This window comes from Mustela erminea, chromosome 6 (genome assembly GCF_009829155.1).
Source record: "Mustela erminea isolate mMusErm1 chromosome 6, mMusErm1.Pri, whole genome shotgun sequence".
Lineage (NCBI taxonomy): Eukaryota > Metazoa > Chordata > Mammalia > Carnivora > Mustelidae > Mustela > Mustela erminea.
This window is the reverse complement of record NC_045619.1, coordinates 139,909,894-140,188,054: the sequence shown is the minus strand read 5'-3', so window position 1 is coordinate 140,188,054 and position 278,161 is coordinate 139,909,894. Positions and strand designations below refer to the sequence as shown.

The window sequence follows — 278,161 nt, the reverse complement described above, 5'->3', positions numbered from 1 at the left end:
ACTTTAACCACTGAAGATGTCAAAGAAGGAGTGGGACAACATCCACATGACGCCTGAGCTGGGGACAGCCACCAGGAGATCTTGAGAGTATGGAGATGCTACGATAGTCCCCAGGCATGAAAGAAGGAGGACCTGAATCAAGTGACACAAGTTGGAATGGCAAGGAGGAATGACGCCCAGACAACTTGCAAAGGAAAAATGCAGTCTTTTACCTGGCATACAGGGGCAAGAAGTAAAGAGTGGAAGTTGTGGGCTTTGGTAGAGGTAGAACTCACTGATTTGAGTCTCATCTTTTCCCTTCCTTGAAAGTTCCCTGGGGAAGATGCTAGTGAACACAGAACAAAGGGGCCAGCAAGGGCAGATGGGAGGAGGCAACAGGGGCTAAATCCAGGTGCCTGAGCCTGAGGTTAGGTGAGGAGCAGAAAGGCGGTGCCATTGATGGACAAGAGTTAGTTGTTCACTGTTGGTTGCTCTCTTGCTCCCACTCTGCTGGGTGGTCCTTCAAGGAGGAACTCTGTTTTTGACATTTATCACCCAGACTATCCTAAACCTTGGTTCCCCCATCTCTTCCATCACCGCACTGATGAGTAGCTAGCTTGCAGCAGAAATGATTTCTAGGGGATGAGGGAGAAGGGGGTGAAAGAGGAGCAGGTGAAGAGAAAAGACGTGAGAAATGTATCACCTTCTTTCACTTTCCCCTCACTTACCATGGTGGCTTGTCGTTTTGATGGCCCTTTCAACAATGCCCCTAGTCCCAAGTGGCACATATTCTCCTTTGAAAGAAAGGTAAAAGAGATGGATCTTGAATGACTGGAAGCAGAAACAAAAAATGAGGAGAAAGGCGGGATAAGGAAGAAAGAGATAAGAAAGCAGTGATCACAGGGAGGGATGGTGGGTCCTATAGGTGATGAGGTAACACAGCTGATTCCTATTTGTCGACGATGGTGGCACCCGTTCTCAAAGGCATAGTCAATAGGGTGAGCCTGAGTTTGCACATTAGAGATGCCAAGGGTGAGAAAAATTGCTTTATAGAAAAAAAAATATATAGAGATGACAGAGGCTGGCAGAGAAGGGGTTCAGAGAGTGAAAAATTAAAGGGAACTTTGGGGAAATGATAGAGAACTTAAAGAGAGTTTTAAGATCATTGGCAAATAATAGTTTGAGATTTGCTTTGCAATGTTAGCCCCTTTCCCCAATATTGCCACAAAAAGCTTGAGTAAAGAAAATCTCATTTCTTGCTCATGCCTTTTGGAGCTGACTTCACTTTGAGGGTGTGTTAACATGCTGAGCCCAGCTTTCTCTGTGAGATGGGGGCAAGAGAGAAGGCCAGTGAGCTCAGGATCCCACAGTTTCTCCCTCTCCTTTCCTGCTGCCATCCTGTTCACCATTTCTTTGTGGGCTCCTCTCTCCACCAGGCGAGTCTCAGGAAGGGATAAGGCAGAACTTGGATAAAATAATTTTGCCTCTGTCAAATCACCCCTCAACAAATGTTGAGCGCGTACCTATGGTTAAAGCGTGGTGCTAGGGTCTGGGGCAGGCTGAGAAATTCAGACCTGATCTGAGGATGCTCACAACCCACTCAGAGAAGGAAACGAGCTCTTGACAAGAGAAATGACTGCTGGGTTCTGCAGGGATCCTTTGAGCATGAAGGCCTGCCCTGCCTTTCCGAGCGGCACCACATGAAAGCAGCCTTGCTCTGTCATCTCACACTCCTAGCAGAGCACCTCGCCGAGCTGTGGCAGCAGAGGCAGAATCCAGAGAGAGGAGGACTCTTGGCAGCCCAATGACGGGAGGTGCTGCAGAAAGCCTACTGTTTACGTAGCTCACGTTTCTTGTTCAGTTCAGTAAGAGGCTGTTTTCCCAAGCCTATGGTGTCCCAAGTCTTTCTCACCTTTATCTCCTAGCTATAGGTCTGAAATCTCCATTACAGGTGGTAGCATTTCCTTTTTCTTACACAGGACACATGCTCTTGGGTGCACCCTTCATTATAAGTCAAGGAATACAGATCGGGGACCCAGAAACAAGGCACTCAGTCCAGGATCTGAAAGATGCAAAGACAAAGAAATCGCAGGTTCCAGCTCTCAAAGAGCCCATAATGTAATTATGGGGATTGGGAGCCTCTAGAAAAGCCCCCAGGCACCTGCAAACACGTCTGTTAAATTGGCAATCCCCCAAGTAGCAAAGCAACCAATACCAGAGAAGCTGGGGGGGTGGCGGTCTTCAGTACCTGTTTGTTACGTGGGGGTGGATGCCTAGTCGAGTCTGCTGTGAGTGACATGTTTCATCGTTGAGAGGAGTGTCATACTATTTCAGATTTTGCCCCAGTTGGTTCTATGCAAACAGCCTTATTTCTCTCAAACTGGTGTTGAGAGAACACTGCTGCTAATTCTATGAAATCTACAGGTGCATCCTGTTATTGTAATACAGAGTTGAATTTCTACAGTTTGTAATTTCCACCAGATTTTACTAGGCGGGGCACAGGGGTGCCATGGAAAATCTAAATCCACTGTGAGTCGGATAACTCCCCTCTTCTCATGTCTAGTTTCCCAGGAGCCATTTGGCTATTGTGAATTGCCCTGCCTATAAGATACTGGGAGAGAATGGTTAGTTTGAACGCATCAGAAACTGAGCCCTCCCTCTCTCATAGTTGACAGCTGATCTTGCTACCATTTGCTGCTTATGATGACCAGTCCTGTTGGATCTCACAAAGATGGCCCAAAATTTCGATTCCTTTTGCCCTTTTCTATTTGAGAACAGGATGTGTTTGCTAGATGGATGTCGTCTCTTCCGTTGAAGCTCTAGTTCAGGGGTGCATAAGCACACATCTTTTCCTTCACGCCAACACTGATCATTTACTAATGGCTACCCGAGCAGGTCCTGGGGCTCCATCAGAGCTCAGGGGGCTGTAGGGATTTACTTGGAGGGGATGTGTCGGCTCCTCCCTCGTTCTTCTCCATTGTGTCCAGGTTGATTTTCTTGAAGCAGTCATTTTTCCCTTCTGTTACCCAAAACCTAGAGTCTTAGGAATCCATAATGTCTTTGAAATTAAGCCCAAGTTCATCAACATGGCATTCAAGATTCTCCCTCATTTGCCCTAGCCTAGCTCTTCCATAGGAATTCTCCACTGTTTTCCTTCCTGCTGGCTTTGCTCCAGACAAACAATAAAGTAAAAGTCATCAATGGCTCACTAAGCCCACAATATCCTCCTTCCTTGGTTCAAATTGGATTCTTTAATACCCAGCTCAAATGCTACCTTCTGATGGAAATCTCACCTTATCCCTCTGTCCTGGAAGTACTGTCTCTCCTCGCCATCTCAATGAGAATCATAATCACTAGCCTCGATTAAGCATCCAGTACATGGTGAGCCTCAGGCTAAGCATTTATGTGTATTATCTCATGTGTATTATCTCATTGCCTTCTCACAGCGACTGGTTAAGGTCAGCGCACTATCACAATTTCCATTTTACAAATGAAGATGTTGAGTCTCATTGTGGTTATGGAACACTCACACTTGCACGATTAATTAGGGTTGGTGTCGTGTCTAGGTAGTTAGGTCTATCTACGTCTTAAACAGTGCCACTATTCCATCACTCTCAGGGCATTTTCAAATTTATAACACGTTACAGGTCTCTGGGGACACATCTGATCATTCCAACCAGACTGTATGTGCTTCTAAGGCAGGAAGTGCTGCTAAGTCACCTTTTTATTCCCAGTGCCTCATGCACTACCTTGCACCTAATAGGTACTCTATAAGTATCTGTGGAATGAATGACGACATGGAGAGCCCTTTTAGAGCTCTGGTCTTAGAGGACAAGATCTATAGAATATTAGCCTTAACTGGTTTTCATTACTTTCATTTCATTTACTCTACGGAACTGGATTTGAGGAAAAATCATTCAATTGTGGTATATCTGAGTCCCCAGTTATGCTGTAGGTTTCAAAGGGTTTGATTGCACTCACATCTTCAGTTTAGGTGGGAGCTGGATGCAATTAGCCAGCTGATGTACGTTCCTTTTTTTTAGGAGCAGAGTGTGTTCTCTTTGACTCTAGACCTGCTTCTCCTTAATAGCCAATGGGTCTCCAGAAACTGAGCTGGACAAGGGAGGGTAAGAATGGAGGAGCACAATATTTTCCTTACTTAAGTTCTGAGAAACTTTTCCCTTATCGTGAAAACTCACAACTTCCCTACAATTTTTTCTAGCTCCGGAGTTCTAGTTCCCGGAGTTTGAGAAAAGGGAAAGAAATGAAACACAAGTAAATAAAAACATTAAGCAAAACCCAAAACAGGAACATTCTAGGTCATGGGGTAAGAGGCTTATTTCATAATAGACAAATTTTTTATTTTATATCAACCTGGAGGATTAAAATAGAACAAGGGAAGAACACAAAGTGACATCAGCAATTTGTTAAATTCATGAAATCCAAAACTCTCCTCTATTTGTCATCTCCTGGGGGTATTAACAACACCTCAAACTAATGAAATTCATTTTTTCTGAAAAGCTCAAAACTTTTTGTTTGAGTTACCTCCTTTCTTTTCCTCCCAAACCGTTGTGAAACATTCCGTTGCTTTGTTGATACATGAAGCGATTGAGATCTGCTGAGACTAGGTTGGTTTCATCTAGGCTGTAGACAAGGACTAAATCCTAATTTCCTCACTTCTCTTTTTCTGGAAAAAAAAAAACCCACATCTCTCCTGTTATTTCCCCAGATTGGTGATTTATCTTTTTTATACAAAGAAGGGAATTCTTCATCTTCTGCTGAGCTCATTTTTGGTGCTCTGTTTCCACTACTATTTATCAGGTACCTAATATGTGCCTGCCACATTGCACTGGCATTAGAGCAGGGACAAAACAGACAAAATTTGCCTGTGATGCTTAAGTTCTGGTGGGGCAGGTAGACAATAAACGAACAAACAAATGAATAGGTAATGTAATGATTCATGGTGATAGTCGTTACAAAGGACACTAACCTAGGTAAGTAAAGCACGCCACGAGGGGGGCAGAGGGGCCAAGAAAAGCCCATTTGAGGAGGTGACACTTGGACAGAGTCCTGGGTAAAGTGAAGGAACAGCCAGGAAGCTATTTGGAAGAATAGGACCCCATGGCAGAATGAGCTCAATGTCCTAGGATCGACCATCTGGCTGGTGTGAGTGAACAAGCCAGAGGACAGAGGAAAGAGATGCAGGTTGGGAAAGTAGGGAGGGGCTGGATCATTTAAGGATTTATAGACCAGGTCAGGAGTTTGGGATAATTTTCTGAATTGATGGACGCTCTGAGAAAGCCGAGAGCAGAAGAGTAAAGTGATCAGGTTATCACAGTTGTCCAAGTGAGACAGACAGTGGCTTGGCCTGACATGGTAGCAGTGGAGGCTAGTCAGTTAATTTTTTATGGACTTTATGTCTTAGTTTTAGATTGACAGAAAGCTTGAGCGGCAGATAGGAAGAGTTCCCAGTTACCGCTTGCCCCCCTGTCCCCACATAGCCTCTTCTGCCATGAGCCTTCTCCGCTAGTGTGGTGCGTTTGTTACAACGGATGAACTTACATGAACAAGTCATCGTCACCCAGAGTCCATAGTTGATCCTAAGGTTCACTGTTAGGGTTATAAATTCTGAGGATTTGGACAAATGTACAATGATATGTATATACCATTGGAATATCATACAGAGCAGTGTCGCTGCCCTAAAAATCCCTGTGTTCTGCTATTTGTTCCTTCCTTCCCCCGGTCCCTGGCAATTAGTGACTTATTTATTTTTTTATTTGTATTATGTTAATCACCATGCAGTACTTCATTAGTTTTTTTTTTTTAAGCATAACACTATTCATTATTTTTTCACCACACCCAGTGCTCCACGCAATCCGTGCCCTCTCTAATACCCACCACCTGGTACCCCAACCTCCCACCCCGCTGCTGCTTCAAAACCCTCAGATTGTTTTTCAGAGTCCATAGTCTCTCATGGTTCACCTCCCCTTCCAATTTACTCCAACTCCCTTCTCCTCTCCATCTCCCCTTGTCCTCCATGCTATTTGTTATGCTCCACAAATAAGTGAAACCATATGATAATTGACTCTCTCTGCTTGACTTATTTCACTCAGCAGAATCTCTTCCAGTCCCGTCCATGTTGCTACAAAAGTTGGGTATTCATCCTTTCTGATGGAGGCGTCATACTCCATAGTGTATATGGACCACATCTTCCTTATCCATTTGTCTGTTGAAGGGCATCTTGGTTCTTTCCACAGTTTGGTGACTGTGGCCATTGCTGCTATAAACATTGGGGTACAGATGGCCCTTCTTTTCACTACATCTGTGTCTTTGGGGTAAATACCCAGTAGTGCAATGGCAGGGTCATAGGGAAGCTCTATTTTTAATTTCTTGAGGAATCTCCACACTGTTCTCCAAAGAGGCTGCACCAACTTGTATTCCCACCAACAGTGTAAGAGGGTTCCCCTTTCTCCACATGCTGTCCAACACATGTTGTTTCCTGTCTTGCTAATTTTGGCCATTCTAACTGGTGTAAGGTGACATCTCAATGTGGTTTTTTTTTTTTTTTTAAAGATTTTATTTATTTATTTGACAGAGAGAGATCACAGGTAGGCAGAGAAGCAGGCAGAGAGAGAGAGAGAGGAGGAAGCAGGCTCCCTGCTGAGCAGAGAGCCCGATATGGGACTCGATCCCAGGACCCTGAGATCATGACCTGAGCCGAAGGCAGCGGCTTAACCCACTGAGCCACCCAGGCGCCCTCAATGTGGTTTTAATTTGAATTTCCCTGATGGCTAGTGATGATGAGCATTTTTTCATGTGTCTGTTAGCCATTTGTATGTCTTCATTGGAGAAGTGTCTGTTCATATCTTCTGCCCATTTTTTGTTTTTGATGTAGTATTCCATGATTCATTATTTACACGTAATTAGTGACTTTTTAAAAATTACTTTGTTTGTTTTCTAAGAGGGGCTTATTATGCTATAGTAGCACGCTGAAGAAATGCTGGCAAGAGAGAGACAGAGAGGAATTACAGGCACAAAGTTTTTGAATAAGAGAAAGACCAAAGGATTTGATGTGTGGACAAAAGACCCAGCCTGAGATGCCTGCATAGACAGTGCTTCTTCTATAACAGGTGGAAGACAGTGAATAATGGGTCAGAGGTAGGTCTGCTGATACATGTGGTGGTCAGAGGTGAGATGAGCCTTCTGATTGCTTAATTTTCTCAGTGAAATGAAAGAAATAAGGTTGTCACCTGAGAAAAGGGGAAACCGAGGGGTGTTAGAGGAGGTGGATCATTCAAGGTTTTATTGAGCAACTACTGTGGGGGTCAGTCACCATTTTGGGACCCAGGGAAACATTAGTGAGCAAAATCACATTGTGCTTTTGTGGAATTTACATTCTAGTAGATTTGAGAAGGTGTGAGAGGTGAGAATGGGTATTAGTTTCGCTGTCACAAGGTTTAACCCAAAGCTTCAATGGCTCACAGCAAAAAAAGTTTAATTCCCCCCCAATGCTGCCTTTCAGCTGAGGGTCTTCTACCTTTCTGCTATGGCCATGGCTCTGCTCCAGACAGTGAGTAGACTAAAACTCTCCTCAGTCTTGGTCTTCTTCATTCACAGATCTCAGTCAGAAAATCAGTCCCCCTGGAGGGGAGAGGGGTCAGGAGAATGGGGTGACTGGGTGATGGACAGTAAGGAGGGCACATGACGTAATGAGCCCTGGGTATTGCCTAAGATGGATGAATTACTGAACTCTACATGTTAATCAATGGAATAAATAAATAATAAATAAAACAAACCTATGGGTATTAACTGAAAAAAAAAGAGAATATGTTCTAAAATAGGGATGCCTGGGTGGCTCAGTGGGTTAAAGCCTCTGCCTTCGGCTCAGGTCATGATCCCAGGGTCCTGGGATTAAACCCCGCATCAGGCTCTCGGCTCAGCAGGGAGCCTGCTTCCCCCCCTCTCTCTGCCTACCTCTCTGCCTGCTTGTGATCTCTATCTGTCAAATAAATAAATAAAATCTTTTAAAAAAAGAATATATCCTAAAATATTTTTTTAAAAAAACAAAATAAAATCAGCCCCTGTTGGGCGTGTGCCAGCCTTGTGATGCAAGGAATCAAGCGAGAGAGCTTACAGAAACATGGAATAATTCTTAGAGCTTTCTCAGTGCAGTGGGCATCCCATTCCATTGGCCAGAGCAAGTCACACGGTCCAGCATGACACGAGTGGGATGGGGACAGTAAACTCCTCCCACAGGAGACAACACAACTGGTGAGAAAGAGGGTACATAGAAATATAGAATCCTCTGCCAAGAAGGGGAGTGCTTTCTTCTAGTTTCATCCTGTCTAGCCACAACTTTAATCATTTGGATCACTTACAAATCTATACATTCAGCCCCAGTGTTCCCCTTTAGCTACAGAGTGGTACACTGGGCTGCCTTGAGAGATTTGTCCAGGTCCCATAAATCTCCTAGATGCAACATTTCCCAAACTGAACTCTCTCTTTCCACTTGGTCATTCTCCTGGTGTCTCCAGCTCCTTCAAAGATGTCAGATCCTCAGTGTGCCTCCCCTTGACTCTCACCCTGACCTTCAGAATTACCTTTCGGGCAACCACCTGAAACAGGAATATCATTATATGATCATCTCTATTACATGTGATCATCTCTATTACATGGAAATAAATCCCCAGATCCTTAGCATAGCATCATCCAAAGGCATCTGTAATGGAGCCTCTTTTCTCAGCACACTCTTCTTACCAAGTAGCTACACCAACTACCTAGTCCCCAAAGATCTTTAAGTGTGTCAGAGCACTTCATATCTTCACGGTTTTTTCTTGGGTTCTGGGAAAACTCTGTCTGAAAAGTCCCTCCACTCCTTGTCTTTCAAGGTCAGCTCACCTTTCTCCTTTTTGAGGTTTTTATGACTTTCACTCCCAGTAGAGTAGACCATTCTCTTGTGTACCCATTGTAAACTTGTCATCTACAAAACATTTTGCAATTGCTTGTGTCTATGTATGTCTCCCTGTTTGGGGAATCTTGGGGGCACCCTGCCTTTCTCTGGCCTCATGTTTTCACTTGGAGGGTCTTCTGCTGAAACATGCAGTCAGCCTCTCTTCCCACTCCTGACTTACTCTTATGGAGGAGGACCGACCTTCCTGATTGACATCCACTGGCCTCTGTTTCTCAATTGGGTGGAGCTAATCTCCTGAAAGTTCAAAAGAACTAAAGATTTACTCTTGTTCTATTACCATTCCCTGAGCCAGCAATCTTGGAAAGTGGGTCTACTTTGCAACAATCTTGAGAAGCCAAGAATCTTTTTTTTTCCACTCCCAGCTTTATTGAGATATAATTGACATACATACTGTGTAAGTTAAAGGCATACAGTGTGTTAATTTGATACGCTTATGTATTGCAAAATGGTTCCCACCACAGGGTTAGAATACCTTCATCAGGTCACGTAATTACCTCCTTTTTTTTTTTTTGTGGTGAGAACACTTAAGATCTACTCACGTAGCAACTTTCAGGTTTGTAAAACAGAATTATTAACTATAATCACCATAGTGTTCATTGGATCCCCAAAACTTATTCATCTTAGGACTAGAAATTTGTGCTCTTTGACCCAAAACTCCCCACATCCCCTACCCCCAAGCCCCTGGTTACCACTGCTCTGCTCTCTTCTAGGAGTTCAGTTTTCTGAGGTTCTACATATAAATGAGATCATTCAGTATTTGTCTTTCTCTTTCTGACTTACTTTCCTTAGCATAATGCCCTCAAGGTCCATCCATATTGTTATAAATGTCAGGCTATGAAGCTGGCCATCTTGGGAAGTCTGATCTGTAGACCCACACTTCTCCTTGGATGGACTCTTGGGAGTCCAAGGACTGCCAGATCATGTCTAGATTTGGATGATAAATCCAGAGCCATTTTCTCCAATCCTTATGTGGTAATAATGCTGATATTCTGATATCCATAAGTCCCTGTGCTTCTTTTTTTTCTCCTTCCTTCCTTCCTTCTTTTAATTGTGGACCCAGGAGAGAGAGAAAGAAGGCTATTATCAATACATTACCCAAAACTCCAACATCCCTTCTAGGCATAAGTTTCCTTTCTGTCTCATTCATCTTTGAATTCTAAATGCCTCATACAGGTCCAGGCACATAACAGAAGCTTGGTAATATTTATTAAATACATTTTTACGGGAGTATGATTTTAGTGTATGTAACGCTAAAATTCTTAAGTCTTAAATGTGCAGCCTGATGAATTTCAGCCCACAAACACACCCTTGTAACCACCATCCCAATCAAGTTAGAGAACATTTCCTTTCCTCCAGAAAGTGTCTTTCTGTTTCTTCCCAATCAATATCTCCTTTCTTTTGGAGATAAGCGCTTCTCTTAGTTCTTTAACGATACACTGGTTCTGCTTGTTCTTTCCCTTCGTGTAACTGCTAAGGGGTGTGTGTGTGTGTGTGTGTGTGTGTGTGTATGTATGTATGTATATATATGTGGCAGGGAGGGAGACTGGCTTCTTTTCACCCAGCGTAATGTTTTTAAGATTCATTCATGTCACCTATATGTCACTAGGTTTTTCTCTCTTTGTATTACTGTGTAGCAGTCCCTCGTATAAGTACATTAAAATGTTATTCATTCTTCTACTGATGAACAATTGGGTTATTTCCAGCTTTTGGTTATTATGAGTAAATCTCCTATGAACATTGTTGTACATTTTTTTTTATTTTTGTGAACACATAAGCTCGGTTCTCCCAGGTATATGCAGGAGTGACAGGCTGATGCATGTTGACTATATGAAACTGCCAAACCTTTGAATAAAGCCCCTAAGAACAGCTTTTTGAGGACACACACACACAGTTATCTTGGGTATATGCATGCAAGTGGAATCATTAAGTCAAGGGGCAGGTGTATGCTACCTTTGTATGAAACTTCCACTTTTCCAGAGCAACTGCTTTATACTCGTTCTTGCAACAGACATGTAGATTCTAATTGTTGTTGCTCACGGGCTCACCAACACGCATTACTGCCTGTCTTTTCCCATTTTATTTATTTATTTATGTTCAAGGTTTTATGTATTTCTTTTAGAGAGGGAGAGAGCACATGAGTCAGGGTACGGGGAGGGACAGAGGGAGAGGACCTTCGAGCAGATTCCCTGCTGAGTGCAGAGCCGGACTCAGGTTGATCTCACCAGCCTGAGGTCACAACCTGAGCTGAAACCAAGAGTCGGCCCTTCAACTGACTGAGTGGTCAGGCACCCCTGTCTTTTTAAATTTTAGATATTCTGCTGGTTTAATTTGCATATGGTAATTGTTGAGACTAACACACATTCGAATTACTTCATTCTTTCATATACCATTTTAGTCCTTCACCTATCACTGTGGCTTCCACTTGCATTTTCCTAATGAGACAAGAGTGTTGAGGATATTTTCATGTATTTATTGGCTATTTGGATATCCTCTTTTGTCTGGTGTCTAATTGAAGGCTCTTGCCCATTTTTAAAAGTTGGGTGTTTTGTCTTTTTTAAGAAAATGATTACTGGGGATTCTTTGCATATTCTGCATCCTTTATATAATTCTTCATCAGATATATATATATTGCAAATATTTTTCCCAGTCTGTGGCTTTCATTTTCTTAATGGTTGCTGAATAAATTGAAACATGTTTTTAATCAATAAGAAACAGTTAAGAAAACAGTAAAAAAAAAAAATACCATATTGGAAAGAGAAATAAATCTCCTTTTAAAGAGAAGAATTACTTGTTAATTTATCTGTTGTTTTTTTTTTTTTTAAGTAATGTTTCTATATCTGATTTTCTTAGAGTAGACATCACTGGCAGATCAAGTTCATGGTGAGTGTGAACTTCACTAGCTCCATTATCCGAATGGGTGGCTATTGGCATAGTCCAGTGGTCTGCAGTCTTGGCTGGTTCTTAGAATTTTCTGCGGGAATCTTAATGTTATTTTTAACATCAAGGGCCTGCACCTGGACTTTCAGACTCAATCAGTGTGGGATGTGGGCTAATAGGTTTTATGGAATTTCCAGGTCATTTTCAACTGTAGGCTGTATTGAGAAGTATGGTTTACATGGTTACTAAGATTTGAGATTACAAGTTTGTGAGTTGGTGGGGGCCGGGGGTCGTCGGGGCTGGGAGGAGCGGCGGTGCGCACCTGGTGGTTCAATCAGTTAAGTGGCTGACTCCTGGTTTCTGCTCAGGTCATGAGCTCCGGGTCCTGGGATCAAGCCCTGTGTGGGGCTCCATGTCCAGTGGGGGGACTGGTTGTGAATTCTCTTTCCTTCTTCCTCTCCCACTGCCCCTCCCCTGCTCATGCATGCTCTCTCTTTCTCCCTCTCTCTCTAAAATAAATAAATCTAAAATAAGAGAGTTTAGGAGTAGAGCAGGCATATGGTTTCATGTTTCAGAGTAACAGGAGGAGCTAATAAATAAACTTTGTCAAAGGTAGAGTGTCTGAAGGAATAATTAGTTGCATTTAACAGAAAGCCACTTGAAGTAAGCAGAAAGAGGAGAGAGAGAGAACAGACAGTGGGTATTTATGGAAGAATATGGGGTATATCACAGAATCCAAGGAAAGCTGAACTGGGTCTCAAGAATTCATTGGTGGCTTTGTAGGAAAGTATGGACTGTCAGTCTAATGGGCCAGCATTAGAGGACTACCCATGAGCACTCAGTCTTCTTCTTCTTCTTCTTTTTTTTTTAAATCTCTGTAGACAGAGATACAGAAAGAACACAAGCAGGAGGAGAGGCAGAGGGAGAGGAAGAAGCAGACTCCCCATTGAGTTGGGAACCTGACATGGGGCTTGATCCCAGGACCTGGAGATCATGACCTGTGCTGAAGGCAGATGCTTCACCATCTGAGCCACATAGGCGCCCTGAGCCCTCAGTCTTCTTATCCATCAATTCACATCCTCAAGAGAACATCTGACTGGCCATACACAACCAATGAATTGAATTTCCTTAAGGCAGAGGTCCATTCCTGGTCCAAAAAACTGTGCCCAAATGGCCATGGCCACATAATATGGTTATGGCTGTAGGAACCCATTCGTGTGCGTGTGTGTGTGTGTGTGTGTGTGTGTGTGTGTGTGTGTTGAGGGGCACAGTTCTTAAAGACCGTGAATCTGGGCTGAGTAAGCATGCAAAAGAGAATAAGGATAACCAGAATAAGGATAACCCAGAAATATAAAAGGAAGAATATGGGTGAAAAGAATGAAATAGGGCGCCTGGGTGGCTCAGTGGGTTAGGCCGCTGCCTTCGGCTCAGGTCATGATCTCGGGGTCCTGGGATCGAGTCCCGCATCGGGCTCTCTGCTCGGCAGGGAGCCTGCTTCCTCCTCTCTCTCTCTGCCTGCCTCTCCGCCTACTTGTGATCTCTGTCTGTCAAATAAATAAATAAAATCTTTAAAAAAAAAAGAATGAAATAATTAGGATATGTGGTGTCATCAACAACTCTTGAGTCTCTGTTTGGTGAATTTTTATCACAATTTTACAATCTCAATTTGGCTTCTTTCTGTCTTAAAGCATACTTCTCTAAGACTATATTTCTTGCAGTCAATTATTTTGAGCAAAGAAAACTTAAAACTAACTGAATAAGCATGAAAAAACATAGAGGAGAATTCAAACTTCTGCAAAATAATATATTTATACATACATCAAAAACCCACTGTGATGATTTGTTTCCTGTTTTGTATTACTTGTTCCCCTGTTGGTCTATGCACACTTCTTCCTTGCTCCAGCCCAACAGTATGAAATGTAAAAGAGGCATTCAGACATGTAGCCTGCTTCTAGGCTCCGACACGGTTGCACTGGGAAGTTCGAAGAAGAGAACGGACACAGGGTGCATCATGTGCATGGAGAGAAAAGCAAAGTCTGGAGCCCCTTTCTCAAGTTGCAGGGAATGGGCTTAACTTGAGAGCAGTGGTCACTGGTCAGCAAATGCTTATTGATGTAAATACATTTTGGAACAAATGTTTATCAGAATAATTAACTCCTTGGGCTGGTGGAGTGGGATTAGAGGACCAAGAATGAGTCTGATAACAGCCATTTTGCTCTGCAGTTCTCCGTGTGTGGCTATAGGACAAGAATGGTGATGTGGTTGCCTTCTGATTGATAATGATGGTAATGACTAGACAGGTGTTGCTTCACACGTTTGGTATCTGCCCCATCTCTGGACTCTACCTACACATTTCTAGGTAGATATGTATTCTACTTACTTAACCCAGTCACTATCAAATATTTTTTGAAAACATGAAAACTTTTCTTTCTTTTTAAAACAAATTTGTTAAAAGTGACCAAAGCAGAGGCACTCTGGTTGAAGTGGGGATGGGGGACCCCAAAGCTCCCGCTAATTCTTTCCCTAGCACTCCTTCCCCACCCTGGTGGGTCAAGGGCCCAAGATGCTGTCACAGGACACTGGGCGCTGCAGGACCATTTGGAAATCTAGCATGGCTGGTTCGCTCGGTGGAGAATGCAGAAGCAGCTGCAGAAGATCAACTGATAGGTACTTAGATTAGAAAAAAACATTGAAAGAGCATGCGTGATTCAAAGGAGCAGGCTTCTGGGGAGATGAGAAGTACTACTGTAGCATGTCAAGAGGATCGAGATCTGCATGAACATTGATCACTCTGAAAACCGAAGCAGCCCAGAAATACTCAAAAGAAGACTTAAAACCATATTCCCTAACATAAGTTGCAGAACACAGAGGTTAGACACATTCTGATAAGGGAATATCTTTTAGAGTTTTCACGACTCAAAAATATGTTCGGGGCACCTGGGTGGCGCAGTGGGTTAAGCCTCTACCTTCAGCTCAGGTCACGGTCCCAGGGTCCTGGGATCGAGCCCAGCATCGGGCACTGTGCTCAGCAGGGAGTCTGCTTCCCCGTCGCTCTCTGCCTGCCTCTCTGCCTGCTTGTGATCTCTCTCTCTCTATCAAATAAATAAATAAAATCTTTAAAAAAATGTTCAAGGAGATAAATGACACAAGTATTGTCTTTTATGTCGGCAATTTGCAAACTTTAGAAAGCATCAGAATCACGTGGAGGGCTTGTTACGACACAGACTGATGGACCCCATCTCTAGAACTTCTAGCGCCCTAGGTGTGGACTAGAGGAACCTGAAGACCTTGGACTGGAGAATTTGCACTGGCCTTGGAACTACACTTAGAGAATCTTAGCTCTCAGTATTCTAATAGAGAAGGAAAAAAGTGGGTAATGGTAAAAGTAGCAGGAATTTAGGGTGGGGAGGATAGCCATATTTCTATTTATTTTCGTAGAATTTGTGATAACCATAAGAGGAAACCCATTTACCTTTAGGAAGGAACGTTGCAGAAGTTCATAAAAAGACAGGCAGGTTTAGGCAGCACAAGCCTTGGAGAGGAAAGATGGACAGAGACAGTTGGAAAGCTGGAACATCGAGTTTCCGATGGTTATCACTGCGAATAATGATGCCGGTTCGAGAGGAAATTAAATAACTTACATGGGATTCTCAAAAGCTAGGATTTCAAAAGTGCATGATAGAAAGGTAAAACCATGGTGATTGTAAGATGAGCCACAGGTCTGTTTACTAGTGTAATAGAGCTAAAATCCAAATTGAGCTGAAGTTTGAAAGAAAAGAGAAAATACAGCCCAAACAGCTTTGCAATGAACAGTTAATAGTACAGAAAATGCAGTGAGCCAAATTATTCTTGTTTTCGTTGTTGTGTTTTTGCCTTAGCTTTTTGTATTTTCGAGAGGAAGCGATTATTAGATAGCACCTGACATCTCTTAATGCAATAACATTTCCTGGCTTCCAGCAAGAGCTAATAAAGAAAATTTCAAAACAGTATCGCAGATCTTTAAGCGGTCATGGCCGTTTTGCTAGCAATATAATGATGTCGTGAGTAGATTAAAACTATTGTGTCTTATTTCCAAGATTCATACACTTTATTTCATTTTCCCATCTTACTGCCGAGTCAGTGCTTTCCAAAACAGCACTTAACCACAGTGATAAGAGTGGGCATACCTGGCCAGTTCCTAGATTTTGATGAGAGATTTTTATTATCTCATCATTCCTTGTAATAGTTTATTATTTTTAATAAGTTTTCTTTACATATTTAGCTATTTTTTCCCATTTGGTCTATTTTTTTTTTAAAGATTTATTTATTTATTGGACAGACAGAAATCACAAGGAGGCAGAGAGGCAGGTAGAGAGGAGGAAGCAGGCTCCCCGCTGAGCAGAGAGCCCGATGTGGGGCTCGATCCCAGGACCCTGGGATCATGACCTGAGCTGAAGGCAGAGGCTTTAACCCACTGAGCCACCCAGGCGCCCCTCCCATTTGGTCTATTTTTGTCCATTGTCAATGAATGTGATTTTTTAAACCTTGCTACCATGAAGTTATCTAATATACAGACTTAGATGGTGAGTGAGCCGACCAAAGGTTTTTCATTTGAACACCTCCAGATGCTTAACTGAGAGAAGAGGAGATATGATACCGTCGAAACATATGTCTCAAGGCTTTTTAAGGGCTGTTACGTGGAAGAGGAATTAGTCTTACTCTAAAAAGCCCCCAAATGGAATGGGCGCTTCAACAGAGCAGAAGCTTCAACAATATGGATTTTAGTTGCACATAAGAATTTTTCTAGAAGTGGGGCACCTGGGTGGCTCAGTGGGTTGAGCCGCTGCCTTCGGCTCAGGTCATGATCTCGCGTCCCGGGATCGAGTCCCGCATCGGGCTCTCTGCTCGGCAGGGAGCCTGCTTCCTCCTCTCTCTCTCTCTGCCTGCCTCTCTGCCTACTTGTGATCTCTCTCTGTCAAATAAATAAATAAAATCTTTAAAAAAAAAAAAAAGAATTTTTCTAGAAGTCCCTACTGTCCAGGATGGACAGTTTCTGGAGACTGACTTTCTGGCTATCAGAAGTATTGGGTAGAAATTGCTATCTCCCCACATCACTGTCTTCCCCAAGAGAGGGGCGTAATTCCCCGATTGGCGAAAAGTCAAGAAGAGTCTAGTAGGCATTTATGTTCTATATTTCTGTGTGCAACAGGTAACATGTCCAGGGTTGCCTTCAATGGTACAAGGCAGGCCTCTCCCTCAGAGGGCTGGGCAAGTGTCCGTTTTACACACCCGGTCCTCCCCATGTATATCACAAGGCCTACGCCTGGGTCTAGCCCGCACTGCCACCTAGCTTTGCCTCCGTAAAGCTAATATTTTGATCCCTGTGTTCCTTCTTATATGTTCTGATCATTAATTCCAGTGTAGAGGGGGTGGGGACAGGTGGTTCTCCCCATCAACATGCAATTCTCAGACACCTGATGGGCGTCCTACAACTCAATTCTGATACTGCCTATCCAGAGAGAGTGTCGGATCCCGCAGGCTAAGTGTTCAGTCCTACAAGAATGCCCCCTCCCTTAGACACCAGCTGCAGGCCCAGGCTTCTCCCTGTTCTTCTGACCAACCGGCTACGGACTAGAGGTTCTAGCAACCACCTCCAATTCAGGATGCTAATTGCAAGTCTAGGCTGTTACCTATACTTAATGGCTATCCATCACAGGTTCCAAAGACCCCTTTCTTGGGTTTGTTTAATTTGCCAGAGTGGCTCACAGAACCCAGAGAAATATTTTACTGTGGATCACTGATTTGTTTTAAAAGGATATACATTTAGAAACAGGCAGATGGAAGAGATGCACAGAGCCAGCTACGGGGAATGCTCTCGGAGCGTGCCACTGTCCCTGAATCTCCACCTGTTCACAGCCTGGGAGCTCTCTTGACCTGGTCCTTCCGGGTTTTAATGAAAGTTTCATTACATAAGCATAGTTATAAAATCATTGGTCCTTGGTGATTGAATTCAACCTGCAGCCCCTCTCCAGTCTTCAGAGGTCATGGGGAAGGGGAGGGGCGGGACTGAAAGTTACAACCCTCCAATGGATGGTCAATAGGGGTTTTCCAAAAATCACCTCATTACCATAACAAAATATACAGATCACTCTCATCACTTAGGAGAGTCCAAGGGTTTTAGGAGCTCTATGCCAGGAACAGGGATGAAGGCCAAATATCTGTTTCTTATCCTAAGTCCCAAAGTCACACTCCTTTTATTTCCCAACAGGTTCAGAACTCAGAGGGAAGAAAGAGTCGATTAATTAGCACCGTGAAGTCCCAACGTTGTGAGTACAATAGAAAAGAGTTAAGCCTTGAATATGGTGATGGAACCTACAGTTAATTTCAGCCCTACAGTTGCATGACTCAGTAACGACTGTTCAATCTCATCTCCTTCTCTCAAGCAAGAAAGCCCAGAGGTGTGCAGGAGTCACTGTACGGCCTTTCCCAGGAGGATGACCCAAATCAGCTTAAAAAAAACACATTTCAGATTTGCTTTTTTTTCCCTCTAAGATGATATTCAGGTCCAGCAAACAAGATGCCTCTTCTTAGAGCAGGAAAGACCAACCATCGCAGAAGAGAGAAACCTGTGGATGGACTGAATTAAATTCTGTTTTTCAAGTTTTCTTTGTAATAGAATCTATGTTTTTGCTACAGGAAGAAGTCTTAGATATAAAAGAAATGAAAGGGTGGGAGGAAGGATACCCATGAAAAAAAAACACAACACAAAAATTCACTAGTACTTCTTGCTCTGTTTCTCTGAAGGTCACAATTACAGATATTTTGATAAAGACATCCTCTTTAATGCTTGTGGTCTTTTCACATTATGGGGAAGAGACAGTTGGCACTGTTGAGTCAGAGCTGTCACCTTACCTTGAAATGTAGCAGAAGGTAGGATGTTGGGGAAACAGAAGAAAAGGGTTTTCATTTTCCCCAAGGCCAACGTCACTGTTTTTTTTTTTTTCTTTTTCTTTTTTTATCACTTTTCTAACCACACCCGTGTGTGTCCTCCATGCATTGCATCGTGATTTTCATGCTTGCTGTTAGGAAGCAATCTTCTGGCTTAAAAAATGTGTGTGTTAAAATGTGAGAGTATACTGTGGGGAAATCATTATTGGAGTTATTAGACTAGAAAAAGAACTTGATATACATCTGGCATTCAAGTAGGATCATAAATAAACTACTGAAAATAGTAATCTGTCATTGGGTTTGTAGTTAAATATATAAGATATGATAAGAGATAATTTCTTGAAATCTTTATTGCAAAAGACATGTTTATATAAGATACTAAATAGTATGTGTATGGCTGGTACACAAATCCCTAGAGCTTGGAAATAAATTACCTTTGGAAATGAAAATTAACAAGGGACTTCAAGCCCGCATAGAGGTCAAACCGACCATGGTTGCCATAAATCTTTGGGAGAATCTGGCAATACATGTCTAGTGAGGATAATGTGTGTAGAAGTGAGCAGAGCTCCCTTGAATGTAATTTTAAAAAATTAGGTCTGATACATTTTTGGTTGCCTGTTGAAAGAATGTGCTAGCAGGAGGAAGATTGTCACCAGGATTTCCTAAAGGGAGCCCACAGAACAAGACTTGGTTATCCGAGGAGAGGGTCCTTCATCTGCCCAACCTGCGTGCTTCCTTTGTGGGCGAGGATGGTTACAGATGATACCGTAGGAACCATCTCCAGGTAACTTGGCCACTGGTTGGCCTTGCCTTTCTCCTCCTAGGTTCCAAATGTCTCTCTTTTAGATGCTTCTTTCATTATCTGTCCCTTAAAAGGGACTGAGAAGTAGGTCCTCAGAAGTCGAAGAGGTCATAAGGGCATCTAGGTCACGATCTGAAACGGCGGCGTCCCGACGCACTGGTAGGTCTTTACCCTTGTTAAGGAAAGTCCCAAAGAAGGAGTACAAAGATCCCAGCACTCACCAGTTCCCTAAATTAGACTAAAGCTATCCTTAGAACTTCCCTTTGACGGACCTGTATGTGGCTATTCTTCTGACAGAAAAGTAAGTGAAAGTTCAGCTGGTTCCCATTTCTGGAAGTCTGTCTGGGGTGTGTCTCGGCGGATTGCGTGTGTGTCATGATAGACGCACCTGCAACCGTGAGCTGCACCTGGGCTTCCTCCATGCCATGTCCCCTCTGTGTACCTCATACCCACTTGCAAGTCCCCTCCCTGTATTCAGCCCAGAGCTGAAACATATACACAGTGCAAGTAAGTTACTACTCATGATGATGAAATCCCACATAGTTGGAATGTGTGCACGTTGTCCTAAAAGAGCGATAGCAGTAGGGACCATTTTAATAGTGCCAGAAGCAATTCAAAGACTCACAGCCTGCCCACCGGAGCACTGAAAAGTAGAGTACTCAGCTCTCTTCTCTCACTTCCTAAATATTTCCACCCCCTCTGTCTTTGAAGTTTTAAACACTAGATCAAAAGGCTTCCAACTCCATATTGTCTATAAGAAGCCCACTTTAAATGCAAGGACACGTACAGACGAGCAGCACATGGGTGGAGAAGAGTGCACCGTGCCAACATTAACTGAAGGAAAGCAGGAGTAGCTGTCTTAACTTCAGACGGAGTGGACTCCAAAGCCAGGAAAGTTATCAGGACAAAGAAGGAATGATGAAGAGGTCCGTTCTCCAAGAAGATGTAACAATTCTTACTGTGCATGCCCCAGTAGTAGCATCAAAACGATGTGAGCCACAGGGGGCTAAAGCCTCTGCTTTCGGCTCAGGTCATGATCCCAGGGTCCTGGGATCGAGCCCCACATCGGGCTCTCTGCTTGGCGGGGAGCCTTCTTCCTCCTCTCTCTCTCTGCAAACATGTGATCTCTGCCTGTCAAATAAATAATAAATTTTAAAAAATAGAACTATGTGAGCCAAAAACTAATAGAACTGTGAGGTTTATAGATGAAAATGCTCTCACAGTTACAGACTTCAACACCCCTCTCTCAGAAGTGGACAGATTCGGCAGGCAGAAAACCAGCAAGGACCTGGCTGAACTTAACGACACCTTCGGTCAGTTGGGTGTACTGGATGTGTAGACCACTTCATTCAACAAGAGCAGAATACACATTTTTCTCAAGCTCACATGAAGTATTTACCAAGATAGATCCTGTTATAGGCCATAAAACACATCTTTACAAATTAAAAAAAAAATAGAAATCATACAACGCTGATCTTACACCATAATGGAATCAAGCTAGCCATCAGTAACAGAAAAATAACTGGAAATCCCCCCAAAATAGGTGGAGATTAAGCCACACACTTCTAAATAGCACAGAGTTGAAAGGAGAAATTTCAAAAATATTCTGAACCAAGTAAAAATGGAAACACAACTTATCAAAATTTGTGGGATGCAAAGCACACAGTGATTTGAGAGAAGTTTACAATACTGAGTGAATATATTAGAAAAGAAGAAAGGTCTAAAACCAGCCGTGTAGGTTTCAGCCTTAGGGATGTCAATAAAGGAGAGCAACTTAAGGCTAACATAAGCAGAAGGGGAAAAAATGGTAAGAATTAGAGCAGATGCCAATGAAGTTTGAAACAGGAAATCAGTGAACACAAATGCTGATTCTTTGAAAAGATCAGTAAAATCAATAAGCTTCTAGCCAGGCTAAGGAAAAAAAAGAGAGCAGACAAAAAATTCAATATCAGAAATGAAAGGAGACATCACTACCAACATGAACAGTATGAGGATAATAAAGGAATACTAAGAACAGCTCAAATTTTATGCCCACTTCCTTGAAAGACATAACCTGCCAAGACTCACACTTACAAAAGTATGTATACTTTACATACAAACCAGCAATCACACTTGTTGGTATTGACACAAAAGTGTTCATGTGCACACAAAAACCCGCACAAAAAATATTTTGTAGCAGCTTGATTTATAATCACCAAAACTTAGAAGCAACCAAAATGTCCACCAGTAGGTGGTCCATCCAGATAATGGAATATTATTCAGTACTAAAAAGAAATGAGCTAATAAGCCATGAAAAGACGTGGAAGAACCTTTAAAGGCATATTACTAAATGAAAGGGGCCAATCTGAGAAGGCTCATACTGTATGATTCCAGCTATATGACATTCTGGAAAAGGCAAAACTATGGAGACAGTAGAAACATCAGTGGTTTCCCGGGGTTGGGGTAGGGAACAGGATGAAATGGGCAGAGCACAGAAGACCCCTAGGACAGTGAAACTATTCTGTATGGTACTATAGTGGTAGCTATGTGTCCTTATTCATTTGTCCGAATCTATAGAATGCTCCAGAATATTTTTAGGGTTTATCTCCCGCTCTCTGTGGCTCTCGTGTCTTACAAGGTCTTCCTGCAGGCCTGCCATTTCTTGCTTATCTGGCCTGATCAGCAAAATATGTTAGCTAAGTGACCATCACCATCACCATCACTATCATCGTCATAGGCATGGGAGGTTCTGCAGAATGTCTCAGCCACTCATCTCTTCATGAATTATAACAGGTAGCAGGAGAGTTAACACGGCCCTGGGGCAAAACGTTAAATGTGGATCGTTGTCTCTCATAACTAGTCCTGTTTGAATTGGAAACAACTCATTGGCCACTTGCTATGCCCCTGAGGCCACCTTAATCTGCTCTGGCAAAAATACCGTATTTATTATAGCAGCTGCAACTGGGGCTTCTATGTGGTTGACTTAATGGAAGTCTCCTATCATTTCTCAGGATCTGCATGATGTTTTCCAAGGTCAGACTAGTGAATTTAAAAGAAGTACGATGTGCACACCTACCCTGCATCATTTACATCAGGGCTCCACAAATTTTGGCCCGTGGACCAGATCTGACCTACCACTCGTTTCATATAGCCAGCGAGCTAAAGAGGGTTTTTACATTTTTAAATGGCTGGGAGAAAATCAAAAGAATATTTTATGACACATGGAAATTATACGAAACTCACATTTCAGTGTCTATAAGTAAAGTTCTATTTGAACTCGGAAATGTTATTTCATTGACATATTTTCCATAGCTGCTTTTTTGCTGTTATAGCAAAAACAAGTGTTGTGCTAGATAGAGACCAAATGGCCTGCAAAACCTTAAATATTTACCAACTCCTGCTTTAGATCCTTAAGCCGGACATTTATCTTTGCTGTCCTTCCCGTTCCCTGGGCCATGGTGGTGTTTTCTACCTTGATCCAGGAGGAGAGAGCTTCACAAACGTTTTTCCCCCTTTCCCACAATAATAGCCCTCATGTATAGGCCAAGGAACCAAGGTGGGGACTGTGTCAATTCCCAAGTACATCAATTTCAACTGCACATTCAACTGGGAAAATGGGTCGCTGGGTGGGTCCATGAAGGTGGACTTTGGTCAGGACTCCATTTATTATCTGCTCTCTTATACCCCAGCTTGCACAAGGGGGCATGGTAACTCCTCAGGTCTCCAGGTGTCCATGTGAACAAGAATCCTCAAATTTTTTTGGTATTTCTCTTTCCCTAGTGCAGTTGCCTAAGTAAAGGGCCACAGGTCCCTTGGGTAAAGGACTGGGGAATTATTATTATGTGTACTTGCAGAGGGGTTGCCTTTTTTCCTGGGGAATGAGCCTCCCCATCGGTTGATGGGTCCTGGGTGTGATAACTGGCTCGTGTCTGGAAATTGGGCAAGGGATGATGAATTTTTATGAGGATGACCTCCCTCAGCCACCGGCTCAATCATCCTTTAGTTCCTCCAATGTTTACAAACTGAGTAGTACCCTTGCTGGCTGCCCGGCTGGGCTTTTTCATAGCAATGGGGGGCTCTGTAATAGAAGCCAGGTGCCAGCCCTTACTCACCAGAAGGCAAGGGGAAAGGGTTTGGGATGAGGAGGCACAGTGGTCACAATAAGGAGCAGGGTGGACGGACAGGCAGCCATGCAAGGCTGACCTGAAGACTTGGAAGGTTCCTGGAATATGACATCCCTAGGGGGAAAAGCCCGGGCAAGATTATGCCGCTTCTCAATCCTAGGTAGAGAGTAATGGCTGGGGGGTGGGGGGGGGCATAGGGAAATGATTCTGTGCTGTGGAGAAAAGGTGTTTGTATTGTCTTAAAACAAGGGGAGATGCTAGCCGGGCAGAGTTTTCAGTGTTCTCCTCCCTTTTACTGACTCAGGAGAGCCCCTTTGTAAGTTACTAGGGAATTTCTCTGGCTTTCAGTTTCCTCTTAAATGCCCACAGGCTTTTATTTGTTCTTTGTAAAAAATCAGTGGAACCTAAGATAGCCATTTGTTATGGTCCGGATGTTTATCTGCCATACCCCCAAATTCATATGTTGGAATCCTCACCCCAAAGGGCATGATATTAAGAGGTGGAGCCTTGGGAGGTGACTGGGTCATGAGGGAGCGCTCATGCATGGGGTTAGTGTCTGTATAAAGAAGACCCCAGAGAGCCCCCCTGCCCCTTCTGTCATGTGAGGACCCAGCGAGAAGATGGCCGTCAATGAACCAGGAAGTGGGTTCTCATCAAACCCTGATCCTTCCAGCACCTTGATCTTGGACTTACCAGCCTCCAGAACTGTGAGAAAGCAATTCCTATTCTTTATAAGCCGCGCAGCCAGTGGCATTTTGGGCTAGTAGCTCGAATGGACTTAGACACCGTCTCATTGTTCTTACAGCTCTTACTTCCTTGAACTTCTCAAACACTGGCCGCCTCATGGCCAGTGAGGCCATTCACCCAGACAGCACTCTGAAGTTACAGCTCTGCTCAAGTCCATTTAGGTTTGCTGACTTTTCTCAGCCTTGCCGTGTTTTCAGCTGGCTGTGTTATCAGATGTCCCATTTCCACTGAAACCCTTGCACTAATTTCCTGAGCACAAGCAGCCTAAGCTTTACCTCTTGTTCCCGCATCCTATCTTCCTGGTATCTCTGCTTTGAGTTTCTATTTACAGAGGCCAAAGCTTCATTACATTTTAAAAATTCATGGCAATATGTTTGGTCCTAGGACTTATTTGAGACGGTGCAATATTTTTCTCAGATAATTTTATTTTCTTCCCTTTTTTCTTGCTATGACTTGGTATGGAAATGTGTTGGAAACATTTTCCATTTTTTGGTCAAAATTTCAGTGAGTCAAGTCCTTTTTAAACAAGACCTTTGCAGGAGGCTTGGGTAGGGAATATCCTGGGGTCGTGGTCTGAAGTAGCAGAACTTCTGAGGCACGGGGAGTGTGTGTTGGCGTCTGTTCTTTTCTTTTAACCTGTATTTCTCTCCGTCAGCAGCTGTCACAGTTGCGGTTTCTTCCCTCCATCCTTCTTCAGTTATAGACAGCTTCCTGCAAAAGTGCTTCTCCTCGGCCACCCCACTTCCTCTGCTGCTCTTCTGTTTCATTTCAACCGGTTCGAAAAAGGAATATTGGTGTTGCTCGTAGGTGTAAGCCGCTTACTCTGGAGAGCTGTGTTCTTTTGGGATCTGGGGTGGTGGGCTGCCAGGAGCTGTTTTCCTTGCCTGGTTTAGCAACCCTTCCCCAGAGTCCAGAGTCAGAAATGCGTTCTTCGTAAAGATGGAATTTGCGGTTCTATTTCTGACCCATCGGAGGCTTTAGGTAGACATCTGAGAAGATAAAAGAGCAGCATCAACTGTGCCTTTCCCTTTTAAAACTGGAGGGCTTGTTCAGCCTTGGCTTTGATATTCAGTGTTAGATAAAGTTCCTTGTTTCTGAACCACAATACTGACCTTGGATGAATTTCTAAGAAACTGGGCTCAGAAATTCCAAGATGGAACTCAATAAAATCTAAGGAGGCATCCAAGAATTGTAAGTCTTCCTTCAGTGTTAGAAATAAAACATGACCTCAGACTTAAGAGACTTTTTTGCTATAGAGACACAGTATGTTGTAGTGAGCTTGGTCTCTGTGTGTCTTTGATGAGTGGTGTAAGGCATAGAGTTGAAGAGAACAGGTTTGGGAGTCAGGGAGCTCTGGGTTCCTATATTTAGAACCTGGGGCAAATAATTTCTCTTGGCCACCATTTTTTCAGCCCCATAAATGGGGCTGATGATAGCTACCTTCCGGGGCTCTTATGATGAATAAATTAAGATAATATATGCAAGTCACTCTGCTCAGAGCCAGCTACATAGGAAGTGCTGGATAAATGGCATCCCTTATCCCTACCAGAGCCGGAAGAACAGGAGCGTTCCAATGGACTGCGGAGATGAAACTGTAGAGTAACATAAACTGTAGAGCACAGGAGGCGTATCTGTCCTGCTCTTCGTTAAATTGCCTTCTGGTCAGGAGGCAGCTTAATCCAATACAAAGTGTGCTAACCTTCAACAGAGTCCTACAGACCTGGGCTCTCACCACAGTCCAGCCAGTTACTAACTGTAACTTCAACACATGACTTGGCATCTTGGAGAGGTTCATAGCAACACCTGTCTCCGGGGGTATTTCAAGATCAAAAAGAGATGATTTATGTTAAAATTTCCAGCATAGGTGAGCACTGGCTCTCTGTGGTTCTATGGATGTCTTACCTCCATGCTGGGCCAGCATCACTCTTCTCTGCAGTGCTTTTCTCCACAAAGGAAGAGCATAACTTAAAAGGGTTACTAATCCCTCGAAACCCTCTGATCATAGATAAACTCATTTCCCGATCCTGCCACGTAAGTCATTGATCTGGTTTTGATGACCCGATCACACACTGAGGACCACATTAAGGTTGTCACTCAAAGCTGTACTCATGATCAAAGTTCTGGAGCAAGGCTTGCTCCTGCCCACACACTCTGGGGATGGCACCAAACAACACGATGGAGAAGATAACCGACCCCCACCCAGTCACTGGCTCACAGATCAAGCTCTTGATCTGGCTGCTTGAAGAATGGGAACCTCAGTGTTGGAAAGTGATAGACAGCTCATTCTTGTTGTTGTTGTTTGAAGATTTTATTTATTTATTTTGGAGATAGTGAAGGGGTTGGGGAGAGTGAGGAGGAGAGGGATAAGCAGACTCCATGCTGAGCACAGAGCTCGAAGTGGGGCTTGATCCCACCACCCTGAGATCATGACCTGAGTCACAATCGAGAGTGGAAAAAGTAACTGACTGAGCCACCCAGACCCCCTGACAATTCGTAGTTTTATTGACTGTTTTAGGTGAATGCATATGGAAACTCAGCATCTAAAAAATACCCACATGAAAGTTATATAATGTGCACCAAAATTTTTATGTTTTTTAAAAAAGTAAATTTCTTATTAAAAGAGTAAGTTTTCAACTAATCAACACAATTAAAAACTTACAAAAAATCTAGTTGAACAAACAGAACATCAGTTGGTAGAAAATAAATTTAATATTGCTTTTTAAACGGTGCCTGGGTGGCTCAGTTGCTTAAGTGTCTAACTCTTGGTTTCAGCTCAGATCATGATCTCAGGGTCCTGAGATCAAGCCCTGCATTGGGCTCCACGCTCAGCACGGAGTCTGCTTCTGCTCTGCCTCTGCTCCTCCCCTGGCACTTACTCTCTCCCTCTCCCAAATAAATTAAAATCTTTTTAAAAATTTGTTTTTTAATTCTGATAATTCTACAAACCTGTAAAATATTTTACTGGGAAAACATACAAACAAGCGAAAAATATAAATAAAGAGCTACTGTGATCCCACCTATCTGGAGAAACTCGGAGTGGCAAATCACCCTTAGATGCTTTCTTGGTATATATTTACTTATTTTTAAAACAAAAATGGGATCCTTCCTTATAAATTGTCACCCAACATATTTCAGTTTTACTGAGTCTTTATTATTGACTACATACTTTGTTTCTAGATTATCACTGTTAGAAACGTTGCAGAGCAGAAATAGCTGTAGAGAAAGACTTAAGGAAAAAGGCAGGGAAAAAAAAGTTTCTACAAAATGGACAAAACTGCTTAGAGATATATAAACGTCCACAGAAGTCATCCTCTGTGGTAGACCAAAGGTATCACTACACACCCAGTCCCTGGGGACTGTTATTATTATAATTTTTTTTAGAGAGGGAAAGAGCGAGCGTGCACCTGCGCTCGAGTCAGGGGAGGGGCAGGCAGAGAGACTCCTCAAGCCGATTCCGTGCTGACTGTGGAGCCCTGTGTAGGAGTCGGTCGGCCTCACGACCCTCAGATCATGATCTGAGCAGAAACCAAGAGTGGGGCACTTAACCGACCCTACCACCCAGGTGCCCCTGGGAGTTATTATTTTGGGTCAAATTATAATTTTGATCAAACTGTCAGTCGACCAACTGTTTCCTTCCAGTGCACCCCGGCCCTTGATTCCTCCCCTCCTGGCCTCCTCTCTAATGGCCTGTGTGCTGCGTTGCCAGCAGCCCAAGCATCTCCCTCATCTCCGGTGTTTCTAGAACATCTGCCCTGCTGATCTCTAGTTTCCGATGAACTCTCCCATTCGCTTTCGGCCCTCCTGCCCGCCGGCCTGCTGAACGCTGCTCTCCGTCCTGGACCTTCCTGCCTGCCCCGATCTTCCACCCCAAGACAAGCCTCATATCTTGTCCCTCTTCTGAGTCTCCACGATTTATTTATCCTGCCTGCTTGTTGCATGGCCCTGGCTATACGCCTCGATCCCATGAACTCGCAGATTCTCCGCTTGTAAAATGAAGGTCGTATCAGTTACTTTTGACAGGAGTGGAGGAAAGAATGAAGTTTCTAATACACTCGGCCATGAGGGAAAGAAGGTTTCTTTGACCTCCTCAACAATGGAGGTGATCACGTCTGTGGTCTGTAAGCCAAAAAGCTGCCTGTAAATGTGTGTTGTCATGATTGGGAAATGCACAGAACTCTGGCAAGAAGGAAGCCAGGCATGTCTGGCCAATTAGGGAGGCTCGGGAGACAGCAGATCCACTCAGAGGGTCCTGAGAACTCGGTATCTCGGACTCAGGGTTCCTGCGCACCGTCCCATGCCTCGTTCAGGGTAGAGAGACCCAGCCCAGACTCTGTGTTTGTTTTCAGGGCCCTTCCCCTGCTCAGAGCTTGATAGAGAGCCAGAGACCATCAGAGGCCCTTTGTAGGGTCATTTTCTTTCTGAAATATTCAATGAACATCTTATGTCATCAATGACTTCCACTCTCCTTGTCTAGGAACTACATTTTACGTTGGCCTGAGAGCTTAGCCCAAGACTCCTTTTCCTCTTGGAGCCACTGAGACAGAACAGTCTCCAACAAGGGGCCGCCGGCTGTGCCGCTGGCCAACTGTGCCCGTGACAAAGCCATTTCACCTCATGAAGGGTCATCTGGAAAAGGGATAACGCCCCTGACCATGAACAACACAGGTTTGAACAGCGTGGGTTCACTTACACGTGGATTTTTTTTCCTAATAAATACAGTACAGTACTGTAAATGTATTTTCTATTCCTTGTGATTTTATTTATTTATTCATTAAAAGTGATCTCTGCACCCGACACGGAGCTCGAACTCACGTCCCCGAGATTAAGAGTCGCTTGCTCTACTGACTGAGCCAGCCAGGCGTCCCTTTTATGATTTTCTTAATAATGTTTTGTTTTCTCTAGCTTGCTTTACTGGGAGAACGAACACAATCTCTACTACATACAACATACAAGGTGAGTGTTAATTGACTGGTTATGTGACCCGTAAGGCTTCCAGTCACTAGGAGGCTATTTGAAGTTAAGTTTTCTGGGAGTCCGAAGTGACATGTGGATTTCCGACTTGTGCGGGGTGAGGGTGGGGTTGGCACCCCTCCCCGCTACGCTGTTCGGGGCCTACTGTATACAACCTCACAGATTTGTCAAAGTGTTACCGAAGTAAAAGCCAGTCCCCCCGCTTCCCCTGCCTGGTTTACATGTGAGGTAACAGAAGGGTAGTGGACCTGCCTCTAGAAACTTCAACCTGGAAAAAAAAAAAAGTAGATCGTTAGTATATCTTTCTTTGAAGGGCGTACGGCTGCTGTATTCTACTCGGCGATTCTGTTTCTCAGACTCTAGTATGGACGCCGCTCCCCATGCCCTCTGTGGTTCCTGTGAGCGAACAGGCTACAATCTTGTCCTCTCTCACCACCGGGTTACTCTTAGCTCTGTCTCCCGACTGGAAACCTCCATGGGACTTCAGCCCCCACACCCGCCCCACACCACACTCGAGGACACGGACAGCAGCTGAGCCAGCCCAGGCTTCCTCCTTCTTCCTCACTCCCGGAAAAGGCAGCTTCCAGAAGTTTTCTGAGCCCCTGGGAAGTGTGGTTCTTTGCTCACTATGTTAGAGACGACGCGTTGGTGTGTCCCCAGATGCAGGTGTTGAAGCCTTATCTGCCCGTGTGTTGCTATTAGGAAGTAGGGTGTTTGGGAGGCAGTCAGGTTTAGATGAGGTCAGGAGGCAGGGGCACCCACGATGGGAGGAGTATGCTTATGTGAAGAGAAAGGGTTCAGAGCTCTCTCTCCGTCATACAGCAAGGTGGCAGCCGCCTACCCCCGACCAAGCGAGCCCTTTCACCAGCAACCAGATCTGCTAGCACTTAGAACTCAGACTTGCAGCTCTGGAATTGTGACCAAAAAAGCAACGTCTGTGATATTTTGTTACAGCAGCTTGGGCTGAGACACTCTCATGGCTTCTTTCTCAAACCATCTTTATGGGGATTACCTGATAGATGTAATTCTCCACCATGTCACATGAGGATTGAGGGGAAGGGGAGTACGTAGAATGCCAGTTGTAGAAGCAAATAGTGAGCCGGATTCCGGATCACGGATTTAGTACTCGTCAAACAACCGGAAGAGTTGGTAAACCATAGTCGGTTAACAATCGATTTCCTTGTAGAACCTGCCTCTCTTGGGTTCCTTGTTGGTGCCGGTTTTGTAGGCTGTGGGATGGGAAGATGTGCTTCCTCACATCGCTTCCAGCGGCGGGTCCCTCTCATTATGGGCTCTCGGGCTGGCTCAGTTGTCACTCCGGGCACTCAATGGGATTTCAGTGATATCCAAATGGTTTCTACAGGGTTTGCTCCTTCTAACATAGCCTGGAAAAGACCAGGTGCTATAGACGGAATGCTTGTGTCCTCTCGAGATTCACATGTTGAATCCTATTCTCAGTGACGTTATTAGGAGGCGGGCCCTCTGGGATGTGAGGAGGTCCTTGAGAGTGCGAGCCCCTGTGATGTTCTTGGCTTGATGTTCTTACGAAAGAGATCCTGGAGGGCTCCCTTCCTCTTCTGACGGGAGGACAGACTAAGACATCACACAGGCTTTCTTATTCATATGGTAGCTTCATGGTCCTGTAGTTGCATTCAAATAAATAACAGACAGGCAGATAAGAAAAGGAGAGAGTTAAGAAGGAGGAGCCTGGAGAGAACAGCTGGCTGGCCGGCTGGTGGGCTGGTGGGCTGCCCTGACAGGTGCACAGACCATCACGGGCCCAGCTTGGGTTTTCTTCTCGAAATTCACCCAGGCCCTGGACAAATAAATCTGTTCACATCTATTTCATCTGTTCACCAGGTCTCTGATGTCCTACCCTCCCAGGGAAGACGGCTGTCTCCTACAATCTGGTCTACCCACCCCCTGCCCCAGACTGGGGGTGCAGAGAGCCCCACATCTACCTTGTCTCTCTCCAATGAGATCCTAATCTGCAGGGCCGAGTCATTGCCTGTGTGTCTAGACCAAAGTTCCTTCCACTGAGAATTCAGCGTGACTGTCTCCCAGTCCTTGAACACCCTCCTGCCTCTGGGAAGGGTGTGTTCCCTAGAGTTGTACACATCCTTGTCCGTGCCCTGAGCATCTCTTCCTAGTTATGTTACCTACCTCTAGCCATCTTTAGTATGTCTGGTCCATGTTTCCTACCTGATTTTCCTTCTGCTAGGCTGAAATGCTACCTGGTTGACCATAGGCTCCTAGAAACAGCAATGTCTTTGGACAAGTCTTTGGATGCCACAGTTGACTCTCTCTCTGTCAAATTAAAAAAAAAAATCATAAGATGAAGCTGACTCCCACAAACTTGGGTCTCCAAGCCAACCCTGGAAATGAACCCTCCCAAACCAGGACTGGTTCCTTCAAAACAACGGAGTGAGCACTCCAGCCCTCAGCATGTTTGTCTTACTGCCAAAATGTTTCCCTTCTCGCTGGGGCTGATCGCCACATCTCTGGGAATGGACTTACCCCAGGACTAAGGATCTCTCCTCAAACTAATGAAGATGCTAATGCCACACTATATATTATTTAGAATTTTTGACTTGACAATCTTAAGTGATAATGACATAGTTTTCTTTGGGATATATTTAATAGGTATCACTACTGTGCTGGCTCATACAGAAATGTGAAGCAAGCCTCCCTTCATTTTCTATGCCCTAGAACAGCACATCAGGATTCGATGGCCCTAAGGGTTCCCCTGTGGACTTGCTGTTTTGGACAGTAGGACTTTGGTCTTCTTTCTGATTTCTCCTGTGATAGTTGGTCTATTTAAATTTCATAACTTGTCTAAAGAAATTATAAGAGGGGTGCCTGGGTGGCTCAGTGGGTTAAAGCCTCTGCCTTCGGCTCAGGTCATGATCTCAGGGTCCTGGGATCGAGCCCCACATCAGGCTCTCTGCTCGACAGGGAGCCTGCTTCCTCCTCTCTCTCTGCCTGCCTCTCTGCCTACTTGTGATCTCTGTCAAATAAATAAATAAAATGTTAAAAAAAGAAATTATAAGACATTTTAAGAAATTATACTGTCCTCCAAATTCACTCCTTGGTCCAGATTTTCTGACATATTTGATGAAACTCAACAAAGTCTTCTTTTAAAATAACTTTCCTTTCCTCTGTGTCTGGAGCTATTTGCCTTGATTCCATACTTGGTATATTTGTACTTTCTTCTTGTTATCTTGTTTAATCAACAGCTTACCTATTTGCTTTCAAACAAATATAATTCTATATTTTTCTGTTTTACACACCATCATTTTAGGCTTTTATTTTTATTCATTACATCCTTCTGCTTTTCTAAGCTATATTTTGTTGTATTTCTACCTTCTTGCATGGGTGCTTGATTCATTTTGTTTATTCTAACTCTTTAATTAATATGATCACTTAAAATAATAATCTTAGGAATATGTGGCTAAATCCCATGGGTTTGGATTTGTCATTTTCACTTTCAGACTCTCGCGGGTATTTTCTATTTTGTTCTTGTTTTTCTCTTTGATACAAATGTTATGGAAGCCTTTAAAAATTTCCAGGGAGTACGATATTTTATTTTCTGTTTTAAAATTAATTCCTAGTTTTATTGAATTGGGATTATATAAGATTATCCATATGGCTCTACATATTGGGATATATTAAGATTTTGCCTGTGGCCTAAAATATAGCCAACCATGAAGGCTCCTTCCAAGGACACTTGAAAAAATGTAATTTCTGTTTCAGGATACAGCGTTTAATATATTAGATCCACCATAATAAATTTATAATATATTAGTAATGTATTACTAATTATATTACTATTACTATATACTATTACTATTTTATTAGTAATATATCACTAATATATTATTAATTTAATATTAATATATTATCAACATATATTAATATATTATCTATATACTGAATATTAACTATATTACTATATTAATAACCTAATGTTAAATTTATATATATAATTAATATGCTTACTGTATTTTTAGGTCTTGTCTATCCTCTTTTACCTCCTGTGGCCTTAGTCTGGCAAAGACCATCAATTATTTCTAACTATTTATTCTTTTTATATCTCCTCCAGTGTTTGCTATGAATAATGAAGTAATTACATTTGGTGCATAGATGCTCCTATTTTTTCCTCTTTGTGAATTGCAAATCTCATGATTATAAAAAAATCTTTTGAGCAATGCTTTTTGCCCTGAAATCAGTAAGTTCGTGATCCCTGACTTCTTTATGTTTGTGTGTTCCTGACCCTCGCTTGACCGCGGTCGTGTGTCTGTGTTTGATCACGGGAAAGGTTTGGTTCTTGTCCTGGGGTCTGTGATCATAAGGACGATGTTACCTGATGTCCTCAGTCGTCCGTTTCTTTAGTGTCAGTTAACCAACTCCTTCTCGTCTTTCTTTCTTTTCTCCCTTTCCCTAATCCCCAGACTTTAGCTGATTGTACTTCTCTTCTTATATGATCCTTTGTAGGAAGATGTGTATTTTGAGCCCCGTTCGATTTCTTAGCTCGACATATTTTTACGCCTCCTTATGGAGGTGAAAAATCATATTTACACGAAATCCCATTTCCCGTTTGCTCCCGCTTTTTGTTGCATCGTTTTTAAGTCGTGGGGCTTCCTCCCACGCACGCTCTCCCGCGCACCCCGAGCCCCCATCCGCGGGCGACTGGCAGCAGGTGTCCCGCACCTGCCGCCCTCCGTGACCTACTCTCCGCTCTGTGCTTAGGCAGGCACGGCTCTGGGTGAACGCGCACGGACGCTTGGAGGGGTTCTGGGCCCTCTCCTATCAGAAAGCAGAGGACCCCCCAGGACGCTGGGTGCAGCCTGTGGACCGTTTCTCCTCCTCACCATCGGGGCTCACTGCCCGGCTCTCCCCAGGCTGAAATTTCACAAACTGGAACCGCTGCGCCCCCTTACGGCGGGAGAGAAGGAAGCCGGCGGAGGGGAGGTGCACTGCGGTCCTCCGGCCGGCAGGGGGCGCGCGGCGGAGCGGCCCGCGGCGCAGGCGCAGGCGCGCCTCTCTCCCTGCCGCACGCGCTCCGTGACGCCGCGCCGCCGCGCGCCCTGCGGACTCGGCGTAGGGGTTGGCGCCGGTTCGGGTCTTGCGGTCGCGGGCTTACGCCGAGTGCGCCCAGCCCGCCCTGTCCGCGGCGCCTCGGCCCCGGTGCGCCGCCGCGGCCCATGGGGAGAGTCGGCCGGGCGGGCCGGGTAAGTGGCTCCCCCGGCGGCGTCCGGACGGGCGGCCTGGCGGGAAGCCGGGGCGGGAGCGCCTGCCCGGGCGGCGCTGGACGCGAGGCCGCGGCTTTAGGCCGCGCAGTGAGGGGGCCGAGAGGTCCCGGGCCGAACCCGCCGCAGCCGCCGAGCCCTTGGCCTCCGGACAGCGCGCCCGCGGCCCCGGCGGAGGGCGACCCGCCGTGTTGCCCCTCGCGCTCGCCGCCGCCGCCTCCCTTTATGTGCCTCGGGTCACGGGGCCCGGAGCTCTCCCGGTCCTCCCGATCTTCCCTTTCCCGTCCGGGTGTTTCCTCGCTCCGACCCGAGCACGCTGCCTTGCTGCTTTCTTCCTTTCCCCTCTCCGTCGGTCCGGTCTTGAGAGAGTTGCCCCGGGGCCTCGACCCTGGGCGCCGGGCGTGTGTCCCCTGTGGCCCAGCACGCCTGTGCCCGCCCCCAGCGCCCGGGCCGCGGAGAGCAGGGGAGCGGCGGGACGGGGGGCTCCGGATGCAGACGTCTCTCGGAGACGCGGGTTCCCCTGGACGCGCGGCGGGAGGCGGAGCTCCGGCGGCCTCGGCCCCTGACCTTGTGAAGGCGGTGTCGTCGCCCCGACGCTCCGGCCGCAGGCATGGCCCGGGGGCATCTGCCCTGGCCCGGACCGTGTGCGCTGAGCAGCGGACGCGGGATGAGGAAGACTGGGTTCCTACTCTCCGGGGGTTTGGGCTCTCGGGGAACAGGCGTTGAGTAAGAACCCGTGCCCGGCTTGACCCGAGGCTTCCCGGAGCGGGTGATGCTTACCGCGGGGTCTGGGACGTGTTGGGTGAGGAGCGCGCGAGCGGGCACAGGCTCGCCGCGGAGGAGCACCGTAGCGCGTGCTGGAAACTGCAGGTAGGGTGCATTCGAGGAGCGGCTAGACGGGTGGGCTCGAGAGAAGGCCGTCGAGGGCAGACGCTGAAGGCCCTTATTGCTGGCGCCAGGCCTCCGGGTGCAAAGTCGCGTGTCCTGGGGAAGGGCCGGTGAGCACTGTCTCTCCTGGCGACAGGTGCAGTTTTTAAAGGATGCACCTCGGTTTCCGCACATTTAGGGGATACAGGTCACCGCCATTTTCACCGTAACAGAGATACTTGAGGAACGGGGGGTAGTGCATTAGGAACTTAAACAGAAGGTGCGTTGTAGAGTTTTCTTAAGAGACGTGCGGCCTGCGGTACAGCTTGGAGCGGGTAGGTTGTGAGACAGGAGTGTGACAGGTGTGATGGGCTGTTACCAGCGGAGTTCTGGGACAACTGAAGATCGCCTTTATGGAAAACAGGAGGGGGGGCGGTGTCGGTGTGTTCCCAGCCGTGAATGTGCAGAATGGATTTCTTCTTTACCCGGTTTGTTTTCAGTTATCTTCAGGGAACATCCAGGGCTAGTAATCCCCCAAGGCTGACATAACAGTGGATGGTGGAGGAGAGATTGTTCCACACCCACATTCCAGGCGACTCTCTTGGACTGTGTTGCCAGACTCTCCAGCCTCAGGAGGAATGTAACCAGGGTGTCAGAGGTGGACATACAGGGGGAAAATGTTTTTATTCTTTAAAAAGCCGTTGTAAGTTTTACAGCTGGGCAGATTTCTTTCATTGCTTATTACGTATTTTTTTGTGTGAACATCAACATGCACCGCCTCCGTAGTCCCCTTGCTTTTCCTTTCTGTCTGTACATACTTCCCCATGTTCTTTAGGCTTCATTTTTGCTGTATGTTACATGAGTATTTAATGCTTTTTTAAAAAGGTCTCTTACCGTGCGGCTGCTTTAGGTGCTCAGAACTCGGACTTCGACTCCGTTGTATGGTCGTGGTGGTTTTTCTCCCATTATGACGGTGTGCAACTTAAAATTTAGCACCCGTATGTCGAATACCACTTAAAATAAGTTGTGTCCTTAAAAGGCCTATCTGAAGATCTTATTGTTTGATAACGTAAATTAAGTAGGTGCACTTGATAGCATTTAGAAAATATTTACAAAGTGTTACAGTGTTCAAAGCATGGTGTTCAGCTGGAGATAAAAAGATGAAGACAAAAACAGCCCTTTTAAGGGGCTTGAAACGGGAAGAGACAGGCGTGTCACCCAGCAGGCCGCGTAACCTATGGGAGTTGCTCCGAGTGTGTTCAGGGGAAAGACGCCGAGGACGAGGACTTGATGTGGGGGTGGCAGTCACCGAAGGCTTCAGAGATCATGTGACATGAGCTAGGTGGGCTGCTTCTGAGAGGACTCGGTCCATGGTTTTTCTACTAGTTGCACGTTTAAAAAAACACTTTGCCAGCTTAGGTAGAATTTTATCAAGTCATCCTTCTTCTGGCAGAACCGTGTTTACCGTGTTTCTTCTTAAGGAAAAAGAAAACAGTGCATCAAGAAAGATGCGTTGATCAAAGCCTGGTGTTACCATACAAAAGTAACGGGTATTTTAAAGTTCTAAAAGTCTCGGGTCCGTGTTTGTATTTGTCCCTGGCTTGTAGTGTATCCAAATGTTAACGCTGGTTTTTATTACCTGTCACTAGAGTTCATGAAGTGAATGTGTTCTGCCCTCTGACGTCTCAGCAGGCATTAGGTTAAGTTCATGTGCGGGCGGTCTCCTCAGTGCTTGTTCCATTTCCCTGACTGCAGTGGGAAGAGCGAACGAATCAACTCTGCTATGTTAGAAGTGCTTCAAACAGCTGAAATCAAAATGTGGGACCTTTTAAGGAAATCACATTATGTCAAAGAATAGTCGGGAATTAGTGGGAATGGGATGCAGGGTGCTGCCCACCCCTGGGCTGGAGAAATCACTTGAATGGGATGGGGAGGGGGTGGGCATCAGGAAGTAGATTTTGACTCTTGGCAAATTCACCGGTGCTGTAGCATTCCAGTAATGAAAAGCAGGCCGTACGTGTGTGGATGGATGACGCGTGTGTCGTTGCTGTGATTAATCCAGTTCTGTGGACTCGAAGTTCTCTGTTCCAGGGAGAAAAGCGAAGAAAGCTCTTCCTCATTTTCTGTGATTAACAGATCTGATCTAGAAGCTCTGTGTTCACAGAAAAGCAGCAGATGCTGGGAGATGACATCAGTTTCTAATATTTGAAGTGTGTTTTCGAAAGTTTTGAGAACAGAAATGGAGGTTTAGATGAACATAAGATTCTGCTGCGTAGTGGTTTTCGAAGCTTGGGGAGGGAGAGGATCAGACGGAACCGTCAGCAGACCGCCTTCGATTTGGAAGTGCAGTCACTGGAAGTGTGGCCCCGTGGGACCTCATTGATTCAGCTGTGAAGTCTTGGCGAAATACTGGATTCTTGGGTGGAAGAACTCTGGTGGAGGAACAGATCCTCTGTACTGTTTGACTTTCTTTTGCCCCCAAATGTGGGGAAATAATTCCATGGACGTTGACGCTTCCTGTAGGCAGATGTGCTAGTGTCAGTCAGCAGCCTGTCACCTCAGGCCCTCTCCCCCACTGCTGCTGCTCCTTCCTGTTTACCTAGTCTTTCGTTTGTGTGTGCTAAGTGTATGTCACACACCACTTGGGATTTGAAGCATTTTAAGTGCGCGGGACTGCGGCAGCAGGTACGTACACACTGTACAGCCATTAGAACCGTCTGTCTCCAGACCTTTTGCCCGTCTCTACCTTTCTAGTGGGACCTCGGGCCTTGTGTCGTTTCCCTGCTGATTCACGTGGCTGCACAGACTTGACTTAATTACTAGTATCTCAGCAAATGTTTGTTTATTTCCTGTGCCAGAAATCGGAGATGCAAAAATGGATAAGCTAATCTTTTCCCTTCATTTCATTTGTGCCATTTCCATTGGCACAAACATATTTGTAAATACCGTTTTTGATGAAGTTCTGAAGTTTTTTATGAAGAAGTACAGGGAGAAGTAGAGTTTGGGTTGCTAACAAAGTTTGGTAATTTATCTGTTTGTAATTTCCCTGAAAGCTTCGTTGTTTGTATTTGTTTCCCAGGATGTGTTTGTCTTCCCTTGCCTTTATGAGTATAAAGAAAGAGAAAACAAATGAACCCACAGGTTAACTAGGCTTTGGTTTAGTGACTAGTTGAATGAAGAGAGCGCAGACAGGTAGACTGGGTTGGATGAAAAGTGCATGTCGTTCTTGAAGTAGTTCGAGAACCACAGGAGCAGGCAGGACATGCAGCATTGTTTTTCTTTGCTGTTGCTCCGAGTTCTTCAGATGAAATTTAAAGTGTAAGGATATGTATTTAGATAAGAACGATTCGTTTTGAATATCGTGTAGGCTCTGCAGAAGGTGCATGAAAGCCTCTGAAGTTCTCCGGTGCATTGCTCTTCTGGGCACTCGTGTTGGCCAGAAGTTTCTGGAAAGATGGCTTGGAAGGGGTTTGCAAATAGAGCATTACCTGTGCAGTTGGCCTGCCTTCCTTTTCAGCTCTGTCTGGGTCAGACGTGGTCGTAGTCTGGGGAGAGAGCAGCGGACTCAGTGGGCTGGATCCGGGTGCTCCTGGGGTTTCCCAGAGTGTGGATTAAAACCGGTTCTGAAGTGGCCGCCAGGGGCTTTCCTTGCTGTTTCTTTATTGCCTCAGTGACTCCAGCTTAACGTGACAATGGGCTGCCAAGTTCCTGAGTAAAACGCTCACTTTGTCTGGCACTGCAGGCAGTGGGCATTTATTTCCCTGTTAGAGACGCTGTCTAGGAAATTCTTTGTTCGTGCCATCAGCCGAGCGGGTGAGTTGTCACAGAAGCCTGCTGAGGAGAACATGCCAGCTCGCCTCGATTTGTAGGTGATTGATCAGAGCAGTCGGCCGCCGGTACCCTGGGCTCTCCTTTATCCCCCTGTTTTGTACTGCCTTGGGGGCCTTGCATTTAGAAATCAAACCTATTCCTATTAAGGAGTAGAAGAAACCGAAAAGCAGCAACAGTTGCCTGGGCCCTGACTTCCAGGTCAAGAGCTGCTCTGCTCAGACCCGACCAGCTCTTCCGGGGGGTGGCAGGGGTAATGTGGGTAGCCACCCCACACAGAGTGGGACCAAGGTTGGCCAGGATGTTGCGGTGGCAGGGTCTTAGAGTACCAGCCTTAGAGGATGGAGAAGTAGTAAACATGCCAGAGAGAAGTTTTTGCCCTGAGTCAGACACAACCGGAGAAGATTAAATATTTTCCTTCTCATCTATATTACCCTCTCTTTCTGAGAGACAGACACAGGCGAAACAGGATTTGTTTAACACGGTTTCTATGGCAAAATGCTGTCTGGACCTGGGAACTGACAAAAGTTTTTGGAATGTGTCCATAAATCAGAAAGTACCTATGCTGAAAATTGTGCAATTTCGGGATTTCCATGGAGTTTTTTTTTTCTCTTTCTATCTGTGGGAAGGAGATTTGATTTTTTTTTTTTTTTTTTTTTTTAAATTTTGGGAAGTGGTCTCTGTTGTGGTTTCACCCAGAACATTGATTTTTTTAAAAAGGTGACAGTAGGGATTTAGGTTGTGCTGTTCCCATGACTAGGTTTGAAATGGGTCTTCCCACCGTGACTTTGGGCAGATTTATCTCGCGGAGTCCCAGTTCTGTAGGAGGCTCGGCTTTAATGGTGGCATCTAGTAGGTTTCTCCAGCAATGCTGCGTTTACTCCGGCCCAGCTTGATAAGGCTTCCTGAGTGGGAATTCTGGCTTTTTCTGTTGTTGTCTTATGTTCCTCTGATCAGCAAGGATATTATGTATTGATCACTTACTGTAGATTATTGATTATCTTAGTAATCGGTGTTCTCAGAGATTATAAACTTCAGGTTGGTGGAATACGAGGAAGTCAGGGTGTTTATGATCTGCTCTCTGCTCTCCTCAGTAATCATTCAGGATTTATGAAAATACAGCATCCGTGATACCACATCATGTCATTTCTGTTTTTCTTTAAATTTTTAGGCATATGTTTAGATTTCTTCTTTATAAAAACATAGCTAATAGTGCTAAGTCAACCTGGTAATGCGCTGTTGTAAATTTTCTACTTTTTGTTGAGACAAAAAAGAACTTTTAAGAATTGGATACATAAAATTGGCAATATGAAATTATCAGTAATCATTATATGCAATAGTGCAGCATAGATCTGCGTAGATCTGCCTTAGAGATCTATTGCATGATTTCACTCCTGAATTACTTAATCCTGCAAGTTTATTTGTAAACTAACACGGGGATCTGGCATTAGAAGGGGCAGTGATTGGCAGCATCGGTCTTGGCTTCTGTTGCTGAAGCTTCCTGGACGAGGTGTTCTCTCCCAGTACCCTTCACCTTTAAAATTCCATGATACTGAGTTATTTTAACATGGAAAGATGTGAAATCCTTCCTGTATTTTGTGTTCTTTAAGCCTCTTCCCCCTTGCCTTTCAGCGTTAAACTGGGAAGATGTCCCTGTACGATGACCTAGGAGTGGAGACCAGTGATTCAAAAACGGAGGGCTGGTCCAAAAACTTCAAACTTCTGCAGTCTCAGCTTCAGGTCAAGAAGGCAGCCCTGACGCAGGCCAAGGTAAGATGCCCCGACGGGTGGGAGCAGAGATCTACAAAGCGCATTCCTCCTCAGGAGCACGGGTACTTGGGTTTCTCCTCTGCCTGTGTTGCAAATGCGGAGGGCAAACGTGTCTACAGGGAGAGGCCCTGAGCGCGGAGAAGTACGGAGTGAAGGTGATTGTGCTTCTCCAGTCCTGGGAATAGAACTGTTTCAGGGAATTGGAAGGAAGGAAAAAGCAGGACTGTTTCCAGCAATGACCCTGGTTTTCAGGCTTCATTCGGTATGTCTGAGGTTGGCCGAAAATGTGGGTGAAGTGTTGCTTCGTTCGCTGTGTTCCTGGGTCCGGTTCTAGGAGTCTGCTGTTCGTGGTAGGTGGCGTGAAGGCGGCCCGCGGAGGAGTGAGGCTGCGCAGGAATTGATAATCTGTTTGCGTTAGTGACGGCTCAGGCTGGTCTGCATGTGTCGGCCGTATGTATTCGGGGAGGAATTGGTTGGTTCCTGTTGTATACGTGCTGGGGACTGGTGACAACTGAAACTGAATGACATATAAGACATTCCGAACACAGTTATCCACTGAGTATTACACTTGTAGGAACGAGAATGGTATGTGATTTGCTTGTTTTTTAAGGCCCTTATGTTTTAGAGCATATAACCCAGTGGAGGCTGTATCCCCCTGAAGGGGGTGAATATTGTCCTAATGGGGTGAAAACTGCTCTTCTTATGTGTGGAGCACAGATACACATCAGGTACGTGAACAGATACATAGTACATCTGTGGTGAAGTTTTATGGGCAGGGAAGAATGTATTACAAAGTTTCTTGAGGGGAAACCAATAATGAAACAAGAACTTAAGAAAACCTGCCTTAGAGATCATTTGAAATATTTACTGATAAAATGTTTGAATTTGGGGCTTCTGGATGGCTCAGTTGGTTCAGCAACTGCCTTTGTCTCAGGAGGATTGAGTCCGGCCTCCGGCTCCCGGCTCAGCAGGCAGTCTGCTTCTTCCACTGACCCTCCCCCCTCATTGTCTGTCTCTCTCAAGTAAAGAAATAAAATCTTAAAAAAAAAAAAAGTTTGAATTTAGGGGATTTGCTTTAAATTAATCCACTCTTGGGCAGGGAAGGTGAGGAGGCACCCAGAACGCAGTAGCTGGTGTCCCTGGGTCAGAGAGATTTAAGGATTCATGAACCTGTTCCCTTTACATTTTGTGTTTGGAATTTTACATCATAAACATTTTCTTAAAGTTCTGGAATTATTTTGCTTTTCCTTTACCACCTCCTCAGTTGGTGCGCATATTGACATGCTTTCGTGAGTGCTCGGCGCTATGGAAGGTTTTTAGGGTCAGGATACCCACTGGTAAAGCAACAGTGTCTGAAAATTTTAGTTTGTTTTGTCAGCTCTTGTGATGAGGGTTTTTGTCTTTTTCATCTTCATCATGACGAGATGGACTTTTTTTTATGCCAGTATTTTTAAAGAGACAGAATTTTGTTGTTTTAAACTTTCACCCTACATGAAGGGAAGATTAGCAAAGGAAGTCTTATTTTTCCCTTTAGTTTTTTTAAATTGGTAAGTTTTTTTTTTAAATCTTTCTGAATTTCATGTAATTTTTACTCTGCACACGAGATCTAGGAATAAGGGTTCATACCGTGTCATGTGTCATTCTTCAAGGCCTGGTAGGCCCTTTAGTGAGATGGCGCTGGCTGTAAGGAGCAGTGTCGCGCTGAAGGACCTAAATTCAGTTAGACTGAGTGGATGTACCTCGTGAACAGTCTTAGGTCGGTGGGGACTAACAAAGCAGAATAAAATACGGTTCAGAAAATAGATCCTTTCAAAAAATGTACTAAAAAATTTAATGCAATGTATTCATCATGTACCGATTTTTCTGTGCAATTACTTCACTCACATGCAAAAGTGTGAGATGCGGAGAAGCAGGAGTCTGGACTCGGACATCCTCTGTAGCATCTGCCTCCGTTTAATTTGCGCCTGCCAGGTTTTCCCTTCTCCAGTAGAGTGATGTCAGCTACGAGGTTGTCTCCTGCGCTTTCAGATGGGTTTTTAAAAGATAGGTCAGAATAAAAACCGGCCTGTGAAATCATTTCTGCTAACTTTCTTCTATCTTTTTGAGATTGCTGTGTGAAGTTAGTATTTTGTTCTTCTTGAAGGGAAGTTAAGGTACGTTGCATTGATTCTCATAGCTTTAATTGACTAATAAATTACTCAGTACTAGGTTGGCTTAACCAAACCTGTAAAGGTGTTTGGTGGAGAAAATTTTACATAAACCGGGAAGATGGAGCTGCGCTCTCCTCTGTGGGGTCATAGAAGAGTACGTGCTTTGATCATCTCCCTCCTCGGCCTCACCTGTGGTATTTCTTTGGTGGATTTTGTGTTTAATGATTGGATTAAGCTTGTTTCCTTAACATTGTAAGCACTGGTAAATTCAAGAGGGAAGGTGGTTTAGTTTGAGCCTTTTGTAGTAATAACAGTGAAAACCTGTAACCCTTTAAATTGCACAGGGGGCGTCAAAGCTTCATAAGCACAAGACCAGATGGTCACTGCTCTGCCCATCTGAGGTTTGCGCTGCTGCCGGACAGCCCGACCCCACGGGCTGCAGGGCTGGGGCCATACAGAGCCCAGCACCATACCTGGGAGGCACTATTTTCCGAAATTACAGGGCATAGAGGAGTAAGTGAAACTAGACCGCCAGGAAGTTATCAGACTGGTCTAGAACATGTGGCATTTTACAGGTGTCGGGAAAAACAGGAGACAGGCTCTGCGCTGGGAAAGGAATCTTTTCTAAATTGAGAGCTCTGACAATAAAATGAGTTGTGGAACTTTGGTGTGATTTTGGTTCAAAATAAAATCAGCTATTTAAGTGTCATTTTAGGAGACAGTTTAGAAAACCTGAGAGTAAATTGGATGGGAAATGGTGCAGGGGATTATTGATTTTACTGGGTGTGGTGGTAGTACTGTGCTTACATAAAAGAAAGTCTGTAGTTTGGGGAGGTTAAAGGAAAGTGTTGTGAGTCTCCAACTTCCTTTCAGATGGTTTAGTGCAAAATACCACGTACCGTGAAGAAAATGTGGAAACGTGGGAACAGTGGCTGCTGGGACACGAAGGAGGATTGTCCTCTTTTTTTAAAGTTTTTTCTGTGGGTTCGTAATAAAAGAGGCAGGAGTTTAGATGCGACTGGGAGGGGAAAGCTCCTAATCCGCAGGTATCGTTTGCTGAGGATGTACAGGCACACCTGTTCCTGGTGAAGGACTCCCACCACTCCGAGGGTGTTGTGCCGCTACAGACTTGCCCTCCTGTGCTCAGAGGGAAAATCGGTGTTAGAGCTTTTCTCGTATATTATATATATGCAAATTTAAATAAAAGAAACTAAGCTTACTGTAAACCTTTTATAAAAATAGAGGAAATTTGTGTTGTTAAAAAAAGGCTACAGTAATTGGTATGTGGTAATGGTAATAACTAAATTAAAAGGCTGTTGCTTTAAGATTGCTTTTGTCATATCTGGAGGCTTGTTACAGAGACCACGAAGCTTTACTATAAACAGTATGAGTTTTAGTTTGGAGGTTCAGTGTCCTTTTGTTTTTCCATGATTTTAGAGCCAGAGAACGAAACAGAGTACAGTACTTGCCCCAGTAATTGACCTAAAGCGAGGCGGCTCTTCAGACGACCGGCAGATCGTGGACACCCCGCCGCACGTCGCAGCTGGCCTGAAGGTGAGCCCTAGGCACCCCCACCCATGGGCTCTTCTGTTTCACCTGCGTGTCCTCAGAGCACCGTCCCCCTCAGTGGGTCTTTGTAGGCTAGCCAGTGTCCTTCTCAACTGAATTTTAAAAATTAGTATTGAATGTAGAATAGTGCATCATAGCAAAATCAGAAACTGGAGAGATGCAGGAAGGAAAACAGTAGGACTTCACTCCTACCCTCTAGAAGTTCAAAACTTTATGTTTCGGAATAGCGTTCTATTCTCTGCCTCCTCTGTCTACTGTTCTCTGACTTGCTTTTCTCACTCTATTTATGGTGACCGTCTGTGTTAAAAAGTACAGGACTATATGATCATTTTAATGGATTCAGTGTACTTCCTCAGATGGGTATACTATAATTTATTTAGTTTACTTAAAGCTGGATATATGGGTTGTTCCTAATTTCTACTGTCAAAAAGGAATGTTAGTGCTTATCGTCTTATCATGGATGAAAATAGAGAAAAGGTTGAAATTCTGTCAACCGAACCTTGATTACCTTCAGCGATTTTACATCATCTTGAAAACAAAGAAACAGACATCGTCAGCTCTGTAAACGGGTTAGTGAGGATGGGGAGGATCTGGACAAAGATAACAGAGCACATAGTTCAGATGACACAGAATGAGGGGTAAGTGAATTCAGCGTAGGTTGTGGTTAAAACCACGCCCACCATCAGGGAACTTCTGTCCTTCCGCAGGTGGCAGTCAAGCAGTGTGACTGCAGGAGTGTGATGTGACTGTGCACACAAATGGCTTGATGAAAAATGACCAAAGGTTAATAATTAGAATATGCTCTTACTGCTCTTTCTAGCAAGATCCTCGTCCCACCCCGCACCCCCACACCCATTAGAAAGAACCCAAATGAATCTGAGACACAGTCCCAACTGCATGACCCCTCCTTTTAGTTTTAGTCCACACTGTTCTGGGTTGCAATCTGCTCCCCTCATTTGCCTTTATCCTGAGCCTTCTGGGCCAGAAGAACAGGTGTTGGTCCTGCAGGCTGATCATCTGTCGAGGAGGAAAGGGGTCCCTCAGTGGAGATGTTTCTGGGGATTCTTCATCAGTCAGCACTTTTTCCCCACAGATTATCTACCTAATTTTCCCTGACTGCATCTCATCAAAAACTGGTTCACTGTCTTCTGTTACTGTGTCTTGATTCTGTGATATCCCCACAGCATACGAGTGTTTTAGTTTCTCCAGCGTTGGGGTGTTAACGTTTAAATTTTTAAAAATTGGACAGATTACGGGGCGCCTGGGTGGCTCAGTGGGTTAAAGCCTCTGTCTTCAGCTCAGGTCATGATCCCAGGGTCCTAGGATCGAGCCCTGCGTCAGGCTCTCCGCTCAACGGGGACCTTGCTTCCTCCTCTCTCTCTCTGCCTGCTTCTCTGCCTACTTGTGATCTCCGTCTGTCAAATAAATAAATAAAATATTAAAAAAAAAAAACTGGACAGATCACTTTACTCTTGATAGCATTTTGAGATGATGTCTCATTGTTCCGCTCAGCAGGTTTTATACAGTAAAGGTTGTTTACTTTCAGATTTTGAAATGACAAAGAATTAACCTTGATATTGACAGTTAGTTCTGTCTGAAACTCTGTGGTGATAGTATTATATAAATTGAATAGTTAATTGTTAGTTTCTGTCTTGTCTGAATAATAACTGAAAGAAAATCTTGTTCATGTGCCTCTGTGTTTTTTAAAATGTCTTTTATATGAATGCAAATTCGTAACTACGCTTTGGGAACCTTTCCTTAAATAGATTTGGGTAAGCTTTCCACTGTTCAGGCCTGAAGCTGATTATAGCTGTTTTTCTCATATACTCATAGGACATCGTGGTTCCTGATTTTTAGTTCTAAGGAAGCATTGAAATATGTGTTCACATTTACAAAACATCAGAGGGTACCGTGTAATGCAGGAATGATGGGATTTAGATCCATTGATGGTGGACATAAGCTCTTTGTATTTATGTTCAAATACAAAATACATTTTATTTTTTTTTTTTTTTTTTTTTTATTTTTTTTTTAAAGATTTTATTTATTTATTTGACAGAGAGAAATCACAAGTAGACGGAGAGGCAGGCAGAGAGAGAGAGAGAGAGGGAAGCAGGCTCCCCGCTGAGCAGAGAGCCCAATGCGGGACTCGATCCCAGGACCCTGAGATCATGACCTGAGCCGAAGGCAGCGGCTTAACCCACTGAGCCACCCAGGCGCCCCACAAAATACATTTTATGAACAACTGTCCTGCCTTTGTGAGTGTGGGCAGTGTCCTTCTTGAAGGCAGTGCAGGGTGAGCCCTTAGAGACCTTAGTCCCAGCCTGTGCTTGCGTGGGGTACCTGTGGAGACCAGTTAAAGCATCTCATTCTCACAAATAACTGAGGAGGAGTTAATGCTAAGAAAACTAACATGAAAGTGTGGAAGTTTAGGTCCCCGTTTTCAGGTCAGCTGTGCTCTGTCTACCTTTTGTTTTTCTGATTTCTTTAAGGCTACCTTTTTACTCTCAAAGAGTAGCCTCAGTTTCTAAATATACAGAAAAATGCAAAATGATCTTAGTGGACCCTAAGAGAATGAATGATGAAGGGAATTCTATCTACCTGTGCCAGACTCAGTTCCTGAAATGCTGCACACATGGAAAGGGATGTGTATTCCAAAGGGTTTCAGAAAGCCTTTCCGCTTTTATTGCGAACTCTGGATATATCATGTTTCCATGTAAGCAGAATCTAAAATTAGAATCTAAAATGACCACAAGAATGATTGTTATTCATGGATTATTTATTTAAGTTTTCATAGAGACATATTAAAATGAAAATATTCATTGTTTATTATAAAGAGTCAAATGTATTGCTTGAAATTTTAGATGGTGGCAGCTTGTTTAGGAATTGCAGCAAGATGCCCTAAGGTATTTATGGAATTAATACTAAACTGAGCGGGGAACTCTTGGTTCAGCTGCTACATAGCTACCTCGTGTGTGGCCGTGTCAGGTCACTAACCCTCCTTGGGCTTCTGTTTCCTTGTCTGTAAAACAAAGGAGGCAGATGGGTGGTCTGCAGAGCCCCTGCTCATATTCTTTGACTGTGAATAAAATTCTCAAACATGAGGATGATACATGGTCTGGCATTTTTACCTTCCTCAGGATCCTGTTCCCAGTGGATTTTCTGCAGGAGAAGTGCTGATTCCTTTAGCTGATGAATATGATCCCATGTTTCCTAATGATTATGAGAAAGTAGTGAAACGCCAAAGAGAGGAACGGCAGAGACAGCGGGAGCTGGAAAGACAGAAAGAAATAGAAGAGAGAGAAAAGTAAGGCTCTGTTTGGATTCGAGGATATTTTACATTGAAATATCATTGTGATATTAATGAGTGAACCTTTGTGCTGTCTGTAAGGCTGAAGTTAGTTTTCTTGGTTGTTCTAAGCAGTCATCGGAAGGAATAAGTCTGTTTTTAAGATTTTGTACAAGCATACCTCATTTTACTGTGCTTTGCAGATGCAGTATTTTTTACAAATTAAAAGTTTGTGGTGGGGCGCCTGGGTGGCTCATTCGGTTGAACATCCGACTCTTGCTTTTGGCTCAGGTCCTGATCTCGGGGTCCTGAGCTGGCACCCTGCTTCCCGCTGCACGTTCAGTGCGGAGCCTGCTTGAGGTTCTCCCACTCCCCCTCCCGCTCCCCCGCCAGTAAATCGATCTTAGAATGGCAGCTCTGTATGGAGCCAATCCATCAGCACCATTTGCTCTCTCTCTCTTTCTTAAAGATGACGTATGTGAGAGGGAGAGTGTGTGTGGAAGTGGGAGGAGGGGCAGAGGGAGAGGACGCTCAAGCAGTCTGTGCCGAGCGTGGGGCCGGATGCTCGCCTGACTCAGCCACCCAGGAGTCCCTCAGGGCCATTCTTCTAAGAGCATTTGCTCTCCTCATGTCTCTGTTACTTGGTAATTCTCACAGTATTTCAGACTTTCCACTATCAGATTGGTTATGGTGATATGATCAGTGATTATGACTTGCTGAAAGCTCAGAGGGTGATTGGCCTTTTTTAGCAATATTTTTAATTAAGGTATATACTTGTTTTTTTTAAGGCTGAGTGCTATTACACACTTAACAGACTACAGGATAGTGAAAACATAAGTTTTCTATGCACTGGGAAACCAAAAACTCTGGTTCCCTTGGTTACAATATCGGCCTTACTGTGGTGGTCTGGAGCCAAACCAGTAGCTCCAAAGTGTGCCTGCCCTTACGTTCCAGTGTGAAAACAAACGCTAGAGCAGATTTCACGTCCAGATGCAGAAAACGTGGAAGGAAATATTCTAGGTGAATTGTTAAAAAAGAAACTTAGAAATCTGGAGTTGAATAATTGGGCATTTTTCCTGTTCTACTAGAATCATAACTATTTAAATACTTGAAACATTATGGGCACCTGGCTGGCTGAGTTAGTAGAGCATGTGATTCTTGGTCTCAGGGTCATGAGTTTAAGCCCCATGTTGGGCAGTAGAGCTTACTTTAGAAGATAAAACAAAACACTTAAAATGTTTCTTAAGTTTAACTAATTTTGAGCGAGATGGAATTTTAAAAAGTGTATATACATCTTTTATTTATATTTTTTAAAGGTTTGGGTAAAAAGGCTTTATTTGTAGTTCTTATTTTATAAATATTGAATGTTAATTGTATTACCTTTGTTGATATGCTTTAAATCCAAAGAGGTAAACATCAAGGAAACTTTTCTCTTGCTACTTATATCCATGTGTCCGTTAAATTTGTTCAGTTTAATATTTTGGATTTTTCTCACTTTGCTCACTTCTACTACATTTAGTCTTAAGCCAGTTATTTGCACATGTGCCTCCTTCCCAGCCCCCCAAATTAATAGTGCAGTGGGAAAGAGAAGGCTTGATATTTTCTAACCAAGAGCAAGTCAAGGTGACATCCTTGGGTTCACATCTCTAAATTGGTTCCTCTGTAATGAATATTTGGTGCCTTTGTTACCGCAGGAGGCGTAAGGACAGACATGAAGCTAGTGGGTTTTCGAGGCGACCAGATCCAGATTCTGATGAAGATGAAGATTATGAGCGAGAGAGGCGGAAAAGAAGTAAGGCGTGAAACGTAAATGTCATGTTTCAAACATGGTGACGTCCTGCTCTTTGCTTTTCTTGTCCAACTTGGTAAATCGTTCAGTTGACATCGATTTGGGTAATTTTCTCTCTGGAATCCCAGCAGAGCGTGTTTGCATAACAGTTTTAACCTACATCCTATTTTCACTTTGTGCTTCGAGATCACTTTCTCACGTGTGTTGCTTGGAGATCTCGAGGATACCTTAAGTACGTACCAGTTTCCTTACTGACAGTTTCCTTACTGTGCATCACACAGACCTCTTCTCTGTCGCCAGCCGTGTGTCTGTTCAGCATGAGCAGAGAGTCAAGGCACTCGTTCCCACAGTTTTCGCCACTAACATGCAGGAATCTGAGGAAATCCCTTAGCTTCCCTGGACATTGGTTTCTTTCAGGGTCTGTGGAGAGCAGGGCGACAAGAATTTGAGCCAGGCACTTCATACGGCCCCTTCCATCTCTAAAACTTCACAGGCAGAATTGTCCTTGTGTTAGAGCTGAGTTCTGCGTGATCTCTAGATAGCTAAGTAGTGCTCATTCTTGAGAGAATGGATCGCTTCTAACATTAACTTCATTGTGTTTTAATTGCTAGGATTTCCTTGGTTTAACTGACCAGTTTGGTGGACAGGTTGAGATTTATTTAAGTGAGGAATGTAGGTCTTCTGCTTGTCTATGGGATACCAGGTACTGGTCGAATAAGCACCTTCATAGATGACCTGCTTCATTACACAGCTCCAAGTTGGAGCTGTGATTATCCCCGTTTTGAAGGTGAGGAATCCAGGGCACAGAGGGAATTACTGCTGTTTAAATACAGGTCCGCTGTTCAGCTTATCCAAGGTCTTCATGTGCCTGAAAACCCACGTGGTCATCTTCAACATGGGACCTAAGAGTCATGTTACCGTAAAGTTGCGGCATATGTCCGTGTACATGAACGCGCTCGAATGACTAGCAGTTTGGCAAGCCTGGCCTTCCGCAGGGTGCAGCCAACGCTGCTTCAGGGTTTAATGTAAACTTTAAGATACTGATTGAGTTGGAAAGGAACAAGTCTGTAGTAATTTAGAATTCTTAATCTTTCAGTGCAGATATGAATTTAATATATTTATAGGAGGCTTACTATATGCAACCACAAAAACCCAAGTTCAGAGACACAGAGAGAACAGATGGGCAGTTGCTAGAGATGGAGGTGGGAGGTAGGCGAGATGGGCAAAGGCGGTGGACAGGTACGAGCTTCCAGTTATAAAATAGATCATGAGGATGTGCGTGTACAACATGGTTGTAGTTAATAAAACTATATTGCCTGTTTCAGAGTTGTTAAGAGAGTAGATCTTAAAAGCCCTCATTGTAAAAAAAAAACATTTGTGACCATGTATGATCAGTGTTAACTACACTTACTGTGGTCGCAGTGTACACAAACAGTAAGTCATTATGCTGTACACCTGAAACAGATAGGCCATATGGCATTTACACCTCAACTTAAAAAAAACATGCTGAGCATGGTCAGTCAGGTGCTATGTTGTCTTTCTAGTGGAGAGGAGAGTTAACTGTGTGTCAGGCATTGTGTTAAACATTCCATATCCATTATCTTACCAACTAACAAATGTTAATTGATTTGTTTTAGAAGCCAGTTTATAGGTTGAATGTTTGTCTTAACCTTGCCAGTGTACAGATTGGCTGCCCTTTGGATAAGGAGCTGTGTTTTCTATATTAAGGACATTGTTTTCTTAATGTTAACAGGAGCCATACAGTCTAGTATTAGGAAAATAATGGCATTATAGCTGTTCTGCATGCTGCTGTTAACAGAGCGATGTTCACATTTTAACCAGATTGATGGCAGATTTCCAGTAATCACGTGCATTTTTTATACTGAACTCAGAGCTGATTTTTTTCAGTATCAGTCAACCATCACCTGGGTCTTAGTGACAAGGTGAAAAAGAAATGATACGAGGTATTTCAGAAAGAACATGTTTTATTCAGGTTCCTGTTTTTTCATAAGTGTGTTGTCTAGTCCGGCCGCGTTCTCCGTGACGCACGTATGCGGCTTTGGAGGAGTTGCTTTTGTGAAACCTTATGTAACGCTGGCGCCGCATGGTTTGTAATCAGTTCTCATTTTTTTAAAAGATTTTATTTATATATTTGACAGACAGAGATCACAATTAGGCAGAGAGGCAGGCAGAGAGAGAGCAAGGGAAGCAGGCTCCCTGCTGAGCAGAGAGCCCGCGGGGCTCGATCCCAGGACCCTGGGATCCGTAACCTGAGCCGAAGGCAGAAGCTTTAACCCACTGAGCCACACAGGCGCCCCGTGTAATCAGTTCTTTTTAATTGACACTTTATTGTTTTGATCGTTTCACTGGCTACTACGTTGTAATATGCATGTTAGGGTTTGTATTGAATGAAAAATTCTTATGTCCTCCATGCGTGTTCTCCAGTTGCTGGGTGGCAAGTGGGGTCTGTTATGGTGCTTGTGTCGTCACTGTCCAGGAAACAGGAGCAGGAATGGCGACAGCCCAGGAGCCAGAAGCACCCACCTTTCCAAACAGCTGTTCTGCTGGTTGAGGCCCTGGAAGGAAGTGGGCGGGCTCGTGGGCCGGGTGGTGCGCGAGAGCATTGGTGCCACGGGCAACTGGGTTTTATTCTGTCTTTGCCCGTTATTCCTCGGAAGGAGTAAGGTCTCTTAAACCTGCAAGAGATAACACCTACGAAAACACCTCGCAGGCAGCAGACTCTCAGGAGGGTTGTGTTACTGGCTCCTAAGGAACTGCGCGTTCTCTGGGCTGCGTCCTTCACCTGGCGTTGACTCATTAACTGCACTCTGGGGCTCTTGAGTGCCTGCTGTGAAAAAGATAATTTTGTCTGCCTCTGTTTTGCCCATTTTCTGTGTTTTTAATCCCAGACTCAGAGGTGAACTCGTAAATGTTAGCAGGAGGGACGAGGTGGCTGGTGTCCGCTCCCACACCACCCAGAAGGGGTGTGGTAGGGCACGGGCTGTGAGGCACCCTAGGGTCTCCTCCTCTAACGGTGGCTGCTTCCGTGTCTTGCAGGTATGGGCGGAGCTGCCATTGCGCCACCCACTTCTCTGGTCGAGAAGGACAAAGAGTGTACGTATCTGTTTCTTGTCCTTTGTTATTCTGACCCACATCTGGGGCCTGGTCAGGGGAGGTCTTAGCTGGAAGCAGCCAGCTGCTGTTCTGCACGTAAAGGGTAATGGCCTGAAAACCCATCCTCTGGCCCCACCACGGAGCAGCTTTGGGGAGGCCAAGGGGGCGACCGCCCTTCACTCCTGTGCTTTGGAAGTTTTCACACCAGGCTGAGCCTTGTGTTTTATGCAGTGAAATGCTTTGCTTTTCAGTAATTTATTTTATTTTCTCTAACATTTCATAGTTGGAGTTGGCTTAGAACAAATGTAGCTCAGTTTACGGTTTTCATGCTCTTGGGGTTTGGAGGCTGCTAAATTCATGGCCTTCCACAAGGTGGCAGTGCCTTCCTCGATCAGATTTTTGTGTAGTTCGTTTCCTTACACTGTCGTGTGTATTTACTTAGATTGCCAAAACATGCTCACCTGCTGTTTCTTCTCCCGGTGATCTATTCTAGAATATTTGGGTTGGAATTGAACTTTGATACAGCATCTAGATCATTTTTGTATCCTCTGGATTGGACCACACCTAAACGATCCCAAGAAAATCCAGTCATCCTAGTGCGTTTTTTTTTTTTTTTTTTTTTAAGATTTTATTTATTTATTTGACAGAGATTACAAGTAGGCAGAGAAGCCGGCAGAGAGGGGGGAGGGGGAGCAGGCTCCCCGCTGAGCAGAGAGCCTGATGCAGGGCTCGATCCCAGGACCTTGAGATCATGACCTGAGCCAAAGGCAGAGGCTTTAACCCACTGAGCCACCCAGGTGCCCAGTCCTAGCGCTTTTTAATACCTGTTGCCCAATTTATGTTATCTTTTTAAGGAAAATAATTCAAAAGATACTGTTAAATACCTTTTGTTTTTAGTAAAGATTTTTATTTATTTATTTGATAGACAGAGAGAGATCACAAGTAGGCCGAGAGGCAGGCAGAGAGAGAGGGGGGAAGCAGGCTCCCTGCTGAGTAGAGAGCCCGATGTGGGGCTTGATCCCAGGACCCTGAGATCATGACCTGAGCCACCCAGGCGCCCCACTATTAAATACCTTTTATGTGAAAACACCTGACAAACCATAAGCCCCAATAGAATCCTACTCTGTGGGAGTGGAACCCAAGCATCTAGGTCTTTTTAAAGCCTCCCTGTTCAGTGCCCTGGCGTTATGGTCCCTGATCACAAAGACCCTCGTTTACTAGGCTAACGAGGTGGTAAGAGTAGAGTCTTCAGACCGGTACCCAGAACGCTGTGAGCCGCAGAAGAGAGCTAGTCGGGTCTGCCTGGGACATAGAGAACATCGTAAAGTTTTAGGCGCAGACGGTCGTTTTAGAGCACTTTAAAGGGTGAGTAACATTTCAGTAGGACGTTAAAAGTTTTTTTTTGAGGAGATAAAAGCAGGGGGAGCAAAGCAGGAATCAGGAAGACCGTGTTCTGCCTCTGGTTTTTAAAAATGTCATGTGGTGGCTGTGAGACTGATTTCTTTTCTTCTTAACTCCTTGTAAGTAACTGATTTAGTTCTGAACTCTTTTGTAGTATTTTGGTAAACCTGATTTATTTTTATTCATTAGTACCCCGAGATTTCCCTTACGAAGAGGATTCAAGACCTCGCTCCCAGTCTTCCAAAGCGGCTATCCCTCCTCCCGTATATGAGGAACAAGACAGACCTAGATCTCCGACCGGACCTGGCAACTCCTTCCTTGCCAACATGGGGTAATGGTTCTGAGTGCGCTCACCTCAGTAGCGTGAGAAGGACGAGACTCGGTGTGGAGTGTTGCCGGCCTTGTCAGTAGACGCAGCTTTTGTTGGGGAATGAGGGCACCCCCGAGCTTATGGGGAGACACTGGTGTATTCGGTCACAGAGCGTCCTTCTTAAGAATCAGCGCTCGAGTGCTGTGGAGGGTGTTCCGGCCTGACACTGGTAGGTTTTGGATTCAGCAGTAAGCCTTCCGATGGAAGTTTTGAATGACTTCGATACAGTGTTAGAGTCTATAGGTAGGAGCAGTTCCTGTGATAATTACTTACATTGATTTTTTATAACATTTGCGAACAAAGTAGCTCTTACAAATTAGAGCTGACATATGCTACATCCAAAGGGCGAATGAAATGAGCCATTTGCTTTAAGATCGTGATTCTGCAGTTTGGGTTTAAAACACTTAGTCATTCTGACTATAATTAAAATTTGTTTGCCGGCATATAAAATTCAGTTTTAAGGTTGACTTTCTGGTGGGGCTTGAGGATTTGTTTTTTTGTTTTTTGGGTTTTTTTGACCCCCCACTGGACTTGGCCTGCATTTTGGTTTAAAGAATGTTTTACAGTGTTGCCTCTGTGTGTCTCATGCTGTGAGCTGTCAGTGAGGCGACATGACACTAAGGCCTCCACTCTGCCTCTGACAGGGCTGCTGTGACTGCAGCAGTGACCCAGAGTGCCTGTGCTTTGACTCGGAGAGCCCCGGAGAGAGTGCCAGCCCGTGGGAGTAGACGGCTGGGCCTCACGCCCTGCAAGAGGGTTTTCAGTATCTGGTCTTGTTGGGATCCATCTCCTTGACCTATGCTGCTTTCTGTGGGTAATTGGCGGTTATTAAATTACTTGAAGATGAATGTGGTTCCTCGGTCACAGTAGTCTCCTCTATGAGCAGTGTAGATAGAGAACATTTCCACTCTGGCCCTAGGATGTGTGTTGAATGGGGGACAGATATGAAGCTGGTTCTTGTTCTGCTGAATTCCTTTTGAACAGTGATTAAGTGTTCATCACATACCCCAGGAAGGTAGAGGGTGGCGTAGCTCAGCCTTCCTCAGGCTTCTCTGCTCTAGGTTGGCTTGTTCAAGTGGAATTTGTAAGGGAAACAATGAGGTGATGTTGTTACTTGAAGCAGCGTTTTATGATTCAAGCCTTAAATAGCAGTGGTCACTGGGGCCCCCCATAGAAACCCATGAAGCACCTCCAAGTGCAGTTTGGATGCTGCGTACTAAAGAAAGAGCTGTGGCCTGGGAATCGAGTTGTAGGTTCCAGTTTTGCTTGACCATTAGCACCTCTGAAAGAATTTCTAAGTTAGGTGTCTTGCTTTGCTCCTAGTCAGCCTTAAGCTGGTCAGCTAATCTGGGCCTCAGTATATTTTTCCATCTGTTAAATGGATGATCTCTAAGAGTTCTTTTGGAGCTGTCATTGGGAACTCTGTTGTACTATTTAGAAAAATGTGGTGCTCTACATAATGTGAAAGCACACTTGTAAGTAAACCATGGTCAGAAACTGTAGAGCAGGGCTGACTCTGGGGCATGCGGGACGTGCCGTGTTTTCTCACAGGGTGCGAGAGAACCTCGTAGGAAATGGGCATTTCCCTTGGCTCCAAGATGGTCTTGGGGTATCCAGGATTTCGGCAATTTTTTTTTTCCATTTTTTTCATCCTGAACATCCCTGTAGCTCCTAGCGAATGACCTGTTGGTAATTCTATGTGACCACACTGAAGCCCGTGTGGGATTTACGCTGTCTTTTTAGAAGGCGATTGCTGTGATATGAAACTGGTTTATGCTGTAGCTGGTGACTTCAAGTCCAAGAGCTCCTTCTTTTTCCCTCCCAGTGGCACAGTAGCACATAAAATCATGCAGAAGTATGGCTTCCGGGAAGGCCAGGGTCTTGGGAAGCACGAGCAGGGACTGAGCACGGCACTGTCAGTGGAGAAGACAAGCAAGCGAGGAGGCAAGATCATTGTGGGTGACGCCACAGAGAAAGGTGGGTCTCCTCCACAGCCCGCCTTCTGGGTGGGAGCAGGGGCAGGGCGGGCCAGGGCCAGGGGACGGCCCTCTCTGGAGTCCACAAGAATTTGGGATTATGGTGCATTCCAGTTCTGTGTTGTGGACACAGACCCTCCAGAGGCTCATCTGTTGTTTAAAACAGACCTAGAGATAGGAAGGTTCAGGGGAGAAAAGATAAGAGACTGGCAGAAAATAAACAGCACTCAGAGAAGTGATTTCATGCTGATTTGTACTAGGCAAAGACCTTGTTAAACTGGTGAAGTCCTAGTTAGTTTTTAGGTCATGAAAGAGCCACATACAGTTCGTCCATCCTGTTAGAGTTCTTTACTTTTTTTCCCTGCCCTTTCATTTTAAGTGTGATTTCTCATTTTTTACAGATCCATCACTCTGTGAGATGTAATGTTATTTCACAGTCTGTTGCTACATGATGCCTTCACCAAGTAGCACTTGGTGTCTTATTTTCATTTGATTATTCTCTTCTGTGCTAAGGGCATATTGGAACGAGACAAACATAACTTCACATTTTGAGCAGAATTGAGTTTATTTTGGCAATGTTAGTTTAGCTCCCTTTCCTAAAGAAAGAAGAAAACTGTACCAGCAGCCCTGTCTGAGGAAGAAGTCGGCAGTCGCCCTGATTTGGGAGGTGGAGGGTATGCGCGGTGAGTCAGCCAGTGGCTGGCCAGTCCGCTGCTTGTTAGGTTGGACTAGTGACCTGTGGCCACACTGCATGTGCCACTGCTCTGATCCATAAGGTTTGTGGTCTGTGCTGTCAGCTACGTGAACTGAGGAGGTGAATGAAGCAAAAATCACAGATTAGAGATGCTGAAAACTTGTAGAAATATGGCAAAAACCTGTACCAAAGCGGAGCAGATATTTTCATCACACATAAGGCTACAGTTTTGCTCAGAGACTGATTGCATAAAAGCTTATGGATGACTCTGAGGACATAAATAGTGGGAAGTACTCTTGAAATTAAATTAGTCATCATAACTTGGACTCGATGTTCTAACACGCCCACGTCTTAAATGTTTTGCTGCAGATGCATCCAAGAAGTCAGATTCAAATCCATTGACTGAAATACTTAAGTGTCCTACCAAAGTGGTCCTCCTAAGGGTAAGAAGCAGAATTGAAACCAGTTTTCCCACCCTGATTTTTGCGTGTGTCTCCACCCCGGGCTGTCTGTGCGTGCTTTCCGCCCTCCTGATACGGTGACAGTTCAAGAAAACCGAAAAGATTTGTTTTGCAAAGGATCCTTCTGGTTAGACTCCGTTAATTAAGATTGATGTTTTAGATTCCTTTTTCACTAATGTTGTTTTTTTTGCTAAATACAGTATTTAAGACCACAGTGAGTAATTGCTTTAAAATATTTGAAATTGTTAAAAGTTCAGCTTAGTTATGCTCCTGTGACTCTTTGAAGCCTAATGTATGTGTGTGTCTTTATGTTGTGTTTCTCAAAAGATTTAGTTATTTCACTTGTTATTTTACAACATAAATGTATTCATGCACTTACGCTCGTTATTCACACCTGAAACACACTAACTTTTGCCTCGAGCAGTAGGTAAGCCATGTTTAACTTGGGCATCAGTCCATGTAGGACACTCTTTTTCAGCTTACACTGAAAGTAGCACATAAGCTTAGAAAAATTTTTTTTCAGTTAGATGAGTAAATGGAGTAAGAGTGTCCATCTGTACTCTGTTACGTGCCATGACGTCATAATTTGCTTTAATTCAGCATGTTAAAAAACGTAAATACATATTTTTATTTTGTTAAGCAATATCAATTTTTGCATACTACAAGTATGAAAATTTTCATCATGTCGTTTGGGATTGAGAACATTTGCCATCGTGAAAGAAAGTTACTCATCTCATTTATGTATTTATAAATTATACTTGAACTAACTCATTTTTGTTCATAGAACATGGTTGGTGCAGGAGAGGTAGATGAAGACTTGGAAGCGGAAACCAAGGAAGAGTGTGAAAAATATGGCAAAGTTGGAAAATGTGTGATATTTGAAGTAAGAGGGTTTTCTTTTGATGTTTGTAACCCAAGTTGTAACTGACAGATTACCACACATTTTCAGCAAGTAGAGACAAGGTGTGCTGTGAGTGTGTTCTTAGGACCTGAAGGTGACAGATGTTCCTTAGTTACCCTTCTCTTACAGGGTTATAACAATTTTAAACATAACGACAAGAAGGACTTCAAATTTTTTTGGTGAAGAAATAAAATGTTTCATTTTATGATTGAGGTTTAGTTTGATGATTCAGGACTGTCATGTGCCCAATAGTTCAGTTAGTTGGACCTGCCTTGGGTTGCTTTCATTGGGCAAGTGTATATTTAGTGCCTCCCACATGCATTTGGGCAGGAAACGTGGGCTGTGCTCTCAGTGCTGTGTTCAGTTGAAGAAACAGCGAAATAAGCACATGTGAAAATAGGGTATGTGCGGTTGCTAGACTCTGTAGTAGTCACTATAAATACAGGAGTCGAGGATAGGACTTGGTCACAAAAAATAGAGCAATCAGATGTGGGCTGAGCTTGAAACACATGGGTGGGATTTGGATAGGAGGAAGAGGTATCCCGGAGGGGTCACAGCTTCCGGGAGCCTAAGGAGGGCTCCCGAGTGGCATGGTTGGGTGTGCTGGGAATGAATGGGAGGTGGGGTGGGGGTGCTGCTTGGAGAGCCCAACAGGGGAATTTGAGTGAATGTGGGAGGCAGTTTGAACACAGATCTTTTCTTTAAATTTCAGATCTTGCTCCGGCTGCTCTCTTGTTTCACATTCTGTCCGATGACCGCATAATCTGTTGAGGTGTTGCTGGTGTAGGACCGCTTCAGGGTCAGAGAGCGCCCCACTTACTTAGCTCTGCATTGCTTGCACCTAAGACAGTGCCTCTCATAGACAGATACCCAGAAAAGCAACAGAGGGTAGTGGAGTTTTTGATGAAGAACAAATCGTACTTACAAATCCTTGGTGTTTGACTTGTCTTGTGTGATGGTAATTGCATTACTTCCCGGACAAGGACCAGCTAAGGAAGGAAGCACGTTCAGCTACATGTCCGTTGGTAACTTCACCTGTTACACTGTCATTTCTTTCCCAGATTCCTGGTGCCCCTGATGATGAAGCAGTACGAATATTTTTAGAATTTGAGAGGGTTGAATCAGCAATTAAAGGTAAGTGGCAGCGCTAAGTGTCAAGAATAAAAGAATGCAGTTTGTGATCTTGAGCTGTAGAACACGCTCTCGCGATGCCTTACAGGACGCCTGTATTAACTGACGCTCTCTCTGTTTGTCTTTTAGCTGTTGTTGATCTGAATGGGAGGTATTTTGGTGGACGGGTGGTAAAAGCATGTTTCTACAATTTGGATAAGTTCAGGGTCTTGGATTTGGCGGAGCAAGTCTGATTTTAAGAACTAGAGCACGAGTCATCTCCAATGATCCTTAAATGAGCTGCAGGCTGAGCAGAGAAAGAAAAGGCGTCGGCCGGCCTGGGTGGCTGCTGCATACAGAGACTCTGGAAGGACTTATAAGATACATGTTGATTGAACCCTTTTTTATTTTGTGATTTTTTAAATATAGTATAAAAATCCTTTAAAAAAAAAAAAAAACCAGCAGTCTGTGTGCCTCTCTGGTTGTTTTCTCTTTTTTTATTACCACTTCTGAGGTGACTACATTTTTTGCTAGGATTTCATGAGAACTCTTAAATGCTTCAGTGATACAGCATTTCTTGCACTAAAAAATCTAGAAAGTTTTGGGATATGGGGTTGTATTGTCATCCTTTGCTTTTCTTTCATTTTTTTGATTCATTTTAATAAAACCTGCAAGTTATTAAACTGTAGCTTCATAAATTCTATAATAAAGCATCATCTTGGCAGTCTGCCAAAGGTGAAAATGTTTGCTTTCTCTAACAGAGAAGTTCTCATTGACTCCAGTCATAGAAAACTCTTTGTGACGTGAGCTAAGGTTGAAGAATTGCAAACCTGCCATGACTGTTTGGATAAATCCTCTTTGGTGAGGTTAGACTGTGGGGTATGTGGTAGGTGTAGGGGTAGATGGGTGTAAAAACCATGGATCTAGCACTTGTTTTCAGAGACTCTCCTATAGTCTCAGTGGATGTCGGAAATGACGTGTTGATTCTAGAATTCACAGGTACGTTGTAAACGTGTGTCCAGTTGTATTTTGGAAATGGTGGCTCCTTGAGGGTCACATTTCTACTGGCAAAATTCGCAATGACGTTAGTTCTCATATGTAATTTTGAATTTATAAAATGTTGCCACACAGGCTACTTAACCTGTACTGCCAGTTGATAGAATTCTGGAATTGTGAAAAATTGTACCTTTAAAGTGTGGTGGTATATATGGCTTAAAAATGCAGCAGAACCACAAAAAACAAAACAAAACAAAACCGGATGACTATACTTGGTACTGAGGTTCACTGCCAGCACAGGACGTGTATCCAGAATACGCTGTGCCTGTGTTCCGTTCCTTGCTTGCCCACGTACTGCGCGCGACTTTCCCGGAGCAGCGGCTGGAGAGTCTGTGTTGTCTCTAGGTGATTACCACATGGAAGTGTGTTGTGACCCTGCGGAGGGAAAAGCACTCAACAATTCTTTGCATCCATGGTTTGGAGACATAAGGAATATTCTGACCCTTTTTAAAAAAGGATTTGCTCATGTTTTTATTTAACATAAATAAAAAAATAACATTTTCTCTTTTGTGCTATTATTTTACTGAGTAAAACGGAATTAAGACTTGGTTTTTCTGATAAAGGTGCACATATTCTATTAAATAAGTTTGGGATGAAGAATATAAGGTACAAGAATTGCATACTTGAGTATTTTGCAGGAATAAAACCACCAGCAGCCCTGAGACTCGAGCAGGTCTTCCTGTGGACCTGACCATCCGGACCAAATCCTGAGTGTGGAGGCTGCTGGGGGCTCACAAGTACCTAACCCTGCTTATGCCCAGTACAGACCTTCCTCGGCTTACTCGGGTTAGCACCAGCAAACCCACTACAAGCTGTACATGCATTTACCTAACCTGCCCAATGGCCTAGCCTGGCCTGGCCCACCTTGAACGTGTCCTAACATTCCTGGCAGCCTCCAGGTGGGCAGAGTCTTCTCACATGAAGCCTGTGTGATAATCAGGTGCTTTGTGCCTCGCGCCACATTCTGGGGATGGCCCCGTGAGTGAAGAACGGCGCAGGGGGCTCGGCCTTCTGCTCTCCTGATCCCTGGCTGCCTGGGAGGGGTCCCTCACCGCCCAGCTACGGGAAATCCGATGTGACCCCATGTCGCTAGCCTGGGACAAGATCCACGTTCACAGTCAAAATTCCAAGTACAGCTTCGTGCATCGCTTTCGCTCCGTCAGGAAGTCGACAAACTGCTGAGACCATCTGTGTTTATGACGACAGCTTCATGTTCTTCAAGTGTTCAGTTCACAGCGTCTCTGATGCCTATGTAATCGCTCTGCTTTACAGTAACATCATTGTTTCTTTGCAGCCAGGTGGCTTTTGCCAGTGTTTCCATGACGGACTGGGAGGAGCGCAGGTGCCTTCTTACGCTGCTTCAGTTGTTAGCATGAGCCTAGCTTAGTGTCTTTCCCCGCAACCTCTCTGATTATTTCTTCTGAAATTTTCCATGGCCGCATTAGTCACTTAGTGTGTTACTGGCAGTGAGTTTCTGATATTTCTAAGTCATCTGCAAGATGGTGCTTGAGAACTTTGAAGTTAATTCCAATACTAGCCACAAGGTCAAAATTTCCATATAAATTTTTAAAATCAGTGAAGCTGTGTTATAATTATGTTCAGCATAATAGACCTTTGTCACTCCTGGTCCGCCTGTGGTCAGCGAGCCCTTCCTGTGTTCAGGGAGTCGCCTGCATCCACCTCCCTCCCTAAGGTCACGACCAGAAACTTGCTTCCCCAGCCTGTCTTGCAGCTGGGGCACCGTCCTCGCCCTGGCGGGGGCAGGCCCAGCATTGTGTGGCCTTGGGGGCAGCTGTGGCAGAGAGCTTGTCGTGTTGGAGTAGCCTGTGCACAGGGCAGGGTCCGGAGCAGTTTCGAGGTGTGGTTTGGCAGTGTTCTTGCTCTATTGAAACCTCTAAGCGTGACTGGGGCCAGTCAGGCTAGTTTCCTATCTAAGTGGCTTTTGCTTTTGTTTTGTAAATTCCTTTTCTTCCTAAGGCAGAGTGTGTTCTCTCAGTGGCCCCTCAGAACAACTGACTGATAAAACCAGTTGCTATCTGGAATCGCATCTGACCTTAAATGTTGGGGGAGCTAGGACAGGACTAGGGAGCATTCCCTAGGCTAGGTTAGTTGGTGGTAAAATACTTTGGCAAGCTGTTACTGTGCATGTGGACGGACTGGTGTGAGGGGAAATGGGAGGGAAACCACAGAGCATGAGCACGGGTTGGTCACTTCTTAGGCAGCTGTGATGTTGGTGCCAGGCTGCGTGGGTTCAAACCCCGGTTCTGCTGGCTTGCTGTGTGACCAGGTGTCTCACTGGAAATGGAAATGATAATCACACCTACTTAGGATTGTTAGGAAGATTAAGTCAATCATCCGAGGAAAGCAGTATCCCAGAAGTGTGGCGTAAATGCAAGCTGCCAAGTCCTGCAAAAGAACGAGGAAGCCGGCCTCCCCAGAGTCTGGTTCAAAAGCAAGAGTGAAGAAGAAACCCGGCCTCGTGGAAGGCTCCTGTGCTCCCGGCCTGCGTCTCAGTCCACTGAGTTCCGAGGTAGAGCCCCGCTGGTGCAGAGAAACCTCCTGTCCCTGACGCTCCACCAGCGGCCCCAGCAGCAGCCTTCGCCGGAGTTGGGACTGGAGAGTGTAGTGCCGCGGAAGCGGAACTAAATTGTCCTGCAAAAATGCTGCTTTTCCACTAGAAAGGATGTTTCTGATTGCTCAAGGCAACAGCCTTAATGACTATGTAAAGGAGAGGGCTGGACCCACCCCCACCCCCACCCCCCAGACCAGCTGCTGTAAGACAGAGTGCTCCAGTGAGCCCCTCTAGGTGAGCTCGTGGTCAGGTTTGCTCAGGGGAGGGACAGGCAGCCACCCACGTCCTGTCCTGCTTTGTATGTCAGGTCCTCTGTCCAGGGCCAGTCCCCTGGCTTTGCAGGTGTATACCAAGTCGGGCCACATTTGGATCTGATGGAAAAAACTGCCTTTCAGTCCCAAGATTTGGGCTGGATTTTTCAGTCACTGGAAGCGACTTGGCGTTGTCTCTGGGTCAGGGGTGAATGCCTTTTGTGTTCATGTGGGGAGAACAATGAGTATTTGGGGGGGCCGAAGACGTGGACTGGTAGCACTCCATATCCCAGTACCTATCCCCAAACTTCTATCTTAGGCCTCTTTTAAAGGCTGGAAAAGTTAAATTCTTACCTGGAGCCAGGAGCAGCCAGGCGACGGTTCTGGCCTGTAAGTTCTAAGTGGGAATGGACTGTGCATTTCGGTAGTTTCAGAAATGCCTTTATTTGCCCAGTGGAGCGTGGCAGCCAGTTAGTCCAGGGGATCAGCCAATGTGCCAGGGAGGGTGCAGAGGAGAGGCTTGGTCACCTCCATGAGTTGTCACTTTTCAGGGTCTCTGTACAGCTGTTCCTATATTGCCCGAAGGTGCATTCCCGTCTTGCTGATGCAATCTGTTCCCAAAATGTGTGTGATATTTTTGGAAAATGAGAATTTTTTTTTGCAGATTTTTAATCTGCAAATAATTAAAAATGATGTATTAGTAGAAAACCTTGTAGACTTCTCTCAGTTTGCTCTTCCTAGAAGCAGTCCCTACCTAAACTGAAAGAGAATTTAGTTCTTCATTTTGTTTCAACAAGCATTTCTTTTGTCAGTTACTGGGTTACAGATACAGATTTTAGCACTGGGGATGAAGAAATGAATACAGTGGCTATCCTTGCTTTCAGAGAGTTCCTAGTTTATTTCAGAGACAGTCACACAAAGACAAAACAGTGCAAGGTGAACGGTGCTGAGTGCTGAGATAAGATACGTTATTCGACTTGAGTACTTTGAGGTTAATGACATTGTCCTCTCGGTCCCAGCATCTAGCACGTATCTGGTAAACAATAAAGTGACAGTAAATTTGCTGGCTGTGAGGCTACAGATCACAGATGACTGAGCAGATCTCTTAGGAGGGGCAGAGTCTGACACTGCAGTTAAAGAAGTGGTGACTTGAGCCATAGATCTTGAAGGAAGAGGCAGGATTGCCCTCTTTAAAGGCAAGAGGACAGCTTTCACAGAACTGCAGGGGAAGGACAGAAGTGATGGTGACTGTGGCCTTCTGACCTTGAGCTAGGAATCCTCTGATCCCAGCTGGGTCACTTCCTGCTCTCCCAGTTTTCTTCAACTTTTTATTTTAGACGTACAGAATGCTGGGACAGCAGTACGGAGTTCCCTTGTGCACTCCCGTATACAGTCGTATCTCACATGGTACATTTGTCACAATTAGCGATATTGATGGGTTATTCTATAGAGAATATATTATTATAAATTATTAATATATAATTTGTTCAGATTTTTTAAAGTTTTTACCTAAAATCTTTTCTCTGTTTTAGGATCCCATTCAGATACTACTTTCCATTTAGCCCTGTCTTCTTCGGCTCCTCCTGGTTGTGACAGTTTCTTAGACTTTACTTGTTTTTGATGACTGTGACAGTTGACTACCGGTCAAGTATTTTGTAAACAGTCATCAGTTGGCATTTATCTGACAGTTTTCACATGGTTAGACTTGGGTAATTTGGGGAGTAGGTGGGGAAGAAGACCACAGAGCTGTAATGCCATTTTCGTCTCCTGTCAAGGGTACGTACTGTGAACATGACCTGTCACTATTGATGTTTATCTCAGTCACTGGACTGAATTAGTGTGTGTCCGGTTTCCCCACTCTGAAGTTGCTCCTCTCACTCCCGTACTGTACTGTACTCTGGAAGGAAGGCTCTGTGCACAGCCCACATTTGAGGAAAGGGAGGTGGGTTCCACCTTCTCAGGGTAGAGTGGCTCATAAATACTTGGAATTTTGCATGGAAGATTTGTCCCCTTTTCCCCCATTTGTTTATTTATTCAGTCTTCTGTCAGTAGGAGTTTATTGATAATATACTTTGGATTATAAACCAGTATTCATTTTTTGACCTAAATTGTTCCAGCTTTGGCTGTTGGAATCTTTTTTGGTTGGCACTTATATCCCTTTGGCTTTCAACATCCCCATCATGATAGGGTGTTTGCTTATAGCATTTCCTTACTTTCTGGCACTACCAGGTGCTTCAGGTTCAGCTTGCTGATTTCCTGCCAGAGTCCTAAAATCAGCCATTTCTCCAAGGAGCAGTTGTTCCTTTTACCGGGGAATGGTGTTAGGAACCAAGATCTGGGTATTGGATGTGCTCACTGTTGTTGGGGTGTCATTGCTTCCAGGCCCTCTCAGCTGATAGCATGAGGAGAAATAGACGTGTATAGAATAACCGCTGTCTGTGTGGCCATCTATTTGTATATTCTCCAACTCTGATCCCTTGTCCCCTGGACTCCCACCTTCTGCCATCCATCAACTTGATTGCTTCAATGCCACTTCCAGATGTTTAATCCATACCCTCTGGGAAACAACTTTATCAGCTAAAATACAGTGCTTATGTACAGTTTATCATGTTTAGTTGTACAGACTTCATTCATTTCTGGTTACTTAGGGCAAAACTTTATTCCCCATCCCGACCTAACTTAGTAAGGTGGCTTTTGATGTTTGTAACATTTGGATTTACCTGTCACGTTCGGCATTTCACCCTGGGATCCCCCAATCTCCTAAATGAGTTGTTTAAATTTTTATATATACATTGAGGTTTACTCTTTGGGCTCTGAAGTCTTAACAGGTTTTGACAACAGCTTAATGTTCTGGGTTCACCAATACCATATTACACAGAATGGTTTCACTGTCCTAAAAAACATCCCTGTGCTGCACCTGTTCAGATCTCTCCCCTCTCCCTTGCCTGGCAACTACTCTCCTTATTGTCTCTGTAGTTTTGCCTTTTCCAGATTGTCCTCTAATTGGAGTCATACAGTATGTATATGGCTTTTTCACACTTTCCTTCCTTAAACATTGTGCATTTGAGATTCATCTATTCATGCATATATTTTTGTGCCTTGATAGCTTGGCTTTCATCAGTGACCAGTATGCCATCGTCTGGACGTTTATTCCTTCCCTTATTGCGGGATATCTTGGTCATTTCCCGGCTTCGGCAGTTGCGAATCAGGTGCATTAAATGTTTGTGTGCAGGTTCTTTGTGGACACAGTGTGGACATTTGTTGGGTAAATCTCTAAGCGTGTGATTGCTGGATTGTGTGGTAAGACTGTACAGTAAGACTCGCATCTTTTCAGGTTCTCCCCAGACTGGCTTCTCTTCTGAAACATATAAACGTTCTTAAATCTGAGAATCCCTTCTGTAGGGAAAAGAAATTAAACCCTTTATTGTTCAGCTCACGTTCCTCCTCCCCAGTGCCCAGCCTCTTCTTTCACAGTTGGACTTCTCAAAGAATCACGTGCCCTCCGCGGCCACCTGCTGACTTTGGATTCCCCACCCCCTCTCATTCAGCCTTAAGGAATGGGGTTTGGAATTGACTACAGATCAGACCTCTGCTGCCACCAGACCTCGATCGCTCTGTGAATGATCACTGTGAGCCACTTCTAAAAGGGGTCTGTTCGGTTCTCCTTCCTGACCTTTTATGGCATTTGACATCTAACCACTCCCTTCGTGAGGCCTGTGACCACTCTTCCTGTTAGTGTTTGCCTTTATCGCTCACCCTCTCTCCCTAGGTGGTTCAGTCTGCTCTGCCAGCCTTTCGTTTCCGCGGTGACTAACACACATCTTCATCTCAGCCAGTCATGACAAAACTTCTGATCTCTGTCCAACTGCCTATTAAATGTCTCCCTCCCATCTGAAACGTGTTCAAACTTCACTCACTTTTCCCCTTTCAAACCTCCTGCTAAGCGCTCTAATTTAGAAAAAAGATTGCCTAAGTCAGAAGCCTAGACATCATCTTCAATTCTTCCTTTTCCCTTCTATCCCAACCCCATCTGTAATTGAGACCTGTTGATTTTATTTCTTTTCTTTCATACTGACCCAGGGGGGTGCCTTGATTTTAGGAACCTCATTCTCCTGGCTGGAATGGATGCTGGTCTCCAGCCTCTCTCCCTCTTCTGATCGTGCTCTCTTCCGATCTGCCAAAGTAATGCCTTAGCTGTTTGGGTTTTGCCCAAAGAGAAGAGACTTTGTTCTAGTCACGTCTCAGCTCTGGAAGCACACAGCTGGGGAGCTCTCCCTGACGGACCCCGTGACTACTCAAACCACCACACCTGCACCTCGCATTCCGGCAGGTGGGAACAGCGGCAAGCTCATTGGCCTAGAGAATGGACGCTTGCCCTGTATTCTTCCAAGAATTATCCTGCACCTGATAAGTTACTACTCACGCAAGGCATATTGGCACCACAGGCCTTACGATGGAAAACAACAGCCCTCTGTTCTGTACCCCTCCTGCGAGAGCTACCTTTAAATGTATTAGCTGGTCGCTTCTGGTCTCTGGCTCCTTATTCCCAAATGCATCCTCATGAGGCTACTTTCCACCCCCCCCCCCCCCCACTCCCATTCTTCGCCTTGCTCTTCCTCAGCTTACATCTAACAAGAGTCTGAACTCGGGCTCCCCCTTCGTAATTTCCATTCGCTTTCCGGGCCACTGCATCTCGAGTAAATCCAGGAAAGGGACATTGACCTGGCACAGAGAGGGGAAAGCAGTCCCCGAGATGATGGAGAAGTTGGTCCCTGTGGGAGCCAGAAGACGGGGGCTCTCAGAAGGACGTCTCCGGGGGAAACACAGTACTCTGACTCACTTCCAGGAAAAACTTGATTCAAGTAATTCCAGGAAAAGTCGCACAATGATGAAAATGGACCATGGCTTAGCTGAGAGTAACATACAAAGTGTGGCAACAATACAAATACTTATTTCTGGTTCTATTTTTTAATGCTCCTCTATGACTAACTTGAAAGGAGGAGTAGAGGGAGTAGAAAGGCTAACTCTGTTTTTCCCAGGAACTCATGGAATTGTTAAAATTCTCTTTGACTCCCCCACATTGGATATCTGTGCTGGATTCTCTATTTTCATTTTCTGAATTTCCTCCCTATTTTTGGTGGGGCTTAGTAGTTTCCTGAGAAATGAGCCTTGGGAAGTAATTTTTTTTTTGAAATATTATCTGAAAATAAATTTTGTCATCATACTTGATAGTTTGACTAAATCAGAATTCTTGGTTAAAACCCATTTTCCCTCAAAAATGTGAAGGGATTGCTATCCTATCCTCTTTGCTTAGTGCTGTTGAGAAAATGAATATCATCCTTTAGATATGTTTCTCTTCTCTCAGGAAGGTTTTGTGATTACGTGCCTTGGTTTATATCTCTTCATTTGTTAGGCATTTGGGATGGACTCGTTCAATCTGGAAATTCATGTTTGAATTCCTGTCCTGGAAATTTATCATGTCATATGTGATATTTGATAACTTCCTCTGCTTCCATCATTACATCTTCCTTCATTGTATCTCTTCTGGAGCTTTTATTAGTCAGTTTGTTCCTGAATTGGTCTGTCTTTTCTCTTATTTGCTGACCTCTCATTGAGGCAGTAAAATGAAGTGGTTAAGTCCAAGACCAGAACCTTACGGGTTTAGAGGTAGCAGAATTGGGAAGCTGCGTGTGTTGTTTTATTTTTAGAAACAGTACATGATAAAGATTTTCACGTCTCTTGAGGGACAATGAATTTAATAATCACATTTTATATAAATGCACATATATCAACACTGTGGGAAAGCTAGCAGTTCCCTTCTAGAAGAATTCCTCTTAATATTTAGTTATTAAGATACAGATACTATTTGCTAAATATAAAGACGTGAACTTCGTTCTGTGAAATGCGATTTAGTAAGTTTCCTTTTTCAGTCATTGGCTAGACATTCATAGAATAGATTCTGCTTTTTAAAGGTGACCCAAAACTTCTGGAAAAATGTGTGAGAAAGGGAAAGATTAGGAAACTAGCTTACATGGAGAATGTCTTGGGGTTTACAACTATGATAGCAAAGAAAGACAGTATTACTACCTTATCGTCCCTTGTGAAGGTACATTGCTGGCAGACTATTTTTAAATGTTTCAGGACACCAGTGACTTCCAAATTTGGGAACAGCTGGGTCCTTCTCTTTAACAACCGCCTTTTCCCCCTCCTCTGCACTATCAAATGATATTAAAAATACCTCTTATTAAATCTCTTCTATTATCTTCTTCTGCTGTGTCCCACTAAGCAGAGAACACCTGATGTTTTCAAGTTTCTCATAAGCTAAGGCACCGTAGCCCGTGGACAAGCTTGTGCGTGGGTCCGTGGCTTGCTGCAACCAGAGCGGACGCAAGTGGAGGGAATGGGTCCACAAGAATGGAGTTGCTAAGGGAATTTTATTACTGAATTATCTTCAAAAAACAGAAGGAACAAATAGAATCAGAGTCTGATAATTTAGCAGACAATCTTAAACTAGCAAACATACATGTTCCAGTTACTTGCAATACTGTTCTTCGGGCTGTAGTCAAGAACTGAGAAACAAAATCAGGCTCGCTGTATCATTTGGAAGTAAACAGATGGCAAGTCAGCGAACCTTTGTAGGCGAGGACAGATATGGGTACTTCGTGTGGGGCCAGCTGTATTGAGTCATTCCGACCTGAATTTTGCAGAATTCTTATCAAAATTCCGGTTGAAAAGTAAGTTCAGGGCTGCTGTTCTTACTTTCGGTTTTTATTGTAATTTTTCAAAATAATACATGCACATAATTATAAAATCCATGAAGTGCTCAGAGCCTCGTAGCGAAACAGAACAGACTCTTCCTCACCAGCCTTGTTGCCCAAAGGCAAACACATTCAACTCTTGTAACTGACTTTTTAATGGCATTTATTTCTATTTTGAACTCATTGGCTCATAAGCTATTTCTTGACTTATTATTTGTAGACCTGTTCCCAGTGATTTTCTGGGAGAGGAGGATTTAGCGTTCTCATCCTGGCTCCTGTGTCATCTCTCCCTCCAACTCTTGTGAACTGTTTACATCAAAATTCGGAGTTAAAGCAGTCATGACAGACTTATTAGGACACAAATATGACTCACGCACGATCCTAGTATATTAATGGTTATTTTTTTATATAACCTTTGGGCTTTTTAGAGTTAATAATAATTGCCCAGTTTGAAAAATTGTTCAGTGTATGTACCTATTATAAGATTTTTCTAATTTCTCCATTGGTGTGTATCTGCCATTTAGTATTTTTCCCCAGGTCAGGCATATCAGTGAATCTATGGGTTTTGTATTTTTCCTGGCGTCCTCGTCCCCAGTCCCCACCGGTCACTTCCTAGGCCCGCCGCACGTCGCCATGTCGACACTTCCTTGGTGGAGGTTTATGTTGGGCGCTCGAGTCTCCTACCTGCTACCTTCTCGCTTGAACAAGATAATCCTCCAGGCGTTGATGTAATTGAAAACTGAGGGGGGTGGAGCCACCTACAATGAGGGCAAAGGAGAAGCTGGCGCGTCCCTTCTTGCCTTTCACTGTTGCTGTGGCAGGGAGATGCCGACCGACACGGCTGTCCGTCCGCGGAGGCTGTGTGTCCTTCAGGCTGACGCCTGCCCTTTACATCATGACGAGGGGGAAGGGGCCAGGGCCTCCTGCCTAGCTAGCTTGACGCGCGGCGACCGTCTGCTCCCTTGCTTCTGCTCCGAGCGGGCGGTTACCCGTCGGAATCTGGGGAGTGAAGAAGGCCGCCTCGGGCCTAAAATACACTCCCCGGGGAGCACTCAGGTTTGTTCCCGGGGTGGGGGGAGAGGGTCCCAGCGGGAGGATGGGACGAGAGTGAAGGGGAAGCCCCGTCTCAGGACGTGCGCTCTGAGTGACCTTGTTGACCCGTCCGCTCTGCTCTGCCTCCCACCTCGTCCGGCATTCTTCGCTCTCTCTCTTTTTTAAATCCAGTTGTGAGGAAAAGTGGTCACAGAGAACACGGCTGAGACTCAGTGGGCAGTGCTGAGAGGCAGGTTCTGGGCAGAATCAGAGTGCAGTCGGTAATAAAACCGCCTTAATCTCCTCTACATCAGTGGGAGCCGTCAGCCGTTTGCCAGCAACATTTCAGTTCCTCAGTGGACAATGACATCAGAGCCAAATGGGAAAGCGGCGCGTTGTGCTCGGTTCGGCCTCCCGTGACAAAGATGACAAAGGGGAAGAGCAGCTCCGTCTGTTTCCTGGGGCTGCCCAGAGCAAATAACCACAACCGGTGGCCTCTGACAGAATTGTTTCCTTTCACAGTTCTGGAGGCTACAATGCTGAAATCAAGGCACCAGTGGGGATGTACTCTCTCGGGAGGTGCTATGGGAGGACCCCTTCCTGCCTCTTCCTGGCTTCTGGCAGCTGCTGCCCATCCTTGGCATTTCCTGACTTAGAGACTTAATTCCAATAGTCATCATGTGGCATTCTGTCTCCATGTCTCTCTTCTTCTTTGGACACCAGTCATGTCGGCTTCAGGCCTCCACCTGCTCCAGCAAGACCCCATTGTGACTCCTTATATCTGCAAAGCACTGCTTCCAAATGAGATCATATTCTGAGGTGTCTGAAAGGACATAAATTGTGTGGATGTGTGTGTGGGGGGGGGTGGGGGGAGACACTAGTCAACCCAGCACAGTAACTTCAATAAGAGAAGGCTTTTGTTGCTTACAGAAAAGTTTGCATTACAGAAAAGATAACGCATCCAGGGGGTGGCCGGTGAAGATATCAGGTACTCAGGGGCGGCCTGTCTGATGGCTCCTCTCTCGTCAGCATGTGCCTTGCACTTCATGGTGTGTGAAGGCTGCTTAAGTTCCATCCATCACATCTGCCTTCCACCTTTGAGAGGGAGAACAGGGGAGAAGAAGGGTTCATGTGGCATGTGCCAACCATCCTTCACACCACAATTCAGTATTTCTGCTTACATCACATTGGGCAGAACTTTGTGGATGAGGCTTTGTGACATAGCCTTTTTTTTGGACAGCTTAGTGTCCCACTCAAACTTGGAAGTTCCGTTTCTGAGGAAGAGAGAGTGGACGGAGATTAGGTGGGCAGCCAGGAGTCTCCCATGGTTGGAGCGGCCTTGTCCCTCTTCCCCACATCATGTGGAGTAAGTGGATTCTTAAATGAATCTCCAGAAGTTTCTGTGTTTATTAAGCGATTCTCTAAATGTCTGGATAGTGCTTTCCCTCAAAAGCTGATGTATGTTTGTAGGACTCAGAGATGGTTGAAGAACTCAAGTGACTTTTTTTTTTTTTTTAATGAAATCCAGAACTACCACATTATTCTAGAAACTCAAGGGGAGTCGTGATGCTTCATGTCTACCCTTGTGCGAGCCTGACTATGAAACAGTCCCAGCCTCCCTTATCCTGCCCACGACTCCCCAGATCTGGAGAAACGGGTCCCCCTTACCTTCATGCGTCCAGGCCACCGCGTCTCTGTGCTGCTCTGCTTCCATGCCCGTCCTGTGTGGGCTCACAAGCACCCAAAGGTGTGGACACAGTTGCGGTTTCTGCAACAGTCCGAGTCTAAACCTTCTCAGAGAAAACAAAGGGGAGAGATACTACCTTTGCTAAAAAAAAACACTTTGGCCCTGTAGGAAGTCTTCAGGGACAGGAACGGAGGAGGACACTTCACACTTCCCGCCACCACACGTCTCCCCTGGTCCGGTGAGTCATTGTCTTCGCTTTGACGCGCGGTCTCTGAGTCACCTCGCTTCTGCGCCCGCCTGTTCCAAGTGCTCCGGCTGAGGGGCGCCTCCCCCCGACAAAGGGGGTGGCAGTCTCCAGTTTCTCTTCACGTTTCGGGCTTCTCATGGCCTCAGTAGCACACACAGGTGTCGGCGCCGACCCCAGCTTGAACTAGGTCAGCGGGCCCTGCGGAGGGGACGTCCCAGTAGGAAGGTCACAGTCATGTCCCGGCACATGGCGAGAACTTGGGGGTTGGGTCAAGTGCGTGGGAGGGGTCAAGAGGCGAGGAGGACACCTGCAGCGGCCCCCTCCTTCGCCCGAGCTCACCCGTGTGCGTCCCTGTCGTACATCCTCGTCTCGGAGTGATGCCTTCTGGATGCCGGGCAGGGAGGAGGCTGGGCCCCGCCGGAGAATCCCTCCTTTTTCTTGAGGAAATGAAAACGGCTCATTTTCTCAGACTCTCTATAGACTTCGTGATAGCCGGTGGCTGGGGAAACTCATGAGTGCCCACCCCTCAACAGCAAGGCTGGTGTGTAATTTGCACACTTGGTGATGTCTCGCTGCCTGTATTATTTTCATAACAGTAATGATGCAGGAACGAAGGCCACGCTTGGCCTCCAAGCCATTAGACGGATGCGTGTTTTCTGATACAAATAAGCCTTTCTCCGACCGGTCCTTTTATGGTCCCCACCCCCCACACACACACCAGCCACCCACACAACCCCACATTCTGAGTAGCTGGTCCCTTCCTGCTAACGACGGACCTTTGGGGCAGACCCAGAAGTAGTTTGCAAAGACCGGAGACATCGCCCCCTGAGGGGTACCAGTGGACCCACCGCACTCTTTCGTGGCCCCCGCAAGCCTGTCTGTGCTGAAATGTTTCCTCTTCCTGGGGCGTAAAGGGGAGGAGGAGGCTGCAGCAAGATGCTGACTTCTCTATGAGGCAAGTCGATTTGGAAGTACTGGGTGAGGACGAAATAGGGCTCCAACTTGCTTTCCTCAGTGTTAAAAGATGCCATCTCCCTGCTGATCGGCGTAGAGGAAGGATTTCAGCCAAATTGTGCTTCGGTTGTTGACTTTAGCAGGTTGAAAAGATATTCAGAGAAATCGTATATTTTATGCCAGTTGATGCAGTGTTTCTTGAACGCTTACTGTTCCATTAGGCGCTATGATAAAGTCTATCAGACGGCTCAAAAAGTCTCTAAAATATGTAACCAATAAAGCTAGTAAACGGATGAAGGTGAAATTAGCCCCAAAACACATTCAGAGCTTAGAGGAAAGGTTTTTTTCCTGACTTCTAGAGCCATATTAAAACAAACCATTCCAAAGCATGAACACTGCCATCCACACAAAACCCCCAGTGTTATTCCCTGGCTCCTCTGCTGTCTCCAGTGCTCCCTCCAGCCACCTGAGAGGGGCCACTGAGCAGCCCCCATCGGGGCGCAGAGCTGGGACATTGAACTTCAGGTGAATCTTGGGGCTCTGAAACAGGTCATTTTAGTAAAATGTTTTTAAATCCGCAGTCCAAGGTTGGTGCTGGTCTAGAACATTTGCTCTAAGTTGTAGGAACTGGGATATAAAGAGCTTTAATCCCACCGAGAGCACTGCCCCCAGCCGTCCCTGGGCCATTCTGTGAACAGGCCTGACAGGCCTTCAGATCCGTCCTCCCGGTGCAGGAGCTCCGTGGGACAGGCGTCCGTTCCCCCTTCTCTTCGCGCACATCCTCTGCTTTCCAGCGCCCAGGTTAGAATTCTGTTTGATGAGAGGAATGTAGAAACATCTGGGGTCGGGCGCCTGGCTGGCACGTCTGCCTTCAGCTCAGGTCATGGTCCGGGGGTCCTGGGGTTCGCGCCCCAGGTCAGGCTCCCTGCTCGGCGGGGAGCCTGCTTCTCCCTCTACACCCGCCCCCCACCACCCAGCTCCTGCTCGCTCTTTCTCTCTCTCAAGTAAATAAAACTCTTTTTACAGATTTTTTAAAGAGCCGGGGTCTTTGAGGGAAAGCTTTGGCTCTCCCGGTGAAGGGGAAGGATGGGGCTGTGCTACGTAGGTCCCCGTCCAGGCCGGCGTGCCCGGGCCCCGACCTCGGCGAGGCGGCGCCAGCTGCGGGGCCGCACACGGCGCCACGACTCCGCGCGCCCGCCCTGCTCTGCCGACCTCGGGCTCCTCTGCCGGAGAAAGAAGCCGTTTCTCGGGGCCGTCGCGGCCGCGCGAGTTTCGTTACCGGTGGGCGGAGGCGTCCGTCCCTGAGAACGGGGAGAGGCTCCCGGCATTATTTTTCACGTTTACACCGAGCGGAGGAGGCACTGCCTCTTGGTCCTTGTAACCCGTCGGTGGGCGTCTCTGCGCCAGGCGCGGGGCGAGGCCGGCGACACCGGGGGACGAGACGCGCTCGCACCGAGCCGCGCGGCAGCGCCAGCTCGTACTCAGCGACGGTGGCTTTGGGACCCTCGGACTCGCGCACGGACCGTCGCTGCCGCTCGTCGGCCGCTCGGAGCGGGAGGTTCGGGGGCCGTGGCCCCGCTCAGCGCTTTGAGGCGCGCAGTCCTCCGAACTCCGTCCTTCCCCGCGTGGGCGTCGCGGACCGGCTGCGGGACCCGACGGGCTCGGGGGCTCACGTCGCGCAGGAAGACGTCCGGCGACGGGCTGGAAAGCTGCTCCGCTTTGGGGTCGAATCGTACGTACCAAAAGTCGGGTTCGGGGGCAGGAAAGCGAAGGATGGGGCCCGGCCTGGGGCGCCGCAGTGGGCCCGCCGGCGTGTCGCTCAGGCTGCCCCGCGTGGGGCCGGGCACTGCCGCGGGGCCTCTGCTGCCGGCCCGTCTCCCTCTGCCTGGTCTCGCGTGGGGCCAGGGAGCGTCCCCGGTCAGCGGGCCGGCGTCCTTCCGTCTGAACCCCGTTTCCCTTAGGAAGTCCGCCGCGATCCGGCCTCCCCGCAGGCTCGCCGCGGCCCTGCTGGACGCGCCCGCCCTCCCGGATCGGCCCGTCCGCCCCGGGTCCGCGCGCTGTCCGGTCTCAGGACGACGAGGCGTCGTTGAGAAGGGAAGTCCCGAGTCAGCCGGTGACCGCAGTCGGCGCCAGAACCCAGTTCCCCGGCTTGCTGGCCCTTCTGCCGAACCGTCCGTCCGGAGTTCTGCCTCGGGGAGGCCCGGGGCTGAGCTGCTCTTCCGGACGGGCTTGGTCCGCCTGCTCCCCGGAGAGCCGCTCCTCCCCTGGGCACCCCTTCCAGCGGGAGGCGCGGCCCTCAGGGTCTCCGCGGTGGTGGCGGGTGGGGGCCCCAGTACCACGGCCACCTGCCCGCGGTTGCACTGCCGCCCTGCGGAGGAGGCCGCGGCCGGGAGCTAACGGGGTGACCGGTGCAGAGAAGAGGCGAGAGACAGGCAAGCTTCTGGCCTGTACCAGGGGCCCTGGGTCCGCTGCTCCCCGTGCAGGCCGCCACGGCCCCTGTGGTTTGGGGGTTCTGCCTCTTGTTAGCAGCATTCTTCCCGCTAACCGCCCTCCGGCCTGAGCCCCTTTGAGTTTGACGTCTGTCCTTTCACACCAGGAGAACCGTCGGCCTCCGTGGCTACTAGAGAAGCGCCCTTCCCCCCGGGACTGGGATTTCAACTCTTACCTGTTCATGACCCCCCACATGTCATCCTGCCCTCTCGTCCTTAAACTGTCCTTCCATCTGCACTGCGGCCGGGTGAGGCCCGGGACACAACCACAGATGCCCCCGGAACATGGCACCATCTACAAATTCATTTCCCGGCTAATTCTTGAAGCCATCTTAGAGCAGCAAGGGCCTTGTAAGAGCTTAAAAGCTCTTCTCAGATCGCATCTAGTGTATGTGCTGCCCCAGTGAGCACTCACAGCCCTTCTAGAAACCCCCAGCAACAGATCCATGACTTAGCTTTCTTTTTAGTTTTAAATGTATATATATATTTTTTTTTGTAAAAATAACCCATGATTCAGAAGGTCTGGAAACCCCTAATTATGTTGTATATCTTTTTTTGTCCTAATTGGGGTCTTTTTGGTTGGGAAGTAACCGCAGTGCCTTGGGGCAGGCCCCAACTTGCTGAAAATGTTATAATTGCTTTTGTGTAGACCCCCTCTCTTTCAACTGTGGAGAAGTTTCTATTTAAGCGAAGGAATATGAAGCCAATTAAACTCATACTTTTGATATTGGGGTTAAGTTTAGATGACCGGTATCTATTTGGCATTTTAAGAACTTGGAATTTTAAGGGACTGTGGCAAATGTGACTATCCAGCGGACTGACTCTGTAATCCCGCTTTAATACAGATATATGACTGATTGGTGTGGACTTGTGATTTGACCTAAAAGGTGCAGTGCAATTTTATGATGATTGTAAGCACTGTGGGGACATCTGAAAGAACTTACAATTCACCACATTTAGTTGGTTGGTTGGAAGGGCCGGTGAGCAGACCCAAGTGTGCAGAAGTATAAAGTAGTTCATGAGTGCAGCTTTACCTAGACAAAGCAGTTGTCTAAATAACCACGTTTCTATGTGGGGCCTGTTGTCAAGGTTCCCCTTAACAGTGACTGTTAAATTTTACTGTATTTTACATGATAAGGTTATAAGTAGAATACTGCCATTTTAAGTTAAGCCTAAAAGCTTAAAGAAAACCCCAACTTTTGAATTTGGATAAAACAAGTGTTAAGAATAGAAATAACTCCATGCAGTCTTCCGTACAGATAAAAGCCAGCTTCATGTAGAGTAAATGTCTGTGCTCCTCCGACGTGAGAGAGCCTGCGCTCTCTTTTAAGCGGCCATTGGGTCCTTACATCCGGCCGACAACTCATGTTCTCTGCATCTTACAGACGGTGAAACAGAGGCCGAGGGAGGCAGAAATGGGCAGAAGGAGATCCCCCAGCCGCCCTCCAGCCTGGCTCGTCCACTGTTGCGTTCGCCTCTAACTTGTCCTTATCACAGGTTATGTGAAAGGCCACAGGGAAGACTTGCCCTTTTTCTCTGGAAGCGATTCTGTGACTCATTTAAATCACAGGGGTTCTTCATGTCCCCTCAGAAGACAGCAGCGCATTCTGGGACCCAGATGGGGGTGGGAAGCCCCTCCTTGGCCAGAGCAGTCGACCCTGATTTCTGGGAAAGAGGCGCTAGGCTCCTTGGCCATAAATAGTTATTAAGACTAAGGCTGCTGAGGTCTGGTGGCCCTCGGTTCACAGCTAAGCTGGCCCTCTGAGGACAGTGACTTCCCGCCTGCGGGACAACGACCAGGGAGAAGCCAGCTCCCTGGGGCAAGGCTGGGGCGCAGCAGAACAGCCGCCTCAGTCAGGAGGGAGCGCAGGGAGGCCTCGGGTCTGTCCTTGTCTGGCCGGGCACTAGGCCAGGCCAGCTCCTGAGCCGAGGCCGCCTTGGTGGGCCGTGACACGGGGCAAACACACACCTCCACGAGAATCAGACGTTTGTTAGAGCGAGGAAAAAACAACAACAAAAAGCCTGCTCCTGTCCTGGCGTGAGAGTGAACTTCCCGAGAGCAGCCTGGTGACGTTCTGGAGTCATTTAGGCCTCTGAGGTGTTCAGTGGCTCCCTCCTCAGTGCCACCCCAGCCCAGGGCTCAGCGGGCTTCAAGGGCCCGGGTTAAGCCCACCACCGAGTTTGGAGCCTCCGTTCCCTGACTCCTCTGCAGAAAGGGGTAGCTTGTCCCCAAGTGCCAGGGAGCTGGTCAGCCTCCAGGCACACATTCCCAGCGCCGCAGCTGCGATGCCCTGGGCCCTGCGGAGCCGGCGCCACAAGGACAGGTGAGCAATAAATCCGACGGTACGTCCCTGCCACTGGGGACATCAGGGATTGGAACAGAATCTGTGCCCTAGAGATGAGATCCTGATTTCTGAAACCAACTGGAAAGAAGATGATTAATTACCTTCTAGCATAGTCAGGGCTGAACACAGGAATTGGTTTTAAATAGGAGGATTTTGGTGGAGGGTGGCGTGCCTTAAAGCATTTTTTAAAAACTTAAATTCAGTTAATTAACGTATGGTGCATTGGTTTCAGAGGTAGAAGCCGTGATTCATCAGTCTTCGATAGCACCCGGTGCTCGTTCCGTCCCGTGCCTCCTCCTTGCCCGTCACCCGGTGACCCCATCCCCCACCCACTCCCCTCCAGCAGCCCTCAGTTTGTTTCTTACAGTAAGTCTCTCTGATGGTTTGTCTCCCTCTCCGATTTCATCTTTTTTTTTCCCTCCCTTCACCTATGATTCTCTGTTTTATTTCTTAAATTCTACATGGGAGTAAGATCGTATAATTGTCTTTCTCGGATTGACTTATTTTGCTCAGCATAACACCCTTTAGCTCCATCCACGTCGCTGCAAATGGCAAGATTTCATTTTTTGGGTGGCTGCGTAACAGTCCGTTTAAACAGGAGGATTACTGGGGAAGGAGACTCTCTCTGAGCCAGGTCAGACTGATTTGGTGGGCCCGGGAGACCCATGTCCTCAGGGCATTAGGCCAAGACTCCCGGCCCCCATAAACCTGTTGTCAGTTTGTACCCATTTATTCGGTTTAAAGATTTACTCTCTGTGGTGGGCAGGACCCCACACGGTTCCCCGGGATTCCTGGCCGGGCACACACAAAGCTTCCCGTTATTCAGTCTAACACTAATCCAGGTACTGCCGTGAAGAGAATTTGCAGATAAAATGAAGATCCCCGCTCAGCTGAGCTTAAGGGAGGGCGATGATCTGCACAGGCCTGAGCGCTTTAAGGCAGGGAGTTTCCCCCCAGGATCCCAGAAGAAGGGGTCAGAGGTTGAAGCGTGAGAAGCGATGGGCCTGTTTGGATGGCTGACTTGCAGAAGGGAGGGGACCACGTGGCAAGAAGGCAGGCAGCCCCTGGGAACCGAGAGGGGCCCCGGCTGACAGCGGCAGGAGAAAAGGACTTTATTCCTGCAGCCACGGGAGCTGAATTCTGCTCAAGGGAGTGAGCTTGGAAGCAGGGTTTTCCTCCAGCCTCCGGATGGGCGCTCCGCCTGTGACCATGATTCCAGCCTCATGAGACCCTGAACGGAGACCCCAGTCTCGCTGCGAGACTTCCGACCTACAGACTCGAGAGTCAGTAAGTGGTATTTTAAGTCACTGCATAGCCGTAATGCTGCTCCTCGTGCTGCTGGAAATTAGGCCGTTCCCATCTTTAATGGTAATTAGTAGCTGATTACACAGCCAAATCAGTTTGGGAGTTCTCTCATTTACTGAGTTCTGCAGCCTCTATAATTACTTTTTTAAGGTTTTTTTTTTTAACTTTTTATTTTGAATTTCAAAACACAAAAATATTGCAAAGAGGACAAAGAATCTCCCCACCCCCCAATTCCCCAGATGTTACAGCAGCGGAGTACAGTCACCTGAATCTGGAGATTAATATTGGCACAATACTATTCCTGTGTCACCCTCTGTCCTGCTCACGTCCCCGTGGGGGCGGGCGCCATCCAGGTCAGCTCTTCCATTCAGCCTTCACGCGTCTTCAGCTGCCTTTCAGCAAGAACACTTCCTCAGTCTCCTTGTCTTCCACGATTTTGACATTGTTGAAGAACTATTTGCCAGTAATTTTTGTAATGTCCTATATCTTCAGTGTCTCATGTGTCCTCAAGGTCCAGTTCAGGTGATGCGTTTGGGGCAAGAGCACTACACGTGTGATGTGTCCTCCCCAGTGCGTTATATCCAGAGGCACCTGAGGCCGACTGGGTCTATCACCGGAGACCTCAATGTTGATGATGTGCTCCAGGTGGCTTCCAGATTCCTCTGCCGTAAAGTCACCATCTTCACTTGGTCATCCGTGATTACCGTGTAGAAGATACTATGAGGCCGTGCATCTCCTGCCCCCCACCGCACTACTGCTGGCTACTTTCAGCGCCTGCTCCCGGTCCTGCTTCTCCCGGAGACGATGAGGTCTGTGTTCTCCGCCCAAGGCTGACTTTTCTCGCTCCATGATTCCTTCTACATCTAGGATTCTAGTCATTTCCGTAAATTTTAGAATTTGTGAGGAAGATCTTTCCCTCCTTCCCTAGGTATTTAGTGAGTGTTTTCTTTATTTATGTCAGTCTAGACTCACGGATTCTCACTTTATTCTACGGGGCACGATCCGTTTCCACCACAGTTTCTTTTCTTGCTCGGACTGGCTCGGACGCGCCCTTTCAGCTCCGCTTCTGTGGCTTTTGCACACGCCCTCGCCATCTGTGGGTACCTCAGCGAAATAATTCCTTGGTTTCTGGCACCACGAGGTGTTCAGGGCTCATCTGGTACTTCGCTGTTCCAGCCCCCCAAGGTCTCTCGGTTCTTTCAGTCGGAGACTGGTATTTAGACACCAACAGCTGCGAGTTAGATGTGTCCGTATAACTGCTTGTAATGTTTATGGTTTTCCCAATACTGTGGGTCACTGATTCGTTCATAGTTACACAGTGAGACACAGGTGCACCTGCACACGTGCACGCACACACACTCACGTGTTGGTAATGGGCAGGTGAGGAGCTCATCCCCAGGCAGCAGGATTTCCTTTGTCCCACGCCACCCCGCGGAAGCTCAGCCCCAGCATTCCTGGGCCGGCCCCCGGGCTCCACACTGCATCTCCCAGATGCTCCCCGGTGCTTCTCTCCTCTTCTGGGACCCTTCCCTCTCACTACCCCAGGGACCCTGCTTCCAGTCTACTACTACTACTACTACTACTACTAATAGCAGCAGCAGCAGCAGCTACCTGTCATTGAGCACTTTTGCCCCACGCAAATGCAGTTTCACTGAACCCTGACAGCAGTCCATGAAGATTGCATTATACCCATTTGACAGATAAGACAGTGAGGCTGGAAGAGGGCATGTCACAGAGCCTAGGAAGCCGGGCAGGGATTCTTAGCCCATCCCTTCTCCCCACCCCTGCTCTTTGTACGCACCCATCCTAGGGCTGGCTGGCTGTAGGTCATCTGTTGGCAGAACCCCAGGAGCAGGAAAGCTTAAGACAGCAGGAGCTTTAAACTTCGGGGAGCATACATGCCAAGGGGCATAGAGTAGGGGGCGGGGGATGCCCGGAGGTGGGGACAGCCCCCACTGGACTCTCCACATTGGGGAACCTGGTAGAGGGGCCAGGGCTCTCAAGTACTGTATGCGCCCTGGTGGTCCCTGTCCCCAGGCACGCCTCTTCCTTCCTCCTTCACCTACTGCCCCACTGTTCCCTGGCCCCTCTTCCTATGGCCTGAATTCCTTCATTGCAGACAAAACCTCACATTCTATAACTAGAGAAGAAAGGCTTGAAAATGGAAATGCCTACCAAGGGAGGGCTGAGGGAGGGAGGGGTTTCCAGGGTAGAAAGTGTGAGATCTTTTCTTCTTGAGTGTCACCCTCCCTTTGGAGAGGGCACGAAAGCCTTCGGTTTGGCCTAGGAACTGGGAAAGTCATCCGGGAGGAGGGCCCTTTGCTTCCTGCACTGAGACCACCAGAGGCTCTGGGCCTGGCCCTTCCTGCCTCAAGAGCCTGGGATGGGGGGTGGCACCCAGCGGGTCATCGATGCCAGAGGAGGGGGTGGCTCGCGTCCCAGGTGAAAGGATCCCCAATTGTGATCCAGTGCCCGGGGGCCCTCCCCCCACAGCCCCGTTCCGTGCGCCTCTCTGGGTCTCTTAGTGCAGGACGGCCCTGAGAGGACTGGGGACATCCTGATCAACCGAGAAGCTTGCTCGCGTGCACATTCTTGCACTGCACTCTGGGCTTAGTAAATCAGAAACTGCCCCAGCGGCCCAGCCCCTGGCACAGTCCCCGCCCTCCAGCCTGCTCTCCGGGCCCCCACGCTGGAGCGCGCCCTGGTCCTCAGGACCTCAGTGACCAGACGATGCTATTGAGGGCGACCGTCCTACAGGGACAGTAACTGGGGCCTTGGAGGAACGGCAGCCCTCGCAGTTTCCCCCGTGCTTCCAGCCACTAGGCGAGAGCCTCGGACCACACTCTGCTGTGAGGAGAGCTCCTCGGAAGAGCGGGGTTAAGTCAGCAGTCATTAGACTGACACAGTCGGAAGTTCAAGTTCGGAGAGTAGTGACAGAATGATGGCACCCCATGGCTCATACTGCATCGTTGACAGCACCTGGAATATATTCCCTATTTTAAGTCATTTCATCTCTTGCCTCCGTGTCCAACACCGAAGGCCGCATCCCCCTACCCCAGCCCCTTTTCCCAGCCCGTCCTGGGGCCTGGCTGCCATGAGCTCGTTCTTGAGCAAATCCGATTTTTCACGCCGCTCGTTTCTCTCTTGTGCGAACTTGCCGAGGCCGTTGCCTCCCTGGTGCCGAGGACAAGCAGAAACACTCTCCCAGTTGTGAAACGTCCACGGCAACCCAGCTGGCGCGCTCTGCTTGGATGCCAAAGAGCAAGTGTCCCGGGATTACCCACAGCACCGGAGAGGGCCGCTCTCCTGCGCGACAGAAGCAAGACAGCGGCGAGTCCCATGCCTTTGTTCGCCCACAGGGCGACACTCCAAGTGGAGAGATCAGGCTCCGCGGGCCGGAACCGCTTTTCCTCACAAGGCTTCTGATACCACCTGTGTGCGGTTCCCACACCAACAGGCAGTTTCTCAGTCCTGCCATTCGGTTCAGTTTTGACGTGACTCCCTGGAGTCAGCAGACCCCACAGGGTGGGGAAGGGCTCGGTCCCACAAGACTTCAGATGCCGATGCCGCGACTGCGTGCCCGGGTACCCACTCTTCTGTCCGACTTGACTATGAAGTCAGGGGTCCCCACAACTTTCCCTCCTTCGGGTCTGAGAATTTGCTAGAACGGCTCCCAGAGCTCAGAAAAGTGCCTTATTCGTTATTTTCAGTTTATTATAAAGGATACAACTCATGGAACAGAAGAGACGCCCAGGACAAGGTCAGGAGGGCAGAGGTGTGTGGACCTCCCACGCCCCGAGCACGCCTCCCTCCCGGCACCTCCCCGTGCTCACCGACGCGGAAGCTCTCTGAACCCTGTCATTTCGGGGGCTTTATGAGTGTTCCTTACGTTGGCATGATGGACCACTGGCGACCGACTCCATTTCCAGCCCCTCTGCCCTCCCTGGAGGTAGACCACCTGGAGGTGGTATTGAAAGTTCCAACCCTCCGGGCACGATGCAGTCTTTCAGGCCACCAGGCCTCACCCGAAGCTGCCTACATGCCCTGCCCAGCAGTCATTTCACGAGCAAACACTCCCTCATTCCTGCGCATATTCCAAGGGTCTTGGGAACCACGTGCCAGGAACTGCGGACAAAGACCAAATGTACTTTTCTTACTGTATCACAATCAGGCACGTGAGTCCACAAGGCAATGAAGGAAAGGTGCCAAGTACAAGGAAGAAAGGCCCACCCACCTCAAAGTGCGTGTCCTCTGGCTTCACTGAGACAAGAAGTCTTGCCCCCTGTATCTGGCCTGAGATAAAATCGGCTTTCCTTGCACGTGAGTCCAAGGAGTAAAGTGCAAGTTCACCGAGTGTTACAGTGGTGGCAGGGAAACGAGCAGAGGGACTTGACAGTCTCTCAGTGCACTGAATCTGGCACTCCCCCCCCCCCATCTCTCACTTCCGTTTCCTCTTGCACAGACTGACACCCACACTCATGAGGCCTGTGGCACAGGAGCTGAGGTCTGAGAGCTCCTGATCCCAGACTCCAGCCAACCCTGTGCAACAGTGTCTTTCCAGAAGGCTCCACCAGGGCCGTGTCCCAAGCCAACTGACAATACCTTGTCTGAACTAACAATAACTTCCCTCTCCCCAGACAGTGGCTTCCTCCGAATGTGGGGCAGGAGTCTGGACTACTACCCATAAAGAGAGCAGGCCTGGAAACTGATTCTTTTTTTTTTTTTTTAAAGATTTTATTTATTTATTTGCCAGAGAGAAATCACAAGTAGATGGAGAGGCAGGCAGAGAGAGAGAGAGGGAAGCAGGCTCCCTGCTGAGCAGAGAGCCCGATGTGGGACTCGATCCCAGGACCCTGAGATCATGACCTGAGCCGAAGGCAGCGGCTTAACCCACTGAGCCACCCAGGCGCCCTGGAAACTGATTCTAAGAAATGATTAAGTATAGACAACCCACTGGGTTTTCAGTTCACCTGGATGGATTTTTTTTACTACCTAATGGGGAAATTGCTATTTGCACGAGCGTCTTAAGTATTAGATCAGGAGATTGTTCGTCACATCATTTCTTCAAATTGCAGTATAAAATAGCACTTTCCACAGGCATTAACTCAGCCTGTGAGGTATCCGATCCCATCAAATAACGAAGTAGTTCCCAGGCGCTGGCCTTTCCAGAGGCAGAATGAGTAGTGATGCGCGGAATGGCCGCCTTCCTCCATCGCTCTAGGCTACAGCTCCTCGAGTCCCATTATTTTTTTTATTATTTTTGACATATTTAACCATCTACGTGTGAGGTGCGGCTCCAGGTTCCCTGGAAACAGCAGGGACCAAAGGAGAAAAGTAGAATGTTCGACAGAGGTGGTCATTGCTGGTTTGGTGGGGTGTGTGGGGGGGGTGGTTAGTAATAAAGGGCGGCAGGAGCCCAGGAGTGGGAAGGCTTGAGGCTTTAGAAGGAGGGTGGCCAGGGAGCCTCCCAGAGACGCACTGGTAGGGGTGACTCCCTGCGCCCCTCGCTTCATTTCAGTTCCAGCCAGCGCAGCCCCTTGAGCCGTCCCCCTGAGCGCGACGGATAAGCGCGGGGCACGGTCCCCAGACCCTTCCTGGGAGGGCGTCCCCAACCGCCCGCAGGAGCCGACCGGCGGGCCCGACACCGCCCCTGCTCCTGAGGGGCTGGTGGGCGGCCCCGGGCGCGCCGGGAGCGCAGGGGTTAAGCGGCTTCCGCCGGGCCCGCCCCGGAGGCTGCGCCGCCCGCCGCGCCGCGGTTCCTCCCTCCGGCTGTGACGCGCCCCGCTTTGCCCAAATATGTCCCGTTCCCCCCCGCCCTCGCCCGGCCAGGGCGCCCCCGAGCCGCGGGGCTGCCACTCGGACGTCGCCCGGCCTCGGAGTCCAGGGCCGGCCCCACGGGGCGCCCCCCTCCGCGATGCCCTTCAGGAAAGGTAGGCGCCGTCCCCGCGAGCCCACAGGCCCGCGCGCCGCGGGGTCCCCCGCGCCCCCCGGGTCCGCCCTGCCCTCGGGCTCGCCGCGCCCGCCGCCCCTCCGCGCCGCCCCTGCCGCCGCCGCACGTGCCCGCGCCGGAGCGAGCGGCGCGACTTGGAAGCAGCCCCGGGGCGCGCGGCGTTCAAGTTCGCGGAGCGGCGGGAGCGGGTTCGCGCGCGGACCCGCGGCCTGGGGGCCCTCGGGGGCGGCCGCGTCGCCGCGTGGGGTCCCGGTCGCGCTCTCCGGCTGCAGGCTGAGTCTGGGGGAGGGTCGGCCGCGGGCGCGCGGGTGGGGAAGGCAGGTCTGTGTGCGAGTCCTGCCGGCGCCTTCCTCTGCCCTCCGACTGCTGGGCAGCAGCCCTCGGGCCGCCCCGGAGCCTGTTCTAACGGACAGGAGTAGGGACGCCGCACGGGGACCGGTGGGACAGGGCACAGAAGAGCAAACCGATGGGAGGAGGTGGGCCTGGCCACGGAAGGTGCCCTCCAGCCGGACCTTCCCTCCGGGGCCCCCTGCATGGAGCGCCGCCCGCCCCCGGCCCACCTGCAGGCCTTTAGGCTCTTGCACTGGGACCGTCCCCTCTGCAGGGGGGCGTGGTGGGCGCACAGGGCCTGTCAGCAAGCCCCGGATGCTCCTATGGCCCCCCTGCCCCGAAAGGGACCCCCGTTGTCTTTATTTGGCCTCATGTTGCGGGCAGGTGATGGAGGCCCTGATGCTCCCAAGTCCGCGCAGGGCTCGGCTGGAAGGCTGGCCCCGGGGTGGAGAGGAAGACTCGGTTTTACTTTGTGCCGACTCCCTCCTGTTTTATGGGGGCCGGGAGAGGCTTGGGCTCCGTTGTCCCACTGTCCCTCAGAACCCAAGGCTTCTGCACGCCCACCCGCGTCCCGTGGCCTGGCGAGAAGTGAGAGCAGGCCTCCCCTCCCGCCGCGGTGCCTGGGACTGAGCTGGGTGGGCCTCTCCCTCTTGCCTCCATCGCTGTGCTCCTGCCCTCTCTTCCTTTCCCTCCCAACCCAGATTAGTAGGTTAAGGCTGTGGTTGCCCGTGTTGCCCTGTTAGCCTTTGTCCTGTAAACAGAGGTTGCTAAGATGCCACTAGGAGCTCCTGGTTGGGAAGGGGGATGGTTGGCACTCCTTGTTCTTTGGGGGATGGTGAGAGGTGAGGTGACTGCTTCTGAGAGCGGGGCCGGAGAGCTCCTCGGGGTCCTCGGGCAGCTGCTGACGTTTAGTCCGTGGTTGCTGTCCTCGGGGTCTCCCCGATTCCCCGTATAGCATGGTGCCCTGGCCGGAGGGTCTCGCAGCTCTCACCTGACGGCGTTTAGCGGCCGTGGGAACAGGCGCAGGTGTGCCAAGTTCACCCCTTCTTCGCACTTGCTTCCTTGCGGTCTCTGCTGGCAAACTCCCAGGAGGCTTGTCCCAGCACTTGCTGGGGGGACAAGAGGAGAGGGGCTTCCGCATCGCGGAGGGAAGAAATACCTGGGCTGCCGAATGACGTTTCATGCGTGGAGATTGCACTGGATGATGGCACTGATCCATCATACAGGACCAGACGTTTGCAAACTGCTAGATGTTAGGCTTTTTTCTTTTTTTAATCTGAAGAGAACATGGCCGGAGGAAAAACACCTTTCCTCCACTCTGTGGATGCCAATTCCTGAAGGTCCCAGGCTGTGAGAAACAGTCCTGGCTGGGTGTTCTGGAAGCTCCGGCGGTCAGCCAGGGCAGGGACCCTGGAGGGCTTGGAGTCCAAGGAGGGACTTGCACTTAACTGAGTTGTGCTCTCCTATCTCGAAGGAAGCGCGGGTGGGAACTGTGGGGAGACAGGTCTGTGCTGTGCGGTGATGGGACGTCATCTGGAGCTGCTGGAGGGGGAAAGGTCTGCCTGCGAGGGGGCCTCAGCGCTCTGTCCCTGAAACTGTCCAGGTGGGGGAGACTTGAGTGAGTGCAGATACTCTTTCATGTCTTTTTGGGCTTTCTATTCAAAGAAAGTAATTTAAAAAATAGGAAAAGACTTGCCTGCTCTCTGCCCCTCCCCTCCCCAAGACTAACAGAAGCTAGCCGGAGAAGGACTTCCTTCTAGCTAACCTCTAGAACGTTAGTGGACCGCTCACTCCCTTCCCATGAGGTGTTTCTGTGCCCTGACAGGTAAGACCTTGGGATCAAGAGGTCAGAGGCCTGGTCAGAAGCACGGGGCATGCTTGCGTATGGGGCGAGCTGAGAAAAATTGAAAGCATTATTACAGAGGTTTGGGTGGGGTCTAGGAAAGCCAAAGAAGAGAGTACAGGACCCTGGGCATCACCACCCCAGCCTAAAGGGCTGAGGAGCCTGTTGCCTGATCGGTGGCCTGATCGGTGGCCTGATCGGAGATGACCTTCCCTTAAGGATTCCTCCAGAGAACAAACTGGGCTAGTCAGCCCCTCTGCCCCTCCCTTCCTCTGACCTCAGGGCACTGGCCCATGAATTTGCTTGCATTGTCCGCCCACTGAGATGCAGAACTGGGCAGACCCGCCTCTTGTGGCGGGTGGATACGGTGAGACAAACAGATAAGCAGCCCAGGGTCTTGGGTGTTGGTCCTGTGTCTTGAGTGTGTGAGGAATACGCCTGGTATCTCCTGAGTGCGGAGAATGCAGGAGAATGCAGAGTTCAGACATTGCATGCCACGCCGCTTCATTCGTTCCTTCGTTCGTCTGTTCTCTAGATTGAGTGCTTGTAGACACCAGGCACACGGGAGGTGCTGGTTGGGTAAGACCTGGCAGTTTCCTCCCTGTAGGGAGACCTCCACAGTCTGTCTCCCCAACTGTAGCTCTGTAGCTCTGTAGCACTCCACAGTGCTACAGTCAGGCAGGCAGAAAGCCCCGAGTGTCACTGGATGAACAGACGTGACTGAGACCGGGCAGCAGTGACCGTCCCCCTCCAGGCAGGTGGGGATGAAATGTGAGCACTTACTTCTCTTCTTGGACGGTTCCAGGGTGATGGTGGCCATGGTGGGGAACAGGGTTCGGTCCTCCGCTGCGTGGCTTGGAGAAGTTGGCCTTGAGGTTGGTTTGAGTCAGAGGAGGAGATGTGCTACTATGAGAACGAGAGGCGGGTGGGCAGGAAAAGCTTAGGCCGTGTTCCCGCAGGAAGACCACAGCTGGCCGGGGAAAGCCAGGCCGAGCTGTGCGGGAAGGCTCGGGGAGTTCTCCCTCGACACCCTTCTCCTGTGATTCGTGCGTGGCTCTGTTCGGAGGCTGGGGTCTTGATGAAATTCTCAAGGGCCCTTTCTGGTTGACAAGTCTGTAACACTGCCTTCAGAGAGTAGGGTACCAAGTATCCTAGCATCCTCCCCACCCCGCCTTCAGAGGGGCCAGGGAAATGGTGGGTGGAGGTCCTGCCTGATGGTCAGAAGCCAAACTGACATTACCGAGCTCCCTCTATGCCCCGAGTGCCCCCCGTGTGTGCACCTACCTCCCAGCTGCCCTCTGATGCACGTGGCCTTGTGTCCACTGTACAGATGAAGGACACATGGGTCACAGGGGTTATGTGGCTTGTCTGGTTCCCTCCTCAAGCTGTGTGGTGAACAGGGCTGGGAGGCAGCCCCTGCGTTGTGCTTTCCAGCACGGCCCATGATGGGATCAGACAGCAGGGAATGCGGAGTCTGACCGCGGCCAGGCAGCAGTCGTCGAGTCCGGTAAGTCCGCCGTTAGGAACCAGCTACTCCTTTCTCGTCGGCTGTGAGCAGAGAGACAGACGAGGGGGACTGACTCATCGGGGTCCTTGAGAGATCAATGCAGGTGGGTCCTGCCCAGGAAAACCCCAGCCTTCTGCCTCGCCTCGGGTGGCCCCAGGACACTGCTGTCACTCGTGCTGATCCCATAACCCCGGCTGGTGTCGCAGAGCTGAGAGGGGCCAGCCAGGTGACAGGCCACAGCTGCTTGCTGAGCTGACAGGTGCCTGCTGGGTACTGAGTTTCAGGGATGATGAGGGAACAGAAGCAAAACCCCAGTACCACCATCACAAGGGATACAGCCCCTTCGGAACCTGCGACTCAACCACGGGCAGCAGGAAGGAAATCAGTTGCGTTTCTTATGATTTTGCTACCTGGGGTCAGCATTTTTGGACTGGAAGCCCTTGGATCTCTCCTTTTCTCTCGAGTTCCCCAGTGGCTGTGCAGAGAGCAGATCCTGAAAAGACCGTCTCTAGGAGGGGCTGGGCTGGTGCCGTCCTTGAGGGCCTGGGCTCCCGCTCTGCATGCTGGGTGTCTGTGTCCCCGGGCTGGGTCCTGGGGTGCGTTCTCCTCCCCTGGGGCCCAGCGGCTTCCTGGATAAGGTTAGGGCTCCCTGGGCATTTCGGAGCTCTGTTCCTGATGTGACTGCAGCGTGTCCCTGACTCCTCCCCAAGGAAGGGGACCCAGGGGTGATGTGTATGAAAACACCATGGCATTGGGGAGAAAACACTGGCCCGGGAACTCGGAGACCAGGTAGTGACAGGCCCACTGTGTCATGTACTGGCTGGTTATCTCAAGCCACTTGTGAGCATATGGCCTCAGTTTACCCATCAGGAAAAAGAAGGTGTGAACTAAGATTCCCTCCAAATCTGATTCAGTGCCCTCTAATCACTGGTCACACAGACATGGAGTGTCCCAAGCTTCTTGGCCAAGCTGGCTTCAGGGGGCAGCAAGGATCCCCTTCGGGAGTCATGGGTACAGAAACTTCGTTTTCCTACGGAAAGAACCAGACCCCGGGGCTCTCATTCCTGGCCACACATTTGGATTAACCAGGGAGCTTTTTAAAAAGTCTGATGCACCAGAAATTCTGATGTAATAGTTTGGGTTGATGCATGGACAGACATTTTCATGGAACAGTACTTATCCCAGAATAGATAGTACACTGTGATATTTTGTCATCTGTTCCATTTCATTAAAAAGGACTATGGTCTGCTTCCAGTAAATTGATTTCAAGGCCACTAGTGGGGAGTGACGCACTGCCTTGAAAGGACCGTCCTCGTGTGATTGCTCTCGAGCGGAGGCTGGGAAGTGGTAAGCTGCATTTCCCAGACTCCCTTGCAGCTAGGGCTCTGAGTGTGATTTGGGATCTTCGGTGAGATCTGAGTGGTCATGCTTCAAGGCTTCTGGTAGGTATGCCGTGGGGGCATCTGGCCTCTCCTGGCTTTCTGAACTAGGAGGCCTTGGGAGGAAGCAGAGAATCTGGATGAAGGGAAGGAGCCCCCACGCACAGTCAGCCATCTGCAAGGGCCACATTTCCTTGGACATTCACAAAATAACCATTTGGGGGAACACAAGGAAAGGGAGGGTTATAGACTCGGCAGCTGAGGATGCTTAGTAGAAAAGGCAGAAAACACAGCTGGATGCCAGCCAGCTGTCCCTGCCTGCTGGTGCCTCTCCTAGCCGGTGGTGGTACCTCAGTCACTTCCCTGTGCCCTTCAGTCATTCAGCAAACATCTGTTCAGCGCCTGGTGGGCCAGGTGTGGGTGAAGAGCCGAGGGTACAGCAGTGACCACTATAGGCAAAGCTGCCTGCCTCCGTGGGACTTACATTCTAACGGGAGAAACAGACAGTAAATAGAGAAGTGAGTAAATACAGAGTGTGCCTAATGGGCCTGAGTGCCATGGAGAGAGAGATGGGGGCAAGCGGCTGTTAACTAGGATGGTCACTATGGGGGCACATTTGGGTAGAGGCCGAAGGGAGTGTGGAGTGGACTGTGGAATATGTTAGGAGAGTGTTCTAGCAGGGGGAAGTGTAGGTGCAAAGGTCCTGTGGCCACAGTGGGCTGAGTGTTGGAAGCCAGTGGAGCTGGAGCCAAGTGTATGTAGGACACCATTCAGAAGGGTAGCAAGGCAGATCTTGTAAATCAGGGCTCCTCTAAGGCCTTGGCCTCTAACTTGGGGTGGGGCAGGAAGCCCTTGGAGCGTTTAAGCAGAGAGGTGGCATGAATTAATTTTATACTGTAAGCCAAATATGCAGCATGTGGCTGCCTTCCTGAGCCTGATGTGCAGGGTGACGAGGGTGAATCAGGGAGGCCAGCTGGGGGTCTGTTGGGCGAGGTCAGGGTGGGGAGGAACAGGTGGTTGTAAGGGGAGGTGCAGGGAGGCACAGACCACAGGGTTTGAGAGGGGTTGGGTGTAGGCGAAGAGAAAAAGTGAGTCATGGAGGACTCCTGCGGCTGCTCTAGGTGACCCGGAGGGGTGCTGAGGATAGCGGTTGGTATCCTAACGGTTGTGTGGCCAACAGGGGTGGGGGCCGGCGGAGGTCCGTGGAGTGACCGTTGACTAACCTACAAGAGTAGCGGATCTCCCCAGGCAGCGGTTCACTTTGTATCCATGGTTCCAGAGGCTTGGGGTCTCAGCAAGGAGCATTCTAGAAAGATCTACCGTGTCAGGGCCAACTGCCGGACAGATACTTTGTTTAGGAACAAGCCGGCTTTCAGAATCAGGGCCGAGTATTCTTGCCACACATGAGGGATTCTTCCCATTTTGATGTGTTTTACCCAAGGACGCCGCGCACGGATATGGTCCAAGCTGGGAGAGAAGCAGGGGTGGGTTTTCATGTGGCCGGGCTTTCTGTGTCAGTGGTACCCAACTGCTGGTTAATTTCTGTCCCTTCCTCGGTTTCCTTAGCCTGTGAAGGGCTCATTGGAGGGCAGGGGTAAACTCTACTCCAGAAAGGCTTCCTGAACAAACTCAGCCCAGCCCTCAGCGGCCCCCCCTTAGTCTCTTGGCCCAGGGGACCGACTCAGCCTGCTTTGCCCCGGATTTCCCCTGTCTGGCTTGGAAAATAGCAAAAAGCGCTCCTCGCTCCCGGGGCGGTTGGTCACCCCACCTGCCCCAAGCCAACCCCGGGGCCCCAGGCTCCCGGCCTCATTCAGAGAAACTGGTTTTAAAACCTCATTAACGTTTGAACAACAAAAGGAAAGAACCCAACAAATGTTGCGGTCTGGCCGCAGCCTGGAGACTGTGGGGATCCGTCTCAAAGCAGTTCTGCCAACAGACCTGTAAGAGAATCAAACGGGAATTTTGTCATCAATTTGCCGCCTCGTCCTCGTGGAAAAGGGTTCTGAGTCTGCGCTTGGGCCGGGTTCTGTGGGAAAAACCTACAAGCTGAATGTCATGCTTTTATAACAAAAAAGTGAGTCAGTTGGCGCCGACTTTACCATGAATCACGTTTGCGGACCGTGAATGGAGAACAGAAGCAGGGCTCGACCTCAGGCTGGAACCACGTTTTGTGCAAATCCCGAATGGAAGCCGCACTTTTTATTTGAAGTCATTTGAATGAAGCAAAAGGTCATGTTGTCACGGTTGTTTTATAGGACATTTCTTAACCTTATCAAACCTTATCAAAAAAATTCATTTTGGAGTACCTACTGATAAGTCGTAAATGGCCTGTCAAATCATAATCCACGCGACAGAAGAACCAACTGTCCCGGGCAGCGAGATGGTCCTTTTTTCTCTGTGGCTGTGTTCCTTTTTCTGCCTTCTGTTAGAAAGAACTAAGGTTTTTAAAAATTTTTTTTTCATATTTTTTTAATTCAATTCAGTTAATTAGCATATGATGTATGATTGGTTTCAGAGGCAGAGGTGTGATGCGTCAGTCTTCTAGAACACCCAGTGCCCATCTTCTCCCGTGCCCTCCTCGTGGTCCATCGCCCAGTGACCCCATCGGCCTTCCCTCTCTCCTCCAGCAGCCCTCAGTTTGTTTCCTAAGATTTAGAGTCTCTTAGGGTTTGTCTCCCTCTCTGGTTTTGTCTTCTTTCATTTTTCCCTCCCTTCCCCTATGATCCTCTGTCTTTTTCCTTAAATATCAGGGAGATCATATGATACTTCTCTCTCTGATGACTTATTTCATTCAGCATAATACCCTCTAGTTCCACCCACGTTGTTACCAATAGCAAGATTTCATTTTTTGATGGCTGCGTACTAGTCCATTGTGCATATATATATATATATATATATATATATATAATATCACATATATTTTTAAAGATTTTATTCATTTATTTGACACAGAGAGAGAGAGATCACAAGTAGGCAGAGAGAGAGTGGGAAGCAGCCTCCCCTCCACCCCCTGAGCAGAGAGCCTGATGCGGGACTCGATCCCAGGACCCTGAGATCATGACCTGAGCCGAAGGCAGAGGCTTAACCCACTGAGCCACCCAGGCGCCCCTGTCCCACATCTTCTTTATCCTTTCATCTGTTGATGGACATCTGGGTTCTTTCTATAGTTTGGCTACTGTGGACATCGCTGCTGTGAACAGTCGGGTGCACATGCCGCTTCGGATCACTACATTTGTATCTTTAGTGTAAATACCCAGTAGTAGTAAGTTCCCAGCAATTGCTGGGTCATACAGTAGCTCTATTTTCAACTTTCTGAGGAACCTCCACACTGTTTTCCAGAGCGGCTGCACCAGCTTGCGTTCCCACCAACAGTGTAGGAGGGTTCCCCTTTCTCCGCATCCTCCCCAGCACCTGTCCTTTCCTGACTGGTTAATTTTAGCCTTTCTGACTGTGGTGAGGTGGGATCTCACTGTGGTTTGATTTGTGTTTCCCTGATGCCGAGTGATGCTGAGCACTTTTTCACACGTCTGTTGGCCATTGGGATGTCTTCTCTGGAGAAATGTCTGGTCATGTCTTCTGCCCATTTGTTAGGAAGAACCAAACGACTTTTAAAAATCAGGTGCTTGGGGCCACCTGGGTGGCTCAGTGGGTTAAAGCCTCCGCCTTCGGCTCAGGTCATGATCTCTGGGTCCTGGGATCAAGCCCCACGTCGGGCTCTCTGCTCAGCAGGGAGCCTGTTTCTCTTCCTCTCTTTCTCTGCCTGCCTCTCTGCCTACTAGTGATCTCTGTCAAGTAAATGAAATCTTAAAAAAAAAAAAAAAAAAAAAAAACCAGGTGCTGTGGAACATAAGGAGATAAAGACACTAAATCTCTTCAGGGCCTGAGACAGCACAGGTGGAGACCACAGCGGGAGACCCCGTTTCACCCCGACTTGGTTGGCAGAAGTGAAGAGGTCTGCTGGGGTAAGGTGTTGGAGAGAATGTGGGTCCGAAGCTTTTCTGATACATGGTGATGGGCGCGTCAGTTGTATACATGTCCAGGAAAGAGTTTGGAATTTTCTTGTAAAGGTGGGGTTCACATCCCCTGTGACCAGGTATGTCCCTCCTGGGCATGTCACGGAGAAGATCTCCTGCACAGGCCGTGTTCCATCCGAGAGGAGCAGCGCTCAGCAACCCAGCGCCCGCGCAGGAGAGGAGAAGATGCGCTCTCTCTGCGGTCACGCGGTGCCCTGTCGGTCGCGCCACCGTGTGGATGAGCCCCGCATGGGCAGACAGTGGTATTCGATGCTGTCACGACCGTTTAAAAAAATTGCAAAACATTAGATGCTGTAAAATACTTTTTTTTTTTTTTTTTTAAAGATTTTATTTATTTATTTGACAGAGAGAGAAATCACAAGTAGGCGGAGAGTCAGGCAGAGAGAGAGAGAGAAGCAGGCTCCCGCCGAGCAAAGAGCCCGATGCGGGGCTCGATCCCAGGACACTGAGATCATGACCCGAGCCGAAGGCAGCGGCTTAATCCACTGAGCCACCCAGGCGCCCCTGTAAAATACTTTCTAAATAAAGTTAAAATGCCTAAAACTGAACAATATGCTTTTAAGCAGTATGCACCTAACTAAACCAGTATTTCTTTTTTATTTTATTTTATTTTATTTTTTTTATTTGACAGAGGGAGATTACAAGTAGGCAGAGAGGCAGGCAGAGAGACAGAGGGAAGCAGGCTCCCTGCTGAGCAGAGAGCCCAATGCGGGACTCAATCCCAGGACCCTGAGACCACGACCCGAGCTGAAGGCAGCGGCGTAACCCACTGAGCCACCCAGGTGCCCCCAAAACCAGTATTTCTTTTCTAAAATCCAGGATAATGGTTACTTGTGTTTGGAGGGAGGCAGGAGCAGGGATGGGGGAACGTGTATCTCGATGGAAGGTAGAGTGAGAAGCTTGGACGTCAACTGGCTGATGGGTTTCTGCTTGTCTGTTACATCCCTTCAACAAATGGTGCAGAAGAGGGCCACTTGGGGATCAATGATGCGTGTACGAGATGGACGGGGTTATGATGGACCCTGGTCTCTGTGCTGGGGGCCCAGAGATCAAGAAAGAATGAAGAAGAGTGGTTCCTCCCACTGGTTTAGGAGATCAGTGGTTCCCAAAGCTGTGTTTTTATGGTTCGTAACATAGTTGTAGGACAGCTCGAGTGCCCTCTGTGCGTCCAGTAGTAGGCGCCTTCAGAGTGAAGTGGACACACGGTGAGCAGAGTATGGGAAACCTGCTTCGTAAAACTTAATATTGGAGTCTTCAATTTTAGTTGCGCATTTCTATTATTACCAGTGACATTTAAGTTTTCACAGAGAAATGAAATTATTTAGAGAGTCCATTTCAAGTAGTAGGTACTTTTAAATATTAGGTCCTTGGAGGTAGAGACCTAGATTGGATAGATAGATAGATAGAGACAGACAGAGACATGGACATTGACTGTAGAGGCTGGACTGGGACCTGGCTATTAGCGTGGCAGTTGGCCAAATGCATCTGGCATCTGTGTTGTATTCAAGTTCATTTCCTGCCTTTGATGGTTGTATTGTGGTTATGCACGGAGGAAAGCATCTTTGCTTTCCGGTGACACTCACTGAAGGATTAAGAAACGGGGCACATTTTATCTTCATGGTTCAGAAAAAAAATAATAGGTGTGAATTTTTAAAAATGTTAACTTATGTACTATCTTCTGTGTATAAAATACAGATTTAAAAAATGTACTAACATACAGAGAGAATGATAAAGCAGATGTGGAAAATGTTGGGGTGAATTGGGAAGTCTGGGATACACGGGAAATGCCTCGTGCATGGAACTTTTTCTGTAAGGTTGAAATGATGTTAAAAGAAGTTAAAACGGAATGAGAGATGCCTGGTCACCTCTCCAGCTTCATTGCCCACTCCCATTGGATGCTTTTGCTTGTGCCTGGTTGCTTTTGCCCCATCCTTCCGTGCTTCAGGGTGCCAGGTCATGGCCTGGGGCCATGTTCACTCTGCCTGGAATATTCCTCCCTCAGAGCTTTTCCTGCAAAGCACTGGCTGATTCTCTCCTCCTCACTGAGCGCCCAGCTGAGAGCCCTCCCCACCCCATCCGTCTCTCCTCTCGGCTTTCCCTTCGCTTCTGAGGGTACAGACGAGGCACTTCGGCTCCTAGATGTCGACCCACGAGAAACGAAAACACGTCCACACAAAAAGATACACGTGGATTTTTCAGAGCAGCGTGACTCAATACCCCCAAAGTAGACACAATCCCATGTCCATCCACTGATCGATAAATAAAATCTGGTATATCCATACAGTGAAATACCGTAAAAAGGAATACCGTAAAAAGGAATCCTGTATCTACCAAGCAGATGAGTCTTGAAACACTTGCTCAGTGAAAAAGCTATTCACAGAAGATTGTGTGATTTCATTTATACTTAATGTCCAAAAAAAGCAAATCTGTAGAAATAGGAAAGTAAATTTGTGGTTGCCTACAGGTTGAGGAGGAGGGATGGGGAGGTGTGACAGCTAAAGGGTTTTTTTGGGGTAATGGAAAGGTTCTAAAATTGGGATGTTTACACGAGTCTGCGAGTATATAAAAAACATTGGATCGTGCAGTTTTAAATGGGTGATTTATAGCTCAATAAAGCTGTTCCAGAAAACAAACAAAAGCAATTCATCGTCCTCCACGGCAGCGCGTTTCTCAGCCTTCGAAAAGCAAGGCTTTTGTCTGCATTTTCTGGAGAAGCAGAAAGATAGAGATTTTACAAACTTTTGTCACGGCGGACGGATGACAGGCGGAGGGGCTGAGGCTGGGACCTGCGTTCCAGGCTCCCTCGACTTCTGCCTCGTGCACCCACCTTCCTTCTTCTCCAACGTGAACAAATCGTGGCGGGCCAGTCTCCTTCCATAACCTGCCACATCTCTGCCGTGCTCTGGGCGCAGTAAATTTTTTGTCCTTAGTAGATCACAGAGAGACCTATGTCACTCCTTCTCTTGTTTCTGGCTTACATTTTACATCTCTTTAAAGCTTAGGCGTACCATATGTGTAGTAAGTGTACAAATTCCAGATGGCTTTATACATATGTGTACATCCATGTAAGCCAGCATCTGACCAAGCTGCAGAACATTTCCAGTACCCCCAGAAGGCTCCCTGGTGCCCTTGCTTCTCAGCAGAAACCACTAGACCGACTTCTCTCGTTAGGAGTAAGTTCTGCTCATTCTCGAAATCCACATACGTGGAATTGTACATTCATGTGTCTCTTCAATGTAGCTTCTTTCCCTCAACATCCCTTCTGGATTTTTTTCCATAGTATTCTACGTTGATTAGTAGTATTCTATTGTGCAGTATTCTTTTGTGCGAATAGTTGACATCTTATCCCTTTCATAGTTTTTCTTTAATTTTTAAATTTTTTTATTTAAAATTTTTAAATCCATACTGGGATTAGTTATACTGCACTAACATCCAGTGTGCTACTGTTTTCAGATGTACAATACGCGACTCAACACTTCGTACATTACTCCGTGCTCATCATCCCCCTTCTATGGTTGGTGGACCTTTGGGTCGTTTCTGGTTTGGGTCGTGACGTTCAGAGCCACCACGAACACTCTGTGCGTACCTGACTTTTGGTCGGTACAAGCGTCCACTTTGGAATTGTTGGGTTGAAGCAGGGTGGTAGGGTTAGTTCTTAAATCAGCCTTCCTCTGGATGATTTTCCCCTCTGTAAACTAGGGACTGTATTACCTATCTGATCTAGAAGAAAGGTACTGTCTGACTCAGGAAAAGTCTCCCCTCTCGGGATTTTTTCAGCTCACATCTTGCTGACCATGTCTTCACCCCTGAAAACACTGTCTCCCAATTCTTGACGTCAGCTGTCCTATTGCAGGGTTTTCCTTACGTACCCCTCACCCTCCCGGCTGTGCTCTCCTCATCAGCTCCCTCCTTGGGTATGTTTGTGCCCTATCTTTAAGGCCCCACTCAAACCACAGTCTGCCTTGAAGTCTTCAAGCTGGAGGGACTCAGGGTTCTTGTGCTATAATTTGTGTTCATTCCGTCTCCCCAACTTGACAGTAAACTCCCCGGGCCGTGTTCCTGCTGCCCAGCCTCGTGCCTGGGGCATGATTGAGAGAGAACTGTATGTTCAGCTGATTCATTTATGGGAACGTTAATGCTCCGTGCACATAAGAGTCCTCAAACAATACCATTCTCTGACTTGCGGTTGTTTAAATCTCTATTCTTGATCGAAATTTCAACGTGCGTTAGAATCTTATACTGTTTCCTTATAATGATCATATGAAAGGTGTGGTTAGGGGAGCTTGACCTGCTGAGGAAAGAACAGGAGGTGTGAGGCGCCTGGGTGGCTCAGTTGGTGAAGCGTCTGCCTTCGGCTCAGGTCATGATCCCGGGGTCCTGGGATTGATTCCCGCATCGGGCTCTCTGTTCATTGCGGAGCCTGCTTCTCCCTGCTCTCTCTGCTTGCTCTCTCTCTCTCTCCTTCTATCAAATAAGTAAATTAAATTAAAAAAAAAAAAGGAATAGAAGGTGTGCAGCCTTCCTAGAGTGGTTCATGGGACTTCTAGCCTTTAGGTTTCTAGGCGTAGTTCAACATGGAAACTCACTCCCATGACTTACTTTGGGGTGTCTCATTTCATTTCACTCTCCCGAGCACGCTTGCTTCATCCTTACCCCTGCTCGCAAGTTACACACTTATTTTCCCAAGGGAGACCGCTTCCGGTTCCACGCTGCTTTCTCGGCCTTGCTCTGCATGTGTCCTGCGTTACTCTGGTTGCGAACATCCTCCGTCAGGATCCCCTTGGCTGGTCAGGTAGACATTAAAAAGGAAACGGAACCTCTGAGAGGCTGTGGCCCTGGACTAGGCAAGGCACCAAAGATCAGCGGTGGCGGGTCTCCCCTAGAAGGTGCGAGCACCACTGCCGACGTCTGTTGAATGAGTGGACAAGACAGGCTTTGCTGGCCTCTCGCAACAATGCTTAACCAACAGCCAGAACTGCATCGCAGCCGAACTGGCCAAAGGGAGGCCTCGATTTCAGGAGACTTCTTTGACCCACTGTGCTTCCTGATAACCAGTGACCATGGTGTTCTTTAATTTGAAACAGAAGTTGCAGAATCTGCGCTCCTTGTCAAAGTCGGTCACTGGCATGGCCCCATTGCTGAACCACGTGATGGTCTCAGGCACTTGCTGTGTGTGTGTGTGTGTGTGTGTGTGTGTCTGTCTGTCTGTCTGTCTACACGGGCCTCTGAGAGAGGGAAGAGCTATCCTGCTCCAGAGACGTGCCTTGTAAGCAGATGGGAAATATTTCTCAACACTGAACATTGGCTACAACACCTGGGGTTTAGGGACTCACTCGCCACAGACTTGTCCCTTTAATTTCACATGTATTTTCTTTGTGTAGCTACACAAATATACCACTTGGGTTGCTTGACTTGTGTTTGCTGGGTGACGCAGAAATGCAGTCTTGGCCCACTGAGCCCTGCTTGTGTGTTAGGAGACTAAATGTGTGCCAGGACAAGGAGGGGCGCTGGCCTGGGGAGGTTTTCATTTCTGTCTCCTCCTACTTTAAAGAATGTCCAGCCTTCAGCAGCATTGCAGCAATGACCCTAGTGATAGACCTCGGGGACCTGGATTCACCGGCTGTTGTTGATCTGACCCTCTTAGCTCCTCTGTTGATTCTGTTGATGTTGCACCACCATTCGGGGAACAAGCTGCAGACATCACGACATTTCGTCCCTCAATGCTCCAGCATGTTCTTCCTGAGAACAAGAGCATTCTCTTAAATTATCACCATACAGTTACCATCCTAGCTGGAGCCTTGCTGGGACATAGGACTGTTACCTAGTTGCCGGTCCGTATTTGAGTGGTCTCAGTAGTGTCTTTCATAGATTTTTTTGTTTCTTTTTGCATCTTGGATCCAATCAAAGGTCACACATTTATCCAGAAGTCTCTTTTTTATCTAGAAGAATTCTGCAGCCTTAGTTTGTGGTATTTTAATGATACTGACACTTGTGTGAAGACCCTGGTTACTTCTTTTGCAGGAAGCCCTCAATTTGGAATTGCCTGGTGGTTTCCATCTCAGATTCAACATGTTTGGCAAGAAAACTGCATAGATGCTGTGTGTCCTTCTTACTGGCATTCCATCAACAGACCAGGCGTCGGCTCGTCCCTTTAACAGTGAAGTTGAATAACTTTGGGCATTTGTTAGGGCATCTCATAAAGATAGCTTTTCCCTTTCGCAATTACAGACGTACCTGTGAGGATCCTTTGGGACGGCTCACAAAGTGTGAATCTAGTACTCTGTTCCCACTCATCTTGAATCTCCTTTACTCCTGGCCTTATTATGAAAATAAAAATCCTCATGATTGATGTCTGTTTTCCCACAAGTGATGACATTGAGTAGATCATATAAATTCAGTGCCAAGGTGAAGGCTAATGCCAGATTTCCCGAGGCTCTAAAAATAATCTGCACAGATCAGAGAGCCTGAAGGAAACACAACTGGGAATATGTTATGTTTTTTTTTTTCCCCCCATATTTCCCAGTCATTTCACAAGAAATGTATATTACTTTTAAAGTAACAAATAGGGATATTTTAAGGCAAAAGAAACCTACATAGGTTGGATGTCAACACCTTGGTCCTACATATTGTAGGGAAGAAAAACATACGTTTCTCTTTATCCTTTTACATTCTTGGCTGGGACTCTCCTGCCCCCATAAAAAATCAGGAAGGAAAAAGCCACTTTTTCGTTATGTCTGTGAGGTGCATACATTCACGTGTCCCACCAAGATACGAGACTCGAACTGCCAGACAGTTGGGCCTCATGGGCCATTCTGAGCTAAGGAAAGGGACAAGGGTCCGGGGCCTCAAAGGCAAGAAAGAATATTCACAGGCGGGTCAGAAAGCGAAATGTGTGGTAAACAGTTTGCCCAGCCGCGCACGGAAGTGAGGTGATGTGTGGGCATAATTCTCTTCCTGGCATAGACCCTCTTTGCGTGTAATGCCCCCTACCCGAGGGTATCTTATACTTTGCAGAGCTCCTGCGTGTCTGCAGTTTCTCAGAAATAACCAGCGCAAAATAACCCTTATGCCAGAGAGGTGTATTTTGGGGTGGCATATTCTGGATCCCTTCCATATATCTGCTAGGACCCAGGCACTGTGGGGACAGAGCGCTAAGGACGATGGCAGGTGGAGGGCAGGGCTTCCTGGACGGTGCCCCCGTCCGCGCCAGTGTTCCTGTCGGGGCGGTGCTGTGGGGCACGAGCCGCCTCGCAGGCCGGGGGCGCCGCTGAGCCGGCCGGGCCGCCGCTCCCTCGCTCCCGCTGCTGCCGGGCTGAGGTCAGCAGAACCGGCCGGCGGGCGGGGAGACGGGTCAGCCCGGGACGCTGGGCGCGGGGCGGAGCCGGAGGGGCGGGGCGGGGCGGGGCCGGGGGCGGGGCCGGCGGGCCGGATTGGCTGCAGGCGCGGCGCACGGGCCGGTCCGCGCGCGCCCCGCCCCGCCCCCCCGCCCCGCACGCCGCGTTCACGTGGCGCCGCCCCAGCCTGCCCCGCGCCGCCGGGTCCGGCACGTGGGCGCGGCGTGCACCCCGCGCAGCTGCGCGCCTTGTGGAGGCACCGAGCATCTCCGCCCAGTGGCCTGTTTTCGTTTCCTCCGCGGGGTCCCCCCCCATCAGGTCCGTGCGCCCGCGGAAGTAGGTCGGCAGGTGGCTCGCGGAGTCCGGGCGGGGCGGGGCGGGGCGGGGCGGGGCGGTGGCTCGCGCGGCGCAGGGGGAAGGACACGCGGGGGAGCGTTAGGCGAACAGGGGACATTGCAACAGAGCGTGCGGTGTTTTCCTCTGTGGGGAGTAAACAGCCCCAAGTGCCCGACGCCGCTGCGCCCTCGGCACCCTGGACGGGGTGTTCTGTGTCGGTCACATCAGTAAACAGCCGGCACGGGCGCCGTGGGCCACCGGGGTCCCCTGAAACCGCAGCCACCTTCTGAGGGCCAGTTGTCCCCGGTGTGGGGCCCAGACTCCTCACCACGAGCCGAGAACACCCCCTCCCACCTCCACCCCCGCCCCGCGGCCTGGAGTGAATCCGGACGGGACCGGGAGGGTGGTCGCCTCTGAGTTCCCGGGGAGGGCGTGGAGTTCACTTGCCCAGCTGGGGTAGGGGCAGCAGGCTCTGGGGGCAGTGCTCCGAGAACCGGGTGGCTCGCCCTGCGCCGAGAGGTCCCAGGACCTTGTGAGGCCTCGGCTAGTGTTTGCGAGACTCGTGTGGTCCTGTGTGGTCCCCTGCCGCAGTGCTGTCCTAGGGGACAGAGCAGACCGTTCATGGGAGGGGAGTTGCGGGTCGGCTACAGAGAAGGGGCGGACATGACCTTGGAACCAGGTACAACTAGGAACCAGGGACAACTGGGCGTATACATTTATCAGTCAGAAAATGGGGCAGTTCAGATCGGAGTTTGATGTGCCAGACTCCAAAGCCTTTCACGATGCGTTTGTTTTAATGGAACGGGTCACTTTGGGATTAGTGCCAAAGGGTTTCTTTGTGGATGGAACCCCTGACACTAGAGGTCATTGGGCCGCGTTTAGCCATATCACGGATTCTCCGCCGGGATGAAGAGGGAGGTCATCCTGGGCCAGAGGACGATGCCAGCGCCACCTGAGAGGGAGGAGGCCACCTGTCTCACCAGCAAGTCCAATTTTCCAGCAGGGCACGTCTGACCCATTGTGCCTACAAGTGCTCTCCACCTTGGTAGAGCAGTCATCTTGCCGTGCAGTGTAGCAAATGCGATCACAGTGTCCTGCTTCTTAGCCCACCCACTTTCCAAATGTGATGCTCCTTCCTCTTGTCCAGCCCTGTGCCTTGACCAGACTAAAAGGGGGACCAACGCAGTAAGGACTGAGGAGTGGAGGGGTGACTAACTCGGGCTCACGTCAGCCCTTGAGGCAGCACCGATCCGGTGTGCAGAAAGGTCAGGAGGGAAGCACCTGGGCTGCTCTGACTCGCTCTGTGGCCTTCAGTGCCTGACATTGCAGACTCCAAGCCGGGAGGGCAGATGCATGAGGGGGTAACCCTCTCTGAAGTTTTGGATTCGTATTATGAAGTAATAGCTTCACACTTTCCGAAAAGACAGGAGCTCTTTAGGAATCTGCTTTTGCCTCTACTACGTGTATTAAATTGTCAAAAGCAAAACCCATAATAGCATCCCTGGGTGGAAGGTGAGAGTATGGAATTGGTATAAAGAGGCAATATCTGGTTTTTCTTGGCTCTCCGGCAGACCTGGTTGCAATTTCTAGCCAAAATCCAGCCAGAAAACAAAACAAAACTGAGCCCTCTTCCCCTGGAGGCAGCATCCACAGTTGGTCTCCTCTCTGGCCTGGATGTAATAATTTTCAGAGATCTAGATGCTGTCTCTGAAGGTCCACATACCTTCCTTTCAGTAAGTCTCGGGTGATTCCTTCTAAGCTTCCTGGGTCATACGTGTCTCCTCCAGGGTATCAAGGCCTTGGAGATCATCCAGGTAGCCAGTCCAGCCCAGCTAAGTAGTGCTTAGATCTCAGATTAAGAGCTAAGCAGTGCTGTAGAGAAGGTGAAATGTTCCTGTCTGTCTGCAAGACCTCTCCCACTTCCTCGTCCCTCAGATCCGTCATTACGGAGGACTCTTAAAGCCAAAGTAGCTCAGTTCCCATTTGAACTGATTTTAGAGATCTGGAACTCAAGGGCTGGTACCCTAACGGTAGGTTTTAAGGCATAAACAACTTAGGGAGAGGCTAGGAGCGAGAGTCCAGACACATTGCTCTTTCCCTGGCCTTTCGGTGTCCCCACCTCAGCATCCTCCTCCTAAAGGGCAGCTCGGGTGGGGAGTGTGCTGGAAGACTTGTCTTTCACCCCTGGTCACCCACCCTGGTCGTCTTTGTATTAACGGGTAAGGGGCAGAGATGGACCCCCCCCCCCCAGGCTCTTGCTGCAGCTGGGAGTGAGAGCGAGTGAGGCGAGAAGTTGCTCCTGGGCTCTGCTGTCATACTTCCTGGCCTTAGATGCCAGTTCTGCTGCGTAGAAGCTGTGTGATCTTAGAGAACTTCCTTCCCCTCTCTGTGCCTCTGTCTCCTCGCCTGTTGATGGCAGGGTGGTTGTGAGGATTGGGCCCCAAGCACTCCAAACGTGCCTGTCGCATGCTGGGTGCTCCTAGGTGGTGGCTTTCGTTCCTGACTTGAAGGAGCCCGGTCCGGCAATGACAGCGCCGCGGTTGCGCTCACCTCCACTTCCTTGTGAGCTTACGTGGGCCGCCAGACTCAAGGACGGGTAGTCAGCACAGCAGCTCCCCTGCCCCAAGTGCTAACCTGTCCTCCAGGCCTGCCCTGCGGAAAACCGGGCGATGTGCAGGGCCCTGACTCGTGTACAGGGAACTTGCTGATGGTCCAGCCACCCAGGACAGCCCCCCCCCCGAATGGTCCTTAGCCACATACCTCTCCTTTCTGTCCCCAGAGTTCTCTAACAGGGTCCCTGTCCTTGTATTCTCCTGCCACGAGGTAGCTGGTTGGGCGGCTGATGCACTGGGGAGGCAGAAACTTTCCCATTCTTTCTGGTTCTCTTAATTGTGGGATTTGTAATGGGGTCTCGTGACACACAGAGCTGGATCTTCATTTTAGTGCAAGGAGGAATAAGGTGGCTCCAATGTGGGCTGGAGCCACTGGAGTTGATAAGAAGGGTAGGAGACCGGAGGCCTGAGCAGGCACCCAGCAGACCCATCTTTCCCCAGGGGTTTTTGATGTTGATCTTGGGCCTTTGTTTCTGTTTCTTAGGCTGCCTTGGGGGGTGAAATTGCCCTTGCAGACTGGTGCCTAAGGGAGATGCCTAAGGGACGAGGAGGAAGGGGATTGTTTGCTGTGGTCTAGACAAAGGCTTACAGGTATGCAGAGGCTTTAAAAATACTTGTGAAAAATTCCGCACCATCTATGTTGTGTTGTGGGGTGATATCTCAGTCGCGGAGCTCTCGCCCACAAAATTTGGCCACAAGGCTCAGAAGGATGAGGAAGAACTGGCTGCTGGCGGGTTCCCAGCTTCGTGTTTCTATATAGTTATTTCATGGATGTGCATTTTCGCAAACCGTCCCCAGCTTCTTGGAGGGTCTGGGTCGAGATACTGAAAAGATGCAATACTGATTGGTAGTATGTGTTATTAGAAGTATGTCGTATTACTCCCTGAAAAGGCTTTCCCTATTCCCTATTTCTAGGAACCTTAAATTAGTAACATTCTGGGAATCTTTTTTTGCAGTGACTTTCCTGGACTGCTGCTCATGGTGGTTCAGAAGCCCTGGGGTTGGGGGAATGTGCCCTGGGGGCCCACCTCTGGATCTGTGGTTTTGGTTTCAAGCAGGAGAATCATGTTTACCAGCTGCCAGAGCTCCAAAAATAGATGCTTATCCTAAGACAGGAGGTGGTGGCACCGGGAGAAGAAATTTGAAAACCTCTGTAGCTCTTGAGTTCACCGTATTTTGAGTGGCTTCTTGCTTTGTGTGGTGACCTAAAATTGAGAAGGAATACTAAGTCCTTTAAGGTAAAAAAAAAGAAATCCACCTGCCGGACTCCCTCCCACTCCCCTCCATCCCTTGTTTATGTTTGTTTGTTTTTTTTTTTAAGATTTTTTAAATTTATTTATTTGACAGAGAGATCACAAGTAGGCAGAGAGGCAGGCAGAGAGAGAGAGAGAGGAGGAAGCAGGCTCCCTGCTGAGCAGAGAGCCCGATGCGGGGCTCGATCCCAGGACCCTGAGATCATGAGAAGGCAGCGGCTTAACCCACTGAGCCACCCAGGTGCCCATCTTGTTTATGTTTTCTTTCTCGGTCCTCCAAGGAATGAGAAGCAGAAGATACACGTTTAAATGGGACTGGAAACACCCAGCCACAGAAATTCCTGGGGCTACTGATGATGGGAATGGAAAAATTAGGAGTAAAAGTGGGGCATGTGTGTGTGTAGGGGTACTGTGCAATAAGAACATTCTGGAAAGAGGAGATGACCAATACGTTTTCCATTAATCCAGGAGTTGGGACAGGCAGGGCATACCTCATGTCCTTCCTTGGCCCCCAAAAGATTACTTTGGGTGCAGGAAGAAAATATGACAACTTCCCTTCCTGTTGATTTTAGTGGATCCTTTTTAATTTCTAATTTTTGCTTAAGTTTCATGATCAGAATGGTATAATAGCACAGGAGCCCATGTTTATAATGGACAACTTAAAAGAAATGCCTTTTGGGGAGGAAACTGTGTGGTCAAAGTCTGGATGCTGTTCCTCAGAGAAATGACCCAGCAGGGGAAGAGCGGTGCTTCTCTAACTTGAGTGTGCCAGGCTCCTTGGCGGTGTTATTACAATGCACATTTGTAGTCCGTAGGTCTGGGCTGGAGCCCCAGGTTCTGCATTTGGAACTGACCCAGACGGGGTGAGATGCTGTTTTCTCTTCTTGCCGCAGCATTGCACCCGGTGTCTCAGACGTAGAGGGAAACCCAAAGGCGCGGGGCGGGCCGGGACAGATGCTCTGGCGCCTTCTTTCCTGGCATGCTCAGCCCTTACTCTCGCCGCTGCGAGGACGTCCCGCACCGACGCATGGTGGACCAGCTTGCTGGCATCTGTTCCCATACTGCATACATAGAAGTACAACATACTTCTAATAACACATCCTACCAATCAGTATTTCATCTTTTCAGTATCTCTACCCAGACCCTCCAAGAAGCTGGGGACAGTTTGCATGTGTCGCTGTCACTTGCCTTGTGATGTTAATTTGCTCCTTGGTCCAGATGGTGTCCGTGGCCCACTTCTCAGAGAGGGAAGGTGCTGGGTGCAGCCGGGACAAGCCGGTGGCTGGGATGTGTGGAGAAGGAGATGGGTGGACAGGTGCACTCGTGACAGGGTCCCTGTCCCCTCCCGCTGTTCTGGACCTGGCAGACAGCTGTGCTTTCTTTAGCGTTCCTTGCCCTCCTCCGGGGTGTTGCTGACACAGGGACATCACGCCTCCTGCTTCTGATGTGAACGAACAGTTGCCAAATACATTTCCACCCTGTGGCTCTCAAGGGACACTTCCATGAGGCCACTCTTCTCTTTCACCACCTTGCAGATAAGGAAACCGAGGCCCCAGATACTTAAATTGCATATCTAGGATCGCGGGTCTTGTTAGCCGTGTGGCAGGCACGTTCTGCTGGCTGAGTGCTCAGTGTTCTTTCTGTTCGAGTCAAATAAACACCGCTGTCCTTGGAGGCCCTAAGAGTTCAGAGTTTTTGAGGACTGAACTTCTCATTCATTCATTCTTCGAGCAATATGATGTGTCTGGTCCCATGTGTTCGGGATTCAGAGGTGAACAAAACAGCCCATGGCTTCAAGGAGGGAGACTGAGACACAAAGGTGCGTTCACCAGACTGCTGAGTGCCGTGGTGGGTGCAGGATCCCGTGGCCCCTAGAGGGGGCGACAGAGAAGGTTACCTGACAGCAGTGTGTCCGAAGGGCGAATGATCCTAGCAAGATATGGAGGGGGAGGTTGCTACCAGCAGGGAGATCAGTACGGACATCAGGAAGCTTTCCCCAATTTGACCCAAATAGAAACGATAGTAATTAATACATTCGAAACTTAACAGATAGTCCTAATGACATGCCTGTTAATTGCTGTGTCTCTTTGCCAGATCAGCTGGTTTAATCATTATGAAATGTCCCTCTTGAACCCCACAAATGTTCTTGGTTTTGAAACTGACTTAGCTCTTGATCGAGCGACTCCCTTTCCCGTTGGTTAGTGTTTGCCTGGTGTATTTTACTTTGACATATCCATTTCTTACGTTTCAAGTGGATCTCTTAGAGTTGGGCTTGCTTTTTCTTTTTATCCACCATGACTGTGTCTTTTGATTAGTGTGTAGACCATTTATACTTACTGTAATTATCAACTGTCTTCAAGCACAAGAACCAGAAGCTCCCTGTCCCCCTTCCCCTCATGGGGGGCAAAGATAGGGGGCAGCAAGGGTGGTTCTTCCAGTCTGTTCTGAGTCAGAGTCTGGATTTGGGTTTGGCCTGCTTTCTCTAGAGAAGATTTCCTCAGGAGCGGGCCCCAGGATCAGTGGCCTTCTGGGTGTGGGCTCGTGGGGCTCAGGCGTGGAGTGCTGTCTTGACAAAGCGACGGCCAGTAGGTGTAGCCGGTGGAGAAACCAGTCTCCCCACCCTCACACCCACATCCTGCCATGCAAAGCATCCAGCTTTTCCCCTTGTCCCTTTCTGGCCTGAAAAAGCTCCCTGGCCTCACGAGGACACCTTATGATGCCAGAGAGCTGACTGATTTGCACAAGGGGTTTACTTCCGCAGGGCACACCCACTCAGTGTAAATCTTAACGGTGCTCTGGGCTGCGGTGAAAAGAAAAATCGCTTCAAAAGCAGAATTTCTAACTCCTCATCTCAAGCTTACAGTGTAGGGGCCAGGGGCGATGTGACGCGTCCTGTCACAAAGGGGATTGGCTCGGGTGTGGGGAAGGATGTCCGCCTCCGTGTCTGAACCATCCAGACGGTGGGACATTCTCCCGGTAAATACCAGATACCCCGCTGGCGCATCCTGTCCCTGCGCAGTCGTCTTGCAGCCCCAGCACTCATTTGTCAGGTCCCTAACAGGACCGGGTCAGTGGGGCTGGGCTCCTTCCTGGTTGGGAACAAGGGGCATGATTCCCAGTGAAATGGGACCTGAAGACCCAGGGACACCTGGCAGGGTAGCGGGTCACTTCTTCAGGTGTGGATCTCCTAAGGCACAGATGGATTCTTCAGGGTCCCCCTGACGGACGCTGGGAAGCACGGGGGACTGGAGCAACTTACAGGTTTGCCCAGGGCCTGCCGGCTTGATGGCGCAGAAGGCGCAGAGCTAGGCTTCAGCTGCGCGCTGGGCACATCCGCCTGTCGCTCCCTGGAGACAGGCCCCTGCTGCCTCCTGTGTCTTCCCACGTGAAGCCTCACGGAGGCCCAGATCGTAATCCATGAGGCGTCACCCATGCCAGTCATTCAGGTCCTCCCCGTAGCCCCTCACACCCCACCTCTGCCTCCTACCCGGGGCGGCCTCTTCTCTCTGGCCCCTACGCCGCAGCCCCCGACCTGTCCACCCCAGAACTCACGTCACACCCCTTCCTCCACGAAGCCTTCCGCCTTGTCTTGCGGCAGGATGGGGCATCGTTGTGGGTGCTCGCAGCAGGCCCTCGCGCCCCTCATAACTGGAGCCCTGCCCCTGCTGTCCTCGCCTGGGCCCCTGCCCGCGTCGGCCAGCAGCCCCCGGAGAGACGCAGGGGCTCCTCTGTCACCCTCCTGGACCGAGCGCCGGGCACGGCATCCCCCGCCGGAGGGCGAGCCGGCCGAGGAGGCCGTCGGTGCTGGCGGCTTTTGTGGGTCCCGCCTGCGTGGATTTTCCCACCCGTGTTCTCCGGGCTGGCGCTTTGCTCTGGGCCCGACGCGGCGGCTGATCCCGCAGCTCCAAAGAGCTTCGCGTGCGGGTGGGACGCGCCGCTGATGCCGGCTCCCCCGTGCGCGGGCCGGATGCTGCGGGGGAGACGCAGGCGTCTGGACCCTGCCAGAGGGAGATGCGGAGAGCCCCGCCAGACGGGGAGGACTCCGAGAGGAGGAGGAGGGGTTTTGGGGGAATGGCCCGGGGAAGCAGAAGTGTTGGGAGGTCGGGCTGTTTGGGGGAAGCAGCAGGTCTGGTGACCCGAGTGCAGAGAGATTGCTGGAGAGCCCTCCGCGGAGAACCCAGGACGCAGCCCGGGGGTTTGGGAGCGGTCCTAGAGGAAGTCGGGAGACAGCGATGTTTCTGAGCAGCAGAGGGACAGAACCGGAGCGCTGTCCTGGACGAGTGTGTCGGCGGGGGGCTCGCTGCCCTGGAGCGGGAGCGGCTGCGGGGAAGGAGGTGGGAATGGTGACCCGTGGTCCGGGTGGGGTTGTTGGGGCTTAGTGGGAGCGGAGACTGTAGCAGCGTGGCGTGGGGGTGCCGGTCAGCCATGTGAGCCGCGCAGGGAAGGTACGATTCGGAGACAAATTAGCAGTAGAAAGACGTGAATCAGCAGGTCGTTACTGGAGGGATGGGTGCTGATCAGGTGGGCCTCATTCTAAAGGTCATACTTTGTCTGCAAGCCTTGGGGAGCCTCAGTTTCCTTGTGTGTCAAATAAGGGAATTAGACCTCTGTGACTCACTCTGGTTTCATGCTAGACCTGGTCTCCAAGCACAGCCCTGCTGTGCTCCTCGTCTCGCTGACCCAGGTCTGTTTCCTCGAAGAACCTGAGACTTCCTGACCTCTTCCTGTCCGGCCGCATAACCTGCTTTTGCAGTCCAGTGTAGGGGCCCTCCGGAGAGCCACAGTGCCCGCAGCACCGGTCTGGCCCTGGCCCGTGCCTTCGGGCCGTGTGTTCTGGAAGCGGGTTTCCACACCCCAGCCTGACCTCCTCCTGCTGCTGGCGGGCCTGCAGTCCCGGACTGGGGGTGCCGAGGAAGCCCAGGCCTCCGGCGCAGGTGTTAGGGGCAGTTTTGTCTCTGGAGCCAGGCTTGCTGACACCCGACCGCCGAGCAGGGGCTAAAACTGGGGCAGGCCTAGGGGAGCTGGAACGCATGGCCCCGGGGGCTGTGGGCAGCTGCTGAGGTGATAGGAAAGGCGGGGGCTGAGCGAGTACTTGGCACTTGCTCGGGTGGCTAGCGGGCTCCCCGGCTGCACAGACTCGGCATCCCTCTTCAGCAGCCTTTGCCGGTGATGCCTAGACGCGGGGTCCTCATGTGTGCTCATGGACCACTTCTGCTTCATTTCTTTTCGGTTGGGATGGGTAGGTCCCAGCATCTCTTAACAAATACCAGATTTACCTCTCCTTTGGTTTCCACACTCGAGGGAAAGAACTCTTTTTAGTAGGGAGAAGTATGAAGTTGCTATTCAGGTGGTGATACGTTACCGGCAAATAGTGATGTTTCATCCCAGCCTTACTGTATGCACTTGCTGCGGGCAGTTTTGGGCAGTTTCAGAGACGGACTGCCAGGGGTAACTGTAAAAATCCCAGCGTAATGAGCACTCCCGACGTGCCAGGGTGGTTCTAGGTGTTCGCATGCATTCGCTCACTCACACAGAAGGGAGAAGGTCCTGTTGCCCTCATCGGATCTTACAGCCAGTACGGTGGGGGCCTGGAGAGGACCGGAGGAGCCCAGAATGCCAGGCGGTCACCATTGCAGCCAGAACCTGACCCAGGGAGTCTGGCTTCATGGCCCTTAGTATGTCCCTGTGTGTATAGACCTACCAGAGTCACCGTAGAGAAAGGAAAAACACAAAGTAAGCAAACCGAAAATAGCTGAGCACGGAAACACTTACACATTTTATGGTTATTCATAAAAAAAGAACCCAAATGACCAATAAATAATGAAAAGCCACTCTATCTCCGGAATCAGCGAGGACGTGCAAATTGAAACTGCAGTGAGGTGCTACTGTCCACCTCTTTTCTACTCCTCCGGACCAGAGTAGAGTAAAGGGAACTCTCCCGTGGAGGGAAAAGCGGTGTAATCCTTTTGGAAAACCACTTGGCAGTAGTCACGGAATAGAGGCACCGGCTATGACCCAGCAAGTCCACTGACTTGGCAGCTCCATTGGCGTAGGCCCTACAAAAATGCCTTTTTGTGCACACTGAGACGTGTACGAGAATGTGCACAGCCGTGTCACCTGTGAGAGCCCTGATGGGGAACTGTTCAGTGTCCCATCAGTGTGGATGAATGCATGTGGTGTATTTGTACGATGGAGCATACAGGACCATGGTGTGAGGACCCTTAGCAGTAAGAGGAAACAGCTTGTGGGCAAAAGCTGAGTGAATAAAGCCAGACGCGATAGAGTGCATACTGCCTTATTCCGCTGATGCAGAGTCAAACCATACAGACTCATCAGTGTTGCTCTAAGTCAAGACACTGGTTACTGGGCGAGGTGGGGGAATGCACTGGCAAAGGGCTTGGGGGCTTCTGAGGCTTGAGCTGAGCACTGCTTACTCAAGTGTGTTTGCTTTGAGCATTCATGGAACTGTGCATGTTTATAGGTCTGTTACACTTCAGTAATATGTTTATTTAAAACATGACTTGGGTGACAAGAAGCCTGGGCCCTAGTCCGCGCTCCTCCTAACTTGTGAGGGCCTCAAGCAAGTAACGCCCGTCTGGATCCGCTTTCTGCAAACTCGATGGCTTGGATCCGACTTTGGCTTACAAATCGGTTGTAGCCCAGAACCATCTCTGCAAACAGAGCTTTGTGTGAAATCTAAGTATGAAGCAGCTCACGTGGGTTGGGACGAGACTGGGCATGACAGTTGCCAAGGAGCTGTGGTGTCCGTCTGGTTGGGGCTCCAGGAGGCAGGCAGGATCCCCCTGACTGCATGCTCTGGGGGGCTGCCAGGCTGCCTTTCCTGCACTGGGAGGCAACTCCGGGCTTCTAGCACTCAGCCTATGTGCACCTGCTTCAGCACTTCATTGTTCTGTGACGTCTTCCCATGAGACAGATTTCCTAGCTCTGCTGTAAACTCTAACAGGGTGGACTGACTCTTTGGTTTTCCTCCTAGTGGATAGAGAAATTGAGAAGCTACCTGATGACCGAAATGTAGCCATTCACATTTTAGTATGAATTCCTCTTATCAGATTCCCCCCCCTACACATCACAGAGTTCAATAAAATGGAGTTAGTGGAAGTTTATGATGCAGGAATGGGGTGGGGATGGTGAGGGGGAGGTAGAATAAGATGAGACTAAGAGAGTAACATGGACAAGAGGAGGGGAGTGGGAAGGGAAAGGAGCTGATGGGAGGGTGCAGCGCTCAAGTGGGGCAGCTTTGAATCCTAATGCCGCTTTCTGGGAGGAACAGGGCCTCCTTAAGTCACAGGCCCAGCCCCTTCCCCAGGATCTCCACAGGCCAGCTCTGTACACCCAGCTCGCTCTCAGGTGCAGCCAGACTGGCGGAGCAGCAAGCTCCCATCTGGTGGGCTGGAAATGGCAGTGCCGTAGGTCCCCTGCCTGGCACCCCAGACCCCCTTGGCACCTCTGCTTGTCTTCTGCCACAACGGGCTGGGACTAGGGAGCTTTGGTTGTGGGCCAGTGGAGGAGGGAGGTGAGACCCCTTGTGCTCTCACTGTCTCAGGAGGACTGGGTCCAAATGTGGGTGAAGTTTGTCATCCCATCTGGGTCCGGGGCCAGGAAGGCAGAGGGCCCAGTCTGTGCCAGGCGACGTACCGCATTTACCAATGCCCCAGGGGCCCTGCTTGCTTCGCAGCAGGGTCAGCCAGGGTGGCTGTCTGTCCCCATGCACCTATTCTATGAACCTCAGGCTTAGGAAGGGGCCGTGGCCAAGCCCTGCTGGGTTTCTAGCAGCAGAGGCCAGAGCGCGTACGTGCACCTGCACACGCGCATGCGCACGCTCCAAGCCCGGTCCCCCCGACCTGGTTCCTATGTGCTGCACCTGCCCTACTCATCATCGGGGACTTCCAGCTTGGCTCCCTGTGTGCTGTGTGAAGCACTGGGTGCCGTAAGTGACCTCCCAGGGGACTTTTTTCTCCTATGATAGCGAGCAGGAAGTCATTTTCTCTGGAAACTACCTAGGACTTGAATATCCTAAGGGTTTATCCAAGCTTCTTTGAGAAGGAGGCAGTTCTTCCTTCCCATAAGTAAAACAAACTAGAAAAGGGTTTTCAACGCTGCTGAATGGCTGGTCACAAGCCACAGAGGGAAAAAAAATTGCAGATGCAGCAGGAACACCAAATCCAGAGGGTTCACTTGTTCTACTGGATTTTTTTTCTTTGCTCAGGAATCTCTGCAAACACCTCCAGCCTCCGCTGTGATTTTGTTTGCTGATTGCTCCCCGTGCATCCTTCCCTTGCTTCCTCAACAAGGTATAAAATCTTAGCAGTCAGCTGCGGTGTAGGGCTCCCTCTTCGTGCAGCATCGGCCCGAGGCTCCGCGCATGCGCCCTCTGGCACTGTTGCTCCGTGCCACGAAGACAGCAGGCTTTACTCCGCAGCCGCCGGGCTCCGCTGAGTCGCTTTAGAGAAATGGCCCAGCCTGAACCGCACCCAGCAGTTCTGATCTGATTGGCCTAGCAGGGGCTTTACAGACTGCGTATTTTTTAGAGAGTTTTCCGGAGGATTCCTACACATCGCAGATGTTGCAAACCACGACCTATATTGTGGTTCAGACTCACTGATGTTGTGTGTTCGCCCTCTGCCCCCTCCCTCCATTATGCAGCCTGTCAGGCGGGCATTTCCATTTATTGAAATCCAAGACAGAAAAGACCTGATTTAAATAGCCGGAGGCCATGTTCTGGCTCTACATGCAGACTGCAGTGGAAGAAATATTTAGGTGACCAGACTGGGCCCCAGAGGGCTTCCTGGTGAGTTGTGTCACTTCTGTCTGCCCACAAGGCCGTCCAGCTGCTTCTGTACATCCTCATTTGACCCCCTCATTGCTTTGAGAGGATCATTGCTTTGAGAGGAACAGCGGCTGGTTTATTGCATAATCCACTTAGAAGGCAGCCCAGGATGGGCTGTTTCTGCAGGGAGCTAAGCTCTTCCACTTTCCACAGATGCCGTAAGGTCCAGAGCCAACGAGTTCTGACCTTGGCTCCATTTCCGGGGGCGCACGCTGCGGGGAGCCTCTGGCCCCTCTTTACTGCATAATATATGTGTGATGCCTAATTTTGAACCACGAATAACTGATTATCATCTCCTGCTTGTGAGGCTTATCATTTTAGGCAGAGACCTCCAAATTGTACAACGTCTTGGGGGTCCCAGAGGTCATGATGTGACGCAGGACTGAGCAGCTCAGTTTTCTGTTTCATTTGGAAAGGGCTGAGTGGACCCAAGTGTTCTCTAAGGAGGGCACGCAGCATCTCAGAGGCAACACGCAGGGATCTCTCAGTGATGGGACCTTGTGGAAGAAAGCTTGCAGTATTATATGTCAACCCATGTAACACTTAAAGCCGCGTCAAAATTACCTGTGGCTCGGCACAGCCTTGCTCTGTCCCTGGCAGACCCTGGCTGTCTCTGACTGACCCAGGAATTTCTCCTTTCCATGCCTTACCCTCAACTTCCAATGCGGGGCTCTTGAGTTCTCTTACACCACAGTCCCCTCACCAAAAAAGGGGGGATCCGAAGAAGAAACCCTCATTTATACTTGTTAACTGCTTCCTTGGTTAGTTGAGGGGATAAACTCGCGGGCAGCCCCCTCCTCTGGGATGACGTGGGGGCTCCCGGCGGCCCCTCCTGCCTGAGGTTTCCTTGCGGACCTTCCTCTTTTCTTGCCCCTTTTCACCGGATGTGTATCTGCATTCCTAAAAAAAAGTTGCGTTTCTGGAAGCCAGTAGGGCACAGATCTCATGTGGACTGGAATCTCTTATGTGACCTGGTTTAAAACTTTTACCTGCCTCAGCCTGCATTTCCTTATCTGAAAAATACCGACACTTACTTACCAATGAGTTGTTGGGAAAATATTTGCAAAATTTGAGCACAGAGTCTGGCCAGCATCAGTGCTCAGGAGGTGGTAGCTGTTTGAATGATTGCTCTTAGGCTGTAAAGTACTCGCTATAATATTACCATATTAGAGTTATTATAAAATATATGGGAAGGCACATATGCAAAACAAGACTGAGAATTGCATCTAATTCAGCCACCTGGATGTAGCATTTCTGATGTGTAGAAACACCCAGTACATTTTAGGAAAATTGACGTTCCACTAGCATTACTTTTATGTGTAATCATCATGTTTTGCGATTTGGAGTGCACCTTATATATGGTACATTAGAGATTTCAAAGAATCGGTCACGTTGACAATGCCGCCCTCTGTGTCCTGTGCAATCCGTGTGTGCCAGCTTCTGTCTCCTTGTTTCTTACTCCCCGGTGAGGAGTTTCTGAAGACTCAGTTAGTGGTGTCGTCGGATAGGGTCCTCATGCTTTCAACTTGACTTACGCACACCAAGGACACCCTTGTAGACAGGGCTGTGCCTCTCCATCTCCTGAGCTGTCTCATTTGGAGTGAGGGCGGTTTTCCACGCACATCTTTGCCAGTCCAGCCTCATGCCTCTGCCTTCTTTGGGGGTGTCTTCCAACTCTTGGGGGGTGATCTGGGGCATCACTGAGCGACTACACGAAGGGAGAACCCCTTCAGAAGGCAGACTGTGATCCCTTCAGGAGAGACCAGTCCCTTGAAGCAGACGTAAACCGGGAGAGGCCATTCCCATGCCCACCTGTGGCTAGTGCCCAGCACCCACCTCGTGCGGGGCCTTGGTGGGGGCCTGACATGCTGTTCCTTCAGCTTCCTCCTTCTGTGCATGGCCTGGATGAAAGTTGGAAGTCAAGCCTTGTGAGAGGGGGTGTATGCTCCACACCATTTAGCAATCATAGGATCTAACCGGAATGGGGGCATATTCTTTTCTGAAAGCAAGTTTACTAAGGGTGGAGAGAACAGACCCTAAAAACTGTCCATTGACGGGGTGAGGAGGGCGTTGGAGGAAGACCAGGGCCTCCAAGGTGTCCCTTCTAATCTTGTTTGTCTCCATCTGCTGTGGCTGGACCAGTACTTTGTCTAAGTCCCAGCTGAGCGACTCTGAGGGGTTTAAACCTCACTTGTTCACGGTGCTGTGGTCTTGCTGACTCTCCTGCAAGAGCAGGAGCCTTGGCCAAATTTTCAGTGAGGCTGCTGGTGGCTACTGGTGGCGAAGTGGCCAAAAGCAAAAGTTTTGGGTGCTGTTTTTTGTGATATAGAATAGGGAAATGATTTTAAGTAGAACTCTTCTCAATTACATTGTTAACATTGTAATTATGAAGTTTGTATTAGTAAAATTTTGATAATATTCTCGACATATTAATTAGTTAAGAATGCTTTTGGCTAAAACTAACAGAAGACCTGACCAACAGTAGCCTAAAGCAGAGAGATGTCATTTATTGTATACCATAAAGCACTGGTCATAGTCTCTTAGACCATGCACAAAAATAAACTCAAAATGGATGAAAGACCTAAATGTGAGACAGGAATCCATCAAAGTCCTAGAGGAGAACACAGGCAGCAACCTCTGTGACCTCGGCCACAGCAACTTCTTGCTAGATACGTCTCTTGAGGCAAGGGAAACAGGCAAAAATGAACTATTGGGACATTATCAAGAAAAAGTCTTCTGCACAGCAGAGGAAACAGTTGGCGAAACTAAATGGCAACCTGTGGAATGGGAGAAGATATTTGAAAATGTCTTATCAGTTAAAGGGCTAGTATCCAAAGTCTGTAAAGAACTTATCAAATTCAACACCCAAAACCCAAAAAATCCAGTCAAGAAATGAGCAGAGGACATGAACAGAGACTTATCCAAAGAAGACCTACAAATGGCCAACAGACACATGAAAAAATGTTCAACGTCACTCGGCATCAGGGAGATTCAGATCAAAACCACAATGAGACACCACCTCACACCAGTCATAGTGGCCAAAATCAACAAGTCAGGAAACGACAGATGTTGGCGAGGATGCGGAGAAAGGGGAACCCTCCTACACTGTTGGTGGGAATGCAAGCTGGTGCAGCCGCTCTGGAAAACAGTGTGGAGGTTCCTCAAAAAGTTAAAACTAGAGTTACCCTATGACACAGTAATTGCACTACTGGGTATTTACCCAAAGGATAAAAACATAGTGATTCAAAAGGGCACATGAACCCCAATGGCTATAGCAGCAATGTCCACAATAGCCAAACTGTGGAAAGAGCTGAGATGTCCATCGACAGATGAATAGATACAGATATGGTATATATTTTCAATGGAGTATCACTCAGCCATCAAAAACCCGAGATCTTGCCATTTGCAGTGACATGGTTGGAACTAGTGGGTATTACACTAAATGAAGTAAGTCGGAGAAAGACAATTGTCATACGATTCCACTCATGTGGAATTTAAGAAACAAAACAGGAACATAGGGGAAGGGAAGGAAAAATGAGAGGAAAACAGGGAGACAATAGGAGACTCTCTCTTTAAAAGATTTTATCTATTTATTTGACAGATCACAGGCAGAGCAGCAGGCAGAGACAGAGGGAAGCAGGCTCCCCACCGAGCAGAGAGCCCGACGTAGGGCTTGATCCCAGGACCCTGAGACCATGACCTGAGCCGAAAGGCAGAGGCTTAACCCCCTGAGCCACACAGCCTGCCCCATAAGAGATTCTTAATCCTAGCAAACAAACTGAGGGTTGCTGGGGGGGCGGTGGGGTCACCGGGTGACGGGCACGAAGGAAGGCGCGGGACGGGACGAGCACGGGGTGTTCTGTGCAACTGACGAATCACTGAATTCTCCCTCTGAAACTAATCCTGCAGTATATATTAATTAAATTGAATTTAAATAAAAAATTGAGAAATACATTTTGGTTCAATGCATTATCCAAATTTAAAAAAAAAAAAAAAGAAAGATTATACACTACTTCTATCACACACAAAGTAAATTCCAGGTGGATAAGCCTTTGGTGGGATCTGCTGTGTGGGGGGGCTACTTAAAAAATTGTTTTGGGTCTTGATTTAGCTCTGTTTTTAGAGCGCTTTCCACTGAGAGAAGGAAGTGTCAGGCGCACAGAGAAGGGCAGGCAAGGATGCCCGTTCGGATGTGGCAATCCCGGCGTTGCAGGCACCACACCACGCAAGCAGGCCTTGCAACACAGCGCCCGTTCCCCGCTTTCCCCACTTCGGGCTCCCCTCCGCGCCCCCGAGACGCACTTGGCCGACTCAGCAGAAGGCGGTCTGCCGGCCAGTGCCTGTTCGCCCCGGAGTCCGGGCGTGCGGACCTCCGCTGTTGGGACCTGGGCTCCTCCCCTCATTTTGTGCGTGTGCTGGGGGCATGTCGTGGGGGTGCGGAGGACACCCGGGGATGGAGGCCAGATCCCAGGGCAGTCAGGCTCCGAGGAAGTGCTTTCAGCCCTGTGTGTCATCCCCCTGGGGGTGGGCCGGGGCAGTTCAAAACTGCTCATCTTCCTGCATTTGTGGAGTAGTTCACAGTCTTCAGGAGAGCATTTGCATCCCTATCTGATCCAGTCCTCGTAAGCACATTCCCTAGAGCAGTTACAGAGGTCATTTCCATTCCCTGATGGGAGCCCCCCAGGGTCACTGTAGCAAGAACCACCCTTGATCTCACGGACCTATACTGAACACCTCCCACGTGCCCAACACTGAGGCTCTGCTGTCCCCAGGATGAACAGCTGTCCCCATTTTGAGCTGCTTAGAGTCTGGTAATTATTATCAAGTTTCTTTCTTTTTTTTTCTTTTAAAGATTTTATTTATTTATTTGTCAGAGAGAGAGAGCAAGCACGCGCACAAGCAGGCAGAGTGGCAGGCAGAGGCAGAGAGAGAAGCAGGCTCCCCCACTGAGCAAGGAGCCTGATGTGGGACTCGATCCCCGGACCCTGGGATCATGACTGGAGCCGAGGGCAGCGACTTAACCAACTGAGCCACTCAGGTGTACCTGTTACCAAGTTTCTGTTTCTGCGTCGTCGAGAACAATTAGGATCCTTGGAGAGTGCAAGAGATCTGAGAGGCCATCTTGACAGCTCATTTGTGGTGTAGGGAACTGAGGTCCAGAAGCCCTGTGGCCTGGTGTAGGGGGGTGGGCAGCGGGGTCCAAGCTCCTTGCTCCCAGCTGAGGCCCTTTCCTCCCCTTCCCCTACTCCCACTGGCTAAGCTTTGGAGACCAGACAGATCTGGTTCACAGTAGCTGAGAATCAAAGCCTAGATCATCCATAGGTTCCTGAGAATTGCTTTTTGTCCTGGGCATTTTGAGGGCGTGGTTCATATTGGTATTTGTCATACCTCTAATGGCATCACTCCATTAACTTCTCCCTGGAACCGATGCTTTTAACATCACGAGACACATTCACGCTTTTAGTCGGCTTTGCCGTGTGTGCTGTGTGAAGACCCTATTTACACTGTTTTCAAGCCCGGGAGTGAGCTGCTTAGCCTGGAGATTGTATGTTTTTGTGGGACCATGACAGCTGTTCACAAATGTTGGAGGCCAAGCCTCTCTTGTTGCAGTGGTTACAGGCTTGTTGTGTCCCCAGCACGGAATGAGAACCCGTGGGGGAGCCTTCCAGGAAGAGGCATTTGGCTCGGTGTAAGGAAGTCTGGCCAGTAGCACTGTCTAAAAAGGGATCAAGCTGCCTGAAGCCACAAGTTTGAGCCGAGGCTTCCCAGGAGGGCTGTCAGAGAGGGGTTTCTAGATTCAGGGGGGAAATCGCCTGAGGGACATGTGGGGTTTGGATGTAGCAAGGTGAGTTGGTTCGCCGCTGGGAAACCCGTCCCTGTTGGCTGCTCCTCATGCAGAGGCTGTTCCAGCCGCAGAAGACACCAGGTGAGCTGTCACCCAGGTGACGGCCGGGGGAGCACTTTGGAGCCTGACCCTGCTTTGCTCTCCCTGCCTTAGCCATTCAGCCATGTCTAACCTGCAGGCCTGAAAAATATCATTTACCCGGGCAGCTAGAAACTGGGGCTGTCCTGTGAAGGAAGATGGGGTGCCTGACAGATAATTTTATGTCAGCCCGACTGTACCAAGGGATGCGCAGATCGCTGGTAAGATGTTTTTTCCGCGCGTGGCCTTGATGATGTTCCTGGAAGAGATTACATTTGATCTGAGGGGCGGCGTAAAGCAGACGACTCGCCCCACTGCACTGGAGCATCACCCTGTCCATTGAGGTCCTGAATGGAACAGGAATGTGGAGGAGGGGTGAGTGTGCCCTGTCGGCTTGGGTGAAGACACCAACTCCTCCTGGCTTTGCACAGCGATGTGCCTGGTTCTTAGGGTTTTGGACTCAGACTGAATTACACTGGCTTTCCTGGTGCTCCAAAGTGCAGGTGACATGTCATGGGACTTCTCGGCCTCCAGAACCATGTGAGCCAATTACTAGAACATCTCTTCTCATGCATACATAGTTTCAACTTTAAACATAAAAATAACCAGGGGCACCAGGGTGGCTCTGTGGGTTAAGCAGCAGACTCTCGGTTTGGGCTTAGGTCATGATCTTAGGGTCGTGAGACTGAGCCCCGCAGTGGGCTCTGTGCTCAGGGTGGTGTCTGCTTGAGATTCTCCGTCTCCCTCTGCCTCTCCCCCGCGTATGTGTATGCACTCTCTCTCTTTCCTAAATAAATAAATAAAATCTTAAAAAAGAAAACCAGTTCGTTTACCAGCACAGTGAGTTTATTTGGGAACAGCAGTTTGGGACATGCACACTGTGGTACATCACAGGCAAACCTGGAGAGCTAGGCAAGGGAACATTCTTTCATGGAGCAGAGAGGGGAGTTGGAAGGGATGGTTTTGTCAAAAAAGCCAAATCCCGGGGTGCGGGAGGGGGACGGGGAGTTTGAAGTACAGCGGCTTCTCATTGGCTGGGCTGTTGCTGGGCAGGGAGAGAAAGCTTCCTCAGTCCTCTGGGGATGGTAAGGGCCGCCTCTTCCTGCCCGGGAATGCGGAGTCAGCGGCCGGGGCGGAATGTGCTCACGGGCTCCCCCTTCCGGCCTTCCCGACCCCACTGAGAACGGCCCCCGTCCTCCCGCTCCATCACTCCCTCCTCTCTCTCTCTCTCCTTCCTTCAGGAGCCCGAACACAGGAACTAACGAAACCTCCCAAGCATGTGATCGATCTCCCGGCATGGGAAGGAATGGACAAGGAGGGGGGGCCGGGGAAACCCTCCATTTTCTGACATGGTGGTCCTCGGCCCGCCACCGCTCGCGCTCTCGCTGCCCTGGGCCTCTGGTGAGGAGCTCCGGGCCGACCGTGGCTTCTCCAGCTCTCTCCAGCCTCTCGGAGTTGGTTGTCCTTACCTTCCTAGCATCCTCTCCTTGGTCTAGTCAACTACCCTGTTAGGACTTTAACAGGCTTCAGAGCTTCATTTCTCAGGTAGCTTTCTGTCTCTCATCTACTGCCGTTATCTCCCCCCTTTTTATTGAATTAAAGTCACATAATACACAACCATTTAAAGTTTATCTTCATTTAATGTAAATGCAGTTAATTAACATATACTGTGTTACCAGTTTCACAGGCAGAGGTCAGTGACGCGTCAGTTGCACGCAGCACCCAGTGCCCACCCCACCCCCCAGTCACCCCATCCCACACCCACCTCCCCTCCTGCAGCCCTCAGTTGGTTCCTAGGATTAAGAGTCTCGTAGGGTATGTCTCCCTCTCTGATTTCACGCTATAAAGCCAACCATGTGAAAGTGCACAACTGGGTAGCATTTACACATCCACAGCGTTGAGCAACCCTCACCTCTGTCTGGCCTCAGAATGTTGTCATCACTCCAAAAGGAAGCCCCCTCCCCAAGAAGCCGGCAGTCCCCCTTCACCCCTTACCCCAGGCCTTGGCTGTCCCAAATCTGCCTTCTCTCTCTACGGATTTACCAATCCTAGAGATTTTATGCCAGCGGAATCCTATGATACATGATTTTTTGTGTCTGGTTCCTTTCTCTTAGCAGAATCATACTCGTCGGCTCTTGCTGCCATAATAAACAATCATGGGGGCTTGAACAACAGAAATTTATTTTCTCACGGTTCTGGAGGCTGGAAGTCCAAGATGAGGTTGGGTTTTTCCCGGGGCGTCTCCTTGGCCTGTAGGTGACCGCCTGGCCGTGTCCCCGTATGGTCTTTCCTCTGTGTGCACACGTGCCTGAGTCTCTTTGTATGTCCACACTTCCTCTTCTCGCAGAGAAATTCGTCAAGCTGGGTGGGGGCCCATCCTCACCCCTTTTACCTTAATGCTTCCTTTGAAGACAGTGTCTCCAAATACAGAGGCATTCTGAGGTGCTAGGGGTTAGAGTTCAACATAGGGGTTTTGGGAGGACACAGCGCCGGTCCGTCATGGGGGTGTCGGGATTCTTCCGTGTTTCAGCATGCTTTGGTACTTCCTGCCTTTTCGTGGCTGAAGAGTGTTCCATTGTCTGGATGGACCAGGTTTTGTTTATCCATCCATCTCTTGGTGGACACTTGGCCTTTTGGCTATTGTGAATGCTGCTGCTATGCCCTCTGTCTCTTTACCCAAAGAGGTTCCCGGCTTTGGGGGACGGATGGGAGAAGAGGGCCAGGCAGCAGGTAATATTGTCCCAGACGCTGGTGGCAGGTGGCTGAGTGCACATTCAGTGTCCAGCCTTCCCTATCAGGGCAGTGCTGGTGCCACCGTCCCTCTGAAGCTGGCACACAGGTGTCTGGCGACAGGCTGTGTTGTTGTGAGCTTGCTGTGGACAGTGGCCGCCTGTCGGGCTGTTTGCATCTTTCGCCGGCTTAATCACCGTCCAGCTGGTCACGCACCATCCTTGGCAGCTCTGATCCGCGATGATGGATGACTGACATCTGAGTAATAGTTTTCTTCCTGATGGAGAAAGAGCCTGAACTGCCAAGAACAATAATGTCAGGGGTTGTCCAGCTTATCCTCCTCGAACAGACCTATGTTCAAGGTATCCAGCGATGCGCTCCGAAAGTCTTCCACCTTCTGAAAGCCACATGGTCTTTTTCTTAGCAAGGCGAGTTTTTTCCTGTTTCCTTTTCACCTGTGATTGGGGAGAGAGTGTTATGAGGGTCACAGAAGACCCTTACACAGGAGACATCTGGGGTCAGTAGTAGCCGTGGTTTGTCTCTACCCAGAGATATTACCTCAGTTAATCTGGATCTTAACACACTTCTGGATGTTTTCTTCAATCTCTCTTTGTTTTGTATCTGTTGGCTATAAAATGTTGTCATTGGGAAACTACTGTGGCAAAAACAGAGCCTCAAGCGTTCCTGGGCATATCTCCATGCTGACAATGAAGAGAAGCAAGATGGCACCAGTAGAGAGAAACGTGGCTGGTCCCTCAGCCATGCCCTCCCGGTGGCTGGCTCTGTGTGGGTCTGGTCCTCAGATTTTTCTCTTTAGAACTGGATTTTAGGGGCGCCTGGGTGGCTCAGTGGGTTAAGCCTCTGCTTTCGGCTCAGGTCATGATCTCAGGGTCCTGGGATCGAGCCCTGCATCAGGCTCTCTGCTCCCTCTCTCTCTCTGCCTGCCTCTCTGCCTATTTGTGATCTCTCTCTCTCTTTGTCAAATGAATAAACAACAACAACAAATCTTTAAAAAAAAAAAAAAAGGGTTAGAATTGGGTTTTAGCAGTGGATCCACAGATAGGTTTTGGGAGGCTGAGGTGCAAACCAAACTGGTAAGAGAATGCCGTGTCAATGCAGGTTGCCCACCTGATACATTTCCAGCTGTGGGTTGGAAAGGGGGCTCACCCGGGAGTTCCCTGTGGGAGAAGACAAATGGTAACTCTGTGAGGGGAGGTAAGTGGTGATTAGAAGGCTGCCGTGCATGGTGGCACAGAGACAGGAGAAAGACCTGTGTTCTGCATTGGCTATTCTCGAAGAGCTAAGGCAGCCTGATACGTTGGTTTCTCAATGAATTGTCCATTAATTTATTCTCACTGCAGCTGACAACTTTTCTCGTGAGGTGAGGGCCCCTTCCTCCTTCATATAGCTCCGATACGGGTTCCAACATCCAGCTTTCTCTCTCCCCCACTCTCCCTCTTGTTTTCAAGCCTTCGAGAGAAATTTTGCAGACTAAAGCTTTTCTGGTTCGCCCTCCTCTTTCAGTTTCACAAGGAAGGACATTATTTGGGGGAGGTGTGGAGGAGGAATTGAGAGCCAAGTTGTTGGAAACACATCTCCATGCAGGGGCCTGTTTCTTGATCTGTCATTCACTCCCTCCTTCTTATAAATCCAAATCAGAGGTTCTGGACCTTGTGATTATTTCAGGGTCCCAAGATCATTGCCTGCATGCTCTAACCTGTTCTTAACACAGCAACCAGAGGCCAGTCTTTAAAAAGTTCTCCTTGGGTCAACCCTGAGAGCCTACCATGGGTGTGCCTCTGTTCCAGACACTCGGGATGGCTACACCAGCGAGCATGAAAGTGTTCATGCTTATGGTCTCCCTGTCCTAACGGGTCATCCGTTGCATTGCTCAGTCTTCGTATTGCCCTCCGGGGGCTTCCCAGCTTTCTCAGAAGAGGAACCAGCCTTCCGGATGGATCTAGAAGGTGCTACTTGACGGGGCGCCTTCTGCCTCCCTCTGCCACCCACCCTGGCTGTATCCCCAATCAGGATCCCCCTCCGGACCCTTTGTTCCTATTTCCCTCTTGGGATGGCTCTTACTCCAGATGTCTGGAAGGGAGCGTGAAGATGGCTAACACACGGAATGCAGACGAACTTAACTTAATGTAAAAGACGTGAACTAAAAATATATTCCTGGTGCTAGTTTCACCTGTTTCTTCTGACTACTAGAAAATCTCCAGCTAAGATCGTAGCTCCCACGGGATGGCACAGAGATGTCAGGCTGTTGACAACCTGGGCGAAGCAGCCATTCTGTAAAAATGTATTATTGACAGTAGAAACTTGAGATTTATCTAATGATTTGAGTGATGTTGGAGGTGTAGGAGTATTTCTTCTTTCCTTCTTTCCTTTTACTAATAAATTAGGACATGCTAAGACCTTTGGGAGGTACCCAAGAAGCCCAAGGCTTCCTTCACTTCTTTTTTATTTTTTTAATGTTGATGTAGTTTCCTTTCACAAAACCTCCTTTCTTTTTAAAAATTGTAATTAAATTAATTAACCTATATTATTAGTTTCAGAGGTAGAGTTTAGTGACTCATCGGTGCCCATTCCATCACGGGCCCTCAGTGTCCATCACCCAGTGACCCCATCCCACCTAACTTCCAGGAACCTTATTTATTTCCTAGAGTTAAGAGTCTCTTACGGTTTATCTCCCTCTCTGTTTTCCTCTCATTTTATTTTTCCCTCCCTTCCCCTATGAACCTCTGTTTTGTTTATTAAATTCCACGAATGAGTGAAATCATATGCTAAATGTCTTCCCCTGACTGATTTATTTCACTTAACATGACACCCTCTGGTTCTCTCCAAGTCATTACAAATAGCAAAATTTCTTTCTTTTTTTTTTTTTTTGGTGATGTCTGACTAATACTCGGTTGTATATATTTACCATATCTTTATCCATCATTTGTCGATGGACACGTGGGCTCTTCCCATATTTCAGCTCTTGTGGACGTGGTGTCTATAAACATTGGGGAACACTGGGGTATTTGCTCTCCTGTGGTAGTGACCACGAGCCTTTCTTACATGTAAGGTGGAGGCTGTCCAGGTGTGCCCGCTGGAACAAAAAGATGCGTGAATGTCTGCCGTGCTGGCTTTGTTTTCGTATGTCAAGTGGCACCTTCCACTGTAGGGTCTTACGAAAGTTTTTAGGTCTGAACCCCCACAGTAGTTTCTGAAGATGATTCTTCCATATCACAGCCAAATGCTAAGTGATTTGGGGACTGTTGTCAAAACCACTTGGATTCAAGATTTTGTCCTTGGCATTGTTATTGGGAAGGAAATTGCACATCCCACTTGGAAGGTTTCAATCCCCTTGAAACGGGAGAGGCTTGAAAGACTACGGGGCTCGTTGAAGATCTTTTTTTTTTTTTTTTAATCCTTGGCTCATTAGCTATGTGATCACAGGCAAGGAATTGAATATTTCTGAGCCTCAGTTTGGTTAACTATAAGGAACAGAGGGAGGAGTGAGTGAGTGTGTGTGTGTGTCTGTGTTTGTGCGCGCGCGTGTGTGCGTGTGGGTGCACGCATGCAGGGGGTACACTATGACGTTCCAGAGCGAGTTGGTAATTCTGGCAAGGACCAGATCTTACTTGCCCTTATCCTCGCTGGTGCATGGCTCTGGGTGATGACTTGTTGAATGTACGAAGAAATGAGAGACGCTGACTTTGTTCCGTGTGTCCTCTCGGAGTTGGAGAAAAACTAAAGAACCATGAGATGAACATGAAATTGCCTGACCTGCCCCCATTATGTGCGGACCTTTCCTCCCGTCCCCAAGGGACCTCCCCACAGCCTGCATTTACCTACCACCTCTCTCTTTGTTCCCTTCTTATTCTCAGGCATGGACATTAACCCCACCGTTCTTAAGTTACGAACTCTTGGCGTGGGAGCTTTTTCTTTGTAATACTCAGCGTCAGGCTGGGCACCCAGTACGGTGATGACCGCTGTGTGCCCACCCACTTCTCTCCCGCGGTGGGACCCAGGGTCATGGAGATGCCGGCGCAGTTTGCTCCTTGCAGCAGCTGACACGCAGTCACTGCTGTGAGTATCTAATAAGCGCCAGACCCCGGAAGATGGGCAGTGGGCTTCTCCCTGTGCTCCTTTCCCTCAGGGAAAGACAGGATCAGCAAGGACCTTTGGAGCCCTCAACTGAACTCTGCATGACGGTCTTTCTCTTACTTTAGGCATGCACAACGGCGACAAGCTACAAACCCACTGATCATTCTCCCAAAGATCTATGCAAAGCCCAGAAGTAGAATCATTTCCCCCTATATTGAAACACAATTTGAGCTTGATTCCCTTTTTCTGCAGGTATAGGAGTCATGCAACATCCGTGTGTGTGTGTCATTTGCAAGAAGCAAAGATGGTAGGAACATGTGCAAATCTCCACAGAGTTCCTGATGCCTCTCGGCCAGTTCCCTTCTCCCTCAGTGCCTCCCCCACATCGACACAATCTGTGTCTTCTTTGTTGTTGTTTTTTGCAGAATTTGAGGAAACTGCACTCTCACTGATTTTAAATATTTTGTTTTCTTAACACTTTTTATGTTGAAATACAAGAAGTTATAACATAGTTCACAGCGTCCTGTGAACCTTTCACCCAGCTTCCTCTACTGATGAAATTTTACAGGACTATCAGATATCGAAACCAGGAAATTAACATGGGTTTGATCCCATGAACTAGACTGTAGGATATCTGGTTTTTAGAAAGCACAAATATTTTGAGGCCACAAAATAACACTTTTAAAACACAAATAATTTATGTCTTGGTATTGGATGAGGAGGTGGACGAGGAGTTTAAGATACTCTGAGAGCAGCAGCTGGGCTCGAGACTGGATAAGAAACACCAATGGGCAGTTTTAAGAGCCTGGTCTCAAGCTCAGGGGCATGCCCTAAGGAAAGGAAAGGTCTGGAGAAAGGAAAGTGGAGAAACATAGCCTGGGCGGAGGGAGATAGAAACCTGCTGTAGGGTTCAGTGGGACTTGGGGTGCCCACTTTGCATCTGTTCACATGGAGCCCGGCTGTGGCCATGGAGGAATGTTGTCCCAGCCCCATCACGAGACATGTAAGCCCCCTTGTTTGGAGACAGGTGTATGGCACTGGCAGGAACATAGCCATTTTTAAAAAAATATTTATTTATTTGAGAGAGAGAGAGAGCGTGAGAGAGAGGATGAGCATGAGAAGGGGGAGGGTCAGAGGGAGAAGCAGACTCCCCGCCGAGCAGGGAGCCCGATGTGGGACTCCATCCTGGGACTCCAGGATCATGACCTGAGCCGAAGGCAGTCGCTTAACCTACTGAGCCACCCAGGTGTCCCGAAACATAGCAATTTTTAAAATAGACTCTATTTTTTGGAGCACTTTTAGGTTCACAGCAAAGTTGAGAGGAACGTGTAGAGCTGTCGTATGTCCCTGTCCCCACACGTGTGCAGCCACCCACATTGTCCACACCACTCACCAGCGTGGAGCATTCTGACTAAGGATGACGTGCGCAGATGTGTCATCATCTCCTGAAGTCCCCAGTTTACCTCGGGGCTCATTCCTGGCGTTAGGCATTCTAGGGGTTTGGATAAATGACGCATATCCAGCATTACGGTAGCCCCCAGAGTGGTTTCACAGCCCTGCACAACACTGTGTTTCTCCTCTTAACCGTTTCTTCCCCCGACCCTTGGAGACCACTGATCATTTTACTCTCTCCATAGCTGTGCCTGGTTCAGGATGTCACAGATTTGGAATCGTAAGTGGGGAGCCTTTTCGGACTAGCTTCTTTCACTCCATAACACACACACAGGTCTCCATGTCTTTTCATGGCTTGACGGCTCATTTCTTTGTAGTGCTGAATGATAATCCTGTGGTCTGGATGGACCCCTGTTTATTCAGCCATTCACCTCCCAGAGCACATTTGGTGGCTTCCACTTTTTGGTGATTATGAACGGAGCTGCCCTAAACCTCCCCGTGCAGGTTTTGAGTTGGTTTTTCAACCCACCGAGGTGGCATCGTGTGGACATCTGTGTCTGTGTTCCCATTCTTGTACGACTGACAAACATTAAAAAAAAAAAAATCACCCTGTCTCTTGTTTTTGGAGGGATGGTGAGGTAAGGGTTTATTTCAGTCTTTTGTTTGGTGTCTCACTTCACTCTCTCAGACATGGGATTGTTAAAGGAGCAAGTGACGACATCTCGTGTCTAATTAACAACTTCTGATGGCTCCCAGCCTGTCGCAGCTTGTGCTCGCATTTTCTCGCGGGGGAGCAGGTCGGTATGGCCTGGTTTGCAGTCTGGCTCGCTGGCCTAAGATCTTGGAAGTCGGCTTTGCTTTTTGCTCTTGTCTAGCCTCACTGGGGAGCAGGGGTGAAGGTTAGATGACGTTGGCCAGCAATCGTTTCCACCATCATTTTCTGAGTCTCCGCCGCGCTAGAGAATTCTCTGTACGCACCTGCACCAGACATTATTGCGCAAGAAGGTCTTGGTTCTTTCCCGTCCAGTGGCTCAGCTGTTCTGGGTGACAAGGTCTGCAGCCCAGAACGGTCTTCCCTTCACCAGACTCCACTCAGCACCCTGGGCTGAAACTGTGCCCATCACGAGTCCCCCCGGGGAAGTGTCAGAGGTCTGTGTCAGGTCCGGGAACAGAGTTAATAACGGCAGTCTTGCCCTTTGACCTAGTTCTTTAACCCCTCTCATCTCTAAACTTCCCCTTCCTCAATTAGCACAAAGGGCTGACTCACTGGAAGGTTCCATGTAGCCCTACTTGTGCCCCGACCGTGGAATCTCGCCCAGTACTTGGAGCTGTCCTGTCTGTGAAATATTGATGTATTACAGAAAATTGGACATCCTCTGCAGCCTTTTCTGAAGGACTGCATGTTTAATCACCAGGTGGGTGCCGGGGAGATGGTAGAGGATGGAGCCAGTAGCAGAGCTGGGGAAGGAGTTAGGAGGATGTCCAAATGCGTAAACTCTGAACTAGTACATTCTTGGAGTTCGGTTGCAGTGGGTTGTTTATAAACAGTTTTGCAACGAGGCAATTTTCTCCTCACAGGGACACTATCCTAATGTACTTGAGGGCTGCAAATGCCACACCCATTCTAGCTGTCCCCTTGCTTTATTTTCAAGAGTGAAGTCCTCCTTGAACGCCACCTTGTCTCACATTGTCTGCACTTAGACATCAGAATCTGGGGGCGGGGGGCAGTTTAAGTGAACTCCTGTTCCCCTGTTCCACTATCAAGTGCAGGTGGTGAGGAGGAAGAATTTCGTCTGTAGCCATGGACACACGAGTGCAAGGCACTGTTGACACACAGGCAGGGCCAGAGAGGGGTCCGGTAGCGTGTGCCAGTGCTTACCCAGGAACTTCCACTGCCTGGTGCCCTCAGAACTGGACCCTGCCAGACACATTATCTGGGTCAGGACATTAAAGGCGAGCCTCCGCTAGCAAGGACCCCACTCTCCCTGGGCTGACCCCACAGCTGTTCGCAAGCTTGGAGCTTGGAAGAGTGCCACCTCGTCCCCATGCCCTGCCGGTGTGTGCAAAAAATCCGACGGGGTAGTAGCAGGCACACCGATTCTTCCCCGGGGAGACGAGTGTGCAAGCATGGAGGGGTGTGGCCGCAGGGGGCCTCCTCCTAAACCCCAGGAACCCCAGCCAGCAACTTTCCCCAGGGCTCCGGCGCTGGCTTGCTGCTGTTTGTCTCTTTGGAGCAGCCCACTCTTGTTTCCGGAGCGGAGTGGGCCTCTCCCTGGGGCGTTATAGGGTGTCATCTCCGGCATTTGCTCCCGCTGCAGAAAAACAAGTCCAGTGCAATGCACTCGGGTTTCTGAACAGCTGCCCGAGCGCCGAAACCAGACAGTCAGCAAAGCTGTCAGGGAGAGCGGGACTCTGGGGAGGGCCGTCGCGGGGGGTGGGAGGGGTGCGTGCCCCAGCGCGGCGGGGACGCGGGGGTTGGGGGTGGGGTCGGGGGTACCCACGCTGCGGGCTTCCTTGGGGGCGGTCGTGGCCCCTGGGCCGGCTGGGGGTGCGGAGAGGGGGTGGGGAAGGCCCTGGCTGGGCGGGGGTGCCCCGAGTGGGGGTCCGGGACACCCGCCGGGTCGGCGACGCTAGGCACTCCCGGCCCCTGGGCGGGCTGGGGTGCGGGGAAGGGAGGGAGGACCCGGGAGGGAGGCCCAGGAGGGGCGGGGCGGGAGCAGCTGCGCCGGCCGCCAGGGAGCGGGCGCGGCCGGCGGAGCCATGCGGGACGTGAGAGACGTGTGGCAGGCTCTGCTCTGCGCAGACTGTTCTGCGGCCCTGTGGGTTTCAGGGAGCGCCGCCTTCTTCCTTCCAATCACAGCACAATCTCAGGGGGAGGTATGCACCTCTGCAAGGCAGGGCCCCGCTTCTGTGCTGATGCGCGGCGTGCAGCAGCCACACGCATGGAAGACCACCGTGCCGGCGGCAGTCCCCGCTAAAAGCCCCCCGCATCCTCACAGGGTGGTCGCTTGCCTGACCACGCGACTGTCCCGTGTCCCTGGCTGATGCAGGACTCCGAGCACCGTGGAGGAAGGAAACACATACACCCCCCACCCCCCAAAAATGGCGAGGAAGAGCTGTGAGCTGTGCTGGATAAATGTCATGAATTTTAGGGGTCTGCCCAATTAAGGTGCCACCTCCCAGTAGTCTTCCCAAGGCTTACAGTCAGGTAATGAATTGCAGGTCAGAAGAGGCTCTAGTTTTCCCTACTCTTCTGCTCAGAGGGATCAGGGTATATTGAAAATACTGTAAATGGTGATCACAAAGACCAAGACGACTCGGTCCATTTCAGTCCGGCCTCCGGGGCTTTCCTGTCCCCTTCTGGTGCCCAGCTCCTTGGATCTCTCAGCATCGAGGCGGGGGCGGGGGAGGCGGGGAGACGACCAGGTTCTAGGTCTCAGGACTGGGTATTGGGGGAGCAGTGTTCCAAACAACTCAAGGTTTCCAAGGGACTTAGGAAAGTGGGTGCGGCGAGGAAGAAGGACCAGGGAAGCCCCCTCCTGGGGGGGTGGCAGGAGTCGTGGTGGGTGAGACTCACAGGTATTATCAGGGAGCAGCTTCGGCAAGGGATGACCCAGAGACCTATGTCACACAGGCGCTCTTGTCACCCCCGTTCTGGCTTCCTCTCTAAGGTAGCAGAGACCCCCCACTCCCGAATCCCCCAAACTCTGTCCAACCTGTAGCTCTAAGCCCGGGTCTTCAACTTGGCGGTGCCTAACGCGGATCGCGTGTTAAGAATGTGGAGTTTTGGGGGGGGTCTCACTCCCAGAGAGGCCGAGTCAGCAGGATGCATTTTAACCAGCATCCAAGGTGATTTGGCTGCGGGGGTCCACGCACCACACCGGACGGCTCCGCTTCTTGTTTCCCAGCGCCGCTGAGGTCATTATTCTGGGAAGCTGGGCCAGTCATCTTCAGGGGAGGGAGGACGAAGCTCAGCGAGTGGGACTTTTCAGCCAGAGCTGAGTTGAGGGTGTCCTCACCGGGATGGCAGCAGCAGGGCGCGCTGCTGCGGCTGAGCTGCAGGGGGCGGCAGCAGGCCGGCTCCGGCCCACCCCCCACGTGGAAGAGGGCTGGATCCCGAAGAATGCGTCCCCGCCCCGAGGCTGACGTGCGCGCAGCTGCCGGTTGCTACTCTTAAAAGCCCGGGCGCGGCGCGCGGCAGCCTAGCAGAGCTGGAGAGGCGGCGAACCGGAGGGGAGGGCCTCGCTGGAGCCGGCACCCGGGGACCGCGGCTGTCACGGCGCTCCGAGCATCCCGGTGGCTTCCCGAGTAGACGCGCCCGGCCGTGCGGCAGCTGCGGGCACAGCCCTAACCCCCTGCCCTGTCGCCGCGCCCGTGGAGCCCCACGCCCCGGGCGGGCGTTCGTGATTTAGCACAAAGCACGTTTCCAAAAAGCGCACGGGAGAGCTTCCGCGCCGCGCTCCCGCGCACGCAACCCCCCTTCCCCTTTGTTTCGGGGGTCGACAGGCTGCTCTCCTCCCCAAGTCTGAACTGTTCGCGGGGGGCGGAGGGCCGCCGAGTCTAGGCTGTGAAGATGCCCTTGGAGCTGACTCAGAGCCGAGTGCAGAAGATCTGGATCCCCGTCGACCACCGCCCCTCGCTGCCCAGATGTGAGTGCAGATTCGCGCGGGGGGCCGGGCTGCAGGGGAGCGGCGCGCCGCGTGGAGAGCCCGGCCATTGTGTGGCGGGCGCTGGCGGGGCGCTGTAGTGCCGACTGCGCTCCTCCGGCGCGCTCGTGCCGGGCCGGGCGCCGCCCTCCTCGGCTGTCCCCGCGGGCCGGGGCCGGGCGCTTCCCACTCCTCCCCGCGGGCGGGCGGGTCCCGTCGCTGCGGCCGCGGGGCGGGGACGGCGCGGGCTGGGGCGCGGGCGCTGCGCCTCCCCCGGCTGGCGTCGGGGGCGCGTGGCCGGGCCCGCCGCTCAGCAGTGCTCCGCTCGGCCTGCGCCGGGAGCGCGGGGGCCCTCGGAAACTCCGAGCGCGCCCTGGCCTCAGCTCCGGAGCGCGGGGGGCCGGCGCGCAGAACCAGGCGGGGAGCCTTTGCCGCGGGGACGCTTAGCTAGGGACGCCCCCACCCCCACCCCCACCCCGGGCGGTCCCCCAGCCCGGCCGACTCCTGCCTAAGGACGCGGGGGTCTTTCCCCCTCCCTTTTCCTGCCTTCGCTACCTCCGCTGCACTCCGCCTTCCTCCCTCCCTCCTCGACAGCTCTCTCCCGCTTTCCATCGGTCTGTCCCTGCTCTGTATTTCCATCTCCTGTTTCTCTCTTCTGCGCATCTTTATTCCCCACTTCTCTTTCTGTTTCTGTCTGCTCCCTCTCTGTCTCTTCGCTTTCTCCTGTTTCTTCGTGTATTTTCTTTCTCTTTTCCCTCCGTCCCTCTCCCGGCTTCCCCGTCCAGTTCGTGCTCTGGGGGCGAGAAGAGGGCTGCTGGGAACCGAGCCTGTGCTCCTGGGTTTGGGAGGGTCCCTGGATCGGAGACCGCACATTCGGCAGCATTTTGCACGCGCGCGAGCGCACATGCACACACGCACACACGCACACAGTCCACCGTGCTGTGCTTGGAATTTGCTGGCGGTTCCCCTTCCTGCCCTGTCATCCTGGCACATGCTTTGGAAAGGTTTACCTTTTACCGTGGGCTCTGTCCCTAAGCTGCGGAGAGAGGCACCTATTAGAAGGGCGGTCCCAGGGATTCCAAGGCAACACCTGCTGTGGAGGGTGCATAGGGTCAGTCCGGTGCTGGGTGTTCTGCTTCAGACAGGGTCAGGTTTCCTGAAAGGGAAACATGGGATCCTGTGGGCAGATCCTCAGAGTGCTTCTAGGCAGTGACGGCTCCTGAGTGCCAGCCGCCTGCTGGCCTCTACTGCTGCCACGTTTCCCAGGGGATGGTCACTGAGACCATGGTGACATCTTGCCACCTCACGTTTTGCCCAGGTCTGAATCACCAACACCCCCTCCTGCCCCAGACAGGAGGCGGGGAGAGCTGGCTCTGGGGTGCTTCTAGGTCATCCTGGTGATGGGGATCTGGCATGGTGCTCCCGACACGGGGGGCTGCTTCTCAACCAGCTTATCCCCTCTGTCGGACCTGGGCCACAGAAGCCTTAAGAACTGGTTTCTTTGTGAGGTAGCCAAGGGCGGGGGCTTCGCAGGTCTGTTTCTGGCACCCAGCCCTTTCAGATAAACTCTCAACTAGCTTTCTATGCTGGGACTGACCACAGGATTCCCCAATCGATAGTGGGGAATACAGTGCCCTAAATAGGGAGGGAGAGGTGGCCATGGCGAGACGCAGAAAAAACCCCACCCTTTTGGACGTTTGAATAAAACCAGTATTTCTGGAGCCCTTTGTAAACTGTAATTGGCCAGACAAATACAGGTGGGTTCTCTATGTACACACGTGTTTGTAGGTAAGCGTGTACACCTGTGAACACATTCAGTCGTCCCCCGAGATTTGGGGGGGTATGAAGTTCCGAGATTGGCTAGGGTTCTCTCAGTTGTGAGAATTGGGGAGACAAGTGTGCAGCTATGCTTGCTTCCTCCGGAGTCCAGAGACACATCCATTAGATGCTACCAGTCTGCACGTCTCACACGCAGATGAGAGATTTGCCTAAAATCCCTGTGAGAACCATTAGAGCCTGGTTTGTGCCTGGGGTGGGGAGAGGGGTGTGGGGGCTAAAGCTCGTGGATTAAGTCTCTTGTCCCCGCCCCCTCCTGGAATCCCTGTGTGTGGTTCTGGGGTGTAGTCTCAGACACAGTCTTCCTTATAAAATCTCTGAAGCCTGGGTATTTATTATATGACCTTATTTCATATCGTATCATCGGGGTGTCTTTCTGGGTCGATAAAAATCACTTTTGTCTCTCAGCGGAATGGGGAAAAGGGGGTATTTCCTTTCGGAGCATCTTTCCTGCTTCCCTTCCCTCCCCCATCACCTTCCTCCCCTTCTGTAGTAGTATTTGAAAACTTGGGTGGGTTTTCTTCTAAACCTGTTAACCGTCTTTCTAAGGGGTGTCCTAATTGAGGGTCGGAGGCAAACTCCTCAGTAGAAAGATGGCATGGTGAACATTACTGTTCGTGTACAGAGAACAGTCAGACAACGGAAAGTTCCAGATGGGCTCGTTTGACGATGTTTCTGTGTCTAAAGCACGTCCGTTGGGTGTCTTGTTGCTACACCCATGTGGCGATAAATCCTTCTGACCGAGCCTGCAGTTTCCTTCCATTGCAAGCCGTGCCAGGACTTACTGACCAGGAAGCACCTGACAAGGAAGTAAGCGACAGGTGGGCAAGGGCAAGCAGTGCGTTTAGGGCCTTGTAGTTCACCTTGTCCTCCTCCCAAGAACCTTTATGAGGCATCCCTCCATTTCATGGGCAAGGAGACTAAGACACGGAGAGCCCTAGGAGCTTGGCCAAGGTCCGAGGCAGGGCTGGGCCTTGAACACTGTTCATTTGACTCCATGCTCTCTTCTCTCAGCCACTCTACAGCTTGCCTCCCAAGGTTGTCCGATGAGTCACTAAAATGCCCAGTGCCGCCCCATTGCTGGCAGAGGCTGCGTCAGATTAGGAGGGCCGTTCGGTGGCCGAGGCTTAGTTAGGCACGAGTACAGCGTGCATGCAAAGTAATGGATGCTTCGGTATCCAGCAGTGGGACAGAAGAGCTTTCTGGGCCTGCCTTCTCTTACCCCAGGGCCAAGCGCATGAAACCCTCCCAGCGAGCCCTTCTCAGGTGGCGGGCTCACAGCAGGTGTTCGCGAACAGTGTTCGCTTTGCTCCTGCAAACCTTCCTGTAGACACAGGGTGGGGGGGGACTCCCAGCGGGACCGCCTGGAAATTGACCCCGGCCGCACCCGCAGCTTGCCCGCCGTCTGAAACACCCCTTCCATTCGTTTTCCTGGAGCTTTGCACCGAAGCCCGATGACCTGCTTGCAGAAAAGAGCACCAGTGACTTGGCATCTCTGGTGGTTGGCATTTTGGTGGGGTGCCTTTGGGTGGAAGGAGGTAGGGGAGCAACAGCGAAGTGTCTTCCACCGGTTTCTTTTCTGAGCGTGGGCTGTGGGTGTCGGTGTGGTGGGTGAGGACAGCTGTTGAGTGCCTGCTGGTGCGTTACATGCTCTCCGAGAGGTGAGTCACTTAATCTGGGGAGCAGGGCCAGAACCCGAGCCCTCGGATGCAGCCTCTGTGCAGGGTCAGGGGGTTTCTCCTGGCCCATCTAGCTGACCATTTTTAGGACTGACCCCGCAGGTCACCTCATAGGCTGGTGCTCCCTCACTGCCCTCGGCAGCTGGCCCCCTGGTTGTCATTTGCTTTGCTGTATCTACTGGCTAGTGTGCGTTACGGGCCGGGACAGTGGTGTGACTGGCCGTGGACAGTCAGCCCTCAGGGCAGGTGCTCCTCAGGGACGCAGACTCTGGCTGCCCAGTCCAGACTCAGCCCCTGCCCATGTCCAGCCCCAGCGCCAGTGCTCCTCTCTCCAAAATGACTCTGCATTTATGTGCTCTTACTCTGTCTCTTCCCCACCCCGGACCACGTGCTCGTCCACACAGGGACTGTGGCCACATAATGCTTGGAGCTCGCGGGGCACCCGGCATGTGTGTCCGTTGGGTGAATGAGTGAATGCAGTGACAGGAGTAGAGCGTGAGCTCCCGGAACTTGGGGGCTTTCTGCGAGCTCTTGCTCAGGTGTCAGCCTTAACCCTGGATGAGGCTTTTAGCCCAGGCTCCATCCCCCTCCCCCAATAAACCACAGTCAGGGGGTTTACAGTCTGTGAACCCAGCCGTCTTTTACCCTTTAACGCAGTGAACATATGTGTATCCCCTTAAACATGCTTATGTGGACATCCGAATACATCGGAGTATAAAAACGCTGGGTGGGGGTGGTCGAAAAGAAGTTACAGTGTTACACATGTGTATAAGATGAAATGATACACATAGGAACTTTTGGGAAAACTTGGTGTTAATGCTGTTGGGGCAGAGGAGGAGAGAGCTGGGAGTGTGGTAGGAGAGGTAGAGGGAGGCATTCTTCTTCCGTGGGTTAATAAAGGTCTGCAGAGAAGAAGAAACCGAGGGCCTGGGGGGAACTGAGGCAGGGGCAGGCGACGATAGCATGAAGGCATTTGAGATCACCTGTGGGTTTAAAAAAAGAGCAGGGAGGGAAGAGAGTAAGACTCACAGGTTTAGTCAAAAGGTTTCCTTGCTCTGAGACCCTGGAGTGCCATGAGGGAGGCATGGCTGCGGCCCCTCTTGCTGAATCTTGTACGAGAAGCCAAAGGAATAGGGGGAATGGCTTCTGCTTTGCCGAGTAAAAGAGTGATGACTTACTTGGGTTTGAGATTTAACTTCAATCCTTGGCTTAAGATCTTTACTCTGCCATGTCCGTATGGCTTTTTTCCTCCTAAAGGATGGACTGCCAGGGATTTGTACCTCTGATGACTTGATAGTAGAACTAATCCCCTATTTGATAAATCGGTCCGCCTCTGTCTCCACTTCCTTGGCAGGAGTCCATCACGAGTATCCCGTGCACGTGCACAGCTGGGCGGGGGGCGGTGGCGAGAGGGAGGGACGGGGAGAGAGTGTGCGTCCGCTGGTCCCCGCCTGTCCGGATACTTTTGGGAGCAGTGGCATGGTGGAGACATCGGATACGAGAGAGGAGAGCCGGGGTGGGCTTGGGCGAAGGATTACTAGATCGAATGTTGTTTTCGGGCCTAAGGGAGCCGACTTTTCTCGTGAGTCACCTGCAGCTGTCACAGCGCAAACAGCAGGGTCTGTCTTGTGTCCCTCCTGGTTTTCGGGAAGCCATCACCTTTCTCTTCCTGCTCCTTGGACTCCAGAAAGCCCACGGGCGCTCCCTTGCTCCATTTGTGTGCTCATCCTGGCCTGTTTTCTACACACTTGTTTGTCTCCAGCCCCTGGGAGCTGGGGAATCCCAGTCAAGGGTTTTTGTGGCTTCGGAACGTCTCCTGGCTTCTGATGGCCTTTCTTCCTCGTCACTCTGCATGGAGAAGATCGCCGATGGTCTACCCCATGAAAGCAGCAGCCCCCTCCGTGCTTTCTTTCCTTCCTCCTTGCCCACAGCCCACGGGTCCGGGGAGCAGCTCCTAGAATGACATGGTGGCTGTTGGCACTTGTGATCTCAGCTTGGTCACAGGCTGAGCATGGGACCGTGCTGGGGCGTCCAGATTGGGGGTGTGTGTGCCCTCCTTCAAGCCTGTGCCTGTCGGTGGCCTGGTGGCTCTCCTTCCTTTGCCATCTGGCACTTGCCTGCTTAGAAATTCTGAGACAAGGCCCCTGTCTCAACCTGACTTCTGCCTAGATTTGTGGTTTCGTCTCAGGAGCTTTGCCTGCATCCATGTGGCCAGTGTCCGGGAAGCAATGGCACGTAGCTGACCGGGAGAGCTAGCCTGACTGTGGCAGCTGGCAAGCCCGGGCAGGGTTGCTGGGCTGGGTGGGGGTGCGCAGGTGGCCGGTCTCCTGCTCCCAGCAGGTGTGGCCGCTGGCACTCTGTCATCAGGATGCTGGAGTCCCCTTAGAGTCTCAAGGGAAGATACCCCCCAAGGAAATACTACCCCTTAAATGTCCAGAACAGGGTTCTTTGGGTTCCTTTCTTAAAACCCAGGGGAAACCTCTCTCCCTGGTGTTTTATCTCATATTGAAACACCTCTGCTACTGTTAACCTCACCCTCATTGGTGTTGGTGGGGGAGGGTCCCTTCCTTATGCTCCCCCACAAAGTGCTTTCTGCTGTGGGGTTCATAACGGGGTTCCTGGCTGGGTTTAGGGCCCTCAGGGATCGGGCTGGTATCTGGGGTTGGGACAGCCCTTGCCACCCATGACCTGAAAGCAAGATGGAGACATGTAACTGGGTGGGTGTGGGGGGGTCCTGTGGTCAACAGGGGACGGTCTCAGCCCCGCTAGACTGTCAAACACCCAGGGCTTTGAGGTGGGAATGAAATCACAATTTCTGCAGAATTTGCCAGTTCGCTGTGGGGCGCGGGATTCTGTTCACCTGCGTGCACTGCTCCGCAGCTCACCCCCTTCTGTGCTCTCCACAGCCTGTGGGCCGAAGCTGACCAACTCCCCCACCGTGATCGTCATGGTGGGCCTCCCAGCCCGCGGGAAGACCTACATCTCCAAGAAGCTGACTCGCTACCTCAACTGGATCGGCGTGCCCACGAAAGGTGAGGCCACGGGCCCGGGCCGTGGTCACGTTGATTTCTGCCGTCTTGCTCACCGACCCCTGACACCGGGAAAAAGTGGCTGCTGGGACCTTGCAGGGCCACTGTGGGGCTGGCCTGTCCCCAGTGGTTGTGAGAGTCCCTTTCTGGCTGTGTCACTTGCCACGCTGTATCCGTTCCCTGACTTTGTGTTGGGATGTTCCTCCCCGATGCTCTCTCGTCCCCCCCCTGCCCTGCCAGCTGCCCAGCTCGGCTCTCCCCTCCTTCGAGAAGCCTTCTCTGGCCACAGAGTCTGTGGGGATCCGTGCCTCTCAAGTTCCAATAGCGCTTCGTTGTGACAGTCTTCCGTGACTGTCGTGGGCTCTATGCCTTGTGCTCTAGGCTGTTGGTTACCTTTTTTTGACCGGTCTTTCCAACAACACGGCAAGGGTCATGGGGTCGGCCGAGCTCATTCTGGCATCTGCTGTCCCCCACAGTGCCCAGTGCCATGTGTCCTCAGTGAGTGCCCGCCAGTGCTCTGTGCTTCTGCCGGGCGTGGGTGCTGGGTCAGCAGGAGAATAGCTGACCTGGACCCTGCAGGCAGCGTGAGACCCTGTGCTCTGCTGGGGACCGGGCGCAGAAATCCTTGCCCTGTCGCCCCTTTGCACGGTCTCGTGAAGCTGGACCGCCCCAGGGCAGTGGGAGACCTGGGAAGGCGGGCCACCCTGAGCAGCCCTGGGAAGGCGGGCCTGGGTCTGGGGAGGCTGGGCTGCCTTCCCGACTCTCGGCCCTGCCAGTCGGGGTCTGCTGTCCGGTGTCCCTGTCCTAGTGCCCTCGTGCTCAGGTTGGCGTTGGTGTGTCGGCGGGTTGCCTATTTTCGAGAGGGCTCCTGATTGTGTGTGTGGCTCCCTCATCCCTGGGGCTCAGCGGAGGGTCCTTGTGTCTGCCTCTGCAGTGTTCAACGTTGGCGAGTACCGCCGGGAGGCCGTGAAGCAGTACAGCTCCTACAGCTTCTTCCGTCCTGACAACGAGGAAGCCATGAAAGTGCGCAAGTAAGGCCTGGTGGCCGCGGGGGCCGGGACGTGGGTCTGTGCTGCTCCCCGAGGGCAGGCTCAGCAAGAGAGAGGGGATGCGGGCGGGGGAGGAGGTCCAGGCCCACCTCCGCGAGCCAATTGGGATGGGCCTCGGCCTCTGTGGGCCTCCGGCTTGCTCTGCTCCCGGGGGTCCGGTTCAGCGGGCGGCGGACAGAGATCAGCGGCCGTGTGGCCCTGAGAGCGGGGCTGTGGGGCTGCGGCTGGCAGCTCAGCGACAGAGTGGCCGGTCGCTCCGTTCCTTACGATGATGGGGGGCCGCTTGGGCCTCCCCCGCGGGCCGGGCTGGTCTGAGGCAGGCGCTCTCTCTCTCTCTCTCTCTGTGCTGCAGGCAGTGCGCGCTCGCTGCCTTGAGGGACGTCAGAAGTTACCTGACCAAGGAGGGGGGCCAGATTGCGGTGAGTCCGGGGAATTGCCAGCTCTGTCTCTTGCGCGGTAGCCGGATGGTGCCCTGGAGGGAGGGAGGTGTAGACACAGGCCAGAGCAGTGCCCAGAGCCACTGCAGGGACCCCTCCAGCAGGGACAGGGGCCCTCAGCATGAGAGTTTGGGAAGCGGGTGGCTGGAGTGGCACAGGGACCCAGGAAGGTCGTGAACTGGGTGCAGACTCTTGTTTCTCCCCATCAGGTTTTCGATGCCACCAATACTACCAGAGAGAGGAGACACATGATCCTTCATTTTGCCAAAGAAAATGATTTCAAGGTGAGCCTGACTCCTTGCCTTGCTCCGGAGTACGTAGGAGCAGGGAGAGCACGCGCCTCGGGGACAGGCTGATTCCTGTGTCCGGGGCCCCTGGTTCTTTACCTCCCGCTGCCCTTGCCCTGCTGCCTGCAGGTTGGCTCTCACTGGGGGGCTCTGAGGGGTTCCTCTGGGAAACGGGGAGCGTGACGGACTCGGGGTTGAGCAAGTGGTTCCTTTTATGTGTCTGGGTGTTGATAAGTGGGGTCCTTCCTCCTCGGATGTGGCGACATCAGAGAGACACCAAAGGCTGCCCTTCGTGTTAATCCCATTTGTTGTTTCCTAACTTCTCGCTTTGCTTCTTTCCAGGTGTTTTTCATCGAGTCTGTGTGCGACGACCCTATGGTTGTAGCCTCCAACATCATGGTAAGAGCGTGTAGGACCCCCGTCTAGGGCAGCAGAGAGAGGAAAGTGGGGACCAGGGCTTAGAGCAATAACCAGACGCTGAGAACGGAGGGCTCTCGCAACTCGTTGGTTTTGTGTGAGAGGTGGGGTCCAGGGAGGCAGGAAGTGGTATTTAACTTAGAAGCGTGTTCTCTGATCTGGATTGGCTTTATCTGGGCTCCCTGCAGACCATTCCTAGAAAGCAGTCTTTGTGGGACGTAAGAGATGAAGCAGGGGACTGGGCACAGTTTCTGTGGGTGGCAGTAGCTTGGCAGCCTGCGGGTGGGGGGGTGGGCAGGGCTGCTTAGGACAAAGGGCAGCTTACCCCTCCAGATGGGGAAGGAGGCAGTGGGCTGGAGTCTTTAGCTGTTACGGTCCTTAGTAAGAATGACCAAGTAAAACTCCATAGGACGTGGCCCACTTCAAAGGCAGAGCCACCAGCTGTGGGAAGAATGGAGGCAGTAAAAATCTTCCCGCTTCTGTATCTGTGACATTCCCTTCTCTCCTGGTGCCGAGGGGGAGGTTTGCCCAGATCAGCTGAGGGTAATTGGCAGCTTAATTTGATCAATTCTTCAATTCTGCCTGCTTGAGAGCAATACATCCTAAATGGAAACAGTTACCACAAGGACTTTACCACAGGTCACCTTCCCAAGGAGACCGTTTTCTCTCCAGCTTAAATACAGGAGAATCCGGCATGCAATGAAAAGCAGGGCTGATGCTTGTGCAGGGGACGCTCTGGTTGGCTGTACGCAGAGTGGCTGGAGAGTCACTGGCTTCTGGCACCGGAACTCTTCTCCAGGGCGGTGGGAATACTTATGAGTGTTTCTAGGAAATGAGTTTATGTTTCAGAAAGGGCTCTTCAGACTGTGGACAGTCTGTCGGGATTAGTTCAGCGTGTCCAAAGGAGGAGGTGCAAAATTACGGGGACGTAGGACAGAAGTTGCTGTGATCTGAACAAAGGGTTTTGCTGTGTTTCTTGGGTTTGGTTCTGCTATTCCGCTTGGTAGCGAGGCCTCGGGCAGGTACACAACTAAATTTTCCACAGCGAGTGTCCCCACGTGCTCCGCGGTGAGCTCGCTGCTTACCTCGTGCTCCACTGAGACACCTGTCATTTGCCGCATTTCAGAAACCCGGGGCTCTGCTTCAGCCCCGAAGCAGGGCTTAGGCCCTTCCATGGCACTCTCTGCGGTGGCCGTGCTAGGGGGAAAGGGATTTGGGAACTTAGATTGTTTTTCACTGTGGTAAAATATCCAGAAGACCAAACTGGCCATCTGACCCATGCAAGTGTGCCAGCGTGTGGGCATTCGGCATGCTCACATCTCCGTTGCCACAGTCACCCCGCCTCCCCTCCCCACCAGCTCCTGATGGGCAGAATGTTTCATCTTCCCAGACCGAGACTCTGCACTGTGAAGCACTAGTCCCCCACTGAACTTGGGTTTTTGAAGAGTGCCAGCCTCTCTCGTGGCAGTGCTAGACGTTGTAGGGGAAAAGAATACCTGCGTTAACAAATTCTGAGTTTCCCTCCAATCTGTCCCGTTGCTCAGACCTGTCACTTATCGGAGATGGTGGATCTGAGGGTCATTTTTGCTTCACTTCCTTCCCAGGAGAGCAAGCCTTTGAAAGGACGGGGTGTGTGGTCCAGGTGGAGAAGCCTAACTGGGGACCAGTTACAAGCCTGTGGTGCCCCACATGGGTGGTTGCTCACCAGCAGGCTACTGTTGGTGTGGGGAACGCCTCAGATGCTTATCCGGAACTCGAACTGAGGGTCGGCAGTCTGGTGGGGACATGGCTACTGGGTCGATCCCAAAGTATGCTCCATTCAGATGTGTTCATAGAATCCTTGTGGATTTCCTGTCTCTATCCTTCTGGGGAGCGATCCTCTGTCTCCCGTGGGTGCTTCCCAGTGTAATCATTGGGCTCTGACTCAACCCCTGGTGTTATTTCTTTTTTTCCTCTTAAATGCCGGGTATGGTCATCATTATTCTGAGCTGCTCTGTACTTTCCCAGTTTGCAAGCCTCAAATCCTGCTTCGTCTAAGCAGAAAGCCTTCACAGCATGATTCATCAGCTGCCTCTTTGTGGTGTTACAGGAGGTTAAAATCTCCAGCCCGGATTACAAAGATTGCAACTCAGCGGAAGCTATGGACGACTTCATGAAGCGGATCAATTGCTATGAAGCCAGCTATCAGCCCCTCGACCCGGACAAATATGATCGGTAATTCCTAAGACGTGACCGTTTCTGAGTCCCCTGCTTTAGTGTTTTCTTGCCGTCCCCACAAAGTGCTTGCTCCTGGATACTTTTCATCAGCTCTTTTAAAACCTCTTTTAAAAAAAAAATCCTTGGGTGCCTGGGTGGCTCAGTCGGTTAAGCATTTGCATAACTCAGTTCAGGTCATGACCCCGCGGTCATAGGATCCAGTCCCGCAGCGGGTTCCCCGCTCAGGAGGGAGTCTGCTTCCCCCTCTCTCTCTGCCCCCTGCCCCCTGCTCATTCTCTCTCTCTCTCTCATAAATAAATGAAATGTTTTTTAAAATAATATAGAAATTCTCGATTGCGTGTCCGGAGTCAGTGTTTCAGGCGCTCACTGTGTCCAGGTGTGGAAGGTGTATGTCGAGCACAGTCTTGCTCCTGTCCCTTTGCTGTGTCCTTTCTGTTCTGTTCTGTCGCTTGGCTGGCCCCCTCTTCTGGGAGGCAGGGGCCCCGTGACCGCGCGTGCGGGCCGGTTCTGTGTCCGAGACAGCAGACGCCGTGTGGGCCTTCACCGACCTCACAGCCGGGTGTGGGGCTTCTCCGGGGCTGAGTCTCCGCGACGGGCTTCCGGCCGGGCCGGCTGGGCGGGGCTGCGGCGTCCGGGGACCGCGGGTCAGCGCCGTGCCTTCCCCTGCAGGGACCTGTCCCTGATCAAGGTGATCGACGTGGGCCGGCGGTTCCTGGTGAACAGGGTCCAGGACCACATCCAGAGCCGCATCGTGTACTACCTGATGAACATCCACGTGCAGCCCCGCGCCATCTACCTGTGTCGGCACGGCGAGAGCGAGCACAACCTCCAGGGGAAGATCGGAGGGGACTCGGGCCTGTCCAGCAGGGGCAGGAAGGTAGGGCAGCGGGGGCAGGGCGCGCTGCGGAGGGACCGGTGGGTGTCGCGTGCGCATGCGTGCCTCTGGGGGGGCCGGGGCAGGGATCCCGGGTCCTCCGGGAGGGCGAGCCTGCGGGGTGGGCGGGGGGCTGCTCGTCGGTGGCTCCCGGGCTCGTCCCCGCTGTTCTGATGGCAGCAGAGCCATGTCCCTGTTGTGGAGTGGGACTTGTCGGGGGGCCGGGGCAGGAGCCTGAGTCCAGCCCGGGTCCCCCTGTCCCGTGCCCTCTCAGTTCGCGAACGCCCTCAGCAAGTTCGTGGAGGAGCAGAACCTGAAGGACCTCAGGGTGTGGACCAGCCAGCTGAAGAGCACCATCCAGACGGCCGAGGCGCTGCGCCTGCCCTACGAGCAGTGGAAGGCGCTCAATGAGATCGACGCTGTGAGCGCCGGGACCCCTCGGCCGTGGGGTGGGGGAGGTGGGGCGCAGGTGCTGGGGGCATGGGCGGGGGGGCGGGGCGGTCTCCTCCCGCCGGGCGTCCGCAGTCAGAGCCCTGGCAGACGCGCACGTGCTGCTGTGCGAGGAGCGGGGGGTGCCTCGCCGTGACCTCTGCGTGTCCCCCCAGGGCGTCTGTGAGGAGATGACGTACGAGGAGATCAAGGGCACCTACCCCGAGGAGTACGCGCTGCGGGAACAGGACAAGTACTACTACCGCTACCCCACGGGGGAGGTACGTGCACCTGCTCCCCACTGGCCCAGGGCCGGTGCGGGGGCCCGGGCGGCCGCCCCCCAGGTGACCGGGCGCAGCGGCCACGAGCTCTGCGAGGTGGGGCGGAGGGGCTCCTGCATCCGGCCCCCTCCGTGCCCGCTCCGTGCGTGTTCCTGGCGCTGTCCCCACCGATTGTCATGCTCCGGTGAACCTTGCACACAGCTCCGGGAGCAGCGCACTCGTGTTCTCCCGGGAGCAAGGGCCAGAGGTGTTTCTCTGATGAGACCCTCATGGGGCAGGAGAAGACAACAGTTGGGCAATCATTCTCCGCACAAGGGATACCCCCTTGGGTACAGAGGAGAAGGCGGACGTGTCATCTCAGGTCACGTGCACTCACTGAATTGATGCCACGTGTGGCCCTGTCTGGCCCCGGGAGCATTGGACGGAGCCTCTGGAATGTGGGGTGCCCTCAGGCTCTGCTTCAGGCTGCTGGGTGACACCTAGTGGGTCCTTGCTGTCTGCAGGCAGTCTCAGTCTTTGTTAGGTCTCTGTTCCCGCATGGTCAGGGTGCTGACCTCCTCTGTGGCCCTGGCCCCGTTCCTGGAACCTGATTAGTAAGAGAAAGAGAGTGGGCCACGGAGGGAGTGGCGTGAGTGAGAGCCTTGGTGGTCTTTTTTAAAAGCCACAGGCCAACCGTTTGTTTTTTAATTTCTTTTTATTGAGAAGAAGTTCCCATAATGTAAATTTTGCCATTTTAAAGTAGATGATTCAGTGGTTTTTAGTATATTCCCAATACTGTGGAACCATTATCATTAGTTCTAGAACATTCTGTCATTTCAAAAGAACCCGCAGCCTGTGACTCCTTGCCCCCAGGCCCTGGCAACCATGGATCTACTCTGGGTCTCCAGGGAGATGTCTGTTCTGCGCAGTTCATAGAAATGGGGTCGTACAACACGTGGTCTTTGGCGTCCCCACACGTTGTAAGCACGTGTCCCCTGTGGAGGATCTAGAAGCAGCCAGGAGAGAGGATGGTTTACATTCCTCTCAGAGGACTGCTTCTCTACATCCTCACCAACAGGGGAACGATCCCCTTTCCTGAGAAGCCAGCGGGTCCCCTGGTGTCCAGAAGGGGGGCACCACGGAAACACCACTGGCTGGTGACCGGTGCTCAGTTGATTCCGTGTCCTCTGGTTTCCGACCACAGGAGAGAGGTGACTGAACTGGCCGAGCTCCTACCCTTCCTGCCATGTGCCTTTGCTCTAATTCAACGTCCTTGTCCCTCTGTCTTGCAGTCCTACCAGGACCTGGTCCAGCGCCTGGAGCCGGTGATCATGGAACTGGAACGCCAGGAGAACGTGCTGGTCATCTGCCATCAGGCCGTCCTGCGTTGCCTCTTGGCCTACTTCCTGGACAAGAGTGCAGGTGCCGCCGACCTTCTAGGCCTCCTCCGGGTGGGGGCTGGGATTAGGAGCCTGTCGGGCTCCCCAGAAGGGAAGAGGGAAACTGGCCTTGGAGTGTGGGGTGCTGCAGACCCAGACCTTCACCACCCAGACCACACGGTCATCTGCTGTGCTGCTGAGTGTGAGGAGAGACGTTCCGGCGCAGGGCTTCCTGGCCAGCCTTCGGGAGAGCCTTCAGAGCCCAGTTCGACGCACAGTCTGACGGGCCCAAGGGCTTTGTGAAACAGCGTCTCAGGACAGCTGCTCACATCCCGCGGGCTTTGGGCCGGGGTTGGGTCCATGTCTAAAGAACAAAGTGCCCAGAAAACTCATGAGACTTAAAATTGAAGCCTGTGTCTACCCAAGCTTCACCCAAATCCCCATGCACTTAAACTGGGGAATGACTTTTTTTTTTTTTTTAATCTCTAATGCATTGTGTGAGGGTGGGCTTGGGGTTGGTTTTGATCACTTTCTTTGGGCTAGGTGCCTGCCTGGAGCAGGAGGGGGCCTCGTGTGGGGTGGAGATGCTTGTGCTTGGCTGGGACCCCAAGGGTGCTGATGCCGTCTGTGGCAGACGCTGGGGACTGGCAAGTGTCTGTCCTCAAGGCTCATCCCTCATCGTGGGGCCCTTTCTCTTCTTTGCAGAAGAGATGCCTTATCTGAAGTGCCCCCTTCACACCGTCCTCAAGCTGACGCCTGTCGCTTACGGTGAGTGTAGTGACGTGGCCTGTGCCGCACTCTGCTCCCATGGGATGGTGGCTCCTGGTGGCTCCAGGGCTGGAAGTGGCTTGGCCTCTTGCCCTGGAAGCCAACCCCTGTGCCCACCCCCGCAGGCTGCCGTGTGGAGTCCATCTACCTGAACGTGGAGTCGGTGAGCACACACCGGGAGAGGTCAGAGGTGAGTGCACCCCGCCGTCCCGCGGTCATCCTCCGTCCTGGGGGGGTCTCCGTGGTGTGGCAGGGCTAGCGGCTGCGAGCCCTGGAGAGGCCCCCACGTGGCGTGGCCTGTAACCACGCACGCACCTGTGTCGCCTTCAGCCCTGGGTTTTTGCTGGAGTGGTTTGCTGGGAATCGGCCGGTCTTGGTGACGTCCTTCCCTGCCTTCCTTTTCGGCCGTGTGTGTCCCGCCCTGTCTTTCCTCATGGCTTCTGGGTTTCTTCTTTTCCTTACTTTTCTCGCTTTCCACCCCCACTTTCCACGTGACCCAGGAAGTGGGTATTAAGGCGGAAGACACGGTCCGCTCTTGTGAGCGTAATTGTAGCCCAGCCAGCGTCTTTTCCTTGGGGTGGCTGAGGCGCCGCGTCCTAGAGTGACTGGTGCAAACGGGATTAGCACATCGCTCAGTCACCTGTGTACCTGTGTACTCAGCTGCAGAGTGAGCAAGAAGACGGAAGTCGTGACAAGGGTGTGGTTGGACAGGCGCTGTGGCTTGGGAAATAGGGACTCAAGGGGCAGTGAGTAGAAGGTTTCATCAGGAGACCCCAGGCCTGGTGGCATCTGATTTCTCAGGGAGGCAGCCAGGTTGGGGTCCCCCACGGGCAGAACAGACGGCTGCCTGGGCGTGGTTGGGAAGGAACATTGGATTTGCTTTCCACCGACTGTCAAACCACGACACTTTGCCGGGTGACCCTTTCTCTTCCACGGAGTGTGATGTTCCTGTCCGTGCAGGACGCCCACCTCCCTGTTCCCAAGGAGCTCAGCCAGAAGATTTTGGCATGAAAATCCCACCTTCCAGCAGCCATTGCCTGGCTGGCGGCCTGAAGGGGCAGGAGGATGGGTGGCCAGCCACGGCCCTGCGACGGCCCCCACTTCTGAACCCGGGCGGTGGGGGGAGAAGCAGCCTCCCAGCCTGACTCAGCCGGCGGCGCTGGGCCGCAGCTGGGCTCTGGTGCTTCCCGAGCCCCTCATCGTGCGGAACGGGGCTGTGTCGTGAGGGAGACAGGCCTCCGCTCAGGCCCCTCTGCAGGCTGCAGAGTCTCGGGGCCTTGGGACAAAAGTCCTCATTCCCGTTGCATTGTCACTTGATCTCAAGGCTGGCGTTTGGCTCTGGCTCTGCCATTTCTGCCCACCTCTGATTTTCTGCCTCTTTGGTCTCCTGGTGGGGGTTGAAGCTTGCATTTCTTGTCCTCAGCCACGGTGTAGTAATGGGGAGCAGGAGACCACCCCGTCTGCCATGTGCACCTTGGCTCGCGGTCAGCAGGGGGAGACCAGCTCCGACCGTCCCCCCACATCCCCCTTTTTGTCCCCTCCGTGGGGACCCGAGCCTCCCACTCAGGCCTCCGCCTCCCTTTCTCGGCTCTCTTGAAGGCTGGCAGCAAGGTTCTTTGCTCAGGTCTCATTATCTGCCTGAATGACTGCGCAGAGCTGTCCGGCCCGCGCCTGCCTTGTGAAGGTCGCATGGTCCGAGGGGGCATCTCGGAATGTTTTGGCCGGAAGGGGCTCAGCACACCCTCCCTCCTTCTTGCCATCTGGGAGTCACAGGACTCTGTGGTCCCAGAGCTAGGGACCATGGTCAGTTTCGAATCCGTAAAATCCGGAAGCAGAGAAACGTGTTTTGTTCGGTTTGGGGGGGTTTGGTTTTTTTGGTTTTCTGGTTTTTGGCTCCTTTACGTCCCCACCCCTTGTAACTGTCGCCTTCTCTCTTTTGTCTTTGTCTCGCTTAGGACGCAAAGAAGGGACCTAACCCGCTCATGAGACGCAATAGTGTCACCCCACTAGCCAGCCCTGAGCCCACCAAAAAGCCTCGCATCAACAGCTTTGAGGAGCATGTGGCTTCTACCTCCGCTGCCCTGCCCAACTGCCTGCCCCCGGAGGTGCCCTCCCAGCTGCCCGGACAAGTGCGTTGACCCCTTTCCTTTCTCACAGCCCGGGTGGGGCGGGAGGAGAGCCCCCGTGGGCCGTGGCGGCCTCAGACCAGGCCTGCGGGTGCGGGTGGGGGAGGGGGGCAACACGCCGACACCCGCCGCCCACAAGGTTCGTGGCACCCTGGGGTCCTTCCTCGCCGACCACGGCTGCGCACGCGTGCCTCCTTTCTGAGGAGCTGTTCTTCACGGGGCAGAGCTGGGCAGAGTAGAAGTGGCCAGGTGTCTGTGTCTCGCACACATTTCTGAGTACTTTTTTCCTCAAATAAAATGGAAGACGAAGGCCTCGTTCAGGAGTGTCCCTTCAGCTCTGGGTCACGGGCCACACGTGGCCCGAGGACGCCTTTTCAGTCCTAGGCCGATAGTCGAGGAGCTTCCTTACATGCCCCCTCTCGGGCCCCGTTGTAGAGAAGCACGTTCTTCTCCAGAGCCGGGGTAGAGCCCGGGCGGCCACACGCGCAGGGTGGCTTCTCACACAACACGGGTGTCACGAGGGCCACCTTCTCACACAACACCAGGTCATAAAGATACCAGAAAGCAAAAACCCAGCCAGCTTTCACTTGTTGGGTTTGCTGGGAAGAGGAAAAGCTGACAGATGTTGGCGCTTGGGCATTAAGATTTATTTTCAGAAGAGCAGTCTTTTTCTGTGGCAGCCAGGACTCTGCCAATACTTGAGACCTAGCAGTCCCCGGCATGGATTTGAGGGCCACCTCGAGATCGCTGCCCCCCTCCCACCATGTCTGGGCTCTTCACAAAGAAGTTGCAGGCTGAGGCTCCTTGAAATCTCGTGGTGTCTGCCCTCGGCGTAGTGCGGCGGGGTGGGGAGTGCCGGGCCGCCTCAGGCAGGCCACCGAACCTCTTCAGGCCTCAGTTTTCCCATCTGTGGAATGGGGAAAGAGCACGTACTGCAGAAGGCGGTTCAGATGAGGTCCTCCGTGCTGATCCTCTCGCACGCTGGTGTCCGTCTCTGCCCCCGCCTGTAAGATGTTACCTGGTCTTTTTATGAAAACTGAGAACTGAAGTGGTTTCTGGGTGACGTTCAGTTTTGATGTGAATTGTGGGGTCACGGTTGGAAGTCAGGAGGCCGCTGCCACACGTACTTGGGGGGACTGGCCCAGGCCGGCGTTGAGTGGCACCTGGGGCTGTGCTGCAGGGTCACAGAGGACTCCCCTGACTTGGACGGGACCGCCCTTCGAGATTCAAACTCCTCGGAGTCTGGCAGCCGTCGCGTGGGGCCCGGCGGGAGGGTCTGCACGGCTTCATCCCAGCAGAGACGTCCTGGTTTCAGATGACTTGGGGCCTCTACGCTGACCCTCTACTGACTTCTCTCTCTCTCTCTCTCCACTTTTTCTCTCTGCAGCCTTTGCTAGGGAAGGCCTGTTTGTAAGTATTTTTCTCTGGATAATTTTGCTACTCGCACCTCTTTGTCCTTGCTTGCCAGTTTGGCCTCCTGCCTGATAAAGTGTGCAGGACCATGACAGTGTTTGTCCTCTGTGACAGAGAAAGATGGCCTTGGGGGAGGCGGAGGGGGATTCATGAATTTTTAGAAAAAGAGGCAAGAAGCCGCCCGGCCCAGCTCTCTCCAGGGCGTCCTGCTGCCGCCATCGGCCACAGCCGGCTTCCTGTGTGTCCCTCGGGCTCCTGGTTACTGTTGGTGCTTGCAGTGGTCCCGGCTTGACAGAAATCTGCTTTTTTCTGATTTGGGCACCAGGCTAGGTCTTATGCCTGATGCATCGTCTTTTAAGTCTTGTACCTGCCCTAGGAGAGGCCTTTCATGTTGAAAGGAAAAGTAACCCAGAGCCTCGTCTGCAGAACAGAGGACAGACTGGTGGGGGGGACTGTGGTGCGCCTGCAACCCTGTAGGCTCTCCCTTCTGTCCGAGCAGAGACCCGCTCCCCTGGGCGCCCCAGGACCCTGGTACTCTGGAGGTCGGTTTGGGAACCATTGCCGTGGATCTGGTTGTCCTGTACCAGCATCTGCTTAGCCTGAAGGGTCATGGCTGGAAGTGGGTGCACCACTCGACTCAGACCCATTGGCTTCCCCTGTCCTTCGCTGGAGTTATCCCAGAACCGGCTAGGTGTCCACGGGACCAAGCAGCTGCTAGAGAATTCAGAGTCTCCACTGCTGCAGTGGTCCCCACCACAGAAGGAGCCGAGGCCTTCTGTCTTGGAGTTCCATTAACAGGCGCCATGATCTGTCCCCTTCCCCGGCCCTGCAGGTCCCACTCCTGCCCACCCTTCCTTTTGCTGGTTGGGTCACCTGAGTCATGGGTGCAGGAATGGAACTGGCTGAGGAGCTCGGCCTGCAAGCTTGGAAGTGTGACTCGTGCTTGGACAATAGGTGTTTAACATCGTGCTTAGATTAGGTCGCCCCAACGGCGGCGAAATCTGTTTTGCGATCCTTTATGGCTCATGGAAAGCGGGCTTGCTTGCCTGTGTTCCATGTCTTTGGGCCTTAAAATAACTCCAGGAGGTCCATAGGGTAGTTTTATCCCTTTTTACCAGATGAACGAGGCCGTCCAACTGGTCGGTAGCAGAGCCGGGACATGAATGGGTCGTCTCCCTCTCCCGAAGGCTGACTGCCTTCTCCCTGCTGGCTTCTGGGGACACTCAGGTCCTGTTCACCTACCCCTGGCCCGGGCACCTGATGTTCGAGGCCCCTGGGGCACTGCTCAGAGCTGCTTGGATGTCCTTTTCAGTTTAGAAGGCTCTCCCCTGCAGCTGCCCTCTGCAGCTAGGGTGTTTCCTTACTGGGGGGAGTTCTGTCTTAAAGACGATCTGTCCCCTGTGTGGTACCTCCTGGCAGCCAGGCACTGTAACCGAGGGCTTCTAGAGCAGGCGTTCTGGTGAAACTGGCCTTTGGATCTGGAGCCTTCTACTTCTGCATCCCGTGCATGTCTTGCTCCTTTTGAGCCGTGGCCTGGGGTGACCAGGGAAGAAACCTTCCTGCTGCAGGGTGCCCCTCGGACGCGTCCCCCCACCTCCTAAGGTGAAACTTGACCGTCTCTGTGGCTCATAGTGCCTTCGGCTGGAATCCCTCCAGTGCAGCAAAAGCATGTCCTCTGCACCCGTCCACTTGCATTCCACTCTGGGGTCCCAGTGTCCGGCCCTGCCTGGGAGCGTGAGCCTACGTCCGAGATGGCAGGTACCCACTTCTCAGTGCTCAAGTCCAGCCGAGCCTGGTTTGGGTCTTGGTTTAACACCCTCCATCTTTGGAATTCTGGGCAGTTCTAGCACTTCTACTTCCTCATCTGTAACGTGGATGCAGGAACAGTACGTGGTGTTTTGGACATGAGAATATAGACGTAGCGCTTAGCAGAGTGGCCGGCGGTGCACTGTCCGTGCCCGGCCGGACACCAGCCGTTACCACGGCAGAGACGGTGCCCTGGGCTCCGCGGGGATGCCCGAGGCACTGCGTTTGTGCTCCTTCTGCATTTGGACGCCCCCCTCCCACACCCCCGCTCCTTCTGCACAGGCCAGGGGGTTTCTTATGAGCAGCGAGAGACGGGGGAGTGGAGACAGCCCATGGGAGCTCCCGGGTGCTGGCCTGAGGACACCGGCCGCCGTAGTTCCCTGGTGGAACAGGCCCGCCAGCCTGGTCAGATGCCACACCGGCCGTGCTCCCCCTCGGGCGGCGCGAGTGCTCCGGCGGCCGGACCTCACGCATCCTTGATTTTTAAATTGCAAGTGCACACACGACAAAGGAGTTGCTACTAAAGATGTTTTGTTCTGTTCTTTCCCGACATGTTCTTCCCTTCCCCTCACTATGCTTGAAAGACGAACTGTTTGTCACATTTTCTCAAAGTTTTCTCCTTACTAACCTTGGCAAGGTAAATGGCTCGGTGCATGTCCCTCTCTGTCCCCTCCACCTCTGCCTGGGTCATGGCATCTCAGCCTGTCGGGGCATCGGTCTGTGTGAGGACTGGCCATTGTCAAGTCTGTGACTCATGCACCCCATGCCGGAGAACTCGTGTTGTTTCAAAGCAGCACCATTGTCTCAAGGTCCTCCCTCTCTCTCTCTCTCTCTCTCTCCCTCATTTCCCTCCATATGGCCTGAGCCAGGGCACCATGCGTGAGTGATGTGACGTGCCCCGTGCCTGCACGCCCCAGTGTCCTTGTTGCATCTGTCCTCATTCGCGGGCGCGCGGAGCCGTGGGCGTGAGAGGTCCGAGGGCCGGGGGGAGCCAGCTGCCGCGGGGGCCTGGGCAGCTCCTGGAGCTCCCCTCCCATCAGTGGCAGGCTGCAAGGCTTGGAGGTCCTCCCAGGGAGACCCCCACCCAGCAGGCACCACCTCGTGAACCCGCGACAGGAGGTAGAGGAGGAGGCCTGGGCTGAGCCCTGGCTCTTCTCCAGGCGTCCCCACCGCGGGCCCTTGGTTCTGCATGGGAGCCCGGGGCGGGGGCGCTGCCAGGGTCCCTGCACCCCGTGTGCCCGGGTTCCGCTCCCCCCTTCAGTCCACCGCACCCCCCCCAGCCCCCGCAGACGGTCTCAGCGGAGATAGGATGCGAGAGAACACTTTGAAAAACCCGTGTTCCCTTTCTTGGCGGGGTGGGTGAAGGTTGGGCGAAGAGCCCGCGACCATGCAGTGGTGGCCGCCATCTGTCCCCAGCTGCCTGAAAGCTCTTCTTAAGGGGATTTGATCCTGGTCAGCTTTGTAGGGGTGGGACCTCCAGCAAGGATTGCTTTTGTTAGAACAGGAAGAGAGCTCGGTGGCACTGCCTGGCTTGGTAGGGTGGGTCCTCCCCGTGCCCTCCCGGCGGCCAGCGGCACCCATGTTCTGGCTGCCGAGCCCATGCTCCTAGATAGAATCTGGCATCCAAGGGCCGGAGTGCATGATCTCCGGGGGAAGAGCCTCCTGCCTCTCTGGAGGGCTCTTGGCGCATCTCCTGCCTGGCTGCAGAGCCGCTGCAGTTCCCTGGGGACAGGTGGTTTCATGGCTCTAAGTGAGCTGGAGGGCTCCTGGCGCTGTTGGTGGCTGTTGCCCGGAGCTCCCACCCACGAGGGCTGCCTGTTCTTTCCCGCCTCCTAGAGGCAGATGTCAGGCCTCTGCCCCAGGGGCCCTCGCCTGGGCCCTTCTCTGGGTGATGCTGGGCGTGACTTCCACTGTGGTCCTGGAGCCCACCTGGGCTTTCTTCCACCTGTCTGGCGACAATGCTCTTCCGGGTTGTGCTCTTTGTGTGACGGAGGGGGTCATCTCAGCTGCATGGCTTTAGTCTTTGGCTCTCGAAGCCTCGTGGACAAGAAGTAATGATCCCTCTTCCTCGCCCTCTCTTCTCCTGGAAACAGAACATGAAAGGCGCCCAGAGCGGCATCGACGCGAGGACACACTGAGGCCGGCCCGGCGGCTCCATCCCAGTTCCAATCCTGCAGCTTACGTAGTGCTTTTGCCGTCTGCCCGCGGCCGGGATCCCAAGGACTTCTGGAGTGGGGTGGGTGGTATGGAAGAGGGGCCTGGTCGGAGAGAACTGTGCCCCCGACCCTGGCGGGGCAGCCGAGACCCCACGAGGCCTCTCCCGCGTGCGTGCGTGGGATCTACGCCGTGGCTGCCCACATCCCACGCCATCCCCGGTCCCGCGGACCCTCCACGTGGCCGGGAAAGGACGATGAGCCATGGAGGAGGAACTGGGAGAAGGCCCCAAGGAGGGGACGTCGGCCTTCATGCTGTTTTGTTTTGTTTCGTTTCTGTGGTCCTGACCTGGTATGTTCCCAGCGTGGGGAGAAGACGCTTGGCTCCAGAACCCTAAAATTAAAAGGGGGGCCTAGATCCCAGTTGCTGAAGAGGAAAGGGATGGTGAGAACGTTCCCAAGGCTCTTCTGTGCACCGTGGCCCGGACGCTCGCTGCCTCGGGAAGGGAGGATTCAGGCCTGCGGGAGGCGGAGAGAGAAGGCTCTGAGCTGGACCCGTGTGTCCGATGGGCGGTCACCCTGCTGCGGGCCACACCTTCCCTCCTGGGTCCGCATTCTGCTTCTGGAGACGCTCGAGGACAGTCTGGCTGCATCAGCAACAGGAGCCATGGCGCCGGAAGAGCCTCAGGGCCTCGCCTGCCCAGGCCGCGCTGCCGTCTCTGCTCTCCTGCCTGGACCCGAGGCACGGGCGAGACGGCTCTCCGGGACCTGCTTGCTTTGGCACTTTTTTAGCTGGCAGGAGGCGGACAGGAAATTTCCACCTTTTCTTCCAGAACTTCCACGTTTGGGGTTCGTGCCCTTGGGTGCCGGAGCTCGGAAAGCACGTGGGGAACGGCGTGTGCATGAGATGGGGAGCTCAGAGGGACCCCAGTCAACCAGCCAGGCAGCAGGTTGTTCAGATCCGTGCCCGACTGACCCGGAGGCAGAGCAGAGATGAACAGAGCTCTGGCCTCCTCCCGTCAGGATGTTCATTGTCACCCTGCGCTTCCCGGGTGGGTCTGGTGGCCCAGCCGGGACACACCCCCCCAACACCTGCAGCTGCTTCCTCCAAGAGACTTTCTGGGCTCCTGGCAGGCCTGAGCTCCATCCTGCCTGTCTTCGTGGAGCGTCTGCTATACACCCGGCCCGGGGCTGGGCTGCTTGGGTTTCCGAAGAAGGGCATGTCCTCGCTCGCCTTCATGGCTCCGGTGGCCTTTTGGGGGGTGGTTCAGAGCAGGCTGTGGGACCTGTGGTTTTGAATACCTGTAGCTTCTGTCTCCTGGTTTCTCCTTGCTGTCTCTGTGGACTGGGGATGACAAGGCGTCCAGAGGCCCCAGAAGAAACAATTTGGAGACTCTGTGGTAGAATTGTCCAAATGACCCTTTGAAGAATCTCCAAAAGCTGGTGCCAAAGGTCACTTCCCTGGCCCACCCTCTGCTTTCAAGCTTGACAGTCTCTCCCCTTTGAGCTGACGAGAGAGGTACTGGGGGTCGGGTCGGGTCGGGTCGGGTGGGGGTGGGGGGGCTCCCACATCCAGAGCGGGGGTCAGACAACGCATGTTTCTCTGCTTGGGGTTCAGTGGGGCACTGGGACGTGCTGCTGATACCGTACAATCAAGTTCACAGATTTCACACCGAAACATTCAGATCTTCCCCATTCTTCCCCAGTCGGGCACTTTGCCCGAGATGATGTCTGACATCTGTGTTCCTGTGTGACCGAAGATGGGTTATTGTCCCTTTCTTGCCACCTTGAGTCTCAGTAGATGGCAAGCGTGTGCGCACAAGCGTGTGCTGGTAGGTGGGTCGTTTTTTTAGACAGAAGGGCCTGCGGCGCACATCTTTCTAGAGTCCCTCTTTCTGGCCTCCCTGTCACACCGGCCACCAGAGCCGACTCTGAGTTTTGACCCTTCTCACCGATCCCCTGGGGCTGTGTGCGGGTGCCCTCCCCAGCCTGCACTGCCGAGGTCCGTACCTACGGAAGCGAGCATCCCGAATATTCGTTCGTGCAGGCCCGATGGGGCCAGAGGACATCAGCACAGATGAGGAGAGAGACCCCAGAGAGCGCAGTGCTTCCTGACGGAAAGCCGCTCTCTGACTCGAGGCGCCGGACGGAGGGCGTGTTTGAGCTGTGGTCATGGGGGGGCTCCGGCTGCTCTGACTAGCGCCTCTCACCCCCTACCCCCCGAAAAATATCTGGGACCAATTTTGTTAACTCGGCATCGTTGTTTTGGGGTGGGCTCACCCCCGTCCTTATTCTGTCCTGAGACCACGGGCGAAGCTCGTCCTCCATGGGGAGAAGAGAAACAACCGCACCAATGATGTTTTCGTTTGTAATACTTGAAATTTATTTTTTTATTATTTTGATAGCAGATGTGCTATTTATTTATTTAATATGTATAAGGGAGCCTGAACAGAGAAAGCTGTATAGATCGGGTTTCGTTGTGCATGGGTTGGTTTGGGGGCCTTTTACGTGTGACTCACGACTCCTCTGTGTTCTGTCCACTGTCGGAATTAATGACCTGGGGTGAGGCTGTGCCAGCTTTCAAACGGGGGACGCTTTTCAGAAATTTGTATATTTTGCAGTTGCCAGAACAATAAAATACCTGGTTGAAATTCGCTGATGAGGTGCCTCTGATCCTTTTCTTGGGGGGAGCGGCGGGGGAGGGCAGAGAAAAGTCTTCAGTCAACCCTGTGGTCCGTACACCGAGTGGCCTCCGCCGGGCTCTTGTCATCATCCTTTATTTTTTTATTTATTTTTAAAATTTATTTTTTTAAGATTTTATTTATTTACTTGAGAGAGCGAGCACGAGAGGGGAGAGGGTCAGAGGGAGAAGCAGCCTCCCCGCTGAGCAGGGAGCCTGAGGTGGGACTCGATCCCGGGACTCCAGGATCACGACCTGAGCCGAAGGCGGTCACTTGACCAACTGAGCCCCCCAGGCGCCCAACGTCATCGTCCTTTAGAGCGGACGTGTGGGCACCCCCTGCCGACGCTGGTCCACGGCGATAGGGATGTGCCTCCAGCGCGCACACGACGCCCCGCGATCGTACCCCCGGCCCCACAGCCCCTTCCGCAGACGCGCGCTCACCCACACGGGCCTGGCCGCTCGGGACGGTCCCGGGCAGAATTCCAGGAAGCCAGTGGGTGTTCGCGTCTGGGCTCCTTTCATGTCCCTGACCTCCCCCCACCAACCCCCTTGTTGCCCCTTTCCAGTTTCTATGGGGGGAAGCGCTCTCGAGCTTCTCGGGCCACTGTGGCGTGCCTGAGGCCGGCTGTTGGACGTCCGCGCCGTCCTCTCCACAGACGAGGACCCTCCTCTTCGGGCAGGGCTGGGGGCCGCGTGCGGCCGAAGGCAGCCCCGAGCGTGTCCTTCAGGCAGCGTCTGGGTGACCCACGGTGCCTTCACTGGGTGAGATGTTCCTTCCGTGGCCCCCACGGGTACGCTCCAGAAGTAGGCCTGGCTCCCACTTTCCTGGCCCTGGTGTGAGGAGACGAGGAGTCAGCAGCCCGGCACCTCTGTGTTGAAGTGACGTCCGAGGTGATCTGTCCCCGGCACAGTGGGGCAGAGCGTCGGGGTAACGGGCCTCGCCTGGCGCCCAGAGCGCGAACGCCCACCGTGGCCGGGCCTGACCATACGTGATACTGACAGAAGGTCAGTGTCATGACCTTTGGGCACGTCCGTGGTATGTCTGTGTGCGACCTTGGGCCAGGGCTATAATGACTGAATAAATATGGACGAAGTGGTGAGCGGGTGGGTGGGGGCGGGGTGCGGAGAAAGGGGCCGAAAGCTGCAGGAGGGTGAACGCCAGAGGAACGGATCCATCCCCGAGGTCCGAAACACGAGCCAGACACGCTGTGGCTCTTTGTACCGGGAAGACCACACTAGGAATTCCCCGGTAGCAGATGAAGCCATTAGGCCAAGTGCTCACCGCCGTGGTGGTAAAGATTTAGTTAACCGTCTTTGGGGTCCTCCTCGGGGTGCCCCACGGGGTGAGCCTGTTGCCCGTTTTACGGACGCAGAATTTTAGACTCCATGACGGTAACTTTGCCTTTGCCTTGACAAGCAGATTTTGGTGATTCAGATCCAGGTAGCTGGGACTCTAAAGTGTGTGGCTTTAACTGTGAGTGAATGTGGTCTCCCCACAGTAATGTGAGTTAGGGGAGCAGGTGAGGGGTCCGCTCAGCGTTACACCCGTGGGGCTGGGAAGCGTGGGCTGTCCCTTCCGTCACGCTCCCTGTGGTGCTCAGCTGGTGGTCAGGTGGTCTGGGTCTTTAGAGAGGTCGGCAGCAGCCCAGCAGGAGTACATGGGAGTCCTGGCCCGGGTTTCGGAAATCCCCAGGTAATATCCAAAACCTATCTGGGCAGGAGTTCCAAGAATTTTACTGGCACTTCCAAGAAGCAGCAGGTGGCACTGTGCCGTCGAGGGTGGGAGGTCAGGAGGGGTGGGGAGCGGGCAAGTGGGGCCTTAGGAGGGTTTACATCTGAGTAAACAGAGCTGTGGGACTCTCTCTTGCTGGGGCTGAGTGGTCCAGACCTGCTGGTGGGAGCCACCAGCCGGTCCGACACTCCAGTCCAGTCACACTTTGCTAATGACTCACTGAACGTTTTTCTCACCAGCATTGTTGGGAATATTTTAATTTGGGATTATTTACTAAGCAGAACTGGGAAAAATAGCCCACTGTTTGAAAAGAGGCAGTTAATTAGACTGTAGCATTGCGCCCTCCATTTGACCAAAGTGTTAACAAATATCAGACTGTTGAAAAGGAGAAGAAAATACTGGGTGGACGAAAATCAAACTTAAAAGCAGTAGAAGAAACCACAAAGGAAGTAATGAGTTTCCACAACATAAATACTTTACCTTCACAGTCCTTAACAACCATTGTGAGTGAAACGAAAGCAACAGGCTGAGAAACTTTGCCACCAATCTGACCCCCACCCCTGCAGTTACCCTAGCAGACGGATTGGAAACACGTCCAGAGCGATAACAAAAACACAGACTCTTCCAGATTCCCGGAGGCTTTTACTTCTGCACCACAAACCACTGCTGTCTTTTTTATTTTTCTTAAAGATTTTATTTATTTATTTGACAGACAGAGATCACAAGTAGGCAGACAGGCAGGCAGAGAGAGAGAGAGGAGGAAGCAGGCTCCCTGCTGAGCAGAGAGCCCGGTGCGGGACTCGATCCCAGGACCCTGAGATCATGACCTGAGCTGAAGGCAGTGGTTTAACCCACGGAGCCACCCAGGCGCCCCTTGCTGCCCTCTTTTAAGCTAAAGCTGGAGCAACTGAAGACTGGCAGGGGTGGGTTGTGAAGGTTGTCTTACTAACTTCCTCTCGAGCTCTCCTTTTCCTACACAGCGTGAGTGGGTTTAGATCAAGATTTTCTTGGCAGGTGAGCAGGTCTTCACAAGGCACCGATGGTTCAGGTAATCTTTATAAAGGCACTGGTTTCAACCTGTAGGTTCTGACTTACTCCTAAGACCATATACTAAAAGAGAACCCCCGTCAAGACCACAGAAGGACACCAAAGTGTGGGACTTCTGCTACTTAGGACTAAAGAGGGTTGCTTGCACACTCCCGGAGAGAAGTCTTTGGCGATATTCAATGGCTCGCATGCCGATCGCGGGAGTCTCATGTCTGTCGTGTGCAGGGATCATTAGCCCCATAAGATTCAGCGCACAGGGGGAAGTGCAGATTGGGGTGGGCTGGGTGGGGGGGACTGTAAGAAAGAAACTAATGGTGGTGGGGGGGTGGGCTCAGTGGAGAGGCGTCCCCATATACAACATGCTTCATGATGTTGCATTACCAGTGGCTCCTCGATGCTGCGGGAGGGTGGGGGGTACGGGTAAGCTGTCCCTTTTCAGTTCTTTGAGGCCTTAACTAAGCTGCAGGCATCGGAGCGACTCTACCTCCCACCCGTTGGATAAACTGAACCAAGGATACCTCACCTGGATAATCTGGTGACTACCTTTGGTGAGTAACGAGGCAGAGGGGACACTTAGGGCCTGGGTGCGACTCAGTTCATTTCCAAGTCCTGGCTGCTTGGGGCGAGGGGAGGCAGGTCCCCCGGTGGGATGAATTGACCAGGCAACCCCAGGCTTTGGAGACAGATGGCCTTGTGTCCGGCTTCGTCCCACCGCGTTGCAGATGTGTGGCCTTGGACAGGTGATTTAACTTGTTTCCCATTCATAAAGTGGAGAAGTTCATGCCGTATTTTTTATTATAAGATTCACCGTAGATTTTTTAAACTTTAAATGCGAAGTAGAACAAACCATATGCACACCCAACACAAGACAAAATTCAATTTTTGGATGTGTTAAGTGTAGACAAAATTTCTCCTTAGAAGTGAAGAAATGCCATAATTAATTCTCAGGCTTTTTGTGAGGATCGAACCGTATAAATGAAGAGGGACCTTGACAGATCCCAGCACAGAGTAAACTCTAGAGTGGTAGCTTTCAATCCTATACTTCCGATGCAAAGTAGATATTGTTATTCCCACTTTACAGATGTGGAACTGAGGCCAGGAGAACTCTATGGTCCCGCTTGGTTTTGCCCAGGCACAACCCGGGGTAGGCCTGGGTCCGTCAGAATGCCAGGTCACGCAGCCTAAGAACCACACAGCTGACCAGGCCCTGCCAGATGAATCACCAACCACAGGTCTGGGACTGAGTCTCATGTTAATCAGCAAGCAGGCTTTTGTGTCCTGGGGCTGTGGAAAGGTCTGTCTGCATCCAAATGAAGGGCCGATTTTCTTCAAAGGGCTGTGATTCAGGGATGCTTGCAGAGCCTTGAAGACGGGAGATTCGGGAGGTTCGGGGTCCCAGGTTCTGCCTTTTCCCGGTCTACCTCTTCCAAACAAGGCCTATAGACGAGCATCTTTGGGGATACCCAGTTCCTGGGTGTCCATGAGGACTTTCCCAGGGGTACACCTGCCGAGATAGTTTTAGGGGAAGAGAGTTCCAGATCCTCAACTTCTATCCTCGGTCTTTGTAAAACAGCCTGAAAAGTTTGCTGACCTTCGCAATTACAGCGTGTTTCTCTGCTTCGAGAACAGAAGGCAAACCCTTTACCCCATCCCCAAAGCAATTCCTACAGTGCATTGCCCCAGGGTAGAAACACCTCCAGGGCACCCAACAGAGGGAAGCCTCCTTTAATGATTAACCCCTGGCACTGTGAACCCCCAGGGATTTCTTTTCTGTCCTGGCTCTCTATTGAAGGTGGAGCTCAGCTACAACTGGAATGTTCCGAATTGAGAGCAAGCAAAGTACTATAAGTTAGAGCCGCCAATCCCCAACTTTCTGATCTCAGACTCCTTCACGCTCTTAAACAGAGCCCTTGTTTATATGGGTCACTTCTACCCATATATAGTATATTTGAAAGGAAAACCATGAAATTTTTAAAAAGTACATGTATTTAATAATTTATTTTAAAATAAACTCATTACGGGTGATAAATAACGTATTATGCAAAACAACTGATTTTCAAAATAGAAAATATGTGGTGAGAAAAATGGCATTTATAGTTTTCGTAAATCTCCTTGATGGCAAATCCTCGTATCTGGTTTGGTGCTGCATCTGTCGAGACCTTTATTGCTTGTGTTGAAGGATATAACGACGCTCTAGCCTCATATAGATATATAGATAGAAATGGCAGAGTATATCAATACCTTTTTCAGAAAAGCATGAGTATTCTTCTTTGATCCTATACCCAAAGTGGACACATGGTAGTTTTTTAAAGTTTTCTTGGGGCATTAGATCGGATGTGAACCAGTGAAACTTTTCATACCTTGTTACGTTAAAATTCATTTGATTGACCTTGCTCTTTGAATTGATTTTTCATCCACTCATGATTATGTAACATTCAATGTAAGTCATTTGGGAAATATTGGTTCACTGAGTTATGGAGATCTAAATGTTGACACGTTTCAAAATGTATTATTAAAAAATCACATTGATTAATAGCCCTCTGATCCCGTCAGAAAATCCGTAAAGCATTGAAAAACCATCAGTCTTGAAATGATAGATGTGTTTTCTACAGTTCTAATTTTTATTTGAAAACTTGAAATTTCTAACAAATACTGTCCGTCATTTTCCATAGTGAGAGCTCACTGCATTTTCAGAGATTCTCAGTATGGTTTTTATAATTTAAACTACTTTTTTAATTTCTTAAGGAATCTCCACACTGTTTTCTAAAGCTTCTGCACCAACTTGCATTCCCACCAACAGTGTAAGAGGGTTCCCCTTTCTCCACATCCTCTCCAACACATGTTGTTTCCTGTCTTGTTAATTTTGGCCATTCTAACCGGTGTAAGGTGGTCTCTCACTGTGGTTTTGATTTGAATCTCCCTGAGGGCTAGTGATGATGAACATTTTTCATGTGTCTGTTAGCCGTTTACATGTCTTCATGGGAGAAGTGTCTGTTCATGTCTCCTGCCTTATTCTCTCTTTCAATTCACTTTGCATCTCTTCACACGGAGTGGGGGAGAAGCTGTGACATACATTGTTATTCGTCATTTTATAACTTAAGGGCTTGGGAGTTAAAGTGCTGGCTCTTTCTCTCTCTGCTCATCAGGGGACAGTGTGACCTCAGCTCAGCTGTTTGGGCCTCTCTGGGCCTCAGAGACCACACACACAGTGTGACGTGACACCAGATCCCTTACTGGGACTAACAAAGCACCAGACACAGGAAGACGAAGCACATTTAATGACCACCGAACTCTGTTCTGCAAGGTATCAGGCCCACTAGAGGCCCCCGGAGGACGGGTTTGGTCAAAGGGGAAGGGAATTTCTAGAGACACTATGGTCTCCTTGGAGCAACCTGCTTGCTACTCAGTTTCAGAAAGACACACTACCCAGGAAAAGCTGCCCTCAACGGGCAGTCTGGGTCACTTGGACCCAAAATACACCCTAGCCCCAGTCAAGAATCTGGGCTTTCTTACACCAGAACGACAAGCAGATTATACGTGGACAAGTAATTCTTAGTCTTTTAAATCCACAGCTCACAAGGGATTAGGAATGAGAAGCTGCAAAGGGCATTTAAGGACAAAGGCAGGCTACACTGCTGTCTGGGGCCCCGGCTCCCCAGGGTGGCACTAATCGGAAGCGCCAGGAGCAGGGTTAAATCGGGTTCATTCGTCTGTTCATTCATTCATTCATTCATTAACTCTGTCAGAATTCATGGAGTTCCTGTTACGGTCCAACACTGCTACGTGCTAGGAGGAACTTTTATAGGAGATGCAGGAGAAAAAATTAGTTCTTATCAGAGAGGAGGGTAAACACATTGTAATATGAGCTTTTCTCATCTTAGAAGCTTAGATTCGCTGAGGGCTCTCGGGACTCTCAGTCAACTCCATCACTTAACAGATGTAGAAACGGAGGTCCGCAGGGCGGTAGTCGTCTCCGGCATAGTAGCAGCTGGGACCAAACCAGCTTGTCCCCCCCCGCCCCCCCGATCTAGCTCTTTTTTTCAGTGAGAGTCACCTCCCCAGAAAGAGAGAGAAAACAGTGCCACGCGAGGGGGCAGAGCTCCATGGGGCTTTCAGGGAAGAGCTCTCAGCTGCTGCTGCTGAGAAGACAGTTTCATTCCCCTCCTGAAGGCTGACTCCTCTGGTTCTTCTCGAAGATTCTCCTCGAGATCCCGCAGCCTCCTGCTTTCCGCCGTCAACCCTGCCATTCTGCTTGGGTGCTTCGTGGGGCTGGCTGTCTACCCTGCCAGACCCAAGCTCCCGAGTCTCCAGCTGAAAGGGTGGATTTGCCACAGGACTTGCACCACGGAACTTGGCCAGTATTTCCCAAAGAAAGGACTGAAGGGGTTTACGCTCGGATTAAAAACACAGAACAAAACCCTTTAATCTCGGAGCAGACAATCACTTAAAAGAACAGCAATGAGCCTTTCTCAGGGGCTCTAGAAGGCTGGAGAAAAATACGTCTGTTCTGCAAAGCTGGGTGTCAAAAAGACCTCGTGAGATGGCAGCCCAGTGGCTGGTGAGGTTACCTCGCTATGAATCTGAAATTCGAGAAGTCTCAAACAAGGGAAGAGAGAGGCCCGAGGCTGTTATATGGATAAACCGGAGGCAACCTGCTTGTGTTCATTCGCTGGAAGTTGAAACAAGAAGTCTGAATAGCCATCGTCATGCCCTGCTGGGCTGGCAGCGGGTCTCACTCCCCATATAAGGTCATGGAGGGACCAGTGTTTCTGAGGGGCAGAAACATCCAATTCGGTCTCAGAGGGAGAAACCATGGTCCGCTCCATAAAAAAGAGGCAACGTTTCTTTGACTTTGGGGGCCAAACCTTGCTCTAAAATGGAAGGCTTTCCATCTCAGACAGCCTGATTTAATTGCTGAACAAAGCTCTCTTCTTTGTGGGGAAGAAGGAATAGGACTCTAACAATTAGCCCTCTCAAAATGTAGGTCTATAAAAACAACGGGGAGGAAATAGGCAATGACATCCATCCGCCCACTGCTCTGGGCTAGTCCAGGCGAAGGCAGAACAAAGGAAAACACATTGAGTCGGTTCAAGAGTTCAGCTCTCCATTCGGAGAAAAAGCCATCTCTCTTCCTGGCCAGTCCAGTGCTCTGTCCCCATTCTGCTGCTGTGATGTTTTCTCTTCGAAACCTTTCCTAATTGAACCTTTCTAGGGGTATCTCATATCTCATATCTCATATCTCTTCCATGGTCGATCTGGGTGCCCAGATAAGTTCTGGCAATCACTAGAAGCAAGATCTTGATTTTCTTACCAGAAAATATAGGGAAAAAATGGTCCCAAAGAACAAACAGAAGTCCTCTTTGAATGTCTGCTATGAGCTAGATGTATAATCTTAGAACATTGCCCTCAATCTTCTCCACAGCTCTATGAACTAGTTCTATGTTCTTTTCTCCATTTTATATTGTTAAAAACAAGACGGAAGACTCCAAATGGAGTCACTTGTGCTAAGCCCATGTCACCAAACCAAGACTTAACTTAGTAACAGTTGGGGCTCTCCCAGAAATGGGATCTTAACTTAGTCAGTCATCTGCCTGATGGACCCCTGCCATCTTCTGAGGAAAGTGACCTAGCAGTGAACAACATGCTTTTTTGCCTAGTTTAACTTTCTTGTTCCCACTCCCTTCTGCTTGTAAAAGTCATTTTTCACAGCAACTTGGAGTTCCGGTCTGTCTTCTAGATCGGACTCTGTTCTCTTTGAGTGGAGTTTTGTTCAAACTCTCCCCAAAATTATAATAGACCTTAGTTTATCTTTTAAAAACCTACTTGAAAAAGGTTTGGCTCAAAGGTTGAATCATTTGAGAGGTTGAATAATTTGCCCTAGATGGTGCAGACTGTCATAGGTAAAGGAGGAATCAAACCAGGTAACCACGGTTACCAGGTGGCCATAAACCTAATGTCCTTGTTGTTTTGCTGGCTCCGACTTGGTTAGAGAAATGTCAGGGAGTTTGCAGAAAGAGGAGAAGCCCTGTGGGAACAATCTTGTGAGATGAGAGAATGGACCTTTTCTTTCATTTCTGTTCATGTGATTTCCCTGGAAATGTAGCCACTTCCATTTTCCTGGGCCAGGGGTGTAAGGTATGAATTTTTTTGGCTTGGAAATGCCATTTTCTTTCTTTTATTTGAGGTGTTATATTTGTGATTTTTTTTAAAAAAAAATGGATTTTTGTTCCTGATGGTGAATTCCGAGAGCGTGACTCTTGGGAGTGTGTTTAATCAGTCACCTCAAGAACATTTATTGAATCCCTACTACATGTAAAGCTCTGTATTTATTTATTTATTTACCACTTTAACCGTTTTTTAAAATTTGAGTATCATTCACCCATTGTTATATTAGTTTCGGGTGTACAGTATAAAGATCCGACAGTTCTGCACGTTCCTCGGTGCTCCTCAAGTGCTCGCCGTTAATCCCCTTCATCTGTTTCACCCATGCCCCCACCCGCCTCCCTTCTGGCAGCCACCAGTTTGTCCTCCGTATTTAAGTCTTTTTCGTTTGTCTCTTCATCTTTCTTTACGCGTTTTTTTGCTTTTTTTTGGCGAAGGAAATCATATGGTGTTTGTCTTTCTCTGAGTGACTTACTTCACTTAGCAGTATATACTCTCTAGCTCCATCCATGTTGTTGCAAAGGCAAGAGTTCATTCTTTTTTATGGCGGAGTCATATTCTGTTGGGCCTATATACCGTGTGTTTTTCATCCCTTCAGCTGGGCACTTGGGCTGTTTCCACATCTTGGCTGTTGTAAAAAACGCTGCTATAAACACAGAAGTGCATATCTTTTTGATCTAGTGTTTTCATTTTCCTTGGGTAAATAGCCAGTAGCAGAATTACAGGATCATAGGATAATTCTATTTTTAATTTTTTGAGGAACCACAGTGGCTGCACCAATGTGCCTTCCCACCAACAGTGCATGAAGGTTTCTTTTCTTCCACATCCTTGCCAACACTTCTTATTTCAGATTTTTAAATTTCATTCTGATTCGGTTTTGGAAGGTTATATGTTTGTAGGAATTTATCCATTTCTTCTAGGTTGTCTAATTCATTGGCATGTAATTTAATCTATATGTATACTAATTTTTATATAATATAGAATTATAATCCTTTGTATTGCTGTGGTGTTGGTACTAATTTCTCCTTCGTTTCTGATTTTATTTATTTGAGTCCTCTTCTTTTTTTAATGAGTCTGGCTGACAGAATTCTATTGCTTTTTTCAAAGAATGAATGCCTCGTTTCATTGATCTCTTCTATTGTTTGTTTGTTTTAAATCTCTATTTCATTTATCTCTGCTCTAATTTTTATTATTGCCTTTTTCTGCTGGCTTTAGGTAAGGCACTATGTTGAATGGGAGAGATACAAAGATGATCTGTACATCACCTGAGCCCTCAGTAGCGCGAAGGAGATAAAATAGTCTAACACATTAAAGTCTGACGTAAACCACAGGGGATCATATGAGCATGTTGACTAAGCCTGTGCTGCTTAATTTTGGCAGTACACCAGCATCACCATGTGAACTTTACCAAGGGCTGAGGTCTGGGCCTTACCCGCAGAGGTTTGGTTGTAATTAGTCTGGATGCCCCCTTTCCCCTGCCTCCCCATGGTGGTTCTTTCAAGTTTCCTAGGTGATTCTAACACGCAGCCAAGGTTGAGAACCATTGAGCTAAACCAAGCTATCTTTTCCAACTCTCAGATTGCACACATCTAAACTGATGTGAAGAAACCTTGGTTGAAACCACCAAATTAAGTATCTTATCTCAGTGACTCTTCACAGGGATTTTTCATCGCTTTCCATCAGTCCACGGCCGACCCGTCCAACCACCCACCGTCCCCATCTCCTCCCTCTGCGTTCACAGGGAGGAGACATTTGCCCTCTCTACAGTCTAGTTGGTAGACTACTTTGAATCCCAAGCTCCCAACAGCTTTTTCACAAATATGTGTTTGTGAGTTTATCCAGTTTTCTTTTCCTTTTTCCTCTCTTCCAGGTGCTGGGGCGAGTGATTGTGATGGTGTCTTCTACATTGCCCTAGGTAGTGGAGTTCTCTTAGGTACTGGGAGGCCCCGTAGAGGGAGGCATGCAAATTGCCGTATGGGAAGGTTCATCTGGGGGCAAAGGCAGGATGAGTTAAATTTAGGAGAGCCGGGATATGGGCAGGACGGAGGATGTTGTAAGAATGGGACGGAAGTTGATGAATGAGAGAGGTATCACGAGAGAAGAAGCTTCCAGTTGTAGGGGCAGATTCAAATTCATGTGTAACTCCAATGCCTGAACTCTTTAGTCTCTATCCTTCGCGTAATCGGCCACAGGAAGCTGCTGTCCCCGCTGAGTGGCTAATATAGAAATAATGCTGTTTGGCCTCAGCTCTTATTCGGGGGTATTTGTGAACATACTTTTGGCTCTTGGGATTCCTACATTGGACTTTGTTTTATCTGAGAAAGAATGAGTATGAAAGAATGAAAGTATTTATCTGAGAAAGAATGAGATAGTTCAGAAAACTTGTGCCCAATGCATGGTATAATTGGTAACAGATACCCAGGATATGCTCTATAAAAGTCTCCTTGGTGACTTTTTTGGTGTTGTTTGTGATTAACAGTAGTGTCTGCTTTCTGATTGGTAATTGGATAAGTAAGCATGTAAAACTTTGATTTTAAAAGTTTGTCCTTCCAATTCAGTGATTCAGTTCTTAGGAATCTGTCTAGATTTATGTCTAGACATAAATGCAGTCAAAGATTTATTTATAAGTTATTTATAATATGGAAAATTTAGAAATGATTGAAATGCCTTACATTAAGGAATGATATAGACAATATACATATATGTAAAATCATGTGCATATGACGATAAGAATACCTGAAACAACTAAGTTGCCATCAGTACGGAGTTGATTGCAGGACTATGATATGGTCACAAAATGGAAAGCAGCAACAATTAAAAATAATGAGATAAACATACATGTTCAGATTCGAAAAGATCTCTAATACATATTATTGTATTGTATGGTGTCATTTATGTCCTATATATGCTATTAATATATATTATATTCTAATACATAGAAAAAACCTTATACATCTAGAAGGATATGCAGCAAACTGTTAATTCAGGTAAATTAGTTTTGGAGATAAAGTGGGTGGAGATGATAAAGCAGGACCTTTGTGTTTTCCTCTAGAAACTTCTATATTTGGATCTCTTACAAGGGGAACAATTACTCCCATTACATATACAATTAAAAATAGTGAAGTCTTGGGGTGCCTGGGTGGCTCAGTCTGCTTTCGGCTCAACTGATGATCTTGGAGTCCTGGGATCGAGTCCCGAATCGGGCTCCCTGCTCAGTGGGGCGTCTGCTTCTCCCTCTCCCTCTGCCCCTCCCCCTGCTCGTGCTCTCTCTGTTGCCTGCTCTCTCAAATAAATAAAACAAATTCTTAAAAATCTTAAATTTTCTGCCTATGTATCTCCTCTTAGAGCTTGGCTGCTTATTGCAAGATAAAAAACAAGTTACCTTCTAGAAATCTAAAGTGTTTTCATAAAATTAAACGAATTGGGTAATTGGCTTGAGGTGAGGGGGCTCCCTGGTGAGGTCGCATACAGGTGTGTTGGCGTGCGTATCCGTGGGGGGCAGGATATGGTCCCCTGATGCAGACAGATTTGCTCCAGGTGAGGGAGACAGGATGTCGTCACCAAATAGCCCGCGGTGGGGAGTGTTTGGCGACGTGAGTTGTTAGCTCAGAAAGGGCACTCCCGGGCTTCATTCCTGCCTTCTTGTACCTGGGTCGCTGGTGTAGAGAAGAGAAAGCAAAGCTGGGGCTGGAGCCTGGTGGGGGGGGTACGGAAGGGCAGGGAGAGCCGCTGGTGCTCCACCAAGACCAGGGAAGGAGCAAAATCTCAGGGCAGATTTTCGTGAAAAGTAGCAAGTCTCACTTGGGACCAAAAATAGTTGGTCTCGTAAGGCGTGTACTTTCCTCTTTACCCGCTTCTGATGATAAACTTGAGTTGATGATCCACAGTGTGCTCCCTCCCATTCAGGAGTAGCAGAATGGAATTCCTGCGGGGACCCTGGCTTACGGCTCCAGCCCCTGGCTGGTGGGCCGGGCGTAGACAGCGGGAGAGGGGACACTCGCGCCAGCAGCCTGGGGACCACACTGGTCTTACGCGGTGTCTGCCCCTCTCTGGTTCTCTGATGACACCTGGCTGAGAGAACCCACGTTCACCTGGGACAGAGATCAGCCTCGGACACAGGGTTTCCTGGTTCTGTGGCCAGTTGGCACTTTCTCAGATCAGAATTAGTTGTGTAAAAAGCAAGTGTGTTTTTTGTGCAGACCAATCGGAAATGGTTGTTTGCTCTTAACCTGGCATTTTTGCCATTAGTTTTCTTGAGTCCCATTAACAGCGTCATGGGGAAGGATTTCCATCTATTTGCATTTCTGACCCCCATTAAATGAAATAAAATTTAATCAACCTCTTTTTTAAAAAAATCAATGAATTTCAATGCAAAAATGCAGGACCTATGTTTTTCTGGGTAAGATTCTTTCAACAGGTGTCTCTCCTTACGATGGTGCAAACTTGAGAGAAATAAAGACTAATTTTTTGGAGTTGCTTTGGTTAGTGTGCAGAGCTCTGCCAGGTCGGGCAAACAGTGGGAAGGCTTTGCTGGAGGCCAGAGCTAGCTGGATGTGTGGATTTCATGGGAGTGAAGACCCCTGTTTTGAACGACATCTCTCTGGCTGGCAGTGCCCTAGGTTCTTGTCCAGAAGGACAGCTTGGGCCGGCGTGATGCTGAAGCCGTGGAAAAGGACGTACTGGTGCTTCCCCTTCAGGACCTTCAGCTTAGCTAAGTGTGAAAAAAAAAGTGACACCAGCATTTAATAATAATAATAATAATAATAATGATAATACAAGTAATAGTAATCATAATAAAAAGAAAGTGTTGGCAGGTGGTCAGAGGGGCCTTGCCAGTCAGCTACGTTCTTGCTTGTGTTCCTGGTGTTTCTAATAACATTAACAATGCATTCTAGTCCTTTCTTGTGTTTCTGGTGTTTCTAATAACATTAACAATGTACTGTAGCCGACAGAGCCGCAGGCCAGGAGCTAGGAGAGAAAGTAGGCAGCAACCTCTGACTTGCCGCTTAATGGTCTGCTTTGGGTAAACCACTCAAACTCTGAAAACTTGTATTCCCCACCCCATGCCTGCACAGTCCGATGGCGGGGGTTCCCTTCCACCACTGAGAGTTTAGGGTCTGTGCCCTCTGCACTTACTTTGTCTTTTGCTCCGAGCATCGGGCCCGAGAGGATTTTCTGAAGATTCCATTCTCCCCTTCTTGGATGGTTTGGCCCAGCATCCTGCCAACCAGAGGAAGGAATTGCCTGGGACTAATTGAGGATATATTTTCCCCCCAGGACAGGAAGAGGTGGGTCAGTAGGAGACTGTTGTAAGTTGGTCATCCCTGATGGAAAAAAAAAAATAAGATCGTGTCTTTGCTAGGACGTGAGCGCTAACACTCAGGGGAGATGGCTGTGTTCTGTACCCAGCTGGTGCCAGGTTTGGGTGTTAGGAGTACGTGGGCAGTGTTCTCTCCTTTTCCACGAGGAGGCTAAGCTGGGAGGCCGCTGGGAGGTGCGGTCCGCACACCTCTTCTTTCGCTCGCAGGCTGTGTTGGAAGCGGACTGACTTCCTTAGTCAGCCTGGAGGCCGCCCCAGGGAGCCGCGCCCACGCTCAGGCCCGTTTAAGGTGATGGAGACTTGGCATCCTGAAACTTCGTCTGCAGCTGTTCGGTGAGTGGAAACCCCTAGGCAGAGATGAAGGGGACTTTCAGACACTGTCAGATCCAATTCACCCACGAGGAGAGGAAAGGGAAGGGATGACCTCACCGATGCCTTGGGTTCTGGGCCAAGAGAGAAGGACATGGAGGAAGTCCCTGCTCTGGGGATTCCCTGGAGAGTAAGATAGTTTAGCTCATGTTTAAAGGCTTCCTCAACAAGAGTTCCAAACAGATTTCCATACGTCCTAGCCGTTTGGTTCAAAAAGGAATATTCAACCCACTTGGAGTGCTTTCCTTTCAGGAAGTCCCACAAGATCTCCCCGTAGCATCAATCAAGGAAGTCTCTCCACACTCCGGACCGCGTCGTTTGTATCTGGGACCGTCCGAGGAGCTGGAAAAAGGTTAGACACTGAGACGCGAGACCCCGTACTTTCTCAGACAAAGGACTCTTTCTGAGTCATTGATCTGAAAATACATCTACACCGGCCTGCGGCGAGGGTGTGCGATAATAACCATTGATTACTTAGGAATCTGAGAGTAGGGCGTTTCGGGAAGCAGCGTGGGCTGAGCTCTTTGATCCTAACTTAACTCCAGGAAAAATAAACACGCGCACTGAGTCATGTATCTTTGGGGTTGCTAATAAAGGTAGTGGGTTGCTTGCAGGGGTGTTTACCTTCTTATTTTTAAACGATGACGGTAGGAGGCGGGACAGCTGGCTTGTCCACCAAAGCAACCGGTACGAGTAGGCAGGTGGGCGGCCGCGGAAGATGCCATCGGAGGAGCTGTGCCCCGATGTGGGTGCAGCGTGGTCTGGGGTAGGGAAATTCAGAAATAACATGAAAGTCCGTCAACAGGAGATTAATTTGGTAGATGATGGCTTGTTGTGTGCGTGGATTATTGTGTGTCATGAGTCCTGTTCCCGGAATATACCCTGAATTGGGTTGGTTAGGATTTATTACTGAACGTAGGATAAGGGAGGCGGGAGTGGGAAAGGGAAAGAAATCAAATCAGGCTAATTCCAGCACTGATCCCTGTGGGGGAGCGCCAGAGTATCGGTTGTAGGACTGGAGGGAAGGGGCTGGGCTTTCAGAATCTTACAGCCCCTCCTAGTTCTGGGCGTTAATGGCTCCAGAAGGTCAAGGGCAGGTCCCAGAAAGGAGCTGCGGATGCTTTATAGTTAAAGAGAAGCGCACACAAGCCAGGGGCCGGACACACACTGAAACGGTGACGGGTTTGGAGGGTCTCGTTAGTGTCTGCTTTCCTCTTAAACGATTGAAGGGAATGAAGTGTGGAGTCCTTCCATTGGAAGCTATTTAGAGTAAACACTGCGAAAAAGTGAGAAGTAATGTATCGTAGGCACCAACCAGATGCGTATCCGGTGATTCAGTTCACTTCTGGAGGGAGTGTCCATTTACGAAAGGGAAAGGGCTCAGTCCCACAGGATCCCCCCCGCAGTCCCAGGATGTCAGCTGTCCATCTGGCTGACTGGCTGCATCCTGCAGCTCCCAGGACCCCTTCCTCAAGTTCAAGAATTTGCTAGAATGGCTCACAGAGCTCAGGAAGACGCTTTCACCAATATTTACCAGTTTATTATAAAGGGTACAGCTCAGGAGCAGGAAAATGGAGGAAATGTGTAGGACAAGGGACGTATGAAGGGACACAGAGTCCCCAGTTCCCTGTCTGGGGGCATCACCCTCCCGGCACCTCCACGGGCTCACGGACCCGGAAGCTCATCTGATCTCACGCGAGAGTTTTTAATGGAGCTCCGTCTCCTCTCCCCTTCCCCAAGGTTGCTGGGTGGAGCTGAAAGTTCTAGTCCTCTAATCACTGGGGACCGGCCCCATCCCGAAGCTATCCAGGGGCGCTACCTGTGTCACCTCATTTGCATAAACTCAAGTGTGATCAAAATGGGCACCTTATGCAAAATAAGGCACTCCAATTGCTCAGGAAATTCTGCCGGTTTAGAGTTCTGTTCTAGGAACTGGGGACAAAGACCAACTAGATTGTTTATTATACTATACATGTATATTTTGACATCATTTTTTTAAATAAAAAAACATGCGTCTGTGTACATGTAAAGAAAAAAGTCTGGAAGGAAATAGATCCAACATGAGGGACTGGGAAGGGCGGGTAGAGAGGTAGGAGGAGATGTTCAGATTTACGCACAAGAATGTTATGCTTTATAATAGGAAAAAAATGAAGCAATGTACAAGACCTTGTGACAATAGCATGTGCCTCCGAAGTCCGTGGGCGTCTGCAGTTCTGAGAACCAGACAGTCTTAGTGAAAGGCACATAGTGATTGCTTGGTGCATGTAGTGATGTTTCCCTGCAATGAACAAACCTTTGAAGTCTGCAATTACATATGATACTGGACTGGAAATTGTGGCTTTGGTGGTCTCCATTCCGGATGCCTGCTTGTCATTTGAGGCTGTGTTAGCAAAACATGTTTTTAGCCTGGTGCCTCCTCTTCATGCTTGCGTCCCTGTCCATTGGATGTTCGTTAGTTTAGCCTTTCCTCCCCATGGGGGGTCTGTCTGGGTGGAAAAACCACTCTAATACTCTGCCTTCAGCCTGAATTGGTAGCCCTGCCAGACACTTAATTTGTAGGTAAAATCAGCTCTCTTCCCCCTAATGGTAGGTATTAGAGATCCAGGTTGATATAACCCCTTCCTCTGGCCAGTAAACAACCAAGAAGAACCATGAGAAGGTCTGCGAAAGTGGTCACCCGCATCCCTGTAATCACAAAGCCCGAAATAAAAGCTTGCGTATGGTCTTGTGCTAAGCTCTGGGCAAAGAGGACTGCGTGGAGAAAGTCTCTTCACTCTGGAGAGGCAAGGTTTGCATCAGACCAACTCTCAGCTCCTTTCCCCACCCATCGTCCAGTCCCTCCATGCACCCACCCCCCCCTCGCCCACCGATCGCCTCACTGATGCACTCATCCGCACACCCACGACTTTCCCACACACCTGTGCGTCCACTCAGCCTCCTGCTCCTCTGCCCATCTACCCTTCCTTCCATCCATCAACCCGTCCATCCGTCCATCCATCATTCCATCTGCCTGTCCGTATTTCTAATAATTATTGGGAGACTCTCGTGAGCCAGGCAACATGGTAGGAATGATTCCTAGTCTTTGGCATTTATCCGTTGCAACATACTTAAAACTCACCTCTCCCTTTTACCCACAGCCTTTATCATCTATTGGAAACCATTTCTGGTCCTCTGACAGCTTCTCATGAGGGTTTGTTTTCTCCTAGCTCTGGGTTCGAGTTACTTCTGTCTCTCAGTCGTACTGCGCTGGGTCACAACCATGTCCTGAATGCTCATCACCTGTCAGATACTTTGCAAAGCTCTCTGTACACCCACCTAATCTCATGTAATCCTTAAGTGATCCTCAGAAGCGTGGGCCACAACATTTCCATCCTCTTTATTGTGAAATACAACACATACAAAACGGTGCCCTCCCAGATACAGTAGGACTCTATGGTTTATTGAAAAGCAAAGTTGTATATACACCGAGGTGAAAAAGAGAACATTGCCAGCACCTGTGTTTCCCTCCTTTCGTGCCAGCCACTCCGTATCTTCTAGAAGTCACCATCTTGATAACGACCTCTACTTAAAAAAAAAAAAAAAAGTAGTTTTACCATGTAAGCATGTGTCCCTAAACACTATGGTTTGGTCCTGCTGGTTTTGTTAAACATAAATCATATTGTATGTTTTCTTTAGTGATTTTGTTTTTCCCCTCAACATTAAATTGTTAGGATTCATGCATACGTTGCATACAACATTAAATTTTTAAGATTCATACATACCTTCATTCATACATATTCATACATTTGGTTGCATACATAGAATATATTATTTTTTTTTGTTTTCTATATAATTTGAGAGTAGGTGGCTTTCATATATGAGTTCTCTTTCCCGTGTGTATTTTATTATATGAATATAGCATCATTTATTTTTCCATCTACTGTTTTGGGACATGTGTGGTTTTCCGGTTTTTGGCAATTACTAAAAATACTTCTGTGAACGTTATCGCACATGACTTCCAGTGAAAAGAGCCTGCATTTCAGTTTGATTCGCAAATAGGAGTGAAATTGCTTGGCGATGGGCATGCGTTGAATTTTGGTAGGTGATGCTATACAGCTTTCCTAACTGTTGTACTAAGTGACCCTTGCACCCACGGTGGGCTGGTATGTTTGTGACGCTGTGGCCTTTCTTTCTAATTCCAGTTTTTCTGATCGTTTGTGGTGATAGCTCCTCTTGATTTTAATTTGCATTCCTTTCGTGACAAATTAGGTTGAATGCCTTTTTACGCATTTTTTGGGCATTGGTCTCTCTCCTTTTGTGAAGTACATTTTGCAGTCTTGGCCCTTTTTATCAGCTTTATTGAGGTCCAATCGCCTTTTAATCCTTTCAGCGCTGTCTTTTGATATTTTCAAAGTGATTTAACTCCCCCAGCTTTTCCTTTAAGGTTAGCGCTCTTTGTGTCCTGCGCAGGACATCTCTCCTTACCCCGAGGTCATGAGAATCTTCTTCCTGTTAGTGAATCAGTCGTGGCAGAGTTAAGGAACAGAAAAGACACCGTGTACAACAGAGATAATTTGATAAGGAGAAATGGTTCCACGGATCTCACAGCCTGAAGACAAAAAAGGGAGCTTATAGCAACATGGAGATAACCGCTTCCAAAAACAGGTCATGCCTCTAAGACCGGGGAGCAAAGAGAAGAGTGGGTGTTAGTGGAACCTCGAAGTCAGAGAAGGGAGGCAGGCTCAGGTGCCGTCCAGCTGCTTCTCCGAGCTCCGGCGCGGGAGCAGTGGATGGGCTGAGCTGGAGGCTGGAGCCAGCCGCGGTGGGGGTGATGGCTGCAGCTGGAGGGAGCCGTGCGGAACAGCGCGTGGAGCCGGAAGGAGGCAGCCTCTGCTCGGATCTCCGTCTCCCCGGCTTCCTCTTGCAGCTCCTAATGCAGAATCTAGCAGGAAGCCAGCCGGCAAAGGAGAGATGTAGAGTCCCAGCCCCTGAGTCACCAAGCACAGAAGAGGGGGTCTGGGGCTGAGAGACCAGAGCTTGGTAGCTGGGACAGTAATCTTCTAGAAGTTTTATCATTTGCCTTTCACACTGACCTTCAGTCCTCCTGGAATTGATTTTTGTGACCCGTAGGAGTCTTGCCTCATGACCTCCACTTCTAATTGACTTAGCATCACTTAATTAGAAGATTGTCTTTTCCAAATTGCTCTCCAGGGCCATGTTCTTATAAATCCAGAGGGTCCATTTCTAGAGTCTCTGTTATATTCCATTGATTTATTTATCTAAACGTGCACAATATCACCTTAATCAATGTGGCTTTAAAATAAGGTTTGTTTTTGGATCATCTCACTTGGTTCTTGTTTAAGATTGTCTTCGCTAGTCTTGGCCCATCAGATTTCCATCTGATTCTAGAATAAGCTTTTCAGTTGTCATAAATATGTTGCTGGGGTGTTTATTTAGACTGCATTGACTCTATAGAGAACTTGGGGAAAGTTGACATCTTTACAGTACTGGGTTTTTTCAATCCATGAATATGGTTTATTTTTTCTCTTATTTCGGTTTTTAATGTTTTCTTTCTTTTTTTTTTTAAGATTTTATTTATTTATTTGACAGAAATCACAAGCAGGCGGAGAGGCAGGCAGAGAGAGAGAGAGAGCAGGAAGCAGGCTCCCCGCTGAGCAGAGAGCCCGATGCGGGGCTCGATCCCAGAACTCTGGGATCATGACCTGAGCCGAAGGCAGAGGCTTCAACCCACTGAGCCACCCAGGCGCCCCGGTTTTTAATGTTTTCTTATAACGATACTGGTGCTTTTCTGGTGTGTGTCTCTCTCAGGATATTCCATCTGAGGGCACATGATACCTACCTGCGTCTCATTCTTAATGGTTTTGGTCCCCCGCCCAAATTAGCATTCGGTTTTTCCACTGCACACCTATTTTCTTTCCCCTTGAAGTTAGCAGGCAGTCTAGGGGGGAAACACTAAAACCGTGAAAATATCCTGCTCCTTGCTAAACCGTCTCTCTTAATTTTAGCATCTGCTGAAGATTCTTGCCCAAACCAATCTTTGCTGTAATGATTGCAAAAAGGTGATTTTCCAGTTCTACCACTTCTACATTTATCACTTAGCATTGGGCTGTCAGGAAGAGCCCTGCTTTCCCCCTCATGTATTTCTTCATTTACTTCTCTGCTTTTTATTTTATGGACTCACAGATTCCTATTCTAGTCACTGAATTACAGTCCATCACTGTCTTCCTTCTGTCCTCCCCTCCGGTCCCCGCCCGCCCTGTCTTTCCTTCCTCTCTCTCTCTCTCTCTCTTTCTCTCTTTCTTTCCTGATGCTCAGATTCTCCCAAACTTGGGGTAGTTGAGCTGGTTCCTCTGTCTTTGACATGTTTCCCTCTCTTTTTTTGACTAATTTCCTACTTTCTGACCCAAGGGTCCATGCTCCTCTGTGCCTTAGCTGTCTCCGCGATGGAACAAGCCATGTTTCCAATAAACGCTTGTTCCTGGATCTGAATGGAGGATGATTCCTTGCTTTTCAACGGCCGGCCTATGATAAATGTGTGGGCATGTGTGTAAATAAAACTATACGCTCATTATAACGTATCCGCATGTGTAGAATCGTAAGAAACAAAAGTTGACAGGGATGTCTCCAGTTCCAACTGGACCCATGGGTCCCCTTGCCATCATGCAGGACTGTCTACATAATTCGGGGAGTCCAGTGCAAGATGAAATGTGGGGTCCTTTGTTCAAAACTCCTCCAGAATTTCAGCACCAAAGAGCCCTGAACCGAGCGAGGGGCTCTTTCCGCAAGGTCTGTGTGGGTGCCTGTGTCTCACGCATGCGAAGTCGGCTCTGTCTTCCTCACTCCGTGTTTGTGTTTCCCTTTTTCCATAGTGAGAGTGCCCGCGGGCAATAGCAACACACTTTCTCCATCATTGGGACACCACATGCAAAATGAAGATGCCCAACGCTTTGGTCAAAAGGGCAAAAAAGTCACGAAGGACACGACATATAAAGCACGCTCCCTTCTTTTGCCATCTCCTGATTTGCGATGGTGTTTTTAATCTGCCATTTAATCTCGTTTAAGTAAAGAAAAAATTAAATTTGAACGTTAGCATGAATTCTACTCTTCCTCTTTATATCACCATGGCAATTTTAAGTGCAAATATAAGAGCCTTTGACTTCGGAGTGGAACCCCCCAAAATCACACGGCGAATATTTCCTGGTTTGGATGTGCATATGTACTTTTTCGTAGGAAGAAGTTGGGATGGTCATACAAAACTAACCCCAGTGTTTCTGTTTCACTTCTAGATATGCTCACATTCTAACAACACTTGCTACCTTTGGGTTACTGATGCATGACGAAGGGCTGAGAAGAAAAGGCGCTCTGGGGTGTCTATCGCTCCCCCTCCCTTCGTGGCATAATTTTCAGCATATGTGGTCAGTGAATGGAGAGAAGGAAGATGATGCTTGGTCCTTAGCCTGTCCTAGGACAGACACACTGCCTTCTGTGTGCAGTCAAAACAAGTTCAGGGTCAAACTCAGTGGTCTTCTGGGGCCCTCTTCTCACCGACCCGGTTGCGGGCGTTACACACTTTCTTTGCACTCGCTTTGAGCCTCCCTGAATTCCCATGCGTGATGGCATTGGTTCAAAGACGAAGTTGTGAAGAATTTCAAGAGGGTGACAACAGAGCTTTAAACCAAGTGCAATGTCCTTCTGAGCACAGAGCTCAGTGTGACGGCACCACGTACAGGATTCTTCTTTTTCAAGAATTTCCCTAAGACTCCTCTCCCCACTCTTGACTCCCAAGGTCTTGAACCCCCGCAGAGCTCCCAAGACAGCTTTGTTGTGCTTAAGTGCACATTTCTCTGCATAACTTGAAGTTCTTCCTGATTCTGGTAATGCCAAAGGCGTGTGTGGTTTATTTTCACTCCTTGGTGATCTTGGGCCGTCTCGGGGAGGTGGTGTGGAGAGTTTTAAACTCAAGTGGCTGCTGTTATCCTACAGATTAGGGTGTGTATGTGTGTGTGTGTGTATGTGTGTGTTTGATGCTATTGTTAGAAATTTTCTTTTTCCACAACTGAAGACTGTTTAATCAAAAACATTTTTTTTTTTTTTGGACTGGATAACACATTCACAAAGATCAAACATAAAGAGATTAAAGGTATATTAAAGATTTCATTTTCTAATTATGTATGATTCTAATTATGTATGTAATGTAGAAATAATTGCTTTTTAAGAAATTATCCTTGTTAAATTCACATACTAGCTCTTAATAATTCATCTGTAATTTTTTTTGACTTTTTACAGAAACCAATTATGTAGTTAGAGAATGATGACAGTTTTATTTCTTTCTTTCCAATTCTATCCTTTCCCCATTTATCTTGATTTACTGCCGTTCAGCCCTCTGGTACAGCATTGAATACAGGTGGTAATAGTGGGCATTCTCGGCTCATTCCTGATCTCAGAGGGAAAGCGTGTAATTTTTCTACCCATAATTTTTTTATAGATGCCTTTTATTTTTATTTTTATTTTTTATTTTATTTTTTAAGATTTTACTTATTTATTTGGCAGAGAGAGAGAGATCACAAGTAGGCAGAGAGGCAGGCAGAGAGAAGTGGGGAAGCAGGTTCCCCGCTGAGCAGAGAGCCCGATGCGGGGCTCCATCCTGGGACCCTGAGATCGTGACCCGAGGCAAAGGCAGAGGCTCAACCCACTGAGCCATCAAGGCACCCCCTCCCCCATTGGCTCTTTTTAAAAGAAATAATTTCCTTTTCTCTGCTGAAATTTTTAGTCTTGTATTTTAACTCCTTGAGTGTATGAAACATTTCACAATTCCTGCTTGTTCTTTGGAGCCCTGAGTCCTTTCCCCCCTGTTTACATTTCAATGGTCTAGGACGATTTCGACTTGCCTTAGAGAGTAACACAGCAGTTAAGAAGTTGGGTGACTGAGAGCCGAGAAAGGGAGGAGAAATAGGCCAGCGTGCAGAGAGAACAGGGAGCAGGGCTTCACGGTTCGGTTCGTAGCGGTAGACATCAGGCGGCTTGCATTTCTGACCCCCGGCTGAGTTCTTTATACCCACACACTTCAGAAGTCAGTGAGCGTATCAAGTGCATAAGCTGAGAGGGTCACCCAGTGTGAAAATGGGCAAATTTTCAATCTACTCTTTAAAAACTGATGTCCAGAGACTTGGGAACAGGGGACAAGAGTCCCATGTTTTAGCTCCCAGTGTGTTGTGACCCTCCAAGTTGCAACGTGTCATTACTGTCATCTCTAGAGGAGATGATAATCTGTATCGTTTTTCTATTTCGGATGACAAGTACAATAGGAATGATTTTACTCATTATGCTACTGTGAAAGTAATGTTTTCGGGTAATGCTTTGATTGTGTCAGCCCTGTGGTCAGAGCCCTTCAGGGAGTCCCGTTGCTCTTGGGGCTTTGGGACAAACGTGCTTAGCACAGCTCGCCGCCTGCCTGGTGGCCCGGCCCTTGTCCTCTCCCCCCGCCTCATGTTAGACCATTTACTCCTGCAGTCATACAGACTTTCTGAAGTTCCCTTGACCTGGCCATGCGCCCTTCCCTTGGAAGGACCTTGCACTTGCTGGGGGGCATCTGCCTAGTAAGTGCCCCCCATCCCTCCTGCCCAGTTAGCTTCTGACACACCTAGTGTCAAGTCCGGAGGGCGGTCTTCCCACTCTGGAACTCGCTCAGCTCAAATCCCTGGGAAATGCACTCCTTAGACTGCAGGCCTAGCCTCTCTGCCCTCGGGCCCCCAGAGTCGCTGTCTTACACTCATTGGTGTGATTCTTTCCTTCCTGCCTGCTCTCTTACGAGACTCTGGCACCTGGGGGTAGGCCCCGAGCCAGTGTTCATTCATCGCTCCCTCCCCCCCAGCGTTCAGCCCTCTGCCTGGGGTAGGAAACACCCAATAAATGTTTGTGGAATCAATGAAGGAAGGAAAGCACTCATGCTAATTTCATTGATCTCATCCCAAGTATGGATTTTGCTGGTTTACGAACTTCTTTTCTGAAAAGCGGGTTGGGCAAGAAGCATGAGGAACAGATGATTCAAGTTGTGAAAAAAAAGTGAAAGATGGGTCTTTAAATGTCCTCGGCTACAAGTGATTAGTATTCAACCACTTCCGCTGTCTGGAACCTGGTTTCAAGTGCCAAGAGAAAATGTGTCTAGAATTTAAACAGATTCTCCTGGAAACACCCGTGTAATGCAATTTGCTAAAATCTATCCAAGGAGGCTGTGCAGACGAAAAATCTGTTCTTTATACATTCACTTTTTTTTTTTTAACTGCAGGCATCGTAATGAGGACCTCCCAGGGTCAGGGGAGGGACCTTGGTATTTTCAGGAGGTGGGGAGATGTTTGGTCATCATCAAGGGAACAGAGGGACTGGTCGTGATTGCTGTGTGTCTGGTACGGGGGGTTCTAGGCGTCAGCGCTGTGTGCCACACCTCAGATAAGACAGGGCTGAGAACTGAAAAAAAGTGTCCTCTTTAGTTAACTTCCTGGTGCCTGAGGGACAGTCCGGGAAGTCCCCTAGTCACTGACGGGCTCTCAAGGGAGCCTGCTGGGAGCCTGGGAGCCGAGTGGCAGCGAGTCAAAGTGTAGACATGGCTTGGGGTGGCGGGGTGAACCTCGTGGTCACAGTGCTCAGAGGTGGGCTGGGAAGCCAAAAGGACTTTGAAAGCAGCAGAGCCACATCCGGCAGCGGACTTAACCCTCCGGTAAACAGCGTGTTTGAATCCGCCGGGTCTGCGCGCCAGTCCTTGCTCAGCACTGATTAAACAGAACACTTCCGAGCCGAGACGTGGGCTTTCCCCAATAACAACCTGTTCTCTCTCACCCCCTGGGTGTCTCCTGATTCAGTGAAATGCTGGCACTGTCTGCTGGGGTTAGCGCAGACCTCGCAGGTGACGGGCTCAGTCCCATAGGACTGTTTCTCCACGCCCCCCCCCCCCACCCCGAGACCCATTGCAAATGTTAGGTTGTTTCTGTGAACGCCCGGAAAGTCGACCCCTTGAGGTCTGAGGATTTGCTCAAATGGCTCCAGAGCTCCGGGGGCAGTTTACTTGCCGTTACCGGTTTGTTATAAAGGAGGAGACTCGGGGCACCTGGGTGGCTCAGTGGGTTAAGCCTCTGCCTTCAACTCAGGTCATGATCTCAGGGTCCTGGGATCGAGTCCCGCATCGGGCTCTCTGCTCAGCAGGGAGCCTGCTTCCCTCTCTTTCTCTCTGCCTGCCTCTCTGCCTACTTGTGATCTCGGTCTGTCAAATAAATAAATAAAATCTTTAAAAAAAAAAAAAAAAGGAGGAGACTCAGGAACACCCACCCTGATGGGAGTGGAGCTCGCGTGATCTCTCTGCTGGGCCCCCCTCCCAGCACCTCTCCATACTCCCCAGCCAGGAAGCTCATCTCCTTGTTCTAGAATGTTCAGAGAGCCCAGCTGCGGGCTCCACTGCCCTCCTGAGGGGTCCAGGGTCCTGAAAGCCCCACCCGGGTCACCTCGTAAGCAAAAATTTGGCTGTGCTCAGAAGGAATGCCTTATGAATAACAAACAACACTCCCATTACTCGGAAAATCCCTAGGGTTTTTGGAACTCTGCCCCAGAAGTAGGGGACAAACACCAAATACATTTCCTATCATGCCCTGATTACGCTCTCGCTGTGTGACCTTGTGTGAGATGGTCAGCCCTTAGCCATGAGTCTCTAACAGGAAGTCACTGTGTAGAACAAACGGGGCAGTGTGCCTGCTTGGTAGAAAGCATTAAAGGGGTTTGGGGACCTGAGAGCCACAGCGCCATGTCCGAGAGGTGGGTCTGTAAAGCAGATTGCGGTGGGCTTTTTGGCTCCCGTACTCTGGGCATTTTTTTTTTTAAAGATTTTATTTATTTATTTGACAGAAAGAAATCACAAGTAGATGGAGAGGCAGGCAGAGAGAGAGAGAGAGGGAAGCAGGCTCCCCGCTGAGCAGAGAGTCTGGGCATATTTTTAAAGCTAAATTTAAATGAACTTGGGTAAACCTGAAAGGGAGAAAGTGCTCCAAAAGGGCACAGGCTTTCAGAGAGGTGGGTGTGGAGTCGGGGAGCCATTCATGTGTTTGCTGAGCAAATATGGATCGGGGTTGGCCCTGTGTGGGAATCTGTGCTTAGCACTGAGGTGCGCTGCTGGGAAAGGCACGCAGCGGCCCCTGTCCTCCTAGTGCTGCTGCTTCTTTTTTTTTTTTTTTTAAAGAGCACAAGTAGGCAGAGAGGCAGGTAGAGAAAGGGGGGGAGCAGGCTCCCTGCTGAGCAGAGAGCCCGATGTGGGGCTCAATCCCAGGACCCTGGGATCATGACCTGAGCTGAAGCCAGAGGCTTTAACCCACTGAGGCACCCAGGCGCCCCCCCTCCTAGTGCTTCTGATCGAGCAGGGAAGACGCGGATGCCGCAGTCCCGGGCTTCACAACCGTCGTGAATGCGTTGAGTACATGGTGAAGTCCAGACTGCCCCAAGTTCACGCCATGCAGGGGCTGTCCGCAGGCTGGTACACTCTGATAAAGGGCTGATGGGGGCACTGCTCCAGAGCTGACAAGTGTCCCAGACGTCACTTTAGGACTCGTAGGCAAGTGTCTCCCCAGTTCCCTGCCGTGACTTCAGGCTGCCTAAAGGTGATCCTTCTGGTTGCCCCAGTAAGACACGGGGGTGCTGGTTTCTTAATTAGACCCTGAGTTGACACTCAGGGGTATGGATTCTGGCCCAAGCACTGAACTAGGTCTTCCTGGATCCCAGCAGCTCTCCGCTTTGTCTGGTTTCCATCGGACTCGCTCCTCATCCTGGGTTTGTGCAAGCCCTCGGCTACGTGGGAAGAGTCCATTTCAGCTCTCTCTCTTCTTTTTCTTTAAAGATCTTATTTATCCATTTGACAGAGGGAGAGACACAGCGAGAGAGGGAACACAAGCGGGGAGAGTGGGCGAGGGAGAAGCAGGTTTCCTGCCGAGCAGGGAGCCTGATGCGGGACTCGATCCCAGGACCCCGGGATCATGACCTAGGCCGAAGGCAGACGCTAACGACTGTGCCACGCAGGCACCCCATTTCAGCTCTCTTGAGAACAGGACCAGACACGGGAGGCAGGATTTCAGGTCGCGTCAGTAGGCCCGAGGTGGAGATTGATCAGAGAGGGTCCCCGACAGAACATAAAGAGCGAGAAAACATTCTCAATTTCCTATAAAGTTCAAACATCGTCTGCATGGTGAGGGCAGTCAGAGTCGCAGGCATTTTCTTGGGGACCATAAGGCGACTCCCTGCGTCCCGTTGCTCGCCACCCTGTATGCTGTGCTACAGGTGGTCCGAACCACTGCTACAATCACAGATGAGGCAGAAAGTAAAGAAACCGTATCACACGTGGTGCCCGCTCCTCGTCTGGGGTCGCAGTACTGGCTGTCTGGTAGGGGAAAGGTTTTGCATTCTGATCGGGCGTCTCAGGCTTCTGAGAGGGTCGCAGGAGGGAGGCTCCCGTTGGCCCACAGCCGAGCAGGGCTTTGCAGTTTCCGGAGCTCTCAGTCCTGAGCGAGGCGTTCGGCAGCCTGGCTCCGCCAGCGATTTTCTCGGTGGCTTCACTCCCGGGGCCCGAGACCCCCCATGAAGAAAGCAGGGAGATCGAACGAAAGGATGTGTCTGTTGTGGGTTGAATTATGTCCCCCCCAAAACCATATGTTAGAGTCCTAACCCCCAGTACCCTCAAATGTGGCCTTACTCGGAGACAGGGTCTCTGCAGAGGTAATGAGGTTAAAATGCGGTTGGTAGGGAGCGCTCTCATTCAACGTGACTGGTGGCCGGAGAGACAGAAGATTTGGACACAGGGACCCACTGAGAAGGAGAATGATGTGAACTGACAAAAGGAAAACCCGTTGCCCACAAGCCAAGGAGAGAGGCCTCAGAGGGAACCCATTCTGCCGACCCCTTGATCTGGGCTTGCAACCTTTGGAAGCATGAGACCAATTTCTGTTGCAATCACCAGCCTGTTCTGCTTTGCTCCGGCAACCCTAGCTGACTAATACGACATCTTTATGCTTTTTCCTGCCACAGACCCTTTTGGTGATGGAAGGTTGATTCCGGACCCTTTCTCAGAATAATGCCTCCTTGTAAAAAATACTACAAATGACTAAGCATGTTTATTGAAAGCAGTTTCAAATTACCAAACATTTGTGAAGAGTAACACAGGTGCTGCTTGAATAGCAGATTAAAAGGCAAGATATCATGCAAGTCTAACACAACCGTGAGCTCTAAGGAGAGGGGAAGGGCCGAGGATATTTGAAGATATTGGCAACAACCAGAAAGTGATGTGAACATATGGTTTTTATTGGTCGCAGGCACAGATACCGCTGATGGGTCTGATGCCTTCCTTCATGGTTAAAATGCTAAATATCCGTGGTTGGTTAGCAGAGCAAGGATTTTTTAAATTTTTTCAACCAGGTGTACGTGTTCCTGGACTGGATGATGGCGGAGGCCTTGAGATCTCTCTTGTGATTAGGGGACTCTGGTTTGATTTCTTTTGGAGGCTAACATCGGTGGCTTCTTACCTGGTCCCACGAACCCTCCAGCTGGGCCGTGGGGACTTGGTTCCAGCGGCTGGTGGTCACGTCACACCCTCCCCCTTTCTGTTGTCCTGGTGGCAGGGCCCGTTTGGTTCCTGGACGTGGCCGCCATCTCTGGTGCAAACACCAGAGTGCTTACTGGGGAAGACTTCTCTGCATAGCTGACTTGTGACTCAGCCCAGTCACCCTAGTCATCGCTGTGTGACTCAGCTGAGCCTTGCTGGGGTCCCCCACAGGCAGGAAGTAGCTGATTATCTATCCCAGGGAATGCATCCTGGCCTTGTGATGGAGCCAGTGATCGGTGAGTCACGGGCCTCGCGTCCGCTGGTCTCCGCTCGCGCACGGCGGACCCCAGGCCCTGGTCTCTCCGGGAAGTTTCACATGAGCTCATCTCATTAATGCAAATAACCACACACTTGGGCCTTCCCGGTACAGGTTCTTATCACACAAAAAGGAAACCTCTGTTTGGACCTTGTCCTTTAAGTGGAGGGATTACATCACCACAAATAGAAACATTTTCTTTATGGTGTCAGGAAGGATCCTGGTCTTCAAATAAACATAGAGGTCACCTCTGGAGGTATCTGGGCAGAATTTTGGAGGTGTTTGGATGGAATATTACAGCGGTCCACTGATTCTTGTATTTATTTATTTATTTATGAACGAATGTGTAAGCATGAAGGGGGTAGTGGGAGACAGAATCTTTTTTTTTTTTTTTAAAGATTTTATTTATTTATTTGACAGACCAGGGGAGGAAGAGGGAGAGGGAGAAGCAGGCTCCTCACTGAGCAGAGAGCTCCAGGGTTCTATCCCAGGATCCTGGGATCTTGACCCGTCGATGGCAAATGCTTAACCAGCTGAGCGATCCAGGTGCCCTGAGAGAGAGGAGTCTTAGGCAGACTTCATACCCAACGTGGAGCCTGATGAGGGGGTTCAGTCTCACGACCCTGAGATCATGACTTGAGCCAAAATCAAGGGTTGCATACTTAGCCGACTGAACGACCCAGGCGCCTCGGTGTTCCACTGATGTTAAGATGCACCTCTTTCATGCTTGGATATCTCTGAAATCAGGGTGTTTCTTACAATTCCTGGCATTTTGTATTTGACAAAATTGGGTGCATAAACAGTCTTTTAGGGAAGTAGAAGATTTTGGTGAAAAGGACCGATGCTTCTATCCACCCAAAAGACGACTTTGGTCGCTTAGAGTAGTTAGCCAAATGCTACCTTAATTTTGGGGGATTTTTGGCCTCTGAATCAGGTTCATGGGTAGCATATTTTATATATAGATAGCAAACAGGATAATTCTTCAAAAAGAAGCTTGATGTGGGAGTGGAAGGAGTTACTATTTATTTGTGTGGATGACTTATAATGTGTTTTAGATCACCCTTTAAAAAATGTATAAAAGTACCAAATGCGTGTTTGCGGATCCATTTAACAAAAAGATTATGCTTCAGCAAAAACCAAACATCTCTATATATGGACTTGTCATTTAACTCCTGGTAGGTTAGTTGCATGTTAACAGCTGACTTTACTTAACTATTGGCTCCAATAACATGAATTTGAGTTCTGCCAAGGACCAACAAAATTTTTGGCTTCTCAGGGCAATGGCCTGGGGGCAACGACAGAGGTGTCGCAACCCCCGGTGGAGTTCAGTAGTCTCCAAAAAAGGAGAATTATTTGCATAGCAGTTAAATTTCTTTTAAAAACTATGAAATCCTTGTAGGTTCAAGGGAGTTGCAAGACAAAAGGCACAGGGAGGTCCTTGTGCTCTTCACCCAGCTTCCCCCGATGGCAACGTCCTCCATGACTGCAATGCGATGTCATCACCAGGGTATCGACATCCGTCCCCACAGCTTATCCAGATTGCCCGTGTTTTATGTGCATTCGTGAGTGAGTGTGTGTGTGTGTGTGTGTGAATAGTTCTATGCAATATTATCACATGTGTAGATTCCTGTAACTCACCAGAGTCCATCAGTTCCATCAACATAAATCTTCCTTGAGCTACACCCACCTCCCATCCCTAACCCCAGGCAACTACTAACCTGTTCTCCATCTCTGTAATTGTGTCATTTCAAGAACGTTGCATCAATGGAATCCTACAGTGTTTAACCTTTTGGCTGACTTTTTTCACTTGGCACAGTTCCTTTGAGATCCTCCAAAATGTTGCATGTATGAATAATCCATTCCTTTTTAGTGCCGAGTAATATTTCCCGATGTGGGTGTACCAGGATTTATTTAACCATTTATCCACTGAAGGAAATTTATTTCTTATTTTTTTTCCTCTTGTGAATAAAGCTGCTTTCTGCCTAGTGATTTGAAAGGTAAAATTGATACTGCCTACTAGACTTAACATTTTTGCTGAGGGCATATTGCGTCGTATATACATTTTTTATGTGCTTGGTGTAGTGCTCTGTACGCATGCTCATTAAATGCTTAGTGACGGGATAGAAACGAAGTGGCCATTTCAAGGAGACCGTAGAGGGGTGCTTCAAATCAAAGTTTAGATCCAGACTAGAATTTGGGACCTGACTGTCATCTCCTGACTGATTTAGTGCAGACCTCTGTTCCTCATCTGCAAAATGGGATAATTCCAGGACTGCTGTTGTAAGGGTGTCGTAGAGATGCGCATGAACCTCTGAGCAGTCTGTTAATCTGTAAGTGCTTGATCATTTTCAGCTGTTGTTACTAACTATCCCTAAGCAGATCATGGATCTAAGTAAGATCATAATAATGCATTAGCCGTAACTTCTAATTACTTTTATTCTGAAATACTTTAACGTTTGAATGAAGATGCGCCATCATATATGTGATATTTAGGTAAATTTAAATTATGTTTATGTAGGGGGACCTGGGTGGCTCCGTTCATTGAGCCTCTGCCTTCAGCTCAGGTCATGATCCAAGGGTGCTGGGATCGAGCCCCACATCAGGCTCCCTGCTCAGTGAGGAGCCTGCTTCTCCTTCTCCCTCTGCCCCTTGCCTCTGCTTGTTGTGCTCTCTCTCAATAAAATCTAAAAAAAAAAATTATGTATACATGAACATTTACAATATCTTGTGTCTTTGAAGTGACAGCTCTTAACATTGTAATGTATAGTGTTACAAACATTAATAGATATCTAACATGCATAGTTATGAATGTTTTCATTCATAGATATCTAACATGCATATTCATATTTTAGACATTTGGAAGGATGGGAATATTCTTTTCTGTGGAGCTGTTCAGGGTTCCTATCAACCTTGGGAAATAGCATCTGGTCCTTTAAAAGTGGGCTGAACAGATTTTATTTCTCCCTTTCCATCGTACATAAGCAGCAAGTGTCTTAGTTCCTTTTTTTTCTTTTCTTTTTCATAAATTTCATGGCTGTCTGAACACTTAGAGAGGAGAGGCTATCTCCTGTTGTCTGCTTGAGGTCACAGCCTGTGTGCCTGGGGTCACGTTCAGGGGGAGTGTCTCTCCAGTGACCTCCTGGAATGTCATAGTCAGTAAAGCCGTGAGTCATACAGAATCTCCCGCCAGACAACATGAGGCGGCAATTAGATACTAACCATTAACTAGCTCCAGGGGCAGGAGGAGGTGAGGAAAATTTCCAGCTATTTGACAAATAAAGACCAGCGATATTTACCATTGCATAAATGGAGCTAGAGTCAATTAGCTTTGACATGTCAAGGTCCTCGTGTGAGAGGCAGTGTTGGGTTTATAAAGATTACTTTCTCATTGTGCTTGACCCCCGCAGGATGCAGTGTGTGTAAGAAGGGGTGTTAAGATGTACCTCTTGGAGGAATCTGGGATTTGCAGGCGGGTGGAGTAGCCAGATACGAGAGGCAGGGGACCCCGGAGCTTTTGTGCACTGTGCACACCACACACCAGCCACATCTGACGAGTCACCTTCCTGCTCCGGTGCCTCTACTTCAACACCCTTCCCTGGAGAGATTCTACTCATCTCTCAAGACCTCCTACCAGTGTCACTTCCTTTATGATGCCTTCCTTACCTCTACCAGACAGAATCAGTTGTTTTTTTTTCCCTCTGTAGTGAGTATCCCTTATTATATCTATATAATTAATCATAAAAGCTATAATATATATCACAAAACTATATCCTTAGCCTAGGGATGAGATGGGATATATTAAATGATTTTTGAATGTTGAACCACAGCTTTGCCTCTGTGGCACCAATTCTGTTGGCTGTGATGTATAGTTCTTTGTTCATACATTGTTGGAGTCACATTTGCTAATTTTCTGTTGAGCATTTTTGCATCTGTGTTCATGACAGAGAACCGTCTGGCGTTTCCTTGTGGTGTCTTTGGTTTTGGTGTTTGGGGAATGTTCATAGAATCGTTAGGAAGTGTTCCCTCTCCTGCTTTCTGGAACAGATGGTAGAAAATGAATATGATTTGCTCCTTTAAAGTTTAGTAAAATTCACCAGTGGAACTATCCAGGCCTGGTGCTTTCCGTCTGGGAAGATTATTAATTACGGAGTCAGTCTCTTTAATAAATAGAAGCCTACTCCGATTGCTTCTTCTTGTGGGAGTTGTGGTAGACTGTGTCTTTGAAGGAATGAGTCCATGTCATCAAAATTATCACATTTGTGGGTATAGAGTAATCCATAATATTCCTTTATTATCTTTTTAATGTCTGTGGGACCTTTGGTGATGATGTCTGTACTTTCATTTCTTATATTAGTGATTCGTGTCTTATCTCTTTTATTCTTGGTTAGCATGCCTAGGGGTTTCCCAGGTTTTTAAATTTTATTATTATTATTTTAATTTAAAGATGTTTTAAAATTTATTTGACACAGAGAGAGATCACAAGTAAGCAGAGCAGCAGGCAGAGAGAGAGAGGGAAGCCGGCTCCCTGCTGAGCAGAGAGCTCGAGGCGGGGCTTGATCCCAGGACCCTGAGATCATGACCCAATCCAAAGGCAGAGGCTTAACCCACTGAACCACCCAGGCACCCCAGGTTTCCCAGTTTTATTGATGTTTCAAAGAACTACCTTGTGGTTCAATTTTATCTATTGTTTTCCTGTTTCCAATTTCATTGATTTCTGCTCTAATTTTTCTTATTTATTTTTTTCTGCTTATTTTGGATTTAATTTGCTCTGCCTTTTTAGTTGCCTAAGGTAGAAGCTTAGATCACTGATTTCATATATATTTTTAGATATTATTTAAATTCAACGAGCCAACTTACTGACATCATTAGTTTCAGATGTAGTCTTCACTAATTCGTGTGTGTGTGTGTGTGTGTGTGTGTATTTAATGTACGCATTCCATGCTAAACATTTCCCTCTAAGCACTGCTCCCACTGCTCCTCCAGATTTTGGTGGGTTGTATTTTCATTTTCTTCAAAACATTTAAAAATGTTTCCTTAGTTGTCGTCTTTGACTCATGCGTTATTTAAGAGTGTGTTGTTTAATCCCCAATTATTTTGTGTTTTTTTTTCCATCTGTCTTTCTGCTGTTGATCTTTAGTTTGATTCCACTGTGGTCTGAGAGCACTTTTTTAAAGATACATTTTCTTGACCCAGAATGTGGTCTCCTGGTGTAGGTTCCATGTGAGCTTGAGAAGGATGTGTACCTGCTGCTGTCGGGTGAAGCAGACCACAGATGTTAGTTACATCCAGTTGACTGACGGCGCTGTTCCATTCACCCTGTCTTTACTGACTTTCTGCCTGTGGACTGACTGTTTCAGATGGAGGGGTGTTGCACCCCTTGTGTAATGGTGTGTGTTTCTGTTTCACTTTGTGTTTCCATCAGATTTTATGTATTTTGATGCTTCATATTAGGCATATACATATTAAGACCAGTTATACCTCCTTGACCCTTTTATCATTACATAGTGCTCCTCTTTATCTCTGACAATTTTTCTTGCTCTCAAGTCTGAAATTAATATAGCTACTCCAGTGTTCTTTTGATAAGTGATAGCATGAAATGTTTTTCTCTTTTCTTAATTTTTTTTCTGTGGTGAAAAAAATCTATATAACACAAATTTTACCATTTTAACCATTTCTATGCAATTCAGTGGCATTAAGTACTTTCACAATATTGTGTAACTATTATGGATATTCATTTTCAGAACTTGGAAACAAAAGCTTTAACCATTTAACAATAAATCTCCCCCAGCAGCTGGTGGCCTGTCTTCTACTTTCTGTCTATATGAATTTACCTATTCTGAGTACCTCATATAAGTGGAATTGTTCAGTGTTTCTTCTTTTGTCTCTGACTGTTTAAAATTTATAACATTTTCAAATTTTATCCATGTTGTAACATATCAGAATTCCATTCCATTTTAAAGCTGAAATATATTTCATTGTATGCATATACCACATTCTGTTTATCCACTTATCCATTAGTAAACCTCTGGGTTGTTTCTATATTTTGGCTCTTGTGAATAATGCTTCTATGAACATGGATATGCGAGTATCTGTTTGGGTCTCTGCTTTCAATTCTTTTGGGTCTAAACCTTGAAGTGGACTTGCTGGGTCATACAGTAATTTTATACCTAAGTTTTTAGGAACTGCCTACAGCAGCTGGATTAGTTTGCTTTTCTTTTTCTTTTAATATTTATTTATTTGACAGAGATAGAGCAGGTGGGGAGGAGCAGAGGTAGAGGGCAAAGGGACAGGGCAGAATAGTGGGAGAGAGAGAATTTCTAGCAGACTCTCCACTGACACAGAGCCCAACATGGGGCTCGATCCCACGACCCTGAGATCGTGACCTGAGCTGACATCAAGAGTCCGACATGTGACTGAGCACCCAGGCACCCCCAGTTTGCATTTCTACCAGAAGTACATAAGGGTTCCAATTTCTTCTCTGTTTACTTTTAATCTGTCTGTGTTGCTATATTTCAAGTGGGTTTCTTATAATTGGGTGGGTTTTGGTTCTTTTATTCACCCTGATAGTCTCTGTCTTTTAATTGAAACGTTTAGACCATTCACATTTAAAGTGATTATTGTGATTATTATGACAGTTGGTTTAGTCTTTACCATGTTTGTAACTGTTTTCTATTCATTGCTTCTTTGCCCTTGGTTCTTTGTTTCCTTTTTCCCATGCCTGCCCTTCTTCTGCCATCTCTGTTTTATTTTTTTGAATTGAAGTATAATTGAGATGCAATATTATGTTAGTTCAGGTATACAAAATAGTGATTCAACATTTAAATATATTATGAAAAGACCACACGTCTAGTTACCATCTATCACCATATAATGTTGCTACAATATTATTGACTGTATTCCCTATATTGTACTTTATATTCCCCAGTTACATCTTTTATAACTGGAAGTTTGTACTTCTTAATCCCTTTCACCTGTTTCACCCATGTTCTGCTTCTCTCCTTTGCCAGTTGCCAATTTGTTCTCTGTATTAATAGTCTGTTTCTGTTTTGTTTTGTTTTTTAGATTGTACTTATGATTGAAATCAAATGGTATTTCTCTTTCTCTGTCTGACTTACTTCGCTTAGCATAATACCCTTTAGGTCCATCTATGTTGTCACAAATAGCAAGATCTCACTCTTTTTTATGGCTGAATAATATTCCATCATATGCACCACATTTTATTTATACATGAATCTGTTGATGGATACTTAGGTTGCTTTTACATCTTGGCTATTGTAAATACCAGTGCAATGAACACAAGGATGCACTTATCTTTTTGAATGCTGTCTCTGGTTTTAATTGAACACTTTGTATGATTTTATTTTTTCTCCTCTCTTAGTATGTCAGTTATACTTTTTTTTTTTAACTTCTTTTAGTGGTTGTCCTAGAGTATGCAATCTACATTTACAACTAATTCAAGTCCAATTTCAAACAACAGTGCTGCTTCACTGTTGTGCAAATAAGCTTATAACAGGATACTCCCAGTTCTTCCCGCCTGTCCTTTATAATGTTGTTGTCATTCATTTCACTTAACTGTAAGCTTAATCACCAAATTCATTGTTGCTATCATTATTTTGAACAAACTGTTATCTATTAGATCAGTTAAGAAGATTTAATTTTAACTTCACTTATTACTTCTCTACTGCTCTTCCTTTCTTTTGCACATTTGAGGTTTTATTTATTTTTAACCTATATCATTTTTCTTCTCTCTGAAGATTTAAAAAAATTATTTCTTACAAGACAGTTCTACTAGTAACAAATTTCCTCATTATTTGTTTTTCTGTAAACATCTTTATTCTTTCCTTACTTTTGAATGATAATTTTATTAGATACAAAATTCTAGGTTGATTGCTTTTCTTCCAACACTTTAAATATTTCATTCCACTTTCATCTTGCTGGCATGGTTTTTGAAGAGAAGTCTGATGTAATTCTTATTCTAGTTTGTCTATAGGTAAAGTGTTCCCCCTCCCCCAGCTTCTTTCAAGATTTCTTCTTTTTCTTTGATTTTCTTCAGTTTGAACATGATATACCTAGATATAGGTTTTTAGAAATATTCTGGTTGGTGTTCTCTGAGTTTCTCTGAGCATATGTGGTTTGAGATATGTCATTTTAAGGAAATTCTCACCTATTATTACCTCAAATATTGTTCTGTTCCCTTACTCTCTTTCTTTTCTTTCTGATATTCTCACTATGTGTATGTAAATAGTTTATAATTTTCCACAGTACTTAGATATTATGCTCTGCCTTTTAAATTATGTTTTCCTTTGCCTTTCCATTTTGAAAGTTACTATTGACACTCTTCAAGCTTACTGGTTCTTTCTTTGGCCATGTCCAGTCTACTGATGTATGCATCAAAGGCATTCTTCATTTCTCTTACAGTGGTTTCAATTTCAAGCATTTTCTTTTGATTGTTTTTTAGCTGTTTCCATCTCTCTGCTTACATTACTCATGGGTTCTTGCATATTATCTACATTTTCCATTAGGGCACTTAACATATGAATCATAGTTCTTTTAAAATCTCAGTCTCATAATCCCAAGATTTCTGACATATCTGAGTCTGGTTATGATTCTTGCTTTGTCTCTTTAGATTGTGCTTTTTGCCTTTTAGCTTCCTTGTAATTTTTTGTTGGAAGTCATATGATGCATCAGGTGAAAGAAACTGAGGTGGGTAGGCCTTTGATGTGAGTTTTAGGTCTAGTTGCCTAGAAGTTAGGCTGTGTTTACTCTTTAGCTGTGGTGTCAGAGGCTAAAATTTCCTCTAATGTTCCTGTTTTTGTGTCCCCTGCTGTCTTGGCTTTTCCTAAAGACTTCTTAAAGGTTTGCTTTAAGAAGTTTGCTTTTTCTTTTCCTTCTTCTCCTTTTCCCTTTCTCTCCCTTTCTTTCATTCTTTCTTTTTTCTTTCCTTCAATCTCTTCTGTAATCAGCTGTTATTATACAGGAGCTTTACTGATGTGGTGGCAATATGTGAGGGATAATAAACATTGTGTAGTCCTTTGATGAGGTCTCATTCTTTCCCTGAGTCTGAGCTGGAATTTTCTTTCCCTCCTTGGCTTTGGTAAAGTCCCAGTTGGTGAGACTCTGGTAAATAATTCCCCTTGAGAGCAGGTCTTGTTAATGAGAATAGAATGTTTTCCCTTCCTCCTGTTAGAAGTAATAGGGGATTTTTTTTTTTTTCTCAAATCTTCACAGTGGGAATTTGGCAGGATTCTTGGAGGTAAAACTCATAAAAGCATGAGGAAACCCCTAAGACTGGGTCGCATTAGAGTTTCTGATTCTTAAGCTCATCTACCCTGAACCTCTAGCAATAGTCAATTATAGCTTAATGTGTTCCTGCAAATATTGGCTCCAGCTCTAGACTTCTGCTTTTGGGCTTCTGCTCTGGGTGATTTTTTTTTCTATTTGCCTCTCTGTCTCTCAAGTTTTGGGGACAGCTGTTTGTCTTATAACTTCAATTTTCTGACTCTAACAAGACTTGTTGATCGTTAGTTTGCTCAGCCTTTTTGGATGGTAGTGATGACTTCTAACCTCTTTACATGTTGGACTGGAAATTAGCCTTTTTCAGTACAGCTTAGTTTGGGGACTGAGATTACCTACTATAGACTGATGCCTGCAAGTATTGTCAGAAACTCCCCGGCAGCCATTCACATCATAAAAGGGACTCCCATACCCGGTTCATAGGGACCTAAGGCAGAGGGATGATTGGACTGGACCTCACCTGTACATGATAAAGGTGTAAGAAAGATAACAACACAATCTCGAGATGAAATTTGGGTCTCCTATCACCAACCAGGCTTCCTTGGGCAAATTGGGAATTTTTTGAACGGGGGTGTCTGAGGACATCCTTTTGTGTTCCACTAGAGCATAATCTGAGAGTGAAAGTTAGGCTGAGTGCTAGAATGATGGCCCAGTGTCCCCCTGCCTGCTATGCATTTGCCACTGCAAATGATATGCATGGAGGAAGAATACAGGAGAAATTATTTGTGCAGATTTCTGGGAGAAAATGGAATATACCACTTGTTCCCAAGGTAGGACACAGGGGTGATGTCTGACTTCCAAGGAGACAGTAGGTAAAGGGTAAAAAGACTGCATGTGTGTGCATCAAGAACTGGAACAGGGCACCTGTAGGGCCCAGATGACAAAATGAAGTTCAGAATCAGGACTAGAGTTGTCAGTGAGGTGTCCTTCCTAATCTTTGCAGAGATTTTATGGATGCAACACAGTTGGGTGTGGTGTGATGATACTGTTAGGAGGAAGAAAAATATTTTCTGCTGTAGGAGCTCTGGCAAGATGCCACCGTGAGGGGTGCATGAAGGACAAAATACAAGCAGAGCTGTTGCCGAGCGTGGGGACTTGTCTCAGGTCATTTGCGTTGAGCAGGAGGCTTGTTATGTGGGTGAGTGCTCCCTTGATGATGGGGTATTGGAGGCCGTGTGAAGTGGAGAATACTTTTGAGTTGGCAAAGCTTTCCTTCTCACTCTATCACAGGTGGGGCTCTTTCATGTCTGTAGGTATTTTGGTTCTAATAACTATACCTTCATTTTTGTTTAACAGGTGAGTCAGAGGTGTCCCCAAAGACCAGGCTTTCCTCCCTCTGCTGACAACTTCCTAAGGGCATCAGTTTGTTCATCTGTCAAGAATGCAGATGAAAAAATACAAATTGCATTTTTAAACTAAAGTGGCTCATAATAATTGGGCTGGTACTGTAAGTCACTATGTTCCATTTAGTGAAGGAACTTGTCCCTACAAAAAGAAGAGGAAAAGAAAGAGACTTCTTGGCTGGCAGTCTGCTCATCTTGCAAATCAATCTGAGTAAAAGCCAAAAGAAAAGATGAGGCCCACGCTGTGACCCAGCCTGGGGACATGTAGGTGTAAGTCGAGCCAAACCCAGAGCCACATTTCAGCTCCATGAGATCTGCGCTTCCCAGGGTAACCATTACAGAGTGTCCTTGGGTGATGCCCATGGAAGCTGGACCGAGAGAGGAGGCAGGAGAACAGAGGAGCCACGTCCATTTATTAGTTGCTCGGGTCGCCCTTCATCCTCAGAGGCATTCTCAGGCCCAGGAAGCTGCTTGGCCGCCGGCTAGCTGTGAATGGTCCTGAAAGATTTAGGGTCTTCCAGATGGATCTCTGTAGTGCACCTCCAAATGGATACACCCTAAAGGCTTCCCAAATCTGCTGGTGTCTAAAAGAACCTGGCACTCTGTGGCTGTGAATGATGCTGGTCATTTCAAGAACTTATTACGGGGTACCAACCACGGTTCGGATGTGTGAAAGGTCTTATCTTCTCTGCCGGACTCTGAGCTCCTTGAGGATGTGTGTCTTCCATGTCTGTCTTTACTGTATTGCCCCAAACCCATGCTGACACATGCTCATTTCATTTCCTTCCCTGATAAAGCAAAGGAACCCAAATTATAGCTGTTGACTCCTTGCTTGATACATGACTTTTAAATTCTATTTTCCCCAGTGCTTTCTTTGAAGGCCTTGCTCCCACACTAGCGGAGACAGATCAGCTCACCCACCAGGGAAACACATCAGCCGATAACCCATAGGGATGCCTTCTGCCTATATTTTTCAGGAATGGTATGTGCTTTCAGCGATGACTGTGTTGTGCTATAACGAACCCACTTTTGCTTTCGTCTTTATTCAGAGACAGATAGGATTTATACTTGTGTGTCTACGTTCTACCCCTTTCTCCCTGACTAGGATGTATGGTCAGGTATGAGTTGGCTGACCACAGAGGGTGGTGTTTCCATGGTTGGGACAGAGAGAGATTCCCTGGAATGCGTGGGGGTCATGTCAGGCGGCTAATGTGCATTTGTGGAGATGGTGTGGCTGAATCACGTGCAGTGGGTCAAGGGCTGTTGGACATGGACTTGAGTCCCTTCCTGGCACTGATCATTCACAGGCAATTATTCCCTCTGTTAGGGCAGATGAAGAATAGTACTTTACCTCTCTTCTCTGATATCACTACTTGTGCTCCTCAAACAGGAATCACTCAATCTTGTCTTCCCAAGAAATTCCCGTCTTATGGGCTCCTTGGCTTAGAGCTCTTTCTCCCCAACCTTGTTTCCCCTACCAACCTTTACAGAGGCTTTGCAGAGACAGCACCTTTTTCCCTAAAAACTTTGATTCCTGAGCAAGGCTAAAGCCTGAAAATATGTTTTAAAACGAATGGTGGTAAAAAATGTACAACACAGTTTACCCCCCTAACAATTTAAGTGTACAGTAATACTAACTATATGCATGTTGTAGTAAAACATATCTCTAGGACTTTTTTATCTTCTGACATTGAAATATTATCTCCACTGAATAGCAACAACTCACCTGCTCCCTGTCCACAGCCCCTGAGGACCACCATCCTCCCTTCTGTCTCTGTGAATCTGACTACTCTACCTACCTCAATAACTAGGACCATGCAGTATGTGTCTTCTTGTGACTGGCTGATTTCACTCAGCATAACATCTTCAAGGTTTTTCCACATTCTTGCGTGTGACAGGCTTTCCTTTTTTAAGGCTGAATAATATTCCGTCATGTGGCTAGATCTCATGCCGCATTTCCTTTATTTGTTCATTCTTTGATAGACACTTAGGCTGCTTTTTTATCTTGGCTATTATAAGTAGTACTGTAATGAACATGGGTGTGCAAATATCTCTCTGAGATCCTGCTTTCCGTTCTTTTGGATATGTATCCAGAAGTGGGATTCCTGGATCCAAAGGCTGTTCCATTTCAATTATTTGAGGGACCTCCACACACTCTTCCACAGTGGCTGTACCATTTTGCATTCCCATCGTGAAAATGTTTTGATTGTGGCACTTTTAAAAACTGGATCTGGATCTGGATCTGGATCTGCCTGTTGGTGGGTGTCATAAAGGGGCTTACACAAGGTGGGGGCAAAGCATGGAGCTGGGGCAAGTCATCTTAACGTGACTGAGTCCCGCTCAAAGTCGGCATCCTCAGTTCTCTGGCTCCATTTGGTCCAGTATCTGAATGTTCAAAGGGGTTTAGATCCGGTGAAGATAACTCAAGAGTGTGAGTCACGCCAGTCTTCCCTTCTGAGAAGGTCAGGTTATCTCCTGTCCTGACAGAGAATCTCTTGCTCCTTTTTTTGTTTTCACTGTTTAACCATTTTATTTATTTATTTTTTAAAAAAGATTTTGACAGAGCACAAGCTGACAGAGAATCTTTTTCTTAAATTTATTTTTTATTATTTTTTTAATTTTTTCAATTTATTTCCAGCATAACAGTATTCATTATTTTTGCACCACACCCCGTGCTTCATGCAATCTGTGCCCTCTATAATACCCACCACCTGGTACCCCAACCTCCCACCCCTGCCCTTTCAAAACCCTCAGATTGTTTTTCAGAGTCTCTCATAGTCTCTCATGGTTCACCTCCCCTTCCAGTTTCCCTCAGCTCCCTTCTCCTCTCCATCTCCCCTTGTCCTCCATGCTATTCGTTATGCTCCACAAATAAGTGAAACCATGAGATAATTGACTCTCTCTGCTTGACTGATTTCACTCAGCATAATCTCTTCCAGTCCTGTCCATGTTGCTACAAAAGTTGGGTATTCGTCCTTTCTGATGGAGGCATCATACTCCACAGTGTATATGGACCACATCTTCCTTATCCATTTCGGCTGATAGAGAATCTTAAGCAGACTCCCCACTCACTGCGGAGCCCATCACAGGCTTGATCCAGCAACCCTGAGATCATGATTTGAGCCAAAATCAAAAGTTGGATGCTTAACTGACTGAGCCACCCAGGTGCCCCAGGCTGTTTTCTTATTAACTGCCACCCAGAAGCCCATGTCTCAGCAGTGCCAGTCTTGTGATGCAGAATGGAGGTCAGGAGTTGTATACAGTGGGATTTGATTTCTTCCTGGATTTGAGTTCTGGAAGCCTGGGCTTCTTGAGGGCATTAAGCCGTAGGTAGTAAAGAGAAGCTATTGACTTTGAGAGAAGGGTAATTCCGAGATTTGGAAGTGAACAGGAATCTGTGGGTCCCACGAATAGGGGGCTTCTGCTCTTCTCTGTCTGGCAACATCTGGAAAGGTGGGAAGACCACTGAAGGGAATGGTCATGTGGTCCCCCAGGCTGAAGCCTAGCAACTGAAGTTACCATTTTGATGCAGATTCCTCTGCCCAAGGTTGGCATGAATACCACAGGCTACCCAACTCCGGTGGGCCATGTGAGTACGAACAGGAGATGAGCGTTTTGCTGTGTGTGTGTCTTTCTAACCTTGGAGAAGGTGTTGAATGGAAAGAAGCCTCCATAGTTGGACTTTGTACTCTCTCAGTGACTTGGAATTGACTTTGATTTAAGGAAAGAAATTCATGTGATAAGTCATGCATATCTTGATCACAGGACTAAGACTTATTCCAAGCACATATGTAAGACATCTGACAGTTCCTGGGTGTTTAAGAGAGTTGATAAAGATTATTTTCCTTTGCTCTGACTGTAAGTAATTGTCATGCATAGCCTCTGATTGTTTGAGATACACCTTTAAAAAATAGTGAGTGTTGGGCACCTGGGTGGCTCAGTTGGTTGGGCTACTGCCTTCAGCTCAGGTCATGATCCTGGACTTCCAGGATCAAGTCCCGCATCAGGCTCCCAGCTCTTTGGGGAGTCTGCTTCTCCCTCTGACCTTCTCCTCTTTCATGCTCTCTCTCACTCATTCTCTCTCAAATAAATAAATAAAATCTTTAAAAAAAAAATAGTGAGTGTTGATCCAGAGTTTTCTTTGGAAATGAACTTGTTCTAATTACACCAGGGAAGCACATCATTTCTTAAAGTGAAGAGTCCTTGTTTAAACAGAATTGCACTAATCTGGATTTTCAGATTGTTAACATGATAAATAGAGTGAAGAAAGCTCTCCCCCACACCCCCTTTTTTGAAAGGCACTTGTTGATGTAACTCAGTGATAGCTTGGCTTAGTTGGGCAACAAGTCTGCCTTACATAGCAGCCCCGCTGGAAGGTCTTGTGTGGGAATTGTCCTAATGGGGGCAAGCCACAGCGGAAATGGGGTTCTAGCTAATCATCAACTCTCTATTCTGATAAGGGAAGCCACACTGCCAATCATTCCTGTTATGATTAAATTCCGGGAAATGAGAGCTCACACTACCTCTACCCGGTTGAAAGCTGGGAGGAGGGCCACCCGCTGTGTTAGCTGCTCCAGTAAAAGATTAATGAGTGATCAACCTGACAGGTGCCTCCTGAGACCTGTTCAGTGATGGGAGTGTCACTTTGCAGTCTCCACTCCCTCCTGGAGTGACAGGGACAGAGAAGTGTGCTGATTTTATTAATTATACAAAGTGAACATATTTGTGATTTTTCCACACCCGCCTTCCTTTTGGGTAGGAAACCAAAGCAAAGAAAGAAAAAAATGATCTTAGTTTTAAAGTGATCTTTCTGAACTTCTGAACTGAAGAAGTTATCTGTGGGATTCAGAAAAAATGCTGAGCTATTGGAAGAAGTTTTGGATATCGCATCTACCCAGTACCCTTTATATGGATAAAAATGCAACATGGGGGCTTAAGTGGGTAGGAGAAGAATAAATGAAACAAGATGGGATCGGGAGGGAGACAAACCATAACTGACTCTTAATCTCACAAAACAAACTGAGGGTTGCCAGGGGGAGGGGGTTTGGGAGAAGGGGGTGGGATTATGGACATTGGGGAGGGTATGTGCTTTGGTGAGTGCTGTGAAGTGTGTAAACCTGGCGATTCATAGACCTGTACCCCTGGGGATAAAAATATATGTTTATAAAAAATAAAAAATTAAAAAAAAAAATGAAGCTGGCGGCAATGTGGCATTGTGACGTGTCCCAGCAAGAGTGGGACGGGGCAGAGACTCGAATTGTTCCTCTAACGGCTGCTCTGGCACATGCTGAAAAAAACAAGCATCTAGAGGCCTTGTAAAGCACACAACTATTTACTCATTAACTCTTAAAAAAATCCAGCTTAATGTCTTGAAGGATTTTAGGGAGCACTATAATCTTACAAAGGTAACAAATACATCATATATTGTGTAGGCAACACATTGATTAGTTTATAGAAGCTAGAAGAAATCTAATACAAAGAACTAGAAGGAGGAGGAGAAGGGAAGTAAGAAGAGACTGGTTTCCTTTGTAGAGAAGTGGAAATTCTGACAAAAATATGAGCAAATGGTACAAGATAGCAATATGCCACCATACAATGATGGTTTGCTGTTGGAGAAAGCACTTATGATTGATTGATTGATATTTAATTTTTCATTTAAATTCAGTTAGCCAACACACAGCACATCATTAATTTCTGATGTGCTGTCCAGTAATTCGTCAGTTGCGTATAACACCCCGTGCTCCTCGTATCAAACGCCCTCCATAATGCCCGTCACCCAGTTTTAATATAACAAGTTTTATAAGTGTAAATATCACATAGATGGGTCTAACACAAAAGCTCATGACTTCAATAAAGGCTAAAAGAGCATTTATTTTTTCTCGATTAAAAGACAGAAGTCTAGAACATGAGCAATAAGTGATCGTAGAGAGTTGTAGCCCCTGGATGGCTACAGAAGTGAACTTTTCCTTCCTTCATTTTATTTCATTTCCTTCCTTCCTTCCTTCCCTAGATTATTTGATCTATTATAACAAAAAGGCCATTTACTGGGTGGCTTATAAATAACAAATTTATGTCTCACATTTCTGGAAATCAGGAAGTCCAAAATCAAGGTGCCAGCAGATTTGATGTCTGGTGAGACCTGCTTTCTGGTTCATAGGCCACCATCTTCCTGCTTTCTTCTTCACATGGGGAAAGGGAACTCTCTGAAGACTCTTTTTAAGAACACTAATCCATTCATGAAAGCTCTGCTTCATGATACCATCGAGCCAAAGGTCCACCTTCTGACATCATCACCTTGGAGTGTCAGGGTTCAGTGGATGAATTTTGGGGAGATCTTAACATTCAGGCTAGTACCTCCTCCCTTCCTCTTTCCCTGACTTCTTTTTTCCGTTCCTTCCTTCTCCCATTACATCTTGCCCCTCCTTGGTCATGGCAGAAATAGGATGATCCAGATTGGGAGTCCGAGACCCCACCGTCTGGTGCGAAGGCCCAACAGGTGATGTAAATTTTACTATAGCTTTTCAGTGGAAAACTACTGAGGAAACAACGTGTGTTGGAGAGGATGTGGAGAAAGGGGAACCCTCTTCCACTGTTGGTGGGAATGCAAGTTGGTGCAGCCTCTTTGGAGAACAGTGTGGAGATTCCTCAAGAAATTAAAAATAGAACTTCCCTGTGACCCTGCAATTGCACTCCTGGGTATTTACCCCAAAGATACAGATGTCGTGAAAAGAAGGGCCATCTCTACCCCAGTGTGTATAGCAGCTACGGCCACGGTCGCCAAACTATGGAAAGAACCAAGATGCCCTTCAACGGACGAATGGATAAGGAAGATGTGGTCCATATACACTATGGAGCATTATGCTTCCATCAGAAAGGATGAATACCCAACTTTTGTAGCAACATGGACGGGACTGGAAGAGATTATGCTGAGTGAAATCAGTCAAGCAGAGAGAGTCAATTATCAGATGGTTTCACTTATTTGTGGAGCATAACAAATAGCATGGAGGACAAGGGGAGATGGAGAGGAGAAGGGAGCTGAGGGAAACTGGAAGGGGAGGTGAACCATGAGAGACTATGGACTCTGAAAAACAATCTGAGGGTTTTGAAGGGGCAGGGGTGGGAGGTTGGGGTACCAGGTGGTAGGTATTAGAGAGGGCACGGATTGCATGGAGCACTGGGTGTGGTGCAAAACAATGAATACTGTTATGCCGAAAAGAAATAAAAAAGAAAAAAGAAATACATGCCACTAAAAAAAGAAAGAAAGAAAGAAAACTACTGAGGAGATAGCATCACTATTTGTTTTGGATGTTACCGGCTTCACATACAGCCTTCTCAACATTCTTGACACACATCTCCCTAAAACTCTTTAAAAATGTCAGGGATAGACTATACCTCCCAGAAAAAAAAAAGTCTTTTGTTGATATAAGTTCTAAATGGTTGCCATGGTTATGCTGGGTTTTAATCATGTAAATTTCAAGTTAGCAGATTTTTATTACTTCTTTGTTCATAAATATTGTTTTCCACGTGACTATTAATGCAGAGAACTCCCAGTTTTACAGTCAGCCTCCAACATACATGGACATGGCTACCCACCTTTGTTTCAGGAAGAAGTTTGGAAGAGTCCAGCACCATTTTGGCACATTTTGGACACAGTTGCAGTCTCTGGCAACTGTCTCACTACAGTCTTATATTTAAATAGGTTCAAATAAACAAGGACAGCCAGTGATTGGAAAGGTAGAGAAACAGAACTCACATTATTTCACTGTTGTCTGTAACCACCTGGAATTATTCATTAGTGTTTAAAACTGAAATCAGTAAAACTGTGTGAGCTGGTAGATATATTATTTTTGCTTTGCGAGAGCTAATTTTAGCTTGGGTGTAAAATCTTTTCCTGAACTTGGTAATATCCTTAACACAAAACCTTCATTTTAATTGTTCATTATTTCTTTTAGAACTAAAGAATGAATCAAGAGGTTAAGTGTTAGTGATATAACCTAGTAGTTGCCCACATCATATCTTTTTTTAAAAAAATTATTTATTTTCAGCATAACAGTATTCATTGTTTTTGCACCACACCCAGTGCTCCATGCAATCCGTGCCCTCTCTAATACCCACCACTGGTTCCCCCAACCTCCCACCCCCCGCCCCTTCAAAACCCTCAGATTGTTTTTCAGAGTCCATAGTCTCTCATGGTTCACCTCCCCTTCTAATTTCCCCCAACTCCCTTCTCCTCTCTAACTCCCCTTGTCCACATCATATCTTTCGCAATATTTTGATTTTATTAGAATTTACCAATTGTGGGGCATCTGGGTGGCTCAGTGGGTTGTGCCTCTGCCTTTGACTCAGGTCATGATCTCGGGGTCCTGGGATCGAGCGCCACATCGGGCTCTCTGCTCAGCAGGGGAGCCTGCTTCCTCCTCTCTCTCTGCCTGCCTCTCTGCCTACTTGTGATCTCTGTCTGTCAAATAAATAAATAAAATCTTTTAAAAAAAATTTACCAATTGTTTTTACAACTGGATAATTATAGACAGAAATTTCTCTATAAGAAAAATGTCATCCTCTGTATTTCTACCCTGGCCTTTATTATTATTCATTTAATTTCACGATTATCCCTAAGAATAGGTTTATAGAGTAGGGGTGGGGTGTTTTAAATGTCCTGCCCCAGGTAGCAAATACGCCAGACCCACCACGATTTGTGATTCCTCAGTGCCACGGGCCCTCTCACGTCTCTGCTACTCCTTGCATGGAAGGTTCTTCCTGTCTTGCAACTCCAGACCCAGTTCACACATCACCTTTCTGTGAAACTTTTCTGATTCGGTCGCCCCCAAATGATCAATCACTCCCTCTTTTTTTTTTTTTTTTTTTGCCTTTACTATTCTTTGTACACTAGTTTCTTCTTGCATTGAAAATCCTGAATTTTAAAGATTTATTTGTAAATTTCTGTGCTACTAGATGGCGAATTAGTTAGGAGCAGGAATTGTTCATTCATCTTAATATTCTCAGTTCTGAGCCTAATCCCGGCATACAATAGGTGCCAAATGATGACTCTTGGAGTGAAGGACAGAAGGAAGGGAAAGGAGGATGATGTGGTTCTTGGTAGCTCTTAAGCTAGGCTTGCCTTGGAGACTGTATCATCAACATCCTTCCGTGGTATTACATACTCTTTACAGTATTTTATTTAATGGCTGACTAGTATTTCTCTGTACAATTATGTCATAATTTATTTAACCCACATTCCGTTAATGGATATTTGAGTTTGTTTTAAACTTATCTTTACTGCTTGAGAGCAACACCTATGCCGTTTATAATTATAGATGAATCCTTAAGGAAATGCTTCATCAGACCCTCAGGTAAATTCCTGGAAGCGGAGCTGCTTGATCAAAGGTTACGAGTTGATAAACTCCAGGTAACAGATGCAGAGGGTTCACTTGGGTTTGCTACTGTCCTATAAAAAGAAGCCTAGGTTGGAGGTAGGGGATTCCAAGGTCAGTTCCTGCCCCAACGAAGCCATCAAGGACCAGGCTCTCCCTTCTTTTGTTGCTGTCATTCTTTGTGTGTTGGTAATGTCTCCCGTCACGGGTAATGACAGATGCCACAGCTCAAAGCATTGTGTACTCACACGGCAGAACCCAAGCAGGAAGGGCAGGGAACTTTCCCCTACATTGTCCTCTCTGACGTGAAGGAGGAAAAGCTGACCTAGAAGCTCCCAAGAGACTTTCTCTTGCATCACAGTAGCTAGACCTGGCTCGCCTGCCTGTCTCTAGGCCAGTCGGTGGTAAAGGGGGGCGAAATCACCCTGACTGATTTACTTCAAGCACGACAATTATCCGGGGCTTGGCACAGGCTGCCAGAACCATACCTGGTTCCCCGACGGAGGAGGCAAGTATCTGGGGGACGAGAGGGAGTTTTGAATATGGGCTGCATCTTCCAAGATACTGAAGTTGTTTTGTTTTGTTTTTATGAGAGACAGAGAGTGTGAGCAGGAGTAGGGGCAGAGAGAGAAGGAGAATCTTAAGCAGCTTCCACGCTCTATGGGGAGCCAGGCCTGGGCCTCAATCTCATGACCCTGAGATCAGGACCTGAGCCGGTATCAAGAGTCGAACATTCCCCTCTGTGAGCCACCCAGATGCCCCAAGATACTGAAGAATTCTTAATTGTTTGGATGACATGATGGTTTTGTAATTATGTAAGACAGTGTCAATAGGAGATATATGTAAAGTACTTAGGAAGGAAGAGTCGCGTACGTGACTATCCTACGCGTACGTGACTATCCTACACATTTGGAGACAAGGCACGTATGAAGTTTGGAAAAATTTCATGGTAAGTAGCTGAGGACAGAATAGAAGCAGGAATGGCCCCACTTATCATTAGTCCCAGTGACCCACTAAGAAACTTTGTGTTTTCTGTCCCCACGACTCTGAGCTCTGCAAAAGGAGTGTTCTCTCAGCAGCAAATAAGTAAGGGTCCCACTAAATTAGAGTCCACGGATGCTGACCAGGCCCTGTGGGCTCCCGGTGTCCAGAGACCTGCAGGCAAGGAGAGGGGTCACCATCTTGGCAGGGGTGGTTTTCCCTAATCAGCAGGAGGAGGTAGGGTTATTGTCATACTGTGTGGGAAGGGAGGAGCTGTGTGCACCTTAGGTCACCTACTTGGGTACCCCTAGTGACTGAATGGACAAGGGCAGCAACACTGCCAGAGAAAGGTGTGGTGACCAGGGGCTTAAATCCCTGGGAATAAAGATTCGTGTCATATCACCAGGAAAGTTCCCAAGGATTTCAGAGGTAGTAGCTGAGAGCAAGAAGAATTGAGAGTAGGTGGTGGAGGCCGAGGCAATGAGTAACGGGCCGTCGTGCGAAGGTTAGCAGCAGTGATGAGAACTTGATTTCTTCCCACTTAACCTCCCTCTTTGGAGGTAAATTTGCCCCTAGGAAGAGCAGCCCACTGAAACCTTGGGGGCTGATCCTGAAATGAGTATGAAGGAGTGGACATGTGAGGAGCAAGAGGGAAACTGTGGTAGATCTGCCTTTCAGTCCCCCTTTAGGAAAGGATTCGCCGGCAACTATGAGGACTGTGGTTGACCAGCAGTCTCTGTTAGCTCCTTCAGGATCCACCTCAGTGGTTCCCAAGCCACACTCCTCCTGGTGAATCCTCAGTCAATGACTGAGCAAGGTGGTGCTCACCCAGGGCATGTTTTCCTCAGGGTGGACGTGTTGACCAATGACTTAGAAAGGCAGTGGCACAAGAGCCTGCCCATCACGAGACATAATGGGTTCAGGAATTGTTACGATTTTAAAATTCATTCAAGCTTTGTCTTATTCTAGGGTCATAGCAACATATCTCCCTGCCTTTTACCTCCTACGTGTAGGCAGCCTCTGCTCTGGAGCTCCCATTTGGTGGGGAGACACTTTATCGGGTCTACATTAGAGCATGACAACTCTCCTTGTCTAGTTTTCTTTCAAAGGTATTACTCCCCAGTCAGCTTTTGGTACTCTGAACTCTTACCTCAGCATCTGCTTCCTGGAGGACTCCGCTTTCATACAGACGTCTCTGGAAATTGAATTAAAATTATGGCTCATTTGCCCAGAAAAATTCCAACTAGCCTACAAGCCCCCAAATCTGAATTCAGGTTATTCGTGGATTCCTCAGGCTCATAGATCCCCACCTTAAAAAACCTTGGGATTTGACTCCCCACCTACCGTTGGTACCCTATCAGGGATGTGCTTAGGGTACTTTCAAGAGCACAAAATCTAATGGGGGTAGAATGGCTGCAATATGGGTGGGAAAGCCTTGAGAGGCCGTTGAGTGACGGAAGTCCATGGGTGGCAGGTGTCCTCTCCCTTCCCCCTCTCTTTGAGTTTTGGTAGGGAGCCTTTGTGATGAGGAGGGTAACAGATTGTTTCAAGACCTTTTGGTATCCAGTGGGATTTCTGGATTTGGCTCCAGAGAAGTCGGGTGGGAGATATTGGAATCTGGGAAAGCTGGTATCTTTAGCTTAAGGTTGAGGAAAAAGTCCATTTCCAGGTCCTTCCTAGATTGTCCAACCCGACCAGGGCAAGGGAGATGGTAGGGGGTCTGGAAAGTCATCATGTTTATTAATCGAGTATGCACGTATGGAGCGTTGGTGCTGTGTTCTCAGGACTGTGGAGCAAAAGAGAGCTGGATGGTGACATTGTAGCAGGAAAATGAAGTACTTCAAAACCCTGAGGTCTAGGATTCAGCAAATTAGATACCTCATTTACACTGCTTTCTATCTTACCTTCTTCCATAAAGAGTGATGATAGCAGATACAAGATGAAATGCATTTTTTAAAAGATTTTATTTATTTATTTGACAGAAGGAGAGAGACAGTGAGAGAGGGGACACAAGCAGGGGGAGTGGGAGAGGGAGAAGCAGGCTTCCCGCTGAGCAGGGAGCCCGATGCGGGACTCAGTCCCAGGACCCTGGGATCATGACCTGAGCCGAAGGCAGACAATTAACGACTGAGCCACCCCGGCACCCCAAGACGAAATGCATTTCTGAGTGCTTAGTAAAATGTGTCTAATTTGGAGGATGGAGGCTGAGGGTAGGAATGGCTGAAGGGGGCAGGTCAGGGAAGGCGTGCTTCAGAGAGGGGAAGCGGAGCAGACTGCTTGTTCTCAGGAGCCAGTGGCTTTCGTTTGTGTGACAGGTATAGATAGAATCTTTGGAAGCATCTCAGTTATTCCCAGCGTGACCAAGGATATTTTTAAAATTAATTATGATAGAAGCCATGTGTACTCATGGTAACAATTCAAATAATAGACATTTATAAAATAAAAGCATGAAAGTCCCTTTTCACTGCTCTGGGTCCCTCTATCCTAAATGCACTTCCCAGGAGAGAGCTACTGTTGGCAGGAACATGTTCTTCTGGAACATCTGTGTGCTCCTCATTCTGCGGGAAGGGATGGGTGCAGGTCTCCTGCAATGGGGAAGACTCAGAGGGTGACTGGAGAACCCCACGCAGGGTTCTCAGCGGGCCACCTGCCCCTTCCGGAGACTGGCCCTGGGGGGCGGGTGTGTCTTGCAGCGCCCTGAATGACTCCTCTTCCATGGGGACCGTACCGGCCGAGGGGGGAGTTTTGAGGCACGGCACCTGCTTTCTTTTCTGGGTAATGGTTCAATGGTGGCCTTGAGGTTTGAGGACAACCCAAGTGGCTGACAGCTTTATCTCTTGGAAGCTCAGACGTGGGTGGAAAGTCTGAAGGATGTGAGGCCTCCTGCCCATCTCCAGAGCTGTGCTTCTGTTCCTGCCAGCAGACTGCGGCTGGCCGCATTCCTGCAACAGTCACTGCGATGTTTTGACTTGAAACAGATGCTCATTCCATGTTTACACCCGACCACTGTGATTTGTCTGCTGTGGCTTTGTAGTGATTGATGTCACTTACTTCACTGTGGAAAAATCCCGGGAGCCTCACAGATCAAGGGCCTGAAGGGAAGCGTGTGGGAGGCCACTGACAATTTGTGTAAAAGGGGAAAATATTATTCCCAGCCGGCAATCCGTCCATGGGGCTGTGGACTCAGGCCACTGCGTGGAGCTCCAGCTTTGCGGCGAAATGGGAATGTGTCGTGCACCAGCATCAGGAGGCTTGGCAAAGGTTTGGAGGCCAAGGGAGATTTTCCAAGGCTGCCTTTATCCATGTGCTTGATCCTCATGCTTCTACGGTCCTGCTGCATAGCGTGGCCTTTTGCTGTTGGAGACCTGCATGTTCCCACATCCTAGCATGGTGCCTGGCACACAGCCCGAGAGGAGAGCCGAGAGGAAACCTTTCAACAAGTATTTATTGAGTCCCTTATATGTTCTAGATGCTGGGGATTCAGTAGTCAACAAATTTGGCAAGAATTACTCGTTCTGATGATCCCTGATAAGCGACACATTTTCTTCCTCTTGGGTGTATTCTATAATCTTTGTGGATTTACATCAATGTATTTGGCTTTCTTTTCCCTGAAAGAAAAAAAATCATCCCGTAGAGGGACCACTCTCATGCAGGTCAATAAGCATATATTACGAATCCACCTTCTCTCCTTTGCACTCACCTGGCAAAATTCCAACCCCGGTTGAACCTAATGATCTACTTCCTTTGTACTTGAACTGAACTACTGAATATTGTTGGAGAATCTCATACCCTGCCCTTAAGTGAAAGCTCAAATCCGCACAGAAATTCAATTTTGCTTTCTCTATCAGGTTTTGCACCGTCTGACGTGTCTACACCTTTCTCCTTCCCATTTTGTTCCTGAATTCCCCCCACCCCCAGATAATTATATTATGGTTTTTAAGCACATGTGAGCAATTCTAATAAGGCATCAAGAAGAGTCTTGGAGACACTAACATTTAATCCTGTTCAAGTCTATTTCCTTCTAGTCTGTCTTTTGCTTAAGGCTATAAAAACATGCTGTCTTCTCAATTTGTCTTATGTTTTTCCAGTTTTTTCTTCCTTAACAAACATTAGCTTTAAAATTAACTTTTTAAAAAATTTTTAAAATTAATTAATTAATTAATTAATTAATTATTTTTAAAAGATTCTATTTATTTATTTGACAGAGAGAGATCACAAGTAGGCAGAGAAGCAAGCAGAGAGAGAGAGGAGGAAGCAGGCTCCCCGCTGAGCAGAGAGCCCGATGTGGGACTCGATCCCAGGACCCTGAGATCATGACCGAGCCGAAGGCAGCAGCTTAACCCACTGAGCCACCCAGGCGCCCTAAAATTAACTTTTTTTAAAAAAAGATTTTATTTATTTGTCAGAGCAGGGTGAGCAGCAGGCAGAGGGAGAAGCAGGCTCCCCACTGAGCAGGGAGCCCAATGCAGGACTCGATCTCAGGACTCTGGGATCATGACCTGAGCTGAAGGCAGACGCTTAACTGACTGAGCCACCCAGGCATCCCTAAAATTAACTTTTAATAACCCCCGAAAGACTTTGCTGTTTTTTTTAAACAATGACTTTTAAAAACCTTTTTGTTATTGGGCACCTGGGTGGCTCAGTGGGTTAAAGCCTCTGCCTTCTGCTCAGGTCATGATCTCAGGGTCCTGGGATCAAGCCCCCCATCGGGCTCTCTGCTTAGCAGGGATCCTGCTTCCTCATCTCTCTCTCTCTCTCTCTGCCTGCCTCTCTGCCTACTTGTGATCTCTGTCTGGTAAGTAAATAAATAAAATCTTAAAAAAAAAACCACAACTTTTTGTTATTGAAGTATAGTTGAGATGCGATGTTACATTAGTCTCAGGTGTTTGACACAATGATTTGACAATTGCCTACATCATGCACTACTTATCACCTAAGGATAGTTTCCATCTGTCACCATGCAACGTTGTTACAATGTTACTGACATATTCCCTATGCGGTACTTCTCATCTTTGTGACTTAATTATTTTGTAACTGGAAGTGAGTACCTGTTAATCCCCTTCACGTATCTTGCCCAGCCCCCAATCTTTCTCCTCTCTGGCACCACCCAGTTTATTCTCTGTATCTATGAATCTGTTTTTCTTTGTTAGTTTTAGTTTTTTAGATTCCACGTATAAGCGAAATCATATTTGTCTTTCCTGTCTGACGTATTTCACTTAGCATAATACCCTCAAGGAGAATCCATGTCATTGAAAATGACCAGAGCTCATTCTTTACTGTGGCTGAGTAAGACTCACCGCGTACAGGAAGCCACATCTTCCTTACCCATTCATCCCTCCATGCACACTGAGGTGCGCTCACATCTTGGCGACTGTGAATAATACTGGAGTGAACGTAGGGGTGCACGTACTTTTTCAGATTAGAGTTTCTGTATTCTTTGAGTAGATACCCCGTAGTGGAATTATTGGATCAGGTTTTCCGTTTTTAACTTCTAAAAAACCTTCTGTACTGTTTTCCCACAGGGGCTGCACCATTTTGCATTCCCACCAACAGTGCAAGAGGGTTCCCTTTCTCAACATCCTCACCAGCCCTGTTGTTTCTTGTGTTTTTGACTTAAGTCATTCTGACAGATGTGAGGTAGTAGCTCACTGTGGTTTTGATTTGTATTTCCTCGTGATCAGTGATGTTGAGCTTCTTTTCATGTGTCTGTTGGCCATTTGTATGTTTTCTTCAGAAAAATGTCTATTCAGGTCTTCTGCCCTTTTTTAATTGGATTCTTTTTATTTTGGGTGTTGAGTTATATGAATTCTCTACACAGTTTGGGTACTAACCCCTTTTAAGATACACTATTTGCAAATATCTTTCAAAGAAATAAAAACTTAAAAAATTAATCATATAAGCATGGGTTTGTTTCTGGACTATCTATACTATTCCATTGATCTATGTGTCTGTTTTTGTGCCAGTACCATTTTGTTTTGATTAATTTAGCTTTGTAGTGAATCTTGATATCTGGAGTTGTGATACTTCTGGCTTTGTTCCTCTTTCTTAAAATTGCTTTGGCTATTTGAGGTCTTTTGCAGTTCCATGCAAATTTTAGGATGGAACAACAATGAATTTCTTTTTTAAAAAAACCAGAAACAAACTGAAAAAATGGACTGATCATGGATCTTGGAGTCTTTCAGTCCTGGGTTTTAATTTTGGCTCTGCAGTGTGACTCTGGGCAAGTTATTTAATGTTTCTGAGACTCAATTTCCCAAGCTGTAAAAAAATAATTACAATATTACTTATATTTTATTGCTGTGAGGACTATACAAGGTTATGTTTCTGAATACATCTAAGCTCGGTCATTAATGAGAAGAAAGGAAAAGAGGAAAGGAGGGAAGGAAGGGGAATTAATTCCACGAGTGACGCAAGGTGCAGGCGGCTCCGTGACTGAAATGATCTGTTCCGGAATCGGTCAGAGTTTTCTCATAGCGACGTCTTCTGAAATAATAGAGAAAGGTAAATTTACAAAATCAGTTGGTATTATGACTTCTTCACATCTACTCTCTTACACCTAATGGTCAGGCACTATCAACCTCTCAATCTGTACTCCTCTGAAGGGTTAAAAGAACTTCCTTAATGCTTCCGTTGAGAGTGACCGGTGCAGTCAAGTCATCTTTCGGGAGCCATCTGAAGCTCTTCTGATGCCTTGTTGGGACACCAGCAGTCCAGTTCCTTTATATTCTCTTCTAGAACGGAAATCCCACTGCGATATGTTCATAGTTCATGAGGCCAAAGGAAGGGATTGTGCAGGGTCCTGAGTGGGAGAGGTGTAGAGGTCTTTCCACACTGATGGGCAGGGTGTTTGTTCTCTGGCCTGGTCTGGACAAAGCTTCCTGACATCCACCGCGCTGGTGTTCGGAGTGCCACCGCGACACCACTGCTCCAGTTTGGAATTTGGATGTCAGGGCCTTGCTTCCTCCTTCCGTCATGCCCTCCTCATCCCACTCGACCTCAGGCTGGTGTCCTCAGCCGACGCAAACTCGTTGAAAGCAGGGGACTTCCTTTCCCCCCAGCTTCACCCTGCAAGACCCAGCCCAAAGTTTTGCACACTATATGTGTTTGCAATACAAATAATTGAGTCTTCTTATTTTAGAAATGAGGAAACAACTTTAACTAGAGAGAAAGAAACTGGCTTCAAGTTGCGCCTTAGGACAGGTGAGGGTCTGAGCCAGGATTGCTAACTCCATGACTTGGCAAGGCAATTAAAAGGGCACTGGTGCCACTTCACACACATTTGGATGGCTATTATATATACCCGTGTGTATATGGGTGTACATGCACACAGACACACATAGACATACATATGTGAAACACATACATACATATACACATAAATGCACATATACACGTGTATATACACATAGACATATACACACGTACAATACATATATGTTCCTACATCTAACAACAAGTGGGTGGGGGAGGAAGATGTGGACAAGTTGGAAGCCTCGTGCATTTGCTGGTGAGAAAGTAAAACGGTGAAGGTGCTGTGGAAAAGAGTATGGTGTTTCCTCAAAAAAATTAAACATAAAATTGCCCCCAAATCTCACTTTTGGGTGTGTACCCTAAAAAAAGCTGAGATTCAAATGGATTGTTTGCACACCCAAGTTCATAGCAGCATTGTTCACAATAGCTAAAAGGCCAAAACAATTGAAGTGTCCGTCCACAGAAGAATGGATAAACACAATGTGGTCCACTCGTACAATGGGCTGTTGTTCAGCACGAAGCTCCGACAGCTGGTCCAGCATGGCTGAGCCTAGAGCACACCCTACTGAGGCCAGCAAGCCCACAGATGGACAAATGCGGGATTCTACTTCCATTAGACACCAGTCACATTGTGGGGACAGGAAGTAGCGTAGGGGCTGGGGTGAGGGGGGCACAGGGCGTTAGGGTTGAATGGGCAGTTTCGCAAAGGAAAATGAAAAAGTTCTAGAGATGGGTGGTGGGGATGGCCGCCCCACAGAGTGTACTTAGTGCCTCTCAATTATGCACTTCAAAATGGTCAACATGGCAAATTTTATGTTATACGTATTTTGCCACAAAAAAGAAAGGGGGGGGACATTGAGAAGGCACAGTTGGCCTTAATTTTGGGAGTTTACAGCTTCTTGGAGTCTATCAAAACAAATCCTCTTTCTACAAATATGCACACGTACATATCCATACAAGCTTCAGCATCTAATTTTAAAAATAGAACTTATTGTTTTAAAACATTTAAAAGTGTATAATGTGTGCATTATTGAAAATGTGAAACACAAAGAGCAAAGAAAACAGAAATCATCCGTAATCACAAACACTTTACATTTGACCTTGACCTTCTTAGTTGCCCGCCATATTGTTCTGGAGTTAAGGTCACATAGTATGTATCATGCTTTTTCATACATCATGACTATTTACCAGAGAGCCAAAGTCATGGAAGTGTGTGGGGGTGTGTGTGTGTGAGAGAGAGAGACTGAGACCGAAAGTGTCACTTTAGGGAGTGACACCAGCGACCTCGGTCACTGGAAGTTCACTCTTCTTGGAACTGTTAAATAAGTTTTCCAGTTACCCTGTGACCTGCAGGATCATAAATCCTTCCGGAAAATCCAGGGAGAGTTCTGACATTTGCCAGAGAAGGGAAGAAAACATGGTGTAAGTTTAACACAGTGAATAGAAGGGGTACCTTGGGGGCAGGCATCCCAGAAAGAGGAGTACCAGCCCAGGAAAAGCCGGGAGTATTTCCATAACCAAAAATATACCGCACCAACTCAATCGGAAAAATAAACATTTTAAAGCAAACTATAAAGCATTAGAACACAGTAAGTACAATGCTTCTAAGGCATTGATCAGATCAATGGGTTAATACAGTAGCAAAAATTTAGGTTTCCATTGACTTCTTGAAACGTGTCTTCATACAGCCCAACTCAGAGGTGCACACACTCAGCAGTGGTCCATCAAGATGGAAATAAAACCACATCTGTGTAATACCTTCCCTGAACTAATTTCTGTCCCTCCACCACCGCCCCTGCCCCGTGAACAAGTTCTGCTCAGGAACTTTAGAACATCAAGAAACATGAGCTGTCTCAAACAGTTACTTGTGGCCAACTGAATAAATGCACACGCAGAACAATGCTTGTAATGGGAAAATGTCTTCTGAATACGCCCCATCGGGCTGGCCTTGAGCTCTTCTTCTGCACTCTGCCTGAACTCAGCTGTTACCTACATTTTGGGGTTTTCACAGACCCCTAGAGCTCATTCACAAAACCTCCAGAGGTTCAGAGACCATGTGAAGCCCCCCTGGACCCCAGGGGATTTTCGTGTACTCTTACTGATTCCACAATTGATTTGCTAGAGCAGAGAAAGCCTTTTGTGAACTCTTTTAACGCTTTCCAAGTGGGGCTCTGCCTTGGAGAAGTGCATTCGCAGTTACCAAACTGCCATTTTGCCCTGGGTCTCCTCCCAGGAGAGGACTGTTTGCTTCCCGAGGTTCCGAGCATTTTGGAAAGAACTCGAAGCCACGGCCAGCTTTACTTTGGCAAGTCAGTGTTTCCCTCTTTCCTTTCCCATGGAACCGGCTCCTTCCATCTGTCTTTCAAACTCTGCTTTATAAATAGCAATTCAAGTTTTATTTTCTTCTTGAATGCACTCTCTCTGTGAAAGAGGCTTTTCACCAAGAATGTGGTGTCTGATCGCTATCTTGCCAATGGGTTAAACAAAGATCTCCATGCTGGGTAAAACTTTTACAGACCCATTCACACACGCCTGCTTTTCTTGTACTTGGCTGAAACCAAGGGATGAAAAAATCTGTCCCCAAAGTAAATTGAAAAATGACTTTGACATCGTGTTATTAAATTACATCTGTTTTACCTCTAGCTTTTTCTGGAATGCGCTAATTCGGATAGAGGCATGTGGAACAGGTCCTACATCTACCTATGTGAAAAGTATAAGTGAATGTATCTGTTCAGGTCATCATCCAAGGTTAAATAATGACGAAATCATCTGAAGTTTAAAAAACTTGATTCATCTTATCAATGTGTGTAAACTTCTATGTGCCGAGAGCTTTCAAAAAATTAAGAGCATTAATATGCATTGCCCCTTGTCTCTGAAGTAGCATATAGGAAACTGGCAAAATCTCAGTTTCACTTTCAACTTTTCTTTATGGGCACTGCCACGGCAATTGCCTTTATCTGGGCTCCATTCCGGGAAAGCAAACAAAACCAGCACCTTCAAAATCACAAGCCAGCCTGGGTGCTGGGTCTGCATACGCTGGAAGTACTGACTGCCCAAAATGCCCGGCTAAGTGCAGGTCTAGAATCAAGGGCCCCACTGCCAGCTTCCTCCTCCTGCTGTGCATCCTGATACATTGTATCACAACAGAACCAAATGGGGGCAGGGTGTGTGGGGGGGGGATGAAACTATCTATTTCCTCTCTCTAATCCTTCTCTCCCCCCAGCACAGTTAGAGCTGTGCACACAGGCGGAGGGGAAAGCTGATCACTGGAGTGCTCTGGAGGCTACGAGAAAATTCTCCAAGGCCAAATCCCCTTCTGCTGAATTGATTGAAACTTCTGCAGCTCTGTTCTCCAGAAGACTCACACGTACAGCTGTTTATGGGGATGGAGGCGCTGGTGGGTTACTGGATCATTCACCTTTGTCCAAGCCTCTGAGCTGAGCTGCCTCCTCCCTCACCCTCATTGCCTGCACATCGGCTTCCCTTTCCTCTCTGTTATGTAATCTTTATGTGAGGGTTCTGGAACTTCTCCAGGAAGTACATTTGATGTGAGACTGAGTGGCCTCTGACTCTTGAGAGGAAGCCAAAGACGCAGAAATGCATTCAGGAGACTTTAGAGCAGAAGAGAAGAGTGTGCCCCGGAGACCGTCTCCTGGGAGATGGTTGGACGGGACTGGTTGGAATGTACCACAGACGGCTTGGACACTGGACAAGTGCAAAGCAGGTGCCTGGATGGGAATCCTTCGTGCATTCTCCTCACCTGTGCAGCAAAGGGCACCAGCTCTGTGATGTTCTTTCTATGCCGGTGATTCTCACCTTGATCACATATTAAAATCATCAGTGGCACTTCAAATGTCCAGACCGTGCCCCATGCCAGAGTCTTTGGGGGTCAGGACCATGGATCAGTATATGTTTTAAGATGTCCAGGTAATTCCAGGATGCCAACCAGGTTGAGGACCATGCAATGTAAATTCATGACTTAATATGTCAGACAGTATATCAGATGCTATCACAGACTGAAGGTTTGTGTCTCCCTACCCCCCAAATTTATATGGTGAAAACCCAACCCCAGTGTGATCCTATTTGGAGGTGGGGGCTGTGGGAGATGATGGGGTCATGAGGAAGGACATTTTTTTGTTCCCTTTTCAAGTTTTTATTTAAATTCTAGTTCATTTATATGTAGTATAATATTAATTTCAGGAGTAGAACTTAGTTCATCACTTACTTATAGCACCTAGGGCTCATTGCAAGTGTCCTCCTTAGTACCCATCCCTCATCTAGCCCATCCCCCACTCACCTCTCCTCCAGCAACTGTGGTTTGTTCTCTATAGTTAAGAGTCTCTTATGGTTTCCCCCTCTCTCATTTATTTCCCTATCCCTATGTCCATCTGTTTTGTTTCTTAAATTCTACATATGAGTGAAATCATATGGTATTTGTCTTTCTTGACTGATTTATTTTTCTTAGCATAATACTCTCTAGCTTTATCCACTTCACTGCAAATAGCAAGATTTCATTCTTTTTGATGGGTGAGTAATAGTTCATTGTACATATACACCACATCTTTAACCATGTTCAGTCCATGGACATTTGGGCTCTTTCCATAATTTGGCTATGTTGATAATGCTGCTATAAACACCAGGATGCATGTGCCCCTTCAAATCAGTATTCTTGGATCCTTTGGGTAAATACCTAGTAGGGTAGTTGCTGAATCATAATGCAGCTCTATTTTTATTTTATTTTTTTTTAAAGATTATTTATTTATTTATTTGACAGAGAGAAATCACAAGTAGATGGAGAGGCAGGCAGAGAGAGGGAGAGGGAAGCGGGCTCCCCGCTGAGCAGAGAGCTCGATGTGGGACTCGATCCCAGGACCCTGAGATCATGACCTGAGCCGAAGGCAGCGGCCTAACCCACTGAGCCACCCAGGCGCCCTGTAGCTCTATTTTTAACTTTTTGAGGACCCTCCATACTGTTTTCCAGAGTGGCCACACCAGTTTGCATTCCCACTAACAGTGCAGGAGGGTTCCCCTTAGGGGAAGAGCCCTCCTGATGGGATAAGTGCCATCAGGAATGGCACTAGACTAAGCGACACCAGAGAGCTTGCTTTCTGTCTCTGCTCTCCACCATGTTGGGGGACAGTGAGATGAATGTCATCTACAGACCAGGACAAGAGCTCTCACCAGACCCTGGATCTGCCAACATCTTCATCTTGGACATCCAGCCTCCAGAGCTGAGAGAATTAAGCATCTCTTGTTTAAATCACCCAGTCTGTGGTATTTTCAGTATAGCAGCTCTAATGGACTAAAGTAGATGCTGACTTTGCAAAGGTGAAGCTATGATACTTGAAGGGGACACAGTCTGGGGGCTACACAGCCAAAGATGCAAGGGAGCTCCATGGGCTTGATCACGGGCTCTCCCCTGCTGCTCACATGCTCAGGGACCATGGGACGGCTTCCTCTTCCAACAGTTGCCCCATGCTCAAACTTTGTCAGAAATAGAAAACAACCAGGACTTCAGCTTATTACACAGTAACCATTGAACATTTCAATAGGGAATCTCAGTGGCTTTTCCATTTTTGCTGCCACTGCTTTTCTGTACACAGTAATATAACCAGTCAGGATTTTAAAGTGGCTAGTTTAAAATCATTGCCTATTAATAATAATCACTCATTGGGCAATGCTTTATGTTTCTACAAAAGACCTTCATGTCAAGCAGGTGTTCTCAACCAGGCGTAGCCTCCCTCCATCCCTCAAGGGAACATTTGCATTGTCTGGAGACATTCTTGGTTGTCCCAGCTGGTGAGAATGTGACTCCAATAGCTAGAGGCCCGGGGTTGCTGCTAAATATCCTGTAGGCACAGGACAGCCCCACAAACAGGATTATCTGGACTAAATGTCTATAAGGTCGAGGTTGAAAATGCTGACACCTAGGATCTCATTTGATCTTGGCAATGACTCCATGAATTGGACATTACAAGAAGGACTCCCAGGGCTAGGACAGTGAGTTATTCATTCAAGACTGCAAATCCTGAAGCCAGGGATCTCACGCTAAGCTTGTTCTCTGTGTTTGTTTTGCCTTACCCAGCTTATCGAGGTACGATCGGCAAATGGACATTTATATATTTAATGTGTATCATGTGATGTTTTGATATATGCATCTATTGTTACCAAAATCAGGCTCATTAGTATGTCACCTCACATAGTTATCTTAATCTTTTTTTCTTTGTTTTGTTTTGTGGTGAGAACGTTAAGATCTACTCTCTCAGTAGGTTTCCAGTATCCAGGACGGAATCCTCGGTTATTGTCACCATGCTCTAGGCTAGATCTCCAGAGTTTTCCATTCTGCATAACTGAAACTTCATGTCCTCTGACTAACCCCTCCCCCATCTGCCCCTTTCCTGAGCCCCTGGCAACCACCAGCATGCTTACTTTCTGCTTCTGTGAGTTTGAATTTTTAGATTTCATGTATAAGTGAGATCATGCAGTATTTGTCTGGCTTATTTGCATGTGTCTGCCTTATTCCAATGAGCAGATGCCCTCCAGATTCATCTGTGTTTTCAAATGGTAGGATATCCTTCTTTTTTATGGTTGAAGAATATTTCTCTGTGTGTGTGCGTGTGTGTGTGTGTGTTTGTGTGTGTTATGTTTTCTTCACCCATTCTTCTGTCCATGGACACTTTGGAGGCTTCCATGTCTTGACGATTGTGAAAAATGCTGAGTGAACCTGTGAGTTCAGATATCTCATCAAGATACTGATTTCATTTCCTTTGCATGAATACCCAGACATGGCATTTCTGGGTCATAAGATAGCTCCATTTAAAATTTTTTGAGGAACCTCTATACTGTGCCAATTTACATTCCCACCGACTGTGCGTAAGGTTCCCTTCCCCCGCATCCTCACCAGTTCTTGTTATCGCTTGTCTTTTTGACGAGAGCCAGCCCAACAAGTGAGGTCATATCTTCTATCTTATTACATAGTTTTTAATGGCAAATTTACATAAATAAGTCATATACATTTGCTGATCTATGAATATACAATGCTTTCGGAAACAAATTGAAATGGTCTACAAGGTGTATGTGGACATGTAAATTCTTCACCGACCAACCATAATGGTTTTGATTTGCATTTTCCTGGTGACTCGTGATGCTGGACACCTTTTCATGTGTCTGCTGGCCATTTGTATGCCATGCTAAAGCCTATTTAACTGCAGGGTAGTTTCAGGTACTGCCCCTGTGTTGAGGGGAATGGAGAGATATACCATACGCCTCTGCCTAGATGAGACACCCCATGGAGAAGAGAGTTGTGCGGGTCACTTCCGCTGAACAAACTAATTCTGTTGACCTTGTCTGATTCCTTGGTCTGAAAACTGGTTATCAGTTTTAAGGAATGGAATGCTTGGCCATTGCACATTTTATTTGGCACTTTTCATTTTGGTCTTAATTATAGTTAAGAATATTTTGGCTGGCACAAGAAGAGCCAACCCGACTAATCTGTGACCTTGTCCTTGAAAATCCCCAACTAGGAGCCAAACCATCTGAAAGCTCAATGCCTCCAGCTCGCCGCAGCCTAACTGGAAGAAGACAGAGCCTCTCCCCTGTGCTTGGTGTGGGCAAGGCAGGCCTCTGAGAGATTTCCTGGCGCCAGGTTCATGGAAGCAACCACGAGCAGCAGAGCCCACACTGGTCTGCGCCACCCTGGCCTTGGAGTTGGAAGGGGGTGTTGGCCAATTTTAGTCCTTCTGCCCCCATTCTGGCTTGGTCCAAGCTGGGAATTTAGAGTCTGGAATCCAGAAAACTCGCCTGTGGTATGACCCAAGAAAAGTCCAATTTCCTTAAACCAGTTTTCCTGTCTGTATAGAAGGAAGATTTTCTGATCCATTTGTATTAATCATGGTTCTCTAGAGAAGAACCAATAGGATAAATAAATAAGTAAATAAATGTATATATATAATATATATACATATATATGTATATATGATATATATGTAAATATATATAATACATATATAAATATAAACCACAAGGAATATACCTACTAATTATAAGGGAATATATTTATATTTATCTATCGACATGAAGAATATTATTTAAGTGATAAGGAATTGGCTCATGTCAGTTATGGAGGCTGAGAAGTCTCGAGGTCTGCAGCTGGCAAGGCTGCCCTGGACCCCCAAGGGCTGATGTTGTTATTCCGATCTGACTGAGTCGGAAGGCAGGAGACGATCCACGTCTCAGCCTGAAGGCAGCCAGGCTTGCCGCGGACTGGATGAAACCCACCCGCACTGGGGAGGATGAGTGATCTGCTTCACTCCGCCTGTCAACTACATGTGAATCTCCTACGGTGCTAGCGCCGAATATGTGTGTCCCCCACCGAGGTTCATATGTTGAAAGCTAATGCCCGGAATCATGGTATTAGGAGGAGGCGGGGCCTTTGGGAGGTGATGAGGTCATGGAAGTGGAACCCTCATGGACGGGATTAGCGCCCTCATAACAAAGAGACCCAAGAGAGCTCCCTCTCTCCTTCTGCCACCTGGACCAGAAAGTGGCCCTCACCAGACACAGTCTACTGGTATCCTCATCCTGGACTTCAACCCTCCAGAACCATGAGGAAAAAAAAAAAGACAAAACTCCAAAACTCAATTAGAGAGTTATAGTGAAGACACGAGACCAAAATTTAGTGGTGAAAATATTTCCACGTTTTGAACCAGTGACTTATTATTCATACACACACATATATAAAAGGGTCTGTATTTGGATTTTGGAAAATTAGTTTTATTATACTCATGTGGTTGTGTCTATTTAAAATATGTATGCTCTGGATTCTAAATTCTTAGATGAAATGTTGCCTTTTTAAATTAAAAAGAAAAAACATAATTACCATAGTGTTCTGGCAAAAAGAACACAGTGCTGTGGATTTGTAGAATAAAGAACAAAAATATTCTTGCCAGATTGAAATAATCTGTTCCTTCCACAGTGAAAAAGAGTTTTATGATAGCCTACAATATTGTCAAAAGTAGTAACTGCTCCTTTCTGGGCAAGGATTATAATTCCGACCCCAAGAGATGAGGCTTGGCCAAGTGTCTTTGGCCAACAACATCATTGGTTTTCGCTGTCCGCTCTTGTCTCCCATCTGAAGATAAGCAGCGTTTCAGATAGAGATTGCCCCTGGCTTTGGTTCTAGACTTGGAGCGGAGCTTTAACAAACCCGCAGTGGGAGCACTGTCAGCTGGAAATATATGCTTGGTTGTCATCGGTCTTTGGGATTTTGAGCTGTTTCTTCTTGCAGCAGAACCGACTCTGTCTCAACTGTTCCGTGACTTGATATTTCCCTACACCGTGACTTCCGTTCGCAGGAAGGCCTCCCTTGCTTGAGAAATAAGGCTGACTCAAGGGTATGGTTGCTCTCCATTGCACTGAGGATACATCAAAGGAAGAACAGAGCTTTACTGGAACTTCAGTGAAGATAGAGCAACTCACAGAAAATATGAGGGCGTGGGATTTGGAATCAGTGCCGAATTCCAATCCTGGTACTACCATTCTTCAGCTGGATAGACTTAGGGACTTCACCAACTTTGTGAGAGTCTGTTCTCCTTTCCATAAACCTGGCATAGAAATGCCCACATTCCAGGATTATATGAAGATTAAATTATATGGCATATAGAAAGCACTTAGCGTAGTGTCCGAGCCCAACACTGTGGGTTTATAAGATGTGAATGCTCAAGAAAGCGTTGTCATTATTAACATTCACATGCATACAAGTAGAGGCATTAAATAACTTACGTGCACAGTCTGAAGGCTGATAAAACACTCACAGAGAGAAACGTGCTCGTGGTAGATCCCTACCTCTTTAGCGTACCTGAGGCATCATAGGTTTCCTCTAATCGCAATATGGCTCGATAGCAATTTAAATGTTTAACAATTATCGAACACTTGAGAAACCAAGTTGATCTGAAACTGTTTTTGGAAAGAGGAAACGTTCATAAACTGCAAACGTTCTGGAGGCATATGTAAGCCAACGAATCATTTCTGCCGACTTGAACAATCTCGCGGGCCGAGGGGATGGCTCTGGGTTGGGTTAACAGCAGGTGAGATCAACAAAATATGTCACATGTGGTTCGTACCTCAAGGAGTTCAGGTTGGTGGTAGAAAGGTTAACGGTATCATGAGATGGGAAGACAGCAGTGCTGCAGGGGAGCTGGCGTAGTAACAAGCGGGAGTCACAGCGGTCACGTGTCACATGCTGGCTCTGAGGGGACGGGGCCTCAGTCTGCCCCAGTTGCCATGACCGGTACCGTAGCCTGGAGGCTTCAGCAACAGACAGTGCCTTCTCATAGTTCTGGAGGCTGGAAGTATGAGATCCGGGGCCGGCATGGTCGGGTGTCTGGTGAGAGCACTCTTCCTGGTTTGTAGAAGGCTGCTTCTGGCTGTGTCCTCACATGGCCTTTCCTTAGCGCAGGGAGGGAGGCAAGGATGGGGCGGGAGGAGGGAGGGAGAGAGATCACCCTCTCTGTGTCTCTTCCTCTGAGGGCACTAATCCCAACAGACCAGGGCTCAGCCCTCTTGATTGAATCAGCTCCCAAGGACCACCTCCTCCAAATACCATCCCAGGGAGGATGAGGGCTTCAACAAGTGAATTTCTGCGGGGCCACAAAATTCCGTCCATAACAGATGGCATGGTAGCTTCAAGGACTACGACCACCAAACCCCATAATGTAACGGGGTCTCCATTCATTCGACCACGTGATCGGGTGCCGCGGATAGGAGTGGGGAGGGGAGAGTCAGGACGCCTGACCTCAGGGTCCCTCCACCAGCCAGCTGGCGGTTAGGTCCGGGGTTCCACGGGACCATCAGGTCTAGACGGTGGGAAGGTCTAGGACTCGCTCCGGGAGTTCCCGAGTACGTGATGTTTCAAACGCAGGAGAGCAGAAGAGCAGAGCAAAGGAGGTCCCAGGCGCAGGGACAGTCTGCATGAGGGTGGGCGGCACAGAAGGGCTTCGTGCCCCTGAGTGACAGGAGGAAGACCAGGGAGGCTAGAACAAGTCCCGGAAGGGGCCGAGCAAATGGGTAAGGTGGGAAAGGTCAGGGCAGATCAGGCAAAACTGGGACACGTTTCCTTGCTGACCAGGTGCAGTGGAAGTTGTCAAAGGACTTCAAGGAGAGGAAAGACATAATCTAATGTGTGTTCTCTTTTTTTTTTTTTTTTTTTTAATTTTGTTATGGTTCTTCAAGAACTTAAACGTAGAATTACTATTTGATCCTGTAGTCCTACTCCTGGGACATCCCCTCCCCCCCGAAGAACGGACAGTGGGGCTCAAACAGATGTTTGTCCACGCACGCTCTTGGCACCATGATTCTGAATAGCCCAAAGGAGGATCAACAAAACGCGGCATCACACACACACACACACACACACACACACACACACACACACACAGTGGGATACTGTTCAGACCTAACAAGGAAGGAAATTCAGACACCTGCTCCCACACGGATGAACCTTGGAAACATGACGCTAAAGACATCAGCCAGATACAAAGGGACAAATCCTGCAGATGCCATGCTTCTGAGTACCTGGAAGAGTCAAATTCACAGACAGAAGTCGGTGCGGTGGTTATCGCGGCCTGGGTGGTGGGTGGGTGGAGAGAATGGGCATGATCAATAGGTACCGTGTAATCGGTGTGGACTAGTGTAACAGGTACTGCTGCGAAAGGTGAGAAAGTGCTGGGGGTGGACGGTGGTGATGTTTGCACATATGTGCTTATGGCACTGAATTATACACTCAAAAATGGTTAAAATGGTAAATATTGTGTCTATTTCAGCACACTACAAACAACTTTGCTACAGTTGCTGTGCGGGGAGATGGGGGTGCGAAGCAAAATGGAGAGAACAAGCCACAGGCTCTTTGGTAGCCCTGGTAAGAGAGCAGGATGGGGCAGGTGGTGGGGGGAAGGGATGGATTCGCAGCTCACTTCCAAGGTGGACTGTGATGGGCTAGTGCGGCCCCCTGGGGGCGGTGGTGAAGGAGAGGGGGGCGATGTCAGGAAGGGAGGGGTCGGAGACAGTGGTCACCCCCTCCCCCCCCACTGCTTGTGTTTCTTCCACAAGCAACGAGAGACTAAAACCACCACTTACGGACATGGCACACCCTGGAAGAGAACATACTGGAAGTGGAGGGTGGTTGGGAGTTGGGTTCCCATGCTCCGTTTTGGATACACTGTGACACATATGTCCCCGAAGGATCCAACTGCAGCCAGCAACAGACCCGGGGCTCAATAGGGTAGGAACTGGGAAGTGACAGAAGGTACAAACTGCAGCATTGGAGAAGACTGTGTAAACAAAGTGTAGACCAAGGAGTGAAAAATGCAGTCTTAGCGCTGTGAGCCCAGGTCTGACAGGTTGACGTTAAGACCCAGGGAGCCCGCTTGTTTTTCTCTTTAAACCAGAGACATGAGCACTTGAATGAGAATTACTGGTGTCTAGATATTAAAAATATGCACGGAAATCAAGTCCCAGGGCGGACCTTGAAGCCTGGTAGTGCCTGCCAGTCACCCTGACTCTCCCAAGTGCAAGATGGAGACCACTGGCTGCTCGAGTGGGAGAAGGGGTTGGAGCATGAGCCCAGGGGGTCTCTGAGTATCATTTCTTCCTAAGCCAGCCCGAGCAGCCCCTCTCTGCTTGAGGAGGCTGAACAGAGAGGAGGCTACGCAAGACGGCTGCGGAGAGTGGTGTGGACTAGAACACACTTTTTTTTTTTTTAAGAATTCCCTTAAGAGCAGTTTATTATCCATCTGATCATATAAAGTCATTCCAAATTCTGTAGTATAATTGACTATCCCAGGTTCATAAATCAAATATCAATCTTTCAAATGTGTTTATGGCTCTGCCCATGTTTAACAAGAACCTGTGAAAGCCAAAGAACTGTTCTATTTATCTGCAAGTTTTCCATGAGAGTGGTGTGGACTAGCTACCTTTTTTTAAAAAAAATATTTGTATTTATCTATTTGACAGACAGATCACAAGTAGGTAGAGAGGCAGGCAGAGAGAGAGGAGGAAGCAGGCTCCCCACTGAGCAGAGAGCCCGATGCGGGGCTCGATCCCAGGACCCTGGGATCATGACCCGAGCCGAAGGCAGAGGCTTTAACCCACTGAGCCACCCAGGAGCCCCTTCTTTTTCTTCTTTTTTTTTTTCTTTAACAAAAAATAGTTTATTGCACAAAATTTAAGGAATTCCCCAGCACACTTAAATTTATAAAAAAAATCAACATGCTTTTTAAAGTTACAATTGTTGTGCATGGTGACACCTTTCCCCTAATGGCCCCGACCTGAGGACTCCCTCAAAGAAAGAAGGCTTTTCCGTTCCAATCTACTTGTGTTTGATGGTCCCCCCTTACCTTTCCTTCAACTAGTCCGACGAAGCTTTGATCTCAGCAGGCAAGAGAGTGAATTAACACGGGCCGCGAGCATCCTCATCTTTAAGTGAGATGTAATACTGCTGTCTTATCATAATGGTCATAAAAATGTCAGCTCCTTTCCTGTGCACATGATTTAATAAGAATGCCTCCTCCTCTTCCCCTCTTACCGGAGGCTTATTTTGGAGTTTACAAGTTTGTATTTCCTGGACATACTCCAGTGGGCCCAGGAGTGACTCTCAGTGAGGACCTCCTTTGGGAACACTCATGATTTTTCTGAGTATGTAAGAACTCCCTAGGAGCAAATGCCACTAAAAAGTGGCATTTCAGCTGGGGAGAGTTTGCCACTAACAAACCTGGATTGGGCTGGCGGCTGGAAATAACCCGAGCCGGTGTCCGCACTGAAGAGGGAGTGTCTGCAGGTGTGAGTGATGGAGGCAGGGGCGCGCGGTTCGGGAAGGAACGCAGCTGCAGGTGTGGACCCGGCAGACCGACTGTGTAACTCAGGGATTTAGACCAGGCTTTGGTATTTGGGGTTCCAGGGCAGCCTGGAGGGCCGAGAAGTGCTAGGACGCAAGTCTAAAAGAACGGAGCAGGAGAAAGAAGACTGGCTGTGCGGGGAGAGGCGGACAGGTGCGGGTGGTGGGCCGACTCGGCGGTATGTAGGTCTCTGGAGGTAGCGGGGGCCGGAGGGGCGACCTGGAGGCCAGTGTTGGAGGGAGGTGTCCGATGATGCTGGGGTACCGCATCCTGGGGGCCTCCTGGGTGCAGAAGCGGGGAGGAAGCGGGCTGTCCTGATGCTGGCCCCATCCCTTCCGCTTGCGCAGGGCGGTGGCTCAGAGCCAGAGGGCAAGATCCTGAGCCGAAGACCTAAACAGCGCGAGGATGCCCAGGGGCCCGCGGGCAGAGCAAAGCCTGTGCACCTGCGTTTGCGCATGAGCTGCCCCGCGGGCATGCGCGCGCTCCTTGCCTGGCGAGATGCTGGTCTTCGTGTGGCGCGGCTTCACCCGGCGGCCGGAGCGAGCAAGAGGTGGGTCGGGGTCGGGGTCGGGGTGCTTGTCTAGTAACGGGCCTCTGCCTCCGCGGAGAGGGCTCTGGGGGGACGTGACCGCAGCCCCAGGTAGGGCGGGCGCACCGTGCACACGTGGAGCGCACGTGGCAGCCTGGCAGGGGTGCCCGGGTTGGCGGGTGTCCCTGCGGCCGGGCAGGTGTGTCTTCTCGCTCGCTCTGGCCCTCTCACCGGCTCTCCCGGCGGCGCCCGGGCTGGGGCCTTCTGAGCGGGGGCGGCTCCTGCAGGTTCGTACTGGCTTTTTCTTGCTGACGATAAAGCAGGCAGGAAGGGCACGCCGTGCTCCGAGGTCGGTCTACGGAAGGGGAATTGCTACCAGAAGACCGTTTGGGTTAAAATTCAGCGGTAGAAATGCCAGGGTGAGCGCGAGCTCTCAGACCGTCTTCCTGCTTTGCCTTGCCCCGGTTCCCGCCCCGTGCGTTTGTCCCCGGGCGAGCGGCAAGAAGTTGGAGAGGTTCCCGGTGATGCCCCTCTCGGCTCGAGCAGAGCTTGGCCGAATCCGAAGTCAGGGTCGGGAAGGGAAGTTCGCTCGAAGCTGCCCGCGGGGAGCTAGAAGGCTCCCCGGCCCCGAGGACGGAAGAAGAGAGAAGTGGCGGTGAGCAGGGATGCGGAGGCTGGAGACCGTCCCCCTAAGAGCTCGGGGGGAGGAACCCTGTCTGAGACCATTGCCCGCTTATTCCGGATCCGTCCGTATCTCGGAATCAGGGCGTTGAAAGTGACCTTAACCGTCACCTACTTTCTTTGGCCCCCGCTCCCCTCGTGGTCTTATTCGTCACTGTAGGACCCTTTGAAAGTGGCAGGAGATCAACGGATTTGCCCCAGATCATTCAACATCCCCCGGGGGGGGGGGGAATCGCTGATGCCAATGCATTGGTTTAAGGACAGGTGCAAGGGAGGGGTGGGGGCGGCGGAGGGGAGGGAGAGGGTGGACCAGTGCAGCGGATGGTGCTGTGCGGGGTCGCGGATAAGAAGGCCAGAAAGTGATTGTATCCTTTTCTTTTTAAAAATTTATTTGAAATTAATTAATTAACATATAATATACTATTAGTTTCAGAGATAGAGCTTAGTGATTCATTAGTTGTGTATAATTATCCAGTGCTGGTTTCCAAGCGCCCCCCTTAAGGCTCATCACCCACTTACCCCAAACCTCTCCGCCCCATACCTTCCCTCCAGCAACCCTCAGCTCGTTTCTTATATTTAAAGAGTCTCTAATGGTTTCTCTTCTCTGAGTGCCTGGGCGGCTCTGTTGGTTAAGCGTCTGTCTGCAGTTCAGGTCATGATCCTGGGGGCCGGGGATCGAGTCCCACATCAGGTTCTCAGCTCAGGGTGGCGTCTGCTTCTTTCTCTCTTTCTCTTCCTCCCCCTGCTTTTGCTCTTTCTCTGTCAAATAAATATTCTTTCGTTTTAAGGAACCAACAGCTCTGTGCAAAAGTGATCTAATTTATCTCTACCACAGCCCCCACGAATTAGGAAAATATTGCCTTTTTCACAGATAGTGACTGTGTCGGGTTAGCTGCGTATGTGTGATGCCGTGGTGAGGTTGGCCGGCAGAGAGGACTATCATTTAGGCCCTCCTGCTCTCTCCTTTGAGGGTTATTTCCCCAAACAGAGCTGAATTGTGGACAGGGGAGGATAAGATCAAGAATCATGAAGGAAAATTATGAGTGGAATTCCTAAAAAGAAATAGAGATTTTGGGTCTGACCCCTCGAGGACCATTTCTTTTATTTTTTGGGTAGTTGGATCATTTGTCCCGGGAAGAGTTTCTGAGAAAAAAACTCCCATTCTCCTCCAAAATATTTGAATATCCATCTACCGACCTATCAAGCATTTTAGGCACTCTGCTAAACACTTTATACACACCCAGTACCCATAAGAACCCCGTGAGGTACGTTAGGAAATGAGGTTAAAAATATTAAAAGAGGTAATTTGCTTAAGGTTCAAGAGCTGAAATGCAGAATGTTTGGGATGTGTCTGTCTGGTTCTCAATTCTGTGTTTGGGATGTGACTGTCTGGTTCTTAACTCTACCTCCTGCACCGCTTTTCTAGCTGAATTTGCCCCCACAGGCCCCGACAGATTGTTTGATGGTCTTGGATACCGGACTCTGCGCACAGCCTATCCTTGTTTACCCTGCGCTCCAAAATCTGCCTTAAGAAGCCCAGTAAAAAGGCGTGGTATTAAACGTCCTCAGATGGAGCATCTGGGTGGCTCAGTCAGTTAAGCATCTAACTTTTAATTTTGGTTACGGTTAGGATCTTGGGGTCATGTGATTGAGCCTGTGCTGGCCCCTGTGCTCAGTGAGGGAGCATCTGCCTGAGATTCTCTCTCTCTCTCCCGCTGCCCCTCTTCCCTCCCTACTATGCTCCCCATGCCTCAAATATATATATATATATTTATATTTATATATATATATTTATATTTATATATTTATATTTGAGGCATGGGGAGCATGGGGAGCATATATATATATATATATATATACTTTTTTTTTTTAAGTCATCAGATGAGTTGGCTAGGAGGGACTCATTTTAATAGCAAAGACTGGCGGAATGCCAATCTGCCCGGCCAACAGGGAAGAGCCCTGCTAGGTTATGACTTATTCCATCAATTCAAATATGTCCTCCTTTCTTATCATGCCTTCCTCAGATACAGCCACGGAGAAGAAAGTCAGGCAAACCCTGGTCTTAAATGTCTTTTTTTTTTTTTTCTAGATATCTAAATTTAAAATTTGTTCTATTTCATAGCTTAGCATGTACTCTTGGCCCTTCAAAGGACATAGTCTTTCGGTGTTGATCTCCAAACCAACCCCAACAGCCCCTAATACGTAGTTATTTTAATTTTGTAAAGGTGTAGTTTTACGCACTTCGTGAGATGGGACATGCTCTGTCCGACTGATATGTGGGATCACACAGTCTGTGAGGGGTGCAGGGACTAGCAAGCCCTGTAAAGCTTCTCAGGTGACAAAACATCCCTTTCTTGTTAGAAATATAGATTTCTAGTAATTTGGTATGAAAGAAAATATTAATGCAAGTTGAAAAGACAACTTGTGGGATGAGGATATTTCTAGAACTGTAACTTGGTGGGCACATGACTCCAGAATGTCAGGAACCTGTAGAAACATTCAGTTCAATAATTTGGAGTTCTCTGGGGAGCATGGGTGGCTCAGTCATTTAAGCGTCTGCCTTTGGCTCAGGTCATGATCGCGGGGTCCTGGAATCGAGCACCACATCGGGTTTCCTGCTCAGCGGGGAGTCTGCTTCTCCCTCTGACCTTCCCCTGCCTTATGCCCTGTCTCTCTCGGTCTTAAATAAATAAATAAAATCTTTAAAAAATAATAATGATTTGGAGTTCTCTAAAGGTCTGTTGCCCTCTGACCGAGCTAATTCAGGGTCATTATAAAACTGGTGAAACACTCATGAAAGTGAAATTTATGTGCAAGTCTGAATATTACCTGTACATTATTACAGCATTCAGTTTCCTACTGTTTTTTTGTTCCTTGTAACAAACCAACATATACACTTTATTATGCTGCTTCTGTCGGGGCAGAATTCATTGTTTTACCTGACAGACGGGACGTGAATCGTGACCAGATGCTACCCACAGAAATACAGTTTCCTTTCAATCTGGAGACACTTCCCTGTAGGATCAGGGGTTGAGAGTCCAGGAATGTTAAGAACACGTGTCCTTGGAGATGGCCTTGAGGCTGGACGCAGAGGCTCTGCATCTGTCCACAGGGCCGGAGGATTGCAGGTTGCCCGGTGCTGAATAGCTGAGCGTCCTCGTCTGCATAACTTGCCGTCTCTGGAAGGGACCTTAGAGGCCAGGCGGTGCTACAAGCTCCCAAAGGCATTTGTCAGGCCCAGGACAGGGTGGTGTGAGCTGGTTTCCACTGCTCGCCTAATCAGTGTCTTTACATGGGATAGAAAAACAATATCTCATAGTTTCCTTTGGAATGTGCCTGCCTGCATTTTGGCCACGATATCAGAGCAAGGTTGTTCCTTTGTGTCCATGGGCACATCCTAGATGGAGCTCAAGTACCAGACAGCAGGTATCTGAGAACGAGATGCAAATCAAGCGATCAGCATCGGGGCGAATTGAAATGCATCGGGACATGGGCAAGAAGGGAGCAGTTGGCTTTGAAATGGTGCAGCCGTTGCGCTCCGTGTCGGCTGGTTCTGCTACAGTCTTTCCCCCATTCGTGCAGACGTGCTCGTTGAACTGGGGCTTCTCTTGGGTGGAATGACAAGCTCAGGTCTGCACTTGCCCAGGTGGCTGGAGAGGGTGCTGTGCCCCTTGGTATCAGCTCCCCACCATGTGGCCAGGGGCGCTCGGGACACTGTCATGTGAGTCACCAGCAGCCATCCTCTGGCATGGCCGGGGACCACGAGCCCCTTTCAGTTTGCTGGCTTGGCACCTTTAATTAAGTAAGGAAAAATGTGGGGACAGGAGTGACTGGGCCAGCCTGGAGCATTTGGCCACCGTTTTTCCCTCCCCTTCCAAGTTCTTGTGCTCTGTTGGAAATTAAATGTATGTTTTCTTCCAAAATGAATGGCAGAGAAAGAGAAAAGGAAAAGCCACCCAGGGTTGAAAAGTGGTAGCTTCTTGCAGCTGACTTCCTGCCTTTGCCAAGAAGGCAACTCAGCGTGTCCTCAGCTCACCCTTGCCCGGCCAGGCTCTATGCAAATGAGAAGCTGTTTCCATGTCTGCCCATCTGAGGCTCTTAAGTAAAAAAGAAAGAAAGAGAAGAAGAAAACCACCGTCACCACCACCAACAAAAAAACCCCCAAGACCAATTAATTCCGGTAGATTGCGGCAAAGCAGGAGCCTTGGTGGGGGCACATCCTGTTTTGACGTTGAAGCTGTCAGTCCCCACGCCAATACCCTCTCTGATGAGCCATACTCCGTCGAGAACGAAATCAGGGGTGACAATTCAAAAACAGTTGCAGGCCAATTTTTCTAACCTTAGGTCATTTGGAATGCTATTTTTTTTTTTTTTTAGACTCATTTGCTTCAATGGGAAAACAGGAAAAGCGAGTCTAAGTCTTACACGATGCCTACGAATTTATTTTAGGGTCGGACATGAACTTACCTCCATTGGTTTTGATCTTGCAAGAACCATCTTTGCCTTTTAACAGCTGTGCTCTGGTGGGTCCACGGCCAGGCTGCAGGGTTCCCGTCAGGAGGAGAAGCACCTCTGTTCTTTGCTTTTTTATTTCTAATACCCGTGTTTGATTTGAAGACCCCCTTCCTAAGCTGCACTCGGTGATTATGTGCTCACCACTTGTATGTTTTGTTTTGTTCCAGGACCAGGTAAGAAGCTTAAGTCCAGCCAGAAAGATGTAGTTCAGGCTGCGGGCAAAGAGTGTATTGAACCGACGGAATTTAGTGGCAGTGGGACTGGGAACTGGATTTATTTATCTGCTGTCTCTGCTGTCAAAGGCGTGGACTTGGGCAGATTCCTTAATTTGCCCCTTTCCTGTCCCCTTCAGCTCAAAACACAGTCTCTTTTTAGACCTTGAAGACTCACTTTCAGGGTTCATGCATCCCGTCCAGTCTAAACAAGCCATCAGCTGCGTATCCAGTCCCAGACCCTTCAGTGATATTGCAGGAGTTTGCAGTGAGGTCGGTCAGACCGTGAATCGGGGCAAACGGAAGAAAGGCCCGTCACAGGTACCTGTTTATGTTTCCGATTCTCTTTTAATTTCTCTCTTAAGCCTCAGTTTTGGCTCAGTGGGGCATTTTCGGTTTGTGCATAAATATAAACATGTTTGGGGGTGCTCCAAGTCTTGCACTTTATGTTTTGGCGGGGCAAAATGAAGACATGGAGGGCTTGCCCGGCGGTAGCGGGGAGGACCTGCAGGGGAGGGGGCCGGGGGCCGAGGAGCCGCTGGAAGCGGGCAGGGGTCCAGGAGGAGACTGTTAAGTGAGGAAGCCCTCTGGTCCAGAGGAGGGGGCTAGAGTCGGAGGAGTTGGCTCCTGCAGGGACCACGGGTCCGGGAGGGGAGGTGCTGAGGCAGGGCTTTGGCTTGGCCATGAGGGAATGTCCCCTCGTGAGCCTACTTTGTCCCAGACTCAGCCAAGACTGGGACGAGTCTACGTTCACTGCAGCCCCAGTGCCCCGAGGTCTGATTGGCACCGTGTCCAGTCTGTTCCCGGAGCCCCTCCGCCTGGCCTTCGGTCACCCCTTTGCTTTGTCCAGTCAGAGCTGTTGCTGTCCTTCTGCTCTGTTGCCCGCAGCTTCGGGCCTCTTCCTGTAGCCCCTTCCCGCCCCCAGGTCACCTCCGTTCCCACGGCGTCCGTGGGAAGCCCACCTGGAAAGCCCTTTCCCTTCCAGTGTTTCCCCCTTTCTACACCAGCTGCTTCAGAGGGGCTTTGGAGAGCTGACCCAGCGTTTAGACCTCCGCCTCCTTTTGCCAGCATGGGATCAGACACAGCTTCACGTGGTAAGAACTGGTCTGTCCATCTTCTACACTGGCCTGCTCAGGCAGCCAGCCTTCCTCAAAGTCCCTCCTACAGAGTGAGGGACATGGCAGGCCGGAGTCTTCGACATGTTGCAGAGCCTCCTGCATGTTGCAAAGGCCAGGATCAGGTGTACCAGGATCAGGTGTACCGTTAGACGTCTGGTCCCGCCAGAACGACCACAGAGGGCTGCTTCACGAGGGTGTGGGCGGAATCCAGGTTTCTAACAGAGTCCTGCTCTGCTCTGACTCCAAACCCAGATAACCAAGTACCGAAATAGGCCCTAATAAAGGGTAGGTGTGAGGGAAAGGGGATGGGGTCGTAGCTGAACAGTTGAATTTGAGATGTGTTTAGGGGATGTGGAGACGTCAATGTCCAGTCACCTGTTGAGTAGGTACATCTTAGAACAGGAGGAAAGTCAAAATAATGCTGAAGAGGAAAAGTTTTTCTTCTCCACTCTTAGGTGCTTGCTTGGAGGCCTGCGAATTAAATTCAGACTGACAGTTTAGCAAGAGAAAGGACAGACTTTACTCATACTTGTACATATAGGAGTTTATAAAGACAGGTGGCTCAAAGGGCAGCTCAAATTTGGGACTTTTATACTATCTTATTAGGTGAAGGGGATGGGGAGAAGGGCACTTATGGGAAAACAGTTTAAACATTTAAACATAAAATGGTTTTCTTTCTCTTTGGAAGGACAAATGGTCCCATAGGAAGTGGAAGGGAGATAAGACAATTTTGTGACAATGTCTGAGCATGGCGCTGAATTGTCTCCAAAGAAGGTTACAGTTGTTCTCAAGGAGGAGGTTTATGCCAGGAGGTCTATGCCTTCTTTTAGGAGGTTCAGTGTTTAGACAGATAAGACATTTCAGGAATTCAGTTGCCTTAGCTCAAAATAACTTTTCAGCTGTTTTTATTCTGAACACTTTAATAGGAATGTTTCTGATCACTGAGTGGGAAGACTGAAACCGTAGGTGAATTACAGTGTACAAGTGACCGAACATCCTTGGAGAAAGAGCTGATCCAGATTTGGGTCAGCAACTGTAGAAGAGGAGCCAAGAGCATCTTATCAAATCAGCATGGAAACCGTTAGAGAAGACTGGGGTCAGATCAAGAGGGAGGGCACAGAAGATGCCATTGGCCTAAGACAGGACCGTCCGAGCTCCACAAACTATGACTACAAGGGATTAAAAGACATAAGAAGGGATGAACCCATGAATTCATAATGATCTTCAAAACAACAAGCAATTCATTGGTTTCTTCTGGAGAAGTGTGTCACGTGATTATTCTGAAAACTCGCCAGATAAAGGAGAAAAGATCAAGCATTTATTCTGCTTTTAGGTCTGCTGGTTTACTGAAAGAAACTGCAGAGGGCAGGAGAACATGGTGAATGACACCACGGGGGATGTAATTCATAAACTCTGGGGTTTGGGAAACTCTATAGAGCAAGTAACCCTGTTACTTCAATACATAAAATGCAAGGGAAATAGGGAGAATGAACCTATAGATTAGGGATTTTTTTTTTTTTAAAGATTTTATTTATTTATTTGACAGAGAGAGAAATCACAAGTAGGCAGAGAGTCAGGCAGAGAGAGAGAGAGAAGCAGGCTCCCGCTGAGCAAAGAGCCCGATGCGGGGCTCGATCCCAGGACACTGAGATCATGACCTGAGCCGAAGGCAGCGGCTTAATCCACTGAGCCACCCAGGCGCCCCTAGATTAGGGATTTAAGAGACACAACAATCGAACTGATGTGTCGCTCTTATTTGGATCTTAATTTGAACAATCCAGTTATTGGTAAAAATTTACGACGTTTGTGGAAGCCTTTATCTTTCATACTGAAATATCAATACATACTGAATACACACTGAAATATTGATATGTACTGAAATACTGATAGATGAAATAATTTGATATTTGGGATTTGCTTCAAAATAATAAGTAAAATAAAATAATAAAAAATATAAATAAAATAAAATAATTGCTTCAAAATAATAAAGTGGGTGGTTATAAAATGAAACAGAAGTGGCCATATATTGATATTTGTTTTAGCTGCATGATGAGTACTGTTGGTCTTTTACTTTTGCAGATGTTTGAACATCTCTCTAATAATTTTAGACTGAGGAGGAAAGAGACCCAGATCTGATAGAGGATCCCATGTAGGGGATAAGCTAAGAATAAATGGGATAGGTAAAAGGATAAAACTGTGCTCTGGGAGCCTGTGGAGGGGTAAAAATCTCCTTGGACCTGTAAATTTGGGAATTTTTAGCTGGAAGAAAAGTTAGCTTGAATGATAGGACAGAGATCTTAATTTTCTCTCCATATTTGCCTTCATTTCCGAAATTATACCCCTGTGTGCCTCTGAAAATATCACATTGTACCACACAAACATTGTAATTGTTTGTGGTCATATGCCATGTGTGTAACATGGGGATTATATATAGTTCTGTAGACATTTAGTCAAAAAAGGAGTTGGGTTTTGATCTCCTTCCTTTGCCCACCTGGAATGAGCCATCTTTCAAGTCAGGAGTGGCTACTTCTCTACTTTGGGAAGGGGAAGATGTTAGCAAACTTGCCGGCTTCTCTTCCCTGCTCAACAGATACTTGAGTGTCCAGTTGTTTTCATTTTGGCAGAACCTCTGCTAGGTCCTGGAAACAGACTGATTACAAAAAGGGACATGCTGTTCAAGCCCTCCTAGAATCTGGATTCTTGTGGGTATACATATTAAACAAAAACAAAATCAAAATGTCAACGAACATAAATACAGGAAAGGAAGAGTATTCAGGGCTTTTAACATCTTAGACCAAAGGAACGTGACCTTATCTGCAAAAGGAGTGAGGAACAGCTTCTTGAGGAAGTGAGATGTAGAGTGCGCAGATGTAGAATGAGTAAGCGCGAGCTAAATAACAGGAGAAAGGGAGGGCTTTCCAGGCAGAAGCAGGAGCGTATGTGTGAAGACCTTGCGGCAGGAAGGAGCCCAGTAGATGGCAGGGACTGAAAGAGGCCAGGGAGTCTGTGGTGCACAGCATGAGGGGAGGGAGAGGCCCATGGTTGAACACGCCTATGTAGACAGGGGCCAGACCATGCAGTTCCTTGCAGGCCAGGATGGGAGCAGTCGGGAGGCACAGGAGTGACTCACATCAGAGGCAGAAGAGGAGAGGTGGGCATGAGGAGAGAGCCCTGCGGAGAAGACACTCCTGTGCTTTCATTTGTGTTTGAAAAGATCCTGCTGTGGTGGGGTTCATCACCACTGTGGGGTGTTCTCTTTCCTATTGTTTTTCTCCTTTGTCTTGACTCATGAAGAAGGTCAGCAATCAAAAAGATAATGGCTGTTGATAGCATTCACTGTTGGGTTGCCACAGGCCAGTGGGTTCAGACTCCTTAAGAGGTCTAAGTTTTCAGAGATCAGTGTGGGTGTTCTGGACAGCCTGTGCTAGGAAGGTAGTACATCAAGAATTGGGTTTATCATTCGCAAATCGAACTATGGCATGCCAAGTTAAATTTGAATTTCAGGTAAATAAATAATCTCATTTAAATGTCAGTTGAAGAATGAATAGGTTTTTAATATATGGGACAGTAGATCATTTCAAATAAATTGATGCCCTATTTTTTTACGTGGCAACTTAACCAGAATATCTGTTAGTGCTCAAACTAAACGTTTTGAGAAGTTATCAGAGATGCACGCAAATCCAACCATTTCAATCATCCGTCCATATCCATCCATCTACATCTGTCCATCCATCTGTCCATCTGTCCGTCCATCCATCCATCCATACTGAGCTTCTACTATGTGCTGGTCACTCTGGGGGCTGAGGGTACTGTGATCCGAACTCCCTCCCTTCATAATGCTTACATTCTAGGAGCAGAATGTTCATCTTAGAGTGATTATAACAAACCCTTCGAGATAACATTTGTGTCCACCAGTAGAGGAATGGATAAATAAAGGACGAACTGTCATGCAATCATTACACAAATCGTTTTTGAAGGTTATTCTATGTCATGGGGAATTGTTTCCCATATAAAAGCAAATTAAATAAAAGCAGTCCACAAAACCAGAAGGTATCATGTATATTAAAATGACCAGGTATGGGTGTATATTGTGTTAATGTCTGTAAGGAGAGGCACTGACGGTGGCTAGATCTGAGTTTAGGAATTAGGGATAACCTTTTATTAAATCTTCATATTTTTATTTTTTCTTCTACATTTTCTGCAAAAGGTTTTGGGTGGTGCACCTGGGTGGCTCAGTTGGTTGGGTGGTCAACTCTTGATATGGGCTCCAGTCATGATCTTGGGGTTGTGGGTTCTGCCTGATGTGGGCTCTGTGTTCGGCAGGGAATCTGCCGGGCGGGGGATTCTCTCTCACCTTCTGCCCCTCCCCTCACTCATGCTGTTTCTCTCTCTCTGTCTCTCAAATGGATAGGTAAATCTATAAAAAAAAAAAAGTTGTGGATTATTTTTATATTTGGAAAAATTTTTTTCAGAAGCTCCACAGCTGCCGTGGAAAGACTAAAGATTGGTGCTAGTTTTGGCTCTGCTGTTAATTCTCACGACAACCTTGAGCCAATCATGTCCCTTGTCTGGGCTTCAGTTTGTTGGATTTAAAATGAGACTAAGCTGTGATTTTGGGTGTAATTAAGACCCATACTAAGGTTAAAGAAATGTGGTTATATTTATGGAAGTAGCCCCGAGAATCCGTCATTATACTCTTGTGTGTCTTTGTGAAATCCATCTGTCACAGTTGTGTTCTTTCATTTTATCCATCTGTTGTATTGTCTGCAAAATTTACCTTTAAATGTATTACTTTTTAAATATTTTAGCATAGATAGAAGTGTGTATCTGAATGAGTGTGTGTGTGTATGTTTTGTTCTAAATCCTATATGGGGTTGTTAGTTAACCTTTAGAATATCCTAACTGGAAATACTCTTTTTTAGAAATTTTTTACTTTTTTTAAAGAAAGAGAGAATGTATAAGCAGGGGGTGGTTGGGGGGAAAGGCAGAGGGAGAATCTTAAAAAAATTTTTTTAGTTTTTACTTTTTTATTAACATATAATGTATTATTTGTTTAAGGGTACAGGTCTGTGATTCAGCAGTCTTACACAATTCACAGTACTCACCACAGCACATCCCCTCTCCAGTGTCCATCACGCAGCCACCCCATCCCTCCCACACCCCCTCCACTCCAGCAACTCTCAGTTTGTTTCCCGAGATTAAGAGTCTCTTATGGTTTGTCTCCCTCTCTGGTTCGTCTTGTTTTGTTTTTCCCTCCCTCCCTCTATGATCCTCTGTCTTGTTTCTCAAATTCCTTATATCGGTGAGATAGTATGATAATTGTCTTTTTCTGATTGACTTATTTCACGTAGCATAATATCCTCTAGTTCCATCCATGTTGTTGCAAATAGCAAGATTTCATTTTTTGATGGCTGCATAGTATTCCATTTTATATATATATATATATATATATATATATCCCCCACATCTTCTTTATCCATTCATCTGTTGATGGACATCTGGGCTCTTTCCATAGTTTGGCTGTCGTGGACATTATTGCTATAAATATTGGGGTGCACTCGCCGAGAGGGAGAATCTTAAGCAGTCTCCACACTGAGTGTGGAGCCTGACATGGGGCTTGATCTCAAAACCACAAGGAGCCAGGTAGGGGCCCCCTACCTGGACATAGTCTTTAGGAGTATTGAGAGGTTTCTATAAAGCTTTAATGATCTTAATCTCTGGTAAGTCCTAGAGGGTTCCCTAATGAGCCTAAGAAATATGGGAAACTGTTTGTCATTGAAGAATTGAGTGGTGTTCATGATACATGAGTTGGCTAGAACTATTTAAAGATGTCTTTGCATGAATAGGGTTTAGGAATTCTGTATGCTAGCAAATTATAAATTTTGCAGTGACGTCTCAGCCAGGCACAGCAATGTGTTCTGTGTCCGAGTATTAACAGAGGGTTCTAGCAACTCGATGCCAGTAAACATGGTAGCTGAATACTAGTGCTAGAATATTGTCACATCTGTTTTGAGTTACTATTTCATGGAAAGATGAGAGCTTTTACATCATTGAGCTGATGGGAATGGCTGTTTTTGTGCCTACTTGCTAGTGAATATTTTTGTGTGTGTTCGAATTTGGTCTGGGACTTGCTGTTTGAATCAGACATCTCCTAGAAGCTGGATCATGGATGATGGGATCTGCAGTTCTTAGGTTTGGTTGTTGGATTTGCAGAGTCTGATAATTTTGAATGACTGAGTTGAGTCGGGTCACTTGGCGTGCTAATCATAAAGTCTGTTTACAAATTCTTCATCCACTTGAATTTTTAAAAAAACTTACACAACACACATTTTAGGCAAAAATTGTTTAGTCTTTTAATTCATCATGACACTTCTGTGTGTGACCGAGTCACCACTTACAGAGTAGGATGTGTCCAACAGCTTCATTTGAGGAGAAAATTCAGCAAAACCTTTCTTGGGAGACTTAGAGATACAGGCAGTTGGTGGTGGTGATTGGGGGGTGGGGTGCTGACATGTCAGAGTGGGAAGAGTCAGTTTTGGCAGCAACCAGGGTGACCTTGGGCAGGTTGCTTATCTTCTCAGCCTTGGGTTCCGCACCAGCAAAATGGAGAGAGGACAGGGTGGTTGTGAGCCCTGTAAGTGCCAGTCAATCTGCTCCTTCATTCTAGATGACGTTCTGAGCAGCGCACACCTATAGGTGCCTCAGACACAGTTTCTATCACCCGGAGTTTATGGTGGGAAACAAGATCTATAAATAAGGAAAACATCAGAATGTAATGAGCACTGTCCTCATCAGCCTAGAGAAGAGTTTTCAGAGCAGGTAAAGCCTGTGCTGCTGCTTTAAGGATGGGTGTCAGGTTGAGGTGTGAAGGTAGGTGCACTTAACAGGTTACAAAACCATTCTGCAGTATTTTATTATTGCTGCTGCTGGTGGTGTTGTCCTTGCCTTTGAAGGCTGGTGGTATTTTGGGAGAAATGTGCTAATTAAACCTGGAAAATGCCACATGATCAACAGCAGCAAACAAATCCAAGCTGTTTATGACTGCACCTGAGGGATAGGGGGATGTGAGAAGAACAACAGACATTTTCCAAACATTGACTGGGTATAATGGAATATAATATTTTGACAGGCTTTCCAGTTCCATAAGGATAAGGCAATTTCTCCACCTGATTCTTGTTGTTAAAAGGCTAAGCCATGGGGCTGGAGTTGGGAAGAAGAGGGTGTGGTGTAGGTGAAGCCTTAGTCATAAAGGAAGGGGAAGTAAGAGAAAAAGTGGACTTTTTCTGTCCCCAGAGATCACCTTGCTGCTGAAAGTGTGGTCTGTGGACCAGCAGCATCAGCAGTTCCTGAGACTTTATGAGAAATGCTGAACCTCAGCCCCCACCCTGGACCTACTGAACCAGAATGCACCTTGATAAGAGCTCCAGGTGGTTTCCAAGCACTTTTTAGTTTTAGAAGCTCTACTCTAGCCTGACAATGTTTAGAAGGGATGTGCTATTGAAGAGCAGTGGTCTGTGTGGTCCAAGAGTGGGGACTTGGTTGATCTACTCTATCAGTGGAGGCTGTACCTTCCTCTCAGGACGGGGTTAGTGTACCAGGCTCTCAGAACTTACCATGCTATCTCTTACAGCTGCACATCTCTCAGAGTAGGAACCTCTGGTTAGAGGAGTTGAGGAAATGCTACACCTGATATTTGTGATGGTTCATTTCATGGGTTGGGTGCTCATATATCAGGTCAAACATTATTTGGGGGTATTTCTGTGACGGTGTTTTCAGAGGAGATTAACATTTAAATCAATAGACTGGGTAAAGCAGATTATCTTCTCTAATGTGGGTGGGCTTCCTCCAATCAGTGGAAGACCTGAATTCAACAAAAAGAATGATCCTCCCCCAAGGAAGGGGGAATTCTTACTGCCTGATCACCTTCCAATTAGGACATTTATTGGATCTTGAGCCTCCTGGCCTTTGGACAAGCACTATACCATTTAATTCTCCTGGGTCTCCAGCTCACCGACTCATTGTTGGATCTTGGGGTTTGTCAACTCTCATGATCACATTAGTCAGTTCCTTATAATAAACCTTCTCTCTATATGTGTGAACAATTCTATTAATAATTTCCTCGTTCTCTTTCTCTGGGGAACCCCGACTAATACAAATACAATAGTCCTTTTTAATGTGCCTGGGATTTGTTAGACAAGTTGAACCTGTGGACTTATGCCCTTCATGGTAACAGATAAATTCATAGCCACTGGCTTCTTAAGTACCTCTGTGTGATCTCTCTCTTGTTTTCCTATTGGCTCTGCTCCATTCTCTTTACTTTTGGAACTTAATTAGATTCATGCTTTGTCTTCATAAAATCCATATCTTACGTCTTTGGTCTATTTATTTCCCGTACATCCAATGGGCTCTCATACATGGTTCCTTGTTTCATGTGTGTATGTGTGTGTGCACATATGATATTTTTGGCTGGGATCTCATATTTCTCAAAATTCATTCTGGGAGTGCTTCAGGTCTGCGTGGAGGGGATATCTAGCATTTGCTTCTTCCAGGTGCCTGGGACCATCACCAGCCTGGGACCTCTTTATGCAAAATCTTCAACTTGAGACTTTCAAGAGCAGCACAAGGGGTGTGAATTTGGACTGCAGACTCACATGGGCATTGACCTATAGCCATAAACTCTCAGAGTATTGTTTTCCAGTTAGTACTTTGGTTTGAAAAAGGCAAGTGAAGTGTGAACTTATTTCTTTTTCATCTTATCATGAATGTGATTTGGGCTGTTTTCTAGTAGACTTCTTGTCATCCTGAGCTGATTATGGGTTTTATTTCCATCTACTGCGTCATGGGAGCCTGTGAATGTCCAAGCTCATATCCACCTGGTATACAAAATAACACCAAGATGAGAGCAGATTTACCTCCTTGAGTGTCTTCTAAGTTGGCATTGAAGTGCTCTTTACTTTTTGGCCATCTTCTTGCTCCTTTTAAAGGGATGTTTTGCCTTTCACTTTTGCAATTTCACTTATCTTTGGTGGGAGAATTGATGAGGATGTCTAGGGTGCCGTGCAGCTGAGAATGAGAAGTGTATCACCTCTTTATAGCAGTTGCTTTGGGATAACTGTAGTGGGAAAGAAGTTGAGAGGATCCCAGGAGTCCGTGACCTCCAAACTTCCATACCTTGGGATGGGAAGAGGAAGAAGATGAAAAAGGTCATTCATTTTTAGCTCTTTCTCACTGTGTGGCCCTGGAGATCCTTCTCATTTTATTATACAAAGTGCCTTCTGTAACATTTGTTTTATTACAATCCTAGATTTTTATCAGTTGCTGTTCATACAGTTCAGTGTGCTGACGTCACACCAAGTACTGGGTTTGTCTGTAACAGAAGTTAGAGATTGTGACATCACACAGATCTGGGTTCTGATTTCTGATCTGATAACTTCTAGCTGTGTGACTTTCAGAGCCAGTTTACTTCTCTTAAGTAAATAAGAGATTCTCTATTTCTCAAGTGCAGTGGTTCATACCTACTCATAGGGGTTTTGTGGGGATTAGATAAAAGACATCTGTAAAGAACTTGGCTAATATTAAGATTTAATAGATGGTAGACTTTTCACTGCTCTTTAATTTTTTCCCAATAAGTTTAGGATTACAGAATTCTAGGATTATAAGAAATCACCAGCGCCTGGTCTCAGAAATTGCACCTAAACTAACCTAGAGCATGCTGTGGCCAGCCCAGTTTTAGAAGACTTAGCATCTTGATCGAGAATTTAAATTAATTGTTCTACTTCCGTTCAATTTGCTGCTGGCAGACTGAGAAGCTATCATAAGAATTTAAAAAGATGTTTCTAATGGCAGCTTCCAGGAGGGACATCAGGAACGTGAAGTCGATGTTCCAGAGGAACTCAGGCTTAATGGCCTTCTGGGTAAACAGATCAACGTCCTATTCCAGGACCAAAGTCTGGATGTGCGTAGCAGAGGAACGTTAGTATTTTTACCACATCTAGACATTCGTGGATTTTCCCATAGCAGGTGTTCTCTCCACCCCCTTCAGGAAGTTAGCACTCAAGAGAATACAGACCAGTTACAGTAAAATCCAGTCTGGACCATGACTTGGATAAGGCTTGATCTCCTTTGCTGGGCTAAACCATTCCTAACATACACATCTATGCCAGACCTTCAGGTTGCCTGTCTCAGACTGTACTGTGGGGTAAGAAAGAATAGAGGAACATAAGACACAAAGGCCGCTTTAGGAAACAGCATTTGGAGTGGCCCAGAGAGCAGAATCGGAGGGCTGAAATCAAAGAGGGGGATATTGATGTGCTGGGCACATGGCTAATATTTTCACATGTTTAAGATGATGAAATTTCTGCTTTTCTTAACTACAGGAGTGCTTTACCTCTTCCCTCTTTATGCTATTTTTAAAAAAACTTTTCATTGTGTTGCAATTATTTTTATATTAGTCTCCCTCTTGCTAGATTACGAACATCTCACAGGCAAGATGAACATAATCATAGTGTTAACTCAAATTTATGTGGCCATTTATGCTGCCAATTATTAAACACATACAAGAGATGTAGCCAAAGGGTATATCTGTTAATATTCATGGTTGAGTAACTATTACTGAATTCTCTGAGTCGTCTAAAAGGGCTTAAGGCTCAAACTCTGTTGGAAACGTCTCAAAGGGCTGCTGTGTGGGAAAGGAGTTGAAACGGCCGAGCCTTATCTGGGAGTCCGTGGCCAATGCAATGCACTCAGTTTCGATTCAAAACTCCGGTTATGTACAGGGGACGATGGTGTTTCTGTCCAGCTCTGTTGGATCACCAAACGCCGGTTATTCTGGCACGCTTTCTCTCCTCCAGCACAGGCAGCACCTCCGCCCTCGCCTGGATTCGCAGCCGTTTCCAGGAGAGCTCACAGGTTTGGCTGTTGCTCTGCCTCGTGTTTCAGGTCACGGTGACCAGAAGGGTGTTGCGTTCCCTGTCACACTTCGGGCCTTGTGTTCAACAGGACGCTGAAACAGGAATATGCACCAGTCAGTTAAAATTAATTTACCTGTGTTACAAAGACATTTGGTTGGGAGAAAGTTCCAGGCCAGTTTCCCGCCAGCTCCATTCGTGATCACCCTTGAAACCAACTAGACAGCTCTGCGCCAGCCTTGAAAGTGCCTTCCAACCTCCCCTTCATGACGTGTCGACTTCATTGGAGAAAATGCCCTCCGTGTCTGTTTCCACATTTCTCTTTTGCCACTACTCTTCATTTCAGATCTTTATCTCTTACGGACTCCTGTAGAAATGCCGGCGGCCAGCCATCCCTCCTTCCGTGAATGTGCGGTATTTAACCGTAGCTTGCACCAGAACACAGCCCCAAGGAGAACTTTCTGTGACTGTCGTTAGGATCGGGTCCAACTGTCCCAACCTGATTTTCCAAGCCTTGAGCAATCTGGGGCCTGCGTGCCTCTCTGACTTTTCCTCCTGGGCTGCCCTTGTGATCCAGAGTCCCAGTGGAGCTCAGCGTCTCACCAGTTCTGTAACAGGTCCTGTGTGGTCATGTGTGTGTTCATGCTACTGTGACTTCATTCCATCTGTTTCCTCCACCTGGATCATTACTGTCTCCCTCCTTTGCCTGGCGTACACGCATTCGTCCTTCAAGGCACTGCCAGACGGAACGGAGTCTGTACAAATTCCCTTATCTGACACGACTGATGCCACCAATGGCTGACCAAGCAAAAGAGTCAGTTAAGGAAGAACATTAAAAAAAAAACAAACCCAACCTACTTAAACATTCTCATTTATATCGAGAACATTCATTTATTAACTTTTTGGTGTCGGGCCTTTTAAGTATGTTTTCACTGACTGAAATTCTCCATTGACTTTCTTCATAAACCATAGTCAGAATTTTTTTTTTTTCTATTTTGGGTCTTTAAAAAGTGAGAATTTAAGATGCCCCCCAAACAATCGGAATGCAGAGTTCCTCTACACTTTTATGATTTCATCACTAATTTTTTTTTTTTACAATTGTCTCACTGCTAATTAAATAGCATTTAAAACCCCCAGTTTTGCACATAGTACAAATGTACTTAATGCCAGTGAACTGTACACTTAAACGTGGTTAAGATGTATTAGTCCTGGAGTAAGCCCGAGTTTGGGGGCTTAGACAGTGACAAGCTGGTAGTCTGTGATGCACTTGTATCCAGCGATGACCACTTCTTCCTGTTTTATTACATCAAAGACAATCTTGGCTTCTCTTCCTTGCAACCGGCAGAGGCTGAATGGAACAGGGCAAAGTCAGGACTAGCTGCTAGGTCTCCTGACTCTCAACTTAGGTTTTCCCATTCTTCTAGGTCCCACATGCTTGCTAGAGTTTAAACCTTTGGAGGGCCAGCACTAGATTCCTTAACTCGATATGCATTTAATTACCTGGGCAGAGCTTGGAGCTCGGAAACTGATGGACTCAACAGCATCATCAACAGGCTCTCCAAGCCAAGGGAGTGCTTATGGCTGCAACAGTGCCACCTGGTGGCTTCCAGGTGCCGTGGGGTGGGGGGTGGGGGGGTAAACAAATGTTCTTGGGGACAGGGAGTGCATGCCCTGGAGGGGCAGGGACCCCTTACAAGCTCAGGTTTCTTCCTTTGTGCTATTTTTTTTTGGCATTTATTTTATTTTAAAGATGTATCTTTATTTTTGAGAGAGAGAGAGAGAGCATGAGGGAGCGGGAGGGGGAGAGGAAGGGAGACTGAAGCGGACTCCAAGCTCAGCCCAGAGCCTGACACGGGGCTCGATCTCATGACCCCAAGATCATGACCTGAGCTGAAATGAAGAGTCAGACACTTAACTGACCGTGCCACCGAGGTGCCCCAATTTTTTTTTTTTTTAATCTTTAAAAAAAAATAGACCTTATTTTTTGGATCAGTTTAGGTTCACGGGAAGCTTGAGGGGCAAGGACAGGGATTTCCCATTCACACATTCCTGCCGCCACCCCATCATCACCCAGAGTCCATGGTTTACATTGGCGGTCACTCTTGGTGGTGTACATTCTGTGGGTTTGGATAAATGGATGATGACGGGTATCCACCATTACGGTGTCCTATAGAGGAGGTTCACTGCCCTACAAAATCCCCTGTGCTCTGCCTGTTCCTCTCTTCCCCACCCCAAAGACCACTGGTCCTTTCACTGTCTCCACAGTGTCGCCTTCCCAGAAAGTCACACAGTTGGAATCCCTACAGACGGATGGCTCATTTCTTTTTAGTAACGATTAATATTTCATTTTCTGGATATACCATGGTTTGTTTATTCATCTCCTGAAGGATGTCTTGGTTGCTTCCAAGCTTGGCGGTTATGAATAAAGCTTCTATAAACATCCATGTGCAGTTTTTTGTGTGGATGTAAGTTTTCAGCTCTTTTGGGTAAATGCCAAAGAGTGTGATTGCGGGATCCTATGGTCAGAGTATGTTTAGTTTTGCAGGAAGCTGTCAGACTGGCTTCCAAAGCGGCTGCGCGGGTGTGCGCTGCCACCAGCAGGGAAGGCGAGTTCCTTTTGCTCCGCGTCCTCAGCAGCGTTTGGTGCTGTCATGGCTCTGGGCTTGGGCCCTCCTAATAAGTGTGTCATAGTCATTGTGCTCATTTTGCAGCTATAATTTTTTAAACCATGAAAACACAGGAGTTCTTCACTCCCTGTTTATGTTCCTGGGGAGGAGGGAGGAATAAGCAGCACTTTTCAAGGAAGGAATTTCTCACCTGGAGGAGATACTGATGGTTTTTGCCAAACTTGGGGAAAGTGGAACTCTGCGTAGCAAGGGAAGTGAGGACAGAGTCCGCCTCCATCTTTGCAACTTGCAGACACACGGAAACCTTGATGTTTCCGGGCTGCTTTGTTCCGTGTTCTTTTCACCATGTAAAATCTACCGAGGGCTCCAGTTCACCACAGGGCGAGCTCTGCTAAGGTAGGAGGAGAGAGGACATGCCTTTCGCTCCGTCCGTCTTTTCCGCCCCAGCTAAGTAGAATAGCTTAGCTCCGTGCCCTGGCTGGTGGCCCCCTCGGCTCTGCGCTCTCATGTCCTTCCCGCATGTCCCGGAGACCTGCCAGTCCTTCAAGGGCCAGGAGCCTTCCCTGGGCCGGACAACAGGTTGTTTTGGTTTCCTTTTCTGAGTCCCCAGAGCTTTTAAAATTAGGAACGTCTGTGCCTCTACTTATGTTATTTTTTTTTTTCTGAAATTCTTTGTTCCTCTTTTGCTCTCGGATGAGATCTTACTCAGCTTCCAATGTACAACCGGCCTATCTTCCCTCGTGGAAAGCCTCACCCCATCCGTTAAAAGCAGAATAACGTGTTCTCTCTGCTGTTGCATTTCAACAACACATCATTACAGACAGTGCCGTGCCGGTCAACCACCTCAAAAACAAAACCAAACAAAGACAGAGAACCCCACCAAAAAAACAAAACCACACAACAGAAACCAAAAGAATGGGAAAACCCTGGTCTGTCCTGGTTCCCCATTTCTACAGTGGAAATATTCTTACCCCAGTTGATTCGAAGCCCCTGTGACGTTTCTGATGTGGAGCGGGGCAGAGATGTGTACAGTTTGCAGAGAGACTGATGAAGATTTGAGGACACGGAGAGCAGGAGCCCATCTTGCTCATCTCGGGGGACGGGGACCGTGTCGCGTGTTTGGCATAAAGGAAGCGCTTTGTGTGCAGCTCCTGCTCGGTATCCGTCAGGAGAATGGCTAGCTGGCCGCCAAAGGTCCCCATGGACGGGCAGGCTGGCTGGATCTGGGGATGGGAGTAACTGTGACTGTCCTTCCATGAGGCAGCTAAGGAAGGCCACTTTATCCAGGGAGATGCAGGGCAAGTGTTATCCATGTGGCTGTCTTTATTCCGGGCACCGGGACCGGGGTCTGAAGACTTCTCTATCAAGACATTTCCGTTTCTCCACGACTTTGCCTCGCAAGCTCAGACTAACCAGGAATCCAAAGGTCGCCACAGCTGACGCAGCGGGTGCAGAGATGTCCCACTGGCACCAGGAAAGGGTTGTCCAGGAGGAGGGGCGGGAGCTACTTGTTGCAGAAATGAGTTGCCTAAAAACTATTGGGCCGGAACGAAGCTCCCGCTCTCCGCGTAGTTGATGTGACATTATCACCGTCTCAGGCAGCTGAAATGATGGTTTTCAGATTGGGAGGCCCGCAGGGAGTGGGGCGTGCGCAGATACCCACACTTGTCGGCTGCGGTGCCCACTTTCCTCCGCCCCCTCCTTTGCTTCTCGCCATTCCTGCTTGGTGTTGGCTCCATGTTTCGGGCTAGGACTAAGGTTTTGTGACCTCTGGAGGCTAAGCAGACTTTGCCAGTGCAATGGCTCTGTCCAGCGCTCCACTGAGGAGGACAAGTTGTCATCGACTGGTGCTTTTCTCCTTCCTGGGCACTTAGACCACAGGGGACTTGCTTAGAGGGGATTTAGAACAAGAGTCTGCTTTGGACAGGTGGCTCAGAGAGGGTCCGGCTGGACGTTCTAACAAGTGAGCTGAGAAATAAGGGACCTTGAGACTTGTGACCTTGCAGTACGAACTTGACACTCACTGAGGCCGTCTGCCTTAGTTTTCCTTTCTACCCTGAGCCCCTTTCCCCCCATCTCTGTCAACACATCTCTCTCCTCTGAGTTTAACCTCTTTTTATTTCAGGAGCCTAGTCCTCTCAAGATATCTCCATGAAACTTCCTTGCTCTGGAAAACTAGCCTGGATGCTCTATCAGTCATCCACATGCTAGTATAAATTTAAGCTAACGTTCTACCTTCATATGTGACGCTATGTTTAAAACCGCCAAGCTGGGCACTTTTCCAGTGCTTCCCTAGGAGCAACAAGATAAAACCCTGCCTTTTGCAGGTTCTCTTACCCTGTTCCTGTACAAACACAGGAATAGGAAGGGGCTATTTTGAGATGACGACACGAAACTCCTTATTCCTTTTATATACGGGGAGATACATCGTCCTCCAGCTCCTACTCCTCATCGCTTAAAAATACTAGTGTCCCCTTTCTTGAAAGTTTGAGATTATGAGGATGCAAAAACTAAAATTTTAGCACAGGAGTCTCTGTAGCTAGAACCAAGTTTCTAAAAATGTGTCGTGTTACATAACCCAGGGTTAGGGATGGAAAAGTACCAGCTGGTGTGAAGCTGGAGACTTTTCGGTCTCTGACTCATTCAGGCAGAGGCACTTGAATTCAGATGCATCTCAGAAAAGCCAAACAAAACCCATTCATTCTCCAGGACTTTGCATTCGCTAGCGGGCTGGAGGTGGGGGGGGGGGGGTCGGAGTGTCACCATGGGGCAGAGCCTTCCCGGGCACCCTTGTGAGAGTTTACAAGGATTTTTCTTGTGACCCTCATGGCCTACTTCCAGGGCCTTCTGGGGCCTTTCAGATGCCCAGCGCCTTCCTGCTTGTCTCTGTGGCCCCACAGGCCTACCAGGTCGACCGTTGCCCCAGCTAGCTTCCCTTGTCAGCACTTCCCAGTTCTCTGGCCTCTGGCCTCCAGGCTGCACTCACCATGGGCTGTCGCTCCTGGATCCTTGCCTCTGAGAGTAACCAAACAGAGCCCTTTAAAAAAGTCACAACATTTAGCTCAAACCAGTGCCCAGATGCTTACATCGTGACAGAATTGGCCCTCATATTAGGAATGATGAGCCTAATGGAAAGGAAGATGTCTTTGACCAAGTGGAACCTTTGGGGCTCTCTCCAGTCACCCCGGTTGCTGGCCAGCTGCCTTCTCTACCCACAGGATTACGTGATGGAGCCTCTGGTCAAGCTTTCCTCCCTTTTCCAAGCCCCCTAACTGCTCCAGGACATGAGAGGAAGCCCTCTGCTGTCTCTGACGAGTGCCTTTGCAGAGGCTGGTTTATCGCACTGTGGCTTCGTTGGAGACAAGCTGCGGACTGGTTGGAATGTGAAGGGCCCCAGGAGCTCTGACAGAGCCTGTAGGGGACCCAGGGTGAAGAGGTCACCACAGCCCCAGGGCCTGTGGGTGGGGTTGCACGGGGGCTCGGCATGCTAAGAATGCAGTGGGGGAAGATGTGTTTTCCTAAGGTGGAAACTTTCCACCAAAAGGCACGGAAACTGCCTCTGTTTGGTTCCCAGTGCTGGTCCTCGGGCTGTGGGGATCGAGACAGCCATAGATTTGCTGTCCCCTGGTCCCTGCCCGCCACCCCTCTGGGCACTGCGCCGCCAGCAGGGAGCGAGCAGATCCTCCCCCAGACCCGGCGCTGTATGGAATGTGCTGGACATAAGGAGGGGGTGGGGCGACCCTGCCCCTTCGTGCAGGGCTTTAGAGGGATGCCGGGAAGAACTCTGAAGTGCAGCTTCCCTGAGACAGGAAAACTGATGACGAGAGGGAGACCTCGTGCCCACAGCTTGCTTAGAGAGCATGGGGCGCCCGACCTCCCGGCAATGGCACGGGGCTCCTTCGTTGCCCTGGAAGCCACCCCGAGAGCCTCTGAGATCCTCGGGTCCCTGAGAAGCTCCTGTCTTCCAGAACACCCGATGTCGTGTTTCCGCCGGGACTGAGTGATAGTGATGGAGGGAAGTCTGGACCAGGCCCCCGGCTGACCGGCCGCAGCGACGTCGTCATCCACAAGGCGCTCACCTCGTCAGACTGGCCGGGTCAGGGTGTCCCGGGTCCGGCCATGTGTATTCGAAGGTTCGGCGTGTGGCCAGCACGGCACCTCTGGCTGAGGCCGGCACGGGGACTGAGGAGAACCACGGCGAATCGTCCTGCTTTGTGGACAGGAGAGCAGCAGGGCAGCCGCCTTCGGGGCTGTAACTCTTTATACCCTTAGACACTACGAAGGCAACTGCTTTCTGCTCAAATGGTGCTGTTCACTTCGGGTCTCCTTTGCCATGCCTGACATCTGCATGCCCTGGGCCTCTGAACTCGAGATTCTCTGTGTCCCTCTCCAGCTGGGGGAGAAAGGAGCCGGCCACTCTGGAGGCCACCCATCGGAGAGTTTAGTGGGAAGGTTTCCTCGCCTGAGTCATGGCCTTTGCCCCGGATGTATTCATGGCAACACATTTCTCACGGAGTCACACACAGTGTTTTCTTATGACGTCATTAATCCATTTCAAAAAAGCCTGGATATTTACGGAGCGTATTGATGAATGGGTTACTGAGTCAGTACATATCAATTCCAGAAGGCACATTGCCCTACTTCTAGGATTAATTAGACCCTGTGAATCATTTTTGCTAAACGTTTCCTTTGGTGACCTGAAAGTAGGTCAGTTTACGTCCGGGGAGGGCCCAGTTGTTCTACAGAATAGAAATTCAGAGCCAGATGGGAGCACGAGGTCATAGAGTCCAGTGCTTTTATTTTATATGTAAAGAAACTGAAATCCGCAGAAGTGAATCAGTGACTAGGGTCGTACGCAGAGAAGTGCTAGAGACAAGATTCCAACTCACGTTGTCCGACTTCTGATCCAGTGACATTTCCACTACGGTCAGTCTCATTCTGCTTCTTGGTTGTCAACATCGTTCTCCAGTGCACCTTTGGCACAGGGCCGTTTTGATACTGGCTATTGCACACGTGATTCTTGGCCCCAAAGGCCTGTACTTTTGTGTCTTCCTTTGCACTAGTAACTACAAGCTGTTTAGGAAATACTTCTTGCCCCAGAATTGTACCCATTATAAGTAGAATGTAAGGAAGTGCCTCAAATTTGGACACAATTTAGCAATTATCCATCAATGCTTAAGAAGCTCTTACTAGGACACAGGTAGTTAAAAGCAGAACCACATGCCACTTGCTTTCTGTACAGTCACACCCACACACCTCCTCGGCATATCTATGCATCCTTGAGATCTAACATGATTTCATGAGATCCAAAGCCTTGCCACGTCTCCTCTTAGTTTATAACACAAATTCTTGGGTTTTCGTTCCTCTCTGGAGACTGATGAACCTTCTCTTGATTTCAAGAGCTCCGGAGAACAATGATCAAGTTTTCTCTGCTTACCTGTGGGAAAATTTAAGTTCTTTCCAGGTTTAGTGTCTCTTTTCTTCAAGTTTGGGTAAAGCCGTCCATGTCTGGTTCTATATTTAATACTTGCCGAAGTTGACATAACCTTACATGGGAGCGAGTGACATTCCGGTGACTGACCCTCCCAGTCTGCATTCCCCAGAGGGGATTTGACAAAGATACCGATGGGCTTGCCTCTCTCAGGTTCAACGCCGTGACCCTCGCCGACAGCTGCTGAACTGCGTTTCGGCAATCTGGGTGGTGTGTCTCAAGTCCTCTCCTGTCCCTCCTGCGTGGCTCACAAGCCTACTCTGGCGCCTCTGGTTCATGTAGCCTCGTCTTCTCTTTCTTGTCATATTCAATCTTCAGTGTTTTCCCCCCTGTTTGAATGTTATGTTTTCCTCATGGGGAGCTGATGTACAGAAGTAGCAGAATTCCAGGTATTTTAAGATGAACTGTTCGTGGAAACACTTCTGAGTACTAGCCTCTCTAAGCAGCAGAGTCTTGTATGGTTTCCGTGGGCTCTATCGGCTGCTTTATCGACAGACAACCTGACATCCAGAAGGGAACCTTCCCTGTTACTGTGGGAGGAGCCCGGCTGGCTAAGCAGACTTTGAGGTTCTAATCCCATGGCCATACGAGTCATGAGAATCAAAGGAAACTCGGTACTCACACAAGTGTCAAACCATCTGCGGCGTGGGTAGAATGTTTCCTAGTCCACCAAACAGAACAGAACAGGTGAGCACTCTGCTTCTCCACCTTGAACCTGAGGAATTCTAGATTTTGGAAAGTTGAGGTCAAAACCTTAGAAAGTAAAGAACTTTCTTTTGCTTCGTCATGGTTAAATAGAATCACAGGCTGCTAGCCCTGAGGGAATCTGTTCTAACTGCCTCCTTTTACGGAGGAGGACGTGGAGAACTTCTAGAGGCGGACTGGTGCATCCCACGCACGCAGGCTCTTAGTGCCTGAGCGGGGACTCGAAGCCAGTTTTCCTGATTTCTTGTACCAACTTTCCCCACGGCATCACACACCTTTTATCTACTTGATGTAATGAAGCATACTGAATTCTATATATCATTGCTCAGGCAAGGTATTTCGAAGTAGTAAAAAAAGAAAAAAAAGAAAGAAATCAAGAAATCATTATGAAGCTTGTGTAAACATCCCCCAACAAGAATGTAAAGACTTTGCCAACGAGGAAGTCTTACCTCTGGCTCACCGTGGAGCTGTGATGATAGACATCGTGTTTTCCGAATTACATTACCATGGCACATAGTCTGAGAATGTTTAGTCTTTGGATATGGAAATGTTAGATTAAGGGAAGTTTTCATGGTTTTTTTGTGGGGGGGGGGTGGGACTGTGATAAGACGGATCGGGAATGCATGAACCTCGGAAGCATTTTCACTGAGCTGATCCGGGGAGCGATTCTCCCTGGCACTGAAGCAGGGATGCGTGAGGAGGGTGATTACAGCCCGGTGTAGATTTTGATTTGGTCTTTTTTAAGTGTAAGAAAGTAAAACTCCCTTCACCTTACTGAGAAAGGGCCCACCAGGCCGAATGTATACGCGCATCTTTCCAGTGACACCTGGTCCCACCTGCCTCCGCCAGGGCCCTCAGCTGCATGCTCGGTGGTGGCAGCTAGGCCGGCTCTGGCACTAATCCCTCCTCCCAACCTCAGGGTCCCACGGTGGCCCTGGCTGCTGCCACCACATCCAGACTCTGACGGGCGACGGGCTGGGGGACACAGGGTCTGGGTTCCCAGGTGCTAACTGGAGAAACTCACTGTGGAGATGCAGGTGAGCTCCAGCGTGGGCTGGAAATAGCCTACAGGGGTGGCGTGGGGAGCAGGGATGCGCTGGGCGCGTGCAGACCACGGGAGGGAAGGAGCTGGCACGTAAGCTCCTCCCCCGCCCCCCTGCTGCCACGCGTGGACTCCTCTAGCGCAGGGATGCCCTTGGACTTTGCCCCCCCCAAGTGTTCCACATGACTGAGCGGACCGCTGTGCTTTCTTCTGAGGCGATGACAGCGGGTAGCGCACCCCTTGGTTCGCTTTTCCCCCTTCTCTGGAAAGCACCAGCAGGTGAGGTTCCCTCGCGAGTGCGACCAGGAAGCGAGGAGCACGGAGCACACAGGTTCTCCTGGCTCGGTTGGCCTGGGAGGGCCCCAAGTGGCCCTGCGGAGCGAATACCCTGGTTTCCTTTTTGTCGCGGTGCGTCTGCTTCTCTGTACGTGTTTGCTATGGCCTCTTCCCCAGGAGCCAATTATTTCCATGTTATTTACACCAAATCTTCTAAAAACCCAAACAAACTGGCTTCACTGACGACTGTCACACCTCCTGGGCAAATATTTTGTCCCGGAGCAAGGAAGCGACGTAGAAGAGACACAGTGGAAAACTTGGAGAAGGGGCAGGTTGAACAGGGAGGAGCCCGAGGAGAGGGGTGAGCGCGGAGGGAACCTGTTTGCGGAGAGGCCTGCGTGGCTGGAGAGCTGGACCTTCTCCCCTGCAGCAGAGGGGGCGGATGCGCGGGGGCGGGGCCTTGGAGGATGGGGGCAGGGGGAGGGGCGGGGGATGCATGCAGGCGGCTCCCACTCAGTTAAGGGCGCCGCTCTCTGCTCTCTGTCAGCCCGTGCTCGGAGGGCTTCGTCTGGATGCTGCCATTAAACCGTCAGAACTAACGTCATAAGGTGTCAGAAGAAGGAGCAGTGATTTGCCTCAGGCCCCGCAGCTGGAGGGGGGCAGGGTCAGGATCCGGTCTTCCCCTGCCCTACCTCCTGCATGCCTCCCGGACGGTCCAAGATGGGAAGAAGCGACCCACGTTGGCAGACACTCCCAGGTCACTACAAGCATATTTTTGGTAAACACTTTTATTGTATAGGCTGAAGCCTGTTCCCTTTCTGTGTAGAAACACAAGTCGCAATGACAAAGGAGCGGCACTGTGTACCCCCCCATATCACCGAGGGCTTGCTGGGCCATGAGAATCCTTTTCACAGGCGCGCCTCATCATTTGAGACTGCGTGGCAGCCACGCACTCGTCCATCCACGCAATCACCCGGTGTGCAATTACTGAGCTCCTTCTGCATACAGCACGCTCCGTAATGACCTTGCGTTGTGCCCCGTGTTCAGGACTGACGAGGTCCCTGCCTGCCCTCATGGGCCCTGGTAAGGGCCAGCCACTTCTGACCAGAGAGCACTTGATATGGGGTTGGGCCTTGTGGAGATGTCCTGTAAGCGTAAAAATTATGCTGATTTCAAGGACTTAGTACATAACAAAAGGTAAAATACGTCATTAATAATTTTTTATGTTGACTGCATATTGGACCAGGAATATATTGGATATAATAGACTCCATAGAATGCTTTATTGAAATCGATGTCATTGTTCTTATTTTTTTAAACACAGCTACTAGAAAATTTAAGATTACATATCTGGCTCATGTTATATTTCTGTGGAACATCGCTGGTCTGGAGAGAACTAACTAGATCCCAAGCAAACAATTAGAGCACAGAACATACTCCTGAGACAGAAGCCATTGGCACGTAATGTCATCTCTCGGAAGCCAGGGGAGGATGTGTGAGAAGAAGCCCGTGCCTCCAGTAAATGGCAGATTTTGTTATTCTTTGTGTTATTTCTGAGGGCAGCAATCCTAACTGTGCGGCTATTTTAAGGCATAAAGCCTTCGTTTCATGACTAGACTTGGTCATGGGTAATGATTAGATTAGCTCAGCCCTTGTGTTAATGAAGGTCTGACGGCATGTGGCAGATAAGCTGTGGATGGTGCTACGTGTGCGAGTGCATGTGTGTGTGAAAGGGCAGCACTGTGTTTTAATTATCATTAAATAGTTACCGTTTATGGAGAATCTGCTTTGCACCTGAGACAGTCTTCGAAGTGCTATTTTTGTATTATCTCCCCCATGCCTGGACGACCCTCTGAGAGGGTATTGCTGTCTCCTTACGAATGTGGCGTGGGAGTCGGGAGGTCCCGGAGCTGGCTTTGGGTGCATCGCCAGTATGTGGCCAATCGGGGACCCACATCCAGGTAACCTCTAGGGCCACATCTCTCCCCTCGGTTTGAATTCCAGTTCTGCCACATGTAGGCACTGAGGTCTGGTAAAACACTCACCCCCCCACCCCCGACTGAAACCTCAGTCCCATCCTTTGTCAGCCCAGGGGATGCCTTTCTTGCACGGATATTTGGAGATGACCCTACCGGATAAACATACCCGGCACAGGACCTGGCACTGCGTATGGGCTCAGTCAGCTGTCACTGTTATTGCCCTGTTTAGAGCCTCCTGCAAGAGTGAATTATTCCTTCAAATCTCCTATTTTTACAAACCCAGACTAGGCTGCGCCGAGCGTCTTTGTCACTTGTGGCACAGTGGCCACAAGTCGGGGGGGGGGGGGGGAACACATCTACTTGCTGCTCGGTCCTAAGAATGCACTGCCTGTGAACCTGCCCTACTGTCTCAGGGGGCGATCTGCTGTTCCTTTGCCAACTTTTTTCTTTCCTGAGACTCTCAGTCGGGGTCTGTCATCAAAGGTGTTAGATCATTTTTCTTTGGGGAGGTTGTCTCAAGCTGGTGGCAAACATAATTGATTCCAACAAGTGGCGTGCCGTTTCAGCCAGCAGAGAGCAAACGGAGATTTCTCCATAGGCTTGAGGCAGGACCAGGCCTGTCGTCCTCCAGGAGACCCAAGGCTTCGCTTGGAGGTCATTCAGGGTGGCGGGGGGTAGGGGGGTGACGATCCAGCCTGTGCCATCCCCAAACATCTGATCCCCTGGAGACGGAGTAATGGAAGTCTTGACTTACTCGCTTCCCGTCAAAAACTGTTAAGAAGACGGTCTCCAAAACTCAAAACATCCAGCCAGGATTCCTGCCAAAGAACACAGATGGGTTGGTTTTGTATTGGAGTAATTTCTCTAGGTTCTCCAGAGAAGCAGAACCAGTAGGTACACAAACATGACACACACACCCCTACATCTATCATCTATGTGTATATTAGAGAGAGAGATTTATTACAAGGCTTGGCTCCTACAATTCTAGAGGCTGGGAAGTCCCACAGTGTGCCCTCTGCAAGCCGGAAACCGAGGAGAGCCAGTGACGGGATTAAGTCCTAGCCCGAAGGTCTGATGACCAGGGGAACGAGTTCTAATTCGCAGTCCGAGGGCCACAGAAGATGAGATGGTCTAGCTCAAACAACAAGGCAGGATAAAAGTGTCAATTTCTCTTTTCTCTCCCTTTTGTTCTATTCAGGCTCTCAACAGATCGGCTGATACCCATGCACGGGGGCAGAACTGTTGTCCGAGTCCGTGGATTCAAATGCCAATTTCATCTAGAAACACATCCCGAAATAACGTTTAATCTGGGTTCCTTGTGGCCAAACTGATATATATAAAATATACCATCCCAGACACCCAGGGTTCACTCATTTACTCGTTCATTCAACATTTACTGGGCACCTGTTATGTTCCTGGCACTGAGCGTGATGGGGGAATCAAGGAGAAGCAAGGACAGATAAGGTCTCCGCATCCCTGGAGATGGTCCTTAGAGGGACAGGCAGAAACTAGTCAAATAATCTGAAAGGCTCTGGACTAGAGGGGATTTCTGAAGTCCTTTGCAGTTCTCTGAAACCAAATAGCTCTCTTCAGGGTCTGAGCCTCATTGCTCATAAATAAGAGAGTCACCAGTTCCTGGCAGTCCGGGGCTCAAATTAACAGGAACTCGCCTGGCTTGGCCGGGGAGAGTCTCCTGGACTTGGCTTTGGTCCGCCGAACCACCCGAGGCAGAAGTCAAGTCCTGGCACTCCGGAGGCTCCTTCTTCCCCTCGCCTGCCCTGACGTGCGGCTTGTTGGTTTTGAGGGAGTGGATTCCAGCTCTGGTGAGGAGCACGGACACTGCAGAGCCTGTTACTGGCTGGGGTTGAGCATGGCATGTCTTTGGCCTCAGTCCTGGCTCTTTTCTGCTCATTTGTCCATTAACTTGTGGCTACCTGGTCTGTGTCAAGGGGCTTGTCTCTGAGCCGAACAGCCATAGGCACTCATGGAGGCTTAAGCCGGTTTCTTAGCCAAGGGCCTCCCCTCACCAAACAGCCATAGGCACTCATGGAGGCTTAAGCCGGTTTCTTAGCCAAGGGCCTCCCCTCACCCCCTTGGCTTTCAGCCTCACCAGTTCTTGAACTTTCCAGGCCCCTTTGGAGGATTATATGCTCAGTTTGGAGGCTCATTCATTTACAGAATGGGTATCGAGTAACTTCCGTGTGCCAGGTCCTGGACGCATGTTGAGACTCAACAAATCCAACGGTGGGATTCCTCTTTCATTAGGGAGAAGAAGGAAAGAGTGGAAAGATCAAGGGTAGAACACATGTGCACACACACACATACACACGCACACGCACACGCACACGTGTGCACGCATATGTAGAGCCTAAGGAAAGGAAACAAGGTTGAAAGAATGGAATTTAAGGAAGCAGAAGCTTTGATACAGAGTGGTTTGAGGTTGTAAAAACTAGAAGAGTTTGAGCGAGGACTCAAGGGTCAGAACATGATACGCAGGAATATTTATTAGAGGAAATCTGCCCAAGTCTTTCCACTCTGGAAGACAGAAGATGGAATTTAGGTGAGACAAAGAAAAAAAAAATCACATTTGATTTGTACGGTAAGGAAATCTCTTTAAGCTTCAGTTTTTAGGTAAGTTAACCATTCACCACGTTTCAAGAGGTGGATAGTTATCCAGGGTTCATAATTCCAGCAGATTTCTTTTTAGGGTTTGCCTTACCAGGATTGTCTGCGCGCCAAGACCTACAGGATACTGTCCTCGTTGTCGATTTCTGTATAACCGATTACCCCAGACCTTAGAGGCCTAAAACCATACACGTTCATCATCATGCCTTGTCTGTGGTTCCAGCCCAGGTGTGGCTCGCCAGGGCCTCTGGTCTCTCACATGCTGCCGGCTGGGGACACAGTCACCTCAGGAGCCAACCTAAGGGGCATTTGTATACAAGCTCTCTCTCGCATGGCTGTGGGCAGGATGTGTCTACTCCTTGCCCCCTGGGCCTTTCCAGAAGGCAGGTGCCTCCCCTCAGAGAGGGAAGGTGAGCAGGGAAGAACTCAGTCTGGTTTCAGGAGTGGCGCTCCAACGCTTTTGTCATTAGAGGCGACTCCGTGGGTCTGTCCGTGTTTCAGAGGAAGGGTTTGTGTTAGTTAGCTACTGCTGATGGCAGTGTCACTGCGGTTAGGAGCTTCTTTATTAGCTCAGGGTCTCGGTGGGTCAGGTGTGTATCCATGGCTGAGCTGTGCTCAGCAGTGAGGGTCTCGAAGCTGCCAGGAAGGAATTGGCCAGAGCTGCCGTCTCTTCTGACGCTTGTCCAGGAAGGGATCCATTTCCAAGCTCACCCATGTCGTTGGTTTTGTGGTTACAGGACTGAAGGCCATAGTTTCTTGCCGGCTCCCTGCTGGAGGTCACCCTTAGCTCCTCCAGGACACGCACAGAGCTCTGGCGTGTGGGGCTCCCCGACATGGCTCCTTGCTCCCTTAAAGCCAGCCATGACAGAGACTCCAGCAGGATGGGAGAATAATCTGAACATGATGTAATCACACTCATTCCGCCATCTTTGTTGTGTTCTGTTGGCCGGAAGCAAGTCACAGGCCCCACCCACGCTCAAGGGGGAGGGGTCACAGAGGGTGTGGACACCAGGAGATGGGGCCACCTGTTGACTGTCTGCCACGGGACCACACGGGGTGGGAAGAGCTAGAGGCTGGGATAGTTGTGGGCTGGTATGGGCTGAATTCTGTCTTCTCTCCCCTCCCATTCGTATGTTGAGGCCCTGATCTCCCCTGTGACTGTATTTGGAGAGGGGGTGCCTTTCGGGAGGTAATTTAGGTTAAATGAAGTCACGTGGCTGAGGCTGTAATGTGATAGGACTTTTATAAAGAGAGGAACAGGTAACGGAGATTTCTGTCTCTCTACCGTGTGAGGGCTCAGCAAGACGTTGCCATCTACAAGCCAGGAAGAGAGCCCCCCGCCCCCGAAACCAGTCCTGATTGCACCTTGATCTTGGACTTGTGGTCTTCAGAACTATGTGAGATAAATGTCTGTTGTTGAAGCCATGCAGTCTGTGATATTTGTTCTGCTAGCCAGAGCGGACTAACACACACAGGGGCCATTTAAGAGACCTCCGTACATGCACTATCATTACTTTTTTCTTTTCCAATGATTTCAGAGATATAGAAAAGTGGTGAAAATAGCACAGAGTTCACATATCTTCTTCCCCTAGTGTTAAACCTTATGTATTTTTCTTTTTTGACACAGCTTTTTGTGTCCCATAAAGTTAAACCAAACTTGTATTTCATTTTCTTGTTTTTTTGTGTAAAAAAATTTTTTTTTAATTTAAATTTTTTAGGTTTTTTTTTAATGCACTTGTCATTTCACTACTAAAACCCCCAATTTTTCCATCAGCTCTCCCCTTAAGACATTTAGAGACTTCAGGTATTCTATGTCATCTTCTTAAAGAGGCCCTCCTGGAGCCTTCCAGGCTTCTCTGCTCCCTGACCACCTGAACTCTGTACTGGGGGATTGCTGCCCTCTTGGGATTTCCTCTTCACCAATGTCTTGGGGATTTCCTTATTCACTCTGATGTAAAATCATCTGTTTCTTATTTTTCCTGGTCTCCTCTTTCTCAGCTGATTCTCTCAGTTGGGTGGTCCTCTGATACCTTCTTCTTTTTTTTTTTTTTAATAGATTTTATTTATTTATTTATTTGACAGACAGATTACAAGTAGGCAGAGAGGCAGGCAGAGAGAGGGGGAAGCAGGCTTCCCGTGGAGCAGAGAGCCCGATGCGGGACTCGATCCCAGGACCCTGAGATCATGACCTGAGCCGAAGGCAGAGGCTTTAACCTACTGAGCCACCCAGGCGCCCCCTTCTGATACCTTCTTGAAGATGGGGAATGGGAGGAGACTTTTTCCTTCTGTTACTTCACATGTCCAACCTGTCTACACCTTCTCCTGACCCTTGAATGATGTTTTATCTGGATATACTGGTGGGGGTTGGGAATCCTTTTTCCATCAGGATTTTGAAGACATTGTTCTTTGGCCTTTTATCTCCCATTGGTGGTATTGGGAGATGTGATGTTATTCTGATTCCCGAGTCTTTGAAGAAAATAAAAAAGAAACCTGTGCTCCATCCCTCTTGGAATGCTGTAGGATCTTCTCTTGTTCCTGGTATTCTGAAATTATGTGATAAATATGCAATGTTCTTTCATCTTCCTGGATACTCTGTAATGCCTTTAATCTTCACATGCCTGCCCTTCGATTCTGATGAATTTCCCGGAATGACTTCCCTGATGATTCTCTCCTCTGTCTTCTCTGTTGCTTTCTGTTTTCCTAGTATTCAGGGATTGGATCCACTGGCCTCTCTAATTTTCTTATTTTTATTTCCTATTACCCATCTCTTTATTTGCTCTCCCTTACAGGATATTCTCCCAATTTTATATTTCAGTTCTCCTATTGTTTTCCGTTTCTGCACTCATATTTTTAATTTTCAAGAATTCCATTTTGTTCTTGTTCTTTAAGTGTTACTTTTACATAGTGGGCTTTCTCCTTTCTTATATAGCTCTCTAAAGCTATTGGTGATAACTTCTCTTCTGGAAGTTTATTTTTCCCTTTGTAACTAGGCTCTGTTTTCTTTTAATTGCTTTTTATCCCTAGCCAACATATAGTACATTTTTTAATTGTTTTTAATTGCTTTTTATCAACTAGCCAACATATAGTACATCATTAGTTTTGGATGCAGTGTTCAGTGATTCATTAGTTGCATGTAAATACCCATGCTCATCCCATCGTGTGCCCTCCTAAATATCCGTCACCCAGTTACCCCATCCCCCACCCACCTCCCCTCCAGTAACCCTCAGTTTGTTTCCTAGAGTTAAGAATCTCTCATGGTGCTTTTTTCCCTCTTTTTTTGATTTACGGTCTGTCTTTCTTATTAGAGATGTTCTTTAGCTCTCTGATAATCTGTGATTGTTTTCTGACAACCTCAGATCAACCGTGACATTGATGGAGTTATGTGCATGTGGATGGAGCATGCTGCCTGAGTTTTAGAGAAGGGCCTTCCAGATGAGTTGCTGAGTTCAGGAACTTCCTTGGCTGTCCTGCTCTTCTGTCCTGTTGGCTGGAGCAGATTCTATAGAAAACTCAATGCATCTCTTGTCTGGGAAAAAGTCCTAACTCTGAGTTCTGAGAATCAGAGAGGGAAAGAGGGCTGGGGTGGGGATGGGCGAGGTCTCAGCATATGTATACATCCACTTAATCCCTTTTGTGCAGCTTCTGGTGTCCCCCAGATACTAATGTGTGGGGAGAAATGATTTCATAGAATACATGTGAAAAAAAAGATGCTACTGCCATTTATGTAGGACGGTTAAAGTCTGCTTAATTTATTTGCACAGGTGTCTTTCAGTGTATTCCTTATCTTTGGTGGTAGGTGGGTGTTTAGCAGAGACCGGAGCGATTTTGACTTTGACATACTCTAGGTCTTCCCTCTCTGCCTCATTGTCTTACATGTGGAGGCCTGGTCTCCGGAGAAGTGTTGTATCTCCACAGTCTGGTTGCTGATTCATAGAGCAAACAACAAACCACTGATGGTCTGGGGCCTTGGACATTTTTCTAATTTGCCATTTATTTCCCGGGGTAGAGGGGGAGGAATTAAAATACCTACCTAAAAATATCTGAAAATGCAGGAGTAATCAGGTTATTGGTATCAGCTTCAATGAGCAACACCATCCCTCTTCCTGACTATGAGCACAGCGTGGGGACTGGATGTGTTACATACCAGGGGCCCCTGCTTTCTCAGACACTTATTGTCAATGTGTGCGCCAAATTATTGCAACTGGAATACATACTGGGCAGACTGTGGAAGTAAATGAATTTAGCTCAAAACTGATTGAAGAAAGCGGAAGTGACAATTGAAAATCCAGGAGAAGAGGGGTTTTTGGGTGGCTCAGTCTGTTAAACATCTGCCTTTGGCTCAGGTCATGATCCCAGAGTCCTGGGATCGAGCCCCAGGTCAGACTCCCTGAGCAGTGGGGAGTATATTTCTTCCTCTCCCTTGCTCCTCCCCTTGGCTTGTGCTCTCTCTTGCTCACTCTCAAAACAATAAAATCTGGAAAAAAAAAAAAAAGGAAAAAGAAAATCCAGGAAAAGAAAGGAAACCCATGTTGCTTTCAAGAATCTGGACAAGTTTATAGCCTATTTTCTCAAAAGTAAATGATGAGTATGCCAGAATAAGAATGAGAAGGTTTTTCTCCAGAAACGTATCTTTTGTTCATTCTTTTCATGACTATTTCCTGAAGGACCTTCATGTGCCAGGGCAGTGCTGCAGTCATGATTCTCAACACTGGTGTGGTCCCATCTGTGAAGACACTATGCTGAGTATGTCTCTCAGAAGCTACCCTTTTGCTTTTCTGCTTTTTTTAGCTGTCGTGACAGCTCTGAATGAACCACTGTAATATTTCCCTAATTTTCTCTATCCGTGAGATGTATGCAGGCTTAACAGAATCTGCAAATAGTGAGACTTTCCAGATCAAGGGACAAAAACGTCAGTAGATATTAAAATTGCCCAGTATCAAATAGCTATTGATAGTGACATCATTTCTACTCTGAGAAGGTAAATGCTAATATTATCACACTTAAATGACTCATAATTTTTAAAAAAATCACCTGTAAGTGCTAGAGCCCAGCAATTAAGTCCCATTATCATTTGCTAGATTTTATTTCCTTAGCAAAAAATAAGTATTTTTCCCCTAAAAAGTTGATTTTTTAAAACAAACTTCATTGAGATATAATTCAGATACCACAAGATTTACCCTTTTAAAATATACAGTTCAATGCTTTTTGTATATTTACAGAGTTATACAACTACGACCATAATCTAATTTTAGAACATTTTCATCACCTCAAAAGAGATTTCTCTATTCCCTCAATCCCCAGCCCTAGGTAACCACTAATCTACTATCTGTCTCTAGATTTGCTTAGCTTGATATTTCATAAGAATGGACTCATAGGGACACGTGGGTGGCTCAGTGGGTTAAAGCGTCTCCCTTTGGCTTGAGTCATGGTCTCGGGGTCCTGTGATCGAGGCCCATGTCGGGCTATCTGCTCAGCAGGGAGCCTGCTTCCCCCTCTCTCTCTGCCTGCCTCTCTGCCTGCTTGTGATCTCTGTCTGTCAAATAAATAAATAAAATCTTTTTTAAAAAAAAGAATGGAATCGTATTATAAGTGGTCTTTGTGATTGGTTTCTTCCACTTAGCATAGTGAGTTTTTTGTTTGTTTGTTTGTTTGTTTGTGCATATGTTTTTTAATGGTTCACAGACACAGGACCTTCATTTCTCATGACAAAATTATCCATAAAGTCAGTGACCCATCTAGGGAAGGATTTTTTTTTTCCTTTTTCCCCTTCTAGGTTCTTTGCCTGGCTAATAATTAAATTGACATAAGACAGATTAACAGGAGAAAAACAAGTTTTGTACATACAGGAACCCATAAAAATAGGAGACTCAAAGAAGCGACTAAAGCAGACAGTTTTGTTTTGTTTTTATACCTTTTTAGAAAAAGAAACAATAAATTTGTGAAAAATTGACAAGAAAAAGGGGTTTGAACTTGGCAGTAAACTAATGAAGAAGTAATACAATTTGTGTGTGTAGCCTTCTTGGCCCCAAATTCCCTACCTCTGGTGATGATGTCTCTCTTCCTCCTGTTACAGGGAGGGGACCTTTCATCGGGGAAGTTCATTTCCTGTGGTTTCAGGGGAACCAAAGAGGGTCAGAGTATCCTTTTTGCACAGGCTGTTTCTTAAGTAACTTTAATTTAAAATAATCAATATGGCAAAACGGCATATTTTGGGGTGGTATATTCTGTTCCTCTTCACCCAACAACACTCATTTCTCTGTCATTGAAAACATAGTTGCTGCAGGTTTGGTATGAAAACATCTTTCAGCATCACTACTTAGTGCTATAAGAATGGGCTTTTTCAAAATTCCTCCTGCTAAGTTTTTTTTTTTCTAACCTCGGTAGACTTTGTGTACACAAAGAGAGTACTGTGTTCCTCTCTGCTGTGTGATGACAGTTTCATTTTAATGAACTGTAAATAGTAATGTTGATATTTGGTCCGATTTATTACAATAAGATTCCATTCAAAGTGTCTAAGCTTGAAAGTAATGTGCTTTAGTGTCCTACGGCTGGCTTTAGGAAAAGCACGCCCTGCATTAAGGATGTTAGGCTTGGGCAAAGCACGATGGCCATATTAATTATACTGAAAACTGTCTTATAAGTGGTATTTCTCAAAGTATGGCCATAGCCAAGCATATTGGAATCACAGGGTGGCCACTCAGGGACAGACTCGAGAACTTGCTCCTTACCTCCGGAATGGAACCCGTGTGAAGCTTTCCCATCCAAGTTTGAGCACCAAGTCTAAAGCCATTGAGGACTCTTGTCAGTCACTGCCATCCACAATCCAAGAATCTCAGCCTCTCTTCCAAGGGCTTGGCACTTGCAAACCCACACAGATAAAGAACATGGCAACAAATAAACCCAAACCAAAAAATGGAGAGGACGGAGAAATAGATTCCTTATGAGGATGGTTGGGGCAGTGGATTGGAAGATGAATAGGAATTTGACATGTATCTCAAATCAAATTGCTGTGTACATGCCCACTTCGCATTTTACGTACAGCCCTGCAACCCCTCATCCCAAACCCTTGGGTCTAAATGCATTTCAAAATTTGGAGTTTTAACAAAAAATATTCTAGAATGTTAATAAGACTTCTGTATCCTCCATCAAGGGCTGAAGAGGCCTTTAATAAATCAAACACACTGACATTTCTCTAGTAAAGTCATGTATACATTATCACCCAGGTTTCTCACTTCTAGGTTTCTTCTCTCCAACAGAAATAAGTAAACCCGTGAGCCCCCAAACGAGCGTGGACTCATGGCCATAGCAGCTTTGTTTGTCATGGCCCCAAACTGGGAAAAAGCCAAGTGATCATCAAACTCAGGGTTTTGAGAAGTCCCTCTAGGAGTACTGTCAAAAGTAACAGAGTTAAGGTGGTAAATTTTGTGTCGTGTGTATCTTACCTTGATCAGAAAGAGGAGCGAAGCTGCAGAGACAGTCCTGGGAAAAGGGGTCGAGGACCTGGACCAGAGGAGAGGCAGCGGGACGATGTGATGAAGAATTCAGGGCTCGAGAGGTTTTTGGTAGAGTCTTTAGGGTTATTTTTTAATATAGTCTCATGTCTCTGTAAATAGTGAAAGCTTGATGACTTCTTTGCCCATCTGGATGCCTTTTATTTCTTCTTCTTGTCCGATTGCTGAAGCTAAGACTTCTAGTACTACAGTGAATAACAGTAACAGGTAAGAGTGGGCGTCCCTGCCTTGTTCCTGACCATAGAGGAGAATCTCTGGAATTTTCCCCATTGAGGCTGATACAAGCTGTGGGGTCTTCATACACAGCCTTCATTCTGTTGAGACCTGTTCTTTGTTGAGGGTGTTTTTATCACAAATGAATGTTATACTTTGTCAGTGTTTTATCTGCATCTACTGAAAGGATCATATGGTTCTTGTCCTGTCTCTCACTGATGTGGTGTATCATACCGATCGATCGGTTTGTGCATTTTGAACCACCCTTGCAACTCAGGAATATATCCCACTTGATCATGGGGAATGACTTTTTGAAAGGCACTGTTGGATTTGGTTGGCTGATACTTGGTTGGTGATTTGTATGTGTGTCTTCATCAGAGATGCTGGGCTGGAGTTCTCATTTTTTGTAGTGTCTTTGTCTGGTTTTGGCATCAGGGTAATGGTAGCCTCGTAGAATAAACATAGAAGCTTTCTTTCCTCTTCTATTTTTTGGAATAGTTTGAGATGAATTAGGTATTAACTCTTTGAATATGCAGTAGAGTTTGCCTGTGAAGCTGTCTGGTCTTGGGAGCTTTGATTGCTGGGAATTGATTTCTGCTTCAATGTAATTACTGGTGTCCCGTCTGTTAAAATTTGCTGTTTCTTCCTGATTCAGTTCTGGGATGTTGTATGTTTCTAGGAGTTTATCTAGCATCACTAATCATCAAGGAAATACAAATCCAAACTATCATGAGGTATCACCTCACACCTGTCAGAATGGCTAAAATAAAAAACACAAGAAACAACAAGTGTTAGGGAGGATGTGGAGAAAAAGGAACCGTTGTTCACTATTGGTGGAATGTAAACTGGTGCAGCCACTGTGGAAAACAGTATGGAGGCTCCTCAGAAAATTAAAAATAGAAATACCATAGGATCCAGTAATTTCAATACTGGGTATTTACCCAACGAAAATGAAAATACTAATTCAAGAAGATATGTGCACCCCTGTGCTTATTGAAGCATTATTTACAACAGCCACATATGGAAGCAGCCCAGTGTCCCTCAACTAACTGATGAATGGATAAAGAAAATATGGTATAAATAAATATGTATATTATATGTCAATATAATGTACTAATTAATATATTAATATATAGTTATATAACTATATTATAGCTAAACTATTATATAAAATATAAACTATATATAGTTAAATAAATATGATTATATAAATGTAATATATTAATATATAACTATATATTATTTATATATTATTATATTAATATACAATTATATATTATATGATTATAATTATAAATATATTATTATATATTATTAATATATAACTATATATTATGCTAAGTGAAATATGATTATATAAATGTAATATATTAATATATAACTATATATTATAATTATATTTATAATTATAAACATATAACTATATATTAGTAATTATAAATATATTATATATTATTAATATATAACTTGTATTAATATATTACATTTATATAATCATATTTCACTTAGCATAATAATCTCTAGATCCAGCCATGTTGCAAATTGCAAGATTTCATTCTTTATTATAACTGAGTATATAAATATATATATAAAATATACTAATATATTATATATTAAATAAATATGATTATTTATTAATATATAGTTATATATTGATATATTCCATTTACATATCATTCCCTGAGAGGAATGTGTGAGAAAACGCAATTGGGAACCCGTCAGGTAGCAGGGTGTAGAAAATCTCAGGTAGCCATGACGCGTGTGTGATTGGGTCTTCAGCTTAGAGCAAAGGTCCGAGCCTTTGAGATAATGTTGTTGGGGAATCACCAAATAGTAGGTGGAAATGGAGTCTGAAAAGAGTCCAAAGCAAGGACAGGGGCGTGAAGTCAGACAGGAGCTGGTGAACAGCCTGGCTGGCTTCCTTGCTGCTCTGTTCCTGCCCATGAATGGTTCTCATAAATAAAATGGAGAATGATGCATTGTTGCATATAAAGCTATTAAGCAATATTATGCAAAAAAAATTTAAACATAAAAATGGGACAGAATCTAGAATGGGAATTTGGGGTTAAGTAAATGTGTGACAGATTTAAGTGTAAATATTATTAAGCACCTGTCACGTGCTTGGCACACAGTAGATGCAGACTAAATGTTTGTGGAGGATTTTATGTATGGACTTGAATGTTCAGTTTCTTTAAGTTCATTAAATGGAAGGCTGGCCGCACACCTCCCCTTTAGCTCATATTGTTATCTTTAATTTGCAGTTTTGGAAACGCTTCTCAAGTACAGCATGAACTTCTAAGTACAACACAAATCATCTCATTAAAATAACAAAAGCTCAAAAAAAAACAAAAGCTCATATTGTTATCTTTAATTTGCATTTTTGGAAACGTTTCTCAAGTACAGCACTAACTTCTAAGTACAGCACAAATAATCTCATTAAAAAAACAAACCCAGGGGCACCTGGGTGGCTCACTGGGTTAAGCCTCTGCCTTCAGCTCAGGTCATGATCTCAGGTTCCTGGGATCGAATCCCCCATCGGGCTCTCTGCTGGGCAGGGAGCCTGCTTCCTCCTCTCTCTCTCTCTCTGCCTGCCTCTCTGCCTACTTGTGATCTCTCTCTGTCAAATAAATAAAATATTAAAAAAAAAACATAAAGGCAGCATCAATATGTGATTGGTTTTATGTTGAAAGAGGACCGTTTTCCCTTGTACAGATGACAACCTGAACTTTCCTTCTCTACACTGTCTGGTTAATATCATCCTTGGTGCCCCCCCAAAAGAGAATTCTTCATCTGGAAGCATTTGGACAGTTTATTTGGAAAGCTGGCCATGAGGATAGCAAGGACGAGTTTCTTCCAAGCAGAGCTAAGAGAGGCTGAGTTCACATCCTCTGGTAGGATGTTGCACTGGAAAGACCTCTGGTAGGATGTTGCACTTGCTTATCTTAGGATAAAGGACAGCTCAGGGCTTGATACCAAAGAGATGAAGAGACATTTCAGACTCCCCCGCATTCTGCAGAGGGAGCTGTATTTCAGGAACTTAAGCTGATATTTAATATTATGAGAATATTGCTAGTAGCCAGCATTAGGTTTTTTTCCTGAAGACATTTTTTTTCATTAAATTTTTTCCATTAATTTCCATTAAAGGCAATTCTCAAAGCACTTAAGAATTAACTGCTTACTTAAGATTAAATCCTGTTCCTTTAGAAAAATATTTACTGAGTGATTACTGGATGCCAACTGAGCATACCAGGTACTAGGATAGCGAAATGCATTCCCCTTCTAGTATGAAACTTTACCCTCTAGTATGAAACTTTTTGTTTTACCCTTTCCTATATATAAGAGCTCACGTGATTTTTACTTTCCATTGAAATAAACCTTCCTGTCTAACTGGGAGAATTTAAAACAAAAAACCTCACAAGCTTGTAATGAGTTTGCATACTAGAAATTTAGCAGATATGGAAAGGCTCTGTAGGTCTGTGGAAAGTTTTTGAAGCTATAAAATACTTGCTTGGATGAGTACTGGCCTAAAGAGAGAGAATGAATTCTGCATCAAGTATATGTGGGATGAGCTTCAAAGAGAGTTTTAGCTGAAAGCTTGTCTCGTTTCTCCTTGCCTTCAGTCTGTTGCGATATCACACATCCTATAGCTTCTGGAAAACGCCTCTGATATCTTAGGATTACAAAAACAGCTTTGACCTTGAGTGCCCTTGAAAGACTCTCAAGGATCTCTCCAGGCCACACTTTGAGAACCACAGCCCTAGTGTTATCTCATTGTACCTACAAGGAAGCTGGATCTCACAGAGATTAAGTTAACCATAGGATAAAATCCCAGACGGGTTGTTTGATTTCTCTTGGCTTGGGTTCCCAACCAGAAGCCAGGGAAGTGTACCCTAATGACCTGTCCTTTTCACTGTCATTGCCAAGGACTGTCCCAGGACAGCGCCAAAACTGTTATGTTTTAAATAAAACAGAAGAGGTAAACCAACAACCATGGTAAATTCTAAAACTGGCCTACGGTGTTAGCATCTGAATTAGGATCTCTATTTGAACTGAAACACCAGGGCAAGCTCTCTTGCATCCGCTCCGTGCACGCTGATGGACAAGCTGCACAGTGAGCGTCATAGAAAAGTACGGAAAGCAGACGCAGCACGAGGTCACCATTTATCACACTTTCTGAGTCTGAAATGCAACTCACGACATAAGGCAGGAAATGTTTCACAAGTACTGGCTGAAAGGGCGGTGGGAACATTAAGAGGCAGCCGAGAAGCTGACAGTCCCATGAGCGTTTTAATGTGTAGTGGAGTTGTGATGAGATGCAGATTCTTTTCATTCTCTACCTGGACCTTATTTTGTCTTCTTCAGTAAATCAGGTTTCCTTCTTGCTCGCCTAGAGATGATGTTCTTTTTATCCCACCAGATGGTTCACGTCTTCTTTAAAGGGCTCAGAGCCTTGTTCCCTTGAGCCACGGGGTGCCCGGAAAGGCTGATCCAACGGAGAAGACTGTTCCCGTTCCCAGCTTCCGTTTTTCTCAGGCTCTGCATTCTGGACTCACATCTACCTCTCCTTCCATGAATACAGTGACGTGATGGTAATTCTCTCGACAAAATAATTCACAATGGAGGCAAAGCGAGCACTTTTCAGGTGAAGAGCGACTTCTCTGGTTCTCTTGAGTGCCGAGGGCATCCTTTCCCAGCTACTGAACGCACACGGCGCCCGGGGAGGTTGGAACCTGCTGGCTCCACTCCACCCTTCCCCAGGAGGACACCGTGAGCGTGCCTGTGGCTAGTCCCCACTGCTCCTACCCCAGCTCCAGGGGCCTTCCCGGCGGCTCTGTGCAAATGGTCATAGCTCGGGAGGCTGTGTGGGAGGGACGTGGCCCTTAGCATAGCATTTTTGAGTTTCACCCATCTGGCAGCGTGTGTCATTCCTGTTTATTGCTAACAGTTTCTGCTGTACAGATAGACCACGTTTGCATATCTGTCCATCATCTGATGAGCCTTTAGACTGTTGATACTTTTAGGCTCTTATGAATAATGTCACAATGAAGCTTTGTGTATAAATCTTCGTGTGGACATACGTTTTCATGGATTTGGGGTAGATACTTGGAGAGGAGTTACTCAATCATCTGGGAACTATTTGTTTAACGTTTAACTGCCAAACTGTTTTTCAAAGCCACTGCACCGTCTTATACTCCTACCGGCGGTGTGTGCTGGGTCTTTTTTTCCCACATCCTTGCCAACACTTGTGACTGTCTGTATTTTTAATTTCGGCCCTTGCAGTGGGTGTGAAGTAGCATCTCGTTGTGGTTTTAGTTGCACTTCCCTAATGATGGAGCCTCTTTTAATGGGCTTGCTGGCTATTTGGGTACCTTCTTCAGATACCTGTCCATTGATCATGAGAGTTTACTATGGATAAATGTCCGTCCTTTGCCCATTCTTAAACTAGATTGTCTCTTCCCTGTCAAGTTGTAAGAGTTATTTATATATTTTGTATGCTAGGCCCTTATTGGATATACAATTTGCAAATTTTTTTTCAAGTCTGTTGATTGTCTTTACACTTTCTTAGTGTTGCTGGAAGCACACACACTTTAATTTTTGACAGAGTCCACTTTTACAAAGTTTTCTCTTCTGTGTTTCTGTTGTCATGTCTAAGAAATCCTTGCCTAACCCAAGGTCAGGAGGATTTACTCCCCTATTTTTTTTTTTCCTTCTGCATTTTGTCGTTTTAATTTTTTTTCATTTAGGCGTATGCTTTATCTTGAGTTAGTGGGTTTGCACGTGGTCTGTGTATCCGTCCCTTGGCATGGGGCTGTCCCTTGCATGGGAATGCCCTCCGTCTCCTTCTGCGCTGACTTTCCCATTTAAAGATTCCTTTGTGTTCACTGGGCAGCCCTGGGCCGTTCACAGTGCTTTGGGCGGTCAGCTCTGCCCTGGAGACTGCTCTTGCCCTTTCTTCCTTTTTTGGCCCAGAGCGTCTGGAGACAGGTTGAATAACCACCCTGGAGCTCCGCCAGAGTCACAAGACGAGGAAGGGCAAGAGGCACTCTCAGGAGGCAGGGAGCAGGCTGGGGGCGAAGGCAGAGGAAGTTCAGCATCATGTGGTTTCCGTGGCTCGAGCATGGTTAAGTGCCAGTTTGAGCTCAAGCGATGGAGGCTTCCCGAGAGCCCGTCCCTGCCCTCCGAGTCGTCTATTTCTATGCGGTGGGCTCGGCCCTTGCCCCGAGCTCACGAACACCGGGTTCTCCAGACGGAACCTTCCTTCCTGCGGGGTGGGCAGGCGGTTTCAGGCCCAACACCCAGCGGGAGCTCAGCTGGGGCCCTAATCACGTCATCTGTTGTGGCAAATGTCAGGCAGAGAAGGAGGAGGCTGAGTTGAGTTTAAGAAAGGATCACCAGATTCTGGGTGCTTCTCTCTGCCACTTTCTGAG

The 278,161-nt window shown here is 48.2% G+C and overlaps 3 protein-coding genes, 1 long non-coding RNA gene and 1 pseudogene across 13 annotated transcripts; 3 read left to right on the top strand and 2 right to left on the bottom strand.

The window, feature by feature from the left end:
• Window positions 1-29,182: 29,182 nt before the first annotated feature.
• Window positions 29,183-36,490, bottom strand: LOC116594428 (spidroin-2-like). Its single transcript, XM_032349819.1, is given in 5 exon segments — window positions 29,183-31,017; window positions 31,580-31,680; window positions 34,249-34,964; window positions 34,967-35,083; window positions 35,086-36,490. Coding segments are annotated over 3 exon segments (1,371 nt in total). The 5' UTR covers window positions 35,689-36,490; the 3' UTR covers window positions 29,183-31,017; window positions 31,580-31,680; window positions 34,249-34,313.
• On the top strand, window positions 34,494-60,312 carry RBM17 (RNA binding motif protein 17). Its single transcript, XM_032349820.1, has 12 exons — window positions 34,494-34,608; window positions 40,954-41,091; window positions 44,679-44,795; window positions 47,948-48,114; window positions 49,791-49,888; window positions 52,943-52,999; window positions 54,590-54,731; window positions 56,596-56,747; window positions 57,810-57,883; window positions 58,686-58,784; window positions 59,864-59,936; window positions 60,063-60,312. Exons 2-12 carry the CDS (start codon window positions 40,969-40,971, stop codon window positions 60,164-60,166), a joined length of 1,206 nt encoding a protein of 401 aa, XP_032205711.1. The 5' UTR covers window positions 34,494-34,608; window positions 40,954-40,968; the 3' UTR covers window positions 60,167-60,312.
• Window positions 60,313-72,957: 12,645 nt separating this feature from the next.
• On the top strand, window positions 72,958-79,655 carry LOC116594430. The gene is made up of 3 exons (XR_004287217.1): window positions 72,958-73,506; window positions 78,344-79,282; window positions 79,536-79,655. It is a non-coding gene; the product is annotated as an uncharacterized LOC116594430 (long non-coding RNA).
• A 6,734-nt stretch (window positions 79,656-86,389) lies between these two features.
• PFKFB3 (6-phosphofructo-2-kinase/fructose-2,6-biphosphatase 3) lies at window positions 86,390-236,671 on the top strand. Of its 10 annotated transcripts, XR_004287216.1 has the most exons (20): window positions 86,390-86,538; window positions 141,216-141,367; window positions 142,299-142,395; window positions 142,766-142,832; window positions 143,060-143,134; window positions 143,480-143,536; window positions 145,644-145,768; window positions 146,441-146,648; window positions 146,920-147,066; window positions 147,251-147,355; window positions 148,627-148,756; window positions 149,419-149,481; window positions 149,607-149,671; window positions 151,437-151,610; window positions 174,131-174,256; window positions 174,545-174,644; window positions 224,938-225,219; window positions 228,644-229,328; window positions 230,821-230,897; window positions 235,085-236,671. XR_004287216.1 is itself a non-coding variant. In XM_032349818.1 (17 exons), exons 1-17 carry the CDS (start codon window positions 134,748-134,750, stop codon window positions 160,403-160,405), a joined length of 1,716 nt encoding a protein of 571 aa, XP_032205709.1. In that variant the 5' UTR covers window positions 134,345-134,747. The 10 variants fall into 10 exon arrangements, 9 of the variants coding, with proteins under 9 accessions (XP_032205700.1, XP_032205706.1, XP_032205704.1 ...); XM_032349818.1 differs by lacking the exons at window positions 86,390-86,538; window positions 174,131-174,256; window positions 174,545-174,644; ... (2 more) ...; window positions 230,821-230,897; window positions 235,085-236,671 and adding exons at window positions 134,345-134,823; window positions 152,995-153,017; window position 153,098; window positions 160,229-160,405 and having other exon boundaries at window positions 141,242-141,367; XM_032349816.1 differs by lacking the exons at window positions 86,390-86,538; window positions 174,131-174,256; window positions 174,545-174,644; ... (2 more) ...; window positions 230,821-230,897; window positions 235,085-236,671 and adding exons at window positions 134,349-134,823; window positions 152,995-153,017; window positions 155,411-155,463; window positions 156,920-159,633 and having other exon boundaries at window positions 141,242-141,367.
• A 39,449-nt stretch (window positions 236,672-276,120) lies between these two features.
• Window positions 276,121-276,580, bottom strand: LOC116594427 (annotated as a pseudogene).
• Between the last annotated feature and the right edge of the window lie 1,581 nt (window positions 276,581-278,161).

Bases quoted from the DNA above. Each gene is read 5' to 3' on its own strand.
- RBM17 (XM_032349820.1), top strand. From the start codon at position 40,969: ATGTCCCTGTACGATGACCTAGGAGTGGAGACCAGTGATTCAAAAACG. The intron at 44,796-47,947 runs GTGAGCCCTAGG...TACCTTCCTCAG, and splicing joins ACGTCGCAGCTGGCCTGAAG to GATCCTGTTCCCAGTGGATT. The intron at 57,884-58,685 runs GTAAGAAGCAGA...TTTTGTTCATAG, and splicing joins CCAAAGTGGTCCTCCTAAGG to AACATGGTTGGTGCAGGAGA.
- PFKFB3 (XM_032349809.1), top strand. From the start codon at position 86,405: ATGTCCCGTTCCCCCCCGCCCTCGCCCGGCCAGGGCGCCCCCGAGCCG. The intron at 142,833-143,059 runs GTGAGTCCGGGG...TCTCCCCATCAG, and splicing joins AGGAGGGGGGCCAGATTGCG to GTTTTCGATGCCACCAATAC. The intron at 145,769-146,440 runs GTAATTCCTAAG...CTTCCCCTGCAG, and splicing joins GACCCGGACAAATATGATCG to GGACCTGTCCCTGATCAAGG.